This window comes from Bos indicus, chromosome 7 (assembly GCF_029378745.1).
Source record: "Bos indicus isolate NIAB-ARS_2022 breed Sahiwal x Tharparkar chromosome 7, NIAB-ARS_B.indTharparkar_mat_pri_1.0, whole genome shotgun sequence".
NCBI classification, from domain to species: domain Eukaryota; kingdom Metazoa; phylum Chordata; class Mammalia; order Artiodactyla; family Bovidae; genus Bos; species Bos indicus.
The window spans coordinates 80,488,637-80,732,429 of NC_091766.1; the positions used below are offsets into that span (position 1 = coordinate 80,488,637).

Below are 243,793 nucleotides of genomic sequence, written 5' to 3' on the forward strand. Positions count from 1 at the left end.
CCCAGTCCCACTTCCTATTAGCTATCAGTCCCTGCCCGAGGCTCCCCCATCAGACTGTCTCCAATCATTTCACCTCCAGGGCATCTGAGGCTTAGCTCTGCTGCAGGAGCCAAGGGCAGAGACAACTGCCCTGCCTCAGAGTGGGCAAAGAGAGCCCACAGGTCTAGAGAAGAGTACAGCCTTGAGTTACAGCAGCCAACGTATTGGAGATCTCCTGCCCTACCCTTCCCAGACAGGTCTGAGAAAGTCCAGACTTGCAGTGGGAGGCCCAGGCCAGGATGTGGAGGCCAGCTGCACCTGGAACGAAGCAAGCCTGCTTGCCACCAGCAAAAGACCTGTCTCCTTCCCTATGTAAAGGAAGGGACAAAGCCAGCACAAAAGATGCCACTGAGATTGTCCCAGGGAACGTCATGACTTCCCAGGTAAAGTGTTCTCTGGCACCGGGCTCAAAAGAAATATTTAGAAACGACCCAAGCTGGTAAGGTTTGCTGTCTTTCCCAAGCGTACCCCCAAAGGGCTGGTTACTTCTACTTACTGCAGGCGACCCCAGGTTTGTGGTGCTGGGCCCTGGGGAAGCTGCACCCCCACAGTCCTCTGCAGAACCCGCACCCCTCCAACCCCGCCTTGCCAGCACACACACATAAAGACATGCAAACCTATACCTCCAAGTCTCAGGGAACCAAGGTGATGGGATTTCCAGGCTGCCGAGGATTCTGGAGGCGTCTTCACAGTCCTCGCGGCCTCCGGAACGGAGTTGTTGCCTCAGTTTTTCCCGAGAGCGGGGAGGGAGCGAGCCCGAGGAGCTGTCGGAGAAGGGCACAGGAAGGTGACTGGGGCGACAGCGTCGGGACACCGATGGGGGCGGGGTGCGCGTTTCGTCGCCTCTGCTCCGAGCCAGGGCACAGCTGGCAGGCTGAGGCGATGGCCATCCACGAGAAGGGGTTCTGACCAGAGTCGCTGCAGAGCGGTCCCCGCACCGCCCGCCCGGGGGACACGGCCCTCCTTTTGGGAAATAGCACGCCCGAGAGGAGAAGCCATTGACCCTCTGCTGGGGGCAGGCGCACCTCTGGACCCCGGTTCTCCGACAAGGGGCCTGGGGTCCTGGTGCCAAAGCTGTATGGCCCCAGTAGGCTCCGGGGGCCCGGCTGCCGGCCCCTGTGTGACTCGCATTTGTGAAGACAGTGACTGCAAACGGCTCCGCAGCCCCAGCTAACCCGCGCCCCGCGCCCGGCCCGCACCTCCCACAGCCAGGCGGCCGCAGGCACCTGCGGAGACGCGCCCAAGTCCGCCCCTCCGACCCGCGCGCTCTGGCAGTCGAGCGCGCGCCGTTCCCGCTGCGGCGCCGACCCGCGCCCGCGAGGCCCCTGCCCGAATCCTCTCAGATATCCTGTGGCCGCCGGCTGCCCTCATCACCTCCCCATCGCTGCAAGGCCGAGAAGGACGCGAAACTCGCTCGCCCGCGGGGTCCGAGCCCGCGCCGCCGCAGAGCCCCAGCCAAGAACGGGCGGGGACTGCGGGAGGCGCGAGTGTTGGTTCCGCGGAGCGCGCCCGGCTCGGCGGGGCAGTCTCTGGAAAGGACCCGACACTCCGGCGGCCCTCGGTGGGCTCCAGGGCTCCGCAGTGTCAGGGCGCAGGAGATGCCGTCTCCCAGGGCCCAAGTATACCCGGTGGGGCGCACGGAGGCCCTGGGCCGGGGCTGCGCACTCCGCGCCCTCCTCCCGGCAGCCGACACGCAAACCAAAGTTTTCCTAACTGCAGCCCGCACAGCCGGCGCCGCACACTGACCTGCGACGCGCTGTCTAGTCGGCGGGGCGCCTCCCGCCTTCCCGGTTCCGCTCCGACCCTTCGCGCCGGTGGACCCAGGGCGCCGTCCGAGCTGGGATGTTGACTCCGCTGGCTGCACCGCCGCTCGAGTCGCAGATCCTGGTAGGTGCAGCTCTGTCCCCGCCCCCGCTCGGCGGAGAGATGCGGGCAGCGGACCGGGAGCTGCGAAGCGGAGCGGGGGCCGGGAGGCGCGCACCTCGCCAGAAGCCCGGGCTGCGCCTCGTTTCCGCTGGGAGTGACGCGCGGGTTCGGGGCTGTGCTGCAGGTGGGGGCGGCGGGGCCAAAGTCTGTTTCGGCCCCGGGGACCGAAGTGTGGCCTCTGAAGCCCCGCCTTTTGTCCCCTCGAGTATCCGCCACCCGCTATCCTCACACCCCAACCCGGCCACAGCGCTTTGGCTACAGCGATCTGGCCCAGAACAGGGGCGGCAGGGTTTTTTCCAGTGCAGGGCGTCGGTCACCCCTACATAACTGCTCTTGGTTCCCCCTGTCCATGTCTGCGTCCCTCCTTCTAGTTCTTATCCACACGGCTGGTCCACGCGTCCGTCCCCCACGGGTCTCTCGTCCCCTTTCCCGTCCCTGTCCTCTGTTTTGGTAAAGCCAGAATCTCACTTCAGGTTGAGGCATTCGTGGGAGCAGCTGTTCTTTCGTTTTTGTGAGTTTATAACTTGATTCTAGTATTATCAAAACATTAATACATATTAATTGACTTATATTTTACATGTGAAACTCCTCTATGGAATTAAAAAGAGACGAATTTTAAGCAATGATTTGAATTCATTTATCAGGAATCATCTGGTGGAGAAAGGACCGTGACTGTCTTTTATGGTTGTTCAGATGACGTCAGTTAAAAATAATTTGTAGTTTAGAGTCCTTAAAGGGGGAAAGTAGATTTAACTCTGAGAGGATTATTTAGAAAAATAATCTGCTAAAATTGGCCCCTTAGTAAGTATATGTTAAGTTCATAGGTTATTTTAACCTAGAGTTGAGCTCTATGGAGCTGGAGCCCTAGGTTTGGATTGTCCGTTGCCGCATCCATTTGTTTGTGGAAATCAGAGGTCACAGGAAGCGATTGGGTAAATTTGCATGAAGGCACAGGTCTCCTTTCCCCCATTAAAAAAGTTTTTATTAGTGTATAGTAGATACTTGGAAAAGACCCTGATGCTGGGAAAGATTAAAGGCAGGAGGAGAAGGGGACAACAGAGGATGAGATGGTTGGATGGCATCACCAAGTCCATGGACATGAGTTTGAGCAAGCTCCTGGGGCTGGTGATGGACAAGGGAAGCCTGGTCTGCTGCTTCCATGGGGTCAGGAAGAGTCAGGCACCACTGAGGGACTGACCTGAACTAAACTGATAGTAAATATTTAATAGATATGCTTTTCACAGTTTCAATGATTTTACTTATACTAACACATCATTAACACCCAGAGACAGACGATTACCAGTTCTCCAGAAGACTGTCTCTTTTTTCTCTCTTCTAGGGGGCAGGGTAGTGGCTTCAACCAGCATAGATTGCTTTGGCTTATATTTACACTTTGTAGCAATTGAATCATGAAGAATATACTGTTCTGGCTTCTCTCTCTTAAAACTATGTTGAGGAGGTGCATACATCTATAGATTTAGCTTGTTCATACTTTTATTTATTTATTCATTTTTGACAAGCAGTGCAAGTGAAGAGTCTTAACCACTGGACTGCCAGGGACGTCCCTAGCTTGTTCCTTCCTTTTGCTGTATAGTATTCCACTGTGTGAATGTCCCTCAGTTCACTCATCTTATTACTGATACACATTGGGGTAATTATTCAGATAATGTTGCTAGGAATGTTATAGCAGATGTCTTTGGTGAACATATATACACATTTCTGGTTGGGTATGTACCTAGGAGTGGAATTATGAGTCATAAATAGGCATATGTTCAGCTTCTGTAAATATTGCCAAATAGCTTTTCAAAGTAAATGATCTAATTTTCACTCCTGTCTTATTAGTTTCTTATTGCTGCAGGGGTTCCCAACCTCCAGGATCTAATGCCTGATGATCTGAGGTGGAGCTGATGAAATAGAAATAAAGTGCACAGGAAATTTAATGTGCTTGAATCGTCCCAAAACTATTTCCCTCAACCCAGTGCTTGGAAAGATTGTCTTCCAGAAAACCGGTCCCTGGTGCCAAAAAGATTGGGGAGCACTGCTGTAAGAGCTAATCCACTTCCTTGCCTTTTCCTCTTTCTAGAGGCCGCCTGCATTCCTTGGCTGGTGGTCACTTACTCCCTTCATATCTCAGTTTCTCCCTCAACTCTGCTTCCATTGTCACACAGCTTTGTCTTCCTCTGCTTCCTTCTGTCCTCTTGCTTCACTTTCAGAAAGACTTTTGTGACACTACTGGGCCCACTCAGATAATTCAGAATAATCCCTCATGTCAAGATCCTTAGTTTAATCACATCTTGCAAAGTTCCTTTTGTAACATATTCATATATTTCAGGGACTAGGATGTGCACCTCTTTGGGAAAGGTATTTTTCAGCCTACTCTACCTGTCATCAGGGTATTGGGACAGATGGAGAGAGGCTGGACTAGGGGAAAGAAGGACAGTGAAGCCTTGAAAGAAGGACACTTCACACCTCCCTTCACCTTGGGAGGATTGGTGCTGTTGACTTGGGTACTGTGCCAGGGCTTGTAAGCAGGAGAGGGAGGCTGATGCTAGAACATCACAATCCTGGACCACCAACATGTCTGAGACAAGAGGCTTTCATACAAGGAATGAGAGTGCAGGTCAATAGGCCCAATAGTCTGGGCCTGGGTACCTCGCTGAGTGAAAGGTTGGGGAAGGCTGACTCTCCTCTGTGGGATCTGGGAACAAGAAGATAACAATGGAGAATTGATTATATTTTGCACTGTGGTCACGATCTTGTCAGTGGACAGTGCCCCCAGCCCATGCCATATCCCTGTCCATCCTCCAAGCCATGCAGACTGACCTGTTTTGGGGCTGATGGTGGAACTGTAGGGACTGACTTCCCATAGTAGGTCAGGTGAGGTGAGGATGAGATGGGGTGAAGAAGAGTCTGTTCATCTAGGCAAGCATGCCCTGCCTTCACTGTAACTTGAATATTAAAAGGTGAAGACTTTAACAGTCAAGGCTTGAGGATGAGAACATATAGTTTCTATCTACTCCTGGTCTCATTTTAGTTCAGCAAGTGCAACTTGAAGGAAATAGGACAGACGTTATAATCTCCACTTTACTGATGAGACCAGCAGGGCTCTGAGAGGCCCTCTAATTTACTCAAGGAGCCTCAGGAATGGAACCAAGAACAGAATGAGTCTTGCAGTTCTTCTGTTGTCCTTGGTGCTCCTCCACGTCCCTGCCGTGTGAGATTCACTGAGATCCCGAGGTGATGAGAGCCGAGAGGCAGAACTGACCCAAGGTGTGCAAACCAAATTAAACACATCGTATTTTGTGGGTGATAAAATGGGATGATCTGGAATATGAAACGTGTTATCTTCATGGTTTTATACCCTTAATAATATGTTTTGATGGGGTTTTAGGAACAAGTAAAAGTAAATGCCTGTGTTTGATAAGCATCTTGATCCAAAATCCTTCCAACTATTTTCTGCCTCCCAGAAATAAGCTGAACACCTTGGTCTACTGATGGAACCCCTCCAGTTCTCCTCAAAATAGTGGTTTATAATTCACTTACTATCTATTTAATTCAGATCTCAAGACAGAGGGAGATGTGTGGTTATTCTTCCATTTTGAGTTAAAAATCCCATGGTCATCATCATCCTACTCATCATCATTATTCATAACTATTTCCTTTCTTGAACAGTGTTTTTCCCCTGGACTTCTTGTCTTCCTTTCCACCACGCTCCTCTCCCCTTAAGCTTTTCTGTCTTGGCTGCTTACTTAAGTTGTTCCAAGCGCTCAAGGATAGTGTCAAGTCTTTGATATCTCCTTTTACTTCACTCTTTTCAAATTTTAATTGACTGCTTTCTGCTTGCTGTCCCCCTAGGATTCTGTGATTCTCCTGGATGGTCCTATATCTTTCTTTTTCTTAACTTACTTCCTCTATTTGTTGGTACATATCTCCAATAAGTTCCTAGAAATTATATATGGAAGGTAAATTTTTGAGTCCTTGCATATCTGAAAATGTCTTTATTCTACCTGAACACTTGTTTGATAATTTTTCTTGGTATAAAAATTCCAAGTTGAAAATGATTGTTCTTCAAAAGTCTGAAAGCATTCTGTCTTCTAGTTCCCAGAGTTATTGAGAGAAAATTTGAAGCCATTCTGATTTGTGATCTTTCAGTGGCGATGTTTTCTTCCCTCTCTCTTTACAAACATGCAGCATTTACCCCCCTTTTTTTCTTACAGTGGTTTAAATTTCACTATTGTTTGCCTAATCTGTGTCTGTTAATATTTTTATGTAATATTTTAGGCACTTAGTAAGCCCTTTACCTGGGCTTCCTAGGTGGTGCTAGTGGTAAAGAACCCACCCGCCAATGTAGGTAGATGTAAGAGAAGTGGGTTCCATCCTTGGTTTGGGAAGATTCCTTTGGAGGAGGGCATGGCAACCCACTCCAGTATTATTTCCTGGAGAAACCCATGGATAGAGGAGCCTGGCAGTCTGCAGTCCATAGGGTCCCACAGAGTTGGACACGACTGAAGCGACTTTGCACATGTGCACGCATGAGCCCTTTACATCTGGAAACCCATGTTGTTCAGTTCTGGGACATTTTCTTAGAAAGCAGTTATTAAACTGTGCAGTAAACATTATATGGGCAATTAGGGTGGTATGAACACTTACTTGATTTTCAACTGTGAAGGCAAAGCACAGAAGACTTCATATAATGGCAGGGAGTCCTTGGCAGCCTAGGGATTAGGACTCTGCACTTTCACTGTCACGGCTACCAGTTAAACCCCTGGTGGAGGAATGAAGATCCCACAAGCCATGTGGTGTGGCAAAAAAAAAAAAGGAAAAAAAATAATTATAATTTCAGAATAGAATAACTTCTGTCAACTTTAATGGTACAAAAATTAAAATACAGATGACAGCATGGAGTTAGGAGAAAGTGAGTGAGAAGAAAGTGGGTGGGGGGCCTCCCTTTACAAAGCAGGGTGTGGCTGGTGAAAATACTATGTTTGATTGAACAAGAAATGATAGAGGTACCCACTGGAGACACTTGAAATAGTGATACCTATTAGGGTATCACTAATAGGTATATTAGTGATATACCTGTATCCCTTATATCCCTAAATAGGCTATTCCCCTGTTAGGGGAAGCAGTGGTAGAATGAGGCTTTAGCACCACGGGGCCAAACCAGGACTGGTGGGAGAGGGGGTAACCTGTTTTGGGGATGGATGAGGGAGCTAGGATTTAAAGAGGTAACCTTCATTGACCGTGTTTTCTGCTCATCATTTCACATGATTTAAAAAAAAAAAAAAACTTTTTAAAGGAAAAAAATGTTGGAGATAAAATTCACATAACATAAAATTAACCATCTTAAAGCCAACAATTCATAGTTTTTGAAAGCCTTAAGTGGGGTGTCTCAGAGCAGTTGTGGGAGACAAGGGACGACAGGCGACACTGTGTGATTGGCTGTGGAGATGGAGGATTGGAGGGGGGCTCCTGTGGAGATGGAGGAATTGGAGGGGGCTCCAGAAGCCCTCCCCCCACCTCCACCCCCAGGTTCCTGGGCCCAGGGGACCGCTGGACCCACCAGGAGGGTTGTGGGGGCGTTCTGAATCCAGTTCAGGCAGCATGGAGCTCTCTTCCTCCGGCCTTGACAGCCCGTGGCCCCTGACCTTCTCACCAATACAGGAAAAATATTTAGTTTCAGCTCTTGAGATGCAAATACATTTTTCAAGGCTGTTTTCACTTAAGATTCAAACACACTGAATATAATCTTTGGGGGAGGGTTCTTTTTGGGACAGGAAAGGCTGTAGGAAGACATTAAGCTAAGCTTCTTGTCAGACTGAGCAAAACAGAGTGTGTTTTGCTTCCTCTGTTTATCATTTTCTCCCCCCTGGTTCCTTTCCACTCCTGTCTTCAAGTTTCCCTCTTTGCCCACACTGTCCTAGCACACAGGGAGGCCCCTGGCTGAGCATTCCCTAACATTTTCTAAACCTTAACAGCTTAAAGTGGAGAAAGGCTGCTGTTTCCAAGCTGCCAGCAGTGTTCTGATTCATTATTGGAGAAAATTGCTTTCCTGTTCTGGGGGGAAAAAATGCTTCTGATGTGCTAAAAAGATAAGAAGTTAGGGCTAACAGCTCCATTTCAGAGTTCAGGCTTGAAATCCATGAGCCTTAGACCTGGATGTATTTAGTCTTCCAAAGTCCTGGCTATCCACAGACAGGTGCCACGCACCGTGCCCTACCTGATGGGAGGAAAGAAAAGAGGTCACAAAAGGAGAGCTTCACCATAGTCTTTGAAGGTTACCAGTGAAATAGCACAACTCAGCTAGGACTTGAACCCACTGTCTGTTAATTGAAATCACACACCTGGTCTCAGGACTTACTGAAGCTCAGGTTCTTTATGTCTCAGCACAGAAAGAATTTGGTGAGAGGCAAAATAATAGTTAAGAAGTAGATTTATTGAGAGAGAAACACTCCATAGAATGTGGGTCCTCCTGGAAGGTGAGAGGCCTGGACATATGAGGTGGTTAGTTTTTATGGGCTTGGTAATTTCATTGGCTAATGAGTGGGAGGAGAAGTCCAACTATTTTGGAGAACTGATGGGGATTTCCAGGATTGGGGCCACCGCCCATTTTTTGGCCTCTTTCCTGGAACTGTCATGGCACCTGTGTGTGTGTCATTTAGCACATGCTAGTGTGTTACAATGAGTGTATAATGAGGCTCAAGGTTTACTGGAATCCAAATCTTTTAATCAGTTATGTTGCATCCTCAAGGGCTAGGTTATTCTTTTTAAAGGTTGTGCCCTGCCCCCTTCCCTTCTGTTTTACCAGGTACCAGTTAAATATGATTTCTGTCCAATCCTTGGTCCTTAAGCCAGGCTTTCTCTTCTCTGGGGGAAGGAACTGGGCCTCTGTATCTGCTCCATAAGGAGCAGATGAATGTGCCCTGGGGGTCAAAGCTGGGCCTCCGTATTTGCTCCATAAGGAGCAGATGAATGTTTAATATGGCACTTCTGGATTGAAGATTGAGCCTTTCAGAGTTGAGAGGTCCTTCTGCATATTGGCTTCTATGACATAAAAAGGCTGGAATTTTCCAAATTTTAGAAGATGTCTGTGATTCTTTTCTTGGACTTTGTAAATGACTTAGCAAATACAACTGCAGGAGCAGCAGTGCAAAGGGGTAACCCAGTTTCAGGACTACTTGCCCAGAACCTAAGTGGGTAGGTCCAAAACCCTATTATGCAAGTCAGAAGTTCAGGACCATGAGGAGAGGCTGTGCATTATGACGGGAAAGGTTGACTGCATTGGAGGTAGGGTTGGTATCGGAGCCTGACACAGAGACAGTGAGCACTGGACTCTGAGAAGAGGATCCAGGGCAGGCATGATAAAGGAGAGGCTAACTGGAGAACCCTTAAAAAAGGGATAATTGACCTAGGGACTTTGGGGCAATCAAACCATGATCTAGATTTAAATACCAGTGAAGACAACAAAGGTCCATCTAGTCAAGGCTATGGTTTTTCCAGTGGTCAGGTATGGATGTGAGAGTTGGACTGTGAAGAAAGCTGAGCACCGAAGAATTGATGCTTTGGAACTGTGGTGTTGGAGAAGACTCTTGAGAGTCCCTTGGACTGCAAGGAGATCCAACCAGTCCATCCTAAAGGAAATCAGTCCTGGGTGTTCATTGGAAGGACTGATGCTAAAGCTGAAACTCCAATACTTTGGCCACCTCATGCGAAGAGTTGACTTATTGGAAAAGACTCTGATGCTGGGAGGGATTGGGGGCAGGAGGAGAAGGGGACGACAGAGGATGAGATGGCTGGATGGCATCACCAACTCAATGGACATGAGTTTGAGTGAACTCCTGGAGCTGGTGATGGACAGGGAGGCCTGGCATGCTGCAATTCACGGGGTCGCAAAGAGTCGGACACGACTGAGTGATTGAACTGAACTGAACTGAACTGAAAGATAGCTTTGGAACGAATTCTTATCTCATACAAATTAGGCTATATATATATATTTTTTTTTTCTCACATAAAAAAAAAGGTCTAAGACTGTTTCCTTCTTTCTTCTTATTTCAGCTTCAGTTTTCGTTTCATGACCACAAAATGGCTGCATAACTTCCAAGCATCATGTCCAAATTCTAGACCAGAAGAAGGGTAAGGGTCAAAGAACCAAAGATGTATGCCACCTGTATCTCTCCCTTTTGTTTATTTTCTCAATACAGCAGTAGTTTTCCTGGGTGTCTGCCCCAATGATTTCCCCTTACATTTATTAGCTTGAATTAGGTCATACCTCTACTATAAGGAAAGCAAAAAAAAAAAAATTTTTTTTTTTTTTTTACCAAGTTCAGCAAACTAGCATAGGTTTTTAGTTGTGGCCTGGACAATTACTTAACCTCTTTGTGTTCTAGTTTCCTCATCTGTAAACTGGGCACTGGACTGTAACCGTGCCTATTTCAGAGGGTTATTATGAAGATTAAATGATTTAATTTTTTTATAAAGCACACAGAACAGAGCACCATTAAAGTGTCTTTTACAAATAATTTTATGTATTTAGTTATTTTTGGCTATGCTGGGTCTCCATTGCTGTGTGCCAGCTTTCTCTAGGTTCAGCGAGGAGGGGCTACTCTCTAGCTGTAGTGCCTGGGCTTCTCACTGTAGTGGTTTCTCTTCTCATGGAGCTTGGGCTCTAGGGTTCGTGGGCTTCAGCATTTGTGGCTCAAGGGCTTTAGAGCACAGGCTCAGTAGTTGTGATACATGGGCTTAGTTGACCCATGGCATGGGGAATTTTCCTGGACCAGGGATCAAACTGCTGCCCCTGCATTGCAAGGTGGATCCTTAATCACTGGATCACCAGGAAAGCCCTAAAGTGTTTTTAAAGTATATTAAAAGGGAAAAGTATTCACTGGATGGACAGTTAGTAGGGCCCACCATTAAGCGTGGCTCTCCTGCACGGTGATTCTCTTTTGTAGTAACAGTCTATTGAACATTATAACCTAACATTAGCTGTACTTCGGAGGATTAAGGGAATGGTTGCTGTCCTCACTGGGCATAGGTGCTTGGCAACAGCTTGGAAAAGCACTGTAAGGTGATGTGTAGAGAGTGGGGTAAGGGCTAGAGTCCTTAGAGACATAACTGCAAGAGTTATGGCAGAGGTGAAGCTTGGCTATAGCTCCATTTCCTGGCTTCCCTTGCGGCTAATGTGGCCACGTGACTAAGTTTTTGCCAGTAGAGAATGAGCAGAAGTGAAGTGTGCATGAGGGAAAACCCTGGCCTCTGGCCTTTGTGCCTTCTCCCATCTGATGGCAGGAAGGGCAGTGACTAGAGCTACTTCACGAAGACAGCAGAGCTGCTAGGAAGCCTGGATTCCTGAATGACTTCATGGTACAGAGCCACCCACTGACCCTGGACTGTTACATGAGAGAGAAAGAAATTCCTGTTTTGTTTGAACTATTGCATTTTGGATATTGCATATTCATTCCAGCATTTTACCTCAACTAGTAAATTGTTTCCATAATTTAAAATATTCCATGAAAATATATTTGCTAATGATATGCATAAAATATTTCTAGAAAGGTATTTAGGCTAACTATAGAGGGGGAACTGAGAGGTTGGGTGTTAGTAGTGGGAGGGAATTTTGTCTTGTTTAGTTTCATTCTGACTCCATGTTGTTCTTCAGTCATTCAGTCATGTCCAACTCTTTGTGATTCCGTCGACCACAGCATGTCAGGCTTCCCTGTTCTCCACTATCTGTAGGAGTTTTCTCAGACTCCTATCGATTGAGTCAGTGATGCCATCCAACCATCTCATCCTCTCTCGTCCTCTTCTCCTGTCCTCAATCTTTCCCAGCATCAGAGTCTTTTCCAGTGAGTCAGCTCTTCACGTCAGGTGGCCAAAGTATTGAAGCCTCAGCTTCAGCATCAGTCCTTCCAATGAATATTCAGGGTTGATTTCCTTTAGGATTGACTGGTTTGTTGATCTCCTTGCTGTCCAAGGGACTCTCAAAGTCTTCTCCAGCACCACAGTTTGAAAGCATCAGTTCTTTGGCACTCAGATTATGAGCTCCTTGTTGCAAAATTCAGACTTAAATTGTAGAAAGTAGGGAAAACCACTACCATTCAGGTATGACCTAAATCAAATGTGATTCCTTATCTATTTATAGTTGTTGAACTTTGACCCATATAAATGTAATACTTATTGAAAAAATTAATTCATTAATTAGAAATGTTGATATTGCATCACTATACTTTGTGCCAATTCATCACTGATTGGCACTCAACCAGCATGTGACTCCCTTATTCACTAATCCTATGCCCAGAGAAAGGAGAAAGGTGATGAATAAAGCTGGCAGAAAGGAGCAGCTAGGTGAATTCCTTTAAAAAAATGTTATTATTTCTTTGGCTGTGCCAGGTCTTAGCTGTGGCATCCAGGATCTTTAGTTGTGGCATGTGGGATCTAGTTTCCTGACCAGGGTCAAACCTGGGCCCCCTTGGGAGCATGGAGTCTCAGGCACTGGGCCACCAGGGAAGTCCCCTGGGTGAATTCTTGAATGGAAGGCAGAGCTGTGGCATTTTGCCTGAGGCTCTGGCCAAGACACTGCATCTGGGCGCCAGCAATTGGACTCATCTCTCATCAGATTGTACATTGGCGTGAAGGAGATGGTCACTGCCTGCAGATTAATGTCACTTTCATTTCCCGAGCATCCTATGTCCTGAGATGGTATCTTTTAATAGAGGGCACTCCAGGAGACTCGCTCTGAATTTTTGGCTGCATGAGGAAGGTGACTTTTTATACAATTGAAGCAGAATTCAGTTTCCATCTTTGTAACTTGAGTTGATTTTTCCTGCTTTCTGTATTTTATGTTGGTATGAAAAGATGATTTATTATTTTCCTATTCATGGTTTCCAACAAGACTCCCATTTCAAAGCTAAAAAGAAAAAGACAGTATAATATTGAGTAATTTTCTTCTTGGGGACAAAATGGGGGTTTCTTCATTAGTATGGAGCAAGGGAGGGGCTTGTATAATAGCTCAGAGTTTTCCCCACATCTAATGAATATTTGAAATTATCATTTTATCCTCATTTTATATTGTATTTTATTGTACAATGACTCCTCTTATAAACTCTGGCTCCTGGGAAAACACCAACCCTCTTTCCTGGTGGACACTGATGGCACTTTTGCCTCCTAGGCATCCTTGAACTCCATGTGTTTTTCCCAGGAGGGTATGTCAGGTGAAATATTTGGTAAGTTAGTAACAGAAAAGGGGGTCAAATAGCTTCAGAGATCACTTTTGCATTATTTGTAAGTTAGAACATCAAAAAATGAATAACCTGATTACTACCAGTTTAATCTTCCCCGTTGGTTCTCACTTGCCCACTAGACTAATCTTTATGCTGGACCCTGAGGGTTCCTCACACAACCTGACACAGCTCCTCCCGGGCTGCCTGCCCAAGATTCCCTGAGGGACTCATCTGAAGCCACAGCCAGACAGAGCTGCTGGTTCCTGGGTGCCAGGCCCATGACTCACCTCTCAGATGCCACCTGGTCATGAAATACTTTCCTCCAATCAGAGGCCACAGCTGCTTCTCCAGGGGACCAGTCTTATGTCACATCTTGCATGCCCTTGGATGCAGAAAGCAGATCTTAACCATCTCTGCCTCTCTTGAGCCCCTGGCCCAGAGCTGGGCATATGGTAGGTGCTTATCAGTGTGAATTGCACTGAACGGGTAGAATGCAGCTAAAGAAATGAACAGAAGTGTACTCTCTAAGGTTGGCAAACCAGACCAGCCAAGTTTGGCAAGCTGAGTCTTAACCTAGGGCAAGCCTTAACCCTAACCCTAACCCTAAGTGTACTCTCTGAGGTTGGCAAACCAGACAAGCTGAGTTAGCAAGCCAGTCCTCTGCTTTCTCATTTTTTGATAGTTGGAGACAATCAAAAGATGACTATTTCATGACATATGAGATGACATGAAATTCACATTTCAGTGTTCATAAACAAAGTCCTGTTGGAACCCAGGAATCACACCCAAGTTTACATTTGGGTTGTGGCTGCTTTCCTCCTCTCAGGGCAGAGCTGGGTAGTTGCAGCAGTGATCATATGGCCAGCAAAGCCAAAAACATTTACTATCACTTTATAGATAAAGTTTGTCAGCCCCTGATGTATAAGCTGAGGTCTTTCAATTGGAAATACACATTTTTGGTCTTTTCCAAATCTGCTGTTGTGCTGGGGACATAAATGGTTCCTATTTCCCTGTTGTTGTTTTTGTTAATACTATTTACTATGTATCATATACTATGATACTATGTATCATACATAGGACAATAGTCCTATGTATGATAAAGGAGAAGTATTCAATTCCTGCTAACCTCAAGAACATTCAAGAAAGGTATATTTGGTACATCAAATAAGTACCTGTGATATGCAGGTAGGAGGTGGCTCTTTGGAGATAAGATGATGAGTGAGATAAACACAGCCCCTACCTTTGTGTTGCTAATTTTTATGTGGGAAAAAACTGAAACAAATCCATAACACATTTTTGGGTTTTGTTTTTGTTTTTGTTTTGGCCATGCTGCCTGTAGGATCTTAGTTCCTTGACCAGGGGTTGAACCAGGCAGGCCCTTGACAGTGACAGCATGGAGTCCCAACCACTGGACCGCCAGGGAATTCCCTTATAACACATTGTTTTAATAGAGTTTGAAGGTGCTCAGGAAACAGAGAGCGGAATACTATAATAGGTGGCATCAGGGAAGGTTTCTCAGAGGGGGCGACATTTCCACTGATACCTGAAGGACAAGTAGGTAGCATGTCAGTGGAGAACAGAGGGACTTTTTTTATGGAGAGAAGTGTACTTCTCGTCTATTTCAGCCTTGGTCATTTGAGGATGTCTGTTACATACATCCATTCCTATTTCATAATGACTACATTCTTTGTACAAAGAACAAAGGATGGACTGGTGTAGGGAGGTACTTTGTGTTCCAAGATAAAGGACTCTGGATTGCTGGCTGCTTATTTCTCTTTAAGGAGGTTTTCTTTGCTTGGCCCCTGAATATCTTAAAAACATAACAAAAACCAAAGGCCTCATACAGGCTGATCCCCTGCAGTTCCTCAGACAAGTTCTCTGAGCTTACCACATATTCTCAGTCCTTGAGCTTGTGGACAAATCTCTCCTCTATTATGTTGGCCTTGGGAGGGGTGCCACTTAATGATAGCAGTCCAGTGCGAGCCTTCCTGCCTTCTTGTTCTTAGGGTGGAAGAACTGTTTTGGAGTCTGAGTGGATTTGTTCTGGAAAGAGACTAGCTCTAGTGTCTCTTCCAATACGTGTCATCTATTATAGATTCCGGGTACCTCAGACATTCCAACTGATCTATAAAACCAGGACAGTGCCACATCTTAGGTAAACTACCATCAGCTCTGTGAAGAACTCTGGGAGAGAACTAAATATCAGACAGTATCATTTTTACTTGAAAACTCAACGGACAGCCTCTATTCAGAATGAAGATGTGTTTTATTTTTTTTTCCTTCTGGTGACTCATTCTTCATTCCAAATACTCTTTTTGTCATGTAGAGGACCCATGTAAATATGAATAGCCAGCCCAATAAATTAGTCAGCATACTGATGAATATGTTTTCATTTACAGGACCAACTACTCATTCACGTAAATCAATAAAGAGACGAACTAATGCTGGTATAATTGATCAGATGTAAACCTCTCCAAAACATGATTAACCTCTTACTTATGCCTTCAAGATGTGTTATGTTTATAATCATAAGTGAGAAAGCTATGTGTCATTTTGCGTTGTTTAGCATCCAAACACCTTTTCTATTTAGGCAGATCCAAGATGAGTGGAGGCCAGGATCTGGCTTCCCACTCTGGAACCTGAAGCGAAGCAGGTGATCCCTCTTTGGACCCCTTAGACCTGTGTGTGGACATCTGGCCAAGGCTCAGCCAATCAGAGGCTCTTTGGTGAGACTTTGGGTCTTCAGGGAGTGATGATAAGGCTAGAGACAGCCATAGGTCATTCATAGTGGCTGGATGGACTTGAGTCTTGGGTGTGTTCAGTTCAGTTGCTCAGTCGTGTCCGACTCTTTGCAACCCCATGAATCTCAGCACGCCAGGCCTCCCTGTCCATCACCATCTCCCGGAGTTCACTCAGACTCTCATCCATCGAGTCAGTGATGCCATCCAGCCATCTCATCCTCTGTTGTTCCCTTCTCCTCCTGCCCCCAATCCCTCCCAGCATCAGAGTCTTTTCCAATGAATCAACTCTTCGCATGAGGTGGCCAAAGTACTGGAGTTTCAGCTTTAGCATCATTCCTTTCAAAGAAATCCCAGGGCCGATCTCCTTCAGAATGGACTGGTTGGATCTCCTTGCAGTCCAAGGGACTCTCAAGAGTATTCCCCAACACGACAGTTCCAAAGCATCAATTCTTCGGCGCTCAGCCCTCTTCACAGTCCAACTCTCACATCCATACATGACCACAGGAAAAACCATAGCCCTGACTAGACGGACCTTTGTTGGCAAAGCAATGTCTCTGCTTTTCAATATGCTACCTAGGTTGGTCATAACTTTCCTTCCAAGGAGTAAGCGTCTTTTAATTTCATGGCTGCAGTCACCATCTGCAGTGATTTTGGAATCCCCCAAAATAAAGTCTGACACTGTTTCCACTGTTTCCCCATCTATTTCCCATGAAGTGATGGGGCCGGATGCCATGATGTTCGTTTTCTGAATGTTGGGTGTGTTAGGTAGTTAAAATAGGAAACAGGAGTCCAGAATGGCAGTGGCTAAAAGACAAGGAAGGGAAAAGCCCTCGAAAATAGAACAAAGGAAGGTCTGAGGACCGGAGTGAGGACCTCAGGTAGAACAACAGCATTCCTGGCTAGCCCAATTTACATAGGGCAGGCCCAGGGGGAGGAAACAACATATAAAAAGAGGCGCCAAAGGACCGGGGGTCTCTCTCTCTCTCCCTCGCACACTTGTTCTCTCTCTCTCTCTCTTTTCTCTTCACATCTTTTGGGTCGGCATGCCCTCATGCCTCGAGATGTATTTTCCTTTTATTTTCTAAATAAAATCGATCTGTCCAAGAACTATAACACAGACTGTCGAGAGCTGTGATGCGCTTTAACGTCTGTCGCTTCAAATCTTTGTTGTGACGAGACAGAACCGAGATTACGCTCCCCTGACAGGGGGATGGTGACAAGTGTTTGGGGAAGAGATGCTGGGGCCCAGCACCCTACACTTACTGACCCTCTGGTGGAATCTTGATTGTGCAACACAGCCCCTAGTTCCTATTTCCAAGGCTGATTCTTCAGTTTCCCTCAAGTTCTTTGAGGTATCAGGTATCTTTCAGGTAAATTTCTTTTCTGTATAAATTAGCCTGTGTTGGTTTTATTATTTGCAGTAACACTGGTTGTATATACTCTGTGTGAGAGTACGATACAAGGTTTTATTCTGTACCTTTGGACCAGGAAGGATTAATTAAAAAAAAAGTTACAGTTGCTTTTAGGGTCCAACTGACAGGAAAGCATGTATTTTACAAAGGATGTTGTGTTCTAACATGTTTTTTCAGTGCATTTAATTGCTACTCACCCTTTTAACAGACAAAGGACTGATCAGGGACAGGCCACAGTCTTCAAGAGACTGACAGAAAGGTAGTGGTATTTTAGAATTCGAAAGCATCTTTGAAACAATCTCATCCAAACCCCTCATTTTGCAAATAAGAAAATTGAGGTTCAAGCTGGCTAAATGATTCACCCCACATTGCATGGCCAGTTAGTGGACGCGCAGTGGTTATAATCTGACACCATTCCTGGAGGAAAGATGGGCAGGGTGGGGAAGGGAGTGGCAAAGACAAGTATCCAGGTATCCAGTTTGCAGAACTGAGATCAAAAAGTGTATGTTTGTGAAAGGTCTCTATAAGCCGTGATGACGTTGGGATTCTTGGCCTCCAGAGGAGAGGAATTTGATCTTGGGGCCAGTGATGAGGCCTGATGGCTTAGAGCTCTTGTGTAATATAATTTTATTAAAGTATAAAAGAGATAGACAAAGCTTCTTCTAGTTTTAGCAAGGAATTATATACCTATTAGCAAGCTATTAATTAGAGAAAGGAAATATCTCAAAACTGAGAGAGTGGCACCAGGCCCCTCACCCACAACATGCATTTTGAGATAGCACTGGCACAAGATGAGTCATCCCGGGCCATAAAACAATTGACATGAATCTTGAAGAAAGACAAATTTCCAAGCAAATACATAGTTTCATTAACATAGCTTAAGAGAACATTTCCATAAGAAAAACGCATTGGTTAGCTCAAGGTTTGAGAAAAGTTAAGTTGGGTGGAACCAGGTATCCTTGTGGCAACACGGAATTTGAAAGGAAACCTCCTTTTAATTTTGTATAGGGAAGAGAAAAAAAAAAGCCTGACACTTGCAGTCTGTTTCCTTCCCTTGGGGATCCTGAGCCTTCCTGACTGTTACCCTTTCATTTGGTTACAAGGCCAGTTCAGTTCAGTTCAGTCGCTCAATCGTGTCCGACTCTTTGCGACCCCATGAATCGCAGCATGCCAGGCCTCCCTGTCCATCACCAACTCCCGGAGTTTACTCAAAAACAAATGTCCATTGAGCCAGAGCAGTCACAAAACCAGGTTACAAAATCAGAGAAAAGTTGAATAAGTGTTGAGTTGCTGCTGGAATGCAGGGAACAGGACAGACTCAGAGACAGGGCCATACCTGAATTTCCTCTCTTGTCCCAAGGATGTGTGGACAAGGAGCCTAAGCAGTTAAGCACTTTTTCTTTTCCAACCCTATAGAAACTTGTCACCTTGCTGAAACTCTTGTGATTCCAGCTGCAACTTCTGGAACTTTGGTCCCTTCTTCTTTTGGTCATGATATTGAGAAGCATAATAGAACTTCACTGCAATTGGACTCGTCACAAGTTGGTGACGCTACCTGGCTATTAGGGAGAATTACTCCTTCAGTTTGAGGTGTTTGCTTTACATGTTGGGCAGATATTACTTGTATGCTCCCCGCTGCCAAAAAAATTAATACATCATTTCAAAGGACAGAATTTATCTCATTTAGGCTTGAAAATCAGTAATTAAAACTGCTTTCTCAGACGTTACTACCATGCAGCATGCTCTAATGTTACATTTTTGACAGATGGGATATATTGAAATCTTGATGTGCTTCAGAAAAACTCATGTCTTTTGCATGCTATTGGCATTTAGAGTTGCTTTTTGTTTATTATTTGATTTATGCCCAATATAGGTCTTCTTACTATTTTTTTTTTAAAGTTGTATTGCTGGATGAGCAAAAGTTGTGCAATGGGGAAACAAAACAAAACCTGTCTCCAAACCAAGATGGTGACTATGTAGGCGATGGAGGTGTCCGGGCACAGAGAAGATTGGAAAACACAAGCAAAACTAGAATAAACTTTTGCGTGGGAAAAGTCCACTCCAGGAAAAAAAGAGAGTTCAAAGAAGAACCATTTCTACAAGGCTAAGGCTGTAGCTCCTACCTAACAAATACGTAGAAGGAAGAAAACTAAGAAAGGATCACCCGATTAAGATACAATATTATTGGGATGGCCAAAAAGTTTGTTTGGATTTTTCCAAAATTTCATATAGAAAAACCTGAATGAACTTCTTGGCCAACCCAATACAAATTTTTTTCTTTTTAACTTTGAAAATATTCTGTGAGGGTTTTTATATAGCAGTGTGATGAAACTAACTGCTATATTAAGTATTAAAGTAATGTTTAGGTGGTGATAACTAATCATTGAGTAATGTAATAATTTTATAGGTTATGGATTTAAGTCAAGGATGTGCTATTTCCTAAGGAATGGGGAGGTTAAAAACTAGATAAATTAAGAATTAGTGTCCCTTTCAGTTTTGCTTCTAACTCAAAGGAAATCATTTTAAGCATGAAATGTAAAAATAGATTATGAGGTTTCATACTAATATAGTCCATGTCTCTAAGTTCTATGGAAAAATACCTACCTGTCAAGATTTCTTGGAAAAGAAAATCATTTTTTTTGTGTATGATTTTCTGGTGACTGAATTTTAAGTGTTCCTTGATCCCAGTAAAATTGATTATGCTTGTGATTAGGTAAGAGAGTTCACCCAGGATATTACCAAAGTCATAATCTGTGAGAGCAGTTTTCAAGATCTTGTGCAATTGTAATTTGAAAAGAATTGGAAGATGTTTTCATAGTCCCAGTAGCTTCTGGTTGACCACCCTGACCAGCATTTAGTGAGGAGTTAGTTAATCAGTATGGATAGAGTCACCCTTGCCACTCGTCAAGTCATTTCTTGGAAATGGTCTGGATGCATGCTTTCTTCTGGTCCTTTCCTTGCTCATTTTTGTCCTTTCAGTCCCCTCTTCTCCGCTCTACTTTTCTGAATTTCATATCTCTTTGGAAACCCCCCTCACATCCTCCATGGAGCCTTGGCCAACCATCCCAACCACCATGGTGTAGCCTTTTTTACGTTTCCTGTGATACTTACATAGTAGCCATCATTTAGTCTTTAGTTTGTGTGTAGATTATTCTTTATATACCTTGACTTCTTAGCAAAATTCTAAGCTTTTTAAGGTCCAGGGTCATGTCTCCAATCTCTGAATCACTGACAGTACCACCTCAACACAGGCAATGAGCGCTGGATGACTGATCCACAGATCCACTCAACATGATGGTTCTTTTTTTTTTTTAATAAGAGCAATTAAAATTTCTTTTTATTTTTAAATATTTTTAATTGGAAGATAATTGTTTTACAATGTTGTGTTGGTTTCTGCCATACAACAACATGAATAAGCCATAATTATAAATATATATATATATATATATTTATCTCCCTATCCCACCTCTGGGCTTCCCAGGTGGCACTACTGGTAAAGAATCTACCTGCCAATGCAGGAGATGCTAGAGATGTGGGTCTGATCCCTAGGTCAGAAAGATCCCCTAGAGTAGTAAATGAGACCCCACTCCAGTATTCTTGCCTGGAAAATCCCACAGGCAGAGGAGTCTGGCGGACTACAGTCCATGGGGCTGCACAGAGTCGGACATGACCGAGCAGACACACACATCCCACTACTGGGCATATACCCTGAGAAAACCACAATTTAAAAAGACATATGTACCCCAATGTTGTTTGCAGCACTATTTGCAGTAGGCAGGACATGGAAGCAATCTAGATATCCATCAACAGATGAATGGATAAAGAATATATGGTACATATATACAATAGAATTTTACTCAGCCATCAAAAAAGAATGAATTTCAGTCAGTTGTAGTGAGGTGGATGAACCCAGAGCCTATTATACGGTGAAGTAAGTCAGAAAGAGAAAAACAAATATTGTATATTAATCCATATATATGGAATCTAGAAAAATAGTGCTGATGACCTATTTGCAGGGAAGGAATGGAGATGCAGACGCAGAGATGGTTCATTTTAAACTCTGCAGAGAGATGAGACTAGCATGCAGAGAAGAGGGCTGCCTTCAGATTTCCAGCCTAAATGTCATGTTGGAGTTCATGAGATATGCGCATAGCCTCATAATAAATACCCGCTTAGCTTAAGTGCTCTTGAAAAAGCTTCATTTGTTTGCTACGGAGACACATGGAACTTACAAAATGAAATTAGGTCCTGGAATGTAGTCGTAAAAGGCAATGTACAAGTTCTCAGATGATCTTTGACGACATCACTCTTGGGAGCAGGAAGCTTTGAGGGTCACTGCAAGAGATTCAGTGACTTGGCAACTTTTACTGAGAGTCTTTGGAGTGTGGGGCACGATTCTAGGTATGAGTATGGCAGATGCTTTCAGTGCCCCACGTCACATCCCCTTGGACCACCTCTAGTTTCAGCCAGGTCCCCATTACCTAATAGTGACTTTGAGATATGTGCCCTTTAAATACTTTTCCTCCTTTCTTGCTTTATTCTCTCATTTCTGCTCCCAAGGATCGCATCCCAAATAAATGATCTGTTCCCAGACCTTGTCGAGGGGAAACTTACACAGAGAGATATATAGGATACAGCATTTATGTATTGGGGTCTTATAAGTTTAGATGGAGTATTTGGACACACATTCTTGGAAAATCACACAATGAAAATAGGTTTCAATTAAATAACACACATGTAGTACAGGTTCTAATTCTTTATGGTTAATATAGACTTTATTAATTTTATCAGTAATTCTTATAGGTCTGATAAATCTAACTAGGGAGATTTGGTTCTTCCAGAATTATTATTTCTTTTGTTATTTTATTAATCTCACATACCGCTGAAGCACTGTTCTTAGCTAAGTATGAAGAGGTGGGATCGGGTACATTTTGTACCGTATTCTTAGTGATCTGTAATTATATCCTGCCATTCAAATGCTATTCTGTTCAACTTTACAGAGCTTAAGCATCCCTTAACATTTTACTTCTCCTAATACTAAATGGAACACTTAGGCCTTCACAAAATTATCTCGGAACATGTCTCGAGAGTAATCCAAATGAATCAAAGTTGTCATTTTGTACTTGGGACCAATTGTTTTAAAGGAAAAAGAAAAGGAATTTAATTTTTTGTTGCCAAACTAACAATATTAAGAAAAATCTGATGAATAAAAACATCATCAATAGAAACATACTACCAAACCTTGTTAGTTTGATTTTATAGATTTTTGTGCTCAGCCATACTACAGATATTCTTTCACACAATTGTAGCAGTCATAAAAATTCATATTCAGTCTTTTATTAGATAATTTTAGAGCATTAAGAAGTCATCTTGAGAGATTTATTAGTTACCTGTAGTTTTTTGTGATTATATACAGTCAGGCAGGCCCTCACTATCAAGGCTATTTTCCTGGTAAGCTTTATGAATCAGCTACTCTATCTTCTAGTCTCATTTAGATCAGGGAATCTTGCTTTCCATATTTATGAGAGTGGTCTCTATAGAATTCCTCAAAATATCTTTTAAAATGATTTTTTAAAAAGCTTTTACAATGTTTAAATCTTTTTAGCTTTGTTGAAGAGAGATATATATATCATGAAAGCAGGGCATTGTTTGGCTTTGCACTTCAGAGTCTGGGCAAGACCCTTCCTTACTGCTGCACTTTGATTTTTACTTTCTTCCAAGCCCTGTGGTTATAAGAACTTAGCATCAGAGACAATGAAAACGTGCCTGACTGTGGGTCTTTAAAATTTATTTTTGCTGTGCTCTCAGTGGTAGTACCTTTTACTACAGACACTCCTGTCCTTCAGTTCCAAGAATTTTTCTTTTATTATTTCTTTGACAGCTTGTTTCTGTCTTCTCTATTTATCAGTTTTCGGTTTTTATCATGTTAATATTGGATTAATCATGCATATATAATTTCTCTTGTAGCACTCATCCCTTTGTCCTTTTTTACTTTTGGTAGCATTTATTCGTATTTGTCTTTCAACTTCATAAGAGATTTTTTTCAATAAAAGTATCATATTTCAAATTTTTATTACTTTGTTTTTAACAACTGGGAAGAATGTATTTTGTGTCCACAGTTGTCAGTAGAATCTAGGCAGCTGGTTGGTATAATGAAAGGTGGTTTATCTAGCAGTCTGTTGAAGGGAGATGGTGCTAAGGATGTCTGAGCATAGCCTTGGTACATTGATCATTGATTTGTGCCTGTGTTGTATCAGAAAACTATCATCATGTATTTTAATTTCTAAGGACTCTTTTTCTGAATGTTCTTTTTCTATAGCATCATCCTCTTGTTTCTCAGATACATTATCTTATTTAATCTCTAAGGCTATTAAATGATCCTTTTGAAATTTTCTTCTCTTCATTATTTCCAGTTCATATTTTCCACACCACATGCTCACATTTTGAATCTAATGGAAGAGAGTCTTCAAAACTGTAAGGAATATCCCCACAGTTTAGTTGCATTACCCCTGATTGGCTCAACTGGATTATTTTCTTTTTCTTGAACCAGTCACTATGAAGGGTGACTACAGTTTTCCAGTTGATTGGTAGTGGGTCAGTGTTTGGCTCAGTCAGAACTGAGAGTAAGATAAGAGTGAGCCTTCCAAGAAAACTATGGGGCTGTTATAGGAAAAGAGCAAAGGAATATTAGATGGCCCCCAAAATAGCAAATATGCTTAACATAGCACCTGGCATAGGATTTCCTCTGTTACAATTTGGCCTGGAGCTCAAAAGGTAGTGTCAGAATTCTTGCAATGACCAGCTATTCACAATTTCAAGGCAACCCAGTCTATTCCCAGATAATATTGCTTTTTAAAATATTGAGGTTTAGTTGATGTACAGTATTATATAGGTTTCAGATGTACAACATAGTGATTCATATTTTTTAAAGGTTATATTCCACTTATAGTTACTATAAAATATTGTCTATATTCCCTGTGCTGTACAATATATCTTTGTAGCTTATTCACTTTATACATAATAGTTCAGATCAGATCAGATCAGTCACTCAGTCGTGTCCGACTCTTTGTGACCCTATGAATCGCAGCACGCCAGGCCTCCCTGTCCATCACCATCTCCCGGAGTTCACTCAAACTCACGTCCATTGAGTCATTGATGCCATCCAGCCATCTCATCCTCTGTCGTCCCCTTTTCCTCCTGCCCCCAATCCCTCCCAGCATCAGAGTCTTTTCCAATGAGTCAACTCTTCGAATGAGGTGGCCAAAGTACTGGAGTTTCAGCTTTAGCATCATTCCTTCCAAAGAAATCCCAGGGCTGATCTCCTTTAGAATGGACTGGTTGGATCTCCTTGCAATCCAAGGGACTCTCAAGAGTCTTCTCCAACACTACAGTTCAAAAGCATCAATTCTTCGGTGCTCAGCTTTCTTCACAGTCCAACTCTCACATCCATACATGACCACTGAAAAAACCGTAGCCTTGACTAGATGGACCTTTGTTGGCAAAGTAATGTCTCTGCTTTTCAATATACTATCTAGGTTGGTCATAACCCGCCTTCCAAGGAGTAAGCGTCTTTTAATTTCATGGCTGCAATCACCATCTGCAGTGATTTTGGAGCCCAAAAAAATAAAGTCTGACACTGTTTCCACTGTTTCCCCATCTATTTCCCATGAAGTGATGGGACCAGATGCCATGATCTTCGTTCTCTGAATGTTGAGCTTGCAAAGAGGGTTGCAAAGAGTTGAACACAACTGAGTGACTAACACATTCACTTTCATGTATGTATATATCCATTTCTCTGTAGATGGACACTTATGTTGCTTCCGTATGTTGTCAATAGTCAATAATGGTGCCATGAACATTGGAGTGCATGTATCTTTTTGAATTAGTGTTTTCATTTTCTTTCAGTATGTACCCAGGGTCATATGGTATTTCTATTTTTAGTTTTTTGAGATAACTCCATACTGTTTTCCACAGTGACTGCCCCAATTGACATTCCTGCCAGCAGTGCATGAGGGTTCATTTTTTTCACATATTTGCCAACATTTGTTATTTCTGTTCTTCTTGATGATAGCCATTCTGACAGGTAAAAGGTGATATCTCATTGTGGCTTTAAATTGTATTTCTGTAATAATTAATGATGTTGAGCATCTTTTTATGTGCCTGTTGGCCATCTGTATATCTTTTTTGGAAAAATATCTATTCAGGTCGTCTGTTCATTTTTAAATCAGGTTGTTTGCTTTTTTGATATTGAGTTGTATGGGCTATTCGTATATTTTGGAGAGCAAACGCTTACTGATCACATCATTTGCAAATATCTTCTCTCATTTAGTAGGTTGTCTTTTCATTTTGTCAATGGTTTTCTTTGTAGTGCAAAAGCTTTTAAGTTAAATTAGGCCCCATTGTTTAGTTTTGCTTTTATTTCCTCTGCTTTAGGAGACAGATCAAAAATATTGCTATGACTTGTGTCAAAGAATGTTCCACAGATAACACTGCTTTTTAAGAAAGAATGTTATACTGCACACAATCTAGCTTCCTTTAGCTGTAATCCATGACTCTAGCTCTGCCCTTTGGTGTACCCTTCAATTATATGAAGACAGCTCTCAGGTTCCAGGTCTGTCTTCAGAATCAACACCTGTTGCTATAGCAATTCCTAATCTGGACAGCCTTTCAAATCCTTTCTCCATTTTCAACCCTTTCTTTTTTCCTTTAGGTTTGTGCATTTTGGAACAGCATGAGTGGCCTAGATTATAGGAGTATCATCATTTAGTACATTCGATTCAAATTAGTTTCCGCATGTAATTTAAGACTCTGTAAAGAGTTTATTTATTCATTCAACATATTCTGTGCTTCTACTGCAATAATTCCAAAACCTTTGTTGCACAAAGGAAACTTAAAAATCCTGATACTGAGGCTACACCCCAGACCAAAATTGCGCTTTTTGGGGTTGGGGGGTGGAAACTCGCACCAGCGTTTTTTTTTTAAATCCTCAGGTGTTTCTCATGTGTGGCCCAAGCCAGAACCACTACTCTACTATGTGATGGACCGCCTTAAACATGCTCTCAGGGGTTATAGGTTTCTTTTTTTAGTAGCTATTTTTAAAAGCTATTTATTTATTTGGCTGCACCAGGTCTTAGCTGCCGCATGCAGCATCTTTTAGTCGTGGCATGTGGGATCTAGTTCCCTGACCAGGGATCGAACCCAGGTCCCCTGCATTGGGAGCATGTAGTCTTAGCTACAAGAGTTGGACACGACTGAGAGACTTCACTTTCACTTTTCACTTTCATGCACTGGAGAAGGAAATGCCAACCCACTCCAGTGTTCTTGCCTGGAGAATCCCAGGGATGGGGGAGCCTGGCGGGCTGCCGTCTGGTGGGTCGCACAGAGTCGGACATGACTGAAGCAACTTAGCAGCAGCAGCAGTCTTAGCTACTGGATCACAAGGAAAGTCCTGGTTTTAGATTTCTTTAAGGAATGCTTTTAAGAACATGCATTTGAGATATATCTCCATTGTTTGCCTCTGGCTAACCTTGTTCACTTTCTGTGGAGGATTATTCATCAAGTCACACATCAGAGGCAGCAACTTGGGTGAAAGCAGTGATTTGGCCATGTGTAATTATTGAAGTTTCTGGGAAAAGTGGTTATATTACTCCTAGGTAAAACCATGATTTTTATGTAGTTTTCTCAGTTTGGTTGGTAACTCCTGAAGAACAGTGTCTGAGTTTATTTAACTGACCTCATGCAGCATCCAAAGTAGCATTATGTTCTGGTGGGAACTTAAGAAGAGCTTTTGAAATTATTTTCAACCAAAAAAATGTAGTCTTGTCTTTTATGAGTATGGATTAGAGGCCATCTGTGTAGCTGCTGTTTTACAGAAAAGCCTTCATTTAGACTGATATTTATTTTGTAATGTGGCAGTAGAAAAAAATTCTGAAACATTTGCAGAACAAAGGTTAAGGTCAGACTTTCTCAGTGTCATGTTTATAGAGCATAAATCTGCACAGAAAGGGGTGGATTTATTATTTATGTTTAAATACAGTGTCTATTTGTTTAAAATTTCCTATTATGTGGAATCTAAAATATGACACAAATGAACTTATCTGTGAAAAAGAGATTCACAGACACAAAGAACAGACTTATGGTTGCCAAGGGAGCGGGGAGTGGGGAGAGACTGACTCGGGGTTTGCATTTAGATAGATTAACAGATTAACAGATGCAAACTATTATGTATAAAATGGATATACAAGGTCCTACTGTAGCATAGGGAACTATATGCATAATCCTGTGATAAACCATAATGGAAAAGAATATGAAAAAGAATGAATATATGTGTATGACTAAATCACTTAGCTATACAGTAGAAATTAACACAATATTGCTATGCTATGCTAAGTCACTTCAGTCGTGTCCGACTCTGTGCGACCCCATAGACGGCAGCCCACCGGGCTCCCCCGTCCCTGGGATTCTCCAGGCAAGAACACTGGAGTGGGTTGCCATTTCCTTCTCCAATGCATGAAAGTGAATGGAGAAAGTGAAGTCGCATTAATATATCAATAAAACAAAAAAGTTTAAATCTCATATTAAACAAAGTAGATTCACTGAGGAAAAAAGGGAAAGAAGGGAGGTTGAGAAAAAGGGAGGTAAAATAATCTAGTGGATCTTCATAGGAGCCTTCTTTGAACTGTTTCCTGATACTTCCTGACTTCAGAACATTTTCCCCAATTTTTATTTTGAATATTTTCAAACATGTAGAAAAGGTAAAAGAATATTGCAGTGAATATCAGTATATCCTACCATATCCTGGAAGCCTAGAATCAAGAGAGCTCATGGCATAGTTCTTGTTCAAAGGTCAGCAGCTTTGAGACCGGAAGAATGGATGTATCAGTTTGAGTCTGAAGACAGGAAAAAAAGGTGATGTTGCAGTTCAAAGGCAGTCAGGCAGATAGAATTCTCTTATTTGGGGAAAGGTCAGCTTTTTTGTTCTATTCTGGCCTTCAACTGATTGGATGAGGCCCACTCACATTAGGGAGAGCAATCTGCATTACTCTGTTAACCTATTTAAATATTAATCTGCAACACTGTAAATCAACTATACTCCAAATAAAAATGAATTAAAAACAAATAAATAAATGTTAATCTCAACCAAAAATACCCTCACAGAAACATCCAGCATAAGTTTGACCAAATAACTGGGGACCCTGTGGCTAAGTTGACAAAATTAACTGTCACACCTTGTATTAATTTTCTATTACTGCATAAAAATGTCCTCACAAGTTTAGTACTTTATAACAACATATATCTGTTATTTCACAGTTTTTGCGAGTCAGGATCTTGGTGTGGCTTAGCTGAGTCCTGTTTTTACATCTCACAAGGCTGCACAATGTGGTGACCAGAGCTCTAGTCTCATCTTAGGCTCCATTGGGGAAGGATCTGCTTCTAAGCTCACTCAGGTTGTTGACAGATTTCAATTCTTTGGAGGGCTCAGTTTCTTTCTGCTGTTGGCTGGAAACCATCCTCAGATCCTGGAGGCTACCACAATTCCTTGCCACCTGGGGCTTCCACCATGGCCACTTGCTTCCTCAAAGCTAGCAAGGGAGAGAGAGACTCCACTAAGACAGAAACTGCAGTCTTATGTAACTTAATCACATTATTATGAACACATAAACATGGGCATCGTGCACTTTTGCAGTATTTTACTGTCTAGAAGCAAGTCACAGGTCCTGCTCATAGTCAAGGACAGGGAGTCTCACAAGAGGATGAACTCCAGGAGATGGGGATCAGGGGAGCCACTCCAATTGTGCAGCACAACTCTATGTTTAGATTCAAGACTTATTAATATTTTGCACATCTGCTTTCTGTCCGTCTCTCTCTCCATACATAAATAGATACAAATTTTACACATGCATACATTTTTGTTGAACTATTTAAAAATACTTGTCATGATTAACAGTATTCTGTAAATACTCAAACATTTATCTCCTCAGAGTAGTACATTTTTAAATTACTAGCAAGGCTCAGGGGGTAGAGAATCCATCTGCAATGCAGGATACACAGGAGACGTGGGCTTGATCCTTGGGTCAGGAAGATCCCTTGGAGGAGGAAATGGCAACCCACTCCAGAATTCTTGCCTGAAAAGTCCCATGGACAGAGGAACCTGGTGTACTACAGTCATGGGGTCACAAAGAGTCAGACATGACTGAGCATGCCATGACCACGTCATTATCAAACTGTTTTCAAGAAAATTAACAATAATTTCATTTAATCATTTAATATTCAGATCATGTTCCAATTTGCCAATTGTAAAACACATCTTTTGTAAATATTTTAAAACCAAGACTTAATAAGTTTTCATATATTACATTTGGTTATGTCATTATAGACTCTGTTAGCCTAGCTCAGTTATGCCACTAAATTTAAGAATTTTGAATTATACTGTACATATAGTAGGGCTTCCCAGGTGGTGCTAGTGGTAAAGAACCCATGTGCCAGTGCAGGAGACATAAGAGGTGCCAGTTCGATCCCTGGGTCTGGAAGATCCCCTGGAAGAGGGCATGGCAACTCACTTTGTATTGCTGCCTGGAGAATCCCATGGACAGAGGAACCTGGCGGGCTATAGTCCATGGGGTCACAAAGAGTCAGACATGACTGAAGCAACTTAGCATGTATGCATATAGAAAAATACAAAAATCTTTGATGTACCCTGCTTTATAAGAAAAAGAAATACATAGGTATAAAGTTTGGAAAGGAAGAAAGAAAACTGTCTTTACTTACAGGTGGTATGATTGTATACAAAGCAAAACAAAATAATCTATAAACTATTAGAATAAACAAAATCAGCAACCAAAATCAGCAAATAAACAAAATCATCAACACCAGAAGATCCCCATCTTCCTGGTGTTCAAATTTAGCACCTCTTATGTCTCCTGCATGGCAGATGGGTTCTTTACCACTAGCACCACTTGGGAAGCCCTACTATATGTAAAATATAATTCAAAATTATAAAGTCCTGACCCAGGGATCAAACTCAGGTCTCCTGCATTGCAGGCAGACTCTTTACCGTCTGAGCTACCAGTGTATATACAGAAACCATGGTTTGCTTTCAGGGACTAGCATTTGGGTAATAATGCTAAAGCTTTCCAAACATACTAAGAAGTATAAAATAGTTGATGAGAGAAATTAAAGAAGACCTAAATAAATGGAAAGACAGTAAGTCTACATAGTTAATCTTTAATAATAATTCCAAATAAAATGGAAATTGACAAGGTGATTCTAAATTTGCATGGAACTGCAAAGCACCTAGAATAGACAAGGCAGTGCTGAATAAGAAACAAATTTGGAGAATGTGTAATATAAGATTTCCAGACTTTCTATAAAAGAATAATCAAGATGCTAGAATATTAGCCCAAGCAAAGACAAATAAATCAATGCAATAAAACAGAGAGTCCAGAAATAATATATGCAAACACATACTGCTACTGCTACTGCTAAGTTGCTTCAGTCGTGCCCGACTCTGTGCGACCCCATAGACGGCAGCCCACCAGGCTCCCCTGTCCCTGGGATTCTCCAGGCAAGAACACTGGAGTGGGTTACCATTTCCTTCTCCAATGCATGAAAGTGAAAAGTGAAAGTGAAATCGGTCAGTCATGTCCGACTCTAGACACCATGGACTGCAGCTTACCCTTAAGGAAACAAATGTATCTAAAATAGTATAGTAAACAAAAGCAATAACATTAAAAGAAACAAAAAATCCCGATAGATTTAGCATCATTAAGATAAAGACCATCTGTTCATCAGAAGACACAACTAAGAAAGCATAAAGAAAAGAAAGCCACAGATTGAGAAGACAGCTTCAGTGCTTATATTTGACAGCTTTCTCGGAGTTCCAGAATCTACAGAACTACTACAAATCACTAAACTAACAAAATAAAACCCAAGCTTTGAAAAATTGGGCAAAAAAGCATTGACAAGCACCTTACAAAAAAGATAGCCAAATGACTAATAACCATATGAAAAGGTGTTAGACATCATTAGTCATAAGAGAAATGCAAATTAAACCCCAGGGAGATACCATTATTCACTCATCAAAATAGCTCAAATTAAAAAGATGACAAATCCGAGTTGAAGAGGTTATGGAAGTATTAGAATATCTCAAATATCTCATAGATTGCTAGTAAGCAGGAGGTTGGCACAACCACTTTGGCAAATTGTCTGCCAGTGTCTACTAACACTAAACATAGGCTCACTCGATGACTAGGCAAGTCCACTCTTAGATTTATAACCAAAAAGAAATGAGTGCCTGTGTCCACCAAAGATAGGTAGAGAAACTGTTCATAATTCACGACTTTAGAAATAATCCAAATATTCACCAAAAGGAGAAGAGATAAACATAATGTACTATATATTTAGACAATGGATTATTTCCCAATTTTTAAGAAAACTATTGACACATGCAACAGTCAGGATGAACCTCACAGGTATTTTGCTGCAAAAAAGGTCTGACACAGAAGCTGGATGAAATCCAGTGTGTGAAAAACTAATCCAGCGTGAAGGGGGTCAGAATAGTGGTTGTGTGTGTGTGTGTGTGTGATTTTTAGATGGGGAATGGTCATCATGGAACTTTCTGGGGTGTTGAAAATATTCTATATCTTGATCTGGATGGTGGTTACAGGGTGCATATAATTATAAAAAAAATCCACTTTACAGTATGTATTAAGATTATTACAGTTTATGCATTTCATTGAATATAGTGAAAGTGAAAATCGCTCAGTCGTGTCCGACTCTGCAACTCCATGGACCATGGAATTCTCCAGGCCAGAATAGTGGAGTGGGTAGCCTTTCCTTTCTCCAGGGGATCATCCCAACCGAGGGATCAAACTCAGATCTCCCGCATTGCAGGTGGATTGTTTACCAGCTGAGCCACAAGGGAAGCCCAAGAATACTGGAGTGGGTAGCCTATCCCTTCTCCAGCGGATCTTCCCAGCCTGGGAATCAAACCGGGGTCTCCTGCCTTGCAGGCAGATTCTTTACCAACTGAGCTATCAGGGAAGCCCTCACTGAATATATTACACCACAATTTTAAAAAAATTTAAAAGAAAGAAAAGAGGAACAGATTTTAAGTTTATGACTGAATTTTCGCAAGGTGAGCTGCCCTGATGTCTTCTCATCACTATCCCCCAAGAGTAACCAGAGTGCTGACTTCTTACACCATAAATTAGTTTTGTGTGTTTTTGAACTTTATATAAATTGAGCTCTGGTATATTGATTCTTCTTTTTCTGTTTCTTTTACTGAACATTATATTTGTGACATTAATTCTGTTGTGTGTAGCTGAAGTTCATTCATTCTTGCTGTATTAGCATTCTAGTGTAGGATTGTACCAAAATTTATTCATGCCACTGTTGATAGACATTTGGGTCATTTCTAATTTATAGCATTGATGTTTTTCGGAGTCTAGTCTGGTTTTGCTTTTAAATGTTCAACACTCTGCTTTTATGATGGGGCTATTTGACTTGTTCCTTTATCTTCTATATTTCTAATAAATTAGAATTTGGGTCTGGCGCTTGATTCAATTCAGATTAAATTTTTTGGCAAAAGACTATATAGGTAGTGCTGTGTACTTTGTCGAGTTTTGCTCCACAGGGGTTGTACCAGAGCATGCTGTCAAGCTTTTCAGGTGCAATTTTAATTGGCATTTTTCTTATTTTTGGTGATGTCAGCAGCTTTTCATATATGTAGGAGCCATTTGTATTTCTTCCTGTGCCCTTTTTGTTCTTATGAGATTTTCCTATCGTTCCTTTGCTTTTTTCTTCTCTAGCTTCAGGACTTTTTATATATTGTAGAGACTGAAACTTTCACAAAAAGTGCTTGATTTCCCAAAGCTCAATAAATCCCTGTGTTTTCTCTTAGTAAGGTCTATGAATTGTTCTGGGTTTATTCAAGGAGAAATGATGACTTCCCTGGGTCCTTTTCTATTTAAAACTGCAAAGTATGAGATACCCACTTTCATCCCCAGTTATACATGACCTTGACAGATACTGTATACACTTTACTGCAAATATGTGCTGGCTTGTTCTTTATGTGGGCTTCCCTGGTGGCTCAGCTGGTAAAGAATCTGCCTGCAATGCGGGAGACCTGGGTTCAATTCCTGAGTTGGGAAGATCCCCTGGAGAAGGGAAAGGCTACCGAAGGGCTACTGACTCCAGTATTCTGGCCTGGAGATTCCATGGGGAATAGTCCATTCCCTGGTATAGTCCATGGGGTCGTAAAGAGTTGGACATGACTGAGCGACTTTCACCGATTGACTGGCTGTTCTTTATGTATCTGACCCCTTGCCAGCTCTCTGCCACACAGCTGTCTCTTCTGCAGCCCACAGTGCATAAGCACGTGGTCCCTCTCCTCAGAAAAGTCTTGCTCTGTTTCTCTGTATTCACTGGGATTTCAGCCTGGCATGTGAACTATCTTCACTTATGTGTCGAGTTCCTTTCCCTTCACTTAGCTGTGAGCTGGGTTGCTCTTCTGACTCCTTCCTTCTTGCTGCCTCCTCTCCAGGCCCAGCCCCTTGCTTCTGCTTTTGAACCCCAGGGGGAAACTCCCTCGTCATCATTTTTCTCTTGTGCTTTTGTCTATCTTCAGTCTTGGCTTCATTGACATCTTTCCTTTCAGCTAACCTATAAGTACATGTTTCTCCGCATCATGAATCTTTCCCTAGAATATGTTTGCCAGTACAGTTTCTCATGTCTGTTACTGTGATGGGAATAGCCAAGTATATTACTATCAGAGCAGTAGGAGTTCTAGACTGGGTCATGGCCTTAGGGAGAATAACAAAGTTTATCACTGTGCCTTTCGGAACCCTAATACTACATAAACCACACACACACACACACACACATGCACGCACACGGTTGAAACTTTGAAACTACAGCTTATCCTTATCCTGGTCCAGATCAAATTCCTGTTTAAGGTAAATGCCACTAATCTTTGTCAGGGAATAATGGTTTGTTCTGTCTCTGTCTAGAACATACTCCTGAGTGGTGGGATGGGAGTGAGCTGCTTGTCTTAGGGACGGTGGGGTGGGGTTTTCTTTTGATTACAGTGAGTCTCCCTCACCCCAGCAGACACGGGTCCATCCGTGGTCCCCACATGGACCCCCACTCTCACACTACACCTTCTCTTGACCCATCATCTCAGATGCTTTCATCTTTTGATGCCTCTACATCTGGATCTCCATCGCAGTCTCCTCTATTGAGCAACAGGCCGAAAATCCAGCTGCAGAGCCTCTCAACATCTCTGCGTGTTCAGAGGCACCTCAAACTCCACCTACCCCAGTGGAGGAAACATCTCTCTTCTTGGTTCCTTTCTGAACTCCTTCTCTGGGGTTCAATGCTCCTCTCCTCCCTAGATGCTTGGGCTAAAACCCTGTCCCGCCCCACTATGAGAGGTGGTTTCATTGAGGGTTTGTTCCTTGCAACTAAGGTTTTCAATGGACATTCACATCAAAACCCAGGCCTCTCTCTCTGCCCAGTGCTCCTTCCACAATTTCAGGGCTAGGGCCACTGCCTTTGTGCAGATTTTAGGAGAGGGCCATGCAAAGATGGTACATATTCAATGTATTTAATGACAATGAAAAGAGCTGTGATTGTGAGTATGAGTGGGAGGAAACAGCCAGTGAGGTGCACCAAATCCCCTCTCAATTTAAGCTAGACTAGTAGGAGGGTCCCGAAACCAGAAACAAGCCTTTAACAGAGTGCTTATTTGTATAACGCGCCCGCCTTCTCTCTTTTTGGACCTAAATCCCTGTGTTTCCAGCCAACCCTCCCACCACGCCCACTTGCCACCCACCTTGCCAGGCAGGTGGGTAGACTGGTGGTCACCTGGGCACGTGGGCTTCTGCCCTTGAAGTTTCAAGGCTGCAGAGTACAAAGAATGCCGAGATCATGGTTTGTATCCACGTGTGGCCTTTTGACACACACGCTAATGAATATATTCCAGGTGCAAATTGTTCTTTCCCACGAGCTGTTTCTGCAGGTCTCCAGCGAGACAATTGCCGGTTCCACTTAACAGGTGACTCAAGGATGGAGCTGAGAGCTGCCTCGTGTTGAAGCCTGGCTGTTTTCTTGCCCTCTTCCCCGGCTTTAGAATTTGTGTTGACAAGTTAAAATACAAAACGCGGAAGCACCCCCACACACCTGCCTGTGGGGGCAGCAGGCTCCACTCTCCTGGCGGGCGCTCAGTGGTGCTTTTCAAGGGCTGAACGGGCAGGTTGCTGAAGTTGGGCAGTGACAACACAGGCCCAGAGGGGTTCACTCACCCCTGCGTTTTTCTTAAAAGATGTCTCTACTTGACGATTACCTGCCTGAGGGTCATCTTTTGAAACCGGCTGAAAAGAGCTTATTTTATAATCAACATTTCCCAGAAATCACTCACAAGCCACAGGCTATGGAAAGAAACAGAGTTTTGACAAACTGCATTCAGTGTACATATTGTCAAAAGTTTGCAGAGCTGAAGGCCAGCCCTTCGAAAATTTTCAGATTTGCTTTTCCAAAGGAATGTTTTTTGAAGCTGCAAATATCTGGAGGCATGGATAAAAAGCAAGAGTGAGATGTGTTGGAGCTGGATTTTCAGGGGCAAGGGGCAACTTTCAGGGGCAACTTTTCATAACTATGAAAAGTTATAGTTCACTTTTTATTTTTCATCTAAGCTTGAAACATCACTGAACTATGGAGGAGGTAATAATTAAGACCCAATCATAAATCAAAACTCTCCAATGTGGTTGATATTCCATTTAGACTAACCCCAAACTCTTTAAGAAGCATCCTGATAGACCAAGTGTGACATTAGTGCTTAAGAAACTGTTGCCTCTATTTCGAAAAGCTTTCTGATGTGTAAAGGAAATAACTGCAAGGGGCATACAGCACAGTCACATTTTCCATTACTCTGATTACTGTGATGCTGTGTTCTGCATTAACTTGGCCAGGCTGTAGTACTTGGTAATTTAATTAAACATGAATCCAGGTGTTGCTGTAAAGGTATTTTGTAGATACAGTTAACACCCACAATCAGTAGACCTTAAGTAAAGGAAACAACCCCTAACAACATGGGTGGATCGAATCTAAGCAGTTGAAGATCTTAGCAGCCAAAGCAGGTTTCTCTTTTTCCTGCCTGATAATTTAAAACAATTGAAATATAGTTGATTTACAATGTTTTTTCAGGTGTACAGCAAAGTGATTCAGTTACATACATATATAATATTGTATACATATTATATCTCTATATGTATATATACACATATACATACATATAGAGATGTGGGTTTGATCCCTGGGTTGGGAAGATCCCCTGGAGGAGGAAATGGCAGGCTGCTCACGTATTATTTTTTATTGAAGGATAATTGCTTTGAGAATTTTGCTGTTTTCTGTCAAACCTCAACATGAATCAGCCATAGGTATACATATATCCCCTCCCTTTTGAACCTCCCTCCCACCTCCCTCCCCATCCCACCCCTCTAGGTTGATACAGAACCCCTGTTTGAGTTTCCTGAGCAGTACAGCAAATTCTCATTGGCTATTTTACATATGGTGCACCTGTATTCTTGCCTGAAAATTTCATGAACCAAGGAGCCTGGCGGGCCACAGTGGGCTTGCAAAGAGTTGGACGTGACTGAGCAACTAAGCACAGTGCAGCATATGTATATATACCTATACACACACACACACACAGAGGTAATTACAAGTTACTGAATACAATTTCATGTGCTATACAGTAGGTCCTTGATGCTTACCTGTTTTATGTACAGTAGTGTGTATCTGTTAATCCTACTTTATCCCCACTGCTCCTTTCCCCTTTGGAAACCATGTTTGTTTTCTATGTCTGTGAGTTTGTTCTGTTTTTATAAATAAGTTCATTTATATTTTTAAGATCCCACAAAAGTGATATCATATATTTGTCTTTGTCTGTCTGATTTCACTTAGTATGATCATCTCTAGGTCCATTCATGTTTCTGCAAATGGCATTATCTCATTCCTTTTTATGGCTAGTATTGCATTGTGTATATATGCCACATCTTTATCCATTCATCTGTCAATGGACACTTAGGTTGCTCCTATGTCTTGACTATTATACAAAGTGCTGCTATGAACAACAAAAGCAGGTTTTTCAGAGAAGAAATTTTGCCTCAAGACTGCAGTGTCAACTGCTGGTTGAATTTCAGCCTGCTGGCCTCCTTTGCAGACTTCAGACTTGTCAGCCTTCACAATTAACTGAGTCAATTCCTTAAATCTCCTTATATATATATACATACATACATATATATACATATATATATGTATGCTAAGTCGTTTCAGTAGTGTTCAACTCTGTGCAACCCTATGGACTACAGCCTGCCAGGCTGTAGTATATATATATACATACATATATATACATACAAACATATACACGTACATATGTATATGTATGTGTATATGTGTGTGCTAAGTAATTTCAGTAGTGTCCGACTCTGTGCAACCCTATGGACTACAGCCTGCCAGGCTCCTCTGTTCATGGGGATTCTCCAGGCAAGAATACTGAGTGGGTTGCCATGTCCTCCTCCAGGGTTTCTTCCTGACCCAGAGATTGAACCTGTGTCTCTTACATCTCCTGCAATGGCAGGCAAGTTCTTTACCACTAGCGCCACCTGGAATTGACATATATATTTCTGATTCTATGGAAAATCCAGACCAATTCAATCACATTTGTGTGCTTAAGTACTAGCAGTAGTTTTTAAGATGGAAATTCAGAACCATTCAATCTGGATGAACCTTCTTCCTGCTCCTCTGAGTTTGTACTAAGTGAATTGACAGCACTCTTAATTTCAATTCAAATGTGACAAAATGCTGTCTAGGGAAGTCAGACAGATGTTTGGGCTGTCAGGCTGCCTGGAGATACACACAGGGGAACTCTAGTGGGTAAGAGCCAGCAGGGAGCACTCACCAAATGAGACCCATAGGGTTCAGACAGGCTTTCCACTCATGACTTGAAACAAAGACCTATAAAGGAGTAAGCTTTGAGGACAGAATGTGAAGAAATCTATGGTGTTAAGAGCATGTTGGGGAAGGATAGGTTTCCTAATCAGATGGAAAAGTCAAACAAGAATATATCCCACAATAGAAGAACACTTTTTACCAAATATAATGACATAGGCAATGAGAATACAGGTAATATGCAACTAAAATCCAAGCCCAACATGTAATGTTAAACAAAGGCTCTAAATGACAAAATTACTGCCATGTGCAAAGAATGGTATTACTCTTTCCATTCTTTGCAAGAATGATCTAGTCTTTGCCCATGAATGAGTCAGTTTCCTAAAATAGAGTTCCTTTCTAAGAAGACCTGCACTCTGCTTACATTTCTCACGACCACTAAAGAACAATTAGCATTAACTCTTTCCAGTCTTCTAGTTTCAAAAAACTCAACGGCCCGTACTAGAAGTGGTAGGGATAAAGAGACCAAGTAGGTGAATAAACAGTTAATCCCACTTGGGGATTGTAAGTAAGAAAAATATGGGAGACCCTTGTAAGTTAATGATTACTCAAGAAAGCAGGTGTTCTTAACCACAAAACCAAGCAGGCTTGCTTGGCAACAAAACCATGCAACAGAAGCAGAAGACATGCCCCCAAACAACAAAACAACAGGGGCTTGAGACCCACATCCTGCCAGTGAGTTCAATAAGTTAATGATCCCTAGGACATGCTCTCTGCACACATAAAAAACAATAACTTGTGGACCTAGCTTGACCACACAGGGAAAAGAAAACCCCCCTGCCCAACCTGGAGGAGGAGCTGATGATGGAAGCATGTCTACTCAAGAAAGACAAAGTTCTTCTTCTCCATCTCCTCACTTTTCCTTTGATTATAAAACTGTAGCCCAGGAAGTTCTCTGTGCATGGCACCACCTCACCCATCCTCTTATAAGCCTCACGAGGATCCTATTCTTATCTCTTTTCCTCTCGCTGAATTCTTTCTGCACTGAGACATAAAGGACTGTGGTACCAGAGCTTTTTGGAGCCCACTGAAACAACACAAAATGATTTTTGAAGCAAGATGCATTTCCAAACTATTCAAAGATTCAAAAATAGAAAAACGGGGGGCGTAAGTCAAGTTATAATCCGTGTCTTTCTCTGTCCCTTTCTGGCTAACTGCTCACCCAATCTTTTTTTTTTTTTTTTCTGTCCTCCACAGTTAGACTACATTTCCCAGGCTTCTTGCAGTTGGATGCGGTTATCTGACAAAGTTTTGGTCAGTGGATTGTGGAAGAAAGTCACGTGTAACCAGTTCCCGGACTGCCCTCGCGGCCAGACCTCCCACAAGTGATCCTCCGTGCTTTTTCCTTTTTGGCAACAGTCCTGGAAATGCCTAGTCGAAGACAGACACCGCAAGGTGGAATGAACCTGGCTCCCTTTATCACCACCTGGAGAGCTACCTGCTGACCGGAAACACCTGTGTTGGACTTCATCTGCGCAATAAACTTCCATGTGTTAAGTCATTGTGATTAGGGTTTCATCTGCTAAAGCAGTGAATTCTCAATCAACATGGTGAGTGAACAGCATTACTTCACTTTTAATGTACTGGAGGGGAAGGGCACACGTTTGCTTTAATCTATTGATTGGGAATGTCATTTATAGCAATGTGGTTAATATAATGAAATGCCAAATCAGCCTCAAATGTGGATGCCACATAGAATTTATTGTAAGATTGAATATACGATAGAAGTGACTTAGCACAGATTTATCAGTTAAAAATAATTTAGAATTTTAACAGCATGGTTCTATTATTTCAGTTTTTCTTTCATTCCCTTTTGCCTTCCTTACAGGTATTTCAAATTCAGTAGGTCCACAGCCAAAATCCAATGCCACCAGAAAATCCTGTTACCTCCAACTTTTTAATCTACCCTGAATCAAATTTTTAACTGCACCTGATTCTCTAGTCTGAATTACCATCATTCCTCTCCTGAACCTGTAATTGGTCTTTATGCTTCTATGTATTTTAAAATTGTAAAATACTTTAAACTATCTGTGTCTTTATACTTTTTACTATATAAAGAAGTATGAAATTGTACATAATCATAAACATGGAATTGTTTTAAGTGTTTACATTTGCTGGTCCTGAGCATGTCATATTTTGGCCACCTGATGTGAAGAACTGACTCACTGGAAAAGACCCTGATGCTGGGAAAGATTGAAGGCGGGAGAAGGGGACAACAGAGGATGAGATGGTTGGATGGCATCACTGACGCAATGGACATGAGTTTAAGTAAACTCTGGGAGTTGGTGATGGACAGGGAGGCCTGGAGTGCTGCAGTCCATGGGGTCACAAAGAATTGGACACGAATGAGCGACTGAACTGAGTGTGTCAGCAGCCTCTTACTGCAAACACCTGGGGCTCTGTCTAGTCATTGGTGTGTTCAGTCACACATAGGTTGGGGGGTGACAACCCTGGGAGTAGCCCCCATCAATGGGTGGGGGATAAATACTCCAGCTTTCCTCCCCTCCATTTCCCAGATATTTCAGCAGTACTGAGTTTGTAACCCAATGGGAACTTGCTCACTGACCTTGAACTGGCCTTCTTACCTTCCCAGTTTGACTTTTCCACGTACCAACTGATGCTTTCTGGTATCATCTATCAAATAAATTGGTATTACTGAGAACGCCACATCTGATGTGTGTGGATGGTACCCTGCTGTAGCTTTAATTTGCATTTCTCCAATTAGGCAGGGACATTTTGGTCATTTGAGTTTCCTCTTCTCTAATTGGCTTCCTTCTTTTTCGTGTCAGTATCTAAGACCTATAAACTCTGGACACTAATAGTTTTCTGGTTATGTTCCTTGCAGAGAGTACCACTGTTTTCGTGTGGTTTGTAAGTCTTCCTCAGTATTGGTTCCTACTTTTCTGTGTGATCTGTCTTTTCCCTCTAGGAAGATTTTAGGACATTTCTTTTTACTTCTGATGGCCTGTATCCTAATTTTACTGCTAAACATAAAGGGCTCTATTTATTAAGTCATTTTTGTAATAAAAATAAGCACATAATACTTCAGAAAGTCTAATCACAACAGACATACCTAATGCAGAAAATAACACTCCAAACTGGTACTGTCAATAGCTTGCTGCATGCTTTCCCCCACACATTAACATTTATTAAACACTTTTGAGTTGATACATAAGTTGCTTCTTAGCAGTTTTTCGTATTTTTCAGTCATCCTTTTTTTACTGGTGCAGATGTTACATTTTATAGACATATTAAATAGTTCTTTATTAATCAACATTTGGGTTCTTTCCAAGTTTAAAACAAAATTTTGCAACAAATATTCTTGGACCCATCTCTTTGTTCAGGAATAAATTTTAGAAGTGGAAGTTCTGGGTCCAAACCCAGAATATTTTGAATTTTAATTGATACTGCTAACTTACATGCTAAAAAGTTTGTACCAATTTATAAGGCAGAAAATGCTATTTTTTTATATTAGTAATCTAAATCTTTGCTAATAAGATGGGTAAAACATGGTTTATTTTTTAATTCTGTGATGTTTAGTTTCTAACTTACCAATTTTGGTTTCTAGCAATATTCATTCTCAATTTATTACCTTTTAAAATTCTAGCCATTATGTGTGATTTTAGATTATCCTTTCTTGTAAAGAGCAGCCAATTCTTGTTCTATCATTGTAACATCCTGTGAAATCTCACTGAAGGTCAGAAACAAAGTTTTTAAAGGTCTCAGACGTTTTCTTAACCATCAAAAGGTAGTCTTGTACCTGTTCATCACTATCCCTGTGGAATGGTCTGTGTGAACAGAATTTTTTTCAGTAGTGTGATCTATATGGAGTAATTCTTAGTCCCTCTTTTGATCTAATTTAATAACGGAATGCTAGTTTTTCTGTTTATTGTCCATTTCTGACCTTTGAACTTACCCCCTAGCTCTACAGGCTCTGGTTTCTTGCCACCAGGGGACTCTCCCACTTTGGGTTATCTTGATAGATATATTCTACCCTAGGTGGTGCTGGTAACCTATTCCTGCCCCTTAATGGGAATTCAGACAGTTATAGCAAGACATGTTTTACAAATGGTATCTGATATAGTCTAGCTAAGATTAATGGGGAATATACAACTATATAAAAACAGATAACTCATGAGAACCTACTGTATAGCACAGGGAACTCTACTCAATGGTCTGTGGTGATCTAAGGTAAGGAAAACCAAAAAACAGGGGATATATGTATATGTATAGCTTATTCACTTTGTTCTACAGCAGAAACTAATACAACATTGTAAAATCGGAAAACATTTTCACATTAATTGTTCTTTTCATATACTTCAAATTTGTACTTAATGCCTTTTTCCTCTTGGACATCCAAAGGAACACCTGGATATCTGTAAAAAAAAAAAGATGTATAATTAAATATTATGCAAATACATCACACATGCAAATAGTAAGCAAAACTTCAAACTCTGTAGAACGCTAGAAAATGAAACGTTTAATTCTTCCTTTCCTTCTTACTCCGAATTCTTCTCCCCCAAACTAACCACTGTTAGCAGTTTGTCTTTATCTTTCCACTGTATTATCCAGCTAATATGAAATTTCTTAAGGACGTTTTCTAAGTCTTAAACTTGGTATCAAATTTCTTGTGTGAGCAAAGGGAAAATAAAATTCAACCTTTAACTGTCAGAGTGGAACTGAAGTTATATGTGATGTATGGTAATTCTTGATTTCTGTTTAATTAGTAGACACAACACCGCTCTAATTCCCCACTGTGTGGCTTATTGCAAATCCTTTACTAGAATCACTGTTTATTTTTTCTGTGCCCTAACACTCACTTAGGTTGGTGTTCCCACCAGCTTCTAAGTCAAAACCCAGGCCCTCCTTTGGGTATATACTTAGAAGTGGGATTGCTGGATCATATGGTAGTTCTACTTTTAGTATTCTGAGGAGCCATATACTGTTTTTCACAGTGGCTGCACCATTTTACATTTCTATCAGTAGTGTGCAAGAGTCCTAATTTCTCCACATCCTTGCCAACACTCTCTCTCATTTTTCTGGTAAGTGAAGTCACTTAGCAAGTGAAGTCCAGTAAGGCTCTTGAAGAGATAATTGCACTTCCATGTTCACTACAGCCGAGATATGGAAACTATAGCGACAAATGAATATATAAAGAAAATATGTATACATAAAATAGACTATCATTCAACGTTCAAAAGAAAAGGATATCCTGCCATCTGTAACAACATGGATGAACTTGGAGGACAATATGCTAAGTGGAATAAGTCAGTCGCGGAAGGACAGTATTGCATGATTCTTCTCACATGAGAAGTCTACAATGGTCAAATTCATGGAAGCAAGAGAGTACAAGGGTGGTTCACAGGGGTTGGGGGAAGGAGGAAACAGGGAGTAGCTGTTCAAAGGGTATATACAATTTCAGCAGGATCAGTCAGTCCTGGAGATGTTCTGTGTGACACTGTGCCTATAGTTTACAATACTGTATTGTATTGATGAGGGTAAAGAAGGAGAGTGAAAAAGCCAGCTAAAAACTCAATATTAAAAAACTAAGATCATGGCATCTGGTCCTATTACATCATGGAAAACAGAAGGGGAAGAGGTGGAAGCTGTAATAGATTTCCCCTTTCTGGGCTCTAAAATCATTGTGGATGGTGACTGCAACAATGAAATTAAAGACGATTGCTTCTTGGCAGGAAAGCTATGACAAACCTAGACAGTGTGTTAAAAAGCAAAGACATCACTTTGCCAACAAAGGTCTGTATAGTCAAGGCTATGGTCTCTCCCGGAGAAGGCAATGGCACCCCACTCCAGTACTCTTGCCTGGAAAATCCCATGGAAGGAGGAGCCTGGTGGGCTGTAGTCCATGGGGTCGCTAGGAATCAGACATGACTGAGCGACTTCACTTTCACTTTTCCCTTTCATGCATTGGAGAAGGAAATGGCAACCCACTCCAGTGTTCTTGCCTGGAGAATCCCAGGGACAGCGGAGCCTGGTGGGCTGCTGTCTGTGGGGTCGCACAGAGTCGGACACGACTGAAGTGACTTAGCAGCAGCAGCAGCAGCAGCAGCAGCAGCAGCAGCAGCATGGTCTCTCCAGTAAACACGAATGGTTGTGAGAACTGGATCATAAAGAAGGCAGAGTGCTGAAGAATTGAGGCTTTCAAACTGTGGTCCTGGAGAAGACTTGGACAGCAAGGTGATCAAACCAGTCACAACATGGATGACCTTACAAACAGAATACTAAGTGAAAGACTTCATTTTATATGATTCTGTTAATATGAAATATCCAGAATAGGCATATCTATAGAGGTAGAAAATAGATTAGTGTTCCCTAGAGCCAAGATGGGAGGGGAATAAAGAGCAGCTGCTAATGTGTACAGGGATTTTTTAGGGGGGTGGTGAAAATGTTCTGAACTTGAGATTGTGGTGATAGCCACAAAACTCTGAATATACTAAAACCCATTGAATTTTATATTTCGAATGGATGAATGTTGAGATGTGTGAATCATTTCTCAGTAAAGATGTTCATATTTTTTTTCCTAAGAGTCAAAAAGCCAGTCCTGTATTTAAATTATAAAGGATTCTAAAGGGTCACAGCTTTGTAAGATGTCTGATTCAGAGCAATAGGGTTTAGAAAGGTATTTTAAAGGTATTTAATATGACGCTGATTCACACAGTAATTTATTCTTCTTGTTAGTAGCAAAAAAAGAAAGGTAAAAAAGAGGGACAGCAGAGATGAGTATCCACAGAAGGTGAGAATCAGATCTAAGCAGCACAGGAGAAAATAAGCTGGGACAACAAAACACAGACAATTTTTAAAAACTGTATATACGGTGGTGGTTTAGTCATTAGTTGTATCCAACTCTTTGTGACTCCACGAACTGTAGCCTGCTAGGCTCCTCTACCCTGGGATTTCTCAGGCAAGAATACTGGAGTGGATAGCCATTTCCTTCTCCAGGGAATCTTGCCAACCCAGGGATCAAACCTGATCTCCTGTGCTGCAGGCAGATTCTTTACTGACTGAGCCACCAGGGAAGCCCCACGTGTATATATATGATTGAAATCAATAATGTGATTTTTCTAAGCAGTCACCTTTGAAGACCACATAAGCAAAAGGCTGTACTTTGGTTGTTTAGGAAATTTTTAGAGTTCTTAGAGTTTCCAGATTTTTTTAGAGCTAGTTAAGAGCCCAAGAAAATCAGTTACACCCTTCATTTGATTCAAGACCATTACCTATATTACTCTAAAAGAAAATGCAAGTGGCTCAGTCATGTCCAACAATGCAACCCCATGGACTGTAGCCTGCCAGGTTCCTCTGTCCATGGAATTCTCCAGGCAAGAATACTGGAGTAGGTAGGCCTATCCCTTCTCCAGCGGATTTTCCCAACCCAGGAATTACACTGTGTCTCCTGCATTGCAGGCAGATTCTTCACCAGCTAAGTTACCAGGGAAGCCCCAACTCTAGAAAGTAATATACTTTACTCTAAAGCTTTATAGTAAATATATATAATATATTTTACCCTGCAAAAGTATGACTTAATTGAGACTGGCCCTCATCATCCATTTATACAGACTTTGCTCTGAATGTTGCTTTTAGGAGGAATTTCCAAAATCAAACTTGGACTCAAAGAAAGACTGTTTTCAACTGAGAATGTCTGAAAGAATGTGTTAAGAGCTAGTCTAAAAGTGTTGGTATAATTAATCTTCTACTCTCCATAGCCAACAGCTGAAAAGTGCCTTTAAACTAAAATGTTTCACAATCAGTTTCATGCTAAAAGCGCAAGTACAGAGTAAACCAAATGTAACCTCTTCTTCCACCTCCACCACTGCTAACTAAGTTCCTTCATCTTTCACCTGGACTACTGTAACCGGCTTCCCTCCTTCACTCCTGTCCCTCTTGCCCACTTCCCGTAACAGAACAGTTAAATCAAAGTGAAAGCTGCGCAGTGTCTGACTCTTTGCCACCCCATGGACTATACAGTCCATGGAATTCTGCAGGCCAGAATACTGGAGTGAGTACCATTCCCTTCTCGAGGGGATCTTCCCAACCCAGGGATCAAACCCAGGTCTCCCCCATTGCAGGCGGACTCTTTACGAGCTGAGCCACAAGAGAAGCCCAAGAATACTGGAGTGGGTAGCCTACCCCTTCTCCAGAAGAACAGTATCATTCTCTATTCAGAACCCTCTAACCTCGCCCTTGGTCTGATCCCTTTCGGTCCCCTCCTCACTCACAATGTCCACAGTGGCTTTCAGGTTCAGGGAACATGCCAGGCTTGTTTCTGCCCTCAGGTCTCTTGCACTAGCTACTTCTGGTTTCTGGAATGATCTTCTCAGGTCTTTGTGTGGCTGGCTTCTTGCTGTTCAGCTCTCAGTGTAGGCGTCATCGTTCAGAAAGGACTTCTCAGAATACACAGAATCTACCACATTGCAGTATTTCAATTCACCACACAGCAACTCTTTGGATGCTTATCTGTTACTCACCCTCCTCCTCCTCTGTTATGAAAAATGTGATCTGGAGCATAGTGATAGTAACATCACCTGTCTAGGTTAGCACTGTATCCCCTAAGGCAGAGGTTTGATCCTGAATAAGTAGAGATCTCACCGAACGAACTAAGGCCGACTCTCTAGATTTCAGCAAAATCATTAAAACCTGAATCTTCCCAAGTGTGTTAAAGCAGATACCCCAAATTCCTATAGTTTATGTCTATAAAACACATTACTACCTTGAATTCTATCTGAAGACACATTCTCTTTTTTATAGTTCTTAAGCAGGAAAGCCAAAGGTGCTTCAGACTAATTGATAACATTTTACTTACTCTGGAAGAAGTTTATATTTTTCAAAATCAATTTCTGGGAAAAACGCATCACTTTCAAATTCTTGCATGATCCTTGTCACAAATAGTCTAACATGGCCTGGCTTGTTCATGGCTTCCTTTGAAATAGAACAAAAGGCATTAATTTCCTTATTTATCTGTGTCTAAAGCTATAGAAACTCTAATATTTTTAATTACCTCCAAAGTATGCTATAATTATCCTATTCTTCACTTTGGGTCCCTGCAAAAGTATGACTTAGCTGAGAATGGTCCTAATCATTTATCAATAGTTACAAAGGTGAATTCAAATATACTCTGGGCTCTAGTTTGCTTGCATCAACTCTTTTTGCATCTAAGCATTCAATTTGTCTTTTATCTTAGGTTGTTGTTTAAGAATTAAAACCCCCAAATTATTTACTTTCCCTCCATGGAAAAAACTTACATATATATATATATATGTATGTGTGTATGTATGTATATATGAATAAGATAGTAATTTCATGAAACTTTGACTAATGAAAATCCCAAGGGCATACTTAGTACCTTTACATAAAATTTAATAATGCTTCAATTTCTCAGCAGATAGTCACAATGCTAGTAGGTAACACATTCTGTCTGTTGTTGCCAATGATTGCATTTGGTCTTATAGAGACAGTGCCACTGCCTATAACACTGTTGCTAGTTTCTACAGAAAAAACTTCCCTAGAACAAATATCTTAAAATTCGAATACAAAGTCAGGAGTCAGTCCCAATCGCAGCTCTAATAAAGCAATAACTCTTGATTGTGAAATAGCTTACAGAGGTAAAAAAAAAAAACAACCCACAAAACCATATACATATAAATTCAAGTGTCTGTGCTCCTTAAGATTCCACATAAAGGTCATAGAACAAATTTACTTTTTATTTTCAATACCATGGCTTCCATTAAATCAGTTTTTTTCTTGCCCCAACCAAATCAATTCTTACTGTACCAAAAATTAGAAAAATTGAAGGGACTAATCACGGTAGCATTTGAAGATCTATATCAAAGTTAATGATATTTGTACAAGTGTATGTATGACTGAGTCCCTTCACTGCTTACCTGAAACTACCACAACGTTGTTAATTGGCTATACCCAATACAAAATAAAAAGCTTAAATTTTGGAAAACAAGTAATAGTTAATGAAATTTGGTCCACTGTTTCTGTACAGAGTCAGATGGTAAATATTTTAGGCTTTGTGGGCCATACAGTTTCATACCTTTGTAGCAAAAGCAGTCATAAACATTAATAAACCAATAGGCATGGCTATGTTCTAATAAAACTCTGTTTACAAAAACAGGCTGGTAGATTTGAATGTTCTACAAGTCATTATGATGTGAAGTAATCCCTAGTGAATTATCTACCTAGGGATTCTACTTCTTTATTTATATGCGTTTAGATATATCAAATTGTATAAATGTATTTAAGTACTTATATCGTTTAGAATCGGAGAAGGCAATGGCATCCCACTCCAGTACTTTTGCCTAGAAAATCCCATGGGCAGAGGAGCCTAGTGGGCTGCAGTCCATGGGGTCGCTAGAGTCGGATATGACTGAGCGACTTCATTTTCACTTTCATGCATTGGAGAAGGAAGTGGCAACCCACTCCAGTGTTCTTGCCTGGAGAATCCCAGGGACGGGGGAGCCTGGTGGGCTGCCGTCTCTGGGGTCGCACAGAGTCGGACACGACTGAAGCGACTTAGCAGCAGCAGCAGCAGCATCATTTACAATACATTTTCAAGTGACTGCAGTATTGAATCATTCAAAATATGATAGACACTGAGGAAAAGACAGGATTTATTTTCTTAAAAAATTCATACTTGGCCAAAAAGACCAACGAAAAATGTCCATTTTCCGCCTATTACAAATGGAAGAAATAAAGGTTGTAGAAAGAGGAACACAAAAACCAAGAATTTTTATAATATATATATATTATATATACCTCTTCTTTCTAAAATAATTTCAGTGTTCGTGTATTACCACAAGCCACCAAAGAAGAGGGGCTGACTTTTTTTCCTCCCCATAAATGTTCATCTTTCATCAATGTTATAAAATTCTATGTATTAACCTCAGCATTTTCTAAAGCTGGAGGTCTTCTGGTATCAAGCAAAAGGAATTATTTTCTATTTTACATACTGTCTTCCTTTATGATATGAAATCATGTAACACTTTCTCCTTATCCTCATTTTAAACGAAAACTGCTGAGGGAGTCTTCTGTTTTTAATTAGCTCATATCCATCTAGTCACTGTATATCAATGGACAGCCATAGCCTTTCCTCGGTAAGGAACATATTTATCCTGAAAAACAGATGATAACTCAGTGTATGCAGGGCACATACGGAAAAGTAAACAATGCAGTGCAAATACAATTCTCAGGAAGGGTTTAGAATGTTTTTAAAATTGGAAACATCAACTATTTTGAATTGAAAATAAATTGGTATAGACCTAAAAACTTATTTTAAAAGTTTCATTTAGTTTGTCTGATAGTGTTGAAAAATGAGTAATTCAAACTGACAGTATGTCTAACTTATAGAAATAACACGCTTTGCTCATGGCTTATTTTTTCAAAGTTCAGATGGCAGGGAAGCTGAAAGAGGGTAGACTATTTCTTTATATTCACAGATAATTTTTCTTACCTTATAAACAGAACTGCCTCCCACTATCCAAACCACGTCTACTTTATTTGTTAATTCTGGATCTTCAATAAGTTCTAAGGCATCATCCAGACTTTTGGCAAGAAAATGAGCTCCCTTTGGAGGTTCCCTGAGGTTAACAGAAAGAATTACACATAATATTTACAAACACCATTCATATTAGTAAAATAATCTGACTAGGAAGCAGTAATAATAAAGTAAAAATCATCATAAACATAAGACCTTTCAATAAAAAGCATTTAGCATCAGTATGGCCCATGGCCAATAATTCAACCCTTATTTATGTACAGTCCACAATGAATCAAAACCAAAACCACCTGTGATATCGCATGGTATGTGTGTTAGAAAGATCAGAACGGTAGTTGTTTCTGGAGGGAAGGGGTAAAGATTCACCAGTAAGGGACTCGAGGCAGCTTTCTGGGAGTGACAGGAACGTTCTCTATCTTTGATATGGGTTACACAGGTGAATGTTGTTGCTGAGTTGCTAAGTCATGTCTGACTCTGCGACCTCATGGACTGCAGCACACGGTGCTTCCCTGTCTTCCACCATCTCCTGGCGTTGGCTCAAACTCATGTCCATTGAGTCAGTAATGCTATCTAACCATCTTATCCTCTGCTGCCCTCTTCTTTGGCCTTCAATCTTTCCCAGCATCAGAGGCATAGGTGCATACATTTGTTAAAATGTAGGAAATGTACACTTAAGACAAAAATGTACATTTTGTTGTACATAGTATTTATTTCAAAAGAAAAACAGTAAAGTAATATTAAACTCTAGTTTTCCAAATTTATTTATGTTGTAGCGTGTATCAGTAATTCATTCCTTTTATTGTGGAATAATATTCCATAGCATGGATATAGCACATTTTGTTGATCCATTCATCAGTTGATGGACATTTGGGATGTTTCCATTTTTTGGCTACTATGAATGATGCTGCTTTGAATATCTGTGTACAGGTTCTTATGTAATTATGCCTTCATTTCTCTTGGGTATATACCAAGGGGTGGGATTGCTGGGGCATATGATGATTCTGTGTTTAATGTTTTGAGAAAATGCCTGTTTTCCAAATGTGGCTGTGTAATATTTCTTTTAAAGCCACAATTGGATTGTCTAAAAAGCTTTGGAAAGGCATTTTTTTCCTATACCTTATTAAGGAAACACTTACCCAAAATGACTAATATCTGGCAGCAAATTTTGGGGCTACTTTGAGGATTCAGTTTCTTTTTACCCTGGGGGTGGTAGTGGTAAGAAACTGAACCTATCTTAAAAGCTTACATGAATTAGATATTTACCTGTGTGAATCTCCCCACTGTTATTTAGGACCTAGCAGTGCCTGGCACACAGCAGGTGCTCAGGATATATGTGGAACTGACCACAAGTAGGGAAGCAGAAGGAAGGATAAAAAATAAAATGTTTCCCTAACTGGAATCCTTATTTCCCTGGTGTGCTTGGTAATAAAGATTTTAAATTTTCTCTTGGTTATAAAGATTTAAAATTTTCTCTCTGCCTTATAAAAAAAAACTGAAATACACCAACAAATGTTATTTATAAATACATAAGAAAAAACCAAATCCAAGTATATACACCACAGGGGGTCATAAGGAAGAAATTGGAGATATTCTTCCCCAACTGAAAATCTCCCCCACTGAGATTTCTTTATGTTCGTTTTAGCTCAAGCTGGCCATAAATAAACTTAAATAGTATTCAAGAATATGTTATTAAAGAGTCTCTGGGAATGGCAATACAATCAGTGAACCTACCAAGTAAAGAGATCATCAGAATATCCTAGCAATCAGGAGAGACCAGCATGAAGACTGGGGCAGATGGCAAGACATATTCCCCTACCCAAAGGCAATCAGTGCAAATATTCTGGTATACTTTCTTTCATGTTTTTAACCTATACCATACTAGGAGGGATTTGGGAGAAAATCTACACAAGCCTGAATCCCCTTAGGCTATAGTTGTGCAGTGTTTTTTTCCTTCCCATGGTCTTTGATATATTCACTTGGCTAGGCTACAGTACTCAGTTATTTAGACAGCAATCTAGGTGTTGCCATGAAGGTATTTTGTAGATGTGATTAAAGCTGATAATTAGATGACTTTAATCTGGGTGGACCTAATTCAAGGGGTTGAAAGGTCTTAAGAACAGATCTGAGGCTTCCCTGAAGAAATTTCCCCAGTGGGCAGCAGCTTCAGCCCCTTCTAGAGTTCCTGCCTATCCTTCCTGATGGTCTGCCGTCTATGGGGTCGCACAGAGTCGGACACGACTGAAGCGACTTAGCAGCAGCAGCCAGCCCCCACAATGGTATAATTCCTTGCAATAAAAGTCTTTTACCTATCTATCTGCTACTGGTCTGATGCTCTGGTTGAACGCTAATAATACACATGGGAAAGGAATATTATGACCCTTGTTCTTAAGCAAGCAGTACCCTAGGATACTGCATTCTTTTTCTGCTTAGATTATTAGTTTAAGAGAGAATAATTACCATGCCAATTCCAAACTTCCTCTTAAGGTATAATTCAGGTGCTCCCCCACCCCCCAAATCCCTTGGGGTTCAGGAAGTTATCTTAGTGAGCTAGGACCAATGTAAACAGTAACAAAAAGAAACAAAATGGAAAGCCCCTGTAGAGTAAATGCCATGGAAGCCTTGATGCCGGACAAAGCACTGGAGCTGACTTGATGAACAGCCTTAATGCTATTACTTGAACCACCTCTCCCTCCTCACCCTGCTGAGTCCCCAGGGCATTTCCAGGCATCCAGATCTATGTCACCTAATGTTAGACTGGTGAACAGAAAAATTCCTTGCACAGGTCAACAAAAGACACTCCTGAGAATCCCTGGGAAATGCTTCCATTTCAAAACTTTGAAATTTTTAACCTTCAGACTTTGGGTAAAGAGCCTAAGTACAAAATATTATTTGGGTGTTGTGGTAAACTAGAAATAACAGAGCACAAGATGAAATAACACAGCACAGTTTTTAGCTTATTTGAAAACTTACAGTATTTAGGGATAGGTACAGAGAAAGGATAACCACTTAATTTTGGTAAGTTCCAAAACATATGTATTTTGATTTTATGTGAAACTAGAGTTTCTTAAGTTACATTATATAACATATTTAAGTTTACTGAATAATGGTTCAAGGAAACTCGCAAATCTATTACCATAGTTAGATTTAATGTAACTTGTCAAGTGATGAAATCAATCCCTTGAGTAACAGAATAAGTTACTGTCATGAGGCATACATAACTTCTACTTCATTTTCTGTAATCACCTTTATGATATTAAGTAGTTTCATCCATAGTAATATTCATACTATTTCAGTCATATACTAACCCTCTACCATAAGAAATGGAACACGATTTTCTTGCCGTGAATTTGTTATAATACTTACTTGAGTTCTCTACTGAGAACTATGTTAATTCTGTCCTTTAAAGGTCGATTCTTCTCTGGAATGGAGAACCAGGTCTTCCTACCCATAATCACCAAATTCTGTTTACCTTTAAAATCACATGGAAAGAATAAATATATTTTGAGAGCATACATATATATTTTTATATACTTATACATACATGCATAGATATGACGGTCATAGTGACACCTAGTGGATCTGCTTTAAAAATTAAAATTTAAAACAGCTTTACCAAAATTTATCATGTCATCCATTATCTAAGTCTAATAACTATTATTCCCTTTGCCTTTAGCCAATTTATAACCAATATATAGCTTTAACCAACTGTAACCATGTATATTATAGTAGTTAAAAGCAAAGATACTGGGATGAAGTGCTAAAATTGAATGTATTGTCATCTACTAAGCAAGTCATATTTATTTCCTGTGCTTTATTTTCCTTACCTATAAAATGGAGATAACAATGGTTCCTACTTGTAGAGTTGTTATGGGTATTTAAGACTTATTTATTGTTATGGGTAATTAAGTTGTTAAGGGTATTTAAGGGCTTCCCTGGTGGCTCAGATGGTGAAGCGTCTGCCTACAATGCGGGAGACCTGGGTTTGATCCCTGGGTTGGGAAGATCCCCTGGAGAAGGAAATGGCAACCCACTCCAGTACTCTTGCCTGGAAAATCCTATGGATGGAGGAGCCTGGGAGGCTACAGTCCATGGTGTTGCAAAGAGTCGGACATGACTGAGTGACTTCACTTCACTTCACTTCTGGTGGCTCAGCTAGTAAAGAATCCACATGCAATGTGGCAGACCTGGGTTCGATCCCTGGGTTGGGAAGATCCCCTGGAGAAGGGAATGGTACCCACTCCGGTATTCTGGCCTGGAGAATTCCATGGACTGTATAGTCCATGGGGTCACAAAGAATTGGACATGATTGAGCAACTTTCACATATATACATTATTTATATTTGCATACTTTATATATTTAAATTACAGTAATTTTTCTTAAAGATAGCTGCTTAATATTCCAAGCAATGAGCTTAAAAAACATTATCAATTGTGCCTCTAAGCTTCTCTTTCAACTATACTGCTTCTATAAAAACGTTACATATGTAGCTTCCAATTTGTTTAATTACTTAGGAGGGAAAAACCTTGGGAGTTGGCTATCTGGATCAAAGGAACATATACATTTCTATGATTCTTGACATGTTCTGAGAGACTATCAAAGGAGCGCATGTATCTGTTTTCTTAAAGAATCATCATTAGTTTGATTTTTTCAAAACAAAAACATAAAATTTACAAACTGCAAAAAATTTTATTTTCCTTCAAGAATAAACAATCCCCCTCCCCCCCCCATAATTCAGAGAATCCTTATACAATATTCACTATATTTGCAAGGACAGAACTTTATGTGTTCAATAAGGAGATTATCAACTATTAATGAAGCTAACAGGTGAGGAATTCTGATGAGGAAAATGGCACAGATCTGACCTAACAACTAAGGTAGAAATGATGAATGAAGGACGTAGGGAGACAGCCAAGACATCTTTGGTACCCTTTCATCCAAGAAATACTATATTTACTGAAAACAAGCAAACAGGCAGAGGATGCTCTTCTTATTAGCAGGCCATACTTAGGATTTTGAGAGCGTTAATGTCAATCCTTTGCCTTAGAGCTCTTGCCATCTTGTCTCGACCAGTGATTCAAGGGCCAAATCCAAGGACCTTTTATCCCTGCCATTACAGTTATGCTGCATCTGCTCCTTTCCGATTTATGGTTCCCCTGTTTACTCTGCTTCTGCTCCTCCAAGGAACAAAGATACACTCTTCTTAGGCTTTAAATGGTCCTATCCCTCATGCCCATATTCTTTTCCCTGGTTATCCTCTTCTTGCCAGTGGTTCAATTCACCTCGTTCCCTGACCTTAAGTTGTCTGGAATATCCTACAAGCACTTCAAAATTGTCATCATTAGAGCTGCTCACTATTTCCCATGTCACTCAGACTATCAAACTGGAAATGAGAGTTCATCCTTGCCTTACCGCACCACCTTCAACTTTCGGATCTCCAAATTGAGCATCTTGTAACGGTTTTTTGCCCTTTGTCCTCTCCATTGCCATTCAGACATTATCATCTTACAGCAGCAGCGATTTCAAAAGCCGCTTTCGTTCTCCTTTGCGGGCTCTGACCTCCAAAGAAGCCTTTACCTAGCTTCCAATTTTGCCCAATACCTGAATTGTACGGAGCCTGGTGGGCTGCAGTCCATGGGGTCTCGAAGAGTCGGACACGACTGAGCGACTTCACTTTCACTTTTCACTTTCATGCACTGGAGAAGGAAATGGCAACCCATTCCAGTGTTCTTGCCTGGAGAATCCCAGGGACGGGGGAGCCTGGTGGGCTGCCGTCTATGGGGTCGCACAGAGTCGGACACGACTGAAGCGACTTAGCAGCAGCAGCAGCAACGCGCCCACATAAAATTTCAAATAAACTTTTTTTTTAAGGAATGTTTAATGAGTCTTGGGAACTGTATACACATTGATGTTAAGACAAAAGGTCCAAGACTAACATGAGCAACTTTTCACTTAAGTAAAATTTGCACTGGTAAGCTTTGGCACCCCACTCCAGTACTGCTGCCTGGAAAATCCCATGGATGGAGGAGCCTGGTGGGCTGCAGTCCATGGGGTCGCTAAGAGTCGGACACGACTGAGCGACTTCGATTTCACTTTTTCACTTTCATGCATTGAAGAAGGAAATGGCAACCCACTCCAGTGTTCTTGCCTGGAGAATCCCAGGGGCAGGAGAGCCTGGTGGGCTAACGTCTATGGGGTCACACAGAGTCGGACACGACTGAAGTGACTTAGCAGCAAGCTTCCTCAGGCAAGACCTTTCGCAAACTTGAAGCACTTAAAAATGCCACATTACCTTCTACTGAAGAGACTGTAGTCATTCTCTGGAAATACTGGAATTCATTCCTACAAGTTAAGAGAAACACGCAGTTCCTCAGAATGTGATCCCGTGGGCTTAAGCTCTAAAGCCCCGCGACAAACGGGGCGCTGGTTGCGGGGGGGGGAGGGTACTTCCAGGGCAGGGTAGGAGCCGGGCAGCTAGAGCAGGACGTAAATCAATAACCTGCCGCCAGGCTCCGGACGCAGAATGAAGCCCAAGCCTAGCTCTTGCCAGCTCAGGTCACGAGACCGACCCCTCCTTCTCCCAGCGTCGGCCGACGCGGCCCAGGTATCCCAATCAAGGGCGGTTGGCGCCAGCTTCCATTCTCGACACCCCACCCCCCACCCCCCGCCCCGGACTCAGCAGATACCTGAGCGGTGGCCAGGGCAGGTTTCCGTTCTTGCCGATACCCATGTTCTGGGACACAGCAACGATGCAGTTTAGTGGACGAACCATGACAGCGGCAGGAAAACACTTTCTAGCTAGCTGTGGACCCCGACCCCGGCACGGTCCGGCAGCTTGGCGCGAAATCTTGGGCGCCCCGCCCCTCCAGCCCTATTTGTGTAGGCGAGACCGCGCCCCCGCCCCGCCTCCCGCCCCGGCGCACCGCCGGGTCACGACGTGCTCGCGCCCGCAGACACCCCGGGAACTGCGGCCGCGGGCCCGCGCTCCCGGCTCGGCCCGGCTCTCGGGTTGTTGACTCCCGGCCTTGCGATGCCGCGCCGGAAGCCGGCCTCCGGCGGCGCCGCTCCCGCCAACCCAGCGTCTGCAAGGCAGGCTGTTTTGAGCAGATTCTTCCAGTCTACGGGAAGCCTGAAATCCACCGCATCCCCAGCGGGTGCAGCCGAGAAGGCGGACCCTGACTCTGACTCCGAGGCGCCCCTAGCGTCCACGCTCCCGCCGCAGTTGCAGCCACACGTGGTGGGTTCGGTCCAGATCGGGACGGGGCCATTGGGGAGAGGGGGCGGGGCCAGATGGGCGGAGGCAGAGCTTGTGGGTGGGGCGGGATGAGGCGGGGACTGTGCGCGAGAATCGGCGAGGTGACTGGGCCAGACGGGAAAGGGACAGGACTCCGGAAGGAGGCGGTAGGAAGAGGTAGGCCCGCCTCCATCCTAGGTGCCATTCTAACAAGGGGTTCCCTTGTGGCTCAGCTGGTAAAGAATCTTCCTGCAATGCTGCCTGGGTTCGATTCCTGGGTTGGGAAGATCCCCTGGAGAAGGGAAAGGGTACCCACTCCAGTGTTGTGGCCTGGAGAATTCCATGGAGCAGTCCATGGGGTCGCAAAGAGTCGGACACGACTGAGCGACTTTCACTTCACCCTTACATTTGAGGTATTAATTTTGAGGTTAGGGTCACACCAACTCTTAATGGCAGCCCTGAGACAGAAACTCAGGTCTCCTGACTCCCATTCTGATGAATAGGGTCAGAGGATACCTCTTTTAATCTCCATTCTACCCGCCCGCCCCGCCCTGCCTTTTTTTCCCCCCTGAATTGAGGGTTGAAGAAGAGCCTTGTTCATTTTTATTTGTTTAGTTAGGTGACTGGATGAAAACTGGCGTTAAATCTCCAGTTTTTAGGGTTGCAACAGCCTTGCTCAATGTTTCGGGCGATTACCAGTAAAAGTCATGACTTATGTGCGGTTCCCTGGTGACTGTACCTACCCCTTGTGGTTCAGATTATAAAGTCTGATACACGATATGAGTGGATAAAGTTTCTTGAGACAATACAGATGTGCTAGTCGTAGGGTCCTTCCTGTTGCTTGCTATCCTTTGAGTAAAATAGTTTTGTTTTTGACCAGGAACACTGCCACAAAGGAAAACCTAAGGGTGAGCCCTCATTGGGGCTCCCTGGTACAGCATTTCTCAAACTGAAAATGTGGAAGGGAGTTGTAGATTGGCTTTTAAGTAACCGTCCAGGTTTTAAAGCAGGTGACAGCTTGGCTGCTTCAAAATTTTGTTCCCTTCATTTATATTTCTTCTGTAGAGGATTGTATCTCTCCTGTCTTTGTTTTTTGACCATAGTGTGCATTTCCATGAATTCACCAAGATTTTATTTTACATCTACTGTTTAGAGGTCATTTGGTGAAGGACCTAAGTTTTTGACAGTTTTTCTGCCAGCATACAGTCCATAATCTTGTGGCATCTTCAGTGGTAAAACATAAGCCAAGCTTGAACATGAAACAGTTAAATTGCAATTAACATTTCAAAAATGATACCATTCTTTAATTATCTAAATATTAGTTTTTTTCTTGAAGGTACTCTATTTAACATAGGTAAGTAGTGTGATTCATAATCTGAGCTAGGGCAAGGCTGATTAAGTGAAGAAAAGTAGCAGCCTTGGTTCTAATTCTAGGACTGCTTGAGATGCCGAGGCTCATGACCTGACCTCCAGCTTATCTTTGATGATGGTAGAACAGTTCACCCATAGCTCTAAGTAGACAATTCTATGAAGGGTGGATGGCAAGAACCTACTGTCATTCAGGAGTAAAGTTTAAATTATTTTGTGTACATCAAATTTTGAGATTAGAGGATGACACATCCTTTTCTAACAAAGGTTACAGAAATTGACAGAAGTAAAAAGAAAGCACTGGAGAGTGATGGGCCTGTTAAAAAGAAAGCCAGGAAAGTCCAAGAAAAGGAAGAAGAAAGTGATTCTTTAATGTCTGGAAACTCTGGTGAGTTCTGGGGCAGTTTTTCTTCGTTCTCACAAGTCATGGCTCTGATATTCTTGTGTTCTCCTGAGGGTGGAGGAGGCTATAGGAGAATTGGGCCATTTGTTTCCTTTGTGGAGAAAGGCTTCCATTGTGCTTGAGTAGACTGGCACCTTCTTAAGTGGTGGTGTGTGGGTAGAAGGTTGGAGAAGTAGGGGTAAAAGCTGGAGTTCTGCAATTTGGCTGTAGTTCTTTGAATTTTCTCTTTTATTCCCTTTAGCAAATTTTGGTCTTGATTATAAAAGTAAAACATTCTTGTTATAAAATTTTCAAACAATTCAGAAACGTAGAAGGTAGACAAAGACCTCATAGTCTTTCTTTCAGTAAGGCCTACTGCTGATTTTTGGAGATCCTGTATATTCTTCCAGATTTTTCTACTTATGCACATCTATATGTATAAACGTATACACAAATTAGTTAACGAATAATATTTCGTAAATTGTAATATACTATATATACTAATTTGCAACTTTTTTCCCCCTCTTAGAGCATTTTGAACAATATTCAGTGTTAGGACATGTAGATCTATCCTGTCCTTTTTAATCATGGAGCTGTTTCTTCTGTATATGAAAAGATTTTGGGTAAAACCACCATTCCTGAGCTCCTGGACTTCTAGTGGAGGTATTGGATACAGATAGTTGAGCAAATTTTTCTTTAGTTAATTGGCCTCAGACAGTTTATGATAGGAGAGATCAGAGAATCCTTTCTTCATTATTCTCACGAAATTAGGTAAAGAAAATGAAGTGAAGTGAAGTGAAAGTCACTCAGTTGTGTCCGACTCTTTATGACCCCATGGGCTGTAGCCTGCCAGGCCCCTCTGACCATGGAATTCTCCAGGCAAGAATACTAGAGTAGGTAGCCATTCCCTTCTCCAGGGAATCTTTCCAGAGATTGAACCCAGGTCTCCCGCATTGCCGGCAGATTCTAAACCATCTGAGCCACCGGGGAAGCCCAAAGAAAATGAGTCAAAAGCAAAAAAGAAAAGTTTCAGTTTGGTGGATTAAGAAGTAAAATTTGAATTTATGTATGAAATAACTGTAGAAATGGAGATGCATGATTAAAGTGAAGGATAGGTCTGATGATACCCTTTTCCTCCTCCTGCCTGAATGGGCGTGACAGGAGGCATGACTTGACAGAATTTGCCTTTTCCAGAGCTCTCTACTTTTCTTTGCTTCATTACTCTGCATAGAACTGATCTATTTAGTTTTTCAGTAAAATCTTCAAGCTGTTAATGAGCAACGTCTGTTTGCCTGCCTTTGTTCTGGAGGTTTTTTGTAGTTATTTTTCTCTTCCTAACAACCCTTGTTTTTCTCCTTTTATAGAAGAAGAGATGGGTGATATGTGAGTTATGAGGGTTACCACACTTCACTGACTTACCCTGGCACCCAGGAGAGATGAGATAGAAATGGGGCATCAGACTTGGAATATTATGATATAAAACCTTTGTTACTTGGTAAACATTGCTCTCAGGAAGAAGAAAGAGTTTTCACCAGGGTGATTACTCCACCTCATTTTTTTTTTTAATATCAGAATTATTAAGATATAATTGCAGGTTATACAATTTACCCATTTAGCGTGTACACTTCAATAACTTTTAGTATATTCACGGAATTGTGCAGCCCTCATTAAAGTCAATTTTAGAACATTTTCATCACCCTCAAAGGAAACTCGGTACCTGTTAGCAATCACTTCCCATTTTCCCCCAACAGCACCCCTTCAGACCTAAGTAAGCACAGATCTATTTTTGTCTATAGATTTGCCTATTCTGAACATTTCATATAAATAGAATCATACAGTATGTGACCTTTTTGTCTGTTGTACCGCTTTCAAAAGTTTTTTGATTTAATTTCTTGTTGTTCATCTTCTTGTGATTTAATTTTATGTTATTTCGTAACAGAATTTAGTTAAATTTTAACCAAAACTTTTATTTTATATGGTTAAATTTATATCTTAGCCATTTTAAAGTGTACAGTTCAGTGGTATATGTATGTCTGGCTACTTTGATAAATAAAATCTCCCCAAATTCAGACTTGCTTTTTGTTATTAATATTAATTACAGATAAACATAGTGTAGAACTCTGTCTCAAAAGCATTTTGAGAAATACAGATATCCATTATCTTAATACTATATAAATTTGGACTTTACAAAATCAGTTAAGGATACAAGAAAATATAGCTAGAGTATATAAAAATAATATACAATTAAAAAAAGGACCTGGAAAATGTATCAGATATTATGCCTTTAAACTGTACCCAGAAAGTTCAAATTGAAATTTGCCTTAAATTCATATAATTGCCAGGTTATCCTTGAACCATTTTATAAAAGATATCAACCAGTATTTATAATTATTACACACTAATATCCTAAAGTTAAAGCTACTTAATCAAAATTTTTAAGTAAAATGTTTTAAATCAAAGGGTAGTTGATTTAGATTGCTAGATTTTGGTGTACAGCAAAATGATTCAGCTATATATATATATATATATGTATATACCTATATATATTTCAGATTTCTTTCCCTTATAGGTTATTATATAATGTTGAGTATAGTTGCGTTGCTATACAGTAGGTCCTTGTTATTTATCTATTTTATATATATAATATTATATTTTTAGTATATACTATTTATATATATAGTAGTTTATATCTGCTACTCCGAAACTCCTAATTTATCCAACCCACCTCTCCTTTGGTAACCATAAGTTTGTATCTATGTCTGTGAGTCTTGTTTCTTTTTTTGTAAATAAATTCATTTGTACCATATTTTAGATTCCACATATAAGTGATATCATATGATATTTGTCTTTTTCTGACTTTCTTCATCAGTATGATAATGTAACCACCCATGTTGCTGCTAATGGCATTCTTTCTTTTTTTTTTTTAATGGCTGAGGATAAAGCTACTTAGCTTTAATGAAAAAAATCAAATTTTTCCATGGAATTAAATATACCATTCCCCAAATTCCCATTTTTGTATTGTCTAATGACTATACTTATTATAGAAGGTAAAAAATTTTGTCAAATGAACTTTCCATTTTTATTTTATACTATTAAAAAAAAATCACCTTTAGAAGTTTAAAACAACATGCCTCAGTTGGGAATGAATATTTAAAACAAAGGCACTGAGATTAAAAAATAAGTTTTTTAAATTAAGAGAAAGTTCTATTGCTTACCTGGGTTTCTACTGTTAGACAAGATTTGAAACTGGCTCTTAAATTTGTTTATTTTTCTTTTTAAGACCTCATCCTGCTTGACTTGTATATTATTTTTTATCTGTGTAAGTTTAAATATTGTATTTCCAGCTTAAACACTCTAAAACATTGGCTGTAGGTTGTTTTTCCAGACAGTTCTTGACACCCTGAGATCTATGAACATGGATTTGTTGTTGTTTTTAATTCTTTATAGATGTTTAAGATATGTAGAGAATTATAAGCTTGATAAATTTCACAAACTGAAGTCACCTCTGTAACTGTCTCTTAGATCAACAAGCTATATTACTAGGACTCCCAGAAATCTCTCTGTGCTCCCTCCCACTGCAACCCCTTCCCCCGACCCAGGATAACTGTTATCCTGACTTAGTGTAGATTGGTTTTACCTGAACATTGTGTTTAATTTAACCAACTTAAAATATGTTTGTAATATTACAAAGATTTTTCTTTTTTTCCTTTTTTTTAAGATGATGAATTATTTTATCTGTAAAACAGGTTCTTGTACAGATTTTTTAAAATATGTTTATAATGGCATATTTATATTTTAGCATCTAGTCTGTGATTCCTTCTAGATTAAAATTCTTCATTTAAAATATGATAATTCTTCTTCCTCCTGATCATTCATAACCTAAAGCTAGAAGAATAGTCTTAAGGAAAGTAACTATTATGTATTTCCATTTTACGGCACACAGAATTTAAAGCTCAAACAGTGAAAGTGTTAGTTTCAGTGAAAGATTTTTAGCAAGAAAGTTTTGGTCTATTTAACGTCTTGGGACAGCAACCAGTGGCCTTATTTCTAGGGTATATCCTCTTAAGGGCTCAGAGACTAGTGATAATGCTGCGAAGTTTTAATCTCATATTGTGCCAGTTTGATGGCTCATTTCATGGCATCTTCAGAAAACAAGATAGTATAAGTGAAGTTTTAAATATAGGAGCAGAATATAGAGGTTGCTAAGGTTTGTTTGGGTACTGTTAAAACAGTAAAAACAACTCAATTATTTTACCAGCAAAATGGCTTTATCTGGGGGCAGCAGAGATTACAGGACATGCAGCTATAGCAAATAGCATGCAAGTTTGGCAAAGCTAAGGAGAGAAAACTTTTTATAAAGGAGAAGGGGAAGTTAGGAGGGTTTGTTACAAACAGAAAGTTGATTAGAGGAAATTGGGAGTTCAGAATATAGAGGGTTTTCTTTGTCTGAGTTGTGATAGTCTCTCATTGGTTGAACTGTTGTTAGGCTAGGAGAAAATCTTCCTCCTTCTGGTAGTAGTAAGGTAGTATCACTTCTGTAGGAGATACAAGGTAAGTCTCTTCCTTTTGGGATCTGTATTGACACTGGGTGTGCAGGAGAGCTCCCCCTGCTGGCCTCCCAATTCCATTTTCCTTTTAATTTTCATCATACACTGTACTTACCTGCAGTGCACGAGACCTGAGTTTGATCCCTGGGTTGGGAAGATCCCCTGGAGAAGGGAACGGCTACCCACTCCAGTGTTCTGGCCTGGAGAATCCCATGGACTATACAGTCGCAAAGAGTCGGACACGACTGAGTGACTTTCACACACACACTGTACTCAGGGGCTTCCTTGGTGGCTCAGATGGTATAGAATCCACTTGTCAGTGCAGGAGACACACAAGATGTGGGTTTGATCGCTGGGTCCAGAAGAGCCTCTGGGGAAGGGAATGGCAACCCACTCCCATATTCTTGCCTGGAGAATTCCATGGACAGAGGAGTACAGCAGGCTGCAGTCCATGGGGTTACAAGGAGTCAGACACGACTGAGCACGCGCACACACACACACACACTGTACTCAGTTTTTGACCAGTCAGGTTTTTCAGTGGTTACAGTCTTCCTCAAGGCCTAATGAAGGAACTGGGGCCTGTATCTGTGTCTCCTCTGAGGCATAAGGGTTTTATAGCTCTTGGGGGCTTTTTATTTGAGAGGGCTTCCATTTAGTTTTTTCCCTTGAGGGCCTCATAAGGTGTAAAGATCTCTCTTAGATATCTGGGAGAAAGGCAATGAAAGATTGTGGCTTTCCTCTGTAAGCTTCATTCTTCCCACAGATAAACATGTTCATATTTCCTCCTGGTTTTCTTTTAGATGGCTCAAGATATGATGGCCCTGGGAGCAGTAGGAAAAAATTATAACTTTGTGTCATTTCTTATGTACCAGTTCTTCCCCTTATTTTATGGTTCAGGAATCATAATGTCTTGATATAAATGAATAAGGGTGGGATATCTTCTTTGCTGTCTCTTGAGCTGAGGTGCACCCATAAAAGACATTATAGCCTAAGGATGAAAGATAACTACATAGAAAAAGGAAAGAACAAATTTTAAGAGATGTGGAAGGGTGGCAGAGAGGTTATACAGAAAAACCAGTTCAATCCAGGATCATATCTGAACCAATATAAGCCTTTTTGAGTTGTGCATAACTCAGGGATGGAGCTTCATGAGGGAATCTTCTTGGCATAGTGAGAGTGGGGTAGGAGGCTGGGGAAGGATGGAAGGAAGAGAAATGGGAAAGTCAGCCATCAAGGAGTCTAACCACATGCATGCTAAGGCCTTGCTGTAGATCCAGCCAAACAGACCCTGAAGTTTGTGGAAATAACATGGAATTTTTGAAATATGAACTTTACTTAAAACATAAGTAATGTAAAGAAAAGAACAGAATATTCAGTAGTCAGAAGAGTCCCTGGCTCCTTCACCTCAGTTTTTAACACTTCAGTTTCAGATACTTTTTTTTTTTTTTACAAAAGTACAACTCTAAGACTTATACCCCACCCCCGCCCTGGGAAAGTGTTTTTGTATAGATAGGAGAAAAGTTCTTATGTAATATAAAAACTTACAGTATACCTTTGAAGAGTGATTCAAGTATACATCCTGGAAAGGGGAGAGTAATCGTAAATAAGATGAATATATACACTTGAAAAGAGATTTCAAATATATATTTTTCTAGCTATAAGGTTAACAGACAGGATAAAGTATATACCTAAAAAGAGGTTTGGATATGAATATGAGACAATTTAAACTTTTAGAAATAAGTGAAGCATAACTCTTGTCCTCAGAGTATTTTGCTTAATGGGAAAGGTAAGAGATGATAAATGCAGTCCCATTTCTTTATATTTAAAAGTAACTGCTGAATTTTATTGCTCTTAGGGGCAAAAAAATGTACTCTGGCATGTATTATTATAAATACCCAATATGTGAATAGTATTCCTTATTTTATGGATTGCTTGCTTCTTAATAACAACTAATTGGCAGCGTGTGATATGGGCTGTAGAAAGATGTGGTTTTGTTACTGGAACACAGAGGAAAGAGAATATGACTATTAACTGGGAGAATTAGCAGAGTTTCTTGGAAAAAGTAGTTTTGAGATCGGTCTTGATAAAGTCAGTACAATTTGACATGTGGAAATTGGGGTCCAGGGCATTTCAGGGAGAATTGCATGAGCAAGCTATGGAGGCAGGAAGGTAAGTGTCCTGGGGCTTGGTTTTCGGGTTCCCCTGGTGAATTCCTGGTTTCAGTATCTTTAGGAGTTCCCTATGGAGCTCTTCAGTTTCCCTAGTCAAGAGTCTTCTGTGCTCCTTTATCACATTATAGTTAGATTCTTGCCTTAAATGAGAAGCTCCTTCTGTAAAAATCCTATGCTGATTATGAATTGACATAATGACACAAAATACTATTGTTATATTTTCATCTGATCTGCTAAGAGCCCAAGAAACATCTGAGGACCAGGACTGTTTTAAAGTCTCTGGAAAAACTGAAAGAATTCTGCTGCGATTCTGCCCTTCCTCAAAATAGAGTCCAGACAGAACCTCTTCAGAAGTTTGCAGTTCTGCCAAAATGTACTGATTTTGAGGATATTGATCTTCTACGTGCAAAGAATGCTGTTTCTTCTGAAGATTCCAAATCCCAAACTAGCCAAAAGGTATGTGACTCTTATATGGATGGATATCCAGTTACTTAAAATGGTGGGTTCTCAAGTGCCATTAAGTTCTGTGGGTTTACCCGGGGCAGGGGTTCCCAAACCTGGCTGATCATCTAAATCAGCTGAGGGAGCTTCTGCTTCTTAGATTTTTTTTTAATTCCTGGAGATTCTGATTTACTATTAAGGCAGGATAGATTGGTTTTATTAAAACAACACAAAATAAAACCTCCCAGCTGATTCTGATATACAGCCTAGGTTAGGAGTCACTAATTTGGGGGGAATTCTTTATTAATAATTAATAGAAGTACTTTTCTTATAGTCCTCCTTATAGTTTCCATGATTAGTCTAGAAAATCATGGTAAATAATTTATAGAAATAGATGTTTTGAGGTTTTTAGTTGAAAGCTTGGCTGATACAGTAAATAGAAAAGTTAACTAAATACATGGGTTCCTTACTTCTTCTACTGTTTTGTGACTATCAGTGTTTTTCACCATTGCAAAATCAGGGAATTTAACTCTTGATCCATCATTGAAATCTATAATTCAGAATTAGTGGTGAAGCCCAGCTTTAAATGAGATCACCTTACTGTAATAATTTTGTATGGTGACAATTGGTTACTGGAGTTCTGATCATTTCATAATGTATTTGATTGTCAGATCACCATGTTGCACACCTGGAACTAACATGATGTTGTGTGTCAACTATATGTCAGTTAAAACAAAAGAATCACCTGGAGAACAGAACTTCCCCCCCCCAAAAAATCAATAATCAGAACCCTTTATCAGAATCATGTTTATTTGGTGTTCATGAAAAACTGGACTTGGTCATTTAAAAGCTCTCATTTTAATGTGTAGCCATGGTTGAGAGCTACTGAATTAAAGAAATAGTTCTTTACTTTTTTTTTTTGAGTCATTTAAATCTAATGAAACTGTGAATTCTTTACTCAGAAGAATACTCAGACCAACACAATTTTGTATTTGATTTTAGAAGTTTACACCCCTTTCTGCAAATTCCAGATTCATGAACTGGCCAAAAAAAAAAAAAAGAAATTGTTTTATTTTAGGCTTTCACAATTTGTTTAAGACATTAAGTAATAGTTTAGTTTGGCTCAATTTTTTAAAGTCATTTACTTTCAAAGAATTCCAAACGTGCAAGAAAATTTGCCTAAATGTACAATATACTCCTGTAAACCTTTCACCTGGATTCACCAATTATTAGCTTTGTGCCAAATTTACATTCTCTCTTTCTCTCTCGAACTATTATTATGGTTAATACTTTTTAAACTATAAAAATCTTTCGGTTGCCAGGACAAGACATTCAGCCATTTGGGACCATCACAAAAGAGTTATGAAAACCTACAGAAAACTTCTGATTCTAAACCATCTAACAAACGGACTAAAAGCATCTACACACCCTTAGAATTACAATACTTAGAAATGAAGCAGCAGCAGAAAGATGCGATTTTGTGTGTGGAATGTGGATATAAGTATAGATTCTTTGGGGAAGATGCAGAGGTAAGTTATTTTCATAGGCATTATTTCATGATTTTCTTGTCCAGCCTTTAATATTTTCCAGTGTTTTTTTTTTTTTTTTTTTCGCTTTCTGACCTTATGAAAAAGCTAATATAATCAGTTGCCTTTTAAAAATGCTTTCATTTAAGTAAAATGAAAGTTGCTCAATCGTGTCCGACTTTTTGCGACCCTATGGACTATAGAGTCAATGGAATTCTCCAGGCCAGAATACTGGAGTGGGTAGCTGTGCCCTTCTCCAGGGGATCTTCCCAACCCAGGGATCGGATCCAGGTCTCCTGCATTGCAGGCAGATTCTTTACCAATTGAGCCTCCAGGGAAGCCCAAGAATACTGGAGTGGGTAGCCTATCCCTTCTCCAGCGGATCTTCCCAACCCAGAAATTGAAAAGGGGTCTCCTGAATTGCAGATGGATTCTTTACCCCTGAGCCACCAGGGAAGCCCTATTTAAAGCTTTCATTTGAAGTAAATACTATATATAAACAGAAGCAAGCTTGGTGGATGCTAAATTTGTGGAGAAGGAAGTGAGTGGTTCTGATGGGAATGTTCATACTTATTCTCCGTGGTGCTTACCTAGTGTCTTTCATCCATCAAAAGTTGATTGTGGATGAACCAAATAGTGAATGAATCATAGTCATGTGAGTATTCCTAATGAAGACTCACACCAAAAAAAAAACTGAGACGTATGAAATTCTCCTTACCTTTACTTTATGAATTTTCTTAGTCAGGAACATAGTTAAATCTCAAAGGATGAGCACATTAACTCTGCTAGCCTACCAACAGGTGTGTGAAGTCTTACAGGTCTCTGAATATGAGTCATTTTGCTGTCTTAGTCTAAGTTGTGTTGCTCTTCGTTGAGATGCAAAAGCTTCTTCTTGCAGTGGAGCATGGGCTCTTGGCAAGCAGGCTTCAGTGGCTGCAGCACGCGGACTCAGTAGTTGTGACCTCTGGGCCCTAGAGCGCAGGCTCAGTAGTTGTGGTGCACGGGCATAGCTGCCCCATGGCATGTGGAATCTTCCCAGACCAGGGATCAACCCAGGTCCCCTGCGTTGGCAGGAGGACCTCACCCACTGGACCACCAGCAAAGTCTGCCATGATGCTTCTTAGAAAAAAGTAGGGAATCAGGTGGTGCTACATGTTTCCACATTCCTAACACTCGTGTGTCATTGATTAGCTAACCAGACCATGGGGTTTTCTTTTCACTTTCTCAAAGATGCCCTCTGTCCAGGGAGGTTTATCATTTGTGTGTACTGTGTCAGTTCAGTTCAGTTCAGTCGCTCAGTCGTGTCCGACTCTGCGACCCCATGAATCACAGCACGCCAGGCCTCCCTGTCCATCGCCAACTCCCGGAGTTCACCCAGACTCACATCCATCGAGTCAGTGATGCCATCCAGCCATCTCATCCTCTGTTGTCCCCTTCTCCTCCTGCTCCCAATCCCTCCCAGCATCAGAGTCTTTTCCAATAAGTCAACTCTTGGCATGAGGTGGCCAAAGTACTGGAGTTTCAGCTTTAGCATCATTCCTTCCAAAGAAATCCCAGGGCTGATCTCCTTCAGAATGGACTGGTTGGATCTCCTTGCAGTCCAAGGGACTCTCAAGAGTCTTCTCCAACACCACAGTTCAAAACCATCAATTCTTCAGCGTTCAGCCTTCTTCACAGTCCAACTCTCACATCCATACATGACCACAGGAAAAACCATAGCCTTGACTAGACGGACCTTTGTTGGCAAAGTAATGTCTCTGCTTTTCAATATGCTATCTAGGTTGGTCATAACTTTCCTTCCAAGGAGTAAGCGTCTTTTAATTTCATGGTTGAAGTCACCATCTGCAGTGATTTTGGAGCCCCAAAAAATAAAGTCTGACACTGTTTCCACTGTTTCCCCATCTATTTGCCATGAAGTGATGGGACCGGATGCCATGATCTTCATTTTCTGAATGTTGAGCTTTAAGCCAACTTTTTCACTCTCCTCTTTCACTTTCATCAAGAGGCTTTTTAGTTCCTCTTCACTTTCTGCCATAAGGGTGGTGTCATCTGCATATCTGAGGTTATTGATATTTCTCCCGGCAATCTTGATTCCAGCTTGTGCTTCTTTCATATCTCCTAATTTTCAATTATTTGCATGTGCTAAGTAATAGATTCTTATTCCATTACACTCTCATGCTCTCTGTTTTGCACAGGGAAAAGTTTAGCACTTTAAGGTTTTGACTGAGGAGCCTGGTAGGCTATAGTCCATGGGGTCGCAAAGAATCAGACACGACTAAGCCACTTCGCTAATCCCTGATAATCACTGCTGCTGCTGCTGCTAAGTCACTTCAGTCTGTCCAACTCTGTGCGACCCCATAGACAGCAGCCCACCAGGCTCCCCTGTCCCTGGGATTCTCCAGGCAAGAACACTGGAGTGGGTTGCTATTTCCTTCTCCAATGCATGAAAGTGAAAAGTGAAAGTGAAGTCTCTCAGTCGTGTCCGACCCTCAGCTACCCCATGGACTGCAGCCTTCCAGGCTCCTCCGTCCATGGGATTTTCCAGGCAGGAGTACTGGAGTGGGATGCCATTGCGTTCTCCGTGATAATCGCTAATAAGGACATAAAAGAAAACGTATCATATTTTTCTAAGTTTTTCATAGATATAGATGTTGGCCTTTAGTTTAGGCCATGGACACTGTTAAAAAAAAAAGGTGAAACCATAGGCTTCTGCGCAGGGAATGTCTTTTAAACATTGTATTGACGTACCACATAGATAGCTGCTGCTGCTGTGCTGCTAAGTCGCTTCAGTCCTGTGCACAAATCCTAAATATATACCTTGATGGATTTTTAACAAAGTGTACAAACACCACACAGGGAATCTTTAAATAGAAACTTACTGATATATTTTTTTATTTTTTATTTTTTTAGATTGCAGCGCGCGAGCTCAATATCTATTGCCATTTAGATCACAACTTTATGACAGCAAGCATACCTACTCACCGACTGTTTGTTCATGTACGCCGCCTTGTGGCCAAAGGATATAAGGTCAGCTCTGGCTTCAATTTGTGCGAAAAGGGGGTTGAAGTCTCTTCTGGAGAGGGAGGCGTTTCTAATGTGGGAGGCTGAAATTGGTTTTGGAATTGGGCATTTTTGAGAAATTAAAGTTTGTCATAATTACTAGCACTTAATTTTCATGAGTTTTTAACATATTAGATATTTAGGGTAAAAAATTTTTTCAACTGTGTGTTGGAGTGTTTCTTAGTGATTTATCCACACTTGTAAGGTCCTTATGTTAACTTATTACTTAAACTTAAGTCCTACATCTGGACATTGTGGACTAGTTTGTTATTTTAAATGTTTCAGAATTAGACTTCTAAACTCTAGAAATAATGTCGTCTTAACAAATTTTCCATCGTATTTAACATGCAGTGTTTATTACTTTTGTTGAAGGTGGGAGTTGTGAAGCAAACTGAAACAGCTGCTTTAAAGGCCATTGGGGACAACAAAAGCTCACTCTTTTCCCGGAAACTGACTGCTCTTTATACAAAATCTACACTTATTGGAGAAGATATCCTTTTTGAGTAGGAATTTTTTTCTTAAATGTTACAAGGCCTTTGTTTTAAATAACATTTTTTAAAACTGTTCTTCGATTGGGTACTTTTTAAAAAATAAACTTTGTATTTTGTATGGGGATAAAGCTGATTAACAGTGTTGTGGTAGTTTCAGGTGAACAGCCAAGGACTTAGCCACATACATACACGTGTTCATTCTCCCCCAAACCTGGCTGCTACAGAACACTGAGCTGAGTTCCAGGGGTACTATACAATAGGTCCTCGTTGGTTATCCATTTTAGATAGAGCAGTCTGTACATGTCCATTGCAAACTGGGTACGTTTTTGATGAGATGAGGCAGTATGGTTACTTGGACCTTTGATTAGTATGATAACTGAAGAGAGAAGGGTTGGTTTTTGGCTAGAAAGAGGCATTTTTCAAATGCCACAGTTAAAGAAGAGGTCATCATATTTTAAGAGAAAAAAAGAGAGCCTGGTAAATGATGACAGCAAGTCAGCAACTGATGTGAAATTACATCTTCCCCAGGCCTGTGTCCTTAGTGGCTAGTTGCTTGGGCTTACAAACTCCTGTACATCTTCCTCAGTGAGACCTACAAAATAACTTACTAACTTCACAATGTGAAAACTACAAAGTTAACGCACAGTTAACTGCTTATAAAAGATTATAGTAGGTCATTTTCATTAATTGTCAGTGTCACAAGAATTTTACTACTTTTGAAAATGGATTGTAAGTTTCTCACTTTGTAAGAATCTTCAGTATATACAGTGACTGTCCCCAGTTTTTGGTCATTTATCAGTTCAATGAGTTACTTGAAGCCACATGATTTTAACAGCAGAGTCATAAAATTTTGTCAACTTAAAAAACTGAATAATTACATATAAAATATGATAAGGAAGCGCTTTGTTTACTGTGGGATGGGATCAGGTCTCTCAGAATGTAGGGATAAAGTCTTAAATGACACTCTGTGACAGTAGTATTTCTGTTATTTTTATTACAGATATGCTTATTTAGATCTGCTTATTTAGAGTCCTACGTAGCTTCTACCCACATTCTGAAAGCTGTTTTGTTCTGTTAATACCATGAATAGGGAACAGTTATCACTCAGAATGGACCCCAAACTGTTAACAACTCTGTATCGTTCTAAGCTGATCAGGCTGTAAGAACTTGGTAATTCTGTTGTTTCTTTTGCCCAAACTTGAGTCTCTTTCTTAAAGCCTGCTTCTAAAACAGCACCCCTTCCCGCTTCTCTTTTACTCTCTTATCAGCTGATGCCCAAAGTGGATGTTCCCAGACTGACTATGTCCAAAAACAGCTTTCATTCCTGAGAATTCATTTAATGGACTCATTACACACACACACACACACACAAGTATGTTTCTGTTTTCTTTTTTGGTTTTCTCACGTTTTTAAAAAAATTCTCTTGTTATGTCTTAGAGCTGTTAGGCACTTTAGTAGGGGAAGTAATTTACACTATTTTAGTGTATTCATGCTTTGATTTGTGGAATTAAACTTTATGGGATTGTTAAGGATTCAAGGATTATGTTTGGGCTTCCATAGGATCTGAGGTATATTCCAGGCCTTTTGGAAGTGAGAGGATAATAGTTGTCTGTTCTCATGAATCTTATATCTTAGGGAAGATACAGCATTGTAACTATAATCAGAGTAAATCAGAAGAATGAATGCTGTATGGAAGATTTTGTATAGAGCAAAAATATCCAGGAAAATAAACTACTGTTTTAAGGAGGAAAAGCTCATGGGAATGTAGCATTTGTTTTTCCTTAATAATTATTACATGTGAATCCTCTAGTCAAGCTGGATGATGCTGTAAATGTCGATGAGGTAATGACTGATACTTCTACCAGCTATCTTCTGTGCATTTGTGAAAACAAAGAAAACGTTAAAGACAAAAAAAGGGGGAGCGTTTCCATTGGAATTGTGGTAAGTACTTTGTAGGTGAAGAGCGAATGATACGTTCATGGTATCTTTAAATATGAGTAATAATGTATGGTTTATAATGAGGCTATCTGATGAGTTGTGTCTTCAAGTACTTGTACTAGAAAAACATTTCCCTCCTAATTTTATATGTTGAAATGTAAATTTTCTTGCATGACTGTTTGGCACTCTGTGCTTTGGAGGGATCCAGGTCGTCTTCTGTCCATGTGCTCTAGTAGTTTAGGGCTGAAGATAGACACTGTGATAGGCATGTATGCAAACAGTGTTCAGATAGCAGAATAAAACATTTACGTCAACACATACGTGGATAACAAAGGGTTTTACAAATTTCCTCTAGATTTGGAGTTAAAGGCAAACAATTATGAGTTTGTCATGTCTAGTTTTAGAGAAAAGGGTAGTTAAGGGTTATAACTGGCCAATTCAAAACTCCATTTTTAATAAACATGAGGAATATTTATAACCAGTCTTCCAGGTGAGTATAGTTTGTGAATCATAGTTTTATTGATCTTGCCTTCTGGCAGTTTATGAGCAGATTTGCCCATTTAGAGACCTATTTGGACTCTGCTTAAAATCTTAGACTTAAGGGCCTCTTGGAACTATTGTTAGACTCCACTGTTCTGTTAAGCAGAAGCAGGACTCCTTGCCTAAGTAATAACCCATTCTCTTTATATTTTTGAACTTTTGCAACCAGCTACAACATCAGTAAAAATTCTTAGAGCCCAAATGTCTCCAAAATACCTTTTGATACCTCATTTTGGCTGCATAACTTGGTACTAACTTTCATGTTTGCTTAACAATAAGCCATTCTCTCTGGGAATTAGCGTTACTATTGGGGACTCTCAATAATTTTTTTTTTTTAATCCTTGAGAAGCACTTTTTATCTAGCTGCAGGCAATTGAACCCATCTACAAATAGTAAAGTTATTTGCTTTTAAGTTTTAACAGATGTAATGTGCTATTTTATACTTACCTGGAACTTAGTCTAAGGAGCAGAGCTGATTGTGTATACAACTCCTATTTTGTGCTTTAGAAATACTGTTTGGCATCTTGCCAAAGTGAACACAGTGTGTGAACTGGCATGTGAAAGAAAGGAGAATTGATAGTTTCCATCTCAGTCATTTTCTTGGGACTTTTTTTTTTTAACTTTGTATTCTGCATCGGGGTATAGCTATGTTGTGATCATTTCCAGTGGACAGTAGAGAGCCTCAGCCATGTCCATTGTCTCTCAAACTCCCCTCCCACCTAGGCTGCCAGAAACACTGAGCAGAATTCCATGTGCATGTCCAGCTCTTCACTGGATGAGGCCCTCAAATTCAGTGTGGCTGAAATGGAGCTCATCTTCCTGAACGCTGCTCCTGCTGGGTGTTTCCCTGTTGTGATGAGTGTCACATGTTCCCCAGTCTACCTAGGAGTCATCCTTTGGATACTGGTAGTTAGTCTGAAATCAAAGGCTTTACTGTTGTAGCGCCAATACAATCAGACGCTCTATCTATAGGCTGCCTGTGGGCTTATCAGTGTCTCATATCACATGGAGTAGCAGACGTTGCAGGTTTTATAATATAGACCATTTCTCTGCTTAAAAAAGCAAAGAGGAATTTGGCCAATACCTTTATTACTTGAACTTCTGGAAGTAGCTTTTGTACAAGTTTGGTTGTAGATTGGGAGATAAACCCAACTGTAGATTGGGTTGTAGATTGGGAGTAGTATGTATGCTCATGTACTTACAGTTCAGTTATCTGGCCACTAGAGAAGCCCTATGGGCTAGAATTAAGGAACTTCCTTGAGCCAAGAATGAGTGATTAAAAAAAAAAAGAAAAATGCATAAATCAAAAATTACCAATGTAATGTGAGACAGCCCCCCAGCTTAAAAAATATAACGCCATTCACAGAAGGGCCCCTTGCCTCCAGAGGTAACCATAATCCAGATTTTAAGATAATAATTCCCTCGCTTTTTGATCGAATTTTGCCACCTTAAGCAGTATATTAATATAAATATGTTGTGTTTACTCCTTTGGGGTCGTGCTTGTTTACCATTTTGTACAAGAGATTTATTTGCATGTGTTACCTTAGTAGTTCTTTTGTTGCCACGCTGTATTTCATTTTACAGTTTATTCATTCTTCCACTAAGGGACAAGTGGATTCCTCCCAGTTTCTGCTTATACAAAGTATACACTATAGACATTTTTGTATTAATGCGTGGCTTCTGATACGCATGTGCCTGAGTTTCTTAACTCAGGGGAGGAATTGCTGAGTTACAGGATACTTTTACAGGATGCTTTCAACTTTCCTAGAAAATGCCAGGCTGTTTTTCGAAGACGTTGTGTCAGTTGACTTTCCACCAGCCGTGTTTGAGTGTAGCGAGGTTATTTTTCCTCCTGTTCGCTCATGCAGTCTGTAACTGACCCCGTGCCTTTCTTAATTATCAGTAATGAATAGGTGTGTGACTTTTGGAGTCAGACCATGTGAATCTTGCCTCCACCACTATATCGCCTCTCGACCTATGAGTAAATGACTTAATTTTTTTCTTCTTTTCCAAACTGTAATCTTTTCCAGGTTTTCTTTGCTGTTATTGGCTTGGGGTGATGCAAGTGGCTTTCAGTTCTCATAGTTATTTCCCTGGATAGACAGTACACATGGGGTTTAGTCAGAGTTTGTTATATTCGATTTTGTCTTTTGCAAAAAATGCATTTTTTATTTATTCACTTTATATAACAAAATAGTAACTTACTTCTCCTCTGGTGGCCAGGGTACTAGGAGCATATCACTGATTACTTTTAGCAATAACAGCTACTATATGTACAGCGCTTTACAGCTTACAAAGTGTTCATTTGTTTTCTGATTTGACCCTCACAATAGCTTTGTGAGGGAAGTAACCTGGTTGATTCCCACTTACAGAGGAGGGCCCTGAGGCCCAGGAGGGTTTGGTGACTTGTCATTGTCGCTTCATCCTGTGTTTTATATCCAGGATTTGGCTGGACTCAGGATGTCTATAGTCCCATCTAGCGTAGTTTAAATATTGGTGAATCTGACTTCTTATGTAAGAGTCTTGGAAAGCAGACAGGTTTTCAAACACTTTAGAAATTCAAGTACACACTCATGAGTATCGTCTTTACTATTTCCATGTGTATTAATACTGTGCCGTAGTTACAATGGGGAAAAATATATTTTCTGTGCCTGCTTTTTTTTGTCTTTAGGGAGTACAGCCCGCCACAGGTGAGGTTGTGTTCGACAGTTTCCAGGACTCCGCTTCCCGTTCAGAGCTCGAAACTCGGATCCTGTGCCTGCAGCCAGTGGAGCTGCTGCTTCCGTCAGACTTGTCGGAGCAAACAGAGACGCTCATCCACAGGGTCACGGCTATGAGGTGAGTTGGCACATCGCTGGAAAATAATGTGGATTCTGAAACCTAGATCTGATTCCCAAGTGAATACCTATCAAAGTCGTTAAAAATTGGTATTATGTATAAAAATATTTCATCGTAGTAGTGGAAATTTCAAAAAACAGAATTACCCATAATGTCACCTTAATGTAGGCCTTTAGAAGTTTCTCTTTTTAAAGGGGTTTGTGATATTTAACGGAGAAGGCAATGGCACCCCACTCCAGTACTTTTGCCTGGAAAATCCCGTGGACAGAGGAGCCTGGTGGGCTGCCGTCTCTGGGGTCGCACAGAGTCGGACACGACTGAAGCGACTTAGCAGCAGCAGCAGCAGTGATATTTAATGGTATTATTTGATAAGGAAGGGGTTATGGTATTGTTTAATGAGATTATCTGGTAGTTGGTCTTCAGTTTCTGGAGATAATCATTTCTTAGAAAGTTTATGTAATTTTGGAAATGCCATATTTTTGCTGCAAGTTTTATTTGTGGCCGAGTCCAGTAGTCAAATTTACTAGATCTGTGGTCACTCCTCTTATTGATGAGGCCGTGTGCTAGGCACCATGGCCTACGGAGGAAGATGTGCTTGCCATGTGTCTGCAGCGTCTATAATCCACCGGGGGAGGAAGATGGTACAGACCTAACTGGATTCACAAAGCGTGAATGTGACAGACATGAAGGTGCCTGGGTGGGACGATTCTGGGCTGTTCCCCAAGGAGTTTGGTGGGAAGAGACTGGAAAGTTGGGCTGAGGCTCCAGTGAAGAGGACATTATGTACTGAGGAATTTGGACTTTAGCCAGGTGAACCCACGAAGATTTATGTTTAATAGGTTGACAAATCAGTTGGAAAATCAAACTGAATGATTCGGTGAAGTTCTGCATGTTTCTTTGTTCTTTGAGTTGAATGTTCCTTTTTCCTTTGACTTAAAATTCTTTCAGAGTAGCTTTCATAATGTGTTTTTCTGATTATAACACTAATCCATATTCATTCAGGAAAAGTTGAGAGTTATAAAAAAAGTCCCATACACATAATAGTAAGCTATAACTCAGAGATAACTACTGTTAAACATTTTGGTATATTATTTCTGTGTATATTTATCCTTTTTCTTGTTGTTTATAAATTTAGATTCATATTGCAAAGTCAGTTTTATATTTTTTTAATTTTTAACTTAAAATTTCCTATATATTTTTTTCCTTGGTAGCATGGGAAGTGATCACTGAAATAATTTCTGCCAATTGGATAGATGAAAATTTTGCATGAATTTCCTGTATTTTGTTCTGAATCCTTTTCTCAGTGTTTAAACTTGAATAATCAAAAGTCAGACAAGTAGACTGATAAGGGATGCTGCATTTGGAGAGCTAAAAAAATTAATAAAATCTCAGAAGTTTTTTAAGATAGTCTTCTAAAACTGTGTTTCCCATATTTTATGTTTTTAATTTTAATTTTCCTTCGTAACTGAGTATATATTTGATTAATTTAGATGTAAGCCTAAAGTTGATCAGTTGAATCAACAGTTTCATTTTTCTGATTTTCATTTAAAGGCAGAATTCAATAAAACATCAAACATTCCACAAAGACATTACCAAAACGGAATTTTTTGGCTGGTAGGCAGCATTGCCTGAGGATGTTCATAAATGTTTACTCATCAGATAAGATTCAAAAGTGATTTGGCATACCAAAGATAGTATGGGTGTCATATGTAGGTTTTACCAAATTTGATAACTGCCTTTGTCTTGTTTTAATTTGTATTTCTCCAGTAGCATAGGGGGCATGTAATTTTCCCTGTGTTACTAACCATATGTAATTTTTATTTTACTCAAATAATGGACTAAACATAGTCAATGATTAATCCACATTTTTGTTCAGTCTAAAGCTGACCTATATCTACGGACAGAATGGAGTAATAGACGTTCAAAAGTCAAACAGTGAAACAGTGTGATTCTTGTGACATAGGGTTTGGGTTGAAAAACTTGACTTTCCCCTTAGTGACTTTGGGTGAATCACTCAATTGTGTTGTTCTTTGGTTTCCTTTTCTTTAAAATAGAAAAAGTAAGAGCATTTACCTCTTAGGATTGTTGTGAAGAGTAAATATAAAAAGTTAATATAAAGCGCTTGAACAGTGCCAGCATAGAAGGCTCTGTGTAGATGGAAGCTGTTCTTTTTGTTATTCCTGTCGGCCATTGTCTTTTGTGATACTGCTTCTCGTCTGCGCTCCATTGGAACTGCTATTGGAAGTGTGTTGGAACTTCATGCTCTACTGTCTGTGCATGGTCCTTTATGGCGTCATCTCCATTTGCAGCTGTTTCCATATTGGTTTTGCTCCTTGGGTATTTCCTTTTTTTTTTTTTGACTCTTGAAAAAACATTTTTGTTTATATTTTAATCACTATTTCTTTCTATTTTTAGTATACTGCCTAGACCAATTAAGTTCTTCATACTTACTGGAACAGTCCATTACTTTTATATGTAGAAATATCTCCTTATTCTGACAGTGCTTACATAGTTGTTTATATTTTGTTTTAATCAATTTATTATTAAATTTTTTTTTTTTACATTTGACTTCTAACTCATTTTTCCTTTATTTTCCTTTACTGTGTAGGTGTGGTTCTACTTTAATTTCTTTCTGAATGCTAGTGGGTCCACTTTAACATTCATAAAATTTAGCCTTCCTGGCCTTGTTTTTTAAAAAAAGTTAGCAATGGGGATAGAGAATGCTTTTAATTAGGGTAAGAAGAACATAGCTTGCCAAAAGTCTGTTTCATATTTACTATAGTAAATAATATAACATTGAACTGATGTCAAGGAGAAAAGTTTGTGGGTTTTTTTTTTTTTTTGGTATCATCTTTGTTTTAAGTTCCCTGGTGGCTCAGACGGTAAAGCGTCTTGCTTACAATGTGGGAGACCTGGGTTCGATCCCTGGGTTGGGAAGATCCTCTGGAGAAGGAAATGGCAACCCACTCCAGTACTCTTGCCTGGAAAATCCCATGGATGGAGGAGCGTGGTGGGCTACAGTCCATGGGGTCGGTAAGAGTCGGACACGACTGAACGATTTCACTTTAAGCAGTGAGGAGTAGTTTCTTGTGTCTCAGATTCATTCTTTTTTTTTTCGCTTTAAACCAGAAAATAAAACTAGCAGTTTCTGCCCGTTAATGGTTGATATTTTATTAATACAGAATAAATAATAAAGCTTTGTGAGAAAAACCAGAATGGCTTGAAATTACAGAATATCCATTTTAAGTATGTATTGGGGGGTTTTTGTTTTATATTTTTATACTTTGACCACAAGAGGGCGCCAAAAGCATTTCATTTTTATTGTCTATTAACGATGTAAACGGAGAAGGCAATGGCACCCCACTCCAGTACTCTTCCCTGGAAAATCCCATGGACGGAGGAGCCTGGTAGGCTGCAGTCCATGGGGTCCGAAGAGTCGCACACGACTGAGCGACCTCACTTTCACTTTTCACTTTCATGCATTGGAGAAGGAAATGGCAACCCACTCCAGTGTTCTTGCCTGGAGAATCCCAGGGACAGAGGAGCCTGGTAGGAGGCCGTCTATGGGGTCGCACAGAGTCGGACATGACTGAAGTGACTTAGCAGCAGCAGCAGCAGCAGCAGCAACGATGTAAAGACACGGAAAGCTTCACTTTTTGTGTGTCTAGATAAAGACTTAATTACTTTGTATTGTATGATAATTTGGAATGAATTCTTGTCAAAGGTAGTACAAAAATAAAATTATTTCTAAATAATATTAAACTATTGACTTTTCTTCAGTGAGTTATCTTTTATATATAATTTATATAAAAATTTATAGATCATTTCTGTAAAATGTGTTTTTAAGATTTCAGTTTGGTTCTTAGGAAATCAGTCTTACTATCTTGTTATCTTTTCCATTTGTTGTAAGAATGTACACATTCTTACATTTTCTCTTTAGAAAGAAGCAAAGGAAAAACAATGATTTTTAAGCAGTGTGTTAACTGCAGTTAAGATCACTTTAGCTTAGGGATATTATATGGTTATAAAAGAAAACCATAAACAAATATTAATTAATATTTACTAGTTCTCAAAGAAACTGATTTTCAAGGCAAGTCAGATGAACAGAGCAGATGATGGTCAATTTTGAGTACGGTGAGGGAGAGCTTCCTGCGTCCTGGCACAGCCAAGGAAGGCCTTGTGGAGGAGGTTGGCTGGGTTGGGGACCTTTGCAGGATTGTGGGGCTTCGAATTGGTAGTGGGAAGGATGGTATGTTGTGTATGTGTGGAAATGACACGAACTCTGAGCCACACAGGCTGGAAATATTAGAAGAGGTGTGAAGACAGAGGGGAGACTTCTGATTGGAGGAGAACTTTCATGTTGAGAGTTGGTGAAAAAGAGAGTCAAGGACCATAAAGTCCAGCCAAGGGATGTGAACTCTAGAGGAAGACAGTTGGGTCTCTGGGCAAAGGAATGGCATGACAGAAAAGAGGCCTCCACGGGAGAGTTAGTGAAAAACAACAACAGTTCCCATAAAGGAAGAAAGTGTGCAGAGAAAAGGAGGAGACCGAGGAGTTGGGAGCCTGTCAGTAGCTGGAAGTGGGGGGAAGAATCGAAAGCTGCAGAAAGGGCGGGGATAAAGAGCCAGTCAGAGAACCAGGATGAGGCAGGGAGACACAGTTGTAGTCCATCTGCTGCAAAGGATGGGGTCTGTGCTGTGTGTTGATTTTTTACAATATTGACGCTGTTAAAATTTTCTGGAATTGCATGGCATTTAGAAAGATACATTTGGCAAAAAACTAACCCTAATCCGTTGATCCCATTTATCAGTCTGGTGAGAAAGGCAGTCTAGGTTCCCCCTTGGCCTTTGCTAGTATGGATGGGGTCAGATTGTATTTTTTTCTGTGGTGTTTGACTGGAGTAGGGTGGTTATTGTCTAAGAATTTTCTATCTTGTTTGGCTATCGAAAATTCTTTCCTGCGTGTTTGTCTGGGGAGAGCAGGCTTGTTAGAGCCTTTTTGTGTGCTCCTGTTGGAGACTGTCAGCTTTTTCACCTCCAAAGCTGGGCTGTATGTGGCAAAAGTAAGCCCAGCGGACTCCCCTCCACGTCACTCCTCAGGTCTCAGGTTCCCTGCTGGTCTGCTCTCTGTCCGTCTTCCAGAGTTGGCTTCTATTTGTTTTATGTGTAATGTGCAGGGAATTGTACTTAGCAGAAGAGAGGGGAAAGAGTGTGTCTGCACTTTCTTCCCAGAGCAGAAGTGCTTCTAGTCAGGATCTTATTCTAGAGATTCTTCTGAGTATGAATGAACGTTGCTTCCTGGATATTTTCTCTAATTTAAAATAGTTTTTATTACTCTTTGGTATCGCCTAAAGTTTATGCATGTTAGAATAATTTTAAAAGCGCAGCCAATGGGGAAAGTCCACCTTCCATTCCTGGGTGAATTAACAATCTGTGTCTGGAGATCTGCTGCTTGATGAAGGGTAACTGGCAACTGGGTCAGAGGTAAAAAACAAAATAACATATTGGTTGACATCCATTCCGTAACCTCAAAATAGTCAACCATAAGACTTCCAACTACCAGGACAAGACTCTGTTCCCATGGGCAGGGGAGCCTTGTGGGCTACCGTCCATGGGGTGACAAAGAGTTGGACAGGACTAAGTGGCAACAGCAACACTAATTTGATTTAATATACATAATACTGAGCTTGATGGCATTTCTACAAGCTTGTTTGGGAGCCCCGCACACGATAGGAGCTCAGAAAACTCTTGATGAGTTCTTAGGACTCTTTTCCTCAGCACCGTCGTGAGCGCTTTCTCTTACTTTGTACCTTCAGCTCTGATGAGCTCTTCTTGGCCAGGCTGAGCTGGGCTCTCCACCTCTTGGGAGTGGACATGGGCGCTGAACATGCTGTACTAGATTGCGTTCTGGATTGCCCCAGCCCTAACAGGAAGGCTGTTGGGGAGAAGAATGCGTGATCAGTGGATCTGCGTGTTGAACCGTGGCCATACCACAGGGTTAGTCCTTACCTGGTGGGGCCATTGAGACCAGGGGAGGGCTGAGTATCACCTGACACCTTTAAGATGGTTTGTGTCCCTGGGGAGGCCTGCACCTGCCACATCAAGGAGGTGCTTTTTGAACTGTGGTCACAAGTCATTGGTGGACTGTGAAAACAATTTTGTGGGTTACAGTTACCACTTAGAAAGAAAATGAAGTACAGTAGTGTAGAGTCAAAGATAGATGGGTGTGTTGTATGTGATAAGCTAAGAATTGTTTTATGAAACTTCTTTTTTTTTAATTTATTTATTTTAGTTGGAGGCTAATTACTTTACAATATTGTAGTGGTTTTTGCCATACATTGACGTGAATCAGCCATGGGTATACATGTGTTCCCCATCCTGTTCCCCATCCTGAACACCTCCCTCCCCATCCCATCCCTCAGGGTCCTCCCAGTGCACCAGCCCCGAGCACCCTGTCTCATGCATTGAATCTGGACTGGCAATCTGTTTCACATATGATAATATACATGTTTCAGTGCTATTCTCTCAAATCATCCCACCCTCGCCTTCTCCCACAGAGTCCAAAAGACTGTTCTATACATCTATGTCTCTTTTGCTGTCTTGCAATAGGGTTATCATTACCATCTTTCTAAATTCCATATATATGTGTTAGTATACTTTATTGGTGTTTTTCTTTCTGTCTTACTTCACTCTGTATAATAGGCTCCAGTATGAAACTTTTTCTATTTGCTTATATCCTAATCAATCCTTTAACCCAAGAAAAAGTTGCATCAAAGACAGATTGACTTCTGGTCATTCCAGTTAACAATAAATTAAATAATGTAGACAAAACGCATTAGCTAAATAATGCTTCCTTTTCCATTCAGCTTCACAAACGTTTATTGTGCATTTACCATGGATCGTCTTGAGATTAGAAGATCCATGACCTTTGTCCCTTGTGTGTGTGTGTTAGTAGCTCAGTCATGACCGACTCTTTGCGACCCATGGACTGTAGCTTGCCAGGCTCCTCTGTCCATGAAATTCTTCAGGCAAGAATACTGGTGTGGGTCGCCATTCCCTTCTCCAGGGGATCTTCCCAATCCAGAGATCGAGCCTGGGTCTCCCACGTTGTTTACCATTCTAAGCCACCAGGGAAGCCCTTGCCCGTTAAAGGCTACCAGTCTGTTTGAAAAGCCAGCATATATGCAAATCAGTGCAGTACAAAGCAGATTATACAGTGTGTGTGTGATAGGAAAGCAAACTAAATACTAAGAGAGTACATGAGAGGGCGAGGGTAATTCTTTGTGAACCAGCGCTCCTTGGAAGGACAGTTATGACCAACCTAGACAGCATATTAAAAAGCAGAGACATTACTTTGCCAACAAAGGTTCGTCTAGTCAAGGCTATGGTTTTTCCAGTGGTCATGTATGGATGTGAGAGTTGGACTGTGAAGAAAGCTGAGCACAGAAGAATTGATGCTTTTGAACTGGGGTGTTGGAGAAGACTCTTGAGAGTCCCTTGGACTGCAAGGAGATCGAACCAGACCATCCTAAAGGAAATCAGTCCTGGGTGTTCTTTGGAAGGACTGCTGCTGAAGCTGAAACTCCAATACTTTGGCCACCTGATGCAAAGAGCTGACTCATTGGAAAAGACCCTGATGCTGGGAAAGTTTGAGGGCAGGAGGAGAAGGGGATGACAGAGGATGAGATGGTTGGATGGCATCATTGACTCGATGAACATGGGTTTGGGTGGACTCCAGGAGTTGGTGATGGACAGGGAGGCCTGGCGTGCTGCAGTTTGTGGGGTCGCAAAGAGTCAGACACGACTGAGCGATTGAACTGAACTGCTTGGTAGAAATACAATTTAAGTCACATATGTAATTAAAAATTTTCCAGCAGCCACATTGAAAAGCTAAAAGAAATAGATGCAATTAATTTTTAATAATTCACTTTTTAAATTCAGTATATCCAAAATGTCATTTCAACATACAGCTCTGTTATATTCTGCTTTCTGTATTAAATCTTTACATTACTTTTTACAAAATTTTCAAAGTACAGTATGTATTATACACTTCCAGCACATCTTAGTTCCAACCAGCCACATTGCAAGTGCTCAGTGGCTACATATGAGTAGTAACTGCTATATTAGACAAATGCAGTTTTTTGCAGTGTAGGGGGAGCTTCATGCAAGAGAGTGCCTAGAAGGATAAACAACACTTAACTAGACAGGTGTTGGGGAAATATATTCCACAGTGAGAGAAAAGTTTAAACAAAGATGAAATATGAGTTCGTTAAAAATACTGGGTAAAGCTCTTAGTATATACCAAGTATATTTGGTGACCATTGCTTATATTAACTCATATAATCTTCACAACAGCCCTTTGTGGTAATTACTATTATTATATAGTAATCACTATATAATTTATAAATTACAAATTTGTATATGAGGAAACAGGTGCCGGTGGTCTAGTAGCTACCAAGTAGCATGGTATGCTTACATGTATCTATTTGTCTATCTCCAAAGATACGGTGTCCCAAATCCAGGATCTGGATCTGTGAGTATGTGAGGTTAAATGACAAAGGGAGGTTAAAATTGCTCCTCAGCTGACTTTAAGGTAGGGAGAGGACCCTAGATTCGGCAGGTGGGCCCAGTGAATCACCAGAGTCCTTTAAATGTGGACAAGGAGGCAGAAAAGTCAGAGTGATACGATGTGAGTGTTTGACCCACTCAGATTTCTTAGAGGATGGAGGAAGAGGCCAGGAGCCATGAAACGTAGACTGCCTCTAGCAACCGGAAAGGGCAAGGAACCAGATTCTCTCCTCGAGCCTTCAGAAAGGAGCTCAGCCCTGTTGATACCTTGATTTCAGCCCAGTGAGGTCAGTGTTGGAATTCTGACCTACAGAACTGAGGTAAGAAATGTATGTTGTTTTAAGCCGCTAAGTTTTTAGCAATTTGTTACATATTAATAGAAGAGTTATACGCTACCATTATGTGTGGGTACTGGGTAGTCATGCAAACTATTTTACTTCCTGTGGCTTGTAGCTTTAAAGAATTTTTTGTTAATTGGTAGATGGTTACAGAATGAAGTCAAACCATTGCCTCCCTTCCTTGAATGCCCAGTTTCTTTTGCTTCCTTTTTCAAACTAGCTGACAGTTGTTTAATACTCTTGACATCGATGTAACTTTTACAAGTGGGAATGTAAAAACTAGCTGGCTTCTGACTGAAATATTAGTAGTTTGGAAGCACTTGATAAAATGATTACTGTCCTTTTAAGGCTGAGCAATTCCTACTTGCTAAGTCAGGCAGTCATTGATGTATAAGTTACCTTGTAGGTAAGGATACTTGGCAGTCTTTTATGTAACTTTTAACTATCAACCCCCAGAGACCACAGAATTTACCTGTGGGTGATTAAATTGAGTAAGACAATTGATTGCTCACCCATACAGAATAAAATCCTATTTCTTCTACCTACTGGAAAACCGTGGGAACAGCCTGGTCTACAGGTTGATTGTCATATTCTGCCTCCTTTCCGCCTACTTATTGCTACCGAGACACAGAACTTAGCCTCTCAACGCGTTCTGTCATTTTCCCACAGCTGCTGAGGAAAGGGCGTCCTTAGGTTACTTCCAGGGCCCTGTGTACAGTAAATTATATGCCCCTGAAAGGAGAGACGCTTCCCTCAGGCTTCTTGTTTGCTTGTTTCCTTCACTCTGTCTTCCCCTCTGTACTGACAAAGGGGACATGTGTTTTTTTCAGTCCCGCCGTTGTCCCATACACTGCCTTTGTCAAAGTGCTGGTATTTCACAATGCTCTGCAGATACATAGATGAAAAGGATTTTTTTAAAAAAGAACAATTCCAGAGTTAATTACTGGCTAAAGTTGGAAATAGTCATGGGATTCATTCATCCCCGGGGGCCGTGATGATGTGAAGTGTTTGTGGATGTCTTCCCTCTAACTTTAAAAGTAGAAAACTTTGACTTTTCCTACTTGGTGCTGCCTTTGTTTCAGAAGCTTAGTGAGTGCCAGCCTCATCTTCCAGAATTCTCTTTGTGGCTTAGGGAATGTGTGTGATTCTCCGGCATTCCTTCTCAGAGGCTCTGGGCTGTGCTGATTGCTTCTGAGAGGGGACAGGTGCTTTTTGCCTGCTCGGCAATCCTTATCTTGTGTCTAAACCTTATTTTTTATACATAAGTAAGGAGATAGTGATGTTGTTTTATAGAGAGTTTTAGTTTTCACTTGCATACTCGTCTACTGATTCGACATTTTTAAGCAACAAGTTATGCAAAAAGGTTAAATTAATTGATTTTACCAGAGTTTGAGTTGCAGTGGGCTTCCCTGATAGCTCAGTTGGTAAAGAATCTGCCTGCAATGCAGGAGACCCTGGTTCAGTTCCTGGGTCAGGGAGATCCATTAGACAAGGGATAGGCTACCCACTCCAGTATTCTTGGGCTTTCCTTGTGGCTCAGCTGGTAAAGGATCTGCCTGCAACGTGGGAGACCTGGGTTCGATCCCTGGGTTGGGAAGATCCCCTGGAGAAGGGAAAGGCTACCCACTCCAGTATTCTGGCCTGGAGAATTCCATGTATAGTCCATGAATTGCAAAGACCCCATTTGAGTTGCAAACCCATTGCTTGTGTAAGGTAACATGAGGCCAGGAATATGGCACACTTTCTCCTGTCTGGTCCCTTGTCCCTCTCTCTGGTTGCTCTATGCTGATGGTCATGTTCTAAACATGTCATATACAGTGAGAGATGGCATAGGACCATGGTCTGAGTGTGGAGTCTGGAGCCAAACAGCCTGTGTGTGAATCTTAGCATCTTAGCTTCCCGTTTTTTGTTTTTTTTTTAAAGCTATGGATCTTGTTAACCTCTATTTGGCTCTGTTTCCTTATTCAAAACAGGTATATTATAATAGAACTTTTTCATAAAGTAGTAGTGGTGATGAAGTTAGTTAATACAAGTAATGGTTTAAAACAGTACATAGAACATAGGAAGTGTTCAGTAAGTGCTAGCTCTTTTTTTCATTCACTGCTTGTTTTCTTTTTCTTTTTTTTTTTTTTTTACCATTATTAAGTTATTATTATGTGGTACGCTGGGTTTTGTCCACATCTGTCTTCTAAAATAGCCCATATTTTCACAGTCTTAGGCCTTTATGAAGCTCTCCTACAGTTTTCAGTTGAGGTTCTGACCTTGGCTATACATTGACGTAATCTGTAGATATTAAGGGCTTCCTTGGTAGCTCAGAGGGTAAAGAACCTGCCTGCAGTGCAGGAGGCCTGGTTTGTTCGATCCCTGGTTCAGAAAGCTCACTTGGGAAAAGGGATTGTAGCTCTTAGATGCTGAAGCCTGTGTCGTTGGTCTATGTTAGATCTAGCTTGTAGAGGCTTGGGAGACTGGCTAATTAATTATGTTCTCATGGAACTTGCTTTCTGGTTGTTAAAGCCTTGGTAGCTTAAAATCAGCCGTGGTGAGCATATTTACACTTTTTAAATTGGTTGCCACAGCATGCCTCTCAATGTACTAGGTATCTCAGTGATGCATTTATAAGCGTCTCTGAATAGATGTTGAGCCTTTCCGTGGGGTTATGTTAGTTTGCTGGGACTGATGTAACAAAATACCACAAACTGGGTGGCTTAAAAAACAGAAATCTGTTTTACTTCTGGAGGCTAGAAATCTAACATCAGGGTTCCAGCAGGGTTGGTTTCTTCTAAGGGCTGTGAGGGAAGGCTTTCCCAGGCCTCTCCCCTTGGCTTGTAGATGGCCATCTTCTTCCTATGTTTCTTTATATTGTCTTTCTTTTGTGTGTTTCTGTGTCCAGGGGCTTCCGTGGTGTCTCAGCAGTAAAGAATCCACCTGTCAATGCAGGAGATGTGGGTTTGATTCTTGGGTTGTGAAGATCCCCTGGAGAAGGAAATGACAACCTGCTCCAGTATTCTTGCCTCTGTCATGGGATTCTCCAGGCAAGAATACTGGAGTGGCTTGCCATGCCCTCCTCCAGAGGATCTTCTTTCCCCAAGCCAGGAGAACTCACATCTCTTGTGTCTCCTGCATTGGCAGGTGGGTTCTTTATCACTTGTCTTGGGCTTCCCTGTGGCTCAACTGGTAAAAAATCCACCTGCAATGTGGGAGACCTGGGTTTGATCCTTGGGTTGGGAAGCTCCCCTGGAGAAGGGAATGGCTACCCACTCCAGTATTCTGGTCTGGAGAATTCCAGGGACTGTATATAGTCCATGGGGTCGCAAAGAGTCAGACACGACTGAGCAACTTTCACTAACTTATTTCTACCACTGGTGCCACCTGGGAAGCCCTGCAGAGTCAGACACGATTTACCAACTGAGCATGAACACGATCTGTGTCCAGATTTCCCCCTTTTATAAGGACACAGGTCATACTGAACGGGGGCCCACCTAATGACATCACTTCAACTTGATGACCTCTGTAAGCACTCTGTCTCCAAATAAGCTGACATTCTGAAGTACTGGGGTTAGGACTTCCACATCGGGCTTCTAGGAGGACACAGTTCAACCCATAACACACAGCTACTGCTGCTAAGACGCTTCAGTCGTGTCCGACTCTGTGTGACCCCATAGACGGCGGCCCACCAGGCTCCCCGTCCCTGGGATTCTCCAGGCAAGAACACTGGAGTGGGTTGCCATTTCCTTCTCCAATGCATGAAAGGGAAAAGTGAAAGTCAAGTTGCTCAGTTGTGTCCAACTCTTCGCGACCCCATGGTCTGCAGCCTACCAGGCTCCTCCGTCCATGGGATTTTCCAGGCAAGAGTACTAGAGTGGGGTGCCATTGCCTTCTCCAATAACACACAGCAGGGACCTCCTTTTCTCTTTTTTCCCCATTTATTCCTGTAGTGAAGATTTGTTGCATTGAAAAGGAAACATCAGTTAGTTATTCATTGTACTATGAATTGCAGATTGTCAGTTTGTTGATTTTTTTTTTTTTGTTTAGGTTTTTTTCTTAATTTATTTTTAATTGAAGGATAATTGCTTTACAATATTGTGTTGGTTTCTGCCATACATCACCATGAATTAGCCATAAGTGTACATATGTTCCCTCCCTCTTGAACCTCCCTCCAAATATTTTTTTGAAGCAGCCTTTTCTGGTGATAATATCCGAGTTTGGTATTTGATGAGGAAAATGTTAGTTTAGGAAGATTGCTTGTTTTAGGTTTTCTCATGCAGCCTTGAGCTTGTTAATGACCTCAAAAGGCTTATGATCCAAGTGAAATTGTCTTTTGTGTCTGTCACTGAGAGAATGTTTTTAATCATGCATGAAAAAAATTTGAGATGACTTTCCACTAATCTGAGAATGTAATGCTGATGATTCTCTTCAGAATTCTATAAAATGATTGAGTTCTCAGAAAGTAGGGTTTTGTTTGCTTTTCTTAAAGGCGTATAATATCAGATAATGATTTTGTGATTTTTGTGACTGCAAAAAAATGTCTTTCAGTCACAGGAAATGTAAATTAATTTGTAAAAATTTGCTTGGTATTAGGATGATTGTATGTATGTAAAACAGTGGTTGACATTTAAACTGTGATTATCTCAAAGCATGTAAATATGGAATGTACTTTTTAGAGTTAAATGTTTTTCTTCAAAAAGAAGTTGCACCATAGTTTTTGCTGAATAAATGCTAGAATTAGGATCTTATTCCAAAAATGTATTTGAAATACACATTTGCATAGGAATTTGTTGGTCTAAATGTTGAGTATAGTTGCTCAGTCATGTCCTACTCTTTGCAACCCCATGGACTGCAGCACGCCAGGCCTCCCTGTCTATCACCAGTTCCCACAGCTTGCTCAAACTCATGTCCATCACTTCAGTGATGCCATCCAACCATCTCATCCTCTGTTGTCCCCTTCTGTCTTCAGTCTTCCCCAGCATCAGGGTCTTTTCCAATGAGTCAATTCTTCGCATCAGGTGGCCACAGTGTTGGAGTTTCAGCTTCAGCATCAGTCCTTCCAATGAATATTTGGGACTGATTTCCCTTAGGATTGACTGGTTGGATCGCCTTACAGCCCAAGGGACTCTCAAGAGTCTCCTCCAAAACCACAGTTCAAAAGCATCAATTCTTCAGTGCTCAGCTTTCCTTATAGTCCAACTCTCACATCCATACATGACCCCTGGAAAAACAATAGCTTTAACTAGATTGACCTTTGTTGGCAAAGTAATGTCTCTGCTTTTTAATATACTGTCTAGGTTGATCATAGTTTTTCTTCCAAGGAGCAAGCCTCTTTTACTTTCATGGCTGCAGTTACCATCTGCAGTGATTTTGGAGCCTAAGAAAATGAAGTCTCTCACTGTTTCTGTTGTTTCCCCATCTATTTGCCATGAAGTGATCAAACTGGATGCCATGATCTTAGTTTTCTGAATGTTGAGTTTTAAGCCAACTTTTTCACTCTCCTCTTTCACTTTCATCAAGAGGCTCTTTAGTTCTTCACTTTCTGTCAGAAGGGTGGTGTCATCTGCATATCTGAGGTTATTGATATTTCTCCCGGCAATCTTGATTCCAGCTTGTGCTTCATCCAGTCCGACATTTCGCGTGATGTACTCTGCATAGAAGTTAAATAAGCAGGGTGACAATATACAGTCTTGATGTCCTCCTTTCCCAATTTGGAACCAGTCCGTTGTTTCATGTCCGGTTCTAACTGTTGCATCCTGACCTGCATACAGATTTCTCAAGAGGCGGGTCAGGTGGTCTGGTATTCCCATCTCTTGAAGAATTTTCCACAGTTTATTGTGATCCACACAGTCAAAGGCTTTGGTGTAATCAATAAAGTAGATTTTTTTTGGAACTCTCTTGCTTTTTCCATGATCCAGTGGATGTTGGCAATTTGATCTCTGGTTCCTCTGCCTTTTCTAGATCCAGCCTGAACATCTGGAAGTTCACAGTTCACGTACTTTTGAAGCCTGGCTTGGAGAATTTTGAGCATTACTTTGCTAGCATGTGAGATGAGTGCAATTGTGCGATAGTTTGAACATTCTTTGGCATTGCCTTTCTTTGGGACTGGAATGAAAACTGACCTTTTCCAGTCCTGTGGCCACTGCTGAGTTTTCCAAATTTGCTGGCATATTGAGTGCAGGTCTTTCACAGCATCATCTTTTAGGATTTGAAATAGTTCAACTGGAATTCCATCACCTCTTCTAGCTTTGTTCATAGTGATGCTTCCTAAGGCCAATGTTCAGATTTCTTAATAGAATATTTTCAGCTATAAATTATAATGGCAAATGTCAAAAGCTTTAATTTTTAATCAGCTTTAATTGAGTATAATTTACATGCAATACAATTTACACAATTTAAGCGTATAAGTCAAATCAGTTTTGAAAAAATATATACATCAATGTAACCACCACCCCAATTAAGATATAGAACATTTCCCTCTTTTCAGAAATTTCCCTGTGCCTCTTTGGATTCTTCTCCCTACCTCCACCTCCTACTCCAAACGAATACTGATCTGGTTAGACTGTTACAGAGTTTCACATAGATGGGCTCATTACAGTATGCGTTGTTTGTGTACAGCCCCTTACAGCATAAAACCTATGAGTGTGTGAGTAGTTTGTTCCTTTTTATTGTTTGTAGTATTTCCACAGAATTTGTTTATCCATTCACTTGCTGAACGTTTGAGTGTTTGCCCATTTGCAGTAAAGCTGCTGAGCGTGTTGGTATTCTAGTCTTCTTGTGGACATGTATTTCTATTTTGGGCAAATACCCAGGAGTGGAATCGCTGGGCTGTGTTGGTAAGTATATATTTACCTGTATAAGAAACAGCCAAACTTTTAATTTTATTTATTTTTGGCTGCACTGGGTCTTTGTTGGTGTGCATGAGTTTTCTCCAGCTGCCGAGAGCAGGGGCTACTCGCTGGTTATGGCACACAGGCTTCTCGTTGCCATGGCTTCTCCAGAGTGTAGGCTCTGGAGCCTGGGCTTAGTAGCCTTGCATCATGTGGAATCTTCCTGGACCAGGGATCAAATCTGTGTCCCCTGTGTTGGCAGGTGGATTCCTAACCACCGGACCACTAGGGAAGCCCAACCAAACTCTTAGTTACCCAATTATGTGCTGTCGTCAGCAGGATATGAGGATTACAGTTGTCCTATATCTTTCCCAGTCCTTGGTGTTAACATTGTTTTTAATTTTAGCCATTATAGTGAGTGTGAAGTCGTGTCTCATTTTTGGTTTTAACTTACTTTTTCTTTTTTGATCACCAATGATGTTTTCATATGCTTCTTTTGCTTGTTAAAGAAAAAAATGGGTTGCCCTCCTACAGTATTGGTGGGAATGTAAATTGGTGCAGCTACTATGGAAAACAGTATGGAGGTTCCTTAAAAAGCTAGGAATAGAATTGCCATAAGATCTAGCAGTCCCATTCCTGGGTATATATCTAGAGAAAACTCTAATTTGAAAAGATACATGCTTTTGTGTTTAGCATCACTATTTACAGTATCCAAGACATGGAAACAACCCTAAATGTCTATCAACAGATGAATGAATAAAGAAGATTTGGTACATATATAGAATATTACTCAGCCATAAAAAAGAATGAAATGACGTTATTTATAGCAACATGGATGGACCTAGATTATCAGAGATTATCACACTACGTAAAGTCAGTCAGACAGAGGACGACAGATACCACACGATACCACTTGTCTTGTAGTTCAGTTGCTAAGTTGTGTCCAGTTCTGCAGCTCCATGGACTGCAGCATGCCAGCCTCCCTTGTCCTTCACTGTCTCCTGGTGTGTGTGTGCTCGATCACTCAGTCATGTCTTGACTCATGTGACCCCCATGGACTGTAGCCCGCCAGGCTTCTAGGTCCATGGGATTTCCAAGGTAAGAATACTGGAGTGTGTTGACATTTCCTTCTCCAAGGGATCTTCTTGATTAAGGGATCGAACCCACATCTCTTGTATCTCCTGCATTGGCAGGTGGATTCTTTACCACGAGTGCCACCTGGGAAGCCCTACTATCTCCTGGAGTCTGCTCAAATTCATGTCCATTGAGTTGTTGATGCTGTCTTAACTATCTTATCCTCTGCTCATTATATGCAGAATCTAAAATGTCGTACAAATAAACTTATTAACAAAACAGAGAAAGACTCACAGACGCAGAAAACAAATTTGTGTTTATCAAAGGTGGGAGTGGAAGAGGGATAAATTAGAAGTTCGGGATTAATGGATGCAAACTGCTATATACAAAATAGATAAACAAGATCCTACTGTATAGCACAGGGAACTACATTCAGTATCCTGTAATACACCGTGATGGAGAAGAGTATGGGAAAAGATATGCGCATATGTGTGTGGATTTGGGTGCTCAGTCATGTCTGACTCTGCAGCCCCATGGACTGCAGCCTGCCAGGCTCCTCTGTCCATGAGATTTCCCAGGCAAGAATTCTGGAATAGGTTGCCATTTCTGACTCTAGGGGATCTTCCCCACCCAGCTTGGACCCATGTCCCTTGTGTCTCCTACATTGGCAGGTGGTTGCCTTACCACTGTGCCACTGGGAAGCCTGAAATCATTTAAACATACACATACATTCCACTCTTTTTCAGATTCTTTTTCCATATAGGTCATTCCAGAGTGTTGAGTAGAGTTCTCTGTGCTGTACAGTAGGTCCTTATTAGTTATCTATTTTATATGTAGTAGTGTGTATATATCGAGGTTATCAGTTTTAGAGTTTAGCAGCTTTTGTTAATTTTTCTAACGCTTAACTTTAAAATTAATCCATATCTTTTGTTTTCTCATTTTTAAAAATTAAAAAAATTTTGATTTATTGGAATTCAGTTGCTTTACAATGTTGTTCGTTTCTGCTGTACGGCGAAGTGAGTCAGCTACATGTATATCCATATATCCATATATCCTCCTCCTTGGTTCTCCTTGCCACTCCCACTTCTCATCCCACCCATCTAGGTCACCATAGAGCACCCAGCTAAGCTCCCTGTGCTGCACAGCAGATTCCCACTGGCTGTCTATTTTACACATGGTGGTGTGTACATGTCAATCCCAGTCTCCCAATTCATCCCATCCCCTGCCTGTCCTGTGTCTGTTCGCTATGTCTGCATCTCTATTCCTGCCTTGCAAATAGGTTCATCTGTACCATTGTTCTAGCCTCCACATATATGTGTTAAAATACAATATTTATTTTTCTCTTTCTGGCTTACTTTACTCTGAAGACTGCTATTTGAATGACCCTTCGAGTGACTTCTTTTGTTTCTCCCTGTTTAATGAAAACGGTTTGTGTCTATTTTGGGGAGGGGCAGTAGTTTCTGAAATCCCTCTTTAGCTTTTCCTCAGCTTCATCCCTGGAGTGAAAAAGGTGCCGTTAGAAACATCGTGGGAGCTACTGAGAATATTTCTCATTGCTGGCGTGGTCTTTCCTTTGTGCCTGTCCTGCCCAGTTCCATCTGTTTTTAAAGCTCTCTCTTTTGTCCTTGAGCACCTGACTACTGCTATCTCTCATTCTTAAGTAGCAGTGAGAATATTAATAATAATAGCAACAGCTAACAGTAGGTATTAGATACCTATTCTAAGGGCTTTATATTTATTGACTGACTTAATCGTCACAAACCCTATGAGGGAGCAGCTGTTCCTTTAATACAGATTTCCAGGAAACTGAGGCCTAAGGCTGTTAAGTCTAGGGTATTCCACCAGTAAGGGGCAGAACTGGGATTTCACCCAGACTTCCTGGTTCTGAAGCACAGGCTCGGAACCACTCTATTATACGGCTTCTCAGGAAAAACACACAGAGAAGCAGCCATTCCCTTCCTTCCCCTCTGCTGCTTCTGGATTTCAAAAGGAGTAATGGTACAAGCTGGAATCAAGATTGCCGGGAGAATATCAATAACCTCAGATATGCAGATGACACCACCCTTATGACAGAAAGTGAAGAGGGACTAAAAAGCCTCTTGATGAAAGTGAAAGAGGAGAGTGAAAAAGTTGGCTTAAAGCCCAACATTCAGAAAACGAAGATCATGGCATCTGGCCCCATCACTTCATGGGAAATAGATGGGGAAACAGTGGAAACAATGTCAGACTTTATTTTTCTGGGCTCCAAAATCACTGCAGATGGTGACTGCAGCCATGAAATTAAAAGATGCTTACTCCTTGGAAGGAAAGTTATGACCAACCTACATAGCATATTCAAAAGCAGAGACATTACTTTGCCAACAAAGGTTCGTCTAGTCAAGCTGTGGTTTTTCCTGTGATCATGTATGGATGTGAGAGTTGGACTGTGAAGAAGGCTGAGCGCCGAAGAATTGATGCTTTTGAAGTGTGGTGTTGGAGAAGACTCTTGAGAGTCCCTTGGACTGCAAGGAGATCCAACCAGTCCATTCTGAAGGATATCAGCCCTGGGATTTCTTTGGAAGGAATGATGCTAAAGCTGAAACTCCAGTACTTTGGCCACCGCATGCAAAGAGTTGACTCATTGGAAAAGACCCTGATGCTGGGAGGGATTGGGGACAGTAGGAGAAGGGGACGACAGAGGATGAGATGGCTGGATGGCATCACCGACTTGATGGACGTGAGTTTGAGTGAACTCCGGGAGTTGGTGATGGACAGGGAGGCCTGGCGTGCTGCGATTCATGGGGTCGCAAAGAGTCAGACACGACTGAGCGACTGAACTGAACTGAATGTTTTATAGCACAGTTGACATTATTTTGGTTAATATTCCATGAAACTTTCATTCCTTTGTAATGCATATTACGGTTTGTATTTCTCTCTCTGGCAGTAAAGTTCTTGACAAAAAGTATGTGGGCTTCAAACAAAGTAACTTTATTTCTGAAGGTATTACTTTACAAACCTATTTCTGAAGGTATTACTTTACAAACCACAGTCCCGCGGGTCCAGTAGAAAGCACAGGTCATCCTGGCCTGTGGTTATTCTTCTGGGAAAGCTTCTTAGAGGAGGTGAGTCCTGGCTGGCTTGTTAAGTTAGAATGTGTGCACAGGCCTGTGGCTGTGGTATGTGGAGATGGGTGGTAAAAAGATTCATGATTGGGATAGACTGAAAGATTAAGAAGAGATGGAGGTTTTAAAATACTGTTCCATGGGAGTTCATCCTTGGGAAAGATTTCTAGGGTCAGGGAAGAAGAGCTGATTATGACTGTAGACAGAAATGATGCCTTCTCTAGGCCCCTGGACTTTCTGCCCCCTTTTCCTCTCCCTTCATCTTCCCCTTCCACCGGCTCCCCAACTTTGAGCACTCTAATTCTCTTTATTTTCCTAACCTCATTGCAGATAGAAGTGCTTTCCTTCAGGTTAGCAATTTCCAGACAGATTAGCAATTTTTTGATGGCGTGTTACCTGTTTTTTTGTTTTTCCCTCTTAAAGTAAATACTACTGTAAAAGAAAAAATAAAAACCAGAAAATTTTCTTGGAAAGACATGACTTTAGCTAGTATAGACGTCTTCCCTTAAGATAAGATCTCCTATCTTAGTCTTTAGAACAGCAAGCACAGCCGCCAGCCTTGGTTACTCGCTGGACCTTAGGCCTTCTCTCTTGCTCAGGCCCCATGGGGTTTACACAGTGCGCGAGGAAATTCTCAGTCCTTCCCCTCGCTCCCCAGCTGGGCTGTCCTCTGGGGCCACGTCCTAGTGTTTCTTTACCTCAGCTCTTTCTAATCCTGCAGGGGCTTGGCCCTAAACCTGCTTTACTTTCTAGCCCCCAGCAGTAACTTGGCAAGGGTCCTTCTCGCTCTGCATGGTGGGGAAGGGGGGTCATTGTGGTCTCTAGATAATCTCTGATTTATTCTCTGTCTCCCTCTTGGTTGGGGCTGAAGTAGCCTCACCAGCTGAAATCAGACTGGGTTTTTCTCACTTCCATTTGTTGCCATCTTTAAGATGCTGTCTGTGAGATGGTGTCTACCTCCTTCTCTGGACAGTAAAAGATTCCTTTTTGACTTTTCTAAAACCCTATACTTTCTACTGAGTTGTTACTGAATTTTTAAAAAGTAGAAAATGAGCATCTTGGTTCACATCAGTGAAAAGCTTGAAGGTGGGCTGGAATTAGGCATGGCTGGGTTTACAAGCTCTTCTCCTTTGTCTCCCACTCCGGTGTTGGCCGACGGCTTATGTTCTGCAAGGTGGCAGGACGGAGGCAGCCACTCCGTCTCCTGAGCTCCTAGCCTTTCAGATTCAAGTTGGGGGAAATGGACAGATGTCTTCCGGGAGCGCCTGTGTAAATCCGGTTTCCTTTTTTTCTCTCTCTTCTTAATAAACAGTTTTTAATAAGTAGTATATTCTAATGGTTCAGAAATTTAAAATTCTTAAAAGAATATGGGATGAAAAGCTTTTCTTCTATCCTGTCCTTTTTATCTTTAAGTAGCTCTCTTTGTCTTGTTATAATGCTTTTTGTCCTGAATTTTACCTTGTCTAATAGCAAAATTTTGTCCCATGCTTTTTTTAAAAAATTTGTGTTAGCCTAATATATTCATCTGGGCAGTTTTTTCCATCTATCCATTTCTACCCTTTCTGAATGATTTAAAATTTTGTTCCTATTGGTAGTGTAGAAAGTTTTTCTATCTTGTAATCCAGTCTGAGGTTAATTTTCTTTAAATAGGTGAGTTTAACTCACATTTGTTGTCATGGCAGATATATGTGATATTAGCTTGCTGGCATTTAATTTTCTTTTTTAAATATCTTTCAAAGAATCTTTCACTGTGGTATGTTTTCCTTGCTGTTCTGCTGGGGTTATTCTGATATTTTTGTTCTAGTGGTTGTCTTTATAATTTGACATTATGCCCTCTGTCTTTTAAGAAAGTGGTGGCAGTTCCCAATTATGAGCAGTGATAAAATTAATGAATTTCATCCTAATATGGAGACATCATGACTCTGTTACATGGTCTGTTTTATTTAATCTCAACCTCTATTGCATTCTGTTTTCAGAGGACAGAATTTAATCACTCAGCAAGCTTGGAACTCAGTCTGTATTGTTATTATCAGTAAATACACTGTCAGAAGAGGCCTTGAGTTTTCCTAGAGTAGATTATCAGCCTTTAACAAGGCTTTTTTTTTATATATAAAAATGATAGTTTCCAAAGTCAGCATAGATCATAAAATTGGTAAGCTGACATTTGGTCACAATTACATTATCAAAACCTTTGTAGGTAGTCTGTTACTCAACACCTGAAAATTACCAGTTTTATGTCCAAGGTGACTTTAAAAGTTCCTCGGTCTAAAGCTCCCCCTCTTTTTTAGCATGGACTCCGCTCTTGTTGAGAGTCTTACCACTACTTAACTTTTCAAATACAGTATATCTGGCAACTGGCAGGCATGTAATACACAAAAAGGAATTTTTAATTGGAAATCTTAAGACAGTCCAGCTTTGCCTACCCCACGTGATGACTGAGACTCCTCGCATGTTGACAGTGGTCCTCCCATCCGGCCCAGAAGGGTGGTTGCCTCCCCAGGTCCCTGGAGGAGCATAGCTTCTGCGGCCTCTTTTCCATTCAGAAGGCTTCAACCCCTGGTCACAAACAGCCTCTTAAGAGGGTGGGAAGATGTTTTTTTGTTTCTGTTTCTTTAAAATCGTTTTTAAAGTCCTGTGTCAATTACTTGACCTTAGTTGACTTCCTTACTGGTTTTTTTGGTGCGAAGATACTGACGGCCCACCTCTAATAGAGCAGCTAAAACATGGACTGCCTTTGGAGAAGATTTACATTTCCACTTCGTACTCTAGTCCTGTGATGGTCACCAGTATTTTTCATATAGATGAGTGTTTGTGGTTTGCACTTTGCCTGTGGATCACCCCCAAAATGCTGCTGAAAATACCCTCTCTCCCCCAGCTTCCTGCTGAATTCAGATTGAATTCCGTTCCGATTGAATTCAATTCAATCTGAATTCAGATTGAACACATTTGGGGTGTGGCACCTGTGCTTTTAATGTTTGTTGCTGGTGTTTTCCACCCGGGTATTTCCGCAGGCTGCAGTTTGAAGAAACCAAGATCGACAGTTCTCTGTTGAATATAGAAATTTTACTAATATCCAGTTTGACAAAATTCTCTGGCTGGATATTACTCTTTATGAATACAGTGTTTCAGGAAGGCTTTTGTTTAGAAGATACAGTGATTTGATTTTACCATAAAAAGAAAAAAATCTAGGAAACCACAGATTAGAGATTTCACATATAACTCCAACCAGTTTGTGGGGGAAAAAAAAATGTAGGAGGGTATTTAACATACAGATTGCAAAATGTTGAATTTAACACTCTTGTAATGCTTCCATGGAAAGCCTCAAAGATAACTGACAAGTCATTTTTTATCAGATTTAATGGGTTTCTAAATTCTTATCTGCTTCTCGAACAAAATGTTAATTAGAACAGTAATTGAGTTACCAGCTGCCTCGTGTGTTCACTCTAGGAACTTGTACAGAAACATTGTGGGACTCAGGTAAGGTCACTCATTGCTCTTTGAGTGGCTAAATAACTTTGCAACAAGCTTCTAAAAATTCAGGTATTAAGGGTGTCTATAGGAAGATAAAAATTGACAAGAGATTTGCAATAGTTAGTCTGATACTCTCTGCATTGGATTAAGGTGGAAAAATCCTCTTCAGCACCACAGATGGGGGAAAATTCTCCCTTTAAGATTTCTTTCTGAAGCAGCTGATGCCTGTCTAGTTTTATAGTAGAACAGAAAAAGCCTTTGGAGCTAGGTATGCTGGCACAGACATTCTGGGGGAAAAAAACTAAGAAATCAAGTTTATAACTTTATTTAAGCAGTACAGAGCATCATTACAAGTATAATATATTCCAGGAATGCAGGGTTCATTCAGCATTAGAAAATACGAATAATATGAGGTTAAGTGAGAGGAAACCATATGATCATTTTGACACCTGTAAAAAGAATATTAGGTAAGATTCAGTAATCGTTTATGACTAATTTTTTTCTTTTCGCAAAAACTGGGTAACTTACCAAACCTTTGGCTAACAAGTCATTTACTCCAAAACCCACAGCAAATATCATACTTAAGAGCTGAAACTTTGGAAGCATTCCCATTAGCTTCAGTAAGAAACTAAGGATGCCAGTTGGCATTACCTTTGTTCAATGTAGCCCTGGAGGTCTTAGCTTGTAGTGTTATGAGATAGGAAAAAGAAATGAAAAATGGAAATTTTCCTCTTGCGGGTGATATTAATATATACACAGACAATATAAGAAAAAAGTGTTTAGTATAATTGCTACATATAAGAATTTGGGTTGATGTACACCAATGATAAGCTTTTAATAAATATAATAGAAGAAAAGATTCCCTTCATAGTATTATTAATCTAAGAGTGAGTGCAACCAAAGATACATATAATATGGAGAAAATAATGGAACAATATTGTTAGATATAAAAGACATGAATAAGTAGAGATCTTATGCCATCTTTAACAGTGGGATCTCTTAATTTGTTAAGATATCATTTCTCTCTAAATTAGTTCATTGCAATCCAGTCAACAGCCCAATAAGATTTTTGTAAAACTTGACAAAATGAAACTAAAATTTTAAAGAAAATCAGAAGCCCAGGAGTAATGAAGACAATCTTGAAAGACAAGGTGGGGGCCTTGCCACAGATATTGATACCAAGCCATGGAAATTACAGTACTATGGCCCTGATACAGAGGTAGACAAAAGATAGTAGAATAGGATAGAAGCTAGAAACAGTGTCACACATATACAGAAATGTGGGGGCAGCATCATAAATCAGTAGTAAAAGATGGAATGTTTTATAAATGGTGCTTGGTCATTAATTGATAATCATATGGAAAATAAAAGTGTATTTTCAACGTCACACCACCCCCTCAAATAAATTCGGATTAATTAAATTTGAATGACAAATCTTAAAAGTCTACTCAAATATAAGAAATAATTGAAAATATAAAAAGAAGCATGTCTAGCTTTATGTACAAATCTTGGAAATATAGTACTGAGTGCAAAAGCAAGTTGTAGAAGTGTATGTATAATAAAGTATTGCTTATATGAGATTTAAAACATGAAACAATACAATGTATTGTGTAAAGATGATAAAATATGTTGTAAAATATAAAAACATACATGGTGGTGATATACACCAAGTTGATGGTAGCATTTACTTCTAAAGATGGTAGATGAATATGACTGAAGAGGGACGTGTGCCGGATACATCTGTATCTATAACTTTTTTAGATAAAAATATTCTAAAGTAACATGTGGCAAAATATTAACATCAAGTGAATGTCCAATAGTAAAGAAATGGTTGTATAAATTATGGCTTTTACATACTATAAGATATTTTTTTAGCCATTAGAAAGAATGAGTTGTATCTAGGTCACTTTATATGGAGGGAATTCCAAGAGTTATTACTTAGTAGAGAAAATAAGATACAGGAAAGTTTGTATAAAGTCGCTCCATTTTTATGAAATGGAGTATGTGTGAGTATATATGTATATGTATGTGTGTATGTGTGAGTATATATGTATGTGACCATATGAACATGAGAAAAATGAGAAAGGATTCCTCCTAGGCTGTTACCATGGCTTGGGAGTGAGGTGATTAGGAAAGGAGAAGAGGGAGGGGAAGGGGGAGTCAAGCAAAATAGGAAATGGATGAGAGTGTACTAGCAGCATGGATGATGATTTGATGATTTTGTTTATGTACTCAGATGAGCATATACACATACACGCATAGTTTTAAATAAGTCTTCAGTTAAGTTCAGTCACTCAGTCGTGTCCGACTCCTTGCGACCCCATGAATTGCAGCACGCCAGGCCTCCCTGTCCATCACCAACTCCCGGAGTTCACCCAAACCCACGTCCATCGAGTTGGTGATGCCATCCAGCCATCTCATTCTCTGTCATCCTGCCCCCAATCCCTCCCAGCATCAGAGTCTTTTCCGATGAGTCAACTCTTCACATCAGGTGGCCAAAGTACTGGAGTTTCAGCTTTAGCATCATTCCTTCCAAAGAACACCCAGGACTGATCTCCTTTAGAACGGACTGGTTGGATCTCCTTGCAGTCCAAGGGACTCTCAAGAGTCTTCTCCAACACCACAATTCAAAAGCATCAATTCTTCACTGCTCAGCTTTCTTCATAGTTCAACTCTCACATCCATACATGACCACTGGAAAAACCATAGCCTTGACTAGACAGACCTTTGTTGGCAAAGTAATGTCTCTGCTTTTCAATATGCCATCTAGGTTGGTCATAACTTTCCTTCCCAGGAGTAAGCGTCTTTTAATTTCATGGCTGCAGTCACCATCTGCAGTGATTTTGGAGCCCAAAAAAATAAAGTCTGACACTGTTTCCACTGTTTCCCCATCTATTTCCCATGAAGTGATGGGACCAGATGCCATGATCTTAGTTTTCTGATGTTGAGCTTTAAGCCAACTTTTTCACTCTCCACTTTCACTTTCATCAAGAGGCTTTTTAGTTCCTCTTTTAAGTAAAGAGTGGGAGTGGACCTAAGAGGAATTTACTATATTTGACTAGGGAGGCTCTGGTAGAAGAAATGGACTTAGCACAGAGCCAACCAGACAAAGATGCCTTTTCGAGGAAAGAAATACTCAGTGATGTGTTCTCTTGTTAGTGGGTTTACACAAATGATGCAATTAAATTGATTGCTTTTCCGTTTTTCTCTCTTTGGTGTTTATTAAAGTAACTGTACTTTTAATAAGTTCTTGATAATAGTATGTTTAGAGTGCTCACTATGTGAAGGTGATATAAAATACCAGTAGTTAAAGTAATAGTATTTTATGAAATGTAGACTTTTGACAGGGAAACCTTAGATCTTATTTTTTTTTTTTCATCTTGGGAAAAAATAATGAATGAGTATTTATTTTGGTCAGGTCAGGGCCTGAATACAGATCTTTCAAGATTATGTATAATTATTTTTAAAATTTTTTTTTTTCTTTCAGTGTGCGGGATGACAGAATTCGAGTAGAAAGGATGAAGAATGTGTATTTTGAATACAGCCATGCTTTCCAAGAGGTTACAGAATTTTATGCAAAAGATGTAGTCGACATTAAAGGTAAATATTTTATACATGTTAGCCATATGTCTGCAAATGTAACTGAGTTGAGATCTGGATAAAGGTGCAAATTTGACTTAAAGGCTAGTGAAAGCTAGGTAGTTATTGATAAACAACTGGAAGAAGCAGAGGAAAGCATTCACTGTTCTTACACTTATCAGATGGATTACTGCAGTTGCTTTTTGTAGTTGTGACCATTTTAGTAATGTGGTGTTTTTGACATATTCATGGAATGTGACAAGTTAATTACTGAGTCATCTTCCTTCTTCCTTCCCTCAAAAGGTGGCCATGATTTTCCTTGCAGTTTTATAAAATGTGTGGAGAAATGTCCTAAGGAAGGCTAGCATTTCTAAAAATTAATGCCCAGAATTAAAATACCAGAACATTGTTGACAGGGTCTTAATAGGTTGAATCCATTATTTGTCTGATTCACGTTTCCTCAGCTGAGTGTCTGTTTGATCTGGCCTGCACCCCTCATTCTTGCCAGTCCAGCTTATGTTAAGATCCGTTTTTATCCTGTTGCAAAGCTTTCACCCTTGGACCAACCTCCCCCAGCTCCCTCTTAGGCATCAGTGTCTTATGGCATTTTCCCCCCATTCTTTTTAATCTCATGGTGTCTTGGCCAACGCCAAGGAATCATCAAATTATGCTCAGCTAAAGACAGGACTAAGTCATGAAAATACATAAGCCACTCTTGGCATCCAGTTCACCTAGAATCACATAGGACAGAAAATCCAGTTTGCTGGCGCAGCACCATTTCTTTAGCGGGAGGAGTCTTCTCCATCTTTGCAGCAGTCCATAGAGCCACTGGGCGCTGAACTTCCCGGCATCCTCTAGTGACAACTCAGCTGCAAAGAAAGCAGGTGGATGCAGGGTCTGCCCTACAGGAAACCTTAGCTCTTGCTGGAATTTCTCCAAAGGACATACCAAGTTCAAAGAGTCAGTGTACTGAAGGAAGGCCAAAATTCTAGAATCAGGTAATTCCTCTCCTAGTCTGGATGCAATTTCCTGATTTCAGGCCATTTCCTCCATATGCAGTGCTGTCTCATAACACATTGGCATTCCATCTTTATCAGGTTTCCTGGGGAACAGAGCTGGGCAGTCAAAAGATGAAACTCTCAGTAGAAGAGAAAAGAATTAATTCTTCATTTATACCTTGTTTTTACAAAAAGTTATGTTGAAAGTAATATACTTTATATTACAGATTTATAGACAGTGTCTTATAATTTTTTCTAAAGGTAGTAAATACCTACTGCAAAAAAAAAAATCAAAACATAGTTGTGTATAAGGAAAAAGGTAAAAGTCCCTCCTGTCAAATTCTTAAGAATTTTTTCATGTACAGGTCTACACATGAACATGCGTAATTCTTTATTTTTATTAAATATGACTTGGATTTATTATTTCAACTAATTTTTATTGAATGCCTATTAAAAGTATTGTTTATACTTTAAGAAATCAGACAAAAATTCCTGCCCTTCTGGAGTTTTTTAGTCTAGCGGGAGGAGGTGTACAATAAAATAGTGTTTGAAGGTGATGAGTTCTTTAGAGAAAGGCAGGGAAGGTCTTCCCTGGTAGCTCAGTGGTAAAGAACCCAGCTGCCAGTGCAGGTCCTACGGGTTTGATCCCTAGTCTGGGAAGATCCCACATGCCGCAGAGCACCTAAGCCCCTGCACCACAACCACTGAGCCTGTGCTCTAGACCCTGGGAGCCGCAACTACTAAGCCCACGTGCCTCAGCTACTGCAGCCTACGCACCCTGGGCTCGTACTCAGCAACAAGAGAAGCCATCGTGGTTGAGAAGCCTGTGCGTCACAACTGGAGAGTAGCCCCTGCTTGCAGCAACTAGAGAAAAAGCCCGCGCAGCGGCGAAGACCCCGCACAGCCAAAAATAAATAAATGCACAGAGTTTAAAAAGAAGACAGACAGGGAAGAGGTGAATTTTTAAATGCAGTGGTGAAGGAAGACCGCACTGAGAAAATGGCAATTGAACAAAGATGGAACAAAGATTAGAGGGGTTAAGGGGGAAAACCACATGGATGAGCGAAGAAACAGTTTTTCAGGCAGAAACAACACTAAGTATAGTGTATTTAAGTGCCTGGTGTGTTTAAAGAATGTCAGGGAGCCTGGGTGCTGGTACAGAGTAACTAAGGAAGAGACTATTAGGAGGTAAGCTCAGAGATAAAAGGAGATGGAGAGCAGGTTTTTTAGGGACTTTTAGATCCTTATGAACTTGAGCCACATCTCTCAGTGAGTTGAGAGATGTTGCAGGATTTGAAAGCAAAGTAATCTAATGATATGATGTACGTTTTCAAAAGGATTCCTCTGCCTGTTCTGTTAAGAATACCCTATTTCTGCTTTATTGACTATGCCAAAGCCTTTGACTGTGTGGATCACAATAAACTGTGGGAAATTCTGAAAGAGATGGGAATACCAGACCACCTAACCTGCCTCTTGAGAAATCTGTATGCAGGTCAGGAAGCAACAGTTAGAACTGGACATGGAACAACAGACTGGTTCCAGATCGGGAAAGGAGTACGTCAAGGCTGTATATTGTCACCCTGCTTATTTAACTTATATGCAGAGTACATCATGAGAAACTCTGGGCTGGAAGAAACACAAACTGGAATCAAGATTGCCGGGAAAAATATCAATAACCTCAGTTATGCAGATGACACCACCTTATGGCAGAAAGTGAAGAGGAACTAAAAAGCCTCTTGATGAAAGTGAAAGTGGAGAGTGAAAAAGTTGGCTTAAAGCTCAACATTCAGAAAGTGAAGATCATGGCATCCGGTCCCATCAAACAGTGGAAACTGTCAGACTTTATTTTTGGGGGCTCCAAAATCACTGCAGATGGTGACTGCAGCCATGAAATTAAAAGACGCTTACTCCTTGGAAGGAAAGTTATGTCCAACCTAGACATCATATTCAAAAGCAGAGACATTACTTTGCCAACAAAGGTCCATCTAGTCAAGGCTATGGTTTTTCCAGTGGTCATGTATGGATGTGAGAGTTGGACTGTGAAGAAGGCTGAGTGCCGAAGAATTGATGCTTTGGAACTGTGGTGTTGGAGAACACTCTTGAAAGTCCCTTGGACTGCAAGGAGATCCAACCAGTCCACTCTGAAGGAGATCAGCCCTGGGATTTCTTTGGAAGGAATGATGCTAAAGCTGAAACTCCAGTACTTTGGCCACCTCATGCAAAGAGTTGTCTCATTGGAAAAGACTCTGATGCTGGGAGGGATAAGGGGCAGGAGGAGAAGGGGACGACAAAGGATGAGATGCCTGGATGGCATCACTGACTTGATGGACGTGAATCTGAGTGAACTCCGGGAGTTGGTGATGGACAGGGAGGCCTGGCGTGCTGCAATGCATGGGGTCGCAAAGAGTCGGACACGACTGAGCGACTGAACTGAACTAAACTGAACTGATAGGGCACAGGGAGTGGGAGACCAGATGGAAAGCTAATGGGAAAGTCCTTCCCAGTAGTAGGTGCATACCAATCTAGAGGTACTGAAATTTATCTATTAATTGATATTCAATTAGGTTTTCTGTAATTTTTTACTACTATGAAAGATTTTCAACTCATTTCCTTGTATACACATCTTTAACAAGCAGTTTGGAGTACTTCTGGGTCAAAGCAGATGAGCATTTTACACTTTGAAAATACTTGATCCCTTGCTTTTGAAAGAAGGTTCAATTCAGAAAATTGCCCTTTTTCATACTCTAGGTATTTCTAATCTGTATTTTTCCAAAGGGTAATTTTAGGAGTTAAGTGTCTAAATGATTATTTCAATAATTATAAACAAAATTTTATTTCACTTAATGTTTGTTTTTAAATATGATGAATAATAATTTTAATGAAGGTATATATTCTGTTTTTTAGGTTCTCAAAGTTTTTCTGACATCATTAACTTGGAGAAGCCTGTGATTTGTTCTTTGGCTGCCATAATAAGATACCTCAAAGAGTTTAACTTGGAAAAGGTGCTTTCCAAACCCAAGTAAGTGGTTTCTGAAAAATTTTAAGAAGGGTAGGGTTATATTAAAAAACATTTCTTAAATTGAATTTGGTAAGTACTGTACTCAGTTACCTGCTCTTGATGGAATACTGTATTCTGGGGCAAGAGTGACTTGTGTGGTATTGTTACTGAGGAGTATTAAAAATGTTAGTTGACATAAAAAATTAATAGAAGGCTTAAGAATTGGGTCAGTTTGTATTTATGATTGCTATTGAATGTATTTTAGTGTTGAGTAAAGAACTGTGCTTTATATTAAAGCACAGTTAATTGACAAGTAGTATTAAGAAGGCGTATTTAAAAGCGTTCATAAAACTTCATCACCTTTCTTATTCTTGATTTCAGTCATAATTTCACAGACCATAAAGATGAAGATAAAGAGGACAGCCACTAACATAGACAGCTTTTTAAAAGAGTGATTAACTTTGTAGAGTTGAGAGATTTAAAAGCTGGCAATTGACCTTCGAAGAAAGTGCTAGCTTAAAAGCTAGTGGGAAAAAAAGGGTAACAGAATAATTTTCTTGCCTTTCCATATTCTATCTTTACTGGCCCCTTACCTTTGGCTCTGTGAAGAATTGTCCTGTATCATATTGATCCTGTAAGTAAGCTGCTTCCTCTTCTGCAGAGATGGAGTGGACAGATAGGAGCTGTCTCAGTAAAATATCATTTGGTACCAAGATTGGGAAGTCCTTGTCTTTGTGTATTTTAACCCCACCCAATGCACTTCTGAGATTCTACCCAGTGTCCCAAGTATTTTGAGGTATTTCTATTTTCATTTGGAGAAGGCAAGGGCACCCTACTCCAGTACTCTTGCCTGGAGAATCCCATGGACGGAGGAGCCTGGGGTAGGCTGCAGTCCATGGGGTTGCGAAGAGTAGGACACGACTGAGTGACTTCACTTTCACTTTCCTGTATTGGAGAAGGAAATGGCAACCCACTCCAGTGTTCTTGCCTGGAGAATCCTAGGGACGGTGGAGCCTGGTGGGCTGTGTCCGTGGGGTCGCACAGAGTCGGACACGACTGAAGTGACTTGGCAGCAGCAGCAGCCATTCTCATTAGAGAACAAACTATACTAAGCCATGTGTGAACCCTGGTCCTTGTTCATCCTGCTGTTTCTTATGATCTCATGTGACGTCCTCCACAATTTAAGGATCAGGGCTTGGCCAAAGACTTGAGCGCACCCTTCTGCATCTCTCTGTGTGCGTCTCTGTCATCTCTGGCATTCGGTCTAACAGTTTCAACTTTCCTTGGTCTCTCCGAGACGTTAGTCCTAGTGTTTATCTCTTTTTGTTTTTCTTCTCTCAGGCACCACAGTTCTATGCTGCCTGATGTTCAACTGCCTGAAAAACAATTTAAAATACACACACAAACACACAATTATATACATATGTATATGTGTATATATGTGTGTGTGTGTGTGCATATGTAATACAATGTGTCCAGTTTTCTAATTGTGGCTAAAGAGCAATGTTCATGCATTTAATCTTTTTATGAATGAAAGCAGGTGAGGTTCCATGATTAAATACCACACAAAAGCAACAGAAGAGGGAGATGTATAAAGTAACAGCAGCTTTCCTAAACAGTGTCTTTGTCTTGAAACTTATGGAAAACAAATTTTCACTTAAAAATTAGCAGTGGGAAAAGAACAAAATTGAAAATCCCATATAAAATTATAATAGAAAAGAATGGGGAATAGGATAATATCCTTATAGAAAATAAACGCACACCAGAAAGACATGCTCACAGATGAAATAAAAACTATAACCTACTACTTCAAAATGAGCTAAACGACGTTGAGGAAATGATGCTAAATGTGAAAGAACAAAGGAGAATAGATGAGAAATAGGAAGGCTTTGAAATGAGATGATAAGACTTAAGAATGAACTATATGTCCAGAAAAGATCAATTTAGGAATAAAGAGTAAACTAGAAGGAACACAAAAGAATATAAATGTAACACTGATACTAAAAACAGATTAACATGGCAAGCCAGATGAGACATCTATCCTTAGAAAACCCTACTTCAAGCTTGACTCTTGACTGGCATCCGGGACTTGCATTTGGGGCCAATCTCCAGCATTTTCTGGTAAGAATGACTCCCTGTGCCTAAACCATTTCTGAAGGCAGTATGGTTTATATTGGACAACTACTTACTTTCTGAGAGCTGTAATTTTGGCACCTGCTCAGGAGAAGGTACCTTTGTAAAAATAGCCCCCCAGTGAAAAATCCGGAGAAGGCAATGGCACCCCACTCCAGTACTCTTGCCTGGAGAATCCCGTGGATGGAGGAGCCTGGTAGGCTGAAGTCCATGGGGTCGCTAGAGTCGGACACAACTGAGCGACTTCACTTTCACTTTCATGCATTGGAGAAGGAAATGGCAACCCACTCCAATGTTCTTGCGTGGAGAATCCCAGGGATGGCGGAGCCTGGTGGGCTGCCATCTCTGGGGTCGCACAGAGTCAGACACAACTGAAGCGACTTAGCAGCAGCAGCAGCAGCAGCAGTGAAAAATCCTGGGTGCTGAGTCTCTAATGAGCTTCTCTGGTAAATATTTCACATACATTGCCACAACTCACTCTGGGGTAGGTAAGTGCATCCTGTGTATTTCTGCCAAGGAGGACTCTTGGAAGCTTGCCCTTGGTTTCCTCCAGGCTTTGCCTTGTGTACCTTTTCGCTTTTCTGATTTTGCTTTATATCCTTTCACTGCAATAAATCATAGCTATATGAACTGTATGCTGAGTACTGTGTATTCTCCTAGTGAATCTTTGGAGATATGTAGGTCATCTTTCTTACTATTTTCTTCTCTAATATGCTTACTGGCAGTAGTTAGGAATGCAAAGATATTTATTTTAATTGCAAATAAATTAGAAGTGAATTTACAATAAAACTGAATTTTTGTAATATGATATAATTTCTAAGTTAACAATCAAAAGTTAGACTAATAGTGAATGTATGAACTCTGAAAACTATATAGAGAATTATTTTATACTATGGATTTCATATGTAAGATGGTGCATATGGTAGGTTTTTTTTTTTTTCTGTTTTCATTTTCAAATAATGTTAACAGTATTTAAATAGAATCGTTGTAAGGGATTGATCTTTCACATAAGGTCTGCACCTTTGCTGCCTTTGTCTGAATCAGAAGGATTGGTTTTCATTTTTCTAAAAGTTGAAATAGGAGTGATGTGGAATCCTAAACTTCTTTGGCAATTTTTAGCAGGAATGTTTTTCTCCCATTATAAAACTTGATGTACATATACATCCTATGTATTATTGTTGTCTGAAATATTAATGAAGTATTTTCCCATGTTACTTGGAAGATTTCTGTCGAAGTTCACACAGTGTGAATGCTAGCCAGGCCTTGTTTATAAGGTTTATTTCAAAGCATATCAAATTTGGTTTCTTCCAAAAGGATAAATAATTTAGAGTTGCTTAATCAGTGATCATTCCTGTCAAATTCCTAGGGAATGCTGGCAGATACAACCCTGAGTTCAAAAATATATATATAATTCCTATTGAAAATAGGCACCAACAGAGGAAATTTCTTTTGTATTTGCAAGGAAGAGTCACAACTCCAGAGTACTTTATCATCCAAACATGGGAAACCTGAAAGCAGAGTTAGTTCTTTTAGTTGTTTGGTAATTATTGTGCCATAGGAATCGGTTTAACTTAATATTCCTAGTGGTCGATCTCTTTTATTAAGATCAGTGCAGATGTCAGTGCTGCTGGATTGTGGGTTCTTGATGCCAGCTAAGCATTCCCAGTGTCTGAGAATGATTAACACTTTATTGACAGGGGCATTTTTGTCGAAACTCATGCCCGTGGCATTAATACATCTCTGGTCAATAATATGTTAAGGTACTCAAGTGTTCATTAATCACCCCTAGGATGTAGTTTAAACCTGTTGGGAGAGGGGAAAGTAAATGACTTTATTTAAAGCTATGAGACCTGGTTGGATACCAACTCAGAGGCCAGGCTAGCAGTACTTCCAACTGTTTTTCACCATGAAGGAGTATGAACATCTGTCAGTTGTACAGCAAATCACTGCCCAATTGTTTCTTCCTAAAAATAATGTTTTACATTTTATTATTGTCTCTGGATGTTTCACATATATTTCTGGGCTTTATGACTCAGAGGAAAACAAAGAGACCCAAACTGGCCTCCCCATCGAAAGATGACAGACCTTTGCTGAGCATCTGCTTTCTGCTAGGCTCTGCAGGTGCTGCAAAATGTGTAAGGCGTGAGATAACCCATGCCTCCACAGAGCTTAGATCTATTAATAAGGATCACCGAAGAACATAAATTTCCATAATGCAAGGCAGATTAACAGTTACAAGAAGAAGAGATTGGCCACACACACCTGCTATCAGTGTTGGAGTTGCTTCCCTCTGAAAATCTTTAACAAGTCATCTTTTGGAAGCTAGGTAAACCTGTCACAGGTATATTACACTGCCACAGGACAATGTTCAGTCACTAGGTAGTGTTCCTAATATGCAGCAAGTTATTTCTTTTTCAGGTCTCTGGGTCTTTGTTGTGGGAGTCATCTAGAAGTTAAGGCATCTCTCAATGAACACTGGCTCCTTGGCCTTGATTCTAGGCTCTAGATTCCTAGATGAAGGCTTTCTTCCATCACTGGCTTGGGAAACTGGATTTTATTTCTCTTATTAGGGCCATGATGAGTGGGATTGGTTTTATGATGCAAACATTCATGCTTTCCCTCCAAATAGCTTAGTGACCTGCTGTTATTTTCCTGGCTTTGAAAAATGATCCATCAAGTCTGTAAGTGCTGTGGATAGAAATGTCAAAGGACTGATTTATAAAGGAAATTAATTATTGAATTAGTAATGCATTGATTAATATGTTTTTTAACATGAAAGACTAACAAGGATGCAGTTTGAATCATGCATGCATTTAGTAATCACATTGAACTCAATACCCAAGCTTATTTGAAATTTACTGAGCTTTTAATCTAGTTTGGGGTACTTGGAGGGGCATAAGGAAAATGTGAATTCTTTGAACTTAAATAATTTCTACTTTTTCAGTTTAGACTCTACTAAAACATTAGCCACATGAATGTGTGGTCTTGATTATAGAATAAATAACATTTGCACGTATCAGAATGTTGATTAAAAGTTTTTAAAGTGTTTATCAAGATGATCTCATGCCAAAGAAGAGGGAGGACATTTTAAAGCACCTTGACATATTTTTCTAGCAAATTGCATAGCTTTTCCTGAAGAGACCCCCCACTTGCTTTCCTGATACTAAAAGACTATGCTTGATTCTGTTACTGGAAATTAAAAAACTAAAAAGCTGTTAATACCATTACTTCCCTTGTTTTAGTTTTTGGTGTGAGAACGGCTGTCCTTTCACATTAGTTTACCTAAAAGCACCAACACTGGTGGAAGACAATCTTTTAATGAATATTCTTCTGGCTTTTTTTGGTTTGATTTCCTATCAGAGGGCTAAAACTTTTGTTGTAATGTTACTGGAATATTTGTAACCACTGAATTTGTTTTTCTGTTTGTTTATGCACTTGCCTCATGGCTTTTATTTCATTCCTTTACAGGAATTTTAAACAGTTGTCAGGTGAAATGGAATTTATGACAATTAATGGAACAACATTAAGGAACTTGGAAATCCTTCAGAATCAGGTCAGGCAAACATAAGGGCTATTTGATTCAAAATGGTTTTGAAAAGAAATTTGGGATGAAGCAGCAGTCTGTTCTTAGTGCAGGTGAAACAGTATTGTCTTCAGCCGGCTGGTCTGCCTCACATCTCTTGGTAATGGTACTGCTCACTTTTTGGAGAATCAAATACATGAAATACTTACTCGGGGATTATATTGGGAGCTTTAGAGCATGCTTTTTAATGATTGAAGCAATATGGCCGTCCTCATAATTTTTATATTAAATATTTCTTTGGAAAGGTATCATCTTTAGAAATTAATATACAGTGGATATTTTTGATCTGCTTGGTTATGTTTTTCTACATATGTTTGTTTTCTATATAACTTTTTGTTAAAATGTCTGTAGCCTTACTTCATGGTCCAGCATATAAAACAAGTTTCTCTGATACTCCGTTTAACTGTAAGATACATAATATTTCACTTCACAAACTTTCATCATTGCTTACTTGCCCTTTATTGATGAATGTGAAGGATAATGAAGATATTAAAATTGTTGCTTTCATTCATTAAATTATCACTTGAAAGTGTGAGCTACTATATTGTAAAAATAATGTTATTATAACATAAAGTCACAAAAATATAAGGTAGTTCCGAGTCATTTGAGTAAGTAGAAAGAGCTGAACCATCTGCTGTGAATCACTGCTATTGCTGTGAATTAAAGTAAATGCTGAATTAGTCAGTCTCCTGACTCTTGGATTTGTTTATTACTGTCTATTTTCTCTCATTCAGGTTTCTCCCTCTGCCAGGCTGTCCTTATGTACTGCAGTCAGCCTTCCTGTTATGCATGAGCATTTTTATCATATCATTCTGTTATTTGGAAGTTGAGCATCTTTCCCACAAGTCTTTCTCTTCAACGCTATATACATCCCCAAGACAGGAAACAAGTGGTAGGAGTAGAGCCCACAGTCAGAGCCTCCAGATGCAGCCCCAGCATTCCAAGATTTCCGTACTTCTTCCACATCCTTCCTGTTCAGGTCCTATCACAGTGGCGTCAGTTCCAAAATCAAAGTCCTAAGGCAAAAATCATCCATCCTCAAAATACCCTTTGAAAACCCCTTTCTCTATTAGGACTCGGGCGCTTGTAAAAGTGGAGGCTGAGAGTTAACATCTTCTGCTTGTCTTCGCACTTCAGCTTTCTTCTCCTTTTCCATGGATCAGTGGAAAAGGGTCATGAGGAGGGGTCTGAGTAGCAGAGAGAGCAAAGGTGTAACAGGCCTCCGTCTCCCCCACCTGTCCCTCTCCCGTCTGAGTGTGCTTCTCCAATGCTCCGCGCTCTTCCTGGGACCCTTCACTGTGGTCCCAGCAGTTGGGCTTTTGTCTCAGGATGGGATGGTGCAGTCACCTATGTGGATTCCCCTCATAGGTCAGTTCTGCGTGCCCAGCTCGTCGTCAGGGAACCTTCCATGACCACTGTTGTTCCCATGCTCTGCTTTAAACTCCTGAGGTCTGGAGAGGTTGTAGCACACCTTTTATAGTTGCCTTCTGCCAGATGACATCGTGTCCTCATTGGGAGTCTTTCCTCCCACACTTGGATATAAGAGCCCTGAGGGAGGGACTGTGTCTTAATATACCTTTGCCAGTCATTCTACTGAGCACACGGGAGGTGTCCTATAAGTACCTGTTTGTTGATATGAAGGAAAAGGAAAAGGCAAAAACAAATTCAGATGAAAATTGTAACTGTGTGTTCCAAATTAAACAAACCTATTAATAGACATTTTGTGTTACAGTGAAACCTTGGTTAAAATTAAATACAATCTCTAGTTAATTGTAAATTTTTTCAATGGTTTGAAGTAGCAAAGCATAGGTAAATTTTTGCTAAGGATTTAATAAGAGGCTAAAATCAAACCCTCCCGGGTACAGTCCTAGGGTGCAGTGCACGTTCACGTCTTTCCTTAAGAGAGAGTGTTGTCATGAGATTATCTGTCTTTAGAATGTCAACTCTTAGGTAGTGGGAGATACTGAATTGCCAAAGGAACATGAAATTATTTTCACTGTGCTTTCCTAAGCCAGGAAAGGATGCAGTTATATTTTTAAGGTGTTCAGGACAGATGTTTTAAAAGAGACTTCTCAGTAATTTATTGTTAGTTAAAAACTACACATAAAGTATATCTTTCTTATGCAAAATGTCATTACTTTGTGTGTGTTTATTTGGATGTGTGTGTGTGTGTGTGTGTGCGTGTGTGCTAAGTTGCTTCAGGTGTGTCCGACTCTTTGCAACCCTGTGGATCTTAGCCCACCAGCCTCCTCTGTCCGTGGGATTCTCCAGGCAAGAATACGGGAGTGGGTTGCCGTACCCTCCTCCAGAGGATCTTCCTGACCCAGGGATGGAACCTGTGTCTTTTACATCTCCTACATTGGCAGACAGGGTCTTTACCACTAGCGCCTCCTGGGAAACAGAATGTGTGTATATATGTGTGTGTATGTGTGTATATATATATATATATATACATTGAACACCTGTTTTGAGCATAAAAGCTAAGCATGTGTAAGATTATAATTGGGGAATATGGAATAATTAGGGCAGATGAACAACTGGCAATTTTGGTCCAAATACCATCATTGAGTTAATAAAACATGCTTTCTGGTCTTTTTTAGACTGATATGAAAACCAAAGGAAGTTTATTTTGGGTTTTAGACCATACTAAAACTTCATTTGGGAGACGCAAGTTAAAGAAGTGGGTGACCCAGCCGCTCCTTAAATTAAGGTAAAAGGAATTCTTTTTTGTGTTTTATCTGAAATTATGTAAAATTATGAAATTAAAGGTACATCAGCCTCCTTAAAACCAAGGTCACCATGGTTTATAAGAACACCATTTTCAATTGGGGAAGATTTCACTTTGTAACTAGTGATATACTGTCCAATATCATAAGGATTTTTTCCTTGTTCCCAAGAATGAGTCTTTGCAGTTGAAAGACATGGGATCTACCTGGGGAGAGTGAGGTAATCAGTTGGTTTGGGTCATCAGTAGCATAGGGTGTAGGGAGACAGGTGCTGGGAATATGGGGCACTGCCTTTGTTGAGGGCTTTGCAGGCTGGGCTGAGGAGCTAGTAGCCAGAGGCAGTTAATCCAGTGGTTCTGCACACGGGAGTGCTGGATCAGAGCTGGTGGGTGTAGGGGGATGGAGAAAGTAGTGATGGGTAGGGGACAAGTTAGCAAGTTCACGGAGAGGTTCTGAGAACCTGAGCTAGAGAAGGAGCGTAGGAATCTGAAAGAGGGCTTCGGTGTGAGATGTTTAAGAGAGAAGAATGAGTAAACTAGGAGAGCTTTCAGGAAAGGTAGGTGAGCCTAGTGCCTAAGCATAGTGGTCTCCAAGCTTGTCTGCACATCGAAGTCATCTGGGAAGCTCCAAAAACTTATACCTGTGTTCTGCCACCACATATTGTGACTTATTAGTGTGGCCTGGGAGTTGGAATTTTTAAAAGCTCCCTAGATAATTCTGACACGCAAATAGATTTGGGAGCTGTGACCTGTGCCTCTCACTTAGTAGGAGTCCCAGTAATGTTGACTGAATGACTGAATGCTGTTATCTACTGTGCTTTTGCTCTGACCCAGTATTTAATATTCAAATCATCTTCTGAGGTAGATCCTTGAGATGAGTAAATAGATTCAGAGAGTTTCAATAACTTGCTCAACATTTCACAACTGGGTAGACCGTAAAGGTAAGATCAGCATTGACTCCATCCTGAACAGCTTCCCATATGGACTGAGCAGAGAGGGGGTGGTGCTGGTGTTATATGAGTGTGAGTCAGTCTCACTAAGGCCATAGCCCGTCAGCCCCGGCACACTGCGTTCTCACCTTTGCAGTGGTACAATACCTTCTCACAGGCTGCTGTAAGGAACAGAATAAGACAGTAATCCTAACTGCCATGTTTGAGCTCCTTATCTTACAGCAAGCACTGTGCCAGGGGCTTTATGTGCATCGTCTCTTTTAAACTGCACAGCAGCCTCACTCATGGCTGCATTTTATGCTGGCTTGGTAAATAGCCATCTTTGGCAAAGGATAGCAGATGTCACTGTTGGTCATAGGCTTTAAAATACTGTTTTGATGATGATAATTACTAAATCATTTCAGGTTTTAGTGGGTTATTATGATTTCTTTTCTTGACCATAAAGACCTTCAGGTAGTGAAAACTGACTTAGGTAAAGATGAAACTCTGAAAATGGAAGTCTCTGCTTTGGGCCAGCATTTGTATGAGATAAAGATGCCTCATGGAACAAGAGCAGGCAGTCTGTGGACAGCCGTGTAAGAAGCATTGCCTGCTGGCTAATGGAAAGGCATCTGTCTAAGCAGCCACACCGTTCTTACTATTTTTTTTTTTTTTTTGATTGGTTGAAATATTCAGCAGAAACAGACTTACTAGCAGACTTTTTCATGTAAATGAAAATTTTTATTTCTGTTGTTAAACTTGTTTTGTATAAAGAGGATTAATTTGAGATGAATTCAGTAGACCATGTTGTATGTTCCTTGTGGGTTGATCATATTCTTCCTGGGATCCTCCCTGCCCAGAAAGGCTGAGAGAAAGCACTCCATGCATTGAGCTCCAGTGCTTTCAAGTGTGAACATTAGACCATTCTAAAGCGTATATAGCTGAAATTTTAGGTCATAGTTTTAAAACTTTAAGCTCTCTAATCAGTTAAAACTGACTTCAGAAGAACTCCAGTTAAATCTTACTTGCACTTGCAACCTGTTCCAAATACCTAGAGAAAATCTTGAGCTGATTAGTCAGTTGTTCAGCTGTATAGTCGTTGTTGTTTTAATGCTGACATTAGGTGCCATGCTGATCATGTCAGTTGTTTATCCAGGCTAATATTCTGTCTCTGACATTGGCGACCAAAGGTTAGTTTAGGGCTTAGTTTTCTTCTATCGTGAGATCATAGAAAAATTATTGGTGACAAGGGAATTCAGCACGATGTAAAGTGGGTTTCCCTAAGTTTTTCAAGAGCCCATTATTTGTCAGTCATCCATGAATTATCTTAAATCTCTTTATATTTTTATAAATATATATATATTTTATATTTTTAGTCTATTTTAATTCCCAGTGCAATCACAGTTCATAAATTCAGGACCAGATGTTTCAAGTTTCAGAGGATTTTCCACTCCCACTACTTTTTATTCTGCAAAATGACTTCTTTGGTGCAGGATTTTCTAGTGACTTTCTAGAAAGTATAAATGGCTTTGACCTTATTCTTATTGACTGATTCAAAGAATTCACTTGGGTTATTGAGATCAGATTTTACTCTATTGAAACCACATCGGCCTGTATAAATAGGTTATGCTTCTTATGTGTTATGACTTATGCTTTTTATCAGTTCTCTAATTTAGGCAGGAAGCTTCTTCAGTGTAGGTCTCTGGTTTCTTATAAATGAATGTCATGTTGGTAAGCCATTATTCCTAAGACCTTTTAAAATTAAATAAATTATATTGAATTCATTTTTTCAAGGTCTTGTCTTTGAATTTTTTCTGTTTCTTTTAGTTGATAAGTTGTGTCAATCTTATATATATATATATATATATACCATATGTACCTTATTGGTTTTGTCCACAAATCCCCAAATGCAAATTCTGCTTGTAAATACAGTAATGATTGGGCAGGTAGGAGCAGGGGAAAGAAAACTTTGAGAAGTGTGGCATGAGTCTCTTAAGTGATATTTTAGGCAAAAGATTAGTTTCTAAGGCAGATCTGGTCGTCATAGAAGTAGTACTAAAGATTCAGTAAAAACTTACTCTGTATTTTGAAATATTAACAAAAGTAAGTTCTGAGCTTTCTCCATGAGTACTTCTTTTTCTGTTATTGTTTAGTCACTAAGTTGTGTCTGACTCTTTTGCAACCCCATGTACTGTAACCCACCAGGCTCCTCTCTCCGTGGGATTTTTCAGGCAAGGGTACTAGAGTGGGTTGCCATTTTCTTCTCCAGGGGATCTTCTTGACCCAGGGTTCAAACCTGCCTCTCCTGCTTGGCAGGTGGACTCTTTACCACTGAGCCACCAGGGAAGCCCACCTCTTTTTGTGTTCCTGCACCTTATATGTTGTTGTCACCTCTGGTTCTCTTCTGGGGCGTCTTCTCACTTTCAGCACTGCTTAGGGTCTTACCTGTGGCCGTGGCATCTCCTGTAACTTCATGTGCTGATGGCTTGGTCACCATCATCTCCCCCAGTTCCAGACCCACACATCCGCGAGCACATTTCTGCCTCAGGAAACGTTCCACATGAGTTGCAAAAGAAATTGGAAATAACATTATTTCCTTCAGTGAGAGAGTGATCTCTTGGAAATGCAGCTCTCGTGTGTGAGTGCATGCCCATACAGGTATGCATATACACTTACAGAACAGCAGAGTATTGACCACAAAAGGAATCTGAGAAATCAGTTTCTCCACTCTTAGTGGAGGAATTATTTTGACCAATGATGAAAATAGTCTGTCTGTAAGAAGTAGTATTATATCACCTTGCCTTTTTGTAAAATCACTTTTTATGAAAGACTCTCAGATGAAAGCCTTTTTGTAAAGACTTTGTTTATCAAGAAGGCTAAGTATCTCCACCTGTCTGGTCTTGCCCTTCTCTGTTCCTGTCTGCACTACCCAAAGATGATTGAAAAAACAATGTGTCTCTGATTATGTTTTGCTCTCCACTATTTACAGTTCTCACAACACACTGAGGTGTAATTTATTTCTGGACCTTTGTACAGTCTGTTCCCTTTTTCTAAAATGGAAACTACTCATTTCTGTTTCCCTCTTAATTTCCTGGCTGCTTCTTCAAAGTTTCCTTTGCTCTCTGTTCATCTCTGTATTTTTTTTTTTTTTAATTTGTTTCTTTTAATTTAATTTGTTTCTTAAAGATTTTCTCTCTCTTTTTTTTTTTTTAATATGGACCTTTTCCAAAGTCTTTATTAAACTTATTACAGTATTGTTTCTGTTTTATGTTTTGGCCCCTTTTGGCTGTGAGGCATGTGGGATTCCAGCTCCCTGACCAGGGATCGAACCCGTACCACCTGCATTGGAAGTCGAAGTCTTAACCACTGGACTGCCAGGGAAGTCCCTTTCTCTGTGTCTTTAAATGTTGGAGTTCTGAGGCCTGAATCTTAGGAGCTCCATTTTCTTCCTTCCCTTATCCTTCCTTCCCCTCCTCTCTCCAATGACCTTACCTAAACCAATGACCCTAAATATCAAAATGTCAGTGAGTCTCAACTTTATGTCTTTTGTCCTTACCCTGCTCTATTCTCCAGGCTTATATATTCAACTTAGACTCCTAACCACATAGGTGTATCACAAGCATCTCAAGCTTAACATATTTAACCCTATTCCTCCTTCTGGTTTCCCTGTTCTAGGAACCAGCTGCTCTACCTCATGAGGTTCTTGGGCCAGAAGCCTGGGAGTTACTCTGGATGCTTCCTTTTGACAACCACATCCAATCTAAGTCCTTTTGCTTTTATCTCTAAAATATATCCATAGTCTGTGTGTGTCTTGCCATCTTGACCACCATCACCCTGGTCTAAATTCTCAGTAGCTCCCACTTGGGACTGCAGCAGTATCCTCCTAACTGATCTCTCTCTCTCTCTTTTTTTTAAACTATTTATTTTGTCTCGGGCTATAGCCGATTAACAGTGCTGTCACGGTTGCGGGTGGACAGCAAAGGCAGTCATCTATATACATGTATCCATTGTCCCACAAGCTCCCTTCCCATCCAGCCTGCCACATAACATTGAGCAGAGTTCCCTGTGCTATACAATATGTCCTTGTTGGTTGTCCATTTTAAATATAACACTAACTGATTTCCCTTTAGAAAATGAAAACTGAATTATGTCACTCCCCTTCCTTAATCCTCATTGGCTTTCCATTGTGCTTCGGGTAAAATTAAAATTCTTAAACATGGCTCTTCAGTATGACTGTGCATTCGTGCGTTCATTGTTTCCTGATCACTCCGGCCTTCCTCTGATTTCTGAGTATCCCAGAACTTTCTCTCATCTTTTGGTCTCTGCATTTACTCATCTTTCTATCTAGAATGTTCTTTGCTCTCTCTTCAATTTTTACAGTTAACTCCTCTATTCTTTAGGTTTTACCTTAAAGTGCTACTTCTTCAGAGAGTTTTTTCTTTGCCCTCCTAATCCAAGTTATGTTCTTCATATCATTTTTGAATAGTATATAGGACTTATTATGATTGATATTTATCAGTGTTGTTTAATATCTGTCTCACAAAACTGTGTGTTTCATTTATAACAAGCATTCAATAAGTATCTTTCCCCTGTGCTCATTTCTCTACATGTGTACTTTTCAAACAAAATATGTTATTATTGTAAAATATGCATAATGTATAATTTATCATCATAATAATTTTTATGTGTCAGTAAATATATTACATTCATGAAGTACATTTGAAAATGTAATAAATACATTAATATTGTTGTGCAACCACAACACAGTCCATCTTCAGAACTCTTTTCATCTTGCAAAACTGAAACTCAGTACACTTTACTGAATAACTTCTCATTACCTCCTTTTCCTAACCTTGAGCAAACACCATATTACTTTCTGTCTTTATGAATTTGACTATTCTAGGTACCCCACAAAGGTGAAATAACACAAGGTTTGTCTTTTTGTGACCATCTTATTTCATTTAGTGTGATATCTTCAAGGTTCATTCATGTTGTATATATCAATATTTTGTCCTTTTTTGAAAAATTGAGGTATAGTATGTAGTTGCTTTATAATATTTTATTAATTTCAGTTGTATAACACAGTAGTTCAATATTTTTATAGATTATACTCAATTTAGGAGAAGGCAATGGCACCCTACTCCAGTACTCTTGCCTGGAAAATCCCATGGACGGAGGAGCCTGATAGGCTGCAGTCCATGGGGTCGCAAAGAGTTGAACACGACTGAGAGATTTCACTTTCACTTTTCACTTTCATGCATTGGAGGAGGAAATGGCAACCCATTCCAGCGTTCTTGCCTGGAGAATCCCAGGGATGGCGGAGCCTGGTGGACTGCCGTCTGTGGGGTAGCACAGAGTCGGACACGACTGAAGCGACTTAGCAGCAGCAGCAGCATAATCAATTTAAAGTTATTACAAAATAATGACTATAATTCCCTGTGTTATACAATATATCCATTATTTGTTCTATACATAGTGGTTTATGTCTCTTAATCCTATACCTCTACCTTGCCCAGCCCACTTTTCATCTCCCAGCTGGTAACCACTAGTTCATTCTCTAAATCTGTGAGTCTGTTCTTGTTTTGTTACATATGTTTATTTGTTTTACTTTTTTAGAGTCTGCATATAAGTGATTCAGTTCAGTTCAGTTCAGTTCAGTCACTCAGTCGTTTCTGACTCTTTGTGACCCCATGAATTGCAGCATGCCAGGCCTCCCTGTCCATCACCAGCTCCCGGAGTCTACCCAAACCCATGTCCATCTAGTCAGTGATGCCATTCAACCATCTCATCCTCTGTCGTCCCCTTCTCCTCCTGCCCTCAATCTTTCCCTGCATCAGGGTCTTTTCTAATGAGTCAGCTCTTTGCATCAGGTGGCCAAAGTATTGGAGTTTCAGCTTCAACATCAGTCCTTCCAGTGAACACCAAGGACTGATCTCCTTTAGGATGGACTGGTTGGATCTCCTTGTAGAGTCCAAGGGACTCTCAAGAGTCTTCTCCAACACCACAGGTCAAAAGCATCAATTCTTTGGTGCTCAGCTTTCTTTATAGTCCAACCCTCACATCCATACATGACTACTGGAAAAACCATAGCCTTGACTAGACGGACCTTTGTTGACAAAGTAATGTCTCTGCTTTTGAATATACTGTCTAGGTTGGTCATAACTTTCCTTCCAAGGAGTAAGTGTCTTTTAATTTCATGGCTGCAGTCACCATCTGCAGTGATTTTGGAGCCCAGAAAAATAAAGTCAGCCACTGTTTCATGTTTCCCCATCTACTTTCCATGAAGTGATGGGATGCCATGATCTTCATTTTCTGAATGTTGAGATTTAAACCAACTTTTTCACTCTCCTCTTTCACTTTCATCAAGAGGCTCTTTAGTTCTTCTTCACTTTCTGCCATAAGGGTGGTGTCATCTGCATATCTGAGGTTATTGAGATTTCTCCCAGCAATCTTGATTCCAGCTTGTGCTTCTTCCAGCCCAGCGTTTCTCATGATGTCCTCTGCATAGAAGTTAAATAAGCAGGGTGACAGTATACAGCCTTGGTGTACTCCTTTTCCTATTTGGCAGAGAGTATTTGTCTTTCTCTGACTTATTTCATAAAGCATAATACTATCTAGGTCTATCCACATTATTGCAAATTGTAGAATTTCATTCTTTTTTATGGCTGAGTAATATTCCATTGTATATATATCACAGATTCTTTACCTGTTCATCTGTTAGTGGACACTTAGGTTATTTCCGTATGTTGGTTTTTCTAAATAGTGATCATGTGATCATTGGGGTACGTGTATCTTTTCAGATTAGTGTTTTTGTTTTCTTTAAATGTATATCCAGCAGTAGAATTACTGGGTTATATGGTATTCTATTATTAGTTTTTTGAGTAGCCTCCATACTGTTTTCCATATTGGCTGCAGCAATTTACAATCTCACCAATAGTGTACTGTCGTTCAGTCACTCAGTCCTGTCCAACTCTTTGTGACCTCATGGACTGCAGCTTGCCAGGCTTCCCTGTCCTTCACTACCTCCCAGAGTTTGCTCAAACTCATGTGCATTGAGTTGTTGATGCCATCCAACCATTTCATCCTCTGTTGTCCCCTTCTTCTCCTGCCTTAAATCTTTCCCAGCCCCAGGGTCTTTTCCAGTGAGTCAGCTCTTTGCCTCTGGTGACCATAGTATTAGAGCTTCAGCTTTAGCATCAGTCCTTCCAATGATATTTAGAGTTGATTTTCTTTAGGTTTGACTGATTTTATTTCCTTACTGTCCAAGGGACTCTGAAGAGTCTTCTCCAGCATCACAGTTCGAAAGCATCAATTCTTCAGCACTTAGCCTTCATTATGGTCCAACTCTCACATCCCTACATAACTGCTGGAAAAACCATAGCTTTGACTATGTGGACCTTTGTCAGCAAAGTGATGTCTCTGCTTTTTTAATATGCTGTCTAGGTTTGTCATAGCTTTTCTTCCAAGGAGCAAGTGTCTTTTAACTTCATGGCTGTAGTCACAGTCCTCAGGGATTTTGGAATCCAAGAAAATAAAGTCTGTCACTTTCTACTTTTTTCCCTATCTATTTGCTGTGAAGTGATGGGACTGGATGCCATGATATTCAGTTTTTGAATGTTGAGTTTCAGTCTTTTTCACTGTCCTCTTTCACCTTTATCAAGAGGCTCTTTAGTTTCCCCTTTGCTTTCTGCCATTAGGGTAGAGTCACCTGCATGTCTGAGGTTATTGATATTTCTCCCAGCGGTCTTGATTCCCGCTTGAGCTTCATCCAGGTTGGCATTTCACATAATGCACTAGGGTTCCGTTTTCTCCTCTCCAACATTTATTTGTTGACTTTTTGATGATAGTCATTTTGACTGTTGTGAAGTTATAATTTTAATATGGTTTGATTCACATTTCTTTGATAATTAGTGATGTTGAGTATCTTTTCATATGCCTGTTGGCTATCTGTGTATCTCCTTTGGAAAAATGTCTATTCAGATCTTCTGCCCATTTTAAAAATTGTTTTATATTGAATTGTATGAGCTATTTATGTAATTTGGATATTAACTCCTTATTGGTCATGTCAGTTGTAAGTAACCTCCCAATCAGTAGGTTGTATTTTTGTTTTATTGACAGTTTCCTTGACTGTGCAAAAGCTTTCAAGTTTAATCAGACCTCATTTGTTTAGTTTTGCTTTTTTTTCTTTTGTCTTGGGAGGCAGATTCAAAAACATATTGCTATGAGTTATGTTGAAGAGTGTTCTGGCTATGTTTTCTTCTAGGAATTTTATGGTTTCAGGTCTTAGATTTAGATCTTTGAATCCATTTTGAGTTTCTTTTGTGTATGTTTCAATGATGTATTCTGATTTTACTGATTTACGTGTCACATCTAGTTTTTCCAGCATCACTTATTGAGGAGACTGTCTCTTGTTGCCGCCTTTGTCATAGATTAATTGACCATAAGTGCATGGGTTTATTTCTTGGCTGTCTACTCTGTTCCATTGATCTATACATCTGTTTCTGTACTCGTACCATACTGTTTTGATTACTGTAGCTTTGTAGTATTGTTATTAAGTGGATATTTATTATTCATTGAAGGAATAATTAAAAGAGTAACTCATTCAAGATCTAACTCAGTTCCTGCCTCTGAAAAGTTCTTCTCCCTCAATCCCCACTTCATCCTTGTAGAAAGGTATCTTCCCTCAATTTTATCCTGCTTCTTACTCCTCCACCCCTGACACATACACAGAATGCATAATGAGGCTAACAGTGCTTTTAATATAACAGGTGATCAAGAAATTATGAACAAATGAATCCATTTAACAATCTTAGGGTTGTAAGTAGGCTTTGAAAATAAAAACACATCTATGTAAGGGAAGTTTATTTTTCTCAGAAAAACTCCTTGAATTAAAAGACCCTTAGAAGCAGTTTTTTTTTTGTTTTTTTTTTCATATGATTCCTTGTCTTAGTGCCATAGAATTGGTTCTGAGAAATCATTTCTTCCCTTCTAGTGGAATAATTGCTTGGTCTGATGTGAAAAGGTGATATTTAACCATGGAAGAAATGGTGTTGCAACATCTTGCATTCTTGTCACACCCCTCATAGGGTTAGAAGTTACTCAGAGAAAGTCATATGACTTAGTAAGGAATCCAGGCTTGGTGACAAGAATCAGGCATAGCTAGTTTTAAGTATCATGTAAAAAAAATCTAGCTTATACCTCTAAACTCATCTGAGTCAAACTTTATTTGCTTACAAATATTTAGAGTCATTATGATTTTCGAGTATGGCTTTTTAAAGTCCATACCAGTAGAATCTGAAGTACATAATGGGTCTGTTAGTTTATTATGGGTGCTGAAACGAAGTACCCAAAGACTAGATGGCTTAAACAGCATGAATTTGTCTCACAGTTCTGGAGGCTAGAAGTCCAAGATCAAAGCATCTGTGTGTCTGTGAAGGAGAATCTATTCAGTGTCCCTCTCCTAGCTTCTGGTGGTTTGTTGTCAATCTTTGGTGTGTCACTTGGCTTATAGACGTGTCTTTTTTTTTTTTAAGGGATAATGCCTTTTGTTTTTTTCCTGTGTTTGTTTTACATTTTATTTATTTATTTTTGGCTGTGCCGAGCCTTCATTGCTCTACACAGGCTTTCTCTAGCTGTGACGAGTTGGGGCTACTTTCTCGCTGTGGTGCACGGGCTTCTCACTGCTGTGGCTTCTCTTTTGCAGAGCATGGGCTGTAGGACACACAGGCTTCAGTAGTTGCAGTTCACAGGCTCTAGAGCATGTACTCAGTCATGATGCACGGGCTTGGTTGCTCCACAGCATCTGGACTCTTCCCAGACTGGGGATGGACCCATGTCCCGTGCATTAACAGGCATTCTCTTACCCACTGCACCACCAGGGAAATCCAGTGTGTCACACTTACCTCTGCCTTCATGTTCGTGTGGTATTTTCCCTGTGTGCTTCTCTCTTCATACGGCATTCTTTTAGTAAGAATATAATCATATTGGATTAGGAGCTTACACTGTTCCATTATGACCTCATCTTAACCAATTGAATCTACAGTAACCCTACTTCCAAGTCAGGTCACATTCTGAGGCACTGGGGGTTAGGTCTTCAACACATATTTTTGGAGGGGACACAATTTCATCCATAACAGATAGGCTCAATTATTTCATATTTTTCCTTTTCTTGGCACAGACAGATCAAATGTGCTCATCTCTTGAATGGAAACAAGTGTTTTGATTATCATTTAAATGTGTCACACATTTTTATTCAACATCTGAAGTGAGATGGTAGAGAACACTGAATTTGTAAATTGCAAACATTCTGTAATTTTATGCCTGTAGTACAGGACTCTGAAAAATCTTTCATCTTCCTTACCTTTGAAAAACATTCTGGATTGTATCTGTCCAGGTGTAGGTATTTATGCAAAATGTTTAGATTGATTTTAGAGATGAAAAGGAAACTTTATTTTTTTAAAAAAAGAAAGGAAAGTATTTTGCTAGAAAGGAGATGTCCAGATCTAAGAGTTGAGAAAAGAAGAGTAGCCAAGGTGGGAGGAGGGAAGTGCTGAGGCTTGAGAGGTGAGTTCTGGTCTGTTCCTCTCTGTACCAGTGTCTACGTGGGGGAAGTAGGAGATGAAAACTCAAAAGGATCAAATGCATAGAAGATGGTAGCGGTTACTGCTTTTGTTTTATAGATGAGAAAAAGTGACATTCAGGTTCATTATCCAAGATTATCCAGCAAAGCACACAGGCATATCTGAAAGCACAGTTTTGGAGCCAATGAGACACTAGAGCTTGAGTTCAGATTTGCTCCCGCATTTCTGTCACTTGGGACAAGTTACGAACTTTTGAACACTTCAGTTTCTTCACTTGTAAAATGGAAATTGCACCACCTACCCTGTAGTGGTGTTATGAGGACCAAATGAGATGGTCTGCATAAAGGGTTAGTGTGGATCCTGGCGTCAGTCACACGGTCAAGTGGCTGTGGACTTTATAATACCCCAAAGGCTGTGGACTTTATAATACCCCAAAATTGGAAGCAACCTGGCTATTAGGAGGGGAGTGCTAAAATAGTTACCTGGTCATACGTTAGAATACGGGATAGCAGTTAAAATGAATGAGTTGAGTCTACATGTTTTAACATGGATAACTCTCATAAAAATAATGTTTATGACATAGGACATGATAACCTATTTATCTAAATGTTGTAACACACAGTAATACCGTTTGTTGTTTCAGGTTTCAGACATAAGTGGCAGAAATATAAGTACAAGAAGTAGAAAGGATGTTTAATAACATCAGGAAAGTGGTTACTTCTGGGAAGAGAAGAAAGAGAAAGAAAAATGGATGGAGGAGTGTTTTCTGTGTGTTTGCAGTGTTTTATTTTTAGAAAGTAATAATATGGAGAAAATATACATATACACATATACATGTATATTTTTTTAAATGGTACTGCTACCACCCCTTCACCACCATCCTGATCAGGTGACAGTGAGATGCAAACTCAAGCCCATCTGTCTGGAAAGCCCATGTTAGACTCCAGAGCATTTACTTTTCACCTCATCTTGTTTTAGAAAGATGGGAAGTCAGTCCTGGCTGGGGGCTTCCAGTGGTGAAAGGAAGGAGGCTATGTGCCCCTGTTGTCAGCTGTCCAGTATATGTCCCCATCAGTTCTCCGGAATCTGGTGCTTCATGCGTTGTGTCTTTTGTGTAGCTGTAGTCAGGATTTTGGAGAATGTGCAAGGGCTACTGGTGAGTAGGTGGGGGTCCCTGTGTGCGTCTTTCTCAGAATCATACAACCATTAGCAGTTGAGCATTGTCATTGTCTGTGGTCAGGCTTGGATCACAACCTTTCTCTTTCATTTAATGCTTTAACTTGACCCAATCCTGGGGATTTAGGAAGCTCAGCTTTCTGTTCTGATTGACCAGGTGCCCATTAACACTTAGTAGTATAAAATAGGTTTTTAAAATTTTGTATGATTTAATCTCAATGACAAGACAGTGTTCCTATTCTCAAGGAGCTTCTAATCTAATTTGACCAAGGTATAATCTTCTAGTGAGGAGGAGCTGAAAGTGAAGGAAACTTTAATACCTAAAATAAAATGCTTGCTCTTCACTATCTAGCTCAATAATGTAGTTAGAACAAATGAAGAATACTTTTATAATTCAGTTAGATTTTTAGAAAGCTGCTTAAGAGAATTAAGCATGCTAAGTATTCTTGGAATTTAAATCACATAAATATTTAAGAAAATTGAAGCTTGTTGGTATTAGGAAGTAGGTCTGGGACTAGATTTCTGTGTAATTTTCTAGAGCACTAAGTATATTTTACTGATAGTTAATTCTCTTGAATAATTTTTAAAATTTATTTATTTTTAATGGAGGATAATTGCTTTACAATATTGTATTGGTTTTTGCCATACATTAACATGAATCAGCTATAGGTATACATGTCCCTTCCCTCTTGAACCTTCTCTTGAGTAATTAAATGACTTTTATTTTGGTAAACCCTTATGTTTGGGGTATTAGCGTTTGTATCTCTAATTCATATGCATACGTGCATACTAAGTCGCTTCAGTCGTGTCTGACTGTGACCGCATAGACTGTAGCCCGTCAGGCTCCTCTGTCCATGGGATTCTCCAGGCAAGAATACTGAAGTGGGTTGTCATTTCCTACTCCAGGGGATCTTCCCCACCCAGGGATCGAACCTGTGTCTTTTAGGTCTCCTGCACTGGCAGGCAGGTTCTTTACCGCTAGTGCCACATAGCCCTAGTCTAAGTGACAAAGTAATAGAATATTATATGTTTGCTCCACTTAACATTTCATTTATTTTAGCAAGACTAAGTGCCATTTTTAACTCTGGAACTTCCTGAAATTAACTACATGAGAAGGCCCTATTTATTCTTTGTGGTTTCCCATGATCCATGAGTCTGCTTATAAACATTCACATGTGGTGACTCTAATCTTACTCAGTCCAGTGAGACACAGTACTGCTCACAAATGGGATGGAAGAGTGGTGGGTGAAGCCTACCTGGGGGCTGTGATTGATGGGTGTTGACCCCCTGCCTCTTCACCTTTGCTGTGTGGACGTGAGTGAAAGTGGAGAGGGGTTTTGCTGCCACCAAGAAAAAGTGACCCTAAAAGCCTCTTATCCAAATGTCTGCCCTGTTATTGCATATGGTTTAACCAGCATCTTTTGGGATGCTTCTGTGCAGGAACCTTGAGCTGGTCTCTGCTTTGTTCTGTAGTTGCCAAGTTTCCAAGAATATATAACAGGCCAACCTTACACCCAGGTTCATTATTCTGATTCGTCTTATCCCTGTGGTCTGGCAGTCTCCAAGTTGTGAAACTTATTTATAATTGTCCCATCATGCCTTATGGTTCCTAGTAAAAACAAATACAGATCCTCCCTGAAGATGTACACTCTCATCTAGGCCTCCTAGGAATTTCAAAGAGAAAACTCTGCCATAAGTTCATAAACCATAATTACAAAAGATGTGGGGAAACAAGTACCCATGAGTGTGAGTTAGTGGAAGTTATAAACACTAGACAGAATCCCAAGACCTTTAGATAGTGAGATTAGAAAGATGAATATTGAACCACCAAATTAAAGGAAACACAAAAGGGAATCAAAACATGAGCACAGCACAAAAATACCATCAGAAGAAATCAGATTGATTTTTAAAAACAACTCCATGTAGCTTTTATTAATATAAACAGTGGGTAGGATTGAGGCCTGCGCAGGTCCCAGCCTTACCATGGTTTGGGATTGCTACCTGCCTCATAAAGCAAAGCAGAGGGTTTTTCTTCTGGGAGGACAAAAGTCGTCTCCTCCTCTGAAAAAACCTTTTACATAGTTGGCTTTGGCATCTTCTAGGAATAGAGGGGCAGGGATTGAGGCTTCATGAGTCTGGGTTTTCAGTTGAGGTGTTACTGGGGAGCAAGTTCTTGTTAGGTTGCAGAAAGAATTCAGAGACAAGACAGAGAGGTCAGGGAAGCAAAGCGAGAATTTATTAAGTGGACAGTGGGCAGTCTCAGGTGAGTAGCTGCACTGAGTTTGTTTGGCATTGCAGTTATATGAGGCATAGAAATGAAGGAGCAGAATATTCATTGGGGAGGGAGGGGTTTGGAGTTGTATACTCTGATTTTCATCCCAGCTCCACCTTCCTGAGGCGAGGGGGGATTTTTGTCCTTATTTAGTCTTGATCAGAAGTATCATGGTATCACTGCATGATGGGAACTTCTTATCTTCAAGGCTAATTTTACTGTAATAAGACCATGATGAGCAAAAGATTACATTCAGATGCCAGAGATTCCCTCCTTTTCCTATCTTTCTTTGTCGGCCTCCAGGACACTTATCACCCCAAAATGTGTGGTTTCATGTCAGTCCAGAGGTTCCTTCTTTTCTTTGTATGCCCAAGGACTCACATTGTTGATAAGATGTATGGTCTCCTGCAATTTGGCCTGCACCCCCCTTTCTCTGTTTTCTTTAGCTATCTGCCTGCTCAAACAGAGGAAGAGAGAGAAGGTCAGAGTGGAGTGTCGTTATCTCAGAACTCATCTCTGTTAACTCAGCCTGAGCTTCTTGAGTCATGGAAGTGGATTCCTTACTAAAGTAATAGTCTCCAAAAAAAAGAAAAGAAACAAATGGTGAGTTAGACCAGTGTAGATGAAATAACTGAAATCCAAGATATTATCTAAAGAAATTACCCAGAGTGTAGCACAGAGAGATAGTATGAGCAAAGAGAAAAGAGACTAAAAGACAAATAAAAAATTAGGTGGTCTAACATAGTCTTCATCAAATTTCCAGTAGAAGAAAATGAGAGAGATTAGGAAAAGAGAGACAGTGTTCAAAGAAATGAAAGATGAGAGTTTCTCACATTTCATGAAAGATGTGAATCTTTAGGTTTAGAAAGCACAGTTGAATCCAAAGTGCAATTGAAAACAAACAAGAAATCCACATTTTCCTAAATTACAATGAAACTATGTATGATTCTAAATCAGAGATAAAAATCCTATAGAGGTCAAGGGAGCAAAGAAAGATCAACTGTAAAGCAATGGAAATTACATAACTGATTTAAGTTCTATTTTCCCTATCTATTCTGTTCTTCATCTGCTTTCTTTTCACAATGTCTTTTGAATTTTTTGAGTATTTTTTTATCATTCAGCCCCATACCCCACAAAGCTTGGTAGTTTGTAGCCTCTTTCTATTGTCTGTTGCTTCTCTTGATTCTTACTCATCTGGCTTCTTTTTATACATGAACACTTGATTATCTTTGTGTATGAATTATATTATTTGAAAATTTGTTTTTTTTTTTTTGTAATTTTAATTTTATCTTATTTTTAAACTTTACATAATTGTATTAGTTTTGCCAAATATCAAAATGAATCCATCACAGGTATACATGTGCTCCCCATCCTGAACCCTCCTCCCTCCTCCCTCCCCATACCATCCCTCTGGGTCGTCCCAGTGCACTAGCCCCAAGCATCCAGTATCGTGCGAGAGCAACACTGTTTACAGTAGCCAAGATATGGAAACAACCCAAATGTCCATCAACAGACGACTGGCATAAGAAGATGTGGTGTGTATACACACACACACACACACACACACACACTTGTGCTTGTGTTTGTGCTTAGTCAGTCATTCGTATCCAGCTCTTTGTGACCCCATGGACTATAGCCCCCACCCAGGCTTCTCTGTCCATGGGGATTCTCCAGGCAAGAATACTGGAGTTGGTTGCCATGCCCTCCTCCAGGGGATCTTCCCAACCCAGGGATCAAACCCAGGTCTCCTGCATTGCAGGTGGATTCTTTACCATATGGGCCACACACACACACACACACACACACACACACACACAAATAATGGAATGTTACTCTGTCATAAAAAAGAATGAAATATTATATTGCCATTTTCACCAGTATGAATGGACCTAGAGAACATTATATGTAGTGACAAATACTGTATGATGTTACATGTATGTGTAATCTAAACACCATACAGATGAATGTATATGTAAAGTAGAAACAGACTCATAGAAAGCAAACTTATGGTTACAGAGGGAAAGGTTTGAAAGCATTTTATATATATATATAAATATTATATATATAAAAATAGAATTATATTTAATATTTTGTAATAATTTATAATGAAACATAATATGAAAAAAAAACTTGAATCACTTTACCTCTGAAACTAACACAATATAGTTGATGTCAACTGTACTTTAATTAAATAAATAATACGAGTACTAACGTGAAGGTACCTTCTCCTAAAGAATATTTTTGTTTGCTTTTGCCAGATTCTTGGTGGTATTACCAGTCTGGGACTGTCTTAATATAAGTTCAGTTTTGACATGTTTCAGTTCATCCAAATGATACTAACCTAGACTACAAATTTACCCTTACTATGAGGCCAGCTCATTTTTGCAGAAGATTCTTCTGGCATATCTTTTTAGTGCAAAAGTAGTGTTGACTGCTGGATTATTTATTTGGGTTCTTGTTTTCATTTTGATAGTTTTTTCTTACCATTTTGTTAGTCCTTTGATACTTGTGACAACATGTTTTTATGTTTTGTTTGGCTTTTTAAATTGTCCCCAATGGGAGGGATGGTCTGGAAGTACCCATTCCCATTATTGTCAAAAACAGAAATCATCTTTCATGCTCTTTTCAATGGCTTAGGTTTGTGGCCTGAACCAATAATGGAAGGTAGCTGTCAGGAAATTGTTTTGTCTAATATTCTGAAAGGGGTAAATTGTCTCGGTAAAATGATGCCTCTTTTGAATATGAGTAATAAAAATCCTTAAAAACTGGTTGGGTGATTTACAGTTTGCAACTAAGTAAATATTCAGAATAGCTCTTTACAATGTAATTTCATAAATAAACCCTTTCTTTCATGGTCTGTAAGGTTTTGAGCATGATGTTTGCAGATGGCATCTTACTACCTCTCATTACCTCTCAGAAAGAAGTTATTCCTCCTTTTCTCCTCTCTCCCTCCCTGTATAATCCATCACAATCCCTGTTTACTTTACCTCTATAATATGTTTTTAAACTATGTGCTCTTTGCACTGGTATGTCCTCTACTTGGGTTTAGATCATCAGTGCCACTCCTCTGGATTCCTGAAGCGTCCTCCTAATCAGTGTTCCTGCTACTGTCCTTGTGTCCTTGTCAAAATTAGCCGTTGACTCCCCTTGCTCTCAGGACTAAGTCAGAGCTCCTGTGTGGCCTGCATTATTCCCGTGACCAAGTTCCTGTTCTGTTTTCTAGCTCCTACTGTTACACTTTCACTCTCCATCTTCTGTTTTTTTTTTTTTTAATTTGACTGTGCTGGGTCTTAGGGCATGTGGGTCTTCAGTCTTTGTTGCAGCGTGTGGGGTCTTTAGTTGCAGCATGTGGGATCTAGTTCCCTATCCAAGGATCAAACCTAGGCCCCCTGCGTTTGGAGTGCCGAGTATTAGCCCCTGTACCACCAGGGAAGTCCCTACTTCTTCTATTTATGCAATTGGTGCTTTATAAACACTCAGTAATTGTTCATTGAGTGAATAAGTGAATAGTGTATGTGAAAGGCAAAGCTAGGTAGATTCAAGTAATGATGGTTAGGCCCTAGGAGAAGGCCTATGACTCATGTTTCTTTCTACCAGAAAGCTGTTTAGGTAGTTGATTTAGCCATATTGTATGACCAATGTGTTAATGTCTGAATTTAATTTATTCATTTTATATTATCTTTTAGAGCTAACCTTTCAGTAAAAAATCAGAACAAACTACCAAAACACCCCCAACTTTTCCCCAGTAGTTTATCTCTTTCCCTCCAAATAAACTTATATTAGAATAATAGAGGCATCTTCCACAAATAGCAACCAGTAGGTACAGACTGATCACTTGACCTTACTGTGGCAGTGGCTGTAGGTGATACACTGTGTTTCAGTGACAGCCCCACACAGCAGATACTAACGTCATCACTCCATTGGTTTTCAAATGTGAAGGACTCTAGTGACACCCACATTTACTTGTTGGATCTTTGGTGATAAAGGAGAATCTCTGTCATCTCCAGGACCTTAGATTCATTATTTTTTTTGTCATATGGAATGAAATGAATGATCCAGGTGTTCTCTTTTTCATTTGTTTAGAATGTATCCTGTCGTATGATCAATTGTAGAGTATCATAGGATATCTTGGAAGAATAATATATTTATCATCATTTAATTGGCAGTGCTATTTCCTGTTTTGTTGATCTCTCTCACTGACTGGTTCCCTGATACTTCAGCAATAAAGAATCCACCTTGCAATGCAGGAGACACACGTTTGATCCCTGTGTCAGGAAGATTCCCTGCAGGAGGAAATGGCAACCCATTTCAGTATTCTTGCCTGAAAAATCCCATGGTCAGAGGAGCCTGTTGGGCTATACAGTCCAAAGGGTTGCAGAGAGTCACATGACTGAGCGATTGAGCACACTCATTGCACCAAAATAATTGTTTTCTATTCTGGTGGTCTGACCAATTATTTTATTACAGTTATTTAGAAAGTCTTATACCCGCCAATTAGAGAACAGTTCTGAGATACACCAAAAAACCTGATTGGAGGTCATTTTTACTGATTTGCCTTCTGATCTGCTTATTGGAGTTAAAAGTGGAAGTATGGCTGCCCCAGTGATGAGAAATTCACGATAAATACTGCCTCACACCCTCTCCAGTTCTCCCTGACTGGGGTAGACGTTTATGGCATTGTTTCTCAATGTACCTCCTATCAGGTCTCAGCACAGTACTTCAGGTCACTACTGCCAGTCAGATTTAGCACTTAAGATGCTAGGACTGGCCTTTCTTGTGTAATCCTTTCTTGTTCACTTTGCACAAAATACCATTTTGTATATCTATGCCTAGAGGCTTGTCTAAACATAGTTATATCCCAGCTTAGGTTTTGGGTGTTGTTTCTCCCTCCCCTGTGCTGTTCTTTGTGGTACCTACCAAACAAATTTCATAACCAAATAAAGGTGTCTGTGGCTTCCCTGGTGGCTCATTTGCTAAAGAAATCTGCCTGCAATGCAGGAGACTACCTGCAGTAGAGGAGACCAGAGTTCAATCCCTGGGTCGGGAAGTTCCCCTAGAGAAGGAAATGGCTACCCGCTCCAGTATTCTTGCCTGGAAAATCCCATGGACAGAGGACCCTGGCAGGCTACAGTCCATAGGGTTGCAAAGAGTAGGACAAGACTGAGTGACTACACCACCACCAAGGTGTCTGTAATAATAGTGGGGTAACAGCCAACAAGTATTGAGTAGCTATTGTGTGTCAGGCAGTCTGCTAAGTGCTTAATATGTATTACTTCATTGAATTCTTATAACAATTCTATATGAGTTAGGGACCATTATTATTCCCATTTTATAGATGGAGAAGCTAGGGCAAGTCTAAATAACTGGTAAATGAAAGAACCTGGATTTGAACTGAGGTTATTTCTCTTCTTCGCTCAAGCTCTTTACCTCCGAGCTGTTAACCTCCCTAACAAGTGAAGCCTGGGTTAATGTGAAAATGATTCAGAACAAGGTTTTGTCTTTGCTGTCACAATGCTAAAATAAAAGCCACTACCTGTATATTTTCCAAGAAAATATTTTTTGAAAAAGGCTTTTGGAAGACTTCATAAATATGATTTAAGTCTTTTGCTTTTATCTTTCCGTATCTCAGACAACCTTTATAATTTTTGAAAGAGGAGCTATCTGGCTGTCTTATACATTCACAGATGGCATTATTTTATCTGTCCTCATACCATCTGCAGCATCAACTTAGTCTATTTCAATTGGTGTCTTCTTTCATTTGTGCAGGAGTGAGCTATTAAAATAAAACTTTATATTTGTATAGCATTTTGGGGTAAACGTTGTGATAAAATAAATCAATGTTTTACCCTAACAATCTTAATTTAATTTTTTCACCTCATCTTGGTTTATTTTATATGTAGTCTTCGAAATTCAATTGATTTCAGCAGCTACTTATTGAGCATGTATCATGATCAGTTGTGCTACTGGAGAAATGATCCCCATTCTCACAGAGCTTAGGACTTCCCAGGTGGCTCAGTGGTGAAGAATCTGTCTGCCAATGTAGGAGACTCAGGAGATGTGAGTTCAATCCCTAGGTCGGGAAGATCCCCTGGAGGGGGAAATGGCAACCCACTCCAGTATTCTTGCCTGGAAAAATCCCATGAGTAGAGGTGCCTGGTAGGCTACAAGTCGATGGGGTCGCAAAGAGTAGGATATGACTGATCACAAACACACTCTCACACTCACTGAGCTTACTGTTGAGCAGTGAAGACAGTGGAGAAGTAAATACGGTTGTAAGTTTCACTATAAAAAGAAAACAGAGTTGTATGGAAAAGGATGGGAAAGGATGAAATCTAGTTCTAGTGAGTCTAGAAAGCCCTTTCAGAGGAAGAATGAGAAGGAGTTTGCCAAACAAAGTGGAAGGTGGTAGGCAGGAGGAAAAGGGAAACCAGTCTTCAAGGCAGAGTGACGAGCAGGTGAGAAAGCCGTAATGTCAGAGAACTTGGAGTGACCAAGATGTTGGAAGAAGTTCAGTCCGACTGAAACTTAGAGTGAGAGGAAAAGAGTAACAGGTGATCTAAGATGAGACTTGTGAGGTAAGCAGGGCATTTAAGGATCCTGGATTTGAATCTAAGATTAGTGGCAAGTCATTGATGAGCTTAAGGCAGAAGTAAGGCATGAACAGGTTTGGGTTCTAGGAAGACTGCTCAGGCTGTGCTGTGGAGAATGGATTGGGAAAAGGGACAGAGGTGGACATAAGGAGAAAAGTTCGGAGGCTGTTTTGGTAGAACACTTCTCTTTGTGAGAAGTCATATTACCTTAGACTAGTGTAGAGGCAATAGAATGGAAAAAACTGGAGATTTAAGAGGCCACAGCATTGAGAATGGAAGAATCAGCCTGTGTGTCTGCAAGATTCTGGCTTGTTCTACTTTTTCACATGACATCAAATGCCTGTTCTATGCAGCAGAGGATGAGCTAGAGAAAAATGGAACAAAAAATGATACCTGAAGTTAGCCTCTGCTTTGTGAACAAGCTTGACTTCACAGCATAGTTATAGGGATATGGTGTTGTGTTGAGTCACTTCAGTCGTGTCTGACTCTTTTGCAGTCCTAAGGACTGTGAGGCTGTCAGGCTCATCTGTCCATGGGATTCTCCAGGCAAGAAGATTGGAGTGGGTTGCCATTTCCTCCTCCAGGGGATCTTCCTGACCCAGGAATCAAACCCATATCTCCTGTGTCTTCTGCATTGCAGGTGGATTCTTTACCCACTGAGCCACCTGGGAACCCTAGTTATAGGGATAAGAAAGATAAAAACTCTCAATTAATTGTAAAACAGTTTAATAGTCATCTAGGCAGGATTCTGATGTCAGGCTGCCCTTTACATCAGTGTGTGTGATAGCAAAAGAATTTTGATAAAGTGCATTCAGTAGCTGATGTCCCCATTCCCCCCCAAATGTCAGTTCTTTTTTTCATTTGCTTGCTTGTTGTCATTCATTCATTTATCGAAAAGAACTTTTACCGAAGGCCCATTTTCTACTAGATATGTTTACTTATTTCAGTTTTTTCACATATGGCCATTATACCTAGTATAGGCCTTTGACATGTGTAGGTGCTGGATGGGTTTTATCTCATTTGGGGCACATTAGTCAAGTTTCCATGTTGAGCTGACAGTCTCACCATTTCTTTCCAAGTGACCCATTACTTAAGGTGTAGCCATTGATAAAATGTTGCAATCCTGGCCTCCCATGTCTCCTGATGTTTTTTTTTTTTTAATTTTTTATTGTAGTTGAATTACAATATAGGGTTAATTATTGCTGTACAGTATGGTGATTCAGTTTTATATATATATATATATATATATATATATATATATATATATGTGCACACACACACTCACACATTCTTTTCATATTCTTTTCTGCTATGTAATTTATCACCTGATATTGAATGTAGTTTCCTGAGGTCCTAATGTTTTATCCTCTGCCCTTTCTATTACTGCTTCCAATCTCTGCCCAGGCTCAGTGTGCCTAAGACCTCTTTCAATCAAGCATATGATCAGTTCAGCTACCACCATTGAGATGTCTCCCAAAGCAGCTGGTTGGCTGAATGAAGTGTTTTTTGACTGAGATGGTCAGTTAGTCATCTACTTCATCTACTACTCTAGTACATCTACTCTAGTACATCTACTAGATGTACTAGTACTACTCTAGTACATCTACTACTCTACTTCAATCAGAGTAGAAAATCCAGTTGCTCACTGTAGATCCATTATATTAGCCAGGTAATAAAAACAGTAGTAGCAAATTCTCCATCTCATTGGTTTAAATACAAAAGAAATGGTTATTTTTTGCTAATGAAAAGTTCATTTGATAGCAGATGTGGGGTGGAAGGTTTTCTGCTCTACTCACAGACTCACGCTGTGAGTCAACAGGTGAGGTGGCTCACAGACTAGCCCTGGGCTCAACATCTAGTTGGCAAAGAGGGGAGAGAGTGAATGTGAAATACTGCAGGAGGTTTTATGGGCCATGACTAGAAGTGATGTAATCCTTCCTACATGTATTTCATTGGCTAGAACTTGGGTACATGGCTATACCTCACTGCAGGGGAGGCTGGGAAGCGTAGTCTGTGTGTTTGTTCTGGAGGAAGGAAAACTTACAGAGCCCATCTTTGTCCCATCTGTTTAATGATGTTCCTAGTGTGGTACCTGGTCTTTGATTCCAGTGATAAGGGACCGAGAAGGGCTGCAGGTACGGATGAAATCTCCTTTGTGCTTTTCTAAGTGGCTGCTGTCACAGTACTGGGCATTAGAGTGGGAAATGCCTACATTCTGAGTTCCTAACTTATCTGATAATTGCCATTTCTCTGTTCCCACAGGGAAATAAATGCTCGACTTGATGCTGTATCTGAAGTTCTCCATTCAGAATCCAGTGTGTTTGGTCAGATAGAAAATCATCTACGTAAATTGCCTGACATAGAGAGAGGACTCTGTAGCATTTATCACAAAAAAGTAAGTGTGATAGAAATCACATCTTTTAAAATTGTTAATTTTCTTCAGCTTGAGGATCGAGTGAAGTTGCTCAGTTGCATCTGACTTTTTGTGATCCCATGGACTGTAGCCTACCAGGCTCCTCCATCCATGGAATTTTCCAGGCACGAGTACTGGAGTGGGTTGCCATTTCCTTCTCCAGGGGATCTTTGTGACCCAGGGATCAAATCCAGGCCTCCCTCATTGCAGGCAGATGCTTTACCCTCTGAGCCACCAGGGGATACCAGATATTAATAGGAAACATCACAGAGCTTTATTGTTATTTTATTTTGTAAAATCTTACAGATAACATAAGAGAATCCTTAGAGATTTTAATTGCACAAACTGAGGTTATTCCAATTTTTGCATTGTTTGCCCACTTCTGTTAACTACAGCAATACATAGAGGCTGTTCTAATACAGGGTATTCTCCTGTTTCATCCTCAAAGTATGGACCATCATCAAAGTAGGAAGTTTACTTAGACTAGCTACTTGAAGAAGAGATGCCTTATTTCTTTTGACCTCACAACAACTTCTTATTTGACTTACCCAAAGGAAAAATCTGTTTGTAAAATATTTGTGGTATTATTAATATGCAGACAAGTTTGGATATTGAAGCTAAGTAAAACACATTATTTTGATTTTTATCACCTAAGCTTTCTAGTTTTGGAGAAGGCAATGGCACCCCACTCCAGTACTCTTGCCTGGAAAATCCCATATGGAAGGAGGAGCCTGGTGGGCTCCAGTCCATGGGGTCGCTAAGAGTCGAGCATGACTGAGCGACTTCACTTTGACTTTTCACTTTCATGCATTGGAGAAGGAAATGGCAACCCATTTCAGTATTCTTGCCTGGAGAATCCCAGGGACAGAGGAGCCTAGTGGGCTGCCGTCTATAGGGTCGCACAGAGTCGGACACAACTGAAGTGACTTAGCAGCAGCAGCAAGGTTTCCAGTTTAAATCGTATAACAGTAACAAGTGAGAGTTGTTAGACAAATAATTTATCTTCAAAATATGCCTAAAATTAAAAAATTATCAGTTGGTGATATTTGTAATTGTTAATAAACTTTTTATAGTGTCTTACCTACTACAGAAGTCATTCACATATGTTAGACTCTGTTGTAAAAAAAAAACTTTGTGAGGTTGAGAAGGTTTATTACTTTCTTACTGGTGGGAAATTATGTATATTTCTGTCTTTATATAATGCTATGACAGCTTGCATTACCTTGGCTAAAATGATGCTAAGAGGAGGGTTAATAACTTGCTCATAAGTGACAGAATTCATATTTAAACCAGGGTCCTTGACTGGGTTTTAGTGGCTTACATTTTTGGACACTACCATTTTTGATGTAGCAGCAATTTTGAATACTATTAAATCTTTTTTTCCTGGCTGTCCCTATGTAAGCAACTTTTATTTTTTGCCCAAATGTAAATCCTTGCCAATTTAATAATTTTTTTAGAATAGCTTTTATGTGCCCAAACTTTTAGTTCAGTTCAGTCACTCAGTTGTGTCTGACTCTTTGCGACCCCATGGACTGCAGCACGCCAGGCTTCCCTGTCCATCACCAACTCCCGGAGCTTACTGAAACTCTTGTCTATAGAGTTGGTGATGCCATCCAACCTTCTCATCCTCTGTGGTCCCCTTCTCCTCCTGCCTTCAATCTTTCCCAGCATCAGGATCTTTTCAAATGAGTCGGTTCTTCACATCAGGTGGCCAAAGTATTGGAGTTTCAGCTTCAGCATCAGTCCTTCCAATGAATGTTCAGGACTGATCTCCTTTAGGATGGACTGGTTGCATCTCTTTGCAGTCCAAGGGACTCTCAAGAGTCTTCTCCAGCACCACAGTTCAAAAGCACCAGTTCTTCAGTGTTCAGCTTTCTTTACAGTCCAACTCTCACATCCATACATGACTACTGGAAAAACCTTAGTTGTCACCAATTTTCTATTAGTCTTTACCTTTTTAAGGCTTTTTCCTTTACAGTGTTTAACTGGAATAATAACTGCTGCCTCTGAAAATACTTGCAGTGTCCAGGAGGACTTACGTAACTGTTCCATATGCTTCGGCTAAATTTGAAAAGAAAGAAAAAGTCAAAATTGGGAAATACTGATCCCTAGGGAAAAAATGTAGGCCTTGGTTATGGGGTTGGCATCTATTGTTTCATTGCTTGATGCGCTGTGTTCGAGTTTTTTTTTTTCCCCCCAAGACTTTTTAAAAAATATTTATTTACTTATTTTTATTTTGGAATGTGCTGGGTGTTCGCTGCAGCATAGGCTTTTTTCTAGTTGCCGCAAGTAGGGGCTACTGTCTAGCTTCCGTGCTCGGGCTTCTCATTGTAGTGGCTTCTCGTTGCAGAGCAGGGTGCGTGGGCTTCCGTAGTTGTGGCTCCTGGGCTCTAGAGCACAGGTTCGATAATTGTGGTGCATGGGCTTAGCTACTCTGCAGCATGTGGGATCTTTTTGGATTAGGGATTGAACCTGTGTCTCTTGCATTGACAGGAGAACCCCTCACGACTGAGCCATCAGGGAAGCCCAAGATTATTTTTTTTGATGTGTACTATGTTTAAAGTCTTTACTAAATTTGTTACAATACTGTTTTTATTTTATCTTTTGGTTTTGTGGCCATGAGGCATGTGAAATCTTAGCTCCCCAACCAGAGATCCAGCCCATACCCCCCACCTTGGAAGGTGAAATCTTAACCGCTGGACTGGCCAGGGAAGTTGCTGAGTTTCTGTTTTGTTGGCAAGAGTTGAGGTTGTTCCGGTAGTAGGAAGTATTATGGTTGCCATTTTTGAGGTTACAGAATGGATGACACACCATCTGTTATTTTGTTTTTGACCTTGACCCAGTGGCTGATAATCCATGCTTGTTACCCTTCATTAAGCAGCAGATCTCTAAACACATTGCCTTCACTACTAAAAAGGATTCACTGACAGATGTTAGAGATTTTTGTTTTTCTCAAAAGAAGATAGGAACAAAGCTGAAAAATTATCAATGGCTAATCAAAAGAGCTGAATCATAGTATCTGTGGCATTAAGATGGCATCATCATTTATTACTGTGGTGATTTCTATTACGCCTTCCTGCTTCTCTTTAAACTGTACTTTATTATTTGCATATTTGCATAAAGTTTGTGTACTTATAAAAGTTTAAAACTCTGGTAAATGTCAGAATCTAATTTTTTTAACTGAGGTATAATTGATATCCAACTTTATTTTAGTTTCAGGTATATAACATAAGGATTCAATATATATGATCACCACAATAAGTCTCTAGTTAGCATCCTTTACTATGTAAAGTTGCAAAGCTTTTTTGTCTCTTGATGAGAGAGAGCTCCTAAGATCCCCTCTTCAGCAACTTTCAAATATACACAATTCAGTATTAGTAACTGTGGTTGCCATGCCGTTACATCCCCAGGACTTATTCAGTTCACAACTGCAAGTTTGTACCTTTTGACCGTCTTCACCCATTTTGCCTACATAACCATGTTCCACAACCCCTAATATGTGCTCTGTATCTATTAATTCAGGTTTTTTGTTTGGCTTTTTAGATTCCACATCCAAGTGAGATCATACAGAATACAATCTAATTTCTTTTAAAAGTAACCAATATGCAGAACAGGAATGACTTTTTAGACTTTCAGCTTATACTGATGAAACTTGTGACTCACTCAGAAGTTGTTCCTTTATTGCTGTTTTAGTGTTTGTACAAGAATATGCCTAAGGATTGATTTGAAAAGGGAAGATTAGAAATGATTTGGTATAGACCAACTTTAGGAAGTCTGAATGCTTTAAACCACATTTTTATAGATTAGTTAGCTGGCTCTTGGAACATACCATAAAACACATGTCTATTCTTTATCATTAGATTACTCTAAATAAGCTTCTGCTATATGCACCAAATGGTGAGTGATATCCTGGGTACAGATTGTGCCAATTTTGTGAAATTCAGAAAATGTTAAGGAACACTGCTTGAATATTGTGGAAGTGGTAGGCTTAGGCCATCTGGCTGTGTGGAAAGTGCCGTGGAATAGGCACAAATAGGTATTTTTATGATGATAATAATAGAGGATACCAAGTGGGCCGACTCTGAAATAAACATTTCTTTTGATAGTAAGACTTCAAATTTAAATCTTAGAAAATAGTGCTAGTGATAGGAGTTCACATTAACTGTTCAATAACTAAATAACTTTTGTAAGAAAATGATACATAGCTGCTAAGGATGTAGCACTTAGTAAATGTTGAAAGGAGAGGGTTTCCAGACTTTGTAGGTTTTATAGTTAATTTCTTAGCTAGACTGCTAGAAGCCCAACTCCATATTTTCAGTGTGGAGCTTAGGTTGGGGTTCTTCCAGTCCTGTGATGATCTGCCTCTGCACTTGCACATGTATTCTCAAGCACTTCCACAGAGAAGCTTGCTGCCAGAAATGGGGTTGAACATGAGTGACTTCAAGAGCAACTGTTTTACCCTTATTCTCAGCTTTCTTGTGACTCCATTGAGTCATTTTGCTTAAGAAATTTGAGAGCAGCCTGCCCTGGGCACTTAGGACTTGGTTGCCAGCACTTCTGGCTTTCACCTTATTTCTCTTGCTCACTTAAATTTGATATCATATCTAAGCATGAACAACCAATTCCTTTTTTTTTTCTTTTTTGCTTATCAAATTGCAATAATTATGAGATTATTATTCAGAAATTCTATTGAAAATGTTTATTTTTGGCCCTTTACTTTTATTAGAATATACCATTAAGTGACTTGAGTTCAATTCTAGGCTATAAATTATTTCCAGGCTCCATATTTATACAAACAGTGCAGTTTCCTGTATGTATCTTTCCCAGTGAGCCATGGCCTTTCTGGAGATGAGGTGCTTTATGATACATTCTGAACTCACCATTTGTTCAGTTGAACCTAGTTTCTATTTTTTTTTTTTGTACAGTTTTCTTTATTTCTTATTAGTAATTATCTTTCTAAATATGTCTTAACATTCAGGCATTATATATATATACACACATATATACTATTTATGGTGTGTACTTACCATTAACTTAAACTTACATTGTCCCCTCATCTCAAGGTATTCATTTTCATCAAATATTCTGTTCATTTCATGTTCTTGAGCCTTCCTACCTGATCCAGCCTGGACTTGTTGCCTGCTATACCTGTTGAATAGCTATCTTTTTAGATTCCCTTTATTTCCTTGAATTGAATCTTCTGTTTTCTGTACTTCATGACTTCCTCTTGGTTTATTCCTCCATTTTGGTGGGGTACATTCTCTGGAGGCATCCTGAGAAAGGGTATTAGGAGTAAGTTTTGAAACATTGATGTCTGGAAATGTCTTTGTTTTGCTCTCACATTTGATTGGTAGTTTGGTTGAGTGTAAAATTCTAGGTAGTAAATTATTTTCCTTTAGAATTTTGTGCTGTCTTTTTCAACAGCTTCTACTATTATTTTTAAACAGGCTGAAGTCATACCGGTTCCCGATTCTTTGTGTGACATTTTTTTGTTGTGGTGGTGGTTTTTTCTCTCCTTCTAGAAATGGAAGATTGTGTCTTTTGTCTGCAGTGTTTTAAAATTTCATGATGATCAGCTGTGATTCGGTTGTGTTTTAATTCATTTGTATTGGAGCTTTTCAATCTGGCAACCAAGTTCTAGGAAATTTTTCTGAATTATTATTTAAAAATATTATTTTTTATTGAAGTATAGTTGATTTACAATGTTGTGTTAATTTCTGCTGTACAGAAAGGTGATTCAGTTGTTCAGGTGTCCACTACAGTCTTTGTAGGGTAGGAGAACGGTGGCCCTTTAGTGACATGAAGAGGAATAGGGGGTTGAGGGATTTAATTGCTGTGTATGTCACTTTCAGCCAGTTGTTTTCTCCACTCCCAAATCCCCAGCTTCCACTTTCAAAGATAACTTGTGCCCCCAATTCCTGAGTCTTAGGATTCTGGGTGTAGCTAAAGTTGAGTCCTAGTTTTCCTCATGGCAAGCTTAAGATTCAGGTACCTAGAGTCTTCTATGTCAGATTACCGTTAGTCTGTTTACTTTGTAGCTTCTAAGAGATTATTGCTTTTGTTTTTTCTCCTAATTATTCTTGAAGTTTCATGTCTTTTAAAACAATCTTGGACTATAGCTTCAAGACAGAGTGAAATTAGATGCACTTGTTTAGCCCACTTTTTTAATCCAAAACTCCAGAAGTATAAATTATTCACATTCATGTTACAAAATTACAACAGTATCAGTTCAGTCAGTTCAGTCCCTCAGTGGTGTCTGACTCTTTGTGACCCCATGAATCGCAGCACGCCAGGCCTCCCTGTCCATCACCAACTCCCGGAGTTCACCCAAACTTCATGTCCTTCGAGTTGGTGATGCCATCCAGCCATCTCATCCTCTGTCGTCCCCTTCTCCTCCTGCCCCCAATCCCTCTGAGCATCAGGATCTTTTCCAATGAGCAGAAGTATAAAATAAAGAGTAAAAAGTCTCCCTTTACCACCCTTTGGCATATCCACTATCCAGAGATAACTAGAGAAAGTTAAATTATACTTGAACTTCTGTAGAATAACATAATTTAAAGAATCACAAATGAAATTTTACTGTGTAAAACAGATATATGGTATATAGTGTAAAAATATACTATATACACTTATATGTTGAAATTATGAAGTTCTGTATTAATCTGTACATTAGTATTTACATATGTGTTAGTTTTTTAACTGTCTTATAGTTGTACACTGAATGAATTTTTCCTAATATCTCAATTTCTGGGTATTTGTTTTTTATTCATCTTTTTAATATTATTACCAAAACTACTACTGTAAATATTCAGATACAAACATTTTTTTTTACTACTTGTGAAAAATATTTTAAAATTCTCTAAAATGGAATCGTATAGTCAAAGAGTATTACACTTTGTATTATAAATATATGCCAAATTGCTTTTCAAGAAGGTAATGCCTCTACTAATAGTATATAAAAGTATCATTTTTCATATTCAGTGTGACTTGGCTCTTATCGTAGTTTTAAATCTTTGACATTCTGACAAATGAAAAATGCTATCTTGTCATTTTAATCTGCTTGTCCTAATTATATGTGAGGTTAATTATGTGTTTATTGGACTTTTTTTTTTCCTATGAGTTTATTCAGATCATTTAGCCACTATTCTTTGAATTATTCATCTTTTCCAATTTGTAAAATCTCATTATACTTGAAAGAATTTTGACCTTTATCTCTTAAATATTTTGCAGATTTTTCCCAGAATTATCCTTTTTATTTGTGACATTGTTTACTGTATTTTTGTTATGTGATCAGCATATTTTAAAATGAAAAAATACTGAACAAGTATTGGTTTTCCTATCCTTGCCTCAAATTTTCTTTATAGCTTTACCTTATAAAGTACTTAAACTATTGATTTAACATTTAGGACATATCAACAATGCTTTATTTCTTTTTTTTTTTTTCAATTTTATTTTATTTTATTTTTATTTTTTTAATTTAATTTTATTTTTAAACTTTACATAATTGTATTAGTTTTGCCAAATATCAAAATGAATCCATCACAGGTATACATGTGCTCCCCATCCTGAACCCTCCTCCCTCCTCCCTCCCCATACCCTCCCTCTGGGTCGTCCCAGTGCACTAGCCCCAAGCATCCAGTATCGTGCATTGAACCTGGACTGGCATCTCGTTTCATACATGATATTTTACATGTTTCAATGCCATTCTCCCAAATCTTCCCACCCTCTCCCTCTCCCACAGAGTCCATAAGACTGTTCCATACATCAGTGTCTCTTTTGCTGTCTCGTACACAGGGTTATTGTTATCATCTTTCTAAATTCCATATATATGCGTTAGTATACTGTATTGGTGCTTTTCCTTCTGGCTTACTTCACTCTGTATAATAGGCTCCAGTTTCATCCACCTCATTAGAACTGATTCAAATGAATTCTTTTTAATGGCTGAGTAATACTCCATTGTGTATATGTACCACAGCTTTCTTATCCATTCATCTGCTGATGGACATCTAGGTTGCTTCCATGTCCTGGCTATTATTTCAATTAACTCATTTATGCAAAGGGAAGGCAATGGCAACCCACTCCAGTACTCTTGCCTGGAAAATCCCATGGACAGAGGAGCCTGGTAGGCTGCAGTCCATGGGGTCGCGAAGAGTCAGACACGACTGAGCGACTTCACTTTCACTCTTCACTTTCACGCATTGGAGAAGGAAATGGCAACCCACTCCAGTGTTCTTGCCTGGAGAATCCCAGGAATGGGGGAGCCTGGTGGGCTGCCGTCTGTGGGGTCACACAGAGTCGGACACGACTGAAGCAACTTAGCAGCAGCATTTATGCAATAAATTAAAATGTTCTTTTATTCTAACTTTAAAAAGACCACAAACTGAATTTCATTTTCATGTATCTTATGCTATGTAGGTAAAAGATATTTCTCTTTTCAGTGTTCCACGCAAGAGTTCTTCCTGATTGTCAAAACCCTGTATCACTTGAAGTCAGAATTTCAAGCACTAATACCTGCTGTGAATTCCCATGTTGAGTCAGAGTTGCTCCAGACATTTATTTTAGAAATTCCTGGACTCCTCAGTCCAGTGGAGCATTACTTAAAGATACTCAATGAACAAGCTGCCAAGTAAGTAGCATTTCCTTTCTAGTAGTGAAAGTAATGTATTTACCATTTAATATGTGGATACTTAAGCTTCCCTTAGAGTTAATAGTAGAAGTTGCATATAAAACTAGAAATGTGATTGAATACTAAAGGCTCTGTATTACAGCTGGAAATAACCCTTAGTGTTTAGTCAGTTCTGTCAGACAGAACAAATATGGTATTTCTTCAGGTATCAGATGATGAAGTCCAGGCTGAGCAAGTAGTAGCAGTTTATTAATCCAAAAGTAGATGGCAGATGGCATCTTGTGCTTATCTGCTAGATAGCCAGAGATGGTCTGTTTTATATGTAGAAACTGTAGAAGTAAACTTATCCTTTAAGGGGTCGTCATTTTACATTTTATCCCACAAAGAACTTTATGTATAAGAAAACAGATTTGACAGTATTTTCATTTGTGTTTATTTTCTGAATATACAACAAATGTTGAATTCTATCTTTTGGTTTCATCATGACTATCATGAACTTCCAAAATGAAAGTGATGTTAGGGTAATTTCGTATGTCTTCCAAGAAATTAAGAAACTTACCCATAAATATTTATGGAAGAGCTGGGATTAGAATCTTGTTCTCCTGACTTCCCACCCTTTGGTCTTTCATTATGTTTTTTTTTTTTATATTTATTTATTTGGCCATGTCAGGTCTTAGTTATGCCATATGCAGGCTCTTTTAGTTGAAGCTTCTGGGGTCTAGTTCCCTGATCGGGGATCGACCACCGGACGCCCTGCATTGGGAGCGTGGAGTCTTAGCCAGAAGACACCAGGGAAGTCCCTTTTATTATGTTCTGAAAAATAATTGATAATTAGTATAAGTAATATGCTTAAAAGTATATATTTGCATTTTTTCATTTTTTTTAGGATTGGGGATAAAACTGAATTATTCAAAGACCTTTCTGACTTCCCTTTAATAAAAAAGAGGAAGGATGAAATTCAAGACGTTACCAAGAAGATCCAAACACATTTACAAGAAATACGAAAAATACTAAAAAATCCTTCTGCACAATATGTGACTGTATCAGGACAGGAGGTAATATTGAAATACTTTTCTTTTACATTAATTTTCCTCAATTGGAAAAGCTTTTCTAAAGTATAAATAAATATCTGATAATAGGCTGAAAGTTTTTTTTTTTTTTTTTTTCAGATTTTCTGTTTTATTCTTTGGAAATATATTGTAATACCTTATTTTGATAAAAACTTTCTTTTAATGGCAGTATTTTGTTTGCTTATTTAGTTTCTTGGTAAAATCATGGATCTTAATGTTACATATATTTTAGTATTAGCTATTGAAATTATATTATAGGAAACCTTGACTATGGTAAATAATAACTTTAAATAATTCATTTACTCTAGAAGAGAGAAGTTAGTCTTTGACTCCCAGTCTGCAGATGATAAATGGTACAAAGTGAACCATCTACACTAATTGGATCATACAGTAATTAAATGACAAGGCTTCTATTTGAAGGAGTATAGCTGCTAAAAAAAAAACAAAACCAGAAAAACAAAACTATAGCAAACACCTACATTTTGTGAATCTTCCATAAGATTATGGTGCTGTGTAGGAAGTGTTTTTTAGTATGTGTTAAAGTTTGATATTAGTACCTGAATGAGAAACAGGAAGAAGTACACTTTTCAAATTGTGGCTATATCCATTGGTTCTTTTCTCAGTCTTGAGGTATTGCTACCTCTACATCTTATGTTTAATAAAATATAAAGGTTCCAACTGAAGCAATTTGAAAAATTCTTCTTGTTTAAATAGCAAATTGGGAAATTTGTGAGTAATTTCTATAGGATAACATTTTATTCAGAATTTTAAAAAATAGATATTTTTCCAATGGGGAAAAACTTAATTTCAGATCAGTTTTAAACATATTTGCATTGCTTTATTTAGCCAAAAGAGTGTTAATTTGTATAATTATTTGAAAGAAGACACTCTATAATAAATTATAATCTTTTATTAAAATGTTTATTAATATACTATTGATTAAGTCAGCCTGTCTTCTAAATGAAGTTAAGATATTATACACATTTCATAATGGATTCTGAGTAGAACTCTATATAACAAAAAAATGATTCCATAATGTGTATATTTATTCTCACTCTTCCCCTGAACCGGCAAATACCAAATCCTTAATTTTATCTCTTGGTTTCACTATATAATTCAGTTCAGTTAAGTTCAGTCACTCAGTTGTGTCCAACTCTGTGACCCCACGAACTGCAGCACTCCAGGCCTCCCTGTCCATAACCAACTCCCAGAGTTTACCCAAACTCATGTCTGTTGAGTTGGTGATGCCATCCAACCGTCTCATCCTCTATCATCCCCTTCTCCTCCTGCCCTCAGTCTTTCCCAGCATCAGGGTCTTTTCCAATGAGTCAGCTCTTCGCATGAGGTGGCCAAAGTATTGGAGTTTCAGCTTCAACATCAGTCCTTCCAATGAACACCCAGGACTGATCTCCTTTAGAATGGACTGGTTGGATCTCCTTGCAGTCCAAGGGACTCTCAAGAGCCTTCTCCAACACCATAGTTAAAAAGCATCAATTCTTCAGTGCTCAGCTTTCTTTATAGTCCAACTGTAACATCCATACATGACCACTGGAAAAACCATAACCTTGACTAGATGACCTTTGTTGACAAAGTAATGTCTCTGCTTTTTAATGTGCTGTCTAGGTTGGTCATAACTTTCCTTCCAAGGAGTAAATGTCTTTTAATTTCATGGCTGCAATCACCATCTGCAGTGATTTTGGAGCCTGAAAAAATAAAGTCTACCACAGTTTCCACTGTTTCCCCATCTATTTGCCATGAAGTGATGGGACCAGATGCCATGATCTTTGTTTTCTGAATGTTGAGCTTTAAGCCAACTTTTTCACTCTCCACTTTCACTTTCATCAAGAGGCTCTTTAGTTCTTCACTTTCTGCCAAAAGGGCAGTGAGGTTATCTTAATTCCAGCTTGTGCTTCTTCCAGCCCAGCATTTCTCATGATGTACTCTGCATATAAGTTAAATAAGCAGGGTGACAATATACAGCTTTGATGTACTCCTTTTCCTATTTGGAACCAGTCTGTTGTTCCATGTCCAGTTCTAACTGTTGCTTCCTAACCTGCATACAGGTTTCTCAAGAGACGGGTCAGGTGGTTTGGTATTCCCATCTCTTTCAGAGTCTACAGTTTATTATGATCCACACAGTCAAAGGCTTTGGCGTAGTCAATAAAGCAGAAATAGATGTTTTTCTGGAACTCTCTTGCTTTTTCCATTATCCAGCGGATGTTGAAAATTTGATCTCTGGTTCCTCTGCCTTTTCTAAAACCAACTTGAATATCTAGAAATTCATGGTTCACATATTGCTGAAGCCTGGCTTGGAGAATTTTGAGCATTACTTTACTAGCGTGTGAGATGAGTGCAATTGTGTGGTAGTTTGAACATTCTTTGGCATTGCCTTTCTTTGGGATTGGAATGAAAACTGACCTTTTCCAGTCCTGTGGCCACTGCTGAGTTTTCCAAATTTGCTGGCATATTGAGTGCAGCACCTACACAGCATCATCTTTTAGGATTTGAAATAGCTCAACTGGAATTCCATCACCTCCACTAGCTTTGTTCATAGTGATGCTTCCTTAGCCCACTTGACTTCGCATTCCAGGATGTCTGGCTCTAGGTGAGTGATCACACCATTGTGATTATCTGTCATGAAGATCTTTTTTGTACAGTTCTTCTGTGTATTCTTGCCATCTCTTCTTAATATCTTCTGCTTCTGTTAGGTCCCTACCATTTCTGTCCTTTATTGAGCCCATCTTTGCATGAAATGTTCCCTTGGTATCTCTAATTTTCTTGAAGAGATACCTGGTTTTTCCCATTCTGTTGTTTTCCTCTATTTCTTTGCATTGATTGCTGAGGAAGGCTTTCTTATCTCTTCTTGCTATTCTTTGGAACTCTGCATTCAAATGGGTATATCTTTCCTTTTCTCCTTTGCTTTTCACTTCCTTTCTTTTCACAGCTATTTGTAAGACCTCCTCAGGTAGCCATTTTGCTTTTTTGCATTTCTTTTTCTTGGGAATGGTCTTGATCCCTGTATCCTGTACAATGTCATGAACCTCTGTCCATAGTTCATCAGGCACTCTATCAGATCTAATCCCTTGAATCTGTTTGTTACTACCATTGTAAGGGATTTGATTTAGGTCATACTTGAATGGTCTAGTGGTTTTCCCTACTTTCTTCAATTTTAGTCTGAATTTTGCAATAAGGAGTTCATGATCTGAGCCACAGTCAGCTCCCAGTCTTGTGTTTGCTGACTGGATAGAGCTTCTCCATCTTTGGCTGCAAAGAATATAATCAATCTGATTTCGGTACTTCATTCTGTACTCCAAGGCTAAATTTACCTGTTACTCCAGGTGTTTCTTGACTTCCTACTTTTGCATTCCTGTCCCTTATAATGAAAAGGACATCTTTTTTGAGTGTTAGTTCTAAAAGGTCTTGTAGGTCTTCATAGAACCATTCGACTTCAGCTTCTTCAGCATTACTGGTCAGGGCATAGACTTGGATTATTTGATATTGAATAATTTGGCGTGGAAACTAACAGATCATTCTGTCATTTTTGAGATTGCATCCAAGTACTGCATTTCGGACTCTTTTGTTGACTATGATGACTACTCCATTTCTTCAAAGGGATTCCTGCCCACAGTAGTAGATATAATGGTCATCTGAGTTAAATTCACCCATTCCAGTCCACCTTAGTTTGCTGATTCCTAGAATGCTGACATTCACTCTTGCCATCTCCTGTTTGACCACTTCCAATTTGCCTTGATTCATGGACCTGACATTCCAGGTTCCTATGCAATATTGCTCTTTACAGCATCGGAGTATATAATTATGATCTTGCAAAGTGACAAGTGACCTCAGCACCACTGTTTTGGTCTATTTGTTGGAAGTGAGATGATCAAAGTTGCTTATATATATTAATGAAAATGTGTAGTAGAAAAGTGGTTACCTGGTATTATAGTGGCGAAATCTTCCAGTTCTACCACTTACATGCTCTGTGACCATGGAAGAGTCACCTCTGAAGTGAGACTACTACAAAGACCAAATGAGTTAAAAAGCATGAAAGTACTTTCTAATCATAAAGCACTTCACAGTATTATTCACTTAATAATAGTAATATAGTTACCATTTGTTGTGCACTTGTTAAAGTTCGGAATGGTTTTAAGTGCTTTAATGAATCCTTGTAACAACACAAAAGGGTTTTTTCCAGTTTTTCAGGAAAGAAAACTCAGACTTGGCATAATATAGTGAGATAAGTTGCCCAAGTTAGAACCTTATTTCCAGCCCAGGTCTCCCTGTTTCTGATCTTTATACCATGCTGTCATTTCACTCAGCTCACAAACAGTGTTAACACAAGGGTTTATCAACATCATAGATTTTATTTGATAAAATCCAGACATTTGAGAGCTTGTACTATTCAGATTGAAATAAAACGTAAGGTTTTGAAAGACAGCCCTAGATTCAGTTGGAGTTTTAAAGTTAAAATGGGGAAAACTTATCAAAAATTCGTAAGGGATAGTAGATTAGCATTGACAGTATAGCACTGACATTAAAGAAAAAGCACAGCATGGAGATCAAGTAATTGGATTACAAAGGATTATCAAGGAAGGTAAATTATCTAATTATTGTTAACTTTTACTAAATTAAGGTGATGAGGTTGAGACAGGAAATTTTTTAGTTTTTAACAAAAGGATAGATTCTTGTTTTTTTTTTTTTAAACCTCTAAAATCTTGATAGTACTTCATTCGAATTGAATGTGTGCTCAGCTGTGTCTGACTCTTTGCAACCCCATGGACTGTAGCCTGTCAGGCTTCTCTATCCATGGAACTTTCCAGGTAAGAAAACTGCAGTGGGTTACCATTTCCTTCTCCATAGTCTTTCATTATAGAATCACTTTTATAACATTTTTTTGGGAATTAGTGATGCTGTTCATTCAAACATCAAATAAATTCTAAGTAGCCAGCATTGTTATAATCAAATTCTGTTTAAATATTTGTACTAAAGGTATCAACAAAATTTAGAGATATTTAAAGGAGTAGAACAGACTTCATCAAATATGATTACCTCTGAGAAGTGAAGGAGCTGGGAGGGAAAACTCTTGTATTATATATATGTGCTGCTTATTTTATACCCTTCTCTTCTAGCTGAAAGCTTATTTCCATACATATAACTTTTGTAATATATGTTAAAATACCTGTTATAATAGCCCTGTGTGGTACGTGCGTTTGCTAGTAAAAATAAACTGTCAAACCAGTGTTACTTTTTGCTCTATTCATTTTTTTCACTTTGTTCCCGGTTTTTATGTACTGAGGAGAATACTAAGCCTTATTGCCTATGGTGAATTATTGTGTCTGACTCTGATAGTATTCCTGAAGAAGGGAATGGCAACCCACCCCAGTATTCTTGCCTGGAGAATCCCATGGACAGAGGAGCCTGGCAGGTTACAGTCCATGGGGTGGCAAAGAGTCTGACACAACTGAGTGACTGTCACACCTTCATCTGACAGTATTGTTTTAGAAAATAGTGAAAGAAAAAAAATCCTGGGAAGAAAATAATGAAAGTAGAAACTTACATAGCTTTACATAGTTCATTGTTTCTGTTATAGGGTCTCTCATCTTTTATGTGTGGGGAGAATTATATCTCAACATTGAATCAAATATGGAATAGGCATGGAGTGATACTTAGATTTGGGACAGTTTTGACTAGTAGTTTTCTTAAAGGAAAAGGGAATAAATATTATTGGAACATCTTTAGAAAAAAAGTTACTAATTCACAGGATGCAGCATATCCAGATATCTGCTTAGCATGATTGAGACTTGAAATGCAATCTGTTATATCTTACATCTAAATAAAAAAATATTTGTGAATTCTTAAGAAACAATGAGAAGGAGGGGAGAATAGGAATGGGTGAAGTGTGGCCTTGGAGAGAACAGAGAGCAGTTTCTGAAATGAGTGAATTTCAGCAAACTTAACAATGATTCCAGCCCATTGATTCCATGGGCTGTAGTTTGAGTAACAGTATCTGACATTTAACCAAGACAGAACTGGATCCCAGCAGAAGAATATGAGAGATTGTTAGAATGAATCTGGACAGATTTTTCACATCAACACCTAAGAAACAAAGTCACAAACCATAGAGCAAGGAAAGTTTCTATGAGAACTCTCTAAAATTTCTGACATACATGTTAATTTCCAGTTTTTGTTAGTTTCCTTTAGCAGTAAAGTCTCTAAACAAAAGGCTTGTCTGCTCATCCTTAGAATGTTCATTGAAAAGAAATAGAAAATTTCCTATCCCATAACTACTGTAGAACTGAGAAAAACTGCTCATTGGTGACAATGCTGAAGAGAAACACAAGAGGACACAGCACCAGCACCTGAGAAAGTGACCCCGGGAGTTTAACAAACAGGGGGTCCACGTGGCTTTCCTGATTCTCACCGTTTTCCATCCAGTATTGACTCTGTAAAGGGCTTGCTTGAGGAGCTGTGGTCCTTAGAGTAGACCCTGGATACTTTAAGATTGAACAGTTATGGTCTAAATCAGCAGTTCCCAACCTTTTTGGCACCAGGGACCCGTTTTGTTGAGACAGTTTTTCCCTGAACCAGGTTAGTGGGCGGTGGGTGAGGGTTTCAGGATGATTCAGGTGCATTACAATTACTGTGCACTTTATTTCTGTTACTAATACATCAGCTGTACCTCAGAGCATCAGGCATTAGACCCTGAAGGTTGAGGACCCCTGGTCTAAACTGTTCCCAGGGTGCTCCAAAGGAGTGTGACCGGTGGCAGTTAGTAATGTGTATAGGGCATGGGTCTGAATTCAGAGCCATCATGCTGCATAGTTATGGTGCATAACTCAAGCACACTATTCCAGCTGGCTGCCCAGAGACCTCACTGAGGCAGTTTTAGCTTCTTTTCAAAATTTCCACTATAATTTAGGCAGTAATTTCTGTGGAGCTCTGTGTTATATGTATTATTCCCAAATGTTAGTGGTCTACTGTGGTCCCGAATTTTGCTGTTTGCCTTTGGCTTATCTCCTCCCACAATTATTGTATAAAAACACCAATATGTTTTCTCATAGAAGATTTCAAAATATTTAAGCAGAGTATTTTTTAGCATAGTCTTCGAGAGATTTTATCTTTCTCATTAGTGATATTTATTTTGCCCCCCCCCCCCCAGTTACTTTTCTTAGCCAAAGGAGAGACTTTTTAAAATTCTTTTCTTTAACTGGATATGTCAGATTTGAAATTGTATTAATATCCTCTATACAGGAGGACTTCATTAGTTGCAAAATCGTTGCTAAGGATAAAAATTCTTTTTTTTTTTTTTGAATTTACAATTAATTATATATTTAATGATCTCTGTGAGAGCTGTTTCGGAGGAAAACAAGTGAAAAAAACCATACTATACTTGGTTCCTTCATTTAAGGAACTATACTGAACATGTACTGGCTGCTAGAAGTCCAGAATCAGACATAATGCTTGCCCTCAAGGCAGTGGTCTCCTGGGCAGGTTGAATGTGAGGTAGAGAAAGTGAATGTAGACAAGTTCTTTAAGGTTGGCTGAGGCAGGAAGGCAAGAAAAGCAGTAATGATGCTGATTCAGGATAGTGGAATTTTTTTTAAAGTGAGGAGAAAATAGATTTTAGGTTAACCATTGATTCCAATTATAATGAATATAAAAGCTGAAGTGTTTCTATTAACAGAAAAGTAAACTCAAAAGCCAGACTGATACTATTAATAATATGCATGTTATAAATACCTAAATGTTGTAAAACATATGTGACAAAGTTCCTGTAGTCATCTCAAAATTAATGGCAACTCTAGAATTTCTGGGTCCCATCCCATACAAAATAGGTGTATTTTTATTTAAATGAAACATTAAATTTCACTGTAATAATACAGAAATGTGAGCAGGAAAAGGAGATGATATATAATTTGTGTGAAAAATGGAAGGTGTGATAAAAATAGTGATTTCATTTACTTCCTGGTTGATTTCAGAAAAGCTTGTAGAGTACAGTTGGATCTGTAATAGTTCATATAAGTGAAAACTTAAAGAAAATACTCATGTGAAGAAATCTCTTCCTTCCTTAATTACTGAGGGGTTAAGTGCTTTCTGTGATGATACTTTTAAAGGACTTAGGTTTCTTGGATAAAAGCTATTATAATAAATCCTCTTCTGTTCAGAATAAGGGATTAGCCATGTCTCAAACTGATATAATGTCTAATAATAAAATATTCTAAAATTTTATGTATTTAGAGGTTCAGTCTTATTACTGAGTCATAGAATTCTTAAGATAAATGCTGCTAATAAATGAAATGAATTAAAAAGGTCATTAAGGAAAAATCACCATTTGTAGTGTGAACGTAACAGCGTTACAGGTATTAAATCACCAGGTTATATTTTTTATTACAACCTTTTTGCTTAGTACAAATGGTACTTTTTCCTAAGTGTTGAAACCCTAATTATTAATATTTGGTTGTACAGACATATATGAACTCTCCCAATAACAGTGCTAGATTTATTTTGAATGTTTAGAATGATATTTGCTAGACTATCCCAGCACAGTTTTGTGGAAGATTTAAAAATATAATGGCTAATTTTTTAAATATCTAACCTTTATTTGTATTTATTTTAGTTTATGATTGAAGTAAAGAATTCTGCTGTATCTTGTATACCAACTGATTGGGTTAAGATTGGAAGGTAAGTTTAAAAATACATGTTTTTTTATTATTCATGTAGATTATAATAAATAAATTACCTTCATGCTTCTGGACTGTTAAAAGCACATCCTTGATATTAAAAACAATTCTTGCCCTTCAGTTTCCTTGTGGAACTTTAAATTAGAGAAATAATTATCTTAAACTCTTTTAATCATTGATTTTTAAACATTTTGTCCAAAAGGTATCTTATTTGTATATATTTGTTTCCTTGTTTTGTGAATTATTATTTTATCCTTATACTTCAGAGTACACTTTAAACACAGGAAAAGAGAAAGTTGCAGAACCTTCAATTATAAGATTAATTTGGTCGCTTGAACTTCTTGATGAATGCTGTACCTGACATTCTTTTAAGAAGCTGACACTTCATTTTCTGCCTCACTGAGCTCTGCCTTTCTTTGTTCTTACTGCTTTCCATGGCAGTAGTTACACTAGTTCTTTACATGTTCTTTTTTAACATTGTGTCTTGGATTCATGAAAATAATTAATCAGAAACAAAATTAGAGAACCACAATGAGACCCTGCCTTGTCTTCTTGGTTAGGCATTAATCCTCAAGAGGTGACTCATTAAAGAAGTGGTTTTAGGGAAATTTATTTCCTCTTGTGAGTGGTACTGTTTCAGAAATATTTATTACTACTGTTAGAATGTTTGTATCAACTTGAGATGAAAATGTTACATTTTCCTAAGATAGTAGAATAGGGACTAGTAGCTGGTGATGGTGTGAGGAATGCTATGTTAAGAGTGGAAGGAAATTTTGACATGATTTTGACATGATGTGTGAATGATTATTAATTTGTTATTTTAATAAAAAACCCTGTTATCCATGGCCACTATCAAAGGATCCTGAAAGCATAATCATGGGTTTCTTTAGCTCTAATACCATCCTTTATTTTTTTTACCAGAAGCTGTAATTGAGTTTCAGATATTGTTGATTATAGAGAATGTTTTCTTCTTCTGCAGGCATTCTTTCCTTTACCAATTCTTGTCCTATACTACAGCTAATGAATGGTAATACACTTTATGAAGAGAAATTACTAGAAATCGTGTTAATCTGTCTAGAACAACCACTGAAATGTCTCACTAAATGAGTTTTGTCAGAAGAAAAAGCTATGATTAATATGTTTGCATAGAAATCTAGATAACATACTTTAAAAGCAATAAGCAAGGCATAAATCAATACCAGCATCTTTTCAACATTTCAGTGATATAAATCAAATGAATAAATGTGGTTGGGAAGGTATTTTTTATCTGTTTAGCTACCATAGCCTTGACAGGAGTAAGTTAAAATATCACTAGTCAGATTTCGAATGCAAAAGGCTCATTTTCAGTAACTTGCCAAATTAAAGATAATTGTGACCATGTGTTAACAGGAGTGAGTGTGCAAACAGAGATCAGAGTACACTCTGTCATCACCTACCTATCACTCAACCTTGACCTTTTCTTCTTAAAGTTTCCATCATAGTAATAGCATCAATAAGCAGTAATCACTACCACAGTAGAATGGCTCCTAACATTGAGTTCAGTTCAGGTCATTTGCTCAGTTGTGTCTGACTCTTTGTGACCTCATGAACTGCAGCTCGCCAGGCTTCCCTGTCCATCACCAACTGCCAGAAGTAGCTCAAACTCATGTCCATCAAGTTGGTGATGCCATCCAACCATCTCATCCTCTGTCATCCCCTTCTCCTCCTGCCTTCAATCTTTCCCAGCATCAGGGTCTTTTCTAATGAGTCAGTTCTTTGCATCAGGTGTCCAGAGTATTGGAGCTTCAGCATCAGTCTGTCCAATGAATATTCAGGATTGATTTCCTTTAGGAAATCATTGAGTACTAGTGACATAATTACTCTGCTGAGCACTATCTGATCCTCCCTACAGTACCCATGGGCTTCCCTGGTGACTCAAACGGTAAAGAATCTGCCTGCAGTGGAGGAGATCCTTGTTCAATACCTGGGTCGGGAGGATGCTCTGGCTACCCACTCTAGTATTCTTGCCTGAAGAATTCTATGGACAGAAGAGCCTGGTGGGCTACAGTCCATGGAAAGATTGGACATGACTGTACAAGTAACATTTTCACTTTTCATGAGGTAGATACTGTTGTTATCCCCATTTGATAGGTGAGGCCATTTGATAGGTGAGGAAAGTTTTTAATTTAGACAAAATCAGTTTTATTGGCCCAGAGTCACATAGATAACGAGTAAGTGACAGAGTTGGAATCTTACTGCGGATTCTCTGACTGGGGACCCATAGCATCCACCATTGTGTTCTGTAGCTTCTTGATGAGGAAGCAGAGATTGTTTGCAAGCTCAGAAGAGGAGTAGATGATATTTCTTCCCATCCAGGGTCACTGTGAATCTGCAGTTGGATCGTGAACCCTTCTTTGACTGCCTCCTGAATTAATGCATTGCTGTTCATTGTAATGCTTTTTTTTAAATTGAAATACTTTAATCATACAGAAATGTATGAAATATAAAAAATGATATGACCTTCACCAATATATCTAACTCTCTGATTTGTTAGGACTTAACTTTGTTATATTTGCTTCTGATCTTTTTTTTTTTTTTAACCAAACATTTTCATTTTGTATAATTTACAGAAAAAACCTCTTTAACAGAAATTCTAAACTTTGATTTTTGTCATATAGATATAACTTGAATTTTAAAAGCTTCCTAACAAAGTACTCTGAACTTCAAATACTTTATTTATGATAAAGATCTTTGGAATCAATAAAGTTTAGGATCATAATTAAAGAATGTTCTCTATTTACAGCTATTTACTTTCAAGGTTCATCAGAGAATAATAAATAACTACTTTAATTTTCTGAAGTGATGGCATTACTGACTTCTTAGTAACCTTGATTTCCTATTTTATGTTTTTTCTCTTCTTCTAGCACAAAAGCTGTGAGCCGCTTTCACTCTCCTTTTATTGTAGAAAATTACAGACATCTGAATCAGCTCCGGGAGCAGCTAGTCCTTGACTGCAGTGCTGAATGGCTTGCTTTTCTAGAGTGAGTTTACAATGAAAAATGTAATCTGACTTTTTGCTATGAGAAATAGACCGGAAAATCTTTCCACCAAAAAGAAAAGTAGAGATTACTGCTTGTGACCTGCCATAAAATAGTTGAGTACATGTGTTCTCTGATTTTATTTTTAATCTATTGAAATGTAAACTCATCTTAGTCTTTGGTAAGAGACCAAATATACTTTTTGTTACTGTACTAACATTTTGTTGCTAAGGATGTTTAGTAGTGTCACTTTGAAATTCCACCTTGGATTTTGTTTACTTTTCTCGTATAAAGCCTTAACATTTTCAGAGTTGGACAAGTTTGGGTTAGTTGTTTTATTGCATTGGCCAAAAAGTTTGTTGTTACAGGAAACAAAGTCTGTACGATGTTACAGGAAAACTCGAACGATCTTTTTGGCCAACCCACTATCTACATTTAATTTTTTTTCTTATATTTTTGCATCCTTTACCTATTTCCCCCTACTTTGTATCTTGAAAAAATTCAAATCTATGGGAAAGTTGAAATGATGATTTCTGTACTCTTTCAGTTCAGTTCAGTCTCTCAGCTGTGTCTGACTCTTTGCGACCCCATGAATGACAGCATGCCAGGCCTTCCTGTCCATCACCAACTCCTGGAGTTCACTCAAACTCACGTCCATCAAGTTGGTGATGCCATCCAGCCATCTCATCCTCTGTCGTCCCCTTCTCCTCCTGCCCCCAATCCCTCCCAGCATCAGAGTCTTTTCCAATGAGTCAGTTCTTCACATGAGGTGGCCAAAGTGTTGGAGTTTCAGCTTCAGCATCAGTCCTTCCAAAGAACACCCAGGACTGATCTCCTTTAGGATGGACTGGTTGGATCTCCTTGCAGTCCAAGGGATTCTCAGAGTCTTCTGCAACACCACAGTTCAAAAGCATCAATTCTTGGGTGCTGAGCTTTCTTTATTGTCCAACTCTCGCATCCATATATGACCACTGGAAAAACCATAGCCTTGTCTAGATGGACCTTTGTTGGCAAAGTAATGTCTCTGCTTTTGAATATGCTATCTAGGTTGGTCATAACTTTTCTTCCAAGGAGTAAGCATCTTTTAATTTCATGGCTGCAGTCACCATCTGCAGTGATTTTGGAGCCCCCCAAAATAAAGTCTGACACTGTTTCCACTGTTTCCCCATCTATTTCCCATGAAGTGATGGGACCAGATGCCATGATCTTCTTTTTCTGGATGTTGAGCTTTAAGTCAACTTTTTCACTGTCCTCTTTCACGTTCATCAAGAGGGTTTTTAGTTCCTCTTCACTTTCTGCCATAAGGGTGGTGTCATCTGCATATCTGAGCTTGTTGATATTTCTCCCAGCAGTCTTGATTCCAGCTTGTGCTTCTTCCAGCCCAGCATTTCTCATGATGTACTCTGCATATAAGTTAAATAAGCAGGGTGACAATATACAGCCTTGATGAACTCCTTTTCCTATTTGGAACCAGTCTGTTGTTCCATGTCCAGTTCTAACTGTTGCTTCCTGACCTGCATATAGGTTTCTGAAGAGACAGGTCAGGTGGTCTGTACTCTTTACCTAGGTTTATTTAAAGTGTTAAGATTTTACTACATTTGTTTTATATCTCCCTCACACTTTTTTTTCTGAAACACTTTAAAGTACGTTTTAGACATTATAACACTTGGCCCCTAAATACTTAAGCGTACATCTTCTAAAAATAAGGACACTTTGCTACCACTGTTATACCTGAGAAACTATAACTGTTGTTGTTCAGTTACCCAGTCGTGTCTGATTCTTTGCAACCCATGGACTGCAGCTACTAAGTTAAATATTAAATTGTCTCAATTCCTCTTCTCCCCATATTTTTATTATTTTTATTTTTTATTGAAATTGATTGATTAACAATTGATTTACAGAGTTATGCCAAACTCTGCTGTATATACCACAGTAACCCAGTTACATACATATAGACGTTCCTTTTTTATATTCTTTTCCATTGTGGTTTATCATAGGATATTGAATACATTTCCCTGTGCTATACACTAGGACCTTGTTGCTATATAATAGTTTGCATCTGCTAATCCTAAACTCCCAGTCCTTCCCTCCCTCAGCCCCCTCCTCCTTGGTAACCACAAGTCTTTTCTCCATGACTGTGATTTCCCCTCCTCCCATATTTAAAAAAACCTTTCACATGTTGCATTTGTCTATTATGTTTCATTAGTATATTTTAATCTAGAATAGCCTTCTATGTTTATATTATGAAATTTAGAGGGGAGGTATCCATGCCATTGTCTCAAAGAATCTCATTCTGGATTTATTAGCAGTCACATGTTCATCGTAATAGTTTTAAGTTGGTGGTGTTCTGATAAATGGTGAATGCCCAGCTCTCTGGAGAGCAGTAGTGTTCGATTTCTGTGGTGTCACTACTCCATCCAGGACTGATTACAAGGTCCGGCTGGCCTGGATTGAAAGGAGATGTGCACACAGTTGACTTTCATGAGTCCATAGAAGCCAGCTCCCGACCACCAGTCACCTAAGCACTTTGTTTATTAGCTCATTTTGTTTCACAAGAGCCCTAAGAGTGAAATATTATTATCATCCCCAATTTGCAAATGAATAAGGTGAGTGACAGAATTAAAGAATAAGTTGCTCACAATGAGACTGTAACCCAGATTCAACCCAGGGTGTCTGGTGGTAGGGCGTGTGCGCTATACTGTCAGGCTGTAGAGCCCACCTATGGTGAATCAATCCATGGGCATCACTGGGAAATCTCTCAGTCTTGCTCTTTAAAAATTTAAACAGTATATTCAGTGTAGTCTTCAGGGAACTTTTTTCCATTTAAAGTAACAACTCTGACAAGTGAAAAAAGAGGAACAAAAAAGATAATATGTGACAGTTTTTAAAAGGTGGTAGGTTGGTAGGATCTCTTGTTGCCCAGAGCAGTTTTGAATTACAGGATCAGAAAGAGATTTCAGTACACTTACCCTGAATCTTTTGAGATTATCTTGACTCTGAGTCTTGAATCTGGGGATAGAAATTTGGTCTACTCACTTCCTTTTCCAACTTACTTTCAATTACCCTTGCTAAGGGTTTTCAGGGCTCTTGAGTTTTTGTTTTCCTGACTTTCCCCTTAGTGATATCACTGAGAACATGAAAAGTGGACTGATGTTTTCCCTTTCAAGCTTCAGGGACTGTATCTAGGGTCCTGGGATGCGGTGAGGTTGTTCGTCTTCCCTGCCTGCATAGTGTATGTGATTTTATAGGTCTGGGTTATGTTCTTTCATGCTTCTAGCGTAGATCTCCCAGGGTAAAGATTTTCGCAGTATCCTGATTCTTTATTCCTTTTTTCCCCTTTATCTATTATCAAATTCCTGTTTGTCTTTTTTCTCTTTGAAACATCTCTTTGATTTGCCCCTTCCTCTCCTGTCCTCTTCTCACACCCCGCCATTCTCACTGTGTCAGCCCTCTGCCTGGGCCCTTCTACCCCATTAACCCAGGAGAATCCTGCTCTCATCATACTGTGGCTTGGCTGGAGTTGGGAGCTGCTGAGAGTAAGCTAACATTAAATAAAACATCACAGAAGAATATGATATGATATATTGCTAAGTAAAGAAAGGATGAAAAGTATTAAAAATGTGATGCCAGTTCTGTATGTGTAAATTCACATACATGCACAGCATACACATTTTTGTATTTTAAAATATTAAATATATGCTGTTATTAATATGCCTATTGACCATATATATATAAATAACTTCAAATATTGACATTAATTCTGGAGGGTGAGATTACTGGAAGTTTAATGTACTTTGTAGATCCATGATATCAAAAGTTTCTGTAATATACATATATTACTTTCAAATAGAAAAATATAAATTTTTTTATCTAAAGAAAGAATATTGGCTGAAATTTAGCTACAACATTTGCAGTTAGACCCCCACTTGAGAATAGCATTGATTGTTAGACATACTATTTATTGAGGTGCCAGATGGTGTGAATATAATGTCATTTCAAAAATGATTAACCTCATTGAACCTGACACCAGAGGATTGAATACCAGCTATACAAGTGTTTTTGTCTCTTACTGAGATACTAACAGTTGTCCATTAGTCACATTACTTTATATTGAAATATTGCAAGAAATCAAGGCTGTAAGAAAGTCTGTGAATGGAACCCTCTCTCAAAAAACAGTGTCTTTTCTTTCATGTTCTAAAAGATGGGCTCTCGATATTGAATAATCTCACTAGAAAAATCTTTAATAATAAGATTATTGAATATTATTCAATTGAATAAAATTACGTCTCATATAGTAGTTCAAGGATTTTAGAAATACATTTGCAAATAGAAAAGAAAATATTCTCCTTTTTAATTAACTTCAAATATTATTGAATCACATCGGATGGTAAACTGTCATAATAACTTTAGAACCCAAGTGTCTTTAATCTTCTTCCCATGGACCCAGCAATACCTTTTGAGATTAAATCACAGTGATTAATTGAAGTTGTTTTTGGTGGCTTAGTGGTAAAGTTGTATGTTGTTATAACGTAAACACAAGTCTATTGGATTGTTGCCTGAATTGTCCATTTTTCAGCGTGTCATTTTTCTAAAATGATCTCTTTGAAATTTGGTCAAGAATAACAAATAGACAAAGACCAAGAAGCCAAGCAAGGCTTTGTAAGAGTTGTGATGGTGACGTTTAAGGTTTATGATAGCTTAAAATTTTTTTTTCACATGCCTTATTTATACAGTTGACATGAGAAGGAACATTGTTGTCCACAGCTAAATAATTTACCTTCTGTTTCCTACCTTTTTTGTTGTTACTAAGCTGAAATGGTACTGACCAAGAGTTAAGTTACTCATTTCAATCCCGGAAGTTAGATCATCAGGGACAGTTATCCTCAACCTAAGGCTGGTGAGTAGTGACAAATTAGTGGCCTGGACAGGACCTGAGAAGGAAGAGTGGGGGTAAGAAAAAATAGGCTGTTTTTAAATTTTTTTACTGTAGTGCCACAGATCTCTTGCCTGGAAAATCCCATGGACGGAGGAGCCTGGTAGGCTGCAGTCCATGGGGTCGCTACGAGTCGGACATGACTGAGCGACTTCACTTTCACTTTTCACTTTCATGCACTGGAGAAGGAAATGGCAACCCACTCCAGTGTTCTTGCCTGGAGAATCCCAGGGATAGGGGAGCCTGGTGGGCTGCCGACTATGGGGTCACACAGAGTCGGACATGACTGAAGTGACTTAGCAGTAGCAGCACAGATATATTGAACACTCAGATCCAGAGAGGCAAGAGCAGAAATATCAAATATGGCTGCTTTCTCGCAAAAGAGAGAGTGCCAGGATAGGAAGACCAGATGGATTAGTAATTAGAATAGGGACAGCATCAGCTGCAGTCCAAGGGGTAGATGAGTGGTCAAATCTAAAACTGAAGCTAGACTAGAAGTGACAGGGCACCCTCAGGAGCGTTATGTCCGTACAGCGCGTGGCATCTTCAAAACTAAGAATCATTTTTAAGGTGGCAACTGAGTGCTCCTGTTTAATGTCAGGGTCCAGTCTCCTTTGTGTTTGGTATTTTGCACAGACTCTTAACGTTGTTAGTGGTAATCATATAGTTCCTTCTGAGTAACTTTAATTTGGGGGAAATTGGTAAATTATATTCATTATGCTCTCCTTGTTTATGAGGTTCTCAATTTGCTGACAAAGGTCCATCTAGTCAAAGCTATGGTTTTTCCAGTAGTCATGTACGGATATGAGAGGTGGACCATAAAGAGAGCTGAGCACTGAAGAATTGATGGTTTTGAACTGTGGTGCTAGAGAAGACTCTTGAGTCCTTTGGACAGCAAGGAGATCAAACCAGTCAATCTTAGAGGAAATCAACCCTGAATATTCATTGGAAGGACTGATGCTGAAGCTGAAGCTCCAATACTTTGGCTGCCTGATGCGAAGAGCTGCCTCATTTGAAAAGGCCTTGATGCTGGGAAAGATTGAGGGCAGAAGAAGGGGTGACAGAGGGTGAGATGGGTGGACAGGAGTTTGAGCAAACTCAGGGAGATAGTGAAAGGACAGGGAAGCCTGGCATGCTGCAGTCCGTGGCACCTTGGGATACAGCTTAGCAACTGAACAACAAGTGCTGTATCTACTTGGACAAAGAAGTTTAAAATATACTGTAAATATACTCTGTAATTCACAAATAGTTACAATTAAAACTGAATATTTAAAATGGTCTAGTATCTGGAAAAGTCACTTACATAGAATATCTTATTTTAATATTAATAAGAAGTCAGAAATTATGGGTTCTAAAAAACCAGTACAATGGTAATAATATTGGAATAACTGATCACATAGTAGCTTAATCTGGATATTCTTTTCTAGTAGGAAGCAGTCTAAAAACCTTTGGATTTAAGAAGCAAACAGATTAAATCTCTTAGTTTCTGAAACCCGCAGTATTAAATAGAGAAATATTTTTTAAGAGATGCATTCAGTAGAATACTCATCTCTTTTGGAGAGGAGCATCTTTAGAAGGTTATAAGGAACTCCTGTGATAAGAGATAATGAAAGTATCTAAGCAAAAAAAGGAAAGGAAAACCCCTACATGTAGCGTATGTTTTTTCTAGAATAAGTCTTTCATTGCAAGTCTTTTAAACTTTTAGATCACCAGCTACCTAATTAGCCAAAGATTTAAAGTGACCTTTTTAAAAACAAGTCTAATATTTAATTTCTATATGAACTATTAATAAGAAAACTGAAGATCACTAAAAAAAGGTACCTTTCTTCTTGCTTACCTTCAAAAAATTTATTGTAGTGTCAACTCTATCATTAAATGTTAGATAAATAAATCAGGTGGACCTGATGAGCTCTACCATTGAGACACTTCCAATAAATTTTAGGAGAAGATATTGAAACTGTTATCCTAGTTTGGACAGTGCTATGAAGGATATGTGCAAAGGGAAGCTGGATCCATTTGGGTAGTTCGTGATGTCATTTAAGTTAAATGAAAATAATCTCTACATTAGTGTTAATTAGGTCTGACTTCAGGGTCATGGTCAGATGAAATGTGCAATATGGTATTAATAGTAGACATCTTTGTAAAGAAACTATTTTAAAATATATATATATATTTTTTTTTCTTTTTCCAAATAAAGTCTCAATAATCAAGTTATTAAACAGAAAATAGTTCAATGTAATTTCCACCTTTCTTAACTGCTAGCTGTGTGCCTGGTTATTTGTTTATGCTCATCATAGCTACCAAACTGATTACTAATTGTACAGTTTTTATAGATCTAAGAAATCAATTTGCTCACCTTTTTGTTGTTGTTGTTGATTCTGTAGGAATTTCAATGAACATTATCACACCTTGTGTAAAGCAGTCCATCACCTAGCAACGATTGACTGCATTTTGTCCCTGGCCAAGGTCGCTAAGCAAAGAGATTACTGCAGGTAATGTGTTTTGTTTTGTTTTACCTCAGCCCTTTTCAGTGCTTTAGAACAGATAGAATTTTTCAATTAAGTTTAGTGTTCCTTGGTGGCTCAGCTGGTAAAGAATCTGCCTGCAATGTGGGATACCTGGGTTTGATCTCTGGGTTGGGTAGATCCCCTGGAGAAGGGAATGGTATCCACTCCAGTATTCTGACCTGGACAATTCCATGGACTGTATAGTCTGTGGGGTTGCAGAGAGTCAGACCTGACTGAGTGACTTTCACTTTCATTATAAAGTATTAAAATTACTCAAATATGTTGAACTCTTGGTAAAGCTGAATGTCATACGCATATAGCTTGATTTAAAATTAAGAAATTCCTTTCTTGCTCTACCATTGAGTATAATGAAAGCAGATGATGACTATAACTAGAGGGAAATGTTACATATTTCAATTTTTAGGTTTATGTGGGTGACATTTTTTATAGAGGAGCAATCCTTTTCATTTGTTAGCGTTCACTTGAACACTTATGATATGTTTAACTTTGTAATTATAAAAGTCTTATTTAAACATTATCTAAATCAGATATGGGGGAGACTTAAGGTATGATTCATTTTAAGGCAAATTCCACTCAGTTGCTCTCAAATTGCTCTTCCTTAAGACTAAATCTTAAGCTAAAGCTTTGGCTCAGTGCTCTGCCTTCCAGGCCCACTGGGGCACAGGGGTCCTGCTTTCCAGACCTGAGGGGGTAGTAGTCCTGTTCCCATAGCTTTGCTGGGCAAGGGTTGGGCCCCTAGGGCTCCAGGCTGCCCAGTCCCCGCAGTGGTTTGTTCCGTGGCCAAGCTCTGCTTCTGAGGTGTTCTGTGCCTGGGCTCATTCCAGCAACTCCCCTAGGCTGCAATTCTGCATTGGGGGCTTTCTGTGAAGCCCTTTCGGGGACTCTCTGGGGTCTCTTATATAAGAGTACTAGCAGTGTTCTTGCCTGGAGAATCCCAGGGACAGGGGAGCCTGGTGGGCTTCCATCTATGGGGTCACACGGAGTTGGACAAGACTGAAGTGACTTAGCAGCAGCAGCAGCCTATTCCTGAGGGCTCTGCCCTTAAGACCTAATCACCTCCCAGGGTCATAGGTTTGATCACCAGCCTGGTTATTTTAACCACTAACCTTAAACTAAGTTTCATAACCTCTGTGCTCCTCAGTTTCTTCATATTCTTCACAAAATAATACCTACCCCTTAGAAATGTTGTACAAATTAAATGAGATAAAGACTTTATGAAATTTCTAAGGAGAACCAGGCAGATGATAAATACTTAATAAACAGCGATAGTTACTCATTGATGTTTATTCAAAAATCAGAAAGGATTAAGTATTGTAAAATTTTTTTGCCTTTAATAAAAACATCTGAGCTTATGTGTTGTTAGTATCTTTCATACCTATTATTATTTATTTTTTAAAAATCACTTTTTGTTTTCTATCAGTTCACAGTCTTTTCTGTCTTTTTGAATGTGGTAAGATAATTATCTCAAAGTCTGTGTCTGATGACTCACTCATATGTCTGTAGTCCTTGCGGGTCTCTTTCTATTGACTGTTGTTTCTGTTCATTTTCATGCATGCATCTCTTTGAATGCCTGCTTATTTTGATTATCTTCTGCGCATTATATTTGCAAAATCATTTGTAGAAATAATTTGATGTATATTTCTCCGAAAGGGTCACATCTCAACACACTAATGTTGTTCTGGCATCACTTAGTCCACATCAGAGCTTGAGAAGGTTCAGAAATTCAAAGGATTAAAGATTCAAAAGTTCAAAGATTCAAAGCCTACAGTTCTCACTTCAGATCCAGTCTTCTGCCTGGTGTGCAGTCTTTTGGTGTCTCAATCTAGATTAAAGCTGTTCATCGTGCTCAGCATCCCCTCAGAAAGCAGCAGAAATCAGCAAACACCCTCCCTGGCCCTCTATCCTCTGTCCTACCCCAGCTCCAATTCCTTGTTGTCTTGTTAGTTGTCAGGTGGCTTCAAGTAGTATACTTCAAGTAAAGTACAGGTTTTCTATACTTTATCCAGCCTTTTATTTGTCCTCAGTAGGATTGTTCTAAACCACGTCTTCTGTCAGTAAAACAGTTTCAGGAAATGTCACATGCTAAAATACTTTCCAAATTGACTACTATATATTTTATAGTAAGAAAATTTCACCTGAAAAATTTTAAATGAAAATTGTGCCATCATCTTTAAGTAATACAATCAGTCTCTCTCTTTTTTATTTTTTTGGCAGCCATAAAATTGAGTGTAAATAGCCATGAAATAGGAAGTTTTTTTCTAAAATGCATTTAAAACTAGTATCTAAATAATCTGAAGTTTATGCTCTTTTCCCTTAGATTTCCAGCTTGTTTAAAGATTTTTAGGCATTTGAGTTATTGCAGTTAGTTCAAATTGATCGTTGGCTTCATAATTACAGTCGTCTTTCTAAATGTTATTAGGACATTTTATTCACTATATTCTAAATCGTTATACGGAAGTTCTTATTCTAGGTCTTTCTATCCAATTTGTATTCTGGACATTGTACATTTTTACTAATATAGGCTGTTGTTCTGTTTCTCTGGCTCATTTAAAGGAGAATGATGCAGTTTTAAAAATATAAAATAGGTGAATTTGTTTAAGTTTAGTGTTTCGTTCTTTTCAGGCAGCATCCAGATTTTCTCAGTTCTTTCTCTTCAGTGCCACTAAATGCTATCAACATTTCATATCTTTCTGCTATCACTGTCCCATCCTAATAAATCTTCTCAGGTCTCTGAATAATCATTCGCTTCATACTGTACCAGGAAGTGTTTTCTCATTATGTAGTTTTGAAAGCAACAGAGTAAGTCATTGTAGATTTTAGAGCAGAACAAACCACTCAGATTTTTGTTTTAAAGTGAAAACCTTTCTGGGAAGTCAGATCAGTGTCATGAATATGATATGTTGATTTCACTTGGCAGAGCACTTAGAATTTTAAAACTGATATAACTTATAGTTGGTATCATCTTTTTTTCTTTACGGTATATTTGTAACCTATATAGATAAAAATTCTGTTTTAAAATTATACTCTAAAATTTAAAAAGTGTCATTTTCTTGTAACTTTAAATGTCCCTTTTCAAAAGGTGATTTCAAATTGTTTACTTGGAAGATACTTTAGTAACTTTCTTTTAGAGATGTGAGTGTATACTCTCGGGGTTTTGTTAGTCGGATATATTTAAGAAGAATTCAAGCATTCAGGAAAGTATTATTTCTTGGTGTTATGAGTACGTTCAGAAATGTGCTTATATGTGAAAGGTCTGAGTCTAAAAACTCGAGATCACTGATAGGATATTAAGATGAAAAAGAAAAGGGGTCAAGAAATTGATGAAGAGACATCAACCTGATGAAGCAGTGAGTGCATATTTAGACAATGAGATCACACTGTTAAAATTAGAAAGTTTGATAATACCGAATTTACTAATAGGTAAGGGTATGTTTTGGCCTTGGAGTGCAAAATGAAGCAGGGCAAAGACTAATAGAATTTTGCCAAGAAAACACACTGGACATAGCAGACACCCTCTTCCAACAACACAAGACTCTACACCTGAACATCACCAGATGGTCAGTAGTGAAATCAGATTGGAGAAGCTCTCATACAGTCAGCAAAACAAGACTGAGAGCTGACTGTGGCTCAGATCATGAACGCCTTATTGCAAAGTTCAAACTTAAATTGAAGAAAGCAGGGACCACTCAGGTATGACCTAAATCAGATCCCTTATGATTATACAGTGGAAGTGACAAATAGATTCAAGGGATTGGATCTGATGGAGTGCCTGAAGAACTATGGATGGAGGTTCATGACATTGTACAGGAGGTAGTGATCAAGACCATCTCCAAGAAAAGAAATGCAAAAAGGCAAAATGGTTGTCTGAGGAGGCCTTAGAAATAGCTGAGAAAAGAAGAGAAGCTAAGGGCAAAGGAGAAAAGGAAAGATTTACCCATTTGAATGCAGAGTTCCAAAGAATAGTAAGGAGAAATAAGAAAGCCTTCCTCAGTGATTAGTGTAAAGAAATAGAGGAAAACAATAGAATAGAGGAATAGAGGAAATAGAATAGAGGAAAAGACTAGAGATCTCTTCAAGAAAATTAGAGATACCAAGGGGATATTTCATGCAAAGATGGGCACAGTAAAGGACAGAAATGGTATGGACCTAACAGAAGCAGAAGATATAAAGAAGAGGTGGCAAGAATACACAGAAGAACTATACAAAAAAGATCTTCATGACTCGGATATCACGATGGTATGATCACTCACCTAGAGCCAGACATCCTGGAATGCCAAGTCAAGCAGGCCTTAGAAACATCACTATGAACAAAGCAAGTGGAATTGATGGAATTCCAGTTGAGCTATTTCAAATCCTAGAAGATGATGCTGTGAAAGAGCTGCACTCAATGTGCCAGCAAACTTGGAAAACTCAGCAGAGACCACAGGACTGGAAAAGGTCAGTTTTCATTCCAATCCCAAAGAAAGGCAATGCCAAAGAATGCTCAAACTACCGCACAATTGCACTCATCTCACAGACTAGTAATGCTCAAAATTCTCCAAGCCAGGCTTCAGCAGTACATGAACTGTGAACTTCCAGATGTTCAAGCTGTGTTTAGAAAAGGCAGAGGAACAATCACATTGCCACATTGGATCATCAAAAAAGCAAGAGAGTTCCAGAGAAACATCTACTTCTGCTTTATTGACTATGCCAAAGCCTTTGTGTAGATCACAACAAACTGTAGACAATTCTGAAAGAGATGGGAATACCAGACCACCTGACCTGCTTCTTGAGAAAAATCTGTTTGCAGGTCAAGAAGCAACAGTTAGAACTCGACATGGAACAACAGATTGGTTCCAAATCGGGAAAGGAGTACGTCAAGGCTGTATGTTGTCACCCTGCTTATTTAACTTCTATGCAGAGTACATTATGTAAAATGCCGGGCTGGATGAAGCACAAGCTGGAATCAAGATTGCGGGGAAAAATATCAATAACCTCAGATACGCAGATGACACCACCCTTATGGCAGAAAGCAAAGAAGAGCTAAAGAGCCTCTTGATGAAAGTGAAAGAGTAGAGTGAACAAGTTGGCTTAAAGCTCAACATTCAGAAAACTAAGATCACGGCATCTGGCCCCATCACTTCATGGCAAATAGATGGAGAAACAGTGGAAGCAGTGACAGAATTTATTTTTGGGGGCTCCAAAATCACTGCAGATGGTGACTGCAGCCATGAAATTAAAAGACAGTTGCTCCTTGGAAGAAAAGTTATGACCAACCTAGATAGCATATTAAAAAGCAGAGACATTACTTTGCCAATAAAGGTCTGTCTAGTCAAATGTATGGTTTTTCCAGTAGTCATATATGTGTGAGACACATATAGTCCAACTATATGTGGACTATAGTGAGAGTTGGACTGTAAAGAAAGCTGAGTACTGAAGAACTGATGCTTTTGAACTGTGGTGTTGGAGAAGACTCTTGAGAGTGCCTTGGACTGTAGGGAAATCCAGCCAGTCCATTCTCAAGGAAATCAGTCCTGAATATTCATTGTAAGGACTGATGTTGAAGCCGAAACTCCAATACTGGGGCCACCTGATATGAAGAACTGAGTCATTAGAAAAGACCCTGATGCTGGGAAAAACTGAAGGTAGGAGGAGAAGGGGATGACAGAGGATGAGATGGTTGAATGGCATCACTGAGTTAACGGGCCTGAGTTTTAATTAAAAGCCATTTTAATTTTAACATGCATTTAAAAATATGCATGTCCCATGATTTGGAAATTCCACTTCAAGCATTTCCTCTGGCTTAGAGAAACACTTGAAAATATTTACGTGAATGTGTATATATGGTTGTTCATTGGAGTATTGTTTATAACATTGAAAGTCTAGACAGTCTGAATGTTCAGTAGTGGAGATAGCTAACTTGCTGTTCAGCAGCTTTGAAAGAATGCCTCCAAGGAATAATCCTTCATCTTCAGTATTCCATACCATCAGGGTTTACTGGACGTATTTTCAGCTTTGGAGTTTTTTAAAGGTTTTATAAAGAACAAAGAGAAAATTTACTTTTTTTTTAAAAGGAGAATAAAATGTATTCAGTCTTATATTCACCAGATGGGCCCATTGGACCCTTTTATAAATCTAAAATGCATTTTGAGATCTTTAATAATGTTTATCTTGCTTTTGTCTGGAGTGCCTTACTATCTCATCATGATAGGAATCATTTCATCACTGTTTATCAGTATTTCCCAGCAGGCTGTAAAAATCTAAAATAAGAAGGAAGCGGGAAATACAGAAATGAGATGGAAGTCACTGTCGTATCATTCTTCATTTTTCTCATTGTGTTCGCCAGTCACATCATCTTTCAAGAAGAGATTAAAGTAGACTGGCGATGCCACGGTTGTAGTTTGTTTCTGACTTTAAGTGAATACAGTTGAGAATTCAGAATTTTTCTTTTCCCTCATAATAGCAAAAAGAAAAAAACTGACAGAAGACATTTCATTTCATTATTAGATTATTCTAAAGATGGATGTGAACAGAAGGATAGCAGTGCTCTATATACTAATGATAGTAGTGAAATTTCTTGTATAAAACAAAATCTCAGATTATGAGTGTGCAAATAATATGTCTTAGGTGTGTGTGAATAATATATTTGTGAGGGCAAAGTGAAATGGAGTATTCTTATCCAGTGTGTTATTCCAAAAGATGCATCCATCATGCAGTACTTAGTGACAAGAATTGGAACCAACGTGATTTGCTAAAAACACATATGTGAGTAGTCTTTTATGATATTTGTGCCCTGAAATTTACTTGATACTGTTTGCTTGGGGATAGATGCTGAAGCAGGAGAGTGAAAGAAAATAGATGATATAAAATAAAAGTACTCATTTGACTGATTATTCGAATTGTCTTTATAAATGTAGGTATGAAAATGTTTTGTAATTATGAAGCAAAGAAGATAGCTATCTTCTCTTTATGAAAATTATAAGCTTTAAAAGATTTCAAAAAGTTCTTCAAACATTGCATTTTCGTCGCAAGTGGGAGAAGAACCAGAAATAAGGATAAGCTAGAACCTATTAGAACTGTATTGAACTTTAGAATTAGTGTTTATAAGTGAACATCGTCCGTGTGCCTGCATGACAGCTGATGCACACTTAGATTCATAGTGTGTTGCCCTTTCCAGGTGGATATGCCTGTTATTTAGTCACTAAGTTGTGTCTAACTCTTCTGCAACTGCATGGATTGTAGCTGCCAGGTTCCTCTGTCCGTGGGATTTCCCATGCAAGAGTACTGGAATGGGGTTGCCATTTCCTTGTCCAGGGGATCTTCCTGAGCCAGGGTTTGAACCTGGGTCTCCTGCATTGGCAGGTGGATTCTTTACCACTGAGCCACCAGGGAGGCCCTATATGTGCTTTAAAAACCTGGAAAATATGGAATAAAAATTTGAAATTTGCTGTTTGGATTCTTACTAGTTGTCATGCCTTTTTCCTCTCACTATTATTGTTTTTCTCAATTCTACATCGTACTTATAAAACGACTTAGAAAGATTTAAAGACATAAAATGACAGAGTCCATTGGACCCACATGGTAAATGGTGAAGTCTACCTTTTATAGGTATCAAGGCATATTAAGGGGGGGAAAGTAGTTGTGGAATGATGAATTACAGTATGATTCTTGGTTTTTGTTGTTGTTGTTTGTTTATTTTTAAAGAAGAAATCAGAAAGCAATACAATGAGTTTATGGAAACTTAAATGCATAGAAGAACGTTGGGAAAGGTAGACACCAAACTGGAAAAGGTAGACGCCAAACTGCTCCCAGTGGTAACCTCTGGGGAGGAAACTGAGAGAAGGCTGGTGCTCAGAGAGCTTGGATAAACTGATGAAGCTATCAGTAAAAGCAGAAATAGAAAACCTTAAAAAAAAACAAGGCAGATAAACATTTTTTATATCAAAAAAACTAAAAGATATTAAAGACCATAGAAAGATGTTTTAATTAAACAGAATGTGAAAATTTTAGGTCATTCTGTCCCCAAGTCCAACATACAATTTATATTAATGTAATAATCTAGAAATAATTTTGCATGATTTTTAAAATTTTGTTTATTGCTAAAAATATTTTAAGTAGCAATAATCAGAACTGTATTTTTTTTTGATGAATATATCTTAGAGAGTAGTAGAAAAAGAAAAAAAGGATCTTATAAGGGAGATCTTAGTTACAGAGCCATCATAAGACTCTTCTAAAGTTTGTGCTTCAGAGCACTGTAATTATAGTTGTCTTTCCAATTCTGATTCTACAGTTGAGTTTAAACTTTTATACTCAGCCTTGTCCTGAGCATATGTTCTTAAAGTCCATGTTTAAGGTTTGGTTGTGTGTCTGACAGACTGTCCATAAAAATCTTCATGCTTTTTGAGATTTTTTTAAAAGTCTCTTTCCTTGCTTTGTCAATTGAAATATGTCTCTTCTCGCAGACCAACTCTACAAGAAGAAAGGAAAATCCTAATAAAAAATGGCCGGCACCCTGTGATTGATGTGCTGCTGGGAGAGCAGGACCAGTTTGTTCCCAATAGTACAGATTTGTCAGTAAGTACCACATCATGACAAAAAAAGGATGAAGATGATAACATTGATCTCGAACTTTTAAATACCATACGATGTTTTAAAAAATTTACCCAAGTTTTGCCTTTGGCTTTAAGTCAACTAATCCATGGCTATAGTTTTATACTCAACACCAAATATGGAGTCAGTGCTATTTCCAATTATCCATACAGGGAACAATTTAGCAACTAAAAGATTAGCCTTAATTAGCTGGTAACCCAGAGCAAAAATATTTTATATTTTTAAATGCCCACAGGTGCTAATGGAGAGGAATCACACGATGGTTTTGCAAATTCCTGTTGGTGTATAGTATAGGCTTTGTCTTGTGGTCTGTTTTCAGATGTTTTGTGAAAGGATCACAGATGCTTCAGGTGATTTCAGTGATAAGAATTTTTATCATTAAAAAAAAGAATTTTTGTCATAAGGACTAGGGTTCTCTTATAGAACATTAATGATTTACAGTATTTATTCATCTAACACGTACTTACTGAGTACCTATTTAGCACCAGGTAGTGAAACAGAGTTTTAGGACAGACAGTGGAAAGCAAGACAGGAGTACGCCGGCCTGCAGAGAGCTTGTGGTCTAGCAGGGAAGATAGATTACTCTAACGTGGCTAGGTCAGGCCAGGATTCAGGAGACCAGGGTCATAGAGCATGTAGCAGACTGACGTAACCCAGAGTTAGAGAGAGTGTTTGGGAAGGTTTCCCAGGGACAAGATACTGACTGAAGAGAGAGTGAGTCAGTGCACACCAGGGAAGTGGAGACGAGTATTCCAGGGCAGGAGTCAGGGTGATAGAGTCTGGGGGTGAAGCAGCACTGGTGGGTTCAGGGAACTGAAAGATGTTGCGTAAGGTTGGGGCATAGAATATAAAGAAAAAAGTGTTAGAAATAAGGAAGAGGCCAATTTGTTTAAAGGCGTATTAAGGAGTTTAAAGGTTTTTTTTGTTGTTGTTGTTTTTCCTAAAGAATTGAGAATGCTAAGAAAAGAGTGTTTAAACCTCTTTTAAACAGAAAGCAGAAAAAAGTAAACTTGTGTTTGTGTGTTTGTTACACCGAGTTACATTGTCCATGATAAACCGAGCCATGCACTAATTCAGGTGATAAGGGTAATTTTACTCAGTAGTATTGTTGCATAGGAAAGAGAGTCTAGCTTGAACTGAGTATAGTTTGTGCAGAGATGTTTTTGTTTGTTCAGTCACTAACTCGTGTCCGACTCTTTGCCGCCCCACGGACTGTAGCACACCAGGCTCCTCTGTCCTCCACTATGTCCCAGAGTTTGCTCAAATTCATGTCCATTGAGTCAGTGTTGCCATCTAACCATCTCATCCTCTGCCGCCCTTTCAGAGATGACTAGGTGTCTTAAAGTAAGAATGAGCAAGTAGGGAGGAGGGCTGGGCATGGGCGGGTTCAAGGAAGTGGAAATAGAAAAATTGAGAAAAGGGGTTGGTTAATATGAAACCCTTCTGGGTTTCATAACTGGCAACTGTTGCTGATCCCCTTCCATGGGGACTGAGAAGAACAGTGAGAGTTATCTCCATGGATGTTTGCATTTCAAAGAGAGGCTCCACACACATTTTTAAGTGGTGGAAGACTTACCTCTTAAAGGAGTTAGAGAAAGGATTTATAACCACAAGATTTCTGAAGTAATTGCTCAAAAAGTAGGTAGGTTTGATGTCTATCTTTCACTAGGTTTTGGCTGGAACAAATACAAATTCTTTCCTGGCATTGTGTGCTTTTGTAAGCAGGGACTTTAATGGGGACTGGGATCATCCCAAGATTGTGGCCTTGAGCTGTTAAATAGAAACTATATGCTGGCTTTTGTTCTGGTCTCTTAGTGGGGAGGGAATGAAATCATTTGTGCTGAGAGGGTTGCAGCTGTTATAGGCCAAGGTTGGGACCAAGTGGGCTCAGAGGAGCCTGACTAGCATTTGATCAAGGAGGGAGTCTCTGTCAACACAGTGAAATTATCTGGTGATTAGATGAAAGAATTAACATGGAAGGAGTCACTAAGTGAGGGAGGTTGTATCGGAAAATTAGGTTCATGACTTCCAGATTCCAGAGGCAGTGTGCTGGGTGACAGAAAGATCCTAGGGATGGCCATGGAAGGTGAGCAGAAGTGGAGGAGGTCTTTGCCCAAGGATGGACATGGAAGGTGAGCAGAAGTGGAGGAGGCCTTTGGAGATGAGTAGATTGAGGAACAGCTTTTGAGAAAAAGGCATCCATAGGCGTGTTGAAATTGTCCAAACAACTTAATTTGTAGTGGAATGCGAAGGTGGTCCAGCTGTCAGAGATTCCACAAGATGGAGACTTGATGAGCTGGAGGTACATGTAGATGCCTGTGGTGCAGACAAGTAGAGATGGTAAGGCCCTAAAGAAACAGATATGGGAGAACCTTTGAACCCTGAGATACAAAAAGCTCATCCTTGAAATGAGAGAACCGCAGGGGAGTAACAGCCAGCTTTCAGCTCAAGTCAATGTGTGAAGGAAATGTTAAGCAAGGAGGTTAGAAACATAGAAGTCTTGGGGAATTTTTCAGAGGACAGTGAGAAAATTGAAATGTAGGGAATCAGTTGGAAATTGGGTCACACAAAGGAAACCCAGGAGGGCAAGGCAGTTGGGAATATCACAGAATATTCCATCTTGGGCCGTGAGCAAGGGTGACAAAGATGTGAGCCTGCTAAATTTGATTGACACAAGGGTGGGGCAAGTAAAAGGAAATACTTTGAGTTATATCTAGTTTCATAATACATTTTTGATATTGCTGACAGAAAAAAATGCACAGCATGAGAGCTGTGCATTAAGTTTTATGTGGGGCAGAATGAGGACTGTAGCCCAGGAGGTAGCGTTTCAGATAGCCATGCTCCAGAGACATGGGCGGAAGGCCATTGTTACGTATGATTTTAGGGAAGTGGGGTACGTGCAGCTAAGCACACATTTTGGCAGATGCTTACTGCTAGTCACAAGGAGCAGATGTCACTTTAGTGCTTTTCTAGATATGAGGAGATGCAACAATTGGGCTCAAAATCTTCTCCGGCAAATAAGCTAACTATCCAAAGACCTGGTCTGCCAGTTTTTCCCAAAGCCCAGAGTGCCTGATTCCTGATCTCCACCCTGAACTCCTTTCAGGGTGTGTTGGAGAACAGTGGCTGCAGCGGTTCATGACTTAGTCCTTATAGAGGCAGATGGAAGGTGGCAATTTTTAGCTGGCAGTATCATACAAAAACTTGGAGTAGTACATAACTAGATCTCTGATGTCTGTAAACATGTTTATTCTCCTTAGAGAATTTGTGAGTTGCTTAATTTATCAAACCAAGTTAACAGGCACTCATGTATTTATTGTCTTTCACAGGAAGTCTCTGTGAATGTAAGAATTCCTTTTTCAGTGTCCATACTAGTAAGGTATAGCTTTTCTTGAGAAAATAATACAGCTGTTCCACTTAGTTCCTTGGTTTACTTATAAATCACTTGAAATATCATATCCTATTATTATGTCCCTAAACACCCGTCAACTTGATCTCAAGTATGTTATTCTTGACACTGAATTTTTATTTCCTTTTCATTCCCCTCCTTTCTTTTAAGTAATGTATTACACTATTTAAAACAGCAAAATTTGAGAAACTAAATTAGCCTAATGACAGGGATGTTTTAAAGAAACGTTGAACTCTTGTATTTAAATTTTTACAAAATAAATGGAGCGATTTATTCCAGCAAGCACTTCAGAATATTCCAGAATATTCATTTCTTTTACATATGCTTTTTCTAACTTGAGTAGGAGTTGATATAGAACTGTTGCTATGGCGAAGTACAGTCTTTTTTGCAGGGTATAAATTTCTATATAGGGATAGTGTTGAAGAAGAACTTACTATGTAAAACTCAATTTTAAATATTTTATAAGTGTTAATTATAAAATATACTCTGAAAATAATTTCCTGAAAGTCAAATGGCATTATTGCTTTTGACAGTCATGTAATTTTCAGAAATGGTCTTTTGTACATGTAATTATGAGTGTACTTTTCTGGATCTGTATTATATGAACTCATTATAAAGTGTCTAAACGAGCCAAGTTACTGCCCACTTTTCCTCAACCAGTTTTAAGAATACTCATTTTTTTGGTTACCCAACACTCAACAAAGGTTTGCCATATAGCACTGGGAGCTATAGTCAATATCTTGTAATAACCTATAATGGAAAATAATCTGAAAAATAATATATGTGTATGTGTATAATTGAAGAATACTCATTTTTTCACATTTCACAATCTTGCATTGATTTACAAATTTTTTGCTAGCACTGTTTTATGAATATTTTATTCTTATAGATTTTAATACAACTACTTTGTGTCAATATTGTGCTTGAATTTAGGCTCACAAAGAAGAGATATAATATCTCTAATCTGGTGAGAAATTGATCCAATTAAATTAACACCAATAGACTATTTTTAAAGGCTATGAGGGACCTAATGGACTATCCAGTAGAAAAATTGCAACAGACTTGAACAGGCGAAACAAAGTAAAGGATATCCAAATGGTCAGTAAACAAAATAACATTTTTTTAAACTGCTATATTGAGTTTCCTGGAGGAGTATTAGCAAAGAATCAAGTAGTAAGGAACTGTGGGGTACTTGGGGGACGTTTGGTGGAGATCCCAATGTGAAGGTGGATATAAAAGCCAGGAGAGAGGGCTGAGATGGAGTTAGGGATTTAACAGAGATCATGATGCATGTTCAGGGAGTTTAGATTCTGGGTCTGTCGCTCAGGGAGATTGTATAAACATGTAAAGAAGGCTGAGGAAAAAGCCTTCTCAAGCATTGACATGAAAGGAGTAATTTCATTGAAAGTGGGTTTAAATGAAGAGAACTTTTCAAGTATCTTTTAAATATATCCCTACCTAATGTTTAGCTTTTAGTTATTGTTTCATCTGAACATCAAAAAGATAAAAATACAAAAAAATTTTTTTTAAGGAGCTATTGTATATTTCTTTTTAGCCTTTAAGACCTCGCTCTGCTTCATCTTCTAGGAAACCTTGTTTGACTTCTGCAAGCATAATTGAAAGGAATACACTTTTAAACCCTCTTTTTTTGGTTCCCTTCCCCGACTCCTTACATAATCTGAGTATTTGTAGACTTAGCAGCCACTGGATCTGCCCACCTCCAGTTTATTCTCCACTCTGCAGCCACAGGGCTTTTCCTAACCTGTCATATCACTCCCTCATTTGAATTAATGCTGAAAATTCCAGCCGTGCAGCTCCCAAAGCTACTGCTCCTCTAGGACTTGGCAGATGGTCTTCCCTCAGCCTAGAATGTCATCTTCCCCCGCACCGTCCACACGCACCTCCCACACACCCACGTCGCACCCCGTCCACCCTCCAGCTCCTGCTTGTTCTTTAAGTGTGGTCTTGGTGTCTCATCCTGACTAAGGCTTCCCTCCCGAAGCTGGGATGGGTGCCCCCTGTCATATGCCCGCAACACTCTATATTTCTCCCTAGTTTAGTATTTATCCCACTGAATTGTAATTGCCTTTTTTTGGGTTTGTGGTTGCCAGTGGCTTACAAGCTTAAAGAGAACAGGGGCTTTGCTTCTCCTCTTTAGCTGTAATCATACTGTCAGTCGCAGTTCTCTGGCATATCCAATCAGATTTGTTAAATAAAAAAGGTTTGAAGTTTTGAGCAGTCACCAAGTCTTACTTTAAATTTGTGCTTTTTTTCCTTCACAAAATGTTATTTTTCAAGCTATCATATTAGGAGTTCACAATTCATACAGTAATTATACTGAAGAACTAGAAGGGATATTAGGGATCATTTGGTGTGACTACCTCTTCATACTTGGGAGTAAACCAAGGCTCAGAAAGGTGAATCAACTTGCTGGGGGTTTCTAAAGTCAAATAGTCATGACCTGTTTCCCAAAACATGCATTCTAAGGCAAGCCAGTGCTTTCCAACCCTTTTCACTTCACAGCACAGCAAGAAAAGGATTACAGTGCTGGTACCCTGGAGGAAAAGGTTGCTCAGAGCAAAATGAGGTTGGCCCAAGGGCTCTGACCGCCCCAGCCCCGCCTGCCACTTTGAGGGTCAACATTTTAGAACACCTGTAACCTTTGAGGCAGTCCAAGACGCAGTATGCCAAGACATACTGCTACCAACCAGGGTTCTTGGACTCCTTAATCGAGAGAAATTGTTAAGAGGCCAGGCATGGCTTTATTGGAGCCCCTGCAGCGGCAGTGGAGAGTGATAAAAAGCAGCAGTTTCCCTTGCTTGCTCAAGGGAGCTGAGCTGGTTCCGTATATGGGGTGAGTGTAGGGCTGTGTCCAGGGTCAAGCCAGAGGGGGAGCTTAGGTGGTTTGCCCACCCCTTTGTTGGTGTTGTATGCAGGAGGCATGCAAAGTACACTTGTTTTGCTCCTGGCCTTCAGAAGTGGCAGTTGGATTCTTGGTCTCTTTGTATGTTATTGTCCATAATTTGCCCCAACTGTATGGGCAGTTGGAGAAGGCACTGGCAACCCAATCCAGTACTCTTACCTGGAAAATCCCATGGACGGAGGAGCCTGGTAGGCTGCAGTCCATGGGGTCGCGAAGAGTCGGACACGACTGAGCGACTTCACTTTCACTTTTCACTTTCATGCATTGGAGAAGGAAATGGCAACCCACTCCAGTGTTCTTGCCTGGAGAATCCCAGGGATGGGGGAGCCTGGTGGGCTGCCGTCTGTGGGGTCGCACAGAGTCGGACACGACTGAAGCGACTTAGCAGCAGCAGTATATGTATGCAGTTATTTATGGTCCCTTATAGTTTCTTTGTATTTAACAGAATATAACACTCAAAGAGATATTTGTCCAGATGTAAGCACTATAGCAAAGTATCCCAGATCCCAGACCCCAGCCTGTCTCAGTACTACTTGGGAAACTCCACCATAACCTGCTGTAATCTCAGGAGTTTTCTGCATTTTAAGCCAAATGACTTTGTAATGGATGGATTTTTTTAAACTCTTTATTTTGTATCGGGGTGTAGCTGATTAACAAACAGTGTTCTGATAGTTTTAGGTGGACACAGCAAAGGGATTCAGCCATTCATATACATGTATCAGTTCTCTTCCAAAGTCCCCTCCCATCCAGGCTGCCACATAACATTGAGCAGAGTTCCATGTGCTATACAGTAGATCCTTGTTGTTCATGTAATGGATGGATTTTTGATAGAAATCAAAGGTGGGGGTTTTTGTTTGTGTTTTTTAAAAAATATAAATAATATAAACATTGGGAAGGAAAAAGGGGAAGATATAGTTGGTGCCTTCTAAATTTCTGAGGAGGAGAGTTAGTCAAATGCAAAGCAGGAAGATTCCCAGGAAGTGCTGGAACCCTGTGTATCTGTGTAACCTAAGGGAAACCCACAGCCCAGAGCAGGACAGTCTTATCTGTCCTCCACCATCTCCCAGAGCTTGTTCAAACTCATACCCATTGAGTAGGTAATGCCATCCAGCCATCTCATCCTCTGTCATCCCCTTGTCCTCCCGCCTTCAATCTTTACCAGGATCAGGGTATTTTCCAGTGAGTCAGTTCTTCACATCAGGTAGCCAAAGTATTGGAGTTTCAGCTTCAGCATCAGTCCTTCCAATGAATATTCAGGGTTGATTTCCTTTAGGATTGACTGCAGTCCAAGGGACTCGCAAGAGTCTTCTCCAACACCACTGTATTGTATTAGGTACAAAAATATTAATGAGTGTTATAGCTTCTTCTTGTATTGGTTCCTTTGTCATTATATAATGCCCTTTCTTTGTCTTTTGTTTTTATAGACCTTGTTTCAGAGTCTCTTTCAGTTCAGTTCAGTTCAGTCGCTCAGTCCTATCCAACTCTGCGACCCCATGAATTGCAGCACGCCAGGCCTCCCTGTCCATCACCAACTCCTGGAGTTCACTCAAACTCACGTCCATCAAGTTGGTGATGCCATCCAGCCATCTCATCCTCTGTCGTCCCCTTCTCCTCCTGCTCCCAATCCCTCCCAGCATCAGAGTCTTTTCCAGTGAGTCAACTCTTCACATGAGGTGGCCAAAGTACTGAAGTTTCAGCTTTAGCATCATTACTTCCAAAGAATACCCAGGGCTGATCTCCTTTAGAATGGACTGGTTGGATCTCCTTGCAGTCCAAGGGACTCTCAAGAGTCTTCTCCAACACCACAGTTCAAAAGCGTCAGTTCTTCGGCGCTCAGCTTTCTTCACAGTCCAACTCTCACATCCATACAGGACCATGGGAAAAACCATAGCCTTGACTAGATGGACCTTTGTTGGCAAAGTAATATCTCTGCTTTCCAATATGCTATCTAGGTTGGTCAGAGCTTTTCTGCCAAGGAGTAAGCATCTTTTAATTTCATGGCTGCAGTCACCATCTGCAGTGATTTTGGAGCCCCCAAAAATAAAGTCTGACACTGTTTCCACTGTTTCCCCATCTATTTCCCATGAAGTGATGGGACCAGATGCCATGATCTTCATTTTCTGAATGTTGAGCTTTAAGCCAACTTTTTCACTCTCCACTTTCACTTTCATCAAGAGCTTTTTAGTTCTTCTTCACTTTCTGCCATAAGGGTGGTGTCATCTGCATATCTGAGCTTGTTGATATTTCTCCCAGCAATCTTGATTCCAGCTTGTGCTTCTTCCAGCCCAGCGTTTCTCATGATGTACTCTGCATAGAAGTTAAATAAGCAGGGTGACAATATACAGCCTTGACGTACTCCTTTTCCTATTTGGAACCAGTCTGTTGTTCCATGTCCAGTTCTAACTGTTGCTTCCTGACCTGCATACAAATTTCTCAAGAGGCAGGTCAGGTGGTCTGGTATTCCCATCTCTTTCAGAATTTTCCACAGTTTATTGTGATCCACACAATCAAAGGCTTTGGCATAGTCAATAAAGCAGAAATAGATGTTTTTCTGGAACTCTCTTGCTTTTTCCATGATCCAGCGGATGTTGGTAGTTTGATCTCTGGTTCCTCTGCCTTTCCTAAAACCAGCTTGAACATCTGGAAGTTCACAGTTTCATATTGCTGAAGCCTGGCTTGGAGAATTTTGAGCATTACTTTACTAGCGTGTGAGATGAATGCAATTGTGCGGTAGTTTGAGCATTCTTTGGCATTGCCTCTTTTTGGGATTGGAATGAAAACTGACCTTTTCCAGTCCTGTGGCCACTGCTGAGTTTTCCAAATTTGCTGGCATATTGAGTGCAGCACTTTGACAGCATCATCTTTCAGGGTTTGAAATAGCTCAACTGGAATTCCATCACCTCCACTAGCTTTGTTCGTAGTGATGCTTTCTAAGGCCCACTTGACTTCACATTCCAGGATGTCTGGCTCTAGGTCAGTGATCACACCATCATGATTATCTGGGTTATGAAGATCTTTTTTGTACAGTTCTTCTGTGTATTCTTGCCATCTCTTCTTAATATCTTCTGCTTCTGTTAGGTCCCTACCATTTGTGTCCTTTATTGAGCCCATCTTTGCATGAAATGTTCCCTTGGTATCTCTAATTTTCTTGAAGAGATCTCTAGTCTTTCCCATTCTGTTGTTTTCCTGTATTTCTTTGCATTGATCACTGAGGATGGCTTTCTTATCTCTTCTCGCTATTCTTTGGAACTCTGCATTCAGATGCTTATATCTTTGCTTTTCTCCTTTGCTTTTTTCTTCTCTTCTTTTCACAGCTATTTGTAAGGCCTCCCCAGACAGCCATTTTGCTTTTTTGCATTTCTTTTCCATGGGGATGGTCTTGATCCCTGTCTCCTATACAATGTCACGAACCTCAGTCTATAGTTCATCAGGCACTCTATCAGATCTAGTCCCTTAAATCTTTTTCTCACTTCCACTGTATAATCATAATGGATTTGATTTAGGTCATACCTGAATGGTCTAGTGGTTTTCCCTACTTTCTTTAATGTCAGTCTGAATTTGGCAATAAGGAGCTCATGATCTGAGCCACAGTCAGCTCCCGGTCTTGTTTTTGCTGACTGTATAGAGCTTCTCCATCTTTGGCTGCACAGAATATAATCAGTCTGATTTCGGTGTTGACCATCTGGTGATGTCCATGTGTAGAATCTTCTCTTGTGTTGTTGGAAGAGGGTGTTTGCTATGACCAGTGTGTTCTCTTGGCAAAACTCTATTAGGCTTTGCCCTGCTTCATTCCGTATTCCAAGGCCAAATTTGCCTGTTACTCCAGGTGTTTCTTGACTTCCTACTTTTGCATTCCACTCCTCTATAATGAAAAGGACATCTTTTTTGGGTGTTAGTTCTAAAAGGTCTTGTAGGTCTTCATAGAACCGTTGAACTTCAGCTTCTTCAGCATTACTGGTTGGGGCATAGACTTGGATTACTGTGATATTGAATGGTTTGCCTTGGAAACGAACAGAGATCATTCTGTAGTCTGATATAAATATTGCTACCTCCACTCTCTTGTTTTCATTTGCATGAAATATCTCTTTCTCACCCTCACGTTCAATATGTGTGTCTCTAACTCTGAAGCAAGTATTCTATAGGCAGCAAATAGATGAGTCCTTACTTTAAAAATTTCCTTAGCCACACTATGTGTTTTGGCTGGAGCATTTGGTTCATTTTGATTTAAAGCGATTATTGGTAGGTATATACTTACTACGGCTTCCCAGGTGGCTCAGTGGGTAAAGAATCCACCTGCAATGCAGCAGACACAGAAGACTCAAGTTTGATCCCTGGAGGAGGGTATGACAGCTCACTCTGATATTCTTGCCTGGAGAATCCCCTGGACACAGGAGCCTGGTGGGCTATAGTCCATAGAGTCACAGAGAGTCAGACATTACTGATGCGACTGAGCAGGCATGCACATTCACTTATTGTTATTGCCATTTTGTTAATTGCTTTCTGATTGTTTTTGTAGTTTGTCTGTTCTTTTATTATTTTACATACCTTTGGTTTGATGATTCTTGTTTAGTGTTAATGCTTGTGTTCCTTTGTCTCTAATTTTTGTTTATTTATTGTAGAATTTTGATTTGTGGTTACCTTGGGGCTTATATGGAGAAGGAAATGGCAGCCCACTCCAGTATTCTTACCTGGAGAATCCTGTGGACAGAGGAGCCTGGTGGGCTGCTGTCCATGGGGTCGCACAGAGTTGGACGCAACTGAAGTGACTTAGTGTGCATGCATGGGGTTTATTTATGTTGCTAGGTTTCTTTAGGCCTTCCTGTTTGTACCACTGGCTTTCTAAGCAGCTCAGAGGACTTGTCTTCCTGGTGTTGTATGTACTCCAGGATTGGGACACCCGGTATGTGTCTTGATCTGATCACTCCCCAGGAAGGATCCCTTTTCTCTTCTGTGTCTTTTCCCAGGGGCCTATATCCTGACCTGATGAGTTTTCTTCTTTTCCTACCTGATTCTTTGTGATCTTTGTATTTCTTTTTATTTTTTATTGAAGTATAGTTGATTTTCAGAGAAGACAATGGCACCCCACTCCAGTACTCTTGCCTGGCAAATCCTATGGATGGAGGAGCCTGGTAGGCTGCAGTCCATGGGGTCGCTAAGAGTCGGACATGACTGAGCGACTTCACTTTGACTTTTCACTTTCATGCATTGGAGAAGGAAATGGCAACCCACTCCAGTGTTCTTGCCTGGAGAATCCCAGGGACGGCAGAGCCTGGTGGGCTGCAATCCATGGGGTTGCACAGAGTTGGACACGACTGAAGTGACTTAGCAGCAGTAGCAGCAGCAGCATAGTTGATTTTCAATGTTTCACATGTACAGCAAAGTGATATAGTTTTTTTTATATCTATCTCTGTATATAGATATATATGTATATCTGTGTGTTTGACTGTCTACAGTTATTAATCCCCGCTACCTCTTCCCCTTTGGTAACCATAAATTTGTTTTCTGTGCCTGTGGGTCTATTCTGTTTTATAATAAGTTCATTTGTATCATTTTTGAAGATTCTCTTTATGGATCTTTCTTACAGCTTTGGTTGTACGAAGTCTTTTCTGCCAGGCTCTAGTTTATTTTCAGTGAGAATCACTATAAATGTGGTTTTCAATCATCAGATATATTGTTAACGATTGGAAGGAAACATTAATGGCATTTCAGTGTTGTTTTCTGTTACTTCTGTCTTCTGTCTCCTTTCTTCCTGATTCTGAAACAGTGAGTTAAAGAAGGACATTTTGTATAACTGCTTTTTTAAAAAAATAATCAATGTTTTTTCTTACTCTTTAAAAAAATTTTTTTTTATTGGAGTATAGTTGATTTACAGTGTTGTATTAGTTTCTGCTCTTCAGCAAAGTTAGTCAGTCAAAGATACGTATGTATCCACAATTTTTTAGATTCTATTCCCATACAGGTCATTTCGGAGTATTGAATAGAGTTCCCTGTGCTATGCATTAGGTTCTTAATAGGTTATCTATTCTATATATAAGTGTGTATATGTCAGTCCTGATCTTCCAATTTATCCTGCTCTTCCCCCCACAAGTTTGTTTTCTACATCTGTGACTCAACTTCTGTAAATAGGTTCATTTGTACTATTTCTTTAGATTCCACATAAAAATGATATCATATGATATTGTCTTTGTCTGACTTATGTCACTCAGTATGACAATCTCTAAGTTCATTCACATTGCTACAAATGGCATTATTTTGTTCTTTTTTTTGGTGGAGTAATATTTCATTGTATATATATACTGCATCTTCTTTATCCATTCCTCCATTGATGGACTTTCACGTCTTGGCTATCGTAAATAGTTCTGCAGTGAACATTGGTGTGCCTGTATCTTTTGTAATTACGGTTTTCTCTAGATATTTGGCCATGATTGGGATTGCTGGATCATATGGTAGTTCTATTTTTAGTTTTTTAAGGAACCTCCATACTATTCTCCATAGTGACTGTATCAGTTCACATTCCCACCAACAGTGTAGGAGGATTCCCTTTTCTCCACAATCTCTCCAGCATTTGCTTTCTGTAGACTTTTTTATGGTGGCCATTCTGACTGGTGTGAGGTGGTACCTCATAGTTTCGATTCGTATTTCTCTAATAATCCACAGTTTTGACCATCTTTTCATGTGTCCGTTGGCTATCTGTATATCTTCTTTGGAGAAATGTCTATTTAGGTCTTCTGTCCATTTTTTGATTGTGTTGTTTGTTTTTGTTATTGAATTGTATGAACTGCTTGTATATTTTGGAAATTAACCCTTATCAGTCACTTTGTTTGCAAACATTTTCTCCCATTCTGTGGGTTTTCTTTTTGTTTCGTTGATGGTTTCCTTTGCTGTGCAAAAGCCTTTAAATTTCATTAGGCCCCATTTGTTTATTTTTGTTTTTATTTTCGTTACTCTAGGAGGTGGATCAGAAAAGGTCTTGCTGCAATTTATGTCAGGAAGTGTTCTGCCTATGTTCTCCTCTAAAAGTTTTATAGTATCCAGTCTTACATTTAGGTCTTTTTGAGTTCATTTTTGTGTTGTTGTATTAGAGAATGTTCTAATTTAGTTCTTTTACATGTAACTATCCGGTTTTTCCAGCACCACTTATTGAAGAGACTATCATCATTGTGTACTCTTGCCTCCTTTGTTATAGATTGATAACATAAAACTCTTCACAGTTTGAGTGTCAAGGATAATCGCTTTTTAAACTGTTCTGTGATACAGAATGTTCCTGTTTCTTTTCCTGCCTCACTCATCGTCATTGTTTGCACTACTCAGCCTTCAAGGCCCCCAAAATGCTACTGCCTCCTTAAAGCCTTCCCCATCTGGCCAGAAATAATTTCTTTCTATTCTAGCACTTTCTCTGTTCCTTAAAAAAAAAAAAAAAAATTCTCATCATATACCACTTTTTGGTGCATGGGTGTAGTGGGAAAGTGCCTAACCATGATGGGAGAGGTCAATTCAAATCCTGCTCTGCTGTCAGTGTGCTGTCATCTCCAGATAGGCCACCGTCCTCACTGGGTCTTGATTTCGTCATCCATAAAGTGCAGGGGTTGGGTGAGTAACCACTAGCTCTCAGTAGGATGTAAATTGGAAAGCATGTAGATGTCAGAAAGAGTTGGACTTTTATCTTGGTATCTTCGCATGCAGCTTGTACTCTCCAGCCTCATTGTCCCCCTTTCTGTTTGAAATGTACCTGGAGTTAAAAGTATAAGAATTTGGCTGAGAGCTTGCCTGGACAGAGCTTTCACTGAGGAGTCTCTTACTGTAACATGCTATTTAAAAAAAATTATTTATTATAGTTATTATTGGTTGTGCTGGGGCTTTGTTGCTGTGCACGGGCTTTCTGTAGTTGTGGCAAGTTGGGGCTTCTCTTTGCTGTAGTGCGTGTCCTTATTGTGATGCTTCTCTTGTTGCAGAGTGACCGGGCTCTCGGGCTTGGGCTTGGTAGTTGTGGCACACAGGCTGAGTTGCTCCACAGCATGTGAGATCTTCTGGACCAGGGATCGAACCCATTTTCCTTGCGTTGGCAGGTGGATTCTTTACCACTGGACCACCAGGGAAGTCCTCTTACTATAATGTGCCATTGATTGATGTTTTCAGGGAATAAAACACTTTGAAACTGTCAAACTTTTCATCAATCTGCAACTATTATATAAATAGTTCTACCATGATTCTTTTTAAAGGATGGATGTGAATATCTGTACCTGTCAAGGAAGAAGACAGTTTTTGCAGAAAATTAGCTGATATTCAAGTCTTGGAAATTAACATTAGACAACTTTTTTTTTTCCTTCTTTGCATCTCATGACTCCATGGATACTGATTGATCATTACTGTCCAAGGATGCTGGCCCAGAGCTAGGGGAGCACTCCTCCGTTTTAGCAGTGACTGTTATTTCTTGTCACTGAGTGGAAGTTCCCTTTGAGACATTTGTCAGGATGTTAGCTACTGTAGTCGCTCTGTGTTACTGGCCAAGATCCTTAGCTTCTCCAGGCCTTTCTTCCCATGTTACAGGTGAGGAAAGAAAGGCTTGGAGAAGCTAAGTACAAAGAATTGATTTCTGTGTATCAGTTGGCTCTGAAATAAAAAAATTAAAAGCTTTGCTATCCTGTATTGAAGGAGAGATGTATTCAAGGAACATGTACATGATGATGTGGTTCTAAATAACAGCAGTTTCTGTGTAGTTAAGTGTAGAAGAAAAATGTCATTCCTCTTGAAAATAATAGGAAGTACCAGATTCGCTTATCCATTTTTCACTAACTTACATGCAATTTGAATCCAAAAGAAAGTAACATTTCTATTTGTGTAAGTGCCATCAGTTCAGTTCACTCTCTCAGTCATGTCCGACTCTTTGCAACCCCATGCATACACATGCTTATTTTACTTATCAAACTCTTCCAGTAAGTTTCACATTTGACTTTTACATTAAGTCTAAGGCAAAATAACTTTAATTTCCTTTTGTTCATTTTTTCTGTTTCAGATACTCTAGAGTGTGTTGCAATTTTTTTCTTCATGTGGCTTAGTTTTAAGAAACAGTGATTTACAAAAATTGTTACAGTGTTTATAATTTTGAAGGACTTTCACATTATTTTTTTCTTATTTAGTTAAATTTCACAAAATTTGTGTAAGGCCAGGATTTTTATTACTCATTCTTACAGATGAGAAGATGAGATTGTAACTTGTTAATGAAAGTCTCTTCATACTGACAAACCTAGACAGCATATTAAAAAGCAGAGACATTACTTTACTGACAAAGGTCCATATAGTCAAAGCTGTGGTTTTTCCAGTAGTCATGTATGGATGTGAGAGTTGGACAATAAGGAAAGCTGAGCACTGAAGAATTGATGCTTTTGAACTGTGGTGTTGGAGAAGACTCTTGAGAGTCCCTTGGACTTCGAGGAGTCAAACCAGTCCATCTTAACGGAAATCAGTCCTGAATATTCACTGGAAGGACTGATGCTGATGCTGAAGCTCCAATACTTTGGCCACCTGATGCGAAGAACCTAACTCATTAGAAAAGACTCTGATGTTGGGAAAGATTGAAGGCGGGAGGGCAAGGGGACGACAGAGGATGAGATGGTTGGATGGCATCACCAACTCGATGGACATGAGTTTGAGCGAGCTCTGGGAGTTTGAGATGGATAGGGACGCCTGGCGTGCTGCAGTCCATGGGATCGCAAAGAGTCGGACATGACTGAGCAACTGAACTGAACTGAATGAAAGCCAGAAACCAATACTGTCTTCTAATTACAAACGTTATTTTCTATTTTATTTTGCTTTATCACTGCATATCTTATTTACTAAAGTATTTGGTTATTAAATTAAGATTTTTTAAGGTACTCTGTGAAATTATTGATTCTGTTTGGAAGGAAAAACAGAATTGAAGAATAAATATAATTACTTATTTTTTAAGATATTGAAAAGAGTAAGGTATCTACAAGATAAAAGGTGTTCATTTTCCTTTATCTCATAGCTTCCCTAAATTACTGATTTAAACAAAAATTCGACTCCCACATTTCCTTGGCCACCCTCTGGTGCTCATTGAGTTGGGTAGTTCTGCTTCAGGTAGCTCCATAAACCATGCCTTCATGGGGGGCCTTAGCGTGGCAGGAGTAACCCTTCTGTGGGCTATCTGCTTTGTGCTGTATTCTTTCATTTTCCATTTTGTGCTTTTCTGTAGTACTTGTTTTTTGTGTAATACACTAAGAAGTCCAAATAACAAAATGTTTGAAACTTAAGTGGATTTTTCGTAAGTTATAGTAGTGTCTTTGTAAAGAGTTACTTGATTATTCATGATTGCTGCTGCTGCTGCTAAGTTGCTTCAGTCGTGTCTGACTCTGTGTGACCCCATAGACGGCCTCCTACCAGGCTCCCCTGTCCTGGGATTCTCCAGGCAAGAACACTGGGGTGGGTTGCCATTTCCTTCTCCAATGCATGAAAGTAAAAAGTGAAAGTGAAGTCACTCAATCATGTCCGACTCTTAGCGACCCCATGGACTGCAGCCTACCAGGCTCCTCTGTCCATAGGATTTTCCAGGCAAGAGGACTGGAGTAGGGTGCCATTGGCTTCTCCGTAAGTGGGTGGAGCAGTTGCCAAAGCACTAAAAGGAAGCTGCTGCTGCTGCTGCTGCTGCTAAGTCGCTTCAGTCGTGTCCGACTCTGTGCGACCCCGTAGAGGGCAGCCCATCAGGCTCCCCCGTCCCTGGGATTCTCCAGGCAAGAACACTGGAGTGGGTTGCCATTTCCTTCTCCAATGCATGAAAGTGAAAAGTGAAAGCGAAGTCGCTCAGTCGTGTCTGACTCTTAGAGACCCCATGGACTGCAGCCCACCAGGCTCCTCCGTCCGTGGGATTTTCCAGGCAAGAGTACTGGAGTGGGGTGCCGTTGCCTTCTCTTTGTTCATGATTATCCATGAATAAATAATTAAATCTTAAGGTAATTCACTTAATTAACTTTTAACTACCTGATATTTCAAAGGAAAAGGTACAGAAACCTATATAATAGATTCTCATTTACCCTTCACTTAAATATCATGAAGACTGACATTTTGTAAAAATTTAGGTTTTTTATTGAAATGAGTAAAAAGTTTACACATATAGCTAAGGTCATATGTAATTAACTGCCATCTCTTTTCCTCCCTCTTCACCTCCTGTCCTCACTATTATCCTGGTGTTATTTATTATCCGTATGCTATGGTTTTTATTCTTTTATTTGATATAGATGTATCTTAATATGACATAATTATTTTTGGATATACTTAAACTGTACATACATATACCCCAGTGAAAGTTTCTTATTGTATTATGCATTGTAAATAATTGTTTTAATTATTATACAAAGTAGATCAATTCATTTTCCTAATGATAGACAATTAGACTTTTTCCATTTTTTTGTCTATTATGAATACAAACAGTATTACTCTGATCAGATCAGATCAGATCAGTCGCTCAGTCGTGTCCAAATCCTTGCGACCCCATGAATCGCAGCACGCCAGGCCTCCCTGTCCATCACCAACTCCCAGAGTTCACCCAAACTCATGTGCATCAAGTTGGTGATGCCATCCAGCCATCTCATCCTCTGTTGTCCCCTTCTCCTCTTACCCCCAATCCCTCCCAGCATCAGAGTCTTTTCCAATGAGTCAACACTTGGCATGAGGTGGCCAAAGTATTGGAGTTTCAGCTTTAGCATAAATCCTTCCAGAGAAATCCCAGGGCTGATCTCCTTCAGAATGGACTGGTTGGATCTCCTTGCAGTCCAGGGACTCTCAAGAGTCTTCTCCAACACCACAGTTCCAAAGCATCAATTCTTCGGTGCTCAGCCTTCTTCACAGTCCAACTCTCACATCCATACATGACCACTGGAAAAACCATAGCCTTGACTAGACAAACCTTTGTTGGCAAAGTAATGTCTCTGCTTTTCAATATGCTATCTAGGTTGGTCATAACTTTCCTTCCAAGGAGTAAGCATCTTTTAATTTCATGGCTGCAGTCACCATCTGCAGTGATTTTGGAGCCCCCCAAAATAAAGTCTGACACTGTTTCCACTGTTTCCCCATCTCTTTCCCATGAAGTGATGGGACTGGATGCCATGATCTTCATTTTCTGAATGTTGAGCTTTAAGTCAACTTTTTCACTCTCCTCTTTTACTTTCATCAAGAGGCTTTTTAGTTCCTCTTCACTTTCTGCCATAAGGGTGGTGTCATCTGCATATCTGATCTTGTTGATATTTCTCCTGGCAATCTTGATTCCAGCTTGTGTTTCTTCCAGTCCAGCGTTTCTCATGATGTACTCTGCATATAAGTAAAATAAACAGGGTGACAATATACAGCCTTGACATACTCCTTTTCCTATTTGGAACCAGTCTGTTGTTCCATGTCCAGTTCTAACTGTTGCTTCCTGACCTGCATACAAATTTCTCAAGAGGCAGATCAGGTGGTCTGGTATTCCCATCTCTTTCAGAATTTTCCACAGTTTATTGTGATCCACACAGTCAAAGGTTTTGGCATAGTCAATAAAGCAGAAATTGATGTTTTTCTGGAACTCTCTTGCTTTTTCCATGATCCAGCGGATGTTGGCAATTTGATCTCTGGTTCCTCTGCCTTTTCTAAAACCAGCTTGAACAGCAGGAAGTTCACGGTTCACATATTGCTGAAGCCTGGCTTGGAGAATTTTGAGCATTACTTTACTAGCATGTGAGATGAGTGCAATTGTGTGGTAGTTTGAGCATTCTTTGGCATTGCCTTTCTTTGGGATTGGAATGAAAACTGACCTTTTCCAGCTGTGTGGCCACTGCTGAGTTTTCTAAATTTGCTGGCATATCGAGTGCAGCACTTTGACAGCATCATCTTTCAGGATTTGGAGTAGCTCAACTGGAATTCTATCACCTCCACTAGCTTTGTTCGTAGTGATGCTTTCTAAGGCCCACTTGACTTCACATTCCAGGATGTCTGGCTCTAGGTCAGTGATCACACCATCGTGATTATCTGGGTCATGAAGATGTTTTTTGTACAGTTCTTCTGTGTATTCTTGCCGTCTCTTCTTAATATCTTCTGCTTCTGTTAGGTCCATACCATTTCTGTCCTTTATCGAGCCCATCTTTGCATGAAATGTTCCTTTGGTATCTCTGATTTTCTTGAAGAGATCTCTAGTCTTTCCCATTCTATTGTTTTCCTCTATTTCTTTGCATTGATCACTGAAGAAGGCTTTCTTATCTCTTCTTGCTATTCTTTGGAACTCTGCATTCAGATACTTATATCTTTCCTTTTCTCCTTTGCTTTTCGCTTCTCTTCTTTTCACAGCCTCCCCAGACAGCCATTTTGCTTTTTTGCATTTCTTTTCCGTGGGAATGGTCTTGATCCCTGTCTTCTGTACAATGTCACGAACCTCAGTCTATAGTTCATCAGGCACTCTATCAGATCTAGGCCCTTAAATCTATTTCTCACTTCCACTGTATAATCATAAGGGATTTGATTTAGGTCATACCTGAATGGTCTAGTGGTTTTCCCTACTTTCTTCAATTTCAGTCTGAATTTGGCAATAAGGAGTTCATGGTCTGAGCCACAGTCAGCTCCTGGTCTTGTTTTTGCTGACTGTATAGCGCTTCTCCATCTTTGGCTGCAAAGAATGTAATCAATCTGATTTCGGTGTTGACCATCTGGTGATGTCCATGTATAGAGCCTTCTCTTGGGTTGTTGGAAGAGGGTGTTTATTACTCTGAACAGCTTTATAAATGTCTTTTTGAGTGCTTGTGTATCTTCCTAGATTTCTAAAAGGGGAATCACTGTGTCATGTAGACCAGTATATGGGCTGTTTAGCTTCAGTAAACATTTCCAAATTGCTGTCCATGTTCTTTCCAACATGCTATTTAAGCAAACTTTTAAACTTTTTGATAGTATGATAAATGTAAAAAGTTATTCCTTAAAAATTATTCCTTCAGAAATATTCACAATTAATTTTTTTTTCCCCTTATGTGACTATGAGGAATAGCTTGTAGGTCCCTTGGAAAATGCTGCTGATTTCATTTTCCTTTCTCTGATAAATACTTTTTGGCCTTTGTGTATATAATATACTGATGTCCTTTGCCTATTTTTCCATTGTTTTGATGGTCCTAATAAGTAGGAGCACTACTTCTTTGTTATATGCCTTTTCATTTTGTGTTTGGTGACTGCTTTTAATAACAGAGGTTTTAAAAATTTAATCAAATATGTTAGTCTTCCCCTGTATGATTTATATTTTTATATTGCTTATTCTATCTTGTCAATAAGTTGTTCCCTACCTTCATGTCATTAAGTTGTTCTTCCATGTTTTCCTCTAAAAGATTGCTTGCGTTTCATATTTTTTTCTTTCATCCATCTGGATTGATTTAAAGGCTGTGAGATTCCAGTCTGACTCTTATTATGTGGGTACCCAGTTATCCCACCATTGTTTATTGAGCGTGGCGTCTTTTCTGCTTGTTTGTGATCCTAACTCTCACATGTCTCACAGGCCAGTATAGGTTTGTGTCCAGGCTTGCTGTTACTTCTCTGTTTACCTGTTCCTAAAGTAATGCTGCACTTTTAATTACTATAGCTTTACAAAGTCTCCTCTCCCAGCTCATTCTTCAAAGTTGAATTGACTTAACTCTATCAAATAAATTTCAGAATTAACTTCTACAGTTGTACTGCATGTAGGTTAATTTGTGAGAATGTATTCATTTCCTTTTGAAGATAACTTTAATTGAAACATACAGAATTAGGTACAAATCTTAAGTGTACAGCTTAATGAATTTTCACAAAGTGTACCCATGTAAGTATCCAAAACCAGGTCAAGAAACAGAAGAATAGTAAGGGAAGGAACACATTCTAAAATCCCCACTTGGGAGGGAGGGCCTCCCATTAACTCCTTCCCCTCTAAAGGGTAACCACTCTCCTAATTTCTTTTACCAACGAATAATAATTTGGTTATTTTTGTTCTCGTTTTTGAGCTGTATATAATAGAAACATACAATATGTATTCTTTGTATCTGGCTTCTTTGATTCAACATTGGTTTTATGTGATTCATCCTTTTTTTTGCATATTGCTTATTTATATTGTCATAGAGAATTTCATTGTATAAATATATAACTTTTCTGTTCTATTGATAAACATTTGAGTTACTTCCAATTTAGTACTATTATGAAAGTATTGCTGTGAACATTCTTTTACATGTTTTTTTTTTTAATGTACATCATGTACATTTCTGTTGGACATGTACCTAGGAGCAGAATTGTTCAGATATGTCTACTTTCAGCTTTAGTAGACTCTACCAAGCAGTTTTCCAAAATAGTTTTCAATTTACTCCCCTAATAACAGTATATAAAAATTCTAGTTGTCCTACATCTTTGCCAAAGCTTAATACTGACAGTTTTGGTTTTAACTGTAGCCATTAAGTAAAGTAATGTTGTCTCCCTGATTTGGTTTGTGTTTTCTTAATGATTTAAAGTATACTGTCATCTTACTGATCATTTGTGGGTTTTTGTGTTGTCATTTAAAATTTTTTTTCCTCTACCATTTTTCTTGAAGTTTGTCCTTCTTTTGGTTTGTGGGAGTTCATTATGTACACTGCATCCAAGTCTTTGGGAAATATATAGTACGTATATCATATATTCTGTGATTTTGTATTCTCTTAATGACATCTTTTGATCAATGTTGTTGTTGTTTAGTCGCTAAGTCACGTCCATCTCTTTGTGACCCCATGGACTGCAGCATGCCAGGCTCCCCTGTCCTCTACTGTCTCCCGGAGTTTGCTCAAGTTCATGTTCATTGAGTCAGTGATGCTGTCTAACCCATCTTATCCTCTGCCGTCCTCCCCTCCTTTTACCTTCAGGCTTTCCCAGCGTCAGTCTTTTCCAATGAGTTGGTTCTTTGCATCAGGTGGCCAGAGTGTTGGAGCTTCAGCTTTAGCATCAGTCCTTCCAGTGAATATTCAGGGCTGATTTCCTTTAGAATTGACTGGTTTGATCTCCTCGCAGTCCAAGGGACTCTCAAGTGTCTTCTCTAACATCACAGTTCAAAAGCATCAAGCCTTCAAAAGCTTTTATAAATTTATTTTAAAAGAAACCTTGTTTTCACTGTTTACCTTTTTCAGTTTCTTTCAATAATATTTTGTAGTTTTCTCTGTAGAAGTCTTGTTCATTGTATTACGTTTATTCCTAGATATTTGATTTCTTTTGATATTGTGGTAAATTAGATCATTTAAAAAATTTCCAGTTACTTGTTGGTAAAATGTAGAAATAATGTTGGCATTTGAATACTGAACTTGTACCTAAAGCGCTTGCTCATTTCATTTGTAGATTCTAATAATTTTCATAGATCACTTTAGATTTTCTGGTAACATAGTAATGACATATAGGAGTAATGACAGTTTCATTATTCTCTTTTTAATCCTTATACCTTTTATTTCCTTTTCCTGCATTTTTAAAAGTGAATGGATGTTTAATTTATTTTGTTAATGTTATTTTATTGTTATTTATAATGTTAATTTATTTTGTTAACTGCCTTTTGAATATTAAACCACCTTGTTTTCCTCAAAAATTCTAAATGGTTTATATATCTTTGGATTGTCTTACTAATATTTTATTGAGGAGTCTTGTGTATGTATTTGTGGATAAAGTTGACTTGTAAGTTTTCTTTCTTGTAATGCTCTTGGTCAGGTTTTGGTGTCAAGATCATGGTGGCTTTCAGAAATGATTTGGGAAGAGTTCTCTATTGTTCTATTCTCTAGAATAGTTTTTGTAAGATTGATACTATTTTTTTCTATTTTGTTTTTCAGTCGCTCAGTCGTGTCCAAGTCTTTCCGACCCCATGGACTGCAGCACGCCAGGCTTCCCTGTCCTTAGTGGGAAAGTTATCTCAGTTTGAGTTTTTCTTGTTGAAGGACTTTTAATTATAGATTTAAAATCTTTAATATATACTGGATTATTTTCTATTTATTATATTATTTTTTATCAATTTTTTAAAAGAACTCTGCTCATTTAATCTGAATTTTCAAAGCATTTCATATGCCAAATGTTTGTTTATAATAGGTTTATTATTTTTTAATGTCTGTAGAAAAATTAAAAAATGTTTGCTCACAAGTTGTATCATTCAGGGCTTCCTTGGTGGCTCAGACAGTAAAGAATCTGCCTGCAATATGGGGACTCTACCCTGGGTTGGCTAGAGCTCCTGGAGAAAGGGTTGGCAACCCACTAGAGTATTCTTGCCTGGAGAATTCCATGGACAGAGGAGCCTGGGGGGGCTATAGTCCATGGGTTGCAAAGAGTCAGACACAACTGAGAAACTAACACTTTCACTTTTACAACTTAGAGATGGAATAGGTTTACTTTTTATCCCCTCAATTATAAGGCTTTATAATGCTTTAATCTGATACCCCCATTATTTGCATGAGGCATCTCAACTCCTCTTGGCTCTTCTCTATTTTTTTCTTTCCTTATCATTGATAATTATTCTTTTCACCCCTGTCATACCTTTTGGTTCCTCATAACTTCTCATTTACGGTCCCCAGTGTTGTGTAGCTTCATTCTGCCTTTCTTATCAACCTCTCCTCTGGTTATCAATAGATTGATCCTTTCCATGGTTCTTGGGGCTTCTCCAGTGGCTCAGTGGTAAAGAATCTGCCTGCAGTGCAGAAGCCACAGGAGACACGGGTTCCCTCTGTGCATCAGGAAGATCCCCAGAGGAGGGCATGGCAACCCACTCCAGTATTCTTGCCTGGAAAATCCTATGAACAGAGGAGCCTTGTGGGCTATATATAGTCCATGGGGGCTCAAAGAGTCAGACATGACTGAAATGACTGAGCATGCACGCACGCACTCCATGGTTCTCAATTTCAACTCCCAAGAGATGATTTGATGAGCCTAGTTTCAGAAGACGTTTATGTCTTCTCTTAGGCTGTTGGTCAGTTATGGATCGGCTACTCTTGACCAGGCAGGTATAGCCAAGGGCGTTGTGTTCACATAATAAAGCACGTGGATGCCTAAGGCTGACTCCTCTGTAGAGGACTGCAGTTGGATGGTTTTTCTTAGGATATACTTGGCAAGTACTAGAATTGTTTAATACAGGTAATTTCTAGAAATTAAATCACAGCAAGCATTGCAGCTTTTCTGCCTTTTTCACTTATTCTGGTGAAATGCCAGTAAGTAATTAAATGTTGATAAAATTGATACCTAGAATTTGGTATTATCAATCTCTTTACTGTCTATATTAAAATCTGTAACTAAAAATATCATGTGCTACCAATTCAGATTAGGCCTTCTGCAGTTAGATAAATAATACCTGTGATTTGGACATATGGAAATTGATAGATTTTAAATGTAAGTAATATAAAAGACACTCATAAGCAGATTAATGATTATTTAAAGAGAAAACCATAGGGGTTATCTCATCTAGGTTGATTCTTGTTATTTCCTTTTTTATACTCCGAAACAATCTTGTGCACTGCTGAGAATTCACTGTTCTGTAATATCACAGTTCAAATTGAAAACAGAGAGCTTCTTTCCCTTTGTGATGCTTAATGGGTGACATTTAAATACCACAGCATAATCTTTGCCTAATACATTCCCATTTATGGAATAAATTATAGATATTATATAGAACCCCCTCTGGTACAATAAGTGAAATTGCTTTTTAATTTTCTAGGGGGACTCGGAGAGAGTAATGATAATTACCGGACCAAACATGGGTGGAAAAAGCTCGTATATAAAACAAGTTGCATTGATTACTGTCATGGCTCAGATTGGCTCCTATGTACCTGCAGAGGAAGCCACAATTGGAATCGTGGATGGCATTTTCACAAGGTAAAAACACGAATTCTATTTGGATATATTTCTGGCAATAAATCAAGACCACAATGTCACATGAATTTTCTTACGTACATATTTAATTGAACAGATTTGCTGTATAGGATTTTGCTATTTAGAATTTAGGAGTTTAAAGAAATCACTTCATCATGAAACTAATATCAGAAGAGACCTAGGAGATCATTTTGTCCAGTAGTTTCCAAGTTATTTTTAGTTACTGAGCTCTTTCTTTAAAGGAAATCATGTGTAGAAGATCAATCAGAAGTAGAGAGCTTGGAGACTTGGTTTCTAGGCTCTGTAGAGAAGTCTGCTATCCATGTTTTATTGGTGGTCTACCTTCCCTGTTTTATAGATGGGGAACTGAGAACAGACTGGAAAAGGCACTGGCCCAAAATAATTTAATTCATATTCGTTTTTGCTTTAAGGACATAACATGAGGCTAAGACTTACCCTCAACATATAAACCTAAATTGTATGCCATATTTGGAATATAGGTGAAATATCCTGGTCTCATGGGTTAAGATTCATAGTTTAATCTACTTATTCAGATTTATGAGTTCTTAAAGCATTATTTATACTTCCTACACTTAATTTTTAGAAAAAAGTAAATATACTCTATAGCACATAGTCAAAGTATGTCTGTAGAGTATCTGATTTATTTTCCTGCTTATTTAATATTTGACCCTTGAACACATTAGAATATATCACATGCTAATATTCATGTATTTGAATAGACATTAGAATACTTTAAAATTTGGTCTTATATCTAAGAATGAGCAAAAGCAAAGCAACTTAAATTCTGTTTTATGCCATATCACCAAACAGATGTTATTTTGATTTCCATATATTTGTAAATTAACTAGGCCTCCCTGATAGCTCAGTTGGTAAAGAATCCGCCTGCAATGCAGGAGACCTTGGTTCAATTCCTGGGTCGGGAAGATCCCCTGCAGAAGGGATAGGCTACCCACTCCAGTATTCTGGCCTAGAGGATTCCATGGACCGCATAGTCCTTGGGGTCACAAAGAGTTGGACACAACTGTCTTTCACTTTAAAGAAATTTTAAAAATCTTTCTTTAGTTTTTAAAATTATAATTAATTTTCTGTTTCCTATATAGATATTTTTATTTTGGTTACATTATTAGGGAGAGTGACAGAGAAGTTTTATTAGGAGAAAAAAGATGTAAAGAAAGGAAAATAAAAAGAAAGGAAAAAATATCTTGGTCCATGTAAGGTAACTTGTCTGGAAGAAAATCTAGTTAGCAGAATATCAGGAGTATTTTTATACACAAGTAATAGAAAAGAAAATAGGTTTTACTTTTCTCATTGAACAAAAAGGCCTGAAGTAGGTGGCCACTTCTGGTGCTTTAGTGGCTCTGCAGTTTTTTTGCCTTCTCCTGATAGTTGCAAGATACTTACTGTGAATCTAGACATCACGTTGATATTCGCATGAGGAAAAAGTGAAAAGGAATGCAAAGACTTCTCCTGTTTTCAGGAAGTCCATACCTTTTTGGAAGCTTCCCAGAAAGCTTTCACTTATATTTCACTAACCAGAACTGTGTCTCATGGCAATAATTATAAGGGAAACAAATTATGAATTGGTGATTTTGTCTGGTTTTATAATGGAGTTAGGTAAGGGACAGGGTGTTCAAGAATAGATTCAGAAGTAACCTGAAAATAGTTTCTATCACAAGGAATGAATTCAGTGATAACAACAACTAACCTTTATGATAATAACATATTTATAATATTAATATAATAACATTCTTATCAATGAATAGGCACTGTTCTGTGTACATAAAATATTTATATAAAGTACATTCAGTGAGAGCAAACATAAGCCTTCTGGAAAAGGACAACACATATTAATTTCAACAAACTTGGATATTTATCCATTCGTTTTCATTTGTTCATTCATCCAGCATATACTAACTTGACATCTAACATGACAAGCACTAGGAATACAAAGCAACCATAGTTTCTGTTCCCATGAAATTTCCTGATGGAGAAGATTAGCATAAACCAAAAAGTCATATAAAGAAATGTAAAATTACAGATATGACAAATCTACAAAGGTTGTGTACAAGAGGCTACGACTGCCTGTGGTACTGGGATCTGATCTGGTCAGGAAGGTCAGGGGAAGGCTCCCTTTAGCAAGTGATGTATGTGTGAAGGAGGAGTTAAATTGAAGAAAGAGCATTTCAGACCAAGGAAGCAGCATGTGCAAAGTTCTTTCACATTAAAAACAACAACAACACGTAGACGACAGAGTGAGTGGTTGCTCTCTAGGGGAGCATGCTTTTCAATGAAGGTATGAAGATGAAGAAAATAAGCAAGTTACACAGAGTGTAGGCCATGTTAGGAGTTTGTGTAAAAGCCATGGGAAACCACTGAAAGGATTGGCACGATCACCTCTACACTGGCTGCAGTGCAGAAGATATGTGGAGAAAGGACACAGTTGATCAGACCAGTGTTATCAGTAGGCCCTTGCAGTGGCCTTGGTGAGAGGTATCAGTAGTTTGAACTGGGATGTAGTGTTAAAGTGGAAAGGAGTCATAATTGAAAGGCAGTTAGAAGATAAATCAACAGGACTTGATGACAGATAGGTATGAGGCTGAGATAAATAAGTGGTGTTTTCAGAGATGAGAGTAATTTGTGCGTCTGGTTGGAGAATGGTGGCATTTACTGGAAGAGGATGATTTTTTTTTTTTTTTTTCATGGATCCTGACTTTAGTTTTGTTTTTAATTTTATTGGAGTATAGTTGATTTACAGTGTTGTTTGTTTCAGGTGTACAGCAAAGTGCTTCAGTTATAGATACACACATATCCATTCTTTTTCAGATTCTTTAGCCATACAGGTTATTATTGAATATTGAGTAGAGTTCCTTGTACTATATAGTAGGTCCTTGTTAGTTATTTATTTTATATATAGTAGTGTGTGTATGTTAATTCCAAGCTCCTAATTTGGGTGACATCTTGGTAGTTGTCTTCCTCTGCCTGGCTTACTTCACGTAGTATAATAATCTCTAGGTCCATCCATGGTGCTGCAGATGGCCTTATTTCATTCTTTTTGATGACTGAGTATTGACTTTATGTTTGTATGCAGTAGATAGAAACACTCTTAGACCTTAAGAAAGCTGTCATGTAGTCAGTTGAATATAAAATTTGAGTTCAGAGGGAGAGAGAAAAGGTAACAATATAGATTTGTTGTGAGACATCTTTGTGTAAGGTGGGGAGTGAAATCCTGGGTGTGGATGGGATCCTGTTGGCAGAGAGTATAGTGAAGAAGACAGTGTTCCAAGATTGAGCCTTAGAACTGCCAACATGTCATGGCTGAGTAAGAAGAATAAGCTTGAACAACCAACAGAGGAGGAGTAGCCAGAGAGGTAGGGGAAAACCAGGACATCACAGTATCGTGGGGGCATGGGGAAGAGTGCTTCAAGGAAGAAGTGGTCCACAGTAGTTGAATGAGATGAAGCCTCAGAAGTCCACCTTGGTTTTAGCAAAATGGATGTGACTAGTGACCTTTGCAAGAACCATTATGTCTGGGTGGTGGGAGGTTATAACTTTAACCCTCCAGTTATAGAAGGTTCAACAGTAAGTGAGAGGTTAGGAAATAGAGTTAGTAGACGACACTGGAGCAGATTGGCTGGGAAGAGGAGGTGAGAAATCCAGTAAGGGACTTGTTTTGTTTTTGAATGGTAGACTTGAACATGTTTAAGAGGGATGTCCAGTGGGGTATGTTTATGTCCATGAATTTATGATTCTAAAAAAAGATGCATTGGTCACCTTGGAGGGTATTAGAATGAATTCATGATATTTAAAATAAGAAGTCATTAGTCACTTTGGAGAATGAGAATTTAAAGATAAAGGGGAGAATCAAGCAGCTACCATGTCTTTCCAAAAAGATGATGAGAAAAATTTTCCCTTTATATCAGTATTCCAGCTAGCAAAGAGGGAATAGTGGAATTAGAATATAACCGTACCCCCCCCCACTTTTTTTTTTTCAATCCCTAATGTCATTATACATCTAGGCAATAATTAGAAATGGCAGCTAATGTCATGAAAAGAGAGACAACCAAACATTAGGTAAAAGTTTGTAACACAAGCTATGAAATCAGGGCAAACAAATCAAATCTGAATCTATTTGGATCTCTAGATCTGTCTGAAACATAGAGAGATACTGGTTTTTTATACTGCATGATTGAGCACAGCTTTAAAACACTAGTTAATTAGCAAACTTTTAACTGTGAATCAGTTAAAGAAGTAAAGAAATAAATAGATTATAAAGATTTAAACACATACATATAGAACATTCTCTTATGCTTTCCGTTTAAGTAGCTGTTGTTTCATGGACCTCAAGGTCATGCTTATATTGATAGAAGCAGTCTGCCATCGGCCCTGAGCATCTCTGCATGTACCTGCTAAGTATACCAAGAAAACCTGATTTCTCCCTACCTAAGCTTTTGTCAGGGGTGGACTTGCAGTAAGCAATATTGAGAGAAGAAGTGACATCTCCCCTCAATGAGAAAGCTGGCTTCTGTTTGTTGTACAAGTAGTCAGTCCTCAAGCTCAGTGTTTCTGCTGATTAACGACCCACTGCATGCACAGTAGCAGCATCCATGGTGAGCCCTTTGCCTTCTGCCTACGGGACGGAACAGCTGATGCAAACCAACATGGGTAATAAGTCCTTTGTCTCTGACTCAGGATTTTTGTGTCTTTTGACAGCACCCATGAAACGGGTGCTGGATTAACGTGACGTAAACAGAATAAAACCCAAGACTTTGGCCAGTACTGGATGGGTCACTAGGATTCTTTTATCTCTTGATAATATCAACCTAGACAGCGTATTAAAAAGCAGAGACATTACTTTGCCAACAAAGGTCCATCTAGTCAAAACTATGGTCTTTCTGGTAGACATGTATGGATATGAGAGTTGGACTATAAAGAAAGCTGAGCACTGAAGAATTGATGCTTTTGAACTGTGGTGTTGGAGAAGACTCTTGAGAGTCCCTTGGACTGTAAGGACATCCAACCAGTTCATTCTAAAAGAGATCAGTCCTGAATATTCATTGGAAGGACTGATGCTGAAGCTGAAGCTCCAATACTTTGGCCACCTGATGTGAAGAGCTGACTCATTGGAAAAGACCCTGATGCTGGGAAGGACTGAAGGCGGGAGGAGAAGGGGATGACAGGATGAGATGGCTAGATGGTATCACCGACTCACTGGACATGAGTTTGGGTAAACTCCGGGAGCTGGCGATGGACAGGGATGCCTGGCATGCTGCGGTCCATGGGTCACAAAGTCTGACACGACTGAGCGACTGAACTGAACTGGATTGAAAATGTAAGTAGATGGGTTAGTATCGGGAAAGGATGGAAGCTTTAGAGCCAGAAAATGTAGGTTTCCATACAAATTCACCAATTTCCTGACCATTCACTAGTTACTTCACCTAGGGCCTTGAAAGCAGTATGATGTCCTTTTATTTAAAGGAAAAAAAAAAAAAAAGATGTGTTATAATTGATTACAAATCCCACTTTTCCACTTAACAACCATGTGACCTTTACTAAATTACTTGACTTTTCAGTGTTTCAATTTTATCACCTATAAAAATGGAGATTATACTGTGTCGAGACTAGCTCGACAAGCAAGGTTTCCGAAAGAGCTATACAGCGAGAGAATGAGAAATGAGACCAAGAATTCAGAAAAAGGCGAGGATCAGGGAACCAACACCGCTCCAAGGTGAAGGCGCCGAAACTGAATCCAAGCCGGCTTTATTGTACTTTCAGCCATGAATGAAAGAATATGTGGGGTATTAAACTATAACTCATGTGGCCTTCAGGGCCAAAGAACAAAATGATCATTAACCATTGAGTAATTAGGAAACAGTAATCAATAACAAATCAGTAACTAAGACTAATATTCTTATCTATAGAGTTTCCACCAGATACGTAAAAGATGTGACTCTGAGACACCAGTTGAGAAACAGTCTCGGGTTGGTTTTCCGACCTCAGGATCATATCTTGTTTTCAAGATTATGAACTGTTCCCTCTGGACTTGTTCCAAGAGTCTCATGCCTTATAGCATCCAGTTTATCAATAATTCAGTTCAGTTCAGTCGCTCAGTCGTGTCCGACTCTTTGTGACCCCATGGACTGCAGCATGCCAGGCCTCCCTGTCCATCACCAACTCCTGGAGTCCACCCAAATCCATGTTCATTGAGTCGATGATGCCATCCAACCATCTCATCCTCTGTCATCCCCTTCTCCTCCTGCCCCCAATCCCTCCCAGCATCAGGGTCTTTTCCAATAAGTCAGCTCTTCGCATTAGGTGGCCAAAGTATTGGAGTTTAAGCCTCAACATCAGTCCTTCCAATGAACACCCAGGACTGATCTCTTTTAGGATGGACTGGTTAAATCTCCTTGCAGTCCAAGGGTATCTTAAGAGTCTTCTCCAACATCACAGTTCAAAAGCATCAATTCTTCTCCTCTCAGCTTTCTTTATAGTCCAACTCTCACATCCATACATGACCACTGGAAAAACCATAGCCTTGACTAGATGGACCTTTATTGACAAAGTAATGTCTCTGCTTCTTAATACGCTATCTAGGTTGGTCATAACTTTCCTTCCAAGGAGTAAGCATCTTTTAATTTCATGGCTGCAGTCACCATCTGCAGTGATTTTGGAGCCCAGAAAAATAAAGTCAGCCACTGTTTCCACTGTTTCCCCATCTATCTGCCATGAAGTGATAGGACCAGATGCCATGATCTTCGTTTTCTGAATGTTGAGCTTTAAGCCAACTTTTTCACTGTCCTCTTTCACCTTCATCAAGAGGCTCTTTAGTTTCTTTTGCGGCACTTCCCAGGGCCTGCTTTTCTTTTATTCTTCCTGTCTCCTACAATACTGCTTAAATCACAGATTATTGTGAGAAATAAAAATTAAGTGTATGAAGCACCTGGCGTGTAATAGGTGCTCAGTAAATTGAGTTTTGTTCCTGCCAGAGTCTGTGTCACTAGTATTTTGGGCTGTAGAGTCTGGCTTCGTCTGTATGTTAGTGTAGCGCTCCCTTTCTAACAGCTTCAGGTCTGACACCTATAGAACAAAGGTTTGATAGTATCAGCTTTACAGGCTTTGAGAATATTTTTTAAAGGATGTGAAACCACTATGAATTTTTGGTCTTAGTTGTTATCCTTGAAAGACATTAACCAAATATAACCCCCCTGGCACTTACTCTTTTGGAACTCTCAGGATGTAAGACAGATAAGAATCGTCGACCCTGAGGCTCCAGCCCCACAGAATGGAGCGGTGGTAGAGCCCTTCCTCTTGTTACTCAGGATGTAGCTGACACGGTGGGTGTTCACATGAGATGTGAGCTGCTTCTTTCACACTGATGGCATGAAGGCGTGCCTGGAGCTCAGGAACCAGGGGCCGCCTTAAGGAACCAGAGTAGTGACCAGTCACTGCATAAGACAACACCTGAGCTGTAAACCTTGCCAACACTAAATTTGTTTTTTCAGTATACAACAGCAAAGTTGCTTCAGTCGTGTCTGATTCTTTGTGATGCTATGGACTGTACCCACCCAGGCTCTCTGTTCATGGGATTCTGTAGGCAAGAATACTGGAGTGGACTGCCATGCCCTCCTCCTGGGGATCATCCCGACCCAGAGATCAAACCCATGGCTCTTGTGTTTCCTGCATTGGCAGGCAGGTTCTTTACCACTAGCACCGCCTGGGAAGCCCAGTATAGTAGTGTTCATTCTGAGTTAACTCCTTTAAACACAGTAGTTTATTCAGCTACTTGAAGATACATTTTATAGTTACCTGGTCTTGGTCAACCCATCCAGAGGTAGTATTACATAAAAGAATATTTTTGTTAAAATACATGAAAAAGAGCTGGTTACAGAGCCTGGCGTTCGGTATGATTCCACTTTTGTATGAGAAATTATATATGTAAATATATGCAGTGCAAACCATCTAGATAGAAGGCTCTATTCCAAAATCATTGTGAAGGATATGGCATTATGGTGACTTTTTTCCTTTGGTTTATGAATATATTTTAAATTCTGAAATAAACATGTAATTAAGTAAATACCTCCCCAACCCCCCAGTTAAGGGTAGTATCAGTCAAAATGAGATGTTTCCTAGGAGTCTACTGAAATGTGTATTTGGTTGTTGTCTGGGAATACTTTTTTCCTAGGGTAAATTTCTCTTCCTAACTCAGTTGCATGGAATTTGGGGTTCGAAGCTTTAAAGCTTCCCAACAACACATCAGATCTTGTTTCCAAAGTTTCAACCGAACCTCTAAGTAGCCCTAGTTCTTCCTACTAGGAATTGATGGCTTTCTGTGAGATCAGTATACCTGGTGTTTTTGCTTTTCATAACAGAAACATTGCCATTTGCATTTTTAACATCTCCCTTTGTGTACATTGGATTCTTTGTAATGGAGCTTTTAAAATAATGTTGGTACTGAACCCTAATCTCAGGGGTTCTAATTTGGGGTGGGGTCTGGAAGTTGAATTTTTCATGTATCCAGATGGTTTTGAAGGTGGCCAAGATTGAGACACATTTCCCCAAGCCCTTGCTGGAGAGTTCTGTTGATTAATTATAAAGTAATAGAAACTTCTTACGAAAACTGTTTGCGATGTAATGGGGTATAAAGTGAAATGTTTACCTTCTTCTCAGGCCAGCATCTATTTATGGTTCTTTATACAACTTTCTCAGAGAAGGCAATGGCACCTCACTCCAGTACTCTTGCCTCGAAAATCCCATGGATGGAGGAGCCTGGTAGGCTGCAGTCCATGGGGTCTCTAAGAGTCAGACACAACTGAGCGACTTCACTTTCACTTTTCACTTTCATGCATTGGAGAAGGAAATGGCAACCCACTCCAGTGTTCTTGCCTGGAGAATCCCAGGAATGGGAGAGCCTGGTGGGCTGCCGTCCATGGGGTTGCACAGAGTCGGACACAACTGAAGTGACAGCAGCATACAACTTTCTGCAAATTTACAAGTATACATAAATCTTCTCTTTTTAAAATGTTAGTGTTAGTCATTCAGTTGTGTCCGATTATTTGCAACCCCATGGACTATAACCTGCCAGGCCCCTCTGTCCATGGAATTCTCCAGGCAAGAATACTGGAGTGGGTAGCCATCGCCTTTTCCAGGGGATCTTCCCAACCCAGGAATCGAACCCAGGTCTCCCGCATTGTAGGTGGATTCTTTACCATCTGAGCTACCAGGAAAACCCAATTATATTAATACTAAGTATTATTGTTTATGTAGCTTGCTTTTATTTCCTAATTTGTGGGGCTCAGAGGTTAAAGCATCCACCTCCAATGTGGGAGACTCGGGTTCGATCCCTGGGTCGGGAAGATCCCCTGGAGAAGGGCATAGCAACCCACTCCAGTATTCTTGCCTGGAGAATCCCATGGACAGAGGAGCCTGGCGGGCTATAGTCCACGGGGTCGCAAAGAGTCGGACACAACTGAGCGACTTCACTTCACTTCACTTTGAGTTGCCTATCAGTTCATATGGATTAGAATCACACTGTTATTGGCTGCTGTATATTTGCCGTGCAGAGGTTCCCTGAACTCTTCAGCCTCTGAAAGCTCCATCTGGGATGCACTGCACTGCTCTAGTAGAAAGGACCCTGTTCCCTATCCATTCTTTGTCCTCACCTTCTGTTCTTGTTACCGTTGGAAAGGAGTCTGTGTGGACCACATTCAGTTGTATCCCTAGGATTTTATTTTATTTTATTTTTTGGGTTTTTTTTTTTTTTAATTTTATTTTATTTTTAAACTTTACATAATTGTATTAGTTTTGCCAAATATCAAAATGAATCCATCACAGGTATACATGTGCTCCCCATCCTGAACCCTCCTCCCTCCTCCCTCCCCATACCATCCCTCTGGGTCGTCCCAGTGCACTAGCCCCTAGGATTTTAAACTTTTACTAGGGTATGGTTTAACATTATGCCCTCACATTTTTCATTTGTTTATCATGAAATTATTCAGACATACTGCAATCGCCTATGTAATTTGCACCCTCCTAAAGAAACAGAGCATCACCAATACAGCTGAGCCCATAGTCCTCCCAGGTTCCTTCCTCTCCAGTCCCTCCAGAGTAACCGTCCTTTTTGACTCTGGTTTTTACTCCACGAATTTCTCTGTATTTTTACAATATAGGTATGTTTTGAAACAATACACAGAATTATTTGGCATGTTTTTAAACGTCTATAAGTGGCTTTCCCCCGCTCAGTGTTTTATTTATGAACTTTATTGTTGTGGATTCATATAATTCTAGTTCACTCATTTTTCTCTAATTGTGGTAGTCCATTGTATGCATGTACCATAGTTTATCCATTTTTCTTTATTAATATCTAATATCCAAATTGGTTGCAAATCTCAAAAGTGCTGATACTTGTCTTACACACATGTAGTACACAAGTGAGTTTGCTGATTCTAGACTTCATCTGGGAGTGGGATGGTAGAGTATAAGGAAAGTGCACCTGTCTTGGTCTTCAAGGAGGCTGGACCAGTTTAGAATCCCATCAGCAGTGCGTAAAATTTTTCCTGATGCTTTAAAATGAATTAGAATAAGAATACCCATTTGATGATGTTTCTCTATATTCTCTAAAATTGCTCTTAAAGACATTTTCATTCCTGTTACTTAATGTGTTTTACATAAAGTACCATCTGATAAATCACTTTTTATTAATGCTAAGGAAATTTTTTTCCTTCATGTGCATACACTGCCTGTTTACAAAGAGATTTGAAGCAATTTATTAACCTTCCCTAACAAACCACCAGGCCTCTTGTTTTCAGCGAATGGCTGCTTCCTCTTTAATTACTTTTTGTGTTGATTGCCAGGAAGGCAAGAGCTAAATTCAAGGCAGAAATGTGGAAACAAATTCGGGGTTTGTTTTTCCCCTTCTCTTTTTATATGGGACTATTTCTCCCATGAGTACTTCTATAGCATGATTCTGAGAACAGCTGTTTCAGAATCAGAGATTCTTATTAAAAATGATATTTTCTAATAAGGCCTGTCACAGACCTATTATATTGGAATCTTTGGCCTGAGACCCTAAATTTAGCATTTTAAAAGCTCATGCTATATTTGCTGTTCAAATTTGAAAATCTGCTGTATGGCTTGTAATATTACTTTCCTATTCATTGTAACTCTTCTGTTATAAATATATTATTATTCAAAATCACTTCAAATCTTTTTTTTGCTCAGTGGAAAAAATAATAAAATCTAACATATATGCATAACATGTGGCTCCAGGCTGTATCTTTAAATTGGTTATTTTTGCATTATTAATTGGATATTTACAACACTAGGACTAAATTCATGTTTTGCTTAAATATTTATTGAGTACCTACTATGTGCTGTTTTATAAGGAGACTAAATAAACAGATGAAAAGCTATAAACAAGAGGCTTTGGGATGAATGTTGTAACCTCATATGAATGTTGAATGTTGAACCTTTCTCTGAATAAGAAGCATTTTTTAAAAATAGAATTTTCTCAAACATATTCATTTGGCCATAATTGGTATATTTATATCAGTGTATTGTGATATATATACTCATCAGTGAAATATTTCTAGACATTTATTTCCAAAGATCATTAACATCTTTGAGTGCATCACTGAATTAAGATCTATTTTTTGTTATCCTGATAAATGCAAACTTAAACCTTATTCAGTGCTTTAGACTCAGTAGTTAAGTTTTAGAAAAGCGATGACTTATTGTCTAGTTTTAAAATAAAACAATTGGCTTCTCTCAGCATAATTTATGTCTATTTATGTCAGTTAAATGTTGGTAGAAAGGAGTATTTACATTAATTAGTAATTTTCATGCCACGCTCCCCACGTAAACTCTTACTTATGGCCCCCAGCTTCAGCAATGCTGTGTAACCAGAATGGCTCCAGTGTGTTTATTTTGAGAGAGAATTTGAAGGTAATAGGTCTTCAGATACTTAAATTAAATTATCTTAAATGTTTGCTTTTGGCTGTGTGGATGATAACTGGTCTGTTTGCCCAATTTAGTTTAATTCAGGACATATTGATTGAGTACCTACTGTGGAGTATTTATACTTTATTAAAAAAATATATATCCTGGTTGAATAGAAAGAAAACATCTTGAGTCAGTATGTGTTTGTCTAGTTGGTAGTAAATACTAGCACTAAAAACCACATTATATTTTACTAAATGAGTGGGCTGTTGAGAATTTTATTGGCATCAGAAATGTTACCTTATGAGTGTCTCTCTGGTTTATTTAGCTCCTATAGCTTTGTCTGCCAAACAGGAGATATCTCACTTCATCTTTTTGATGGGAAGTGGTTGTATGAATTTAATGCTTCAGAGTCACCTGAGGGTTTGATTTGGTTTAATTTTAAGTGTAGATTCCAGGCATGTCCCTGAAATGTAGATTCCCTGGAGATTCAAGTGTTACCAGTATGATGAAGGAGGTTTTGGGACTCTGTAATTAAGAACCCCTGCTTAGGTCTTCTCCTTCTTTAATTATGTACTTTTTTTTTTTTTAACTGCGCTATATGAGCTCTTTGTATGTTTTGTAAATTAATCCCTTGTCAATCACATCATGTGCAAATATTTTCTTGTATTCTGTAGGCTGTCTTTTCATTTTGGTTACAGTTTCCTTTGTTGTGCAAAAGCTTTTAAGTTTTTAGGTCCCATTTGTTTATTTTTGCTTTTATTTTTGTTACTCTAAGAGATGTATCTAAAAAGATATTGCTGCAGTTTATGTCAAAGAGTGTCTGCCTATGTTTCCCTCTAGGAGTTTTGTAGTATTTGGTTCTGCCTTTAGGTCTTTAACCATTTTGAGTTTATTTTGTATATGGTATTGGACTTCCCTGGTGGCTCAGACAGTAAAGCGAGACCTGGGTTCGATCCCTGGGTCGGGAAGATCCCCTGGAGAAGGAAATGGCAACCCACTCCAGTATTCTTGCCTAGAAAATCCCATAGACGGAGGAGCCTGGTAGGCTACAGTCCATGGGGTCCCAAAGAGTTGGACACGACTGATATGGTATTAGAAAGCATTCCAATTTCAATCTTTTCAATTCTTTTCAATATAATGGTCCAATTTCCCAGCACAACTTATTGAAGAGACTAGAGACTGTCTTTTCTCCATTGTGTATTCTTGCTTCCTTTTTCATAGATTAATTGACCATAGTAGGTGCATGGGTTTATTTCTGAGCTTCCTACTGTGTTCCACTGATTATGTATGTGTTTTTGGTGCCAGTACCATACTATTTTTATTACTATAGCTTTGTACTATAATTTAAAGCCAGGTAGCCTGATTCTTCCAGCTCTGTTTTTCTTTCTCAGGATTGCTTTGGCTATTTGGGATCTTTAGTATTTCTATGAAACTTAAAAAAAATTTTGTTCCAGTTCTGTGAAAAATGCAATTGGTAGTTTGATAGGGATTACATTGAATCTATAGACATTTCTCCAAAGAAAACATAGAGATGGCCAATAGGCACATGAAAAAGTTCTCAGTCTTGCTAATTATTAGAGAAATGCAGATCAAAACTACAATGAGGTATCACCTCACTCCAGGCAGAAGGGCCATCATCAAAAAGTCTACTAATAATAAATGCTGAAGAGGGTGTTGGAAATAAAGGAGCCCCCCTACACTGTTGGTGGGAATGTAAATTGGCACTGCCAGTATGGAGAACAATATGGAGTTCTTTAAAAAACTAAAAAATAGAGTTGCCATATGATCCAACAATCCCCCTCCTGAGTGTATATCTGGACAAAGGTATAATTTGCAAAGATACATGCACCCAGTGTTCATAGCAGCACTATTTACATAGCCAAGACATGGAAGCAACCTAAATGTCCATTGACAGATGACTGGATAAAGATGTATGTGCACAATGGAATATTACTCAGCCATAGAAAAGAATGACATATTGTCATTTGCAGCAACAGGAATGGACCTAGAGATTATCACGCTCAGTGAAGTAAGCCAGACAGAGAGAGAAGAATATCATATGATATTGTTTATCAGATCAGTCGCTCAGTCGTGTCCGACTCTTTGCGAGCCCATGAATCCCAGCACTCCAGGCCTCCCTGTCCATCACCCACTCCCGGAGTTCACTGAGACTCACGTCCATCGAGTCAGTGATGCCATCCAGCCATCTCATCCTCTATCGTCCCCTTCTCCTCCTGCCCCCAATCCCTCCCAGCATCAGAGTCTTTTCCAATGAGTCAGCTCTTCGCATCAGGTGGCCAAAGTACTGGAGTTTCAGCTTTAGTATCATTCCTTCCAAAGAAATCCCAGGGCTGATCTCCTTCAGAATGGACTAGTTGGATCTCATGTGGAATCTAAAAAAAAAATACAGTTGAACCTGTTTACAAAACAGAAACAGACCTGCAGACATAAAAAGCAAACTTATGGTTACCAAAATGGAAGGGAAGAGGGGATAAATTTGGAGGTTGGGATTAACATTTACACACCACTGTATATAAAATAGATAACCAGCAAGGACCTACGGTATAGTACTGCTGCTGCTGCTGCTAAGTCGCTTCAGTCGTGTCTGACTCTTGTTGACCCCATAGATGGCAGCCCACCAGGCTCCCCCGTCGCTGGGATTCTCCAGGCAAGAACACTGGAGTGGGTTGCTATTTCCTTCTTCAGTGCATGAAAAGTGAAAGTGAAGTCACTCAGTCGTGTCCGACTCTTAGTGAGCGCATGGACTGCAGCCTACCAGGCTCTTCCAGCCATGGGATTTTCCAGGCAAGAGTACTGGAGTGGGGTGCCATCACCTTCTCTGACTGTATAGTACAGAAATTCTAAAAAATATTCTGTGATAACCTGTAAGTGGAAAGAATCTGAAAAAGAATACACACAAACACACATGTATCTGAATCATTGTGCTGTACACCTGAAACTAACACAACATTGTAAATCAACTATTTATTTTGTTTAGTTGCTCAGTTGTGTCTTTTGTGACCCCATGGACTGTAGTCCACCAGACTCCTCTGTCCGTGGGATTTTCCAGGCAAGAGTGCTGCAAAATACTGCCGTTTCCCCCTCCAGGGGATCTTCCCAACTCAGGGATTGAACCCCCATCTCCGTGTCACCTGCATTGCAGGTGGATTCTTTACCACTGAGCCATTGGGGAAGCCCTCTATACTTACATTTTTTTTTAACTAAAATGTTCTTTAAAAAAGAACCTCTGCAAGTGACTCAGAAACATATCTAGGTTTAGGAGCTATTATTCAGTCTCCATGCTGGACGTTTTACACAAGGGAAAACAGATTGTGATTTGCTCAAGCTCATACAGTTATAACAATGCCTCCTTTGATTGTGTCGGATTTCCCTCTTATTAACTAATACTTATTAATTAATAAGGTTAGTTTTTGCCCTCATGACTGATTAATCTTATCCTTCCTTTGATGGCTTTAATTGTTTGTGTTTTTTTTCACAGAAAATAGTTAAGAAATAGTTAATTATTTTCCTTTGAATTTCTTGGGACCATCCCCCTGAGTAGACTAGTAGATGTTTTGAGAAATGGTTTGCCCACCCGGCACACTGTGAGTTTCTTTTGCTAGGAGAGCACCTTGTCCTTCTTGCGTGGCCTGCGTGTACTCTGTAGGTGGTTCTAGTGGTTGTGGTTTCATGTGAGCCCATAACAGTCTGGCATTCCTGGATTGCTGCCTTGATTCTCAGCATGTTTCCAGCGACCCAGAAAGATTGCTGTAGTGGTTTTTTGCTTGGTTATGTTCGCAGTTCACTGTCATAGTTGTTATAAATTGACTTTAAATACCATAGTGTGATCTGATTGCAGCTGTTAGTAGAAACAGGTAAACTAGAGAAATAAACCTTTTTCTTTTCTATTATAATAATCTCGTTGCTGCTAATAAGGTATTTTTGATATTGGTAGAAGAAAGCTGGTTATTTTTCTTGGTAATTACAATCATTTTGCCTTGTCTTAAAGTAATGATACAGTAGAATATAAAGTGTTTTAAATGTATCAGTAGAGTACAAAGTATTTTAATGTATTGTGATTTTTTTAAATTAACATGTGTTTTTCTGATGACACTGTAAAGCTTGTTCATTGCAAATTTAAAGCTATAGAAAAGCTCAAAAAGGAAAAAAATTTAGATCACCTGTAATTCCATGACCTGAAAACCATTGTTCTTTAGGTATATGACCTTCCAGACTTTTAAAAAGTGCACGTGTATAGTGGTAAGTTATTTGTGATTTCATTCCATTGCTGGGTTAATGTTTATGTTTACTTAAATGTGATACAAATCTACTACTTCACATTTCTGTATGCCTTTTAAATGCCATGGTGTATAAACAGTTTTCAATATTTGGTAACCATTTTCAGCTTTTTCTCTTCTTAGACTTCAACTTTTTTTCCCTTAGACCACCCTTCTTAAAAATTAGAGTATTTTGCTATTCAGGAGATTATTTTCCTTTTGTAAAATTTATATAATATGCAAAAACAAACAAACAAACCCAAGCGAAGATACCAATACTGCACAAAATTCTGCAAAGTTTTTAGCAAAGTGAAGTGAGTAGAACATCTTCAGTTTCAAAAAGAAGGCAAAATGAGCTAATATAAAAGGCCTTCTGTACAAAACAGAGTGCAAATAGAGTGTGCTTTCACTTATCTGAGAAACTAGAAGAGGTAAATTTGTAGAGACAAGCGCTGAGGGAAGGGGAGATTGGGAAGTTAGTTTTTAAAGAGTTATTTTGAGATCATGAAAAAGTTCTGCTGATGGATAGTAGTGATGACTGTACAGCGTCGTGAATGTGCTTAATACACTGAATTATGCACCTAAAAATGTTAAAATGGTAAAGTTTAGTTGTGTGTGTGTGTGTGCATGCTGTTGTTGTTATTTAGTTGCTGAGTCGTGTCCAGCTCTTTTGTGACCCCATGGACTGTAGCCCATCAGGTGCCTCTGTCCATGGGATTTCTTGGGCAAGGAGTGGGTTGTCGTTTCCTTCTCCAGAGAATTTTCCCAGCCTAGGGATCAAACCTGAGTCTGCTGCATTGGCAGGCGAATTCTTTACACTGAGCTACCTGGGAAGCCATGTATGTATGTATGTGTGTATGTGTATATATATATATATATATATATATATATATAATAATATATACTTTTATTATGTCAAAAAATACCGATGCATACAAATAATCTTTGCCTCTATTTAGCAATTTTGATATTTAAGCTCCAGTTACTTTCTTTCAATATAAAGAATCTTTTTCCCCCCTGTTAATTGCAGTATTTCTCTCATGCTAGCATTTTCCTTTCACAAGGCCCAGAGATTGTGTTTTGAATGGACAGAGGCCCACCCATTTGCTATAATTTAGAAACATCTAGAATGTTATTTCAAAATATCAAGACTTCATAAAAACAAACCCTTGTTCAAATTTTCATGAAAGTGTTCTTGACTTTAGAAACTGATTCAAAAAAGTAGTAATTTCTTTTCTCCATTAATGCTTTATTAAGCTTTGTTGACCTATATAAGGGTTATAGACGAGGAGTGGGTAGGGGATTAGAAAGATTAGTGAGCCTCCACTCCTAAAAATATCAGAGTGATTTTTTTTTTTCTTAATCACATATCTGTAACCTGTCTACTCAGAGCAAACTCTGAGATGAAACCTAAAGAGTGCGTTTCCCATTTTTCACTGCATATGAATACAAATACAGGCAGAATGATAACAATGACATATGTTCTGAAATTCCTTAAATCTCTAATATATTTTAACATTTGAAAAATTCAGGATCATTGTCTTGTAGTATGTCTTGTAAATGCTTGTTGGAGTGATAGAAAATTAGAGACTTTTTGTTAAGGATGCTAAACCTTGCCTTGTTTTTAAGTTATTTTAGGCAGTTTACTGGGATATATACAACAGAGCAGGATAATAAGAAAGTAAAATCGTATTCAAAGGTCAAGGAGAAATTAGCATAGAAACATTAGATGAAGTCACAGTTGCTGTTTGCTATTATTTTAAGATGTTATTCAATTGTTTCCTAGTAACCAGGACTAAAAGGAAAATGTGTTTAGTGATAAAATTCTTTGTCCATCAGAATCTTACAAAGTTATTATATTGCTGAAGTTTATGGGAAAAATTAATTTCTTAAGAAGAATCTCTTAAATTTCTTAGGAGAAGTTAACAGAAAATATTTTTATCAATGAACAAGTTGCCACAGTGACAAACACATACTTCCCCAGTGACCCCAGTGACTGTTTAATTGCCAGCATTTCTTCATTGTCTGCTGAGCAGCATTGCTACTTTATCATCAGGTGCTATGGAAAAATGGAATTGTGAAAGAAAATGCGTTGGCTGCTAATAATGCAGTGGCCTTCAGACTGTTCTACAGGGTGTTAATATTCCACAGAGCCCCCTCTAGGTGGGAAGGTGAGCCTCATAGTGTTGGGCTCTTGGCCACATCAGTGTTCCTTTTGTCTCGTCTGCAGAGTGAGTTTCTTTATAAGATTTCATGTGAACAAAGGATTTAACAGGTAAAAAGATATTTGAAAACCACTGGTCTTATAGAGTCGAGATCATTGTTTAATAAAAATACATCCAAGATCCACCCAAACCTGGCCCAACCTTCTTAAGGACAGAAACCCTGTAATACTGTGAGACATGCTGATACCATGGGATTTGGTTTCACGCGTTTTGATGCCATGCGGGCTTCCCAGGTGGCGCTAGTGGTAAAGAATCCACCTGCCAATGCAGGATGCAAGAGACGCAGGTTCCATCCCTGGGTCAGGAAGATCCTTTGGAATAGGAAGTGGCAAGCTGCTCTAGTATTTTTGCCTGGAAAGTTCCATGGACAGAGAGGCCTGGAAGGCTACAGTTCATGGGGTTGCAAAGAGTTGGACATGACTGAGCACGCACACACAGATCAATATATAAAGCCACCCACCTATCAGCCAAAGATATGTTCGTGTCATCAGTTCACAATCAGGAATAAAATAAAATATCGTTAAGTGAGGATCAAACATTAATATTCTGAAGAATTCAGTGTGGTTGCAGAGATAGGGAAGTTTAATCTTCTTGCTTTGTGGTAGGGAATGTATTGGTAAAGTGAACTTTGAAATTGAGGTAAATAACAGAATTTGAACTCTGATAAAGTAACGAGAATGCTCCTAAGTTAGCAACATTTCAGAAATTATGTTTTGTGGTTGCCGATTTGAAAATAGATAAAATCAGCAGCACTTTGAGTAAACCCCTATCACCTCCATCAGAGATGTAATTAATTATAGTTTCTAAATGCCACTAGATCAGTTCTAAGGCTCCACCAGTCTTGCATGGGGGCGAATTACACTCTGTCTCCTGCCCACTGCAGGGTTCCAGTCACAGATTGATGAAGGCTCGGTTTCACCATGAGTTCCTCCAGAAATAAGAGATATATTATCCTCCCGTGGGTCACATGTGAACTGTTGTATAAAAGCTAAATTGCTGAAGGTATTTTGCTGAGAAAATATTAATAGTTACAGCATTTACAAAGCTGGCTAGTGGGTCAGAGTCAATTCTAGGTTTTGCCGCTGACTGAGTTGCCTGGAGTGCATATACCTAATTTCATCCCCGCACCCCAGTTTCTTTTGTGCATTTTCCGAAATGTGTTCTATAGACCATTATTGTCAGACCATTATTGTAGACCTTGAAACTCCAGGGGAAGTTTCAAGGGCCTGTGGTTAAATGAGTTTGAAATGCTGTGTGCTAGATATGCTGTAAGAAATGCATAATGTGTAGTAGAATATTAAAGGCTCTGAGAAGTCTTATAGGAAAGAACTCTTAAATCTTTTGAACCTGTTTCTTGACATCTCTAAAGCACTTCTATTCCATGAAGTCCACTTTAGAAACCTGTATTAGGTATCTTAGGCTATTAAACTTTTATACTTTTAGTTTGAATAAAAAATAGTTTTATCTTATTCAATGTGGTCCTTTAATTTGTAATATCAGTGTGGAATCTTAAGGAAACACTGGAAAAAGCCTTTGACTGTACAGTATACTATTACTCATGGATTTTAAACACAGCAACACAGACAAGTATTATTTTGCCCTGTAAATACCAAAACTTCTGTTTGAAATGACTAGTCAGAAAATGGCCTAGTCAGAGGTTCCCCTGCTTTTCAAGAGCTCTGTCCAATACATTGGATTCTCTCCAGAATGTTTCTATAAAGTGCCGTTTGATGTTAGACACAGTTTACATACAACATTTTTTTGGTTTGCTTAATGTAATTTCAGCTGTTATTGGCTCAAAGTACATAGACTCATGGAACTCTTTTATAATGATTGTTCAGAAAATAATGTCTGGCATCCTAATAATGAGGGAAAATCAAGATGTTGTCGTTTTGTTTATAGGATGGGGGCTGCAGATAACATATATAAAGGACAGAGTACATTTATGGAAGAACTGACTGACACGGCAGAAATAATAAGAAAAGCAACACCACAGTCTTTGGTTATCTTGGATGAATTGGGAAGGGGGACGAGCACCCATGATGGAATCGCCATTGCTTATGCTACACTTGAGCATTTCATTAGAGATGTAAGTATCTTGCGTACCTTTTTTGTATCCTGACCTCAGTTTCTAAATATTCAACACTATCTTTGTTATAGTTGATCCTATTCCTGCAATTGATCATTCAGATGCTATACGTGGAACTCAAGTAGATTGGCCCTAAATAATGTTTGAGTTCTTTAATGTGTCTTCCTTTATTTAGCTGAAGTGGAATAAACCTGGTCAGTAGGAGAAAGGCCTCCTTGGCAATATTTCCACCTAGAAACTGTATCTTACTATCCTTGACAAACTAAGTTAAGATCAGAGACCATCTACCTTCAACCCAATTCTTGAGAAAGGAACCAAATAAGAGATAGTACCATTTTTGCCTTGTGAAATACTTTTTCTCAGCAGTATCCTAAAAGATCTCCATATAAGGCCTTTGAGCTGATCTTCTTGAGTCTCTGTTTTAGTAACCCCCCTCCTTCAGTGTGTGTCCTTTTTTTTTTCAGAGTTTGTTCCTAAGCATCTCAATGTACAATTTTACTTGTGTAAAACTTTCTATCCCTGTCACTTTCATCAGACTCTCCCCATTACATAGTTAATGATGATATATTTTGTTAAGACAAATATTTTCTTTAAAAAAAGAAATTCTGTATTTGCAGAAAGGTATAGCTCAGGAACTTTTCTTTAATCATTATAGGAACTATATATCATGTATTCAATAAAGTCCTATATCTACCTCCAAAACACATTTTTTTAACATTCAGTTAAGAATACTACTTAGCTGTAAAAAATGAAATTTTGCCATGTTAAGCATCGTAGATAGGCGTTATGCTAAGGGAAATAGGTCAGAGAAGGACAAATACCGTAGGATATCACTTTTTATGTAGAGTCAAAAAATACAGCACACTAGTGAATATAACAAAAGAGAAGCAGACTCGCAGATATAGAGAACAAACTGTTGGTTACCAGTGGGAGAGGGAACGGGGAGAGGCATTATAAGGTTAGGAGGAAAAAGGGATGTTACGGGATTATAAATCATGTGTGTGAAACTTTTGAAAATTGTAATGTGCTATAGAATTTAAAGAATTTTTCACTTAATAAAAAATTATTTAAGATACTCCTTTTTTTTGAGCCTTCAGGAGCAAATTATGACAGAGCTGAACTTGTCAACTTTGAATTTAATTGTATCTACTCTGTAGAAGTCTATCAGTTACTATGACCACATAACACATTACCCCTAAACTTAGTGGCTTAAAACAACAATAATCATTCATGATCTCTTGGAGTGTCTGGAGGTGAGGAAACTGGGAGCAGCTTGGCTGGGTGGTTTTGGCTCAGGGCCTCTGCTGAGGTTGCAGTCTGGTTGTCGGCCAGGGCTGGAGGATCCTCTTACAGTGTGGCTCAGTCACATGGCTGGCAAGCTGGTGAGGCGATTGGCCAGGGCCCTCAGTTCCTTACCTCGTGGGCCTCTCCATGGGCTGCTTGAGCATCCTTACAGAGGGGCGTCTGGCTTCCCCCAGAGGGAGGCATTCCAAGAGGCCAAGGTTAGAAGCAACAGAGCATTTGATTTTGCCATCATGTTGTTGAGTACACAGGGCCAGCGCTCTTCAGTGTGGGAAGAGGGTCCTCCAGAGCATGAACAACGAGGAGTGAAGATCGCTAGGGCCACGTTAGAGTCTGTCTGCCAGAAGCAGTTTGTCAAAATTCCAGAGAGTTATTTAAGAATCTTCAGGAACAAATTATGACAGAAATGAATTTGTCACTTCTGTTTTCATTGCTTCTATAGCAGTTTTTGGATATTATAAATGTTGGTGAAGAAAGTCTTAGGTAAAATTTATCTTGGAGGAAAGTCATTGAAGAGGATTCTTCAGGAACAAGAGTTCTAACCTTTTTATGGTTGAAAATATTTATTTTTCATGATGTCTATTGATCACTAGAATGGGGAAGAGAGGAGGAATTGGGGAGGCTCTGTGTTGCTGCATTAAGCTGAGTGTGGCCTTGATGAGGGCAGTGGTGTAACCCAAACCCTTAGATCTTCCAGCTAGAAATGCCTTTCAGCTAAGGGAAGGGGCTCCAGGGAGCCAGCTGGTCCTAAGATGCTTCAGGGCAGATTTTAAGAGCAACTTGTCAAAGAAACCCTGCCTTAATAAGTTTATTTGTACTTGTTTTTAGACAGAAGACATATGTTCTGACTTTTAATAAGGCGGATGGCAGATGAATCAAAACGAGTTCTTTAATTCGATTACTCTTTTCTGCTAATTTTTAGACCAAGATTTGATGTTAACTTCCCCTAAGACAAGGATTTCTAGAATACATAGAACGTGTGCTTTGAAACAATGCTAATTAAGTAACTCACAAGTCCGTACTGATAGTGACAACACTAAAGTAAATTTTAAAATGGTGGGGGTAGGGTGGGAAGAAGGGAAAGCTCTACATTACAAAATGCCAGCTAATAAATAGAGAATGCTGTTTTTTAAGTTGACGTTTATCAACTCTGATGATAATGACTGATTCTGGCAGTGATGATCAATAGATGGTAAGATTGTTTCAAAGTGTAACCCCACAAGTTATTTATTAATTAATTAAGAAGAAGAAAGGTGTCAGTACAGTGAAGAATGGGCACGCACTTAAACCAAATAATCAGATTTAGCATCCCCAATAATAGATCAGATTGACACCGTGTGCCTTTTGATGTGATATATTGGAAAGATTATGTCACCTACATGTATATGTAATATTCCTGGCATTAAATTTTGATCTGAATTTAATCAGGAGAAAACAATCAGGTGAATCCAAACTGAGAGAGATTATGCAAAACAACTATCTTGGATACTTCAAAAATTTTAAAGACATAAAAGTCAAAAAAAAGAGAAGTCTGGAGAAGTCTTCTAAATTAATGGGTACTAAATAGACATGACCAGATGTACTACATGAGTCTTGATTTTTTTTTAAAATATAAAGAGGTTTCTAGGGACTTCCCTGGTGATCCAGTGGCTGAGACTTCCAGTACAGGGGGCCTGGGTTCAATCCATGGTTCGGGAACTAGATTCCACATGCCGCAACTAAGACCCAGCATAGCCAAATAAATAAATATATTTAAAAAAAAAGAAATTTCTAAAGAACATTATTGGGACAGTAAGAGAAATTCACAGACTACATAGTTAATAAACAGTGTCAGTGAAAGTGTTAGTCGCTTTAGTTGTGTCTGATTGTTTGCCACCCCGTGGACTATAGCCCACCAGGCTCCTCTGTCCATGGAATTCTTCAGGCAAGAACATTGGAGTGGGTTGCCATTTCCTTCTCCAGGGGATCTTCCAACACAGGGATTGAACCTGGGTCTCCTACATTACAGGCAGATTCTTTACCCTTTGAGCCACCCGGGAAGCCCAAATAGTGATGTATCAATGTTAAATTTCTTGAGCATAATAACTTTATTTTGGTTATGGAGGAGAATGTTTTTATTCTCAGAAGATAGAATCTTAAGTATTTAAGGATAAAGTTTCATGATGTCTGCAGTTCTTAAATGGTTCAGGAAAAAAACTATGTGTGTTCATGTGAGTGTGTGTAGAGGAGGGAGGAAGGAAGAAAGGGGAAATACAGCAAACTATTAACAAATGGCTGTCTAGATAAAGAATATATGAATGTTCATTGTACTTTTCTTGCAGCTTTTATGAAGGTTTGAAATTTTTCAAAAAAAAGTTGGAGAAAATTTTAAATTTAAAAATAAAATAACTTTCATTATGTCTCACTGCTTTAGGTGAAATCCTTAACCCTGTTTGTTACCCATTATCCACCAGTTTGTGAACTGGAAAAAAGTTACTCACAGCAGGTGGGGAATTATCACATGGGATTTTTGGTTAACGAGGATGAGAGCAAACAGGATGCAGGTATGAATTGTTCTTGCCGTAAGTACAACTATCATTCTGTTGGCTTTTGTGACGAATAACCCAAAGTTCATAGGAGTATGAACTTACTGCTTATTAATAATAAAACTATGAATGTCGATTGTAATTGACATTTGTCCAACATCATTTTCTCTAAGCTTTGGGTCAAACAGAGTTTGCATTTCTCCTCACCATCTCTGAGTCCTTCTCTAGCCCTCTTTATCTCATTTTTCTTCAAGAAGAAGGTGGGGTGAGGGGGGAACATTTAGATTTTACTCCTAGGTCCATCTTAGGAAAGATGCCTTAACAGTCAACTATATTAGTCATCTTTGAAAAATACTCAATATATTTCCCAAAATATGATTTAACATGAATTACTTACTAAGAGCAATATTCTATACTTGCTGTTCAGTCGCTCAGTTGTGTCTGACTCTTTATGACCCCATGAACTGCAGCACACAAGGCTTCCCTGTCCTTCACCATCTCCTGGAGTTTGTTCAAAGTTGTGTCCATTGAGTCGATGATGCCATCCAACCATCTCACCCTGTTTTGCCCCCTTCTCCTCTTGTCCTCAATCTTTCTCAGCATCAGGGTCTTTTCTAGTGAGTGGGCTCTTCACATCATGTGGCCAAAGTATTGGAGCTTCAGCTTCAGCATCAGTCCTTCCAATGAATATTCAGGGTTGGTTTCCTTTAGGATTGACTAGTTTGATCTCGTTGCAGTCCAAGGGACTCTCAAGAGTCTTTTGCAGCACCATAGTTTGAAAGCATCAATTCTTCGGCACTCAGTCTTCTTTATAGTCCAACTCTCTCATCCATGCGTAACTGCTGGAAAAACCATAGCTATGACTATACGAACCTTTGTCGGCAAAGTGATGTCTCTAGTATTCTATACTGGACATATGTTTTATCTGAATTTGACAAGGAAAGTGAATCTCAGGTAAATTGGATCCCCTATGTCAGGCACCTGGGTGGGAGCTGAGTTGAACCTAGAATCCATGTCTTCTGCCTGCAGGTTCTTTTCATCTCTGTTAGAACTGCTATGTGAGAGTTACAATATTTTTTTCTTAGCCTTCCACTTACTACTCATGTCACAGAAATGAAACATTTCATGAAAAAAGAATGTCATTAGCCAATAAAAAAATTCAAGTGCTGTTAGTAATGTAGTAGATTTTAGCATTTTTCCCCATGCTCAGTAGTAATTTTTTTAAGCCACCAGCCTGTGGGCCAGTGATGGTTTACACAGTTGGTGTGCTACAATGGAAAATCCATTATCCAAGATACTTCATAGTCCAGATTTTATTTTGGAAAAGTACTAAGTAAGGATGGACCTGAAAAAGAAATCAAGCAACTGGCCCAAATAAAACAAAGCAGTGGACCTGAGATAAATACAATGTTAGGCAATCCTTGCCTTTCGCCACCATGCGATCTTGAAAAACACACCATAAATTCTCTCATGGAAACAGTTTCACATCTATTCATCTGCATCCAAAGTGACCAGAGGAGCTCATAAGCCAAAACTCCATGGGATAAACAAAACAGATTTCACCAACAGGGGAGGGAGAGTCAGTGGTAAGCGTTTGATGTGAACTAACTGCTAACCCAGACCCTTATATCTTAAGTGTTTTGACTTTTTATTTTATTGATTTAAATTTTTATTCATGAACAGAATTTTAGAAAAACTAAATGATGCTAAAGACACGTGCTAACAGCAGTGGTCCCCTCTTCCATGCTTTTCCTACACGGCCCCTCCTCCCTCCAGTCCCAAGGCAACTGTTTTTGGTTCTTTCATCCGTCCGTTTCTTCCCTGGGTCTAAATACTGTGCTTATTTTCCTATCTCTTGGTTCACCAGCCTGACAGTATTAAATGAGAGTATTAAATGCTTGTGTTAAATGAGGGTCTTCAGTCCTCCCTTCCCCTTTCCTCCTAGTGTAATGGTTTCACATTTTTCCTATTTCATTCGAATTCATTGTTTCACTGTTACTGCCATTAGGTATTGCTTACTCCTGAGGCACATAAGGAGACAAGTATGTTTTCTTTCTTTTACACCTTTTTTCTCCAAGGTTATAATTAATTGTTTTTATTCTTTCATTTCATTGTTTTGAGTCTCTTGTTGATTCTATCCTCTAGTAACTGTAAAACGCCTCTCTAGACAGTTTTCACATGATTGCACCTGTTGATTACAGGTTTCCTTACTGCGGTCATTCCTCCTGGAGTCCTATGTCCTCCTGCTCATCTGAACTGGTTTCTCCCTAGACCTCAGCTGTTGTCCCGAGACCTGCCTTGGTGTCATTCTGGGATGTCTCTTAACCTGTCTTCTGTTTGTTTACTTGCAAGTAACAGAATGCTTGGACTCACTCTGGCTCAGACAATGAGGATAAATACAATCTTGTATTATGGGAACCTCAGGAAGGGTGGGCTTCAGCTTCTCTTCTTTGCAATTCTCCAGGCTTTGCCTTCCTGCTCTGCTAATTTCATCATCACACTAGTAGCAAGATGGCTGCAGTTCTTTTGTGCATCACATCCAGAACTGATAATGTCCGAAGGAAGAAAAAGGACCAGCATTTCCTGTGAGTCTTTCTTAGGAGCAGGAGAACTTTTCTTAGATGCCGACTAGGATCTCATCAGTGTCCTGTCTTATTTTCAGAATGGATTCACATGCTCATTCTTTTTTTTTTTTTTTTTAATTAATTTTTATTGGAATATGGTGGCTCAGTGATAAAGAATCCACCTGCAATGCAGGAAATGCAGGAGATGCAGGTTCCATCCCTGGGTCTGGAAGATCTCCTACAGGAGGAAATGGCAACCTACTCCAGTATTCTTGCCTGGAGAAATCCCATGGACGTGGGAAATCCTCTGTCCATGGGAAATCCCATGGGCAGAGGAGCCTGGTGGGCTACAGTCCATGGGGGTCACAAAAAAGTTGGACACAAGGACTTAGTGACTAAACAACAACAGTAGTTGCTTTTACAATGTTGTGTTAGTTTTTCTTGTACAGCAAAATGAATCAGTGCACATGCTTATTCTTAAACCACTTTCTAGAAATGAGAATGACAAGGATAACTTTGAATAGCCTAGACTAATTTGAATCAACATTTGGAAGTAGACATAAGGACACTATCCCCTGGGTTAAATGGTCAGGGAATTAGTTCAGTTCAATCGCTCAGTCATGTCTGACCCTTTGCGATCCCATGGACTGCAGCACGCCAGGCCTCCTTGTCCGTCACCAACTCCCAGAGTTTATTCAAACTCATGTCTATCGATTTGGTGATGCCATCCAGCCATCTCATCCTCTGTCGTCCCCTTCTCCTCCCGCCTTCAATCTTTCCCAGCATCAAGGTCTTTTCCAGTGAGGCAGCTCTTCATATCACCTGGCCAAAGTATTGGAGTTTCAGCTTCACCATCAGTCCTTCCAATGAATATTCAGGACTGATTTCTTTTAGGATGGACTGGTTAGATCTCCTTGCAGTCCAAGGGACTCTCAAGAGTCTTCTCCAACACCACAGTTCAAAAGCATCAATTCTTTGGTGCTCAGTTTTCTTTATAGTCCAACTCTCACATCCATACATGACTACTGGAAAAACCAAAGCTTTGATTAAATGGACCTTTGCTGTTAATGTCTCTGCTTTTTAATATGCTGTCTAGATTGGTCATAACTTTTCTTCCCAGGAGCAAGCGTCTTTTAATTTCATGGCTACAATCACCATCTTTAGTGATTTGGAGCCCAGAGAAATAAGGTCTGCTACTGTTCCACTGTTTCCCCATCTATTTGCCATGAAGTGATAGGACCACATGCCATGATCTTAGTTTTCTGAATGTTGAGTTTTAAGCCAACTTTTTCACTCTTCTCTTTCACTTTCATCAAGAGGTTCTTTAGTTCTTCTTCATTTTCTGCTGTAAGTTTGGTGTCACCTGCATATCTGAGGTTATTGATATTTCTCCCAACAATATTGATTCCAGCTTGTGCTTCAACCAGTCCAGTCTTTCTCAGGGAATTAATCCCTTTATAAATAAGTGTTTTCTTAGAACTGTAATAGATTTTGGAGAAGCTGCTAATAATATTAATTAAAGGAGATAAAATTTTTAAGACTCTGCATGAATGAAAATGTCTCCATTATACCTTCACACTGGATTTATAATTTAGCTAGGGCTAGAATTTTAGGTTGAGAATTATTTTCTCTCAGAAACTTGAAGCATTGCTCCATTGCCTGCTCACATCCAGTATTAACCCTGGCTGTATCTAGGCTTCATCCTTTGCCTCTGACCTAATCCCTCTTCTGTCTAAATTCGAGGCTATTGGTCATCAGTAAATCCCCCAAAGGCCTTTAGGGTGCCAAGACTCTGTGCTTATCTCTTTCCCTTGGGGTGGGATAAATCAGTGGACCAGCAGTGACAGACCTGCGTTGTAGTGTCTTCCAGACCTTGGACAAGTCACCTAATCTCATCTGTGTCTAATAAATTTTAGGGATCTCTCCCGAAAGTGACTGCAGAAACTATTTGATCAGCACACATCTGTTTAATAACTGCCTAGAGAAGTTTTGCTTTAAGACAGTTGTGCTAAATTTCCCTGTAACAAGGAGAAACTTGAATGATTGCTTTCACTGACTCTAAGCAGTGTCGGATAAGTTTTTCAATAATATCTGTTTAAGAAATGATCATTGGAGAAGGAAATGGCAACCCACTCCAGTATTCTTGCTTGGAGAATTCCATGGACAAAGGAGTCTGGTGGGCTACAGTCCATGGGGTCGCAAAGAGTCGGACACGACTGAGCGACTAACACACACACACACACACACACACACAAGAAATGGTCATAGCTTATAAGGAGAGTCCTCATGATGAGCTTTTATTTGAGGCTGTAAAGACATGAGTTGTTTTTACCATCTGCTCTCTGACCTGGCTCTTTCTGCCTCCACATTTCCATCTTACACACAGACACACACATATGCACTCCCTGTCCTCTCTTTCTCTGTTCCTCCTCCCACTTCTTACCTCTCCTTCCCATGGAAGAGTGGTGAAAGATAGTCTTAAGGTAGAACCTAACTTAATACAGCTCCTTCAGGTGATTATGGAAGAGTGGTCACATTATTTACCTTGATGCTGCTCTAAGAACTACCATCCATGCTGTGTGCTAAAGTCACTTCAGTCATGTCCAACTCTTTGTGACCCCATGGACTGTAGCCCGCCAGGCTCCTCTGTCCATGGGATTCTCCGGGCAAGAACACTGGAGTGGGTTGCCATTTCCTTCTCCAGGGGATCTTCCCATCGGGGGTCAAACCTACGTCTCTTATGTCTCTTGCATTGGCAGGCAGGTTCTTTACCGCTAGTGCCACCAAGAACTACCATAATCATTACTAAAGTAGAGACTACATATGATGACAAATTCAGCAGTTGTTTGTCCTGAGATGTGTTAATGAGTCTTTGGGGCGACAGATATAATTTAGCTATATTTTATAGCTGTATTTAAGAAGCATCTTTAGCTAGCTATATTATATATACCACATATTATACATATTATATGTATATAAAGCAAAAAAAGAAAAAAGCTGTCAGCAAAGCAATGTTTAAATGAGGGGAGTTTGTGGAATTCAGCAGGCTTTCAGTAAAGGATGGATGGATGGATGCATGAATGGATGGATAATGAATGGACAGATGGACTGACAGATGAATTAATCTCATTTTTAGAAAGGTCATTTTCAATTCTGGATTATAGAGGTGAGGCTGGAGGTGAAAACATCAGTTAGGACTAGCCTAGTTGAAGTGATAAAATCTGTGTTTGTCTTAAAAATGAAGAGAGCTAACTTTTTTGATACCCCACTGCTGTTCATTTCGCTTTGGGTCTTGTGAGCAATTGAAGGGTAACAAAAAACTATCCAGGTTGGCAGGCACTGGTTTCTGCATGCTTCCTTCCTAGTCTTTTCCCACCCACTTCGTCACCTGTTCTTTGTGTTCCTTTAGTTTTCTTTGGAGGTAAAGGATATTCTTAGTGCTTTGCAATGTGAGTTTTAGTCTATGTATTCTGAGAGTGTCAGCATTCTTTTCACCTCCCACCTCTAGCACCTACCCTTAGAAAGATATTATTTGTCTGTTGCTGAATTCTTAGAGGAGATTAAAGACATTTCCATTATCCTTTTTTCTCTGTTGTGTTCAGTCTTTGGGCTTTTTAGCTTGTAGCTGATAAGAGTAAAGCTTAACATATTTATCAAATGAAATAATGTTATGAGAAAAGCTCCTGATAAACTTATAATAAGTATACCAGGGTCTCAGAAGTCACCGTGAATCTGGTCATCTTGGCCATTTTTGCAGTAGAGTGCAATTATGTTGAAGTTTATAATAAAAGCTGCATAATCCTGAATTGCTTTAGATTTATCAAAGATTAAACTGTATGCAGCTGTTGGGGAGGAAGAATTTGTTCTTGGTTCTTTGGGTGATCTGATAACCAAATTAACATAAAGCAGATTAACTGGAGAAAAGCAAATTTAATTATGTACCTACAGGGGCCCCAGAAGAATATGAGGGCCAGTGAGGCAGTTGAGGCTTCTCTACCATCCAGAGCTAAGGAATGGGATAGGAGAAGGAGCTTCAAAGAGGAGGAGGGTAATTGACGGGAAAATGGGAAAAACAGATATTTGGTAATTAGGTTGTTTGTCTTGCCATATGCATAGGTCATTCTGATAAAAGTTCTCTCTGGTAATAGTCTGTCTCCGAGCCAGCACCCCTCTGCCCATCTAAATTCTTTTAGGCCATTGAAGGGGGAGATAGGTCTTCCTGAGCCTTTTGGACCTTCACTATCTTCAACTCAAGAGAGTCTGCATGCCAAAGTGGCACATTTTGTTCTGAATACCTTTGCAGCATTGTCTTTGTATTACTGTACTTCAGTTCAGTTCAGTTGCTCAGTCGTGTCTGACTCTTTGTGACCCCATGGACTGCAGCACGCCAGGCCTCCCTGTCCATCACCAACTCCTGGAGTTTACTCAAACTCATGTCCATTGAGTTGGTGATGCCATCCAACCATCTCATCCTCTGTTGTCCCCTTCTCCTCCTGCCCTCAATCTTTCCCAGCATCAGAGTCTTTTCCAATGAGTCAGCCCTTCGCATCAGGTGGCCAAAGTATTGGAGTTTCAGCTTCAACATCAGTCCTTCCAGTGAACACTGTACTTCATGATATCCCAATTCTTTAAAAGTTTTAGCTTCAAGCATATGTATTAGGTGGTAGACTGGTGCCCTAAGAAACAGATTCTGAAATTCGAGTGTCCGAGTTTTATTGAGGAATGCTTTCACCATCAACACCCGAGCAGGACTAGGCAGTTCTGGGCTGCGTTACAGTTGTAAGACTTCAGCCAACCCTGCAGAGAGCCCGGTCAGGGGTTGGTCCTTCAGAGTCACCTCAGCTTGAGGCGAGAAAGCCAGACTTTTATGCCTTTTATTATCTTATTGTTCCATAACAAATTTCCCGTAAAACATAGCAGCTTAGCACAGCAACTGTTTATTACCTCATAATTCCTGTCAGTCACGAACCCAAGCTGAACACCTCACAGTCTCTCTCACAGGCTTCATCCAAATATTGGCCAGGTAGCAGTCACTTCAAGGCCTGACTGGGACAGCCCACTTCCCAGCCCTCTCACATGCTGTTGGCATACCTCAGAATATCCACTTCCAAGATCATTCACACAGCTGTTGGTTGGCCTCCAGACCCTCACTAACTTGTTGACCAGAGACATCGGTTTCTTCCCATGTGGACCTCTCCATAGGGTAGCCCACAGTATGGCCACTGGCTCCCTTTAGAGCAAACAGGGAAGAAAGTGAGAGTGCCCGAGACAGGCCACAGTCTCCTGCAATCTAATCTCAGAAGTGACGTACCATAATCTTTGTCGTATTCTATTCATTAGAAGCAAGTCCCTTGGTTCAGCTCACAGTCAGAGAGGGAGAATGACTCAAGGACATGGACACCAGGAGACAGGGGATCTTTGGTGGCCACCTTCGAAGCTGCCTATCAACCCCTGTAGCAGCCAGTCCACTGGATGCAGGCTGCCACGATGGGAGGTGACCTTGGGCGAAACAGCTTTCTTCAGCTGCGGAAGTTCCCAAAGAGAGCACACAGCTGAGGGTTGCTCTGATAGTTGGGGCAGTCCGAATGGGATTTGGATGGTACCAAACAGCATCCACGGGCTTTCCAGGTGGCACTAGTGGTAAAGAACCCTCTTGCCAATGCAAGAGACCAGGGGTTCGATCCCTGGAGGAAGGCATGGCAACCCACTCCAGTATTCCTGCCTGGAGAATCCCAAGGACAGAGGAGCCTGTGGGCTACAGTCCATAGGGCTGCACAGAGTTGGATATAACTGAAGCAATTTAGCATGCACACATGTGAACAGTATCAACTTTAATATGTATAACTCTTTTTTAACTAGGATATTTAATAAGCCAGAATTTCTCAGTCTTGATATTTAAACTATGCAACATGTATTATTTCCTTATCTGTTTTTGTGGCTTTGTTTCTTGCACTCTTGGAAACATCCCTTATATATGTTACTTTACAGATTATATTACATACAAGACTGGTGAATACATTCTTTCACTGGAAAACACTTAAAAAAAAAAAACTGTTTTTAAAGGAGAAATTATATTGTACCATGTATTAGAATCATTCTCTTTTGGGTATAGAAATTCATTTGAAAATTTTCAGCAAGCAGCATACAACTAAATATTTCTTAACTTACAATGAATAATTGTTAAAAAGCATTTTAACTAAGCTAAAAGATAGTCCTAAATGCAAAAGCATTTTCAAAACAGTATTTACCCTTTTTCTAGATATGTAAAGAAGGTAACAGGCGATTAGGAATAATGGATTTCTTTTTCAGATTACAAATTTTAATTGAATAAAGTTATACAGATTTCTATTTTGTCTTTAATCTAATTTCTTTCAATTTTCAAGTGTGGTTTTCTTTATCTCTCTCTTTCTTTTAACTTTATTTTTTTAGGTGAAGAAGACCAGGTCCCTGATTCTGTCATATTTCTTTATCAAATAACCAGAGGAATTGCAGCAAGGAGTTATGGACTCAATGTGGCTAAACTAGCAGATGTTCCTGGAGAAATTTTAAAGAAAGCAGCTAGCAAGTCCAAGGAGCTGGAAGGATTAGTAAATATGAAAAGGTCAGAATGATTGTGTTGCGTTTTTGATTTATAATGAACTCTTCCAAGTTGTCCCAGGAAGAGGATTGTCCTGTAAATGAACATCAGATCTTCCTTCAAGCACCTCTTCAAATATTCTGAAACATTCAATTATGATAAAATGAAAATGGTTCTTCCCAAAGCCCATGTGAATTCATTTAGGCCTCTCTAGTCAGATCTTTATCTGTTAAGTTGCTAAGTTGCTAAGTTCCGATCATTTTTCTAAAGAATTAACTCCTTTGTGTATACCAACACATTGGTTGCTTAAAATATTCATTTATGAAGAATATTACTAATGGAAACCTCGATATATAAATAATATTTACAGTATTTCTTTTATACTCTTTTATGCTCATTCAGATATGCAGCAGTTGCATTCAGAAGTGAAGAATTCTGTCAGAATGTGAATGAAAATAATAGTACTGGGTTAACCAAAAAGTTCTTTAGGTTTTTACATAACATCTTACAGAAATGCCTGAATGAACTTTTTGGTAAAATCATTATCACAGAGCTAGGTGATTAGAGTCGGTATCTGTGCATGTCACTTACTTTGTGGATTTGTTTGTGACAGATTTTTTATTCTAAACAAACTTCTCCACCACCTAGAATGCTTTATGTGAATGCACTTTTACCCTGGACATCCAGTGAGTATGTAGTCAGTATATAAACTGATCGTCATACAAACCTGAAACATACTTTGGAAGGAAGATATTCCTAGGAAAATACCCTATTAATAAATAATAAATTGCAGCCTTTTGTTTCCCAAATATCAGATTATATTTTAAAAAAGCATAAACTCCTCGCCCACCTCCTACCCCACCCTGCTCTGCCTGAAGAGTCTAATTGACCTGCGGCAGGGTATTGTTGCTCTGGTCCATGACCATGTGATCTGTCGCGAATAGGCTGTAAGTCAGATAGAACATCCTGGCTGGCCATTGTGCCGTAGGAATATTTTTTAGTTCTGGGAATTATTACCAATTTAAATATTGAACTATGAACACCTGATATTTTAGTTAAAGAGACAGTTGCCAGCTTGTATACTGACAGTCCTGCAAGCAGCTTCTCCTCCTCTTCTTTCTTCCTCTGTGTTTCTGCCTCATACTCCTAACCTTGCCATGGTAACCGGTGGTGGGCTAGGTCCAAAGTGCTGGAATACTGCAGCACTTTGTCGTCTGGTGGCATTCTCTTCTGGATCCTTTCCACAACACCAGATTAGAAACAAATGATTCAATCAGTGACGGGCTACTTCCAGTTACTTGTTACAAAATAGATTCACATAAAATTTTTCTAGAGGGAAAAGTGATCATCTATGAGATTTTAAAAGTAAGCTTAGCCCTTAGTTCTGCTCAAAGTCCACAGACAACTTTAATCCTCTCTTGTTGTCTTCTTATTTTTCTTTTTTCATAAAGAAACTGGAATTAAACTTTACTATAAAAGATGCAAGATGGCAGTAAGATATGAAAGTTCTTGTAGACTATAAAGCAAGAGCAGTAAAATTCACAGGTTATTTATAAGTATTTTAACTCCTCCGAAAGACAACTACTGCATATTAACGCATATATATGGAATTCAGAAAGATGGTACCAAGGATCCTACATGCAGGGCAGCAAAGGAGACACAGATGTAAAGAACAGACTTTTGGACTGAGTGGGAGAAGGCGAGGGAGAGATCATTTGAGAGAACACCATTGAAACATGTACATTACCATATGTAAAATGGAGGACAAAGTGCAAATTTGATGCATGAAGCAGAGTACCCAAAGCCAGTGCTCTGGGACAACCCAGAGGGATAGGGCTGATTCATGTTGATATATAGTTGAAACCATCACAATATTGTAAAGTAATTATTCTCCAATTAAAATAAATTAATTAAAAAATAAGAAGGGAAAAAATATTTTAGCTCTTCCAATTAGTATATAATATTTTAAAATCTAGAAAGTTAGCTTAATAAGACAGAATTGTAGGAAAAGGCTGCATTGGCATGATATCTGATGATTTATCAGGACAAACTGTATTTGTTGTTTTTCCTTTTCACTAAAAGTGGTTATCCCATTGATTTCATTGGTCACAGAACCCAAACTGAATCTGGTGCATCCTTATGAGTTTGTTAATAGCTAATATTTATTGAGTGCTTGCTATGGATACCAGCAAGTTTAGGTAGTCAGTCCTTTGCAGCAGCCTAGACACTGTAGCCAGGTACTGTTCTTATTGCTTTACATGCATTAATTCACGTAACCCTTATGATAACCTTGTGAAATAGATACTGCTGTCATCCTGTGTTGTAGTTGGGAAAAATGAGGGTAGGAGACTGACCGGGAAACCAGGGTCACCCAGCTAGTTGGTGGTAGAGCCATGATTGGAACTCACATTCCCTCTGCAGACCCTAAATATTGGGTTGGTCAAAAAGTTCATTCAGGTTTTTCCATAAGATGTTAATATTTAACTGGATTGCATTTTTGCAGAAAGAAAAGTAGGTCTGTGTTATGTTGGCATTTTACTTTTCCAATAGCCTGTGTTATTTTATTAAGTCAATTTCACTTTTCATCCTGTGAGCACACACAGCCTCCAGCTGAGTTAGAAGACGGAGGAAGCTGTGCCATCTCCTCCCTGGAGCTGATCAGCAACCTTGGTCTCTTGATTAAAGCAGCCGCCCTGAGAACTTCTTTCACCAAAAGGCTGATGCTCCCCGCCATAGCCTCCTAACCATACAGCTTGCCTGCTATTCTAATATCACAGACTTTTCATAGTTTTGATGGGATGGACTGGCCCCTAACAATTCCATTTATAAAAGAAATGGTATTTTATTTTCTGTCCAGGAAAAAGCTGAAGTGTTTTACCAAGCTATGGACAGTAAATGATGCAAAAGACTTGCAAAAGTGGACGGAAGAAGAAATTACAGACGTCTCTTTGTGATGAAAATGAAGGCTACGTTTTGGAACCAAAAAATAGAGAATTAAAAATACCAACTGTGTGAAAACAACTCTCCAGTAACAGCCCATCTTTGTGTGATGTGAGCATAAAGCCTGACTGTGGCATATTCCTATCAGAAACAGGGAGGCCTTTTGTGTAGGTTCCTGCTATCCTGATTTTTAAAAGTATAAACACTTTTGAATATTAAGATTCCTATCATGTCATTAGAAAACCTCATGGACAGTAAGATTCAAATAAAAAGCTTCTAAGTAAAATCTGAAGTAGACTGTATAGTTCATGAAGTTTTAGAGGCTGATATAAAAAGTAAAGCATGATTTTATTTGTTTCAGTTCAGATAATTTGCAGCTGGGTGAAATGTCTGGCAGGAATATACCTTTTATTCGAACTGAAATAATTTTATGATACTACCAGTTTATTCACTGTGAGCATAAGAATTTTTGAAAAGAAATAGAATTGTCAGGCTGTTTAGAAACTAGAGCGCAGAAATAACAAGGTCATGAAATTTGAGAAGTTAAATAGTGTCATAGTCTTAAGCAATTTGGAGATTGTTGGATGAAATTATTTGTCATTCATTTCAGTAATAAACATTGATGAATACTTGGTATAATTTATGATCTTTTTCCTATTGAATTTGGGGTTTAGTTATGGAACCAAGGTTGCTGTTTTTTCCATGTGCACAGAACTGAGCATTCTCACTTTGGACCTTTCTACTATCTGATACAGCAAATGCTTTATAGCTTTGTTGATTCATAAAAGCACTCCCTCCCTGCAAGGTTAGGGTAACACATGATCATCTATGTCCCTGAGCTTTCTATAGCACTTGAAACCTGGCTTCTCATATGCTTTTTGTTTCTTGCACAAAGCTTCTCTATCCTACTTCCCACTCAGTTTTCATTCTTACTCAGTGAAATGCCTTCCACACATTTGATGGTCATATTTCTAATTTCTTCTTTAGGTTATTTCATAACAGTGTCCTTAACAGTGAGCCATGAAGACAGTCAGTTGAGTCTCTCCAAGTTGATGAATAGTGGTTGGTTGCTACACTTTAAAAAAAAAAATTATTTATTTATTTGTGTCAGGTCTTAGTATTTGGCATGTGGGATCGAATTCCCTAACCAGTTCAAACCCAGACCCTTGCATTGGGAGCAGGGAGTCTTAGCCGCTAGATCACCATTACGCTTTTGAGTCACTTACACTCTAGCCCTTTATGGAGTTAGAATAGGATGTGGTTTGATTCCTCCATCCTTGCATTATATGTTTCATTAACATATAATGAAATTCTCAAAAATATCTCAAAATAGAGTTAGTTGGGATTTACTCTTTAAATTTTAAATAGCAGCACCTTTTAAACAATGTTTCAATATACTCAGTAAGACTGTCAATGTTTTATGTTAACAGAGGTAGTGCTGTGTAGGCAGGTCAGCAGAAAAAGGAGATGAATTCAGGAATGTCACACCCATGGCCGGGGAGCTGCAGGGACCAGCAGTCACTGCTCATGTCCAGGTGTTCACTCCGGGCCATCTCTGGCTTGCCCAGGTCAGTGTCAACATTCAAGCAGGTAAGGGTTTCAGGAATAGTATGTCCAGGCAGTGACAGACCCCAGAGTCTGGCAAGTGACAATGCGGAACGTTGCAAGGTAGATTCCCTAACATAAAGCGGGATATCAGCTGGTCAGTTTGAGGGAGGACAGGCCTGCCTCCAAGTTTGAAAGAAGCGTGCCAAACACGCTTTCTAAGTGAGACTCCTTCCCAGCCAGGGCACTGAGGTGTTGAAGAGAAAGTTGTGTCAGAGTCCTAGTTATGATGGTTGTCCCCATGTTGTGGAGGTTGGCAGTAAAGATGATTGATTGGGTACATAATCCAGGTATCAAACTTAAGGAGGGCTGCAGTTGTAACATTAGATATAATGTATTTGAGATCCTGAGTTGATTTCCTTTAGTTATATACCTGGAAGTGGGACTGCAGGATCATACGATAGTTCTAGTTTTTATTTCTTAAGCACCCTCCATACTGTTGTCCATAATGGCTGTACCAGTTTATAGTCCCACCAACAGGGTATAGTTCAGTTCAGTTGCTCAGTAGTGTCCAACTCTTTGCGACACCATGAACCGCAGCACACCAGGCCTCCCTGTCCATCACCAACTCCCAGAGTCTACCCAAACCCATGTCCATTGAGTCAGTGATGCCATCCAACCATCTCATCCTCTGTCGTCTCCTTCTCCTCCTGCCCTCAATCTTTCCCAGCATCAGGGTCTTTTCCAATGAGTCAACTCTTTGCATGAGGTGGCCAAAGTATTGGAGTTTCAGCTTCAACATCAGTCCTTCCAATGAATATTCAGGACTGATCTCCTTTAGGATGGACTGGTTGGAGCTCCTTGCAGTCCAAGGGACTCTCAAGAGTCTTCTCCAAAACCACAGTTCAAAAGCATCAATTCTTCTGTGCTCAGCTTTCTTTATAGTCTAACTCTAACATGCATACATGACCACAGGAAAAACCATAGACTTGACTAAATGGACCTTTGTTGACAAAGTAATGTCTCTGCTTTTTAATATACTGTGTAGGTTGGTCGTAACTTTCCTTCTAAGGAGTAAGCATCTTTTAATTTCATAGCTGCAGTCACCATCTGCAGTGATTTTGGAGCCCAGAAAAATAAAGTCAGCCACTGTTTCCCCATCTATTGGCCATGAAGTGATGGGACCGGATGCCATGATCTTTGTTTTCTGAAAAGCCAACTTTTTCGTTCTCAGGGTTCCCTTTTCTCTGCACTTTCATCAACACTTGTTACTGCTTGTTATCATCCTAGCAGGTGTGAGCTGATACCTCATTGTGTTTTATTTGCATTTCTCTGATGATTATGGTCAGTTTTAGAACACTTTTATCACCCCCCAAAAATCCATTCTCATTAGCAGTTACTCTCCATTCCTCCCCCAAATCCCTACTCCTAGACAGTCACTAATCTACTTCCTGTCTCTATCAGTTTGCTATTTTGGACATTTCATATGAATGCAATTGTACACTATGTGGACCTTGGTATACGGCTTCTTTCACTTGGCTTACTGTTTTCAAGGTTCATGTTGTAGCATGGAGCAATACTTCATTCGTCTTTATTACTAAAATCTATTCGGTTATATGTATATATCACATTTTGTTATCAGTTCATCAGCTGATACACATTTAGACTGTTTCCATTTTTCAGCTATCATGAAGAATTTTGCTATGAGCATTCATATGCAGATTTTTATGTAGCAAGGTATAGGATTTTTTTTTTTTAAGTTCTCCCCAGTATAAAGTGCAGTCTGGTTTGTGAACCACTAGTCTCATAGATTCATGACATTGTACAGGAGACAGGGATCAAGACCATCTCCATGGAAAAGAAATGCAAAAAAGCAAAATGGCTGTCTGGGGAGGCCTTACAAATAGCTGTGAAAAGAAGAGAAGCGAAAAGCAAAGGAGAAAAGGAAAGATATAAACATCTGAATGCAGAGTTCCAAAGAATAGCAAGGAGAGATAAGAAAGCCTTCCTCAGTGATCAATGCAAAGAAATAGAGGAAAACAACAGAATGGGAAAGACTAGAGATCTCTTCAAGAAAATTAGAGATACCAAGGGAAAATTTCATGCAAAGATGGGCTCGATAAAGGACAGAAATGGTATGGACCTAACAGAAGCAGAAGATATTAAAAAGAGGTGGCAGTAATACACAGAAGGACTGTACAAAAAAGATCTTCATGACCCAGATAATCACGATGGTGTGATCACTGACCTAGAGCCAGACATCCTGGAATGTAAAGTCAAGTGGGCCTTAGAAAGCATCACTCCGAACAAAGCTAGTGGAGGTGATGGAATTCCAGTTGAGCTATTTCAAACCCTGAAAGATGATGCTGTGAAAGTGCGGCACTCCATATGCCAGCAAATTTGGAAAACTCAGCAGTGGCCACAGGACTGGAAAAGGTCAGTTTTCATTCCAATCCCAAAGAAAGGCAATGCCAAAGAATGCTCAAACTACCACACAATTGCACTCATCTCACACACTAATAAAGTAATGCTCAAAATTCTCCAAGCCAGGCTTCAGCAGTATGTGAACCGTGAACTTCCTGATGTTCAAGCTGGTTTTAGAAAAGGCAGAGGAACCAGAGATCAAATTGCCACCATCCGCTGGATCATTGAAAAAGCAAGAGAGTTCCAGAAAAACATCAATTTCTGTTTTATTGACTATGCCAAAGCCTTTGACTGTGTGGATCACAATAAACTGTGGAAAATTCTGAAAGAGATGGGAATACCAGACCACCTGACCTGCCTCTTGAGAAACCTATATGCAGGTCAGGAAGCAACAGTTAGAACTGGACATGGAACAATAGACTGGTTCCAAATAGGAAAAGGAGTACGTCAAGGCTGTATATTGTCACCCTGCTTATTTAACTTCTATGCAGAGTACATCATGAGACATGCTGGGCTGGAAGAAGCACAAGCTGGAATCAAGATTGCCGGGAGAAATATCAATAACCTCAGATATGCAGATGACACCACCCTTATGGCAGAAAGTGAAGAGGAACTAAAAAGCCTCTTGATGAAAGTGAAAGTGGAGAGTGAAAAAGTTGGCTTAAAGCTCAACATTCCGAAAATGAAGATCATGGCATCCGGTCCCATCACTTCATGGGAAATAGATGGGGAAGCAGTGGAAACAGTGTCAGACTTTATTTTGGGGGGCTCCAAAATCACTGAAGATGGTGATTGCAGCCATGAAATTAAAAGACGCTTACTCCTTGGAAGGAAAGTTATGACCAACCTAGATAGCATATTGTAAAGCAGAGACATTACTTTGCCAACAAAGGTCCGTCTAGTCAAGGCTATGGTTTTTCCAGTAGTCATGTATGGATGTGAGAGTTGGATTGTGAAGAAAGCTGAGTGCTGAAGAATTGATGGTTTTGAACTGTGGTGTTGGAGAAATTCTTGAGAGTCCCT

At 39.5% G+C, this 243,793-nt stretch overlaps 3 protein-coding genes across 7 annotated transcripts in view; 1 reads left to right on the plus strand and 2 right to left on the minus strand.

The window, feature by feature from the left end:
- The window catches only part of ANKRD34B (ankyrin repeat domain 34B), a 17,886-nt gene extending 15,702 nt beyond the window's left edge, over positions 1–2,184 (minus strand). For both annotated transcript variants that reach the window (XM_070793978.1, XM_019963688.2), the window contains exons 1-2: positions 1,786–2,184; positions 663–803 (exon numbers count right to left, since the gene is read on the minus strand). The gene's annotated coding sequence lies outside the window, so the exon portion shown is untranslated. The remainder of the gene's footprint in view (positions 1–662; positions 804–1,785) is intronic.
- A 37,839-nt stretch (positions 2,185–40,023) lies between these two features.
- DHFR (dihydrofolate reductase) lies at positions 40,024–56,731 on the minus strand. 2 transcript variants are annotated; one of them, XM_070793982.1, is made up of 6 exons: positions 56,540–56,731; positions 56,146–56,195; positions 53,219–53,324; positions 49,811–49,937; positions 47,159–47,274; positions 40,024–42,719 (listed from the first exon to the last, which is right to left on the minus strand). In XM_070793982.1, exons 1-6 carry the CDS (start codon positions 56,623–56,625, stop codon positions 42,641–42,643), a joined length of 564 nt encoding a protein of 187 aa, XP_070650083.1. In that variant the 5' UTR covers positions 56,626–56,731; the 3' UTR covers positions 40,024–42,640. The 2 variants fall into 2 exon arrangements, with proteins under 2 accessions (XP_070650083.1, XP_070650084.1); XM_070793983.1 differs by lacking the exon at positions 56,146–56,195 and having other exon boundaries at positions 56,540–56,692.
- A 59-nt stretch (positions 56,732–56,790) lies between these two features.
- Positions 56,791–239,440, plus strand: MSH3 (mutS homolog 3). Of its 3 annotated transcripts, none has more exons than XM_070793979.1 (24): positions 56,791–57,090; positions 58,723–58,843; positions 65,794–66,011; positions 67,319–67,525; positions 70,433–70,549; positions 70,955–71,072; positions 72,869–73,014; positions 76,223–76,389; positions 103,243–103,355; positions 107,237–107,351; positions 112,932–113,016; positions 115,647–115,756; positions 139,581–139,713; positions 148,170–148,357; positions 149,244–149,412; positions 158,045–158,109; positions 161,012–161,128; positions 168,443–168,550; positions 177,028–177,139; positions 202,193–202,350; positions 222,707–222,893; positions 226,609–226,738; positions 235,714–235,885; positions 238,719–239,440. In XM_070793979.1, exons 1-24 carry the CDS (start codon positions 56,884–56,886, stop codon positions 238,813–238,815), a joined length of 3,360 nt encoding a protein of 1,119 aa, XP_070650080.1. In that variant the 5' UTR covers positions 56,791–56,883; the 3' UTR covers positions 238,816–239,440. The 3 variants fall into 3 exon arrangements, with proteins under 3 accessions (XP_070650080.1, XP_070650081.1, XP_070650082.1); XM_070793980.1 differs by having other exon boundaries at positions 56,791–57,087; XM_070793981.1 differs by lacking the exon at positions 56,791–57,090 and adding an exon at positions 57,174–57,264.
- Positions 239,441–243,793: the final 4,353 nt, after the last annotated feature.

Excerpts from the sequence above, each read along its gene's own strand:
- MSH3 (XM_070793979.1), top strand. The coding sequence starts at position 56,884 with ATGCCGCGCCGGAAGCCGGCCTCCGGCGGCGCCGCTCCCGCCAACCCA. Across the intron at positions 71,073-72,868 it reads ATCTACACTTATTGGAGAAG|ATGTGAATCCTCTAGTCAAG; the intron begins ATATCCTTTTTG and ends AATAATTATTAC. Across the intron at positions 107,352-112,931 it reads AAGGTGCTTTCCAAACCCAA|GAATTTTAAACAGTTGTCAG; the intron begins GTAAGTGGTTTC and ends ATTCCTTTACAG.
- DHFR (XM_070793982.1), bottom strand. The coding sequence starts at position 56,625 with ATGGTTCGTCCACTAAACTGCATCGTTGCTGTGTCCCAGAACATGGGT. Across the intron at positions 49,938-53,218 it reads GTTCTCAGTAGAGAACTCAA|GGAACCTCCAAAGGGAGCTC; the intron begins GTAAGTATTATA and ends TGTTAACCTCAG. Across the intron at positions 42,720-47,158 it reads AAATATAAACTTCTTCCAGA|ATATCCAGGTGTTCCTTTGG; the intron begins GTAAGTAAAATG and ends TTTTTTTTACAG.